This window comes from Oncorhynchus keta, chromosome 30 (assembly GCF_023373465.1).
Source record: "Oncorhynchus keta strain PuntledgeMale-10-30-2019 chromosome 30, Oket_V2, whole genome shotgun sequence".
Lineage (NCBI taxonomy): Eukaryota > Metazoa > Chordata > Actinopteri > Salmoniformes > Salmonidae > Oncorhynchus > Oncorhynchus keta.
Window position 1 is genome coordinate 26,199,778 of NC_068450.1, and position 288,358 is coordinate 26,488,135.

The 288,358-nt window shown below is 42.7% G+C and overlaps 9 protein-coding genes, 2 long non-coding RNA genes and 1 pseudogene across 35 annotated transcripts in view; 7 read left to right on the forward strand and 5 right to left on the reverse strand.

Annotated features, from left to right (window-relative positions):
• The first annotated feature begins 11,459 nt into the window (after positions 1-11,459).
• Positions 11,460-19,511, forward strand: LOC118363343 (serine protease inhibitor Kazal-type 1-like). The gene is made up of 4 exons (XM_035744086.2): positions 11,460-11,608; positions 12,422-12,462; positions 12,578-12,687; positions 19,348-19,511. Exons 1-4 carry the CDS (start codon positions 11,500-11,502, stop codon positions 19,397-19,399), a joined length of 312 nt encoding a protein of 103 aa, XP_035599979.1. The 5' UTR covers positions 11,460-11,499; the 3' UTR covers positions 19,400-19,511.
• LOC118363337 (nucleotide exchange factor SIL1-like) lies at positions 17,555-25,971 on the reverse strand. Its single transcript, XM_035744076.2, has 9 exons — positions 25,674-25,971; positions 25,406-25,544; positions 24,711-24,819; positions 24,453-24,570; positions 24,112-24,294; positions 22,018-22,139; positions 21,806-21,902; positions 21,431-21,595; positions 17,555-21,340 (listed from the first exon to the last, which is right to left on the reverse strand). Exons 1-9 carry the CDS (start codon positions 25,776-25,778, stop codon positions 20,978-20,980), a joined length of 1,401 nt encoding a protein of 466 aa, XP_035599969.1. The 5' UTR covers positions 25,779-25,971; the 3' UTR covers positions 17,555-20,977.
• Positions 25,972-26,733: 762 nt separating this feature from the next.
• LOC118363944 (protein Spindly-like) lies at positions 26,734-33,437 on the reverse strand (annotated as a pseudogene).
• A 2,832-nt stretch (positions 33,438-36,269) lies between these two features.
• LOC118363340 (heterogeneous nuclear ribonucleoprotein A0-like) lies at positions 36,270-39,386 on the forward strand. 2 transcript variants are annotated; one of them, XM_052488076.1, is made up of 2 exons: positions 36,270-38,698; positions 39,024-39,386. In XM_052488076.1, the coding sequence occupies exon 1, from the start codon at positions 36,348-36,350 to the stop codon at positions 37,278-37,280; it is 933 nt and encodes a 310-aa protein (XP_052344036.1). In that variant the 5' UTR covers positions 36,270-36,347; the 3' UTR covers positions 37,281-38,698; positions 39,024-39,386. The 2 variants fall into 2 exon arrangements, with proteins under 2 accessions (XP_052344036.1, XP_035599976.1); XM_035744083.2 differs by having other exon boundaries at positions 36,270-37,456.
• A 1,353-nt stretch (positions 39,387-40,739) lies between these two features.
• Positions 40,740-42,538, forward strand: LOC118363341 (heterogeneous nuclear ribonucleoprotein A0-like). Its single transcript, XM_035744084.1, has one exon. The coding sequence runs from the start codon at positions 40,807-40,809 to the stop codon at positions 41,707-41,709; it is 903 nt and encodes a 300-aa protein (XP_035599977.1). The 5' UTR covers positions 40,740-40,806; the 3' UTR covers positions 41,710-42,538.
• Positions 42,539-42,711: 173 nt separating this feature from the next.
• On the forward strand, positions 42,712-50,579 carry LOC118363342 (heterogeneous nuclear ribonucleoprotein A0-like). The gene is made up of 3 exons (XM_035744085.1): positions 42,712-44,120; positions 49,921-50,059; positions 50,330-50,579. Exons 1-2 carry the CDS (start codon positions 43,376-43,378, stop codon positions 49,971-49,973), a joined length of 798 nt encoding a protein of 265 aa, XP_035599978.1. The 5' UTR covers positions 42,712-43,375; the 3' UTR covers positions 49,974-50,059; positions 50,330-50,579.
• Positions 50,580-52,474: 1,895 nt separating this feature from the next.
• On the forward strand, positions 52,475-83,966 carry LOC118363945 (kelch-like protein 3). 12 transcript variants are annotated; one of them, XM_052488080.1, is made up of 15 exons: positions 52,475-53,039; positions 53,656-53,796; positions 54,604-54,710; positions 54,877-54,998; positions 56,192-56,354; positions 56,776-56,885; positions 60,617-60,733; positions 63,370-63,519; positions 63,855-63,972; positions 64,110-64,307; positions 68,559-68,660; positions 69,645-69,773; positions 71,687-71,827; positions 71,956-72,099; positions 72,286-77,245. In XM_052488080.1, exons 1-15 carry the CDS (start codon positions 53,020-53,022, stop codon positions 72,312-72,314), a joined length of 1,791 nt encoding a protein of 596 aa, XP_052344040.1. In that variant the 5' UTR covers positions 52,475-53,019; the 3' UTR covers positions 72,315-77,245. The 12 variants fall into 12 exon arrangements, 7 of the variants coding, with proteins under 7 accessions (XP_052344040.1, XP_052344041.1, XP_052344037.1 ...); XM_052488081.1 differs by having other exon boundaries at positions 53,674-53,796; XM_052488077.1 differs by having other exon boundaries at positions 52,475-52,757.
• On the forward strand, positions 69,780-71,678 carry LOC127913959 (uncharacterized). 10 transcript variants are annotated; one of them, XR_008087420.1, is made up of 3 exons: positions 69,780-70,662; positions 70,773-70,992; positions 71,048-71,678. It is a non-coding gene; the product is annotated as an uncharacterized LOC127913959 (long non-coding RNA). The 10 variants fall into 10 exon arrangements; XR_008087419.1 differs by having other exon boundaries at positions 69,780-70,607; positions 70,663-70,992; XR_008087417.1 differs by having other exon boundaries at positions 69,780-70,607; positions 70,718-70,992.
• A 304-nt stretch (positions 83,967-84,270) lies between the features above and the next one.
• On the forward strand, positions 84,271-87,856 carry LOC127913960 (uncharacterized). The gene is made up of 2 exons (XR_008087426.1): positions 84,271-84,519; positions 84,652-87,856. It is a non-coding gene; the product is annotated as an uncharacterized LOC127913960 (long non-coding RNA).
• A 736-nt stretch (positions 87,857-88,592) lies between these two features.
• On the reverse strand, positions 88,593-153,047 carry LOC118363331 (protein FAM13B-like). 3 transcript variants are annotated; one of them, XM_035744066.2, is made up of 20 exons: positions 152,530-153,043; positions 136,465-136,626; positions 135,453-135,633; positions 131,464-131,676; positions 131,080-131,257; positions 128,423-128,567; positions 116,297-116,424; positions 107,297-107,420; positions 106,247-106,347; positions 105,573-105,624; positions 105,402-105,498; positions 104,896-104,961; positions 101,805-102,015; positions 101,482-101,623; positions 97,996-98,077; positions 97,437-97,589; positions 96,558-96,769; positions 95,920-96,416; positions 93,109-93,210; positions 88,593-91,569 (listed from the first exon to the last, which is right to left on the reverse strand). In XM_035744066.2, the coding sequence occupies exons 3-20, from the start codon at positions 135,601-135,603 to the stop codon at positions 91,446-91,448; spliced, it is 2,778 nt and encodes a 925-aa protein (XP_035599959.1). In that variant the 5' UTR covers positions 135,604-135,633; positions 136,465-136,626; positions 152,530-153,043; the 3' UTR covers positions 88,593-91,445. The 3 variants fall into 3 exon arrangements, with proteins under 3 accessions (XP_035599959.1, XP_035599960.1, XP_035599961.1); XM_035744067.2 differs by lacking the exon at positions 104,896-104,961 and having other exon boundaries at positions 152,530-153,047; XM_035744068.2 differs by lacking the exon at positions 97,437-97,589 and having other exon boundaries at positions 152,530-153,036.
• Positions 153,048-154,639: 1,592 nt separating this feature from the next.
• On the reverse strand, positions 154,640-158,985 carry LOC118363344 (C-X-C motif chemokine 14-like). The gene is made up of 4 exons (XM_035744087.2): positions 158,668-158,985; positions 157,543-157,648; positions 155,926-156,039; positions 154,640-155,456 (listed from the first exon to the last, which is right to left on the reverse strand). Exons 1-4 carry the CDS (start codon positions 158,732-158,734, stop codon positions 155,441-155,443), a joined length of 303 nt encoding a protein of 100 aa, XP_035599980.1. The 5' UTR covers positions 158,735-158,985; the 3' UTR covers positions 154,640-155,440.
• An 87,588-nt stretch (positions 158,986-246,573) lies between these two features.
• The window catches only part of LOC118375671 (slit homolog 3 protein-like), a 501,749-nt gene continuing 459,964 nt past the window's right edge, over positions 246,574-288,358 (reverse strand). For both annotated transcript variants that reach the window (XM_052488085.1, XM_052488084.1), the window contains 8 exons: positions 285,197-285,290; positions 283,819-283,956; positions 282,703-282,943; positions 270,333-270,463; positions 250,550-250,704; positions 250,061-250,349; positions 248,592-248,797; positions 246,574-248,399 (listed from right to left, as the gene is read on the reverse strand). In XM_052488085.1, coding sequence (XP_052344045.1) covers positions 248,158-248,399; positions 248,592-248,797; positions 250,061-250,349; positions 250,550-250,704; positions 270,333-270,463; positions 282,703-282,943; positions 283,819-283,956; positions 285,197-285,290 — 1,496 coding nt within the window. In that variant the 3' untranslated portion in view covers positions 246,574-248,157. The remainder of the gene's footprint in view (positions 248,400-248,591; positions 248,798-250,060; positions 250,350-250,549; positions 250,705-270,332; positions 270,464-282,702; positions 282,944-283,818; positions 283,957-285,196; positions 285,291-288,358) is intronic.

Here is a 288,358-nt window from a genome sequence, read left to right on the forward strand (position 1 = left end):
GTTTCTTCACAGTCCTTGTTGTTCCATAAGGTGTTTTTTTTTATCTGTTTTTGAAATCTGGAGGCGTGGAGGCGCTGGAGGGACTCCCTGTCTCTCCCAGCGGTCCATAGTCTGGACGACTCGGTTCATCACAGCGCCGAGATGGTGAAGCATCGCCGCGTGCTCCCGGACGTCCTCCTCTACCCCCACGACGGGGGCACCCGCTCCTGTTGACTCCATTGATGGGTGTGGAATTCTGTAACGGGGTGAGTGACTGGTTTCCGGGAAGTCAGGCGCAGGAGAGCAGAGATGGGTGATAACCGGAGAACTTTAATTTACACCCTGGCCCAAAGGCACAGGCGAGGCAGCACAAAGCACAACCACGGTAACATGAATCGGATTAATCAAGACAAACAAACCTAGGTTTGAAACAAACCTAGCGCAAGCCAGCCTGTAGCGTAACACCCTACACAAAAAAACAATTCCACACACAGACATGGGGGAAACAGAGGGTAATATACATTTAGTCTGATGAGGGAATGTGAACCAGGTGTGCGAGAAAACAATACAAAACAAATGGAAAATGAAAGGTGGAGCGGCGATGGATAGAAGACCGGTGACGTTGACCGCCGAACGCCGTCCGAACAAGGAGAGGGACCGACTTCGGTGGAAGTCGGGACATTAGCCCAAAATATTTCTAAAACTTAAAGAATTGTATTTGTAAGAAAACACTCACTAAACCCTAAACCTCAACTAAATATTGTAATAAATAATGTGGAAATTGAGCAAGTTGAGATGACTAAACTGCTTGGAGTAACACTAGATTGTATACTGTCATGGTTAAAACATATTGATGCAATAGTAGCTAAGATGGGGAGAAGTCTGTCTATAATAAAGCGATGCTCTGCCTTCTTAACAACACTATCAACAAGGCAGGTCCTACAGGCCCTAGTTTTGTCATACCTTGACTACTGTTCAGTTGTGTGCTCAGGTGCTACAGAAAATAACTTAGGAAAATTGCAATTGGCTCAGAACAGGGCAGCACGGCTGGCCCTTGGATGTACACAGAGAGCTAATATTAATAATATGCATGTCAGTCTCTCCTGGGTGAAAGTGGAGGAGAGATTGACTTCATCATTACTATTATTTATGAGAGATATTGACATGTTGAATACACCGGCCTGTCTGTCTAAACTACTTGCACACAGCTCGGACACCCATGCGTACCCCACAAGACATCCCACAAGAGGTCTCTTCACAGTCCCCAAGTCCAGAACAGACTATGGGAGGCACAAAGTACTGCATAGAGCAATGACTACACGGGACTATTCCACATCAAGTTACTGACACAAGCAGGTAAATTAGATTTCAAAAACAGATTTTTAAAAAACCTCATGGAACAGCAGGGATTGTGAAGCAACACAAACATTGGCACAGACACATGCATAAACACAGACAAACACACACACACACACACACACACACACACACACACACACACACACACACACACACACACACACACACACACACACACACACACACACACACGATAACAGACGCACTATACATACACATGGCTTTAGTACTGTACTGTAGATACAGTATGTTGTAGTGGTGGACTAGGGGCCTGAGGGAACATAGTGTGTTGTGAAATCTGTGAATGTATTGTAATGTTTTTAAAATGGTATAAACTGCCTTAATTTTGCTGGACCACAGGAAGAGTAGCTGCTAATGGTAATCCATAATAAATACAAATACACACGCACCCTCCCTTGAGCTTTACCAACTCTGCCGTTCTGTGCTGCCGATGTAAAGAAAAACCAGCTAGATTTATATTTACCATTTTCTTGTTCAGCCACAACTCAGAGAAACATAGGATATTATAGTTCTTCAGATCACGTTGATAGGATAGTCTTGAATGGAGCTCATACAGATATGTAAGTCATAATAATGAGATAGTAAGACACTATTATGAGATACAGTATATAAGTCATGATTATGAGAGTAGTAATGACTGCTCTTCCCCTCCCTAAAATGGGCTCAGTGTGAGGTGTATGAAGGTGGCATGTGCTCCAGAGAGAAAAAGTAATTATAAAACCTTTGGGTTATTTACCTTGTGTAAATAGGGTTTCTGAGAGAGTATTATTCCTTTTATACCTATCCTACTATGTGCTGTAATGTAAGTATGAAGCACAAGGGTGAGGTTATTTACCTGCAGCAAATAAAGCTTCGGAGAGAATTATTCCCTATATAATATAGATGATTGATGCTGTCTTTTAGGCTATTTCAATCACTAGGAAACACTGGCAAAGTGATGCCAGACCACACAGAAAGGTGAGGCAATATGTCAATAAGAAAAAATTCCCCAGAAGTCTGAGAAAATAAAATGATGAAGCAGGTGCTAGATGCACCTAGAAACCTAGAATCAATGATACTGACCTTCAAACCTTACCCCAGTTTCGGTGAGGTAACTTTACGTGACCATGTTCTAGAAACATTTTCCCTATCACCAAAGGGACCACTGATGCACAATTGTGCCACTGACGCACATATCTATTTTATGTATTGACTGTGGCTAGAAATTCGGTAGGGTGATTAAAAAAATGAAAACATATTTTGGGATAGAGACTCATCATGAGCGGTCCTTTAAACGACACATTTTATTCTGATCAACCATGCTTAAATAAACAGTAAACAAATAACTTATAGACATCATAATTCGTTAAAAAACATTATATCATTAGATAAATCTTGTAATTTAAGAGAAAGAGTGTAGACTCAGTATTATGCTCAGTAATCCTTGAGGTTTCTGTTAAGCATTGTACATTCAATCATGCTCTTTTGAATTGAAGGTACCACATTCCATTTATTTTTCACAGGCTCAACTGTAAGCATGTCCTGGTCAAGCATGGAGGAGTATTTGAGGCATAACAAGAAGACACAGTCGATAACGTGGCACACAACCATTGGTTAATGCATGCAATGTCTGAGCAGGGAAATGAGACAGGGCCTGCAGTCCAAACATGTTATTTTTGACCCCTCAGCCGGATGCAGTTTGACTGCCATCTGAAGTGGAGGTCCATTTCACTAACGTTACCCCCTCAGCTCTCGATTCAGCTTGAGGTAGCGAGTGAAGAACCATGATCACTTGTGGGGTTGATATGACCCACAATTCAATGCAAACTGTACTCATACTTCGGTGGTTAAAGCATATGACGACTGCATTTTCGGCATGTCAGACAAAATTATGAAGCTAGCTTAACCCTTGTGCTGTCTTAAGGGTAAAAAATATGACCCACCACTATGTTTAACAGGAAAGAAACCCCCCTAAATTATATTTTTTCAACTTGAAATGTATGACTTTTCCTTGTGACTCGAAAAAGTTAAACATCTCCTTTGTTCATATTTCCATGAAAGCTGTACATCACCAGGGTACAAAGACTGTCTTAGGGTCATTTTTGACCAGGCAGTTATAAAACGATTTACACACCGCTAAAACCACACACACACACACACTTTATTTTTGTATTTAATTTTTTTTATTTCACCTTTATTTAACCAGGTAGGCTAGTTGAGAACAAGTTCTCATTTGCAACTGCGACCTGGCCAAGATAAAGCATAGCAGTGTGAACAGACAACACAGAGTTACACATGGAGTAAACAATTAACACACAATTAATCTTCTCCTTTCCCCCTTCTGATGACCAGGTGGCGAATCGCATCTCTGCATGTCTGGCAGACATATCAGTGTGGATGACGGATCACCACCTCAAGCTGAACCTCGGCAAGACGGAGCTGCTCTTCCTCCCGGGGAAGGACTGCCCGTTCCATGATCTCGCCATCACGGTTGACAACTCCATTGTGTCCTCCTCCCAGAGCGCTAAGAACCTTGGCGTGATCCTGGACAACACCCTGTCGTTCTCAACTAACATCAAGGCGGTGGCCCGTTCCTGTAGGTTCATGCTCTACAACATCCGCAGAGTACGACCCTGCCTCACACAGGAAGCGGCGCAGGTCCTAATCCAGGCACTTGTCATCTCCCGTCTGGATTACTGCAACTCGCTGTTGGCTGGGCTCCCTGCCTGTGCCATTAAACCCCTACAACTCTTCCAGAACGCCGCAGCCCGTCTGGTGTTCAACCTTCCCAAGTTCTCTCACGTGACCCCGCTCCTCCGCTCTCTCCACTGGCTTCCAGTTGAAGCTCGCATCCGCTACAAGACCATGGTGCTTGCCTACGGAGCTGTGAGGGGAACGGCACCTCAGTACCTCCAGGCTCTGATCAGGCCCTACACCCAAACAAGGGCACTGCGTTCATCCACCTCTGGCCTGCTCACCCCCTACCACTGAGGGAGTACAGTTCCCGCTCAGCCCAGTCGAAACTGTTCGCTGCTCTGGCCCCCCAATGGTGGAACAAACTCCCTCACGACGCCAGGACAGCGGAGTCAATCACCACCTTCCGGAGACACCTGAAACCCCACCTCTTTAAGGAATACCTAGGATAGGATAAAGTAATCCTTCTCACCCCCCTTAAAAGATTTAGATGCACTATTGTAAAGTGGCTGTTCCACTGGATGTCATAAGGTGAATGCACCAATTTGTAAGTCGCTCTGGATAAGAGCGTCTGCTAAATGACTTAAATGTAAATGTAACAAGTCAATAACACAGTAGAAAAAAAGGGGAGTCTATATACAATGTGTGCAAAAGGCATGAGGAGGTAGGCAAATAATTACAATATTGCAGATTAACACTGGAGTGATAAATGATCAGATGATCATGTACAGGTAGAGATATTGGTGTGCAAAAGAGCAGAAAAGTAAATAAATAAAAACTGTGGGGATGAGGTAGGTGAAAATGGGTGGGCTATTTACCAATAGATTATGTACAGCTGCAGCGATCGGTTAGCTGGTCAGATAGCTGATGTTTGAAGTTGGTGAGGGAGATAAAAGTCTCCAACTTCAGCGATTTTTGCAATTCGTTCCAGTCACAGGCAGCAGAGTACTGGAACGAAAGGCGGCCGAATGAGGTGTTGGCTTTAGGGATGATCAGTGAGATACACCTGCTGGAGCGCGTGCTACGGATGGGTGTTGCCATCGTGACCAGTGAACTGAGATAAGGCGGAGCTTTACCTAGCATGACACCCACACAAACAATGAGGCATTTAGATTATGTGTGCTACTGATTGAACTCAGTCAGCAGCTCCTGAAGAGGAAGATCACCATGGTCTGCAAAGTTAGAAAGAACAAGCCTGAGCTCACCCCTGTACTCCTCGCAACAAGTGGGAGAGAGGCCTTCTCATCAAAGTTTGCCTTCACCCACACCACCACTCTACTTTCTTACCTTCCATTGAGGAACAAGAATGTGGTCCTCCTGAGCACACTGCACAAAACGGCTGAGATTAGTGATCGTGAGGACAGGAAGCCAGTCATCATCCTGGACTACAACCACAACAAAGGAGGCATAGACAACCTGGACAAGGTGATTGGAACGTGCAGCTGCAGGAGGATGATGCCCGCTGGCCCCTGGTCATCTTCCATAACATCATTGATGTGTCCTCATATAATGCCTTAGTGATATGGAACAAGATCAACCCTACCTGGATTCCTGATAAGTGGAACAAGACGAGGGTGGAGCAGCTGGGAAAGGCACTTGTAACCCCACACATTCAAAGAAGGGAGCCCCTCGCCTGCACAGCAGCCTCTGCAGAGCTTGTGAAAGCTGTTCAGGGGGCTGAATCTTGTCCTGATCCACCTGAGGCTGCAGCTGGGGCAGGCAAGAGGAGGAGATGCCAATTTTGCCCCCCAAAGAAGGACTGTAAAACAAATACTGTGTGCTGCACATGTGAGAAATACATCTGCAAAGTCCATGCACACACACTTGCATACTGTCCTACATGTGCTAATTAGAGTTGATTGATTTATGTTCTTCACGTTATAGTTTTGTAACTATTATCTTATTTTATTCTTATTTATTGTTGTTGTTTATACACCTTGTGGGTAGGGGCAATGATTCAAAAACGAGTATTTTGTAGTTGAATTCCTCATTGTACAGTATATAAGAATATATCATGATGTTGCCAAAAAAGTTCAAGACTGTTATTGTTATTGCACATTTCTGCTACTTTCTTAGGCTATACAAGTGCTATTGCTTGCAGTATCTTTATCAATAATAATAATAATAATAAACAATTATTACAATAACTATAACAGGTGTGTTGTAATAAAAATGAGTGGTGTCCACTGATTAAATGCAGTCTTTCTGCATTGTGAAGAGGGAAAACCCAGATATTCACAACGTTTGTGATGAATGACAGATTGTTTCTTCATGCAAAATAGATTTGGGGTTTAAAATTCAATTAAACTGCTTTATTTTAGAGGTTTAGTGAAGCCAGGTCATATTTGACCGTTAGGACAAGGGGCCTATACAGAATGAAAAACTACACAAGGGTTAATACAAAATATATATAGATGTCATTGATTTTAGCATTGGCAAATTGTCTTAGTCTGGTAGTGAGGAACCTATAAAACCTAGCTAGCTTCAAATTTATTGGAATAAATGACCAAACTATAAAACTAGCTAGCCAGCTATGGGTAAATGTAGCATGCTAGCTACCTGACAGGAGTGCTAGCTAGCTATGTTACCTTACTAGGTACATTCATAGCTTTAGGTTGGTTGTTTTTAAGCTCAATTTCAAGATTTCCACCAAGGCCTTTGTTTCTCAATCAAACTGTCCACTTAGGAAGCAACACTGATTGACAATACATGTCACATGCTGTTGTCCAAATGGAATAGACAACAGTTGGAAATTATAGGCAATTAGCAAGACACCCCGAATAAAGTAGTGGTTCTGCAGGTGGTGACCATAGACCACTTCTCACTTCCTATGCTTCCTGGCTGACTGAGCTAAACGACTACCGCCCCGTAGCACTCACTTCCGTCATCATGAAGTGCTTTGAGAGACTAGTCAAGGACCATATCACCTCCACCCTACCTGACACCCTAGACCCACTCCAATTTGCTTACCGCCCAAATAGGTCCACAGACGATGCAATCTCAACCACACTGCACACTGCCCTAACCCATCTGGACAAGAGGAATACCTATGTGAGAATGCTGTTCATCGACTACAGCTCGGCATTCAACACCATAGTACCCTCCAAGCTCGTCATCAAGCTCGAGACCCTGGGTCTCGACCCCGCCCTGTGCAACTGGGTACTGGACTTCCTGACGGGCCGCCCCCAGGTGGTGAGGGTAGGCAACAACATCTCCTCCCCGCTGATCCTCAACACTGGGGCCCCACAAGGGTGCGTTCTGAGCCCTCTCCTGTACTCCCTGTTCACCCACGACTGCGTGGCCACGCACGCCTCCAACTCAATAATCAAGTTTGCGGACGACACAACAGTGGTAGGCTTGATTACCAACAACGACGAGACGGCCTACAGGGAGGAGTTGAGGGCCCTCGGAGTGTGGTGTCAGGAAAATAACCTCACACTCAACGTCAACAAAACTAAGGAGATGATTGTGGACTTCAGGAAACAGCAGAGGGAACACCTCCCTATCCACATCGATGGAACAGTAGTGGAGAGGGTAGCAAGTTTTAAGTTCCTCGGCATACACATCACAGACAAACTGAATTGGTCCACTCACACAGACAGCATCGTGAAGAAGGCGCAGCAGCGCCTCTTCAACCTCAGGAGGCTGAAGAAATTCGGCTTGTCACCAAAAGCACTCACAAACTTCTACAGATGCACAATCGAGAGCATCCTGGCGGGCTGTATCACCGCCTGGTACGGCAACTGCTCCGCCCTCAACCGTAAGGCTCTCCAGAGGGTAGTGAGGTCTGCACAACGCATCACCGGGGGAAAACTACCTGCCCTCCAGGACACCTACACCACCCGATGTTACAGGAAGGCCATAAAGATCATCAAGGACAACAACCACCCGAGCCACTGCCTGTTCACCCCGCTATCATCCAGAAGGCGAGGTCAGTACAGGTGCATCAAAGCTGGGACCGAGAGACTGAAAAACAGCTTCTATCTCAAGGCCATCAGACTGTTAAACAGCCACCACTAACATTGAGTGGCTGCTGCCAACACACTGACACTGACCCAACTCCAGCCACTTTAATAATGGGAATTGATGGGAAATGATGTAAATATATCACTAGCCACTTTAAACACTGCTACCTTACATAATGTTACTTACCCTACATTATTCATCTCATATGCATACGTATATACTGTACTCTATATCATCGACTGCATCCTTATGTAATACATGTATCACTAGCCACTTTAACTATGCCACTTTGTTTACATACCCATCTCATATGTATATACTGTACTCGACACCATCTACTGTATCTTGCCTATGCTGCTCTGTACCATCACTCATTCATATATCCTTATGTACATATTCTTTATCCCCTTACACTGTGTATAAGACAGTAGTTTTGGAATTGTTAGTTAGATTACTTGTTGGTTATTACTGCATTGTTGGAACTAGAAGCACAAGCATTTCGCTACACTCGCATTAACATTTGCTAACCATGTGTATGTGACAAATAAAATTTGATTTGATTTGATTTTATGTTTTGGTCACTTTTGAATGCTGGTGGTGCTTTCACTCTAGTGGTAGCATGAGACGGAATCTACAACTCACACAAGTGGCTCAGGTAGTGCAGCTCATCCAGGATGGAACATCAATGCGAGCTGTGGCAAGAAGGTTTGCTGTGTCTGTCAGCGTAGTGTCCAGAGCATGGAGGCGCTACCAAGAGACAGGCCAGTACATCAGGAGACGTGGAGGAGGCCGTAGGAGGGCAACAACCCAGCAGCAGGACCGCTACCTCCGCATTTGTGCAAGGAGGAGCAGGAGGAGCACTGCCAGAGCCCTTCAAAATGACCTCCAGCAGGCCACAAATGTGCATGTGTCTGCTCAAACGGTCAGAAACAGACTCCATGAGGGTGGTATGAGGGCCCGACGTCCACAGGTGGGGGTTGTGCTTACACCGTGCAGGACGTTTGGTATTTACCAGAAAACACAAAGATTGGCAAATTCGCCACTGGCGCCCTGTGCTCTTCAAAGATGAAAGCAGGTTCACACTGAGCACGTGACAGAGTCTGTGAAAATTGCCGTTCTGTGAAAATGTAATTTAATCAAAAGCCACTGCCAGATTTCTGGATTGGGCTGCGCTCAGAGTATCCCGCTTTGGGCAAATTGCGCTGTTAAGACACTGATGCCCTTTGCAACCACGTACCTATGTGAGAGTGGATTCTCAGCCCTCACTAGCATGAAAACTAAACACAGGCACAGACTGTGTGTGGAAAATGATTTAACACTGAGACTCTCCAATAGAACCCAACACTGCAGAGTTATGTTCATCCTTTCAAGCACACCCTTCTCATTAACCTATGGTGAGTTATTCACCATTTTTGATGAACAAATAAGGTTTTATATGTAAGATGGTTAAATAAAGAGCAGAATTATTGATTATATCATTATTATTTGTGCCTTAGTCCTATAAGAACACTTTGTCACTTCCAACAAGCCGGGTTGTAACAATAACTCATACTCATTCTTATGTTCAATAAATGTATCATATATTGTGTATGTGGAAGGCTTACATTGATGGCAAAAAACAACATTTGAGAGTACTCTGACCCTATGTAACGCTTGTCATCTGGAGAAAGAGAGGAGGACCAAGGTGCAGCGTGGTAAGTGTTCATTGTTTTAATAAAACAACTGAACAACAAAAACATGAACAGTCCTGTAAGGTGATGAAAAAAACACTAAACAGAAAATAATCACCCACAACCAAAATGGGGAAAACAGGCTACCTAAGTATGATTCTCAATCAGAGACAACGATCGACAGCTGCCTCTGATTGAGAATCATACCAGGCCAAACACAGAAATACAACAAAGAAAAAAGAACATGGACTACCCACCCCAACTCACACAAAGACATAATAAAGGAACTAAGGTCAGAACGTGACACCCTAGTGCTAGATGGGGTACGCAGCTGGAGGTTGAATGTTTGAAAGGGTACGGGACTATAAATGTTTGGGAACCACTGCTGTAGATGATCTATTGCTGCATGCTCACTGTGTTGAGCATAAAGGACCAGTGGTTATTCTTGGAATAAAGTGAGATTTTCAATTTTGAGAGTTATTCGGCAAAGGTAAATGTGTTGGAAACCTCAGAATCTGCTCTTTCTGATACTATATAGAAATCAGAACATCTTACCTGTATCTGTAGGATTTGAAAAAGTAACTTTTTGGTGGTTCTGAAAGTAATTATATGTCCTTCTAAAAATGCTTATAACACTAATGCTGTGATCTCTAAATTCTAACATAGGTGTGTCAAAAATACGTATTTAATTCAAGCCTAGGACAGAGGGTTGCATGACTTTAAAAATTGCACAGATACATGTATTGCAAACAAAATGGAAGAAGTTGAGCCTCACGCTTCAACGCTCTTAGTTGATGCGTAAACTGATCCACTATGCTGTTTACTTTCTGCGTCTACCTCATATCGCTGAGTCTACCTTTAATTGAAACAATAACAAAGTGGTCACCTGCATCTGTTTAAGTAAAAAGCAGACGGATGGGCCTAGAGAATGGTACCAATGTCAAATTCATAGACGAGGCTATGGATGCAAGGACTGACCGTCCATGAAATCAAAAATGGTAGTTTTATCCATGTTTAACGCCTCCCCTCAAAGTGATCTGAAAATGGAGGGAAAAAGATTAAACTCAGACAGAGCTTGCCGCATATGACCTGCTGTAAAGAGGCCTTAGAAATTAGTAGCCTAACTACATACTACTCTGATATTTCCATTCATTCTAAAATATACGGGATTATCTTCTTGAGCAATGATTCAATTGAGAATGCCCAAGGTGTACTGTGTGACTTGGTTATCTTTCTGAGTCATTTGTAGATGCACGTTTTCATTAAGAGACTACAAATTACATTGACAAAGCCAAAGGATGACTGATATATTGCATTGTTAAAGTCTCAAAGCACAATTGACCTCTTTAGAAATCAAGTTCAACTTCTTCCAGTCATTCCACTCAGAGCTGTGTAGTGAAACTGGGGTTTGCCTGAAAAATAATGATTTGTCTCTTTTTATTCCTATACAGACACAATAGGAAAATACTTATTTAGAAATAAGTACATCTTATTCTGACAATCTGAATTGAAAAAGGGAAGATATGTACTGTGTTTGTTTTGTTGCAGAGATGTAATAAATAAGTATTGAGCAAATGAAAGCAGAACATGTACACAAGAACATAGAACTGCAGTACTTATTGTTAGTTTTATTCTGTGGGCCCAAAATCCAGATCCGTGTTAGTTATGATGACCATGCTGAATGGCCCCTGCTGGCCAACACACTGCTATGTGACAAAAACTCAGTGGCAATAACAAACAAACCAGCTGGGAGGAGAGATGGAGAGGTGGGAGGAGTGATATTTAACTGACAGGTCAAGTCCCAAAAGCACCATATAAAAAGGCAGGCTAGATGGCAAGGGAAACACAAACCTACAGACTCACAACTCCAAGCCATACCTTCACAGAGACTATGAAGCTGACAATACTGCTCTGTGCTATCGTGCTCCTCTCGCTCTCTGGTGAGTACTATTGCCATAACCAAAAGCACTTACGAGCTGTTTTGACGTACATGTAAAAATATTGCCTGATATTTTAACATTGAACATTTCACCTTATTCTGTACTTAGATCAATGAGGTTTTGGGAATAATCAGACAACTCTTCACTGTGAGCGATGCTAGTTGGATCCTTTACACGCTTTCAGCTGAATTTAAGAATGAAGAGTAGCCTATAAGGAAGTGGTGATAGCTTAGGTTATCTACGTTTAGGATAGAATACCCAGTTGTAAGAGCCCACACAAATGGAAAGTCAGAGTTGCACCAAGAAAAGAATGTCAGGTGATATCATTTTTTCTACCAAGGCACTTCTATGAAGCTGACTGTGGGAGAGCTCATCATGTGGGGAGCCATGATCCTATTAAATTCCTATGAATAATTATTGTAATTCCTAATTATATGCATGTGTCACAGGACACTGGTGATAGAATATGGACAACAGTCTCAGACCCCATGCCATTAATACCAAGATAAAAGTTATTTCCAAGATAGGTACCTTGACATTAGGGTTACTGGTATGTATCTCACTGGCTGTGTCATCATAGAGCTAAAGATAACACATTGAGTTAATTCAACAAGGGACAGTAATTTAATCTGGAAAACAATAAGGTATTTAAAGAAGTGTAACGTGATCTTGTTTCAAAGACCAATAATAAAAGCAGGCATACTTTACAGATAGTTGCTGAGCAACATTCCACCAACCTTTTCCCCCACACTAAATATTGTGAATCACATGAAGGAAAAAGTGAATACCCCTTTCTTCTCATGTTTTGTACAGTTTTTGCCATGGATGAAGAAAGACGCCCACAGCCCAGAGAGGTGAGATATATTAGGAAATAGTTACTCTATGGGAACAAGGCCATTACAATACTTTTTATGAGGATGTGTATGTCAAAATAACTATAATAGACTGCTCTTCCCCTGCCTAAAACAGCCTCAGTGTGAGGTGTATGAAGGTGGCATGTGCTCCAGAGAGTTTGATCCTGTGTGTGGGAGCGATGGAAACACGTACACCACCGAGTGTGTGCTGTGTCGTGAGAACAAGTAAGTATAAAACACATGGGTTATTTACCTTGTGTAAATAGGGTTTTTGAGAGAGTATTATTCCTATTATACCTATCCTACTATGTGCTGAAATGTAAGTATGAAGCACAAGGGTGAGGTTATTTACCTGCAGTAGATAAAGCTTTGGAGAGAATTGTCTTTTAGGCTATTTCAATCACTAGGAAACACTGGCAAAGTGATGCCAGACCACACAGAAAGGATAGGCAGTATGTCAATAAGAAAATAATTCCCCAGAAGTCTGAGAAATCAATGATACGGACCTCCAAACCTTACCCCAGTTCCGGTGAGGTAACTTTACGTGACCTTGTTCTAGGAACAGTTGCATCATCAGGAAAGGGACGTGCCACTGACTCACAAATCTTACCTATTGACTGTGGCTAGAAATTTAGCAGGGTTTGTTAAAGATTCAAACATTTTTCAGTTAAAGGAAGATCATGCTTTATACCCGATACATTTATTCATATCAACCACGCTTAAATAAACAGTAAACAAATAACTTAGACATTATTAGTTAAGACATTTCAAATAGAAAAAAATAGATGGAAGTGGTTGAGGGTAGAGGAAGGATAGGAGTAATAACAAACGACAGATAACTATTGTGAAATAGATTGTGTCTGTAAAATGTATATAGTATGTTTAAGCTGGAAGTAGAAGCCGAAGTGTTGTTCATAAATTTACTCCAATTAGGGGAGGGGTGGTGGAAAATAATAATATACAGTTGAAGTCGGAAGTTTACATACACTTAGGTTGGAGTCATTAAAACTTGTTTTTCAACTACGACACAAATTTCTTGTTACCAAACTATAGTTAGGACATCTACTTTGTGCATGACACAAGTCATTTTTCCAACAATTGTTTACAGACAGATTATTTCACTTATAATTCACTGTATCACAATTCCAGTGGGTCAGAAGTTTACATACACTAAGTTGACTGTGCCTTTAAACAGCTTGGAAAATTTCCGAAAATTATGTCATGGCTTTAGAAGCTTCTGATAGGCTAATTGACATTATTTGAGTCAATTGGAGGTGTACCTGTGGATGTATTTCAAGGCCTACCTTCAAACTCAGTGCCTCTTTGCTTGACATCATGAAAATCAAAAGAAATCAGCCAAGACCTCAGAAAAAAATTGTAGACCTCCACAGGTCTGGTTCATTCTTGGGAGCAATTTCCAAACGCCTGAAAGAACCACATTCATCTGTACAAACAATAGTACACAAGTATAAACACCATAGGACGACGCAGCCATCATACCGCTCAGGAAGGGGGGGACATGTTTCGTATTGCGTCAGATGGGAATATTGACGAATACGCTGATTCGGTGTGCGAGTTCATTAGAACGTGCGTCGAAGATGTCGTTCCCATAGCAACGATAAAAACATTCCCTAACCAGAAACCGTGGATTGATGGCAGCATTCGCGTGAAACTGAAAGCGCGAACCACTGCTTTTAATCAGGGCAAGGTGTCTGGCAACATGACTGAATACAAACAGTGCAGCTATTCCCTCCGCAAGGCTATTAAACAAGCTAAGCGTCAGTACAGAGACAAAGTGGAATCTCAATTCAATGGCTCAGACACAAGAGGCATGTGGCAGGGTCTACAGTCAATCACGGACTACAAGATGAAATCCAGCCCAGTCACGGACCAGGATGTCTTGCTCCCAGGCAGACTAAATAACTTTTTGCCCGCTTTGAGGACAATACAGTGCCACTGACACGGCCTGCAACGGAAACATGCGGTCTCTCCTTCACTGCAGCCGAGGTGAGTAAGACATTTAAACGTGTTAACCCTCGCAAGGCTGCAGGCCCAGACGGCATCCCCAGCCGCGCCCTCAGAGCATGCGCAGACCAGCTGGCCGGTGTGTTTACGGACATATTCAATCAATCCCTATACCAGTCTGCTGTTCCCACATGCTTCAAGAGGGCCACCATTGTTCCTGTTCCCAAGAAAGCTAAGGTAACTGAGCTAAACGACTACCGCCCCGTAGCACTCACTTCCGTCATCATGAAGTGCTTTGAGAGACTAGTCAAGGACCATATCACCTCCACCCTACCTGACACCCTAGACCCACTCCAATTTGCTTACCGCCCAAATAGGTCCACAGACGATGCAATCTCAACCACACTGCACACTGCCCTAACCCACCTGGACAAGAGGAATACCTATGTGAGAATGCTGTTCATCGACTACAGCTCGGCATTCAACACCATAGTACCCTCCAAGCTCGTCATCAAGCTCGAGACCCTGGGTCTCGACCCCGCCCTGTGCAACTGGGTACTGGACTTCCTGACGGGCCGCCCCCAGGTGGTGAGGGTAGGCAACAACATCTCCTCCCCGCTGATCCTCAACACGGGGGCCCCACAAGGGTGCGTTCTGAGCCCTCTCCTGTACTCCCTGTTCACCCACGACTGCGTGGCCACGCACGCCTCCAACTCAATCATCAAGTTTGCGGACGACACAACAGTGGTAGGCTTGATTACCAACAACGACGAGACGGCCTACAGGGAGGAGGTGAGGGCCCTCGGAGTGTGGTGTCAGGAAAATAACCTCACACTCAACGTCAACAAAACTAAGGAGATGATTGTGGACTTCAGGAAACAGCAGAGGGAACACCCCTATCCACATCGATGGAACAGTAGTGGAGAGGGTAGCCAGTTTTAAGTTCCTCGGCATACACATCACAGACAAACTGAATTGGTCCACTCACACTGACAGCATCGTGAAGAAGGCGCAGCAGCGCCTATTCAACCTCAGGAGGCTGAAGAAATTCGGCTTGTCACCAAAAGCACTCACAAACTTCTACAGATGCACAATCGAGAGCATCCTGGCGGGCTGTATCACCGCCTGGTACGGCAACTGCTCCGCCCTCAACCGTAAGGCTCTCCAGAGGGTAGTGAGGACTGCACAACGCATCACCGGGGGCAAACTACCTGCCCTCCAGGACACCTACACCACCCGTTGTTACAGGAAGGCCATAAAGATCATCAAGGACATCAACCACCCGAACCACTGCCTGTTCACCCCGCTATCATCCAGAAGGCGAGGTCAGTACAGGTGCATCAAAGCTGGGACCGAGAGACTGAAAAACAGCTTCTATCTCAAGGCCATCAGACTGTTAAACAGCCACCACTAACATTGAGTGGCTGCTGCCAACACACTGTCATTGACACTGACCCAACTCCAGCCATTTTAATAATGGGAATTGATGGGAAATTATGTAAATATATCACTAGCCACTTTAAACAATGCTACCTTATATAATGTTACTTACCCTACATTATTCATCTCATATGCATATGTATATACTGTACTCTACATCATCGACTGCATCCTTATGTAACACATGTATCACTAGCCACTTTAACTATGCCACTTTGTTTACTTTGTCTACACACTCATCTCATATGTATATACTGTACTCGATACCATCTACTGTATGCTGCTCTGTACCATCACTCATTCATATATCCTTATGTACATGTTCCTTATCCCCTTACACTGTGTATAAGACAGTAGTTTTGGAATTGTTAGTTAGATTACTTGTTGGTTATCACTGCATTGTCGGAACTAGAAGCACAAGCATTTCGCTACACTCGCATTTAACATCTGCTAACCATGTGTATGTGACAAATAAAATTTGATTTGATTTGAAGGACACGTTCTGTCTCCTAGAGATGAACGTACTTTGGTGCGAATAGTGCAAATCAATCCCAGAACAACAGCAAAGGACCTTGTGAAGATGCTGGAGGAAACGGGTACAAAAGTATCGTTATCAACAGTAAAACGAGTCCTATATCGACATAATCTGAAAGGCCGCTCAGCAAGGAAGAAGCCACTGCTCCAAAACCGCCATAAAAAAGCCAGACTATGGTTTGCAACTGCACATGGGGACAAAGATCATACTTTTTGGAGAAATATCCTCTGGTTTGATGAAACAAAAATAGAACTGTTTGGCCATAATGACCATTGTTATGTTTGGAGGAAAAAGGGGGAGGCTTGCAAGCCGAAGAACACCATCCCCACCGTGAAGAACGGGGGTGGCAGCATCATGTTGTGGGGGTGCTTTGCTGCAGGAGGGACTGGTGCACTTCACAAAATAGATGGCATCATGAGGAACAAAAATTATGTGGATATATTGAAGCAACATCAGTCAGGAAGTTAAAGCTTGATCGAAAATGGGTCTTCCAAATGGACAATGACCCCAAGCATACTTCCAAAGTTGTGGCAAAATGGCTTAAGGACAACAAAGTCACAGTATTGGAGTGGCTATTACAAAGCCCTGACCTCAATCCTATAGAAAATGTGAGGGCAGAACTGAAAAAGCATGTGTGAGCAAGGAGGCTTATAAACCTGATTCAGTTACACCAGCTCTGTCCGGGGGAATGGGCCAGAATTCACCTAACTTATTGTGAAAACTTGTGGAAGGCTACCCGAAGCGTTTGACCCAAGTTAAACATTTTAAAGGCAATTCTACCAAATACTAATTGAGTGTATGTAAACTTCTGACCCACTGGGAATGTGATGAAAGAAATGAAAGCTGAAGTAAATCATTCTCTCGACTATTATTCTGACCTTTCACATTCTTAAAATAAAGTAGTGATACTAACTGACCTAAGACAGGGAATTTTTACTTGGATTAAATGTTGGGAATTGTGAAAAATTTAGTTTTAATGTATTTGGCTAAGGTGTTTGTCAACTTCTGACTTCAACTATATATATACAGTGCCTTGCGAAAGTATTCGGCCCCCTTGAACTTTGCGACCTTTTGCCACATTTCAGGCTTCAAACATAAAGATATAAAACTGTATTTTTTTGTGAAGAATCAACAACAAGTGGGACACAATCATGAAGTGGAACGACATTTATTGGATATTTCAAACTTTTTTAACAAATCAAAAACTGAAAAATTGGGCGTGCAAAATTATTCAGCCCCTTTACTTTCAGTGCAGCAAACTCTCTCCAGAAGTTCAGTGAGGATCTCTGAATGATCCAATGTTGACCTAAATGACTAATTATGATAAATACAATCCACCTGTGTGTAATCAAGTCTCCGTATAAATGCACCTGCACTGTGATAGTCTCAGAGGTCCGTTAAAAGCATAATGAAGAACAAGGAACACACCAGGCAGGTCCGAGATACTGTTGTGAAGAAGTTTAAAGCCGGATTTGGATACAAAAAGAGTTCCCAAGCTTTAAACATCCCAAGGAGCACTGTGCAAGCGATAATATTGAAATGGAAGGAGTATCAGACCACTGCAAATCTACCAAGACCTGGCCGTCCCTCTAAACTTTCAGCTCATACAAGGAGAAGACTGATCAGAGATGCAGCCAAGAGGCCCATGATCACTCTGGATGAACTGCAGAGATCTACAGCTGAGGTGGGAGACTCTGTCCATAGGACAACAATCAGTCGTATATTGCACAAATCTGGCCTTTATGGAAGAGTGGCAAGAAGAAAGCCATTTCTTAAAGATATCCATAACAAGTGTCGTTTAAAGTTTGCCACAAGCCACCTGGGAGACACACCAAACATGTGGAAGAAGGTGCTCTGGTCAGATGAAACCAAAATTGAACTTTTTGGCAACAATGCAAAACGTTATGTTTGGCGTAAAAGCAACACAGCTCATCACCCTGAACACACCATTCCCACTGTCAAACATGGTGGTGGCAGCATCATGGTTTGGGCCTGCTTTTCTTCAGCAGGGACAGGGAAGATGGTTAAAATTGATGGGAAGATTCCAAATACAGGACCATTCTGGAAGAAAACCTGATGGAGTCTGCAAAAGACCTGAGACTGGGACGGAGATTTGTCTTCCAACAAGACAATGATCCAAAACATAAAGCAAAATCTACAATGGAATGGTTCAAAAATAAACATATCCAGGTGTTAGAATGGCCAAGTCAAAGTCCAGACCTGAATCCAATTGAGAATCTGTGGAAAGAACTGAAAACTGCTGTTCACAAATGCTCTCCATCCAACCTCACTGAGCTCAAGCTGTTTTGCAAGGAGGAATGGGAAAAAAATTCAGTCTCTCGATGTGCAAAACTGATAGAGACATACCCCAAGCGACTTACAGCTGTAATCGCAGCAAAAGGTGGCGCTACAAAGTATTAACTTAAGGGGGCTGAATAATTTTGCACGCCCAATCTTTCAGTTTTTCATTTGTTAAAAAAGTTTGAAATATCCAATAAATGTCATTCCACTTCATGATTGTGTCCCACTTGTTGATTCTTCACAAAAAAAATACAGTTTTATATCTTTATGTTTGAAGCCTGAAATGTGGCAAAAGGTCGCAAAGTTTAAGGGGGCCGAATACTTTCGCAAGGCACTGTATATATCTATCTATATATATATATATGTATATGTATGGGAGATTGGAAATGATACAGACAATTACATTGATGGAAGCTACAATCTGCAATGTAAAGCTGATCTGTACCCCCAAAAAGTTTCAAATAAAAGACATCTCAAATTATTAGAATAAAGTGTGTATTTGGGAGATGTAAACTCAATATTATACTGAACAATCCTTGAGGTTTCTGTTCTGCATTTTACATTCAATCATGCACCTTTGAATTGAAGGTGCCATATTTGAACCTTCCATTTTAAATTGTTAACAGAACACCTATTTTTCACAGGCTTAAACACAAGCAAGTCCTGGTCAAGCATGGAGGAGTGTGTGAGGCATAACAAGAAGTCTCTCTGGACACCTGTCCTGCTGGAATGATCCAGAGGAAGGAGGAGTATCACTGGACACCAGCTTTCGAAATCTGTAGACTAATAAAATTATGAAGCATGAAAATGTAGTCTCTTCTCTTATGAAAACTAATAGAATATTATGGAAGTATATTGAACAAAAATATGGGACCACCACTTTACATGTTGCATTTATGTTTCATGAGCTGAAATAAAAGATCCCAGAAATGTTCCATACACACACAAAGCGTATTTCTCTCTAATTTTGCGCACACATTTGTTTCTATCCCTGTTAGTGAGCATTTCTCCTTTGTCAAAATAATCCATCCACTTTACAGGTGAGGCATGTCAAGAAGCTGATTAAACAGCATGATTATTACACAGGTGCACCTTGAGCTAGGGACAATAAAAGGGGCACTCTAAATCTGCAGTTGTCACACAACACAATGCCACAGATGTCAGGTTAAGGGAGCGTGCAGTTGGCATGCTGACTGCAGGAATGTCCACCAGAGTTGTTGCCAGAGAGTTTAATGTTAATTTCTCTACAATAAGCCATTTCCAACTTAATTTTAGAGAATTTGGCAGAATATCCAACCAGCCACACAACCGCAGACCATGTGTAACCAGGACCTCCACATCCTTCTTCTTCACCTGCGGGATCGTATGATCCCAGCGACTCGGACAGCCGATGAAACAGACAAAGTATTTCTGTCTGTAATAAATCCCTTTTGTGTTGAAAAACTAATTATGTTTGGCTGGGCCTGGCTCCCCAGTGTGTTAGCCTGGCTCCCAAATGGGTGGGCCTATGCCCTGTCAAGGCTGCGCCCCTACCCAGTCATGTGAAATCCATATCAGGGCCTAATTAATTTATTTAAATTGACTGGTTTCCTTTTATGAATTAATTGTTAAGTTTATATTTTTGTTCAATAGTTCTGATTTCATTACTGTTAGCAGCAGGATAAATAGTGGGTGCTTATAATTGTCACACATGTACAAGTACATAACTTGTAAAAGTATGTGGTGTGAAATGGAAATGTTTTTGTTGCATATCCCACTTCCCCCCGAGACACCTGCAGAGAGGGGTCACGACCTGGGATCAGCCAACCCTGTACAAATTAGGGTTAAGTGCCTTGCTCAAGGGCAGATCGACAACTTTCACAATTAGTCGGCTCGGGGAGTCGAACTAGCAACATTTCGGTTACTAACCCAATGCTCTACCCGCCACCCACAGGCGCACCAGTCTCACATTAGAGGGCAATCCAACAAGAAGATCGATAGAGCACACTGTGAATAAGAAACATGTCATAAGGGAAAATGAAATTTAGCCCAGCTAAATGTATTCCTCAGGGAGGACTGGAGAGCCTTATTGAGACAAGGCAAAGCATGAGGCATCACAGATGCAGAAAAAAAAGCTGTAAGGAAGGCTAAGCCCTCTGAGGCAGCAACTGAAAAAGGCAACCTTCTGATTTGCAGATGTGTGATCATATTTCACAGTATCTAAATAAAAATGTTACATTACAGAGCTGCAGACTTTATTGTCCTTTGATGGGGTTTCTCCACCCAGCCCTATGCTCACTTCAGTTTCAGCAGCACTGTCTCCAACAGAGCCAGGATCTCCCCAAAGTACCCATCCTCGTCTCCGAGGACCTGCTCTGAGAGCACCAGTTCCTGGTACTGCTCCTGTAGGGTGTGGAGGGAGGAAGACAGGGTGTAGTCCTGCCGATACTGAGTCTGGCAGTGAGGCATCATGGCCAGGATAGTTCTCAGGGCCTTCTCCTTCCAGTCGTGCTCTGGGGAGGCCAACAGTTCAGGCACCAGGCTGCACCAGCCCTGCTCTGCCAACAGTGGCATGAGGGAGACCTGTGCATACTGCCGCAACCGCTCGTTGTGAGAAGCATCCGGAATGGGGTCAAGTCCAGTCTGAGAAATCAGCTCCTAGAATAGAGAATGTGCCATTCACATCATTTGATTTCACATGACTAGCCTTGCATTTATAGGAAAGGTTTTCATAAGAGCACCACTCACCTTCTCATTGATCATGTCATAGAGTATGGTTACAATCCTCACACGGAGGGCCCCACCTTCGGAAGCTCGGAAAAGATCCCCCAACACCTGCAGCCCACCCAGCCTCAGGAAGTGGCTTTGGGCAAAGGGGAAGTGACGTAGCAAAGAGGCCACAGCAAACAACGCCTGTATAGAGACAAACATTAGCATCAGTGATGTGCCAGGAAGAGAATAATGCAAAATAGTGTGCTAATTGTAAAACGTCACTGTAGACAGATGTGAGGAAACCTTACAATTTTAAAATGGAAAGAGAGTCTCCAACTGGATAATTAGCAGTGCTACATTTACAATCAGAGTCCTAACGAATGGATTTGATTATGTGGGAACAGGACTTGCCTTCTTTTTAACAGACATGGGTCGTGGTGTGGCGAGTAACATTAACAGCTTCTGCAGAGTACCACTCTCAACCGCCTCCACCTGCACCACCGGGTTACTAGGAAGAATAATCAATGATAATGTTACTGACGCACACACAAATACAAACATGCTGTCTTTTGGATGGTATTTACAATTAGACTGTTGGTATGGGTTAATAGAGACTGCTATACCTTGACAGAGCTGACCCCAAGACAAAAGCAGCACTCTCCTGAAGGCGATAGTCTGTGCTGTTCAAAGCATCAACCACAAGCTTCAATCCTCCCCTAGATGCCAAGTTCTGGGCATTGTCCACCTGACAACACAGATAACAAGGAAATTAATTATAATGTTGCTTCTACAATCAAATAAAAAATAAAATCAGTGTTGCATCTTTTATTGTCTCAACAATTTATACTCCCAAACCATTAGTATATTCAGACCCCTTCCCTTTTCCCACTTTGTTACATTATAGCCTTACTCCAAAAATGAATTTAATTACTTGTTTTCCCTCAATCTACACACAACACTCCATAATGACAATGTGAAAACAGGTTAAGACATTTTCAAAAATAAAACAGAAATACCTTATTGACATAAGTATTCAGACCCATTGCTATGAGAGTTAAAATTGGGCTCCGGTGCATCCTGTTTCCATTGATCATCCTTGAGATGTATCTACAACTTGATTGGAGTCCACTTGTGGTAAATTCAATTGATTGGACATGATTTGGAAAGGCACACACCTGTCTATATAAAAGTCCCACAGTTGACAGTGCATGTCAGAACAAAAACCAAGCCATGAGGTCAAAGGAATTGTCCGTAGAGCTCCGAGACAGGATTGTGTTGAAGCACATTTCTGCAGCATTGAAGGTCCCCAAGAACACAGTGGCCTCCGTCATTCTTAAATGTAAACAGTTTTGAACCACCAAGACGCTTTCTAGAGCTGGCCGCCCGGCCAAACGTAGCAATCGGGAGAGAAGGGCCTTGGTCAGGGAGGTGACCAAGAACCCAATTATCACACTGGCAGAGCTCCTCTGTGGAGATTGGAGAACCTTCCAGAAGGACAACCATCTTCGCAGCACTCCGCCAATCAGGCCTTTATGGTAGAGTGGCCAGACAGAAGCCACTCCTCAGTGACAGCCCGCTTGGAGTTTACCAAAAGGCATCTAAAGGACTCTGTTCAAGAGAAAGAAGATTCTCTGGTCTGATGAAATCAAGATGTAACTCTTTGGCCTGAATGCCAAGCATCACATCTGGAAGAAACCTGGCACCATCTCTACAGTGAAGCATGGTGGTGGCAGCTTCATGCTTTAGGGATGTTTTCAGTGGCAGGGACTGGGAGATTAGTCAGGATCGAGGGAAAGATGAACAGAGAAGGATACATAGAGATCCTTGATGAAAACCTGCTCCAGAGCGCTCAGGACCTCAGACTAGGGTGAAGGTTCACCAAACAATAGGACAATGACCCTAAACACACAGCCAAGACGATGCAGGAGTGGCTTCGGTACAAGTTTCTGAATGTTCTTGAGTGGCCCAGCCAGAGCCCGGACTTGAACTGGAGCAAACACCTCTGGAGACCTGAAAATAGCTGTGCAGCGACACTTCCCATCCAACCGGACAGAGCTTGAGAGGCTCTGCAGAGAGGAATGGGAGACACTCCCCAAATACAGGTGTGCCAAGCTAGTAGCTTCATACCCAGGTAGACTCGAGGCTGTAATTGCTGCCAAAAGTGCTTCAACGAAGTACAGAGTAAAGGGTCTGAATAATTATGTAAATGTTATAGTTCAGTTTTTTAAAAATAAATTTGCTAAAATTTCAAAACCTTTAACCTTTGTCATTATGGGGTATTGTGTATATATTGAGGGGGGGGGGGACACATTCAATCCATTTTAGAATAAGGTGGTAATGTAACAAATGTGGAAAAAGTAAAGCGGTCTGAAAACTTTCCAAAGCCACTGTATCTCGTTGCCGCCCACCTCATTAGTATCTCGTTGCCGCCCACCTCATTAGTATCTCGTTGCCGCCCACCTCATTAGTATCTCGTTGCCGCCCACCTCATTAGTATCTCGTTGCCGCCCACCTCATTAGTATCTCGTTGCCGCCCACCTCATTAGTATCTCGTTGCCGCCCACCTCATTAGTATCTCGTTGCCGCCCACCTCATTAGTATCTCGTTGCCGCCCACCTCATTAGTATCTCGTTGCCGCCCACCTCATTAGTATCTCGTTGCCGCCCACCTCATTAGTATCTCGTTGCCGCCCACCTCATTAGTATCTCGTTGCTCACCTGATGAACAAGGTACTCTAGGTCATGTAAAGCTTTTATCTTCTCCTCCACAGTGGTGTTTGAGCTGTTGAATTGGGACATCAGTCTGCTAATAACCTGGAAGTCTGACTCCATCAGCATGTCCAGTTTGGCCATGTCTCTTTTCAGCTCCTCCATGGGACGAAACTGGGCTCTGAGAGCCTCCTAAAACACACAGGGAAACACACTAGAACCATAAGTAATAGTTTGCCAACCGAGAAGGAAATCAAAAATAGACAAATGCCTTTATGATCACATTTCTTTTCACAGCCGCGTGTCTTCGCCATGAAAAGAGACTACAGACACATCAAATCAGGCCATACCTTCTCTTCTTTTTCTTTGTCACTAGTTTCAGGATCCACTCCTTCTTTTATATTTTTCAGAGCCTTCTTCAGCTCCTCAGCATTGAAGGATGGGCCCGGTGTGTTCTCCTTCCCCTGTCTGACTCAGAGAAAACACCTGTGGGTAGTCTGTTGTAACCTCAAGCAAAGATAGTATGGCCCTCTACTGTACAATAGCTACATGGCAGAAATGTTATACAGTGTTTCAAACTGACAGAAACACTTCAACAGGATCCTTACCTTTGTCCATCGATCTGGTATTTGAGAATCTGATGTTCCCCAAGTTTGACCTCCCTCTGGCTTGTCTGGAGGTTGAGCCTTACGTGAGAGCCCCTTGGGACTGCCTGGCCTGAGTGATAACAATATTGTACAGTGAATACTTTTGATTCTGCCATACACATTAATACTCCATGCCGTTTCTTGTTTCTGTGTTTTGCACTTGCATTCAGCGGCATCTATGAATCACATGATTATTAATATTATTATTGACAAATGGAAGAACCAAGGACATGGATGGTTCATGAGGTTGTGAGATTCTCTCTGGTGTTTACAGAACAACTAGTGCTGTGAGATTATGATATCAGGACCTGCTTAGACAAAGCAATTGTAACAGTAGAGTAAAGGATTGCAATATATGGGAAAATAAATGGCTGCAGTATTTCTGCTATACTGAGTACATGGTGCATGGAATGCTAAGGCACAAATATATGAATGTGTGCATTCTTATTTTAAATGCATGTAGTTCTGTCCTTGTGCTGTACTTGTCTATTAAATGTTCTGTATTATGTCATGTTTTATATTGTCTGGACCCCAGGAAGAGTAGCTGCTGCTTTAACAGTCGCTAAGGGGGATCCTAATAAAATACATGTATTACTACTGTGTGTACTTCATGAGGGACCTGTGCATTAATATTTTTTATAAAAATTTTAAAAAACCTGGTTTGAGAGACTGCCACTGGTCCGTGGGACGGAACACATCCAAATCCTCAGGATCGGGCTCTTCCTCCATGTGGTGCGCATCCTCATCATCCAGGCTGGTCTCAGTGCTCTCCACAACAGTCAACGCAGAGGAAGACTACAGGGCCAGGGGATTGTATCAGACTCATGTAGGCTACAGACTCTCATCAAACTCTGGTAGGCTACACAAAAACTGTTTAACAATATATTTATACAGTAGTATATCATTAACTAATTAATTACTCACTTTTTCGCTGAGAACATGGACGAATTGACAACTCAGTACTAAGAGCATGAGTGCCATCATCAGCCTGGTAGATTTACTTCCTTTTCTCAGGCATCCGGTCAACATACTGGCTGTTGTATAGCTAACACAACGAATATATTGATGGTGAAAATATCGATATCATAACACTATAGATTAACAAATACAATTCAGATGAACTACGACGCATTGCACTATTTATTTACCCGACCGCACCATTTCAGATTTAAGCATGGACGTGTAACGTTGATACTTGTCAGAAATTAGACCACTCCTACCGTCCTTGTCATCACGACCGGGAGCCAATCGTATTTTAAAGAGTGTCACTCGTTTTCAAATCTATGCGATCGGATTGGCTAATGGAGATCCCTGTATGCTCTTTGTGACGCAATTACATGACATTTCATCAGTCTTTTTAGAAGTTTTATTTAATTTTATTACATGAACTGACAACTGTACATATAGCCCATGTGTCAAAACAGTTACGGTACTGTGAACATGTATATGAATCTTACAACATATGAAAAAGTAACTATATTGTTTTCTTCTCAGAAGACAGAGATAAGCAGGAGAAGAGACTAATACTCTTGCGTGTGTCGGTTATAGCGGGTTAACCCTGATCTATACTGGAGGTCCAGGACTTGCTTGGTTACACGTGGTCTGCGGTTGTGAAGCAGGTGGACATACTGACGAATTCTCTAAAACGATGTTGGAGGCGACTTATGGTAAAGAAATTAACATTCAATTCTCTGGCAACAGCTCTGGTGGGTATTCCTGGAGTCAGCATGCCAATTGTACACTCCCTCAAAACTTGAGACATCTGTGGCATTGTGTTGTGTGACAAAACTTGATTTTAGAGTAGCCTTTTATTGTCCCTAGCACAAGGTGCACCTGTGTAATGATCGTGCTTTTTAATCAGTTTCTTGACATGCCTCACCTGTAAAGTGGATGGATTATTTTGGCAAAGGAGAAATGCTCACTAACAGTGATGTAAACAAATTTGTGCACAACATTTGAGAGAAATAAGCTTTTTGTGCGCATGGAACATTACTGGGATCTTTTATTTTAACACATGAAACATCGTACCACCACTTTACATGATGCGTTTAGATTTTTGTGCAATATAATTTAATCCTGGCTTAATATATGATGACTATACAACTAAAAAAACGTTCTCAATGCGTCTCCTTGTTGTGTGTGACATTGTGTTAGTTATCATCTAAGTACTAAGTGATGATAGAGCACTTCCCAAAACTGCCCATAGACTAATTTAACAATAAATGTAAAAAAAAATGCTAATTGACTGTGCTTCGATATCAGATAGGGGTTAAAAAGCATCTCACCAAATATTTCATTTGAACACTTAAATGAGATTAAATCAGACTCAATCAGACTCAAATCCATCTTTTCTGGTAATTGTATTAATATATTTACAAACTGTTAAAATATACACTGAGTGTACAAAACATTAGGAACACCTGCTCTTTCCATGACAGACTGACCAGGTGAAAGCTATGATCCCTTATTGATGTCACTTGTTAAATCAGTGCAAAACAGTGAATACTCTTTCCTGTGACAGCCCTCCCAAAAGGCAGGGGAAGGGTAGGCAGTGGTGGACGAGTGGTGAGAGCCCGAACAAAACCCAGGAAGAACACCAAGAAACCAAAGTTGAACAGCGGAGGACAGACAGGGGTCTGCAGCAGCACCATGGGACACTGACATGGGGGGGGTTGGGGATAGTGGTTGGGGGCTCCTCACAGATGCAGACACACTTGCTGTCTCCAGGCAAGGCAGGGTTAGGTTTGGGGCTGTTGGGGGGGGCGGTGGGCCTCTGCTTCCATTTCCTCTTTCATGTGCTTGGGGAGCTCCATCTCCAGGACCATGGGCTCCTCTTTCTTCACCTCTGGGAGGTCACTAGGCATGTCTATAAGGAGTTTCTTGCACTTGCGCTTCTGAATAAGATATTTATTCCCTACTAAAAACACAACATCATTGAATTAATACCTCTTACCTATTGTCTAAATGTTTGAAATATGTAAGTAATCACTGCACCTGTGTTCAAGTGAATGTCACAATATAAGCAAATTTACCATTGGGCTCATATTTCCACCTAAACTATTCCACTTTGACTTGCAGCTTGATGTTGTCACTCTGGCTCTGTTTGAGGGCCCTCACTACACTGAATAGCTTTCTCTCCAGCTCCAGTGCTCTTTGACTCTCAGAGAGTGACTTAATACTTTGCACGAACAACTCATTCCCCAGTCGCTCTGCATCCTTCCTACACACACAAACATCACAACAATGACATCTCCAATTTGTATACTGAACCTTAAATGCAGACCGTTTATGGGTTAAACTGAAGGCCTTCATCCACTCAGCATGTAAATACTAACTCTACACTAAAACCAGAGATCTCACACAGAGTTCAAAAGTTGGATTTTCAGGTCAGTGTAGTAAGTCCCGTCCCCACTGTCCATTTCCACTGGGGCTGAAGAACCAACAACTGACATAAATACACAATCACTTCATACTGTGAATCTGTTGTCCTATCACATGTTGTAGTGTTATGGATTTTTATCAAAGTCACCACAAACAAGAGGATATCACCTCTACTTTCTCTGGGTGACGTAGTTTGATCTTGAGAGCTTGTATCTCACTGTTCTTCTCTGAGAGCATGGACTGAAGGCGCTCCAAGTGAGCAGGGCCTGCCCTGGAGCCTTGCAGCTGCATCATTGTGGCTATCTGAACCCGGAGGGAAAAAACAAGAGGAAAAAGCAGATCAATCCCAAATGCACCTCTGGTTCAGTCTCACATTGTCACTAGGAGTGATTGACTGGAAACATAAGGGAAAGTGTTTTGTATTGTACCTTTATGATGAAGATGTTGTTCTGAGATCACATGCTGCTTCTGAAGGAGCCGATACTTTCTTACTGATCAACTGTCTCTTAATCGCTGCTCGCTTGTCCTCAAGCTAAAGAGAAATGTTGCACCTACCTCTCCAAATAAAGAATTTCCCTTGCTGTTTGGATCTTGTGCCTGTTGCAACACCTGATCCAGTTGAATCTGGAGATCTCGTTGGCCTCCAGGGCTTTCTAAAGCAGGCAAATAGGAACAATAGTGTCATTAGCATGAATGAATCTAGTGTAACGCATGCATAATATATATACATTTACATTTAAGTCATTTAGCAGACGCTCTTATCCAGAGCGACTTACAAATTGGTGCATTCACCTTATGACATCCAGTGGAACAGCCACTTTACAATAGTGCATCTAAATCTTTTAAGGGGGGGGGGGGTGAGAAGGATTACTTTATCCTATCCTAGGTATTCCTTAAAGAGGTGGGGTTTCAGGTGTCTCCGGAAGGTGGTGATTGACTCCGCTGTCCTGGCGTCGTGAGGGAGTGTGTTCCACCATTGGGGAGCCAGAGCAGCGAACAGTTTTGACTGGGCTGAGCGGGAACTGTACTTCCTCAGTGGTAGGGAGGCGAGCAGGCCAGAGGTGGATGAACGCAGTGCCCTTGTTTGGGTGTAGGGCCTGATCAGAGCCTGGAGGTACTGAGGTGCCGTTCCCCTCACAGCTCCGTAGGCAAGCACCATGGTCTTGTAGCGGATGCGAGCTTCAACTGGAAGCCAGTGGAGAGAGCGGAGGAGCGGGGTGACGTGAGAGAACTTGGGAAGGTTGAACACCAGACGGGCTGCGGCGTTCTGGATGAGTTGTAGGGGTTTAATGGCACAGACAGGGAGCCCAGCCAACAGCGAGTTGCAGTAATCCAGACGGGAGATGACAAGTGCCTGGATTAGGACCTGCGCCGCTTCCTGTGTGAGGCAGGGTCGTACTCTGCGGATGTTGTAGAGCATGAACCTACAGGAACGGGCCACCGCCTTGATGTTAGTTGAATATATATATATATTTTTTTTTTCACCTTTATTTAACCAAGTAAGCTAGTTGAGAACAAGTTCTCATTTACAACTGCAACCTGGCCAAGATAAAGCAAAACAGTGCGACAGAAACAACAACAGAGTTACACATGGAATAAACAAGCGCACAGTCAATAACTAAATAGAAAAAAAAGAAAGCCTATATACAGTGTGTACAAATAGCATGAGGTGGTAAGGCAATAAATAGGCCATAGTAGCAAAGTATTTACAATTTAGCAGATTAACACTGGAGTGATAGATGAGCAGATGATGATGATCAGATGATGGTGTGTAAGTAGTGATACTGGTGTGCAAAAGAGCAGCAAAGTAAATCAAAACAATATGGGGATGAGGTAGGTAGGTGGGCTATTTACAGATGGACTATGTACAGCTGCAGCGATCGGTTAGCTGCTCAGATAGCTGATGTTTAAAGTTAGTGAGGGAAATGTAAGTCTCCAGCTTCAGCGATTTTTGCAATTAGTTCCTGTCACTGGCAGCAGAGAACGGGAAGCAAAGGCGGCCAAAGGAGGTGTTGGCTTTGGGGATGACCAGTGAGATATACCTGCTGGAGCGTGTGCTACGGGTGGGTGTTGTTATCGTGACCAGTGAGCTGAGATAAGGCGGAGCTTTACCTAGCATAGACTTATATATGACCTGGAGCTAGTGGGTATGGCGACGAATATGTAGCGAGGGCTAGCCGACTAGAGCATACAGGCCGCAGTGGTGGGTGGTATAAGGCGCTTTGGTAACAAAACGAATGGCACTGTGATAGACTACATCCAATTTGCTGAGTAGAGTATTGGAAGCTATTTTGTAGATGACATCGCCGAAGTCGAGGATCGGTAGGATAGTCAGTTTTACTAGGGTAAGTTTGGCGGCTTTGTTGCGAAATAGAAAGCCGATTCTAGATTTGATTTTGGATTGGATATGTTTGATATGAGTCTGGAAGGAGAGTTTACAGTCTAGCCAGACACCTAGGTATTTGTAGTTGTCCACGTATTCTAGGTCAGAACCGTCCAGAGTAGTGATGCTAGTCGGGCGGCCGGGTATGGGCCTGTCTGCGAAGTAGTTGGTGAACCAGGCGAGGCAGTCATTTGAGAAACCAAGGCTATTGAGTCTGCCAATAAGAATACGGTGATTGACAGAGTCGAAAGCCTTGGCCAGGTCGATGAAGACGGCTGCACAATACTGTCTTTTATCGATGGCGGTTATGATATCGTTTAGTACCTTGAGCCTTATCCTAAACTGCTAAAAGATTATTATTTTACTCCAAGGCTTTAAAGCAGGAGACAGCTTCTCTCTCATGCTCTTCTTTCTCAGTGATTCGCTCCAGTTAACATTGAAGGTTTGTGTTGGTCAGCTCCAGATGCTGGTCTTTGTACTGGGCCTCTTGAAGTGCCTGCTCCAAGGTGGCCTGAGTGGACAAAAGGAAAATGGCTACCTATACTGTACCACACGTAATCATTGTTTACCAAGATTTTAATCAGCTATGGATGAACAAATTATTTTTCTGTTTATCCTGAGTCTTTATGGGTCTTTACAGATTGTAATATTAAATGTTTTGTTCATCTCAGCATCCTCCAGCTCCATCCTCTCCTCCTGCAACTCCATCAACTCTAAGGACATGGTTTCATGAGTCCGCTCTGTGACCAAACGCAGGTCCTCCATCTTGTTCCTCCGGGTCTCTGTCTGGAGCTCCAGTTTATGCTTCAGCTGCTTCTCAATGAGCTGCGCCTCATCCAATTCAGCTTTCATTTTCTCCACCTACGGCCAAACACACTATGTATTGTCAGAGAAAACAAATTGACTCAAAAACAACTTGTGATGTCCTTAGCAGAGATGATTTCAGTGTGCAGAATTCCACAACAATTAACTTTGCATTCATTCTTCCTCGTCTAGATTCAGCATATCCCCCAAATACTGCAAATGGTGTACAGAGATGTACAGGTAACCCAAACCACATCACTGGCAGCCCAACCTTGAGCTTGCACTCATTGAGCTCCATAGCATGGTTCCTCTCCAGCATGGATTCCTGTTTCTCCCACTGCAGCCTCCGCTGGCTGTTGACCAAGTCGTAGTCGGAGCGCAGGCTGTCCAGCGGCTTTTCATCCCTCTCCTGCAGAGAGTATTTCTCTTCCTTCAGGGCCTGAGAACCGACACACAAGAGACTATAGTCATACCTCTAACATCAACCCACTCTGTGTTCTCATCTTAACCCTGTTTAACATTCTTGTAATATCAGTAGTAACAAGATTCCTGTCATGCAATATCAGGGTGATTACACCATTCATATTAGTAGTTTTTATGTAAAGCAGTTGTCTTATTTTGTAATGAGTTATACTGCTTCTGTCATAGCCTATTCATCAACTGTCAAGACAGCTGCCTTTAATGATGTCAGTAATTGCCTTGTGTGAATGATCACCTCCACATTGTTGGTAATCTCTATCCTCTGTTCATCCAACTTGTTCTGCAGATCCAGCTGCCCGTCCAGCAGCTGAAGGCCATATTAGGCTGCTTTCTGCAGCGCACATTCTTCTTCTTTCAACTTGTGTTGTAGTCGCTGGATCAAAATCATCTCCTGAAGTAGACATCGTTCACAATTGAAGAGAAGCAAAAAGAGAGAAACTTAACAGGAACACTTATTAAGGAAGGTGTGGGACACCCATGAAGTCCAGCAATGGCTCATATGGTCTTAGGTGGGATAGTTGGTCAATTATGTAACGCATGTGGGCTATTCTGTGATTACAATATCTGATTTAACTGAACAGAACAAACAAGGATGCCAAATAGATATTCGTCTAATGGTGAACGAAAGACAAACCTGGAGCTAAACCGTGTTGAGAGAACAATAGATAAAGGTTGTAGCTAGCAGTAACTGCTCTATAACTTGGACTCAGTAACTGGGTCCTTTTCAGTAGGCACGAAACTGGATAAAACGATTGTATACATATGCTTTCTAGTGAACAATGCAACATACAACTGATACACATATTTGATCTAATGTTGTTGTTTTGTTTATCTGACAAGCTAAGCTTCATAGCTAGCTAGTAACACGATATCAAGCTTTTTTCCCCTCCTGATATTCAAGTTCACTAGCTCCGTTAGCTCAACGTCTAATCTCGTCCACCAGCCGGCTGTCTCTCTAGCAATCGAGCCTGGGGACACGGTTAGCTAGCTAGCTTGCAAAGTTGCAAGCTAACTGTTGATTGCACAAAGACAGTTATCCTCCGAAAAGTTGTAAGTGATCATATTTGAAGAGGATAACTGTCAAACTGTTTAGCTTGCAGCCTAGCTTGTTAGCATACCTTTCCACATGCGGTCAAAAAGGGCACCGAGACACCACACCTCAAATATTATTAGGTTTTCCACCATTTACGAAACACGATATGAATTCTGATCCAGCTCCAGCCACAAGCCAAATATCGCGACAGATAATCATACGTCTGTTGCTCTGCCTTTTTACAAGGATCAATACTTTATGTCTTAAGTCAATAATGCACAACGTGTGTTTGAAAATGTTATGAACATATAATACAGTCCACCATGTTTATTGCTATGATTATATTATCCAATAATCTGATGTTATTCTCTCAATTGTGTCAATGTGTCATTTTCTTGGCTTTTAAAAAAGCATGTTTTACTTAATATGAACACGATTACAATACTTACATTGTCTTTCTAACATATTGTATTTTATTCTAGGCATTTGGATAAAGTCATTGAGCCAAACAGACATGGTAAACAATGTAGGCTATGCCTATTGATTTGGTGCTCGAGGTGGTTTGAGCACCAGCAGACACGTTCACATGCATCTCTGGGTGTGACATAACCTTTGAAACATGTCCAGGGATACATCCCCTGTTGTGGTGGAAATTCAACGGAATATGCAGTCTTTCACCTCATACTGAAACCATGTCCAATCTTCCAAACTATTTGCAATCCACTAAAGCTCAGACTATAGTGACTACAGGACCAAACACTAAAACACTAAAATTAAATCAAAGTAGCACACAAACCTCATATAAGAACAAAACCTATGTTAACCCTGTGCCACTTTGTCAACTGGTTTTAGCTACATGTAATTACTCCAAAATAATTGAATAATCTCATCATGAAGGCTTACTATTATACTTATTTAGTAGGTTTAGCAGATCGGATATACTTTTATCTAATTTGTACTGCCTCTTATTGTTGCAGAGTTGCCAAATGTGTTCCACTAGAGGGAAGTATTACTATTCTTTGATATTCTGCTTGATTTTTATATTCTAACCATAAGCTGAAAGAAATAGTTATTTCTTACCATCTAGCCTGGATCTAACTCATGTAGTCTTAAAATAATTGTTTGACAAGGAAATATTGCTGTAAAAGCTGAATATCGGCAGGTAGCCTAGTGGTTAGAGCATTGGGCCAATAACCGAAAAGTTGCTGGATTGAATCCCTGAGCTGACAAGGTAAAAATATGTCATCCTACTCCTGAACAGTGTAGTTAACCCACTGTTCCCCGGTAGGCCGTCAATGTAAATAAGAATTTGTTCTTAACTGTTAAATAATTTAAATAAAGTTTCAATTAAAAAAAATATATATATATACATATATATATCAATATTTAACACCACATAGTTCCAGATTGTGCACTGTGTATAATATATAGAGCACTGAACAGTATCTAACCCATCAGCTCATAAAACAGGAATATTCAGAGAGACAGAGTACTTAAATCAACCCGAGGAAGATGATGCACATGATGAAGGCTGCTCATCAGTGAAAAGAATTGTTTGAACACTGGTGGTACCAAAAGCCTCGATTTAGCATCTCCAGAGAATAGGGGCCTCCCAATTCAAACACAAATGAGTAGCAGCATACCATGCCATTGTCTGAGGAGCTGACCACAGACGCTACCTCTGTTGTTGTGCAAATACATCCAATCAGTCTAACCATTTACACCAGGAACAGCATCATTTCAATTTTAGATTATGTAAAGGTTATATGCTATTAAATTATGACTTTTGTTTTATGCACTAGCTCCATAGTGCACCTTGAAAATAAATAGTTTGTTGCCTTTTACTATTTTTCTTCATTTTTCCCAAATGCAGTTTAGATTATATCAAAGTTAAAGGCTAATGTTTTTCACTAACTTCATAGGAAAACTATTAAGCTTAAATGTATAACATAGCCCACCTATAATTTAGCCCAAACAACTACCTCTTTCCCTACTGTATTTAATTAATTTATTTATTTTGCTCCTTTGCACCCCATTATTTGTATTTCTACTTTGCACATTCTTCCATTGCAAATCTACCATTCCAGTGTTTTACTTGCTATATTGTATTTACTTTGCCACCATGGCCTTTTTTTGCCTTTTACCTCCCTTATCTCACCTCATTTGCTCACATCGTATATAGACTTGTTTATACTGTATTATTGACTGTATGTTTGTTTTACTCCATGTTTAACTCTGTGTCGTTGTATGTGTCGAACTGCTTTGCTTTATCTTGACCAGGTCACAATTGTAAATGACAGCTTGTTCTCAACTTGCCTACCTGGTTAAATAAAGGTGAAAAAAAAAGTCTGTTATTGTTTTTTCTCTCTCAAATGTTAATGCTTCAGACATCAAGGCACTCTAAACAGTCTTTAACCATACAATAGCTGGTTGGAAGCTGGCTTGGGGTATCATTTTACACTGCAATTTAAATAAGCAATTTGAAGGGATACAAAGAAAACAAAAGTAATTTTTATTTGTCACATGGGCCGAATTCAACAGGTGTAGACATTACCATGAAATGCTAATTTAACCAACAATGCAGTTCAAGAAATAGAGTTAAGAAATTTTTTACTAAATAACCTAAAGTAAAAGATAAAACACGAATAATACCGGTGCGGGGGTACAGGTTAGTCAGGTAATTTGTACATGTAGGTAGGGTTATACAAGGAGGGGAATTTGCTTAAAGTATGTGAATAGGTGGTCGAAATTCACTGCTTTGTGTGATGTATTGTTGTCTCGATCTTCTTGACCTTTGTGCTGTTGACTGTGCCCAATAATGTTTGTACCATGCTGTGTTGCTACCATGTTGTTGTTGTTCTGTTGCGTTGCTACCATGCTGTGTTGTCATGTGTTGCTGCCTTGTTATGTTGTTGTCTTAGGTCTCTCTTTATGTTGTGTTGTATCTCTTGTTGTGATGTGTGTTTTGTCCTATATTAATATTGTATTTATTTATTTTAATCCCAGGCCCCTGTCCCGCAGGAGGCCTTTTGCTGTCATTGTAAATAAGAATTTGTTCTTAACTGACTTGCCTAGTTAAATAAAGGTTAAATCAAATGTAAAAAACAAAGTCAAGTTCTACAGATTTAAATAAGATACTAATTATACAATTAAAATAAACTATTTCCAAAATTACTTTCCAACCCTCAAAAGAACAAAAGATTATCAGTTTATTCACAACAATCAACGGGTGACTAGGGGCTGCGTAAATTCCCTAATCCACCCTGTATATGAATGACATTGAAAGGAGTACTTCGGAAGTTGTGGTGATCGACAGATCCGATCATCTGCGCAGCGTTTTGCTTCAACCTTACCCTCCTGAACAACTCCAATGTCAGGGGCGTAACGGTGATGTTGCTGTAGTCTGACGTCACTATAACTTTGTTATAAATACGGCCTGGACGCCATTTCCCTACCTCCAAGCTTTGCTGATACAGGTTTTCTGTCGAGCTAGCTACGCAGTATTTTCTGTCAAGAAATGGACGCCGCAAATCAACTTTGCAAACTTTTTGTCGGTGGATTGAACGTAGATACCGACGATGACGGGCTCCGCAAGCATTTTGAGCAGTATGGTCAACTGACCGACTGCGTTGTGGTTGTGAATAAGCAGCTACAGAGGTCCCGCTGTTTCGGCTTTGTTACCTACTCGAGCGGGGAGGAGGCCGATGCAGCAATGGCGGCTAGGCCACATGTCGTTGATGGCACCAACGTGGAGTTGAAAAGAGCGGTCGCTCGTGAAGATGCTGGTAAACCCGAGGCACTCGCCAAGGTCAAGAAAATATTCATCGGTGGACTGAAAGACGACATCGAAGATGAACATCTGAATGATTATTTTTCCCAGTTTGGCGAGATCGAGAAGGCCGAAGTAATCGCGGAGAAGGAAACCGGAAAGAAAAGGGGTTTCGGCTTTGTTCACTTCACAGATAACGACTCGGCCGACAAGGCAGTGGTTGTGAAGTTCCACACCATCAATGGGCACAAGGTGGAAGTGAAGAAAGCCCTCACCAAGCAGGAGATGCAAGCTGGTGGTGGCGGCAGGGGTGGAAGAGGGGGGAGAGGCATGAGAGGAGGACAAAATGGCTTCGGTGGCGGCAGAGGTGGTTACGACAGCTACGGGGGCGGTTTCGGTGGGGGCTACGGAGGCAATAGCGGCGGTTATGGCGGCGGCTACGGAAGTGGAGGCTATGGCGGTGGTTATGGAGGCGCAAGTTACGGAGGTGGCTACGGCGACCAGATGGGAGGTTATGGTGGCGGCAATGGCTACAGTGACTTTGGCAGTGGGTACAGCCAGCAGTCCTCCGGGTATGGGCCCATGAAAGGCGGCAGCAACTATGCCGGTAGGAGCCCCGCTCCATACGCCCCCAGAGGCGGTGCGGGTGGCTACAACAGAGGGGCTTATGGCGGCTACTAAACCCGTGGCTACGACAGACTATTTGCAAAGAAATGTCTTTTACACCCTCAACCGTCGGATCGGACGACCTCAAACCGAACTAAAAAAAATTCAGTCATCGGGCATCTGCCATAAAGTACTGGCAAAATGCCGACACTGTGAAACCTAATCATTAAGAAGACCTCAAAACCAAACAGGTAGGAAGATGACTTCCGACCCAGAACCTGATTAGCACGACCAGCTGTTGCTGTAAGAAAAGTTCGATTGCAAAACCCATTTATCATTTGTTCCAAGTTGAGGGCGTGTAGCTGTCGTTAGTTGGCTTGCTTTTTTTTTTTTTTTTTTTTTTTGCGTACATTCGTTTTTGAGTTTAGTCAAGGATTGTTTTGTTTGATACTATATTTTCTCTTATCTACATTTTAAGCAATTAGTTCCGAATTTCCCTGGGATCTAATCTTTTTTTCAATGTTTGGGGAATGGGACGCATGTGCTATGGAGTTGTATTTATTAGCTATGACTCTGATGTAAATTTGTATTCTATCCACTACTAGCCTATAGGTTTTAGGTGACGCTTAGGTGGTGGGGCGGATCCAGTTTAAACGTTTCATTCTTGACAATGTTTTGTAAATCAACGAAGTACGTCACAGTAATTTCCCAACACACATACATAGCGTCCGCTATCAGCTTAATGTTCCTTTCATTTACTTCAGCAATATCTCATGTATATTGTATAATCTGTCTGAAGATCAAACTACAATTGTTAAGCATTGGTATGCATATGTATGTTCATTTTAAATAAAAAGTTAAACAAACTTAGTTATTTTACTCATTTTACCAGGATGTCTTAAATGGATAGTTCGTGTTTTTGACAGCTTGTACTACTTCCCCAAAGTCATCAAGGTATACCATTTGTAATCATCAACGTCCAGTATGAAGGCAGTTGGTACTTTCGAGCGCCAATACTTCCTTCAAGCTGCACGCAGGTGCATATAAATGGTATCTACAAGTTCGTATCACTGGAGAAGTAGTGGGCCTCGTAAAAATCCCGAACTATCCCTCTAAGTCTACTTCTGATTGGTTATATTATGTGACTTATTTTATATATATTTAATATTAGCTTCATGGCGTTTCTTCCATTGCTCTTCCCAGCTAGGGGGGTGAAGAATGGATTGCGGTTAAGTTTGCCCATGACCAATGCATGGAGGCTTTGTTGGTTGGCAATAACATATATTGTTCCATAAAGTTAACTGGCTTTTAACTTGTGGACCTGAGGGCTCTCATATTTATCTTTGATTCCTACATTTAGGTGTTCATACTGTTATCCAAGTACGTCAACATAGCAGTAGCAGTTTGACTTTATACAGGGACCCTGTTCTATACCTGGGGTCGATTGTCATAGGACTCTGAAATATCTCTTTAGGATCACATCAGCAAACTAGGTATGTAAATCAAACTGTCTTCACTATGTGTTGGTCAAGTATTAAAGATATGGATTTGAAATGGTACTCAACTGTACTGATTAGGATTAATTTATTGATAGTTTTTTGCATTTATCAGTAGTTGGTCTTTGGCCTTATGCATCTTTTAAGAGGGGATTTTACTGCACTTACTTGGTCCTAAATCTAAAATAATGGTCTGAGGAGACTAAGTGCACTTCCTACATTAATGCAAATATATGGAATGGCACATGGTGTTACCTCCTGACTTGGCTTGATGTATTTATCTGCACTGTCTCATTCTTTACCCTTTTCCTCTCTCCTCCAGGTAGCCATGGTGACCTGACTGCCAGGACACCAATCTGGCAAAGCCTTGGTTTCCTTCAGGACTGGGGGATTACAGTTAAGGCTGTCCCACTTCCATGGGTGATTTGGAACCCCTGGACATTCTGCCTAATGTGTGCATTAAAATCTTTATTGTATTTACCAGGTTTCAATAATTGCCAGTGGGTTTATTCTAGTCAATCTAGGAGTGTAACGTGATTGACTACTTATTCTGTTCTTACCCATTGTAGGAAAGTGGGTCATACATGTTAGATCATTGCAAACTATGGAAAAATGGACACCAATGGTGGCTTTGTGCTATGCTTTTAATTTGCTGCATTTTAAATAAAACTATTTTTTTTAAAGATTTACATTGTTTTATTGGGACATGTGCAATGGGTTTGAAGGGCAATCGTATTGTATGGTAGGTTTTCCAATGTTCAAGTTACATTTACTGAACTTTGGACATGCAGCCCAATTCTATTACTCCACTAATTTGCTATTTTGAGCAGTCATTAGATCTTAGTTAAGTGCCAGGTACAGTGAATCTCAACCTCTGAGCTCCAAAGATGCAGTTCAACATTAATGCTCTGAATTGGGCTGCCTGTCTCATGCAGTTTGATGCGCATTTACTTGTACTGTAACTGTTAATTCAAATTAAATTTAGGCAGATGTTTTCAGATCTCAAAAGCCACTTAATACTGAAATGGGCCTATATTGCGTGGCATCTGTAGTGTTATATACCTCAATCCTAAATGAATAGGAAAGATAGACACTAGTATTTTCTTAGCAAAATAAATTATATATGCAAATTCAACAGCATTGTGGCATGCTGAGCACTGCTAGGATTATCGGCATGTAATGTATTCACATCTTCACACTCACACTCACTAATCCCATGTGGCTCAGTTGGTAGAGCATGGTGCTTCCAACAGCCAGGGTTTTTGGTTCAATTCCTACAGTGGACCAGTATGAAAAATATATACTCTTTTGAAGGTAAGATATTTTTGTCCTCGAATGTTAATGTACAAAACATTACCGCTCTCAGTTTTTTTACCTTTATTTAACCAGGCAAGAACAACATTTTATTTTCAATGACTGCTAAGGAACAGTGGGTTAACTGCCTGTTCAGGAGAAGGAAGACAGATTAGTACCTTGTCAGGTCGGGGGTTTGAACTTGCAACCTTCCGGTTCCTAGTCCAACTCTCTAACCACTAGGCTACCCTGTCTCTATTCTTACTGTAAGACCCCCTGGATAAGAGTGTCTGCTGAATGAATGTATGTATTCAAGTTGCCTATTTTTTTTACACTTGAATATTCAATGCCAGTCTTTTAATTGTTAGGGGGAACAAAGGAGTATCGGATGTAGTTCAGAATGAAAGGTCGTCCACAAATGAGGAGCATCAACCAAAAGTATTTGGCATCAATACTGCTTTGAATGCGCACAGCAGTGTCATGTGCTAGAACAGAACTGACATGAATGTCAGGCCAGAGACCAGAGTACTGATGTGAATAAAGACCTGGATTAGTGAAAGCTAAGTAGATAATGGATATTCAGATCATTGCATATGAAGAGATTGTATGAAACGAGAAGGAAGAATTTACAAATGATGAGAACAGCAATTTGAATAAAATTAGGTGGGATTTGAAGGGAACGACCAATCAGAACTGTTGACGTATTTCCAAACCTACGCCAGACGTCATTGCGTCGCCTGTAGCTTCTTTAAAAGCGATGCGATTTTGTCAGGTTACATTTTATTTGCTGTAAAACAACTCTGCTAGTAATCATGACGAACCAACTCTGCAAACTATTTGTCGGTGGCTTGAACGTCGAGACTACAGACGATGGCCTTCGTCAACATTTCGAGCAGTACGGCCAGTTAACCGACTGCGTGGTGGTCCAGAACCAGCAGCTACAAAGGTCCCGCTGTTTCGGCTTTGTAACCTACTCAAGTGCGGAGGAGGCCGACGCAGCCATGGCCGCCAGGCCACATGTCGTCGATGGTACCAACGTGGAGTTAAAAAGGGCCGTTGCACGGGAAGATGCTGGTAGGCCAGAGGCACTCGCCAAAGTAAAGAAAATATTCATTGGTGGGCTGAAAGACGACATTGAAGACGAACATCTGAATGATTATTTCTCTCAATTCGGCGCAATTGAGAAGGCCGAAGTCATCAGCGACAAAGAGACTTTCAAAAAAAGGGGATTCGGCTTTGTCTACTTCGAAGATAATGACTCTGCCGACAAAGCTGTAGTGCTGAAGTTCCACACCATCAATGGACACAAAGTGGAGGTGAAGAAGGCCCTCACCAAACAAGAGATGCAGTCAGCCGGTGGTCGTGGTGGCCGTGGTGGGAGAGGAATGAGGGGGTCTCAAAATGGCTACGACGGCGGAAGAGGTGGCGGCTACGGCAGCTACGGTGGTGGCTATGGAGGAAACGATGGCGGCTACGGTGGAGGATACGGCAACGGAGGTGGTTACGGTAACCAAGGGGGATACGGAGGAGGTTATGGCGATCAAATGGGGGGCAGTTATGGTGGGAACGGTTACAATGACTTTGGCGGAGATTATGGTCAGCAGTCTTCCGGTTATGGTGCAATGAAGGGGGGTAGCTATTCAGGCAGGAGCGCTGCACCGTACTCCCGTGGAGGTGCCGGTGGCTATGGCAGGGGTGGATATGGTGGTTATTAGATGCCGTTGACCTCTCAACCCCAATTTGAAATGTTCATAATTTCTGATTCAATGAACTGAATTTACACACGGGCCAGAGTGCCCTATTTCTTTGTTGCTCCAATTTAAAAGGACTCGTGCCCCTCACCCACCCTGATTTAACCCCTATCCTACTCCATCTGGACTACACCATTGTCCCTAGGCGGCGTTACTAAAGACATTATGGACTTTGTTACCAGTTCAACTTTGACTTGTCGATGTAGTTTCGTGGTTCTTTAAACATTTTTTTTTTATTATTAAATTGTAGTTAACGTCCCTGCTTCAAGACTTTCCTATGATACTGTATGTCAGGGGTGTCAAACTCGTTCCATGGCGGGTCTAGTGTTTCCAGACTTTTCCCCCCCTTTTTCAATTACGCCCTAGGCTTCAGTGTGGGGAGTTCCTTACTAATTATTGACCTTAATTCATCAAGTACAAGGGAGGAGCTAAGACACTCGGCCTTCTGTGGAAAGAGTTTGACACCTGTGCTCTGTCCTTAGTACCAGCAAGGTTAATAACAAGTCAAATTGCTTTGCAACATGAAACTCAGGGGTATTAATGGAGTTTAAAGCAATCTTCATGAATGCTTGAGTGGTTTAAGATCATAAAATTGTCAGTGTTTTGAGGAATTGAAAGAACTATGGTTATTGTTTTTAATGGTTACCTCCTAAATGCTTTTCTCCGTCCAATATGTGCTGTTCAATACCTTGTAAATCAATGCAGTTGTGGAATGTTACTAAAATCCTGAATTAGTTGACTCTTGAGTCTCACTCCTTTGCCTGTAATAAAGTTTTTAATGTTGTCAATTTAACCATATGGCATTTTGTTTCAAAAGGATTATTCAGGATCGGTTATATCATGAAGTGGTTGCGCACCCTACAGAATGAAACACCCTCACTGGTTACTTTCCTGTTCAGGAATAGACTAATCTGGCACGTGTGAAACTGGCCTACATTCACACATAACAAAAATACAATTGTTTCAGACCTTCCAGAATTTCCTGTTACGCTGTCTACAACCAGTCCTCCTTGAGGGAGGAGTGACAAACCTGATTGGAGGCAAGACCATTACACTACCAAAGGCTGTCTTTTCTAATGTTAGGTCTATCCTAATCAATGTGGGATTTTTGGTTGTCTCACATCTAATTTGATTGGAGGATTGTTATTTTTCTCCAGTACATTAGCTATACTATAAGGCATGAAGGGGTCTGGTATATGGCCAATAAACCATGCCTGAGGGCTGTATCCAGGTACTCTGTGTTGTCTGGTTATACCATGGCTCTCAGCCAGTCAGGGCTTGACCCACCCAGTTTATAAAGCCTATCAACACCTTTTTGTTTTACTACATACCTTGCCAAATGTAAACTAGTCCATACCATTGTATTCTAGTTTGTCCTGTCCAAATTTTATTTCAATGTGCCCGATCATTAGGTCCTTATGATTATGGAAAGCTGCAAAATGGTTAACGTTTTGCTAGAATGTAGTTCTATTGGAGGTAATCAATTTATAATAGCTCGCCCCTAGGAGGCTCGTAGACGTGTAAGCATTACGTCGACGCCAACCATTTGTCTACATCCGCCATTTTAGACACCAAAAGAAGCACTGTCAAAAGTCTGCGTTGACAACCATATAAATTGCATCAAAGCGAGATGGAAAATCAACTCTGCAAGCTCTTTATTGGTGGACTAAATGTTCACACCACTGACGGTGGTCTTCGTAAACACTTTGAACAGTATGGCAAGCTGACCGACTGCGTAGTTGTTCAGAACCAGCAACTGCAGCGGTCTCGCTGTTTTGGTTATGTAACCTATGCTACTGCTGATGAGGCAGACGCTGCAATGTCCGCCCGGCCTCATGCCCTGGACGGCAACAATGTTGAACTAAAAAGAGCAGTGGCACGTGAAGATGCGGGAAAACCTGAGGCTTTGGCTAAGGTTAAGAAAATATTTATCGGGGGTCTGAAAGAAGACATAGAGGATGGACATCTGAACGAGTATTTCTCTCAGTTCGGTACTATCGAGAAGGCCGAGGTTATTAGCGATAATCAAACTGGTAAGAAGAGGGGGTTTGGTTTTGTTTATTTCGAAGATTATGATTCTGCCGACAAAGCGGTGGTACTGAAGTTCCACCATATAAATGGCCATAAAGTAGAGGTGAAAAAAGCCCTCACCAAGCAAGAAATGCAGGCTGCTGGCACCCGTGGCGGGAGGGGAGGAAGGTTTCAAAATGGATACGGTGGTGGCTATGGAGGAGGTTATGGAGGCAGTGACGGTGGATACGGCGTGGGGTACAGTGGAGGCTATGGTGACCAAATGGGTGGCTACGGTGGGAACGGCTACAGTGATTTTGGAGGTGGCTATAGCGACCAGTCATCTAATTATGGCCCCATGAAAGGTAATTACTCGGGCAGAAGCAGCGCACCTTACACCCGAGGTGGTGGTGGTTACGGCAGGGGGGGGTACGATGGCGCTTACTAGAGCCCCAGCAAATCTTACTCAAAGCAGCCTCGCTCCCTTAGCAAAAATGATTACACCCTCATAACATAGTTCCCACCAAGCGTTCTATAATAGTACGAGAGTGACTGAACTCAGCCCGAGTGGTTCAGACAGGAAAGTTACTACAGTATTCTCAATTCAAGGCTGACCCAAATAGGCAACTGCGTTAGGGCCATCTAGCAACTAACTACAGATTATTTTGGGGGCAGATGTCTCCACCTTCATAGCAACTGCAGATGTCTCCACCTTCATAGCAACAACATTTCTCTAGGAGACAGCTGTCTTCAACTCCATAGCAACTACAGATCTCTCTCTAGAAGGCAGATGTCTTCACCCCATAGCAACTACTGAGCTCTAGAAGGCAGATGTCATCACTCCAAAGTTCTCAAATAACTTAGCTCTAAATGGCCATTGTCCATCCACCACAAGTAATAGGACTACTCCTTTGGATTATTTAATTTTGAGCAGTGGACCACTGTTTATATTTTGCCAAGATGCTGTAAAAATTAAGTTAATACGTCTCTGCTTGTTATCGTAGATCTGTTATATTTACTTTAATGTGTTGTAACTAAATTACATTTTGTTTTAAAATATTTGTATTTAAGTTTGAGTGTTATTAATTTGGGACCCCTTGTTTGATTTAGCCATGTAGTCAATTGCAGTGAACTTGATGACGTCCTTTTCTGCATCTAAGTAGTTTAAAGGTAACTTAAGTTATTTTGCCCATACATTTCTTACTTGCCCCTGCACTATACCAAAGTATATGACATATCTGCCCAATACCATTTGGTTTTAAAGGGGAATCTCCACACAGTATTTATTTTGGACTATAAGGACTAGGTCACACTTTTTAAGTATTCAAGGTTCACTGCTGTTACTGAAATATAGGCTATTTGTTGTAGTGTTTGATTTGTGATTCCCATTTAGTTTGATTATTAAATAATTGTAACATTACTATGATCATTATGTTATAGTTGTTAACCATTACATATTCTCACTTCTCAACTACTTCAAATTCTGTAAACAGATGTTACCTAAAGCTTTCCAGTTTTTCTATTTTACTGTAGAACCTTAAATATTTCAGTAACAAGGATATATCTTTATGCTTCTGTCTTGTGTATTTTTGGTGAACAGAGTTAAACTGATTGTTTTTCAGTAAACTGTGTGTAATATATCCATCTAATAAACCCTTCTATATAGAAATGAATTAGACCTTAAGTACTTTTAATTAAATCAGGTAAAAGTTAGGGTATGAAACCACAGTAAGTAACCTGCTGTGGTACAGAAAACGTTATCAGGGTTTGTTCTTTAAGCACCTTAAAATTAATTCCTACATTTTGATGAATGTATTCTTCATACTAATTGGATTTGCTAGCCACTCATGTTTGATATTCAAGTAGCTCTTAGGTCCCCAAAAATATATTAAATCAATCAGATCTGGTAGAGTAATGAATAGACTATATATCTGTCTTTGAACATATATGTATTACATCCAGAAGGTCTTTATTCCTCCATGAAATTAATGCTAGAGCTCTGTTCCAAAGCTCTACGGGCCTGATTCCGATTTAGGAAATGACGCCTTTCTTACACACAACTTTCCTACGCACTTCTCAGTAGCTGATATTCAGACTTACCTTATGAAGGTGTGCATCAGGCTTTGCAGGTGTGGTTCCTAATACATTTAATTCAAGCACATTATAATAGGGAGAATAGTGTACAATAGTAGGTTATACCCTTATCGATTGCCTGCACTAACCATTGAACTGTTATACAGCCAAGTGTTCCGCCATTTGTTGGGTTGAAACAGTTATGGCTTGCTCTGCTCCATAATGATTTAATTAGCCTACATGCTATATATACAGTTGAAGTTGGAAGTTTACATACACCGTAGCCAAATACGTTTAAACTCAGTTTTTCACAATTCCGGACATTTAATCCTAGTAAAAATAAATCCCTGTCTTAGGTCAGTTAGGATCACCACTTTATTTTAAGAATGTGAAATCTCAGAATAATAGTAGAATGATTTATTTCAGCTTTTATTTCTTTCATCACATTCCCAGTGGGTCAGACGTTTACATACACTCAATTAGTACTTGGTAGCATTGCCTTTAAATTGTTTAATGTTTTGGGTAGCCTTCCACAAGCTTCCCACAATAAGTTGGGTGAATTTTGGCCCATTTCCCCTGACAGAGCTGGTGTAACTGAGTCAGGTTTGTAGGCCTCCTTGCTCGCATACTCTTTTTCAGTTCTGCCCACACATTTTCTATAGGATTGATGTCAGGGCATTTGATGGCCACTCCAATACCTTGACTTTGTTGTCCTTAAGCCATTTTCCCACAACTTTGGAAGTATGCTTGGGTTCATTGTATAATTTGGAAAACCCATTTGTGACCAAGCTTTAACTTCCTGACTGATCTCATGAGATGTTTCTTCAATATATCCACATCATTTTTGTTCCTCATGAAGCCATCTATTTTATGAAGTGCACCAGTCCCTCCTGCAGCAATGCACCCCCACAACATGATGCTGCCACCAATGTGCTACACGGTTGGGATGGGGTTCTTCGGCTTGAAAGCCTCCCCCTTTTTCCTCCAAGCATAACAATGGTCATTATGGCTAAACAGTTCTATTTTTGTTTCATCAGACCAGAGGATATTTCTCCAAAAAGTATGATCTTTGTCCCCATGTGCAGTTGTAAACCGTAGTCTGGCTTTATTATGGCGGTTTCGGAGCAGTGGCTTTTTCCTTGCTGAGCGGCCTTTTAGGTTATGTCAATATAGGACTCGTTTTACTGTGGATATAGATACTTTTGTACTTGTTTCCTCCAGCATCTTCACAAGGTCCTTTGCAGTTGTTCTGGGATTGATTTGGACTTTTCACACTAAAGTACTTTCATCTCTAGGAGACAGAACGAGTCTCCTTCCTGAGCGGTATGACGGCTGCGTGGTTCCATGGTGTTTATACTTGCGTACTATTGTTTGTACAGATGAACGTGGTACCTTCAGGCTTATGGAAATTGCTCCCATGGATGAACCAGTCTTGTGGAGGTCTACAATTTTCTTTTCTGAGGCCTTGACTGATTTCTTTTGACTTTCCCATGATGTCAAGCAAAGAGGCACTGAGTATGAAGGTAGGCCTTGAAATACATCCACAGGTACACTTCCAATTGACTCAAATGATGTCAATTAGCCTATCAGAAGCTTCTAAAGCCATGACATTTTCTGGAATTTTCCAAGCTGTTTAAAGGCACAGTCAACGTAGTGTATGTAAACATCTGACCCACTGGAATTTTGATACAGTGAGTTAAAAGTGAAATAATCTGTCTAAACAATTGTTGGAAAAATGACTTGTGTCATGCACAAAGTAGATGTCCTAACTGACTTGCCAATACTATAGTTTGTTAACAAGAAATTTGTGTCGTGTATGAAAAACAAGTTTTAATGATTTGAACCAAAGTGTAGGTTGACTTCTGACTTCAACTGTATGTATACACACAAAAGTATGCGGACAGCCCTTCAAATTAGTGGATTCGGCTATTTCAACCACACCGTTGCTGGCAGGTGTATTACATCGAGCACACAGCCATGCTATCTCCATAGACAAATATTGGCAATAGAATGGCCTTACTGAAGAGATCAGTGACTTTCAAAGTGGTCAGTTTGTCAAATTTCTGCCCTGCTGGAGCTGCCCCGGTCATCTGTAAGTGCTGTTATTGTGAAGTGGAAACGTCTAGTAGCAACAACGGCTCAGCCACGAAGTGGTAGGCCACACAAGCTCACAGAATAGGACCACTGAGTGCTGAAGCGTGTCACGCATAAAAGTCTTCTGTTGCAAAACTCACTACCGAGTTCCAAACTGCTTCTGGAAGAAACTTCAGCACAATAACTGTTAGTTGGGAGCTTCATGGAATGGGTTTCCATGGACGAGCAGCTGCACACAAGCCTAAGATCACCATGCACAATGTCAATCGTCGGCTGGAGTTGTGTAAAGCTCGCCACCATTGGACTCTGGAGCAGTGGAAACGTGTTCTCTGGAGTGATGAATCACGCTTCACCATCTGGCAGTCCGACGGACGCATCTGGGTTTGGCGAATTCCAGGAGAACGTTACCTGCCCGAATGCATAGTGCCAACTGTAAAGTTTGGTGGATGAGGAATAATGGTCTGGGTCTGTTTTTCATGGTTTGAACTAGGCCCCTTAGTTCCATTGAAGGGAAATCTTAACGCTAAAGCATATAATGACATTCTCGTCGATTCTGTGCTTCCAGCTTTGGGACAACAGTTTGGGGAATACCCTTTTCTGTTTCAGCATGAGAATGCCACCGTGCACAAAGCGAGGTCCATACAGAAATGGTTTGTTAAGATCGGTGTGGAAGAACTTGACTGGCTTGCACAGAACCCTGACCTCAACCTCATCGAACACCTTTGGGATGAATTGGAATGCTGACTGCGAGTCAGTCCTAATTGTCCGACCTCACTAATGCTCTTGTGGCTGAATGGAAGCAAGTCTCCGCAGCAATGTTCCAACATCAAGTGGAGAACCTTTTTAGAAGAGTGGAGGCTGTTATACCAGCAAAGGGGGGACCAACTCCATATTTATGCCCATGATTTTAGAATGAGATGTTCAATGAGCAGGTGTCCACATGCTTTTGGTCATGTAGTGTGTATAATCAACTGTTACTAATGATCCTCAGCAACAACCACATGGTCATGACGGCGTTTACAGAGGAAGCAAATTAAGGTAAACGAAACAATGTCATTAAATGGAATGATAATGTAGGTTAAACCAACTGAAGGGAACTATCAGTAAATTGGCAGTTGAATATGTGTTATTCGGCCTACTGACGATCGATACTAGTAGTGGCTAACATTTAACATGATAGAAGTAGGAAACTGAGAAAGATTGGGTAGCCTATGTTTAAGACATTTAAGTGGCCATCCCTACAAGTCAAAATGCCGTACAATTTAAATTCTGCATAATGGCACAGCATTTTATAAACTTTACAGTAGGAAAGTTGATATGCTTCAGTTTTCTGCCATATATGACTTTACATTTGTCTCCAGCGACTATAAGGTCAAATATATCTAAACCGAGTGTCATTTATATTTACAATTCTCTTATCCAAACGGATTACTCATTTACCTAGCTCTTAAGTTGTAAATTACAGTCAATGTTATTTCTAATAAAAATTTAAGTGGATGCTTTTACGAATTGAAACCTGTAGGTTTGCTAGCCCTTATTCATGGTTTCCTCACGCGTAAAAGTGGTGGAATTAAGTTAAGGTCAGAATACAGTGTATCTGTTGACACACCTCCGCCACACCTTCATTTATTCAATCTCCACCCAAAACAAATAGTAGGTGAATAGAATACTATTCTCATGCTTATATTCAAGTTCAGAATACGCATAGAGAGAGGTGCATAGAAAGGGAATTATGTTCCATTTACACGCGCTTAACTTGGGTTGGAATCGGGCCCTTGGTGAACAAATAGGCTGGATACTTTAGCTGTGTCTTCTATGTCATTGGGAATCTCCAGGGTATTCCGAGCTCTAGAATTCCAGCTGAAAGTCCATAGGATATCAGGTTTGTTACAATACATGCATCATTGAAATAGTCCTGGGCCTATTCCACTTCACTGGGAAACATATTTTTTATCTGTCTGGATGACAATTTAAAAAATGTTCTCTTACTTTCCACAGAGTTGTCGAAATTGATAGATTATGACACATTCTTCCTATGTCCTGCTGGTTAATGGATCGCCAGGGATTGATTGGACCAAGATGAGGACAAGTTCCTATGAGGAGGAAAACTCTTGTCTATGGCATCGGGACAACTAAGGTGAGTTTACTAATTCTCATATGACAGATGCATTTTGTTTACATGCACATACTTTGATATGGCCTACACATTTTCATTGATTCACAGTGCTTAATTTAAGTCAAAGGAACGTCCTTATGTTTTTTGTCTTTAGCCAATGGAGGGCAGCATTTCTTTGCTCATAAAGGGTTAATTACTATTTTGGTTAAAGTGCCAATGGATAGCTAACTGGGTACTACATGGGTTTTATAATTGTTTTAATGGTTATCAAATTCCAATGTATTTTGACAGGTGTGACCCAAGACTGTGCTGATCCAGCTCTTGTGGTCCTGTCATCACAGGATGAAAAAAAATGTCTGTGAAAGATGCAGGTTTTTTGAAGGACCTAATATCCATCTGTTGGGAAAGTTGAAACTTTCACTGAATCATTCAGATGTGTATCCTTGTTTTGTATTCCAGTATGTGGAATCAATTGCACTGCTTGTACTGTACTCTAATGGTTATTAGTCAATTCAATAAATATAGATATTTTTAAAACTTATACATTGATAATTCTTCTAAAATGTCAAGTGGTGCTTATGACTGTGTATTAAGCTCCTTTTTTTAAAATGTCATTTTAGATGCATGCTGTTTTATCTTGTAAGCCACCTTGAACCATGTCTTGTAAACAAAGTGAAACACATGATCACATTTCAAGTTTGCTGACCCTCAGGCCAGCCAATAGCTTCTACGCTATTTTGCTAGCTAAAGCGTTGAGTGAGATAGTTAGGCTATTCACAATAGTTCACTCAAATAAAGTCATGTTGTTTAGCTTATACAAGTATTCAGATCCCTTGACTTTTTCCCACATTTTGTTACGTTACAGCCTTATTCTAAAATGGATGAAATAAATCCACATCAATCTACACACAATACCCAAAAATGACAAAGCGAGAACAGGTTTTGAGACATTTTTGCAAATGTATAAAAAACTAAAAATAAATATCTTATTTACATTAGTATTCAGATCCTTTGCTATGAGACTCAAAATTGAGTTCAAGTACATCCTGTTTCCATTGGTCATCATTGAGATATTTCTAGAACTTGGGGGTCCACCTGTGGTAAATTATATTAATTGGACATGATTTGGAAAGGCACACACCTGTCTATATAATGTCTTACAGTCAGAGCAAAAACCAAGCCATTGAGGTATAATTAATTGTCCGTAGAGCTCCTAGACAGTATTGTGCCAAGGCACAGATCTTTATTTATTTTATTTTACTAGGCAAGTCAGTTAAGAACAAATTCTTATTTTCAATGACGGCCTAGTGGGTTAACTGCCTGTTCAAGGGCAGAACGACAGATTTTGTACCTTGTCAGCTCGGGGGTTTGAACTTGCAACCTTCCGGTTACTAGACCAACGCTCTAACCACTAGGCTACCCTGCCCTCTGGGGAAAGGTACCAAAAAAAGTCATGATTCTTAATGGAAGAAGTTTGGAATCACAAAGACTCTTCCTAGAGCTGGCCGCCCGGCCAAGCTGAGCAGTCGGGGGAGAAGGGCCTTGGTCAGGGAGGTGACCAAGAACCCGATGGTCACTCTGACAGAGCTCCAGAGTTCCTCTGTGGTGATGGGAGAACCTTCCATAAGGACAACCATTTCTGCAGCACTCCACCAATCTGGCCTTCATGGTAGAGTGGCCAGATGGAAACCACTCCTCACTAAAAAGCACACAACAGCCCACTTGGAGTTTGCCAAAAGGCACCTAAAGGACTCTCAGACCATGAGAAAGAAGATTCTCTGGTCTGATGAAACCAAGATTGAACTCTTTGGCCTGAATGCCAAGCGTTACTTCTGGAGGAAACCTGGCAGCATCATGCTGTGGGCATGGACTGGGAGACTAGTCAGGATCGAGGGAAAGATGAACAAAGCAAAGTACAGAGAGATCCTTGATGAAAACCTGCTCCAGAGTGCTTAGGACCTCAGACTGGGGCGAAGGTTAATCTTCCAAAAGGACAATGACCCTAAGCACACAGCCAAGACAATGCAGGAGTGGCTTCGGGACAAGTCTCTGAATGTCCTTGAGTGGCCCAGCCAGAGCCCGGACTTGAACCCGATCGAACATCTCTGGAGAGACCTGAAAATAGCGGTGCAGCGACACACCCCATCCAACCTGCCAGAGCTTGAGAAGAATTGGAGAAACTCCCCAAATACAGGTGTGCCAAGCTTGTAGCTTCACACATAAGAAGACTTGAGGCTGTCATCTCTGCCAAAGGTTCTTCAACAGAGTACTGAATAAGGGGTCTGAATTCTTAGGTAAATGTGATATTTCCGTTTTTTATTTTTAATAAATGTGCAAACATTTCTAAAAACCTGTTTTTGCTTTGTCATTATGGGGTATTGTGTGTAGATTGATGAGGGGAAAAAACATTTGATCCATTTTAGAATAAGGCTGTAGGTAACAAAATGTGGAAAAAGTCAAGGGGTCTGAATACTTTCAGAATGCACTGTATGTATATCAATATTCCAAAGTTGATATGATGAATATTGATACTATTAGCTATAAAGTTATCTCATGAATGGCTACTTTGTAACCGACTGTCCCAACGACTTCTCTTGGGTGGATTCTTCTCCTCGCCCGACACTCCGTAACCTAGCACCGCGGGAGCAAGTGGAACCAAGATGTTCCTCCGTGGAACAACGCTTTGCCGATTGAAATGGGGCCGCATGAAGCAGGAATGGTGACTGGGGAAAACATTCTCTACCCTTCCTTAATCAGTTCTCAGAAAATACATGTAATAGTTTAAGGTAAAAAGGAAAGAAGCAGTAACCATGGGAAGATGCTTGCTTATTATTAGCTAGGTTTATTTGTCAGCTAATGAATGAGTCAATATTCGATTTAAAGCAATTTCATGCTAGTGTTGCGTTGGACTTAGTTTGGACGAGACATTTTGTGCATGTGCCCGTTGCCAGCCCCTGTACTTATTTAGCACATCTGATATCATGGATTGTATAACCTTGGGGTAAGTGGACATAATAGTCGGGATGAAAGTGTACGCTTCCGATGAATTCAGTACAGCTGTTGTCGGATTACTTGCTACATGATTTGGAGAGATTTGGCATATTCCATGATAGCTGGATGACTTGCTAGTTTAGCTAACTAACGTTACTGTACTGCACTGCCTCGTTGGTTTGTCAATGTAGTTCTAGTATTAGCAATCTAAGCGAACAGCGTGAGTAAAAGGTAGCCCAAGACAACTGTATGTTACCTACCTTACTTTGTTAGTACGTTCGTCAATAAGAGTGGCACATTCTTATTGTAACGTGGTTCTAGTAACCAAGTAACGTTACTAGCTAGCGAAAGAGCTGCCAAATTACTAGCTACGAACATCAGCTGCTAAACTACTGTGTTAGCCAGTTAGCAACTGTAGCTAGCTACTGTTGAAGCAGACATTACAATACTTTATTGTAATTTAAAATGCGTATTCAGTTATTTTGAGTAACACGAACTTATCTCTAGCATTGTCTTTGGAATGACAGTGGGGTTTTGTTAATACCAGCCCCAAGTCAAAGGGCTGGGGTTATTATGAATGAGGTTAATGATCTTGAGTTATCTTGGGTGGGCCTATTAATGTCCAGTTTATTGGCCTTGACCAGTCGAGAATCTAATGACCAGCAGCCGACCTGTGACCCCGAGGAAGATGCCATGGATGTGGGGATGCACACCTTCAACCACACCCATATGAGAAAGGCATTTCAGCTGATGAATGACATGAGGAGGTAGGTTGGTTTCACCCCTGCCAAGTATCCCCTTTTTTCATCACTGAAAATAAGCCATGTGGTGGCCTTTGTAAGATGTTGATATAACCCAGTGTCATGAGACACAGTAATAGCCTTCACATTATACATAATGGCTTCTCCTTGGCACCGAATAGTCTACTTTGCAATGAATGACCTAATACTACAGTAACCTCGGCACACAGCTGGAGCACTTATTTCCAGTTGACAGTTATTTATAAATCTTCAGTATGATGTTGACAGTTATTTATAAATCCTCAGTATGATGTTGACAGTTATTTATAAATCCTCAGCATGATGTTGACAGTTATTTATAAATCCTCAGTATGATGTTGACAGTTATTTAGAAATCATCAGTATGATGTTGATAGTTATTTATAAATCCTCAGTATGATGTTGACAGTTATTTATAAATCCTCAGTATGATGTTGACAGTTATTTAGAAATCCTCAGTATGATATTGACAGTTATTTAGAAATCCTCAGTATGATGTTGACAGTTATTTAGAAATCCTCAGTATGATGTTGACAGTTATTTAGAAATCCTCAGTATGATGTTGACAGTTATTTAGAAATCCTCAGTATGATGTTGACAGTTATTTAGAAATCCTCAGTATGATGTTGACAGTTATTTAGAAATCATCAGTATGATGTTGACAGTTATTTAGAAATCATCAGTATGATGTTGACAGTTATTTAGAAATCATCAGTATGATGTTGACAGTTATTTAGAAATCGCTCAGTATGGTGATTTGGGAAAACACTGTTCAACCATCTTTTGTGTTTACAGTAAGAATATGCTGTGCGACGTTCTGTTGGTGGCAGGAAATGTAGAGGTGACCGCTCACAAGTTGGTGCTAGCCTCCTGCAGCCCCTACTTCTGTGCCATGTTCACAGGTATTTGTGTATATAGGCTACATTTGTAATCATTGTGAAAGCCGTGGGTCAAGTGAAAGATGTTGTGAATGTGAAGCCCACTTTATTGTGACAGTGAGATGATTTTTTTCCCTCATGTCACATAAAACCTTCTCAAGTGGGTTCTCTCACTGTGTGTGGTGGACAGGGGACATGAGTGAGAGCAAAGCCCAGCAGGTGGAGATCAGGGATGTGGATGGCCAAACACTAAAAAAACTGGTGGACTATATCTATACAGCTATGATTGAAGTAACGGAGGACAATGTTCAGGTGAGCTACAACGTCCCTATCTGTGTCCTCCGACATGTCTAAGTGCTTACAGCAGTGGAGTCAATGGATTATTTCATGTTGCTTTGGCATTCCTTCATTGGTCTCTTCAGAATTATACTTTTTATGTGGCATAAAGTTGTCTCTCCCTACCAGCCCTTTCCCTTTCTCCAGCATTACCAGTCTGCTCCTTCCTTCCTTCCTTGCTGTTGAGGCCAAGATTTCTGCAGGCAGGGCTTTTCCTCTTATTATTAGCTCAGGAAATGTGCATGGAGGGAGAGGAAATGCTCTCAATGTTTGCAACATGCCTGCTTTTTGTGCGTGTGTGTGTTTGTTTTAGAATGGCATCCAAGCCTTGTCATTAGATTGGCTCATTTTTCATTGTATGTGTGTGTGGTGCTACGGTATTTTCCATTTTAGCTCTCAGAATGTGTGGGCCACAACTGCTGAAAACACCCACTATAATAGTTAGCCTGCAGCTCCCTGTTCAGATCTAAGGGCAACAGGCAAAAATGAAATCACAGGCGTAAATTAAAGGAGAGCCTGGCTGAGTGACCTAGTTTCTGTGGGGATGTGGACAAATGGGGAGAGCTGGGCTGCCTGTTAAAGCACACAATATTACTGAAGGACTGGCAGGCTGGAGGCTAATAAACCAGAGAAGCCAAATGTCTCCTTTAGAATTGACCACTGTGTACCACCGGTACACATCATTCTAGTTGTCCGGCTATAGTCTGAGAGCCAGGGCTGCAGAGTTCTCCTGTTATCCCTGCTGTCTCTGTTTTGGGTTTTTCACAGCTTAAGCTCTTATCCTAGTAAACATGTGGCTGTTTCTGACTCATTGTCCATTCTGAGTGGCACTGACATTATGTATCATGGCCCTCTAGATGTAGTTGGGGCTCCGTTTGGGTTACCCTTAATTTTGATATTAACCCGACTCTGGAATTTAAATAAGTTTGCCTCCCATAGATTCCTCAAACCATTGAATAGTATTCAAATCCTCTGAATTCTAATTGAAAACAGGGAGATTTGTTTGGTGTTAGAAATGAATGACAAGGAGAGCGTTTTCCTGCTGTGTATTCTATTAATTGACCAAATGATATTGTCTTGTATTGGGCCCGCCTTCTCTCTCTGATGGCTGAACTGAGAGTATCCAGTCTCTTGCTGCGTGTTCTGATCCCTGTGTTGTGTCTCTGTAGGTGCTCCTGCCTGCAGCCAGCCTTCTGCAGCTGATGGACGTGAGGCAGGTGTGCTGTGAGTTCCTGCAGAGCCAGCTGCACCCCACCAACTGTCTGGGCATTCGAGCCTTCGCCGACCTCCACACCTGCACACAGCTCCTCAACCAGTCCCATGCCTACTCTGGTTAGTGGAGCCCCACCTCACTTTTACGTTTCATCAGGCAGAGAGTGTAAGCTTAGCGGAGGGGATGGAGAAACTGCCCTCTGTCTTGGTCAGTCAGTATGAACAGATTGCCGTTAAAAAGCATACAGTGGGTATTTATGACAGACTACTTTGAGCTTCAAGTGAAGGGAGTTCTTGACTCAGACTGCTTTTAGAATATGTGACCCACCCTGGCTCTGTTTTGCATGGACCTCGTTCTGCTCAAACCTTGTAACCCCTCTAAATGTCAACAGAATATCAAATTTGACCTTACGTTGTAGAGATGTGGTAAACTGCTGGGGCTTGCTGGCCGTATGCTGATAACCTTTGTCATTGCTCAGGGGTGTAACAGACCGTGAACAGTCTAGTTGTCTGTCTAACTGTGTGCTTGTTTGTTTAACAGAGCAGCATTTTTCCGAGGTGATGCTGGGAGAGGAGTTCATGGGCCTGTCTCTGCAGCATGTGTGCGGTCTCATATCCAGCGACAAACTCACCGTGTCCACAGAGGAGAAGGTAGGCCAGCCACCAGAACATCCCAAACCAACCCCTTCTTTTCTGTTCAGGGACAATGCAGGCTCATATCCCATTCTAACCTGTGAAGTGAGGATTGTGGCAACTCCTTCTTCTCTTTGCTATCAATGAGCTCAGTACAGCTCAGCTCTCAATCTCTCTCCTCCTGGTCTTCCTCAGACAACACTTATCATAACAACAGGCTTCCCATCACTCACCATGACAATAGACTTCCCATCTCTCACCATGACAATAGACTTCCCATCTCTCACCATGACAATAGACTTCCCATCTCTCACCATGACAATAGACTTCCCATCTCTCACCATGACAATAGACTTCCCATCTCTCACCATGACAATAGACTTCCCATCTCTCACCATGACAATAGACTTCCCATCTCTCACCATGACAATAGACTTCCCATCTCTCACCATGACAATAGACTTCCCATCTCTCACCATGACAATAGACTTCCCATCTCTCACCATGACAATAGACTTCCCATCTCTCACCATGACAATAGACTTCCCATCTCTCACCATGACAATAGACTTCCCATCTCTCACCATGACAATAGACTTCCCATCTCTCACCATGACAATAGACTTCCCATCTCTCACCATGACAATAGACTTCCCATCTCTCACCATGACAATAGACTTCCCATCTCTCACCATGACAATAGACTTCCCATCTCTCACCATGACAATAGACTTCCCATCTCTCACCATGACAATAGACTTCCCATCTCTCACCATGACAATAGACTTCCCATCTCTCACCATGACAATAGACTTCCCATCTCTCACCATGACAATAGACTTCCCATCTCTCACCATGACAATAGACTTCCCATCTCTCACCATGACAATAGACTTCCCATCTCTCACCATGACAATAGACTTCCCATCTCTCACCATGACAATAGACTCCTCCCCATCTCTCACCATGACAATAGACTCCTCCCCATCTCTCACCATGACAATAGACTCCTCCCCATCTCTCACCATGACAATAGACTCCCCATCTCTCACCATGACAATAGACTCCCCATCTCTCACCATGACAATAGACTCCCCATCTCTCACCATGACAATAGACTCCCCATCTCTCACCATGACAATAGACTCCCCATCTCTCACCATGACAATAGACTCCCCATCTCTCACCATGTCAATAGACTCCCCATCAATCACCATAACAACAGATCCGACTCTCGATCGCTCCCTGTGACGGCAGAGTCCCCGTCCTGCTGTAATAGAGGACAGCCCTGTCACAAACAGCCTGGTCCCAGTCCCAGAGTGACTTACCAAGAGGGAGAGAGAGCTGTACCTGAGCTGTTACTGCTGCTACTGCTGTTGCTACTACTGATACTCTTGCTGCTACTCCGACTGCTGCTACTGATGCTGTTGCTACTCCTACTGCTGTTACTACTCCTGTTGCTGCTACTGCTTTTACTACTGCTTTTACTACTGCTGGCACTACTGCTACTCTTGCTGTTGCTATTGCTGTGGCTACTCCTACTGTTGCTGCTGCTGTTGCTACTACTACTGCTGGCGCTACTGCTGTTACTATTGATGGCACTACTGCTGTTACTATTGATGGCACTACTGCTGTTACTATTGATGGCACTACTGCTGTTACTATTGATGGCACTACTGCTGTTACTACTGCTGGCACTACTGCTGGCACTACTGCTGGCACTACTGCTGGCACTACTGCTGTTACTACTGCTGGCACTACTGCTGGCACTACTGCTGGCACTACTGCTGGCACTACTGCTGGCACTACTGCTGGCACTACTGCTGGCACTACTGCTGTTACTACTGCTGGCACTACTGATGGCACTACTGATGGCACTACTGCTGTTACTACTGCTGGCACTACTGATGGCACTACTGCTGTTACTACTGCTGGCACTACTGATGGCACTACTGCTGGCACTACTGATGGCACTACTGATGGCACTACTGCTGGCACTACTGCTGGCACTACTGCTGGCACTACTGCTGGCACTACTGCTGTTACTACATTTACATTTACATTACATTTAAGTCATTTAGCAGACGCTCTTATCCAGAGCGACTTACAAATTGGTGCATTCACCTTATGACATCCAGTGGAACAGCCACTTTACAATAGTGCATCTAAATCTTTTAAGGGGGGGGGGGGTGAGAAGGATTACTTTATCCTATCCTAGGTATTCCTTAAAGAGGTGGGGTTTCAGGTGTCTCCGGAAGGTGGTGATTGACTCCGCTGTCCTGGCGTCGTGAGGGAGTGTGTTCCACCATTGGGGAGCCAGAGCAGCGAACAGTTTTGACTGGGCTGAGCGGGAACTGTACTTCCTCAGTGGTAGGGAGGCGAGCAGGCCAGAGGTGGATGAACGCAGTGCCCTTGTTTGGGTGTAGGGCCTGATCAGAGCCGGGAGGTACTGAGGTGCCGTTCCCCTCACAGCTCCGTAGGCAAGCACCATGGTCTTGTAGCGGATGCGAGCTTCAACTGGAAGCCAGTGGAGAGAGCGGAGGAGCGGGGTGACGTGAGAGAACTTGGGAAGGTTGAACACCAGACGAGCTGCGGCGTTCTGGATGAGTTGTAGGGGTTTAATGGCACAGGCAGGGAGCCCAGCCAACAGCGAGTTGCAGTAATCCAGACGGGAGATGACAAGTGCCTGGATTAGGACCTGCGCCGCTTCCTGTGTGAGGCAGGGTCGTACTCTGCGGATGTTGTAGAGCATGAACCTACAGGAACGGTTAGACAGCAAATGTTCATTTTGTCCCATAAAGATTATTTTTATAGCCGGAACACCTCCGTTTGTACTTCACGTTTGGTTGAGAAATCCACCGGAAACTGCGGTCACGACAACGGCGAAAAATATTCAAAATTAGATCTATAATATCGACAGAAACATGGCAAACGTTTTTTTATAATCAATCCTCAAGGTGTTTTTCAAATATCTATTTGATAATATATCAACCGGGACAGGTGTTACTACTGCTGGTACTACTGCGGTTACTACTGCGGTTACTACTGCTGACACTACTGCTGGCACTACTGCTGGCACTACTGCTGTTACTACTGCTGTTACTACTGCTGGCACTACTGCTGGCACTACTGCTGGCACTACTGCTGGCACTACTGCTGTTACTACTGCTGGCACTACTGCTGGCACTACTGCTGGCACTACTGCGGTTACTACTGCGGTTACTACTGCTGGCACTACTGCTGGCACTACTGCTGGCACTACTGCTGGCACTACTGCTGTTACTACTGCTGTTACTACTGCTGGCACTACTGCTGGCACTACTGCTGGCACTACTGCTGGTACTACTGCTGGCACTACTGCTGGCACTACTGCTGGTACTACTGCTGGTACTACTGCTGGTACTACTGCTGCGGACCCACCACTCCAGGCCTCAGGCTCCACTTGCTAATGTGCTTACAAAGCAAAGTAGCCTCCTCCTCTTCAACCGATGTACACAGCAACATGACACCAGCCCTGTCTCTATCTGGCCCCCGTCTCCTATCTATCCATTCACAGCTCTGATCCTCTATCTTCAGGGATTAGAGCAGGAGAGTGGAGGAGCAGGTTGGATGAGAAATAGCGAGGGATGGTAGATGGCTGTCTCAGTCTGTGTTCAGATAAAGGAGGGGAGTCAGCACAAGTTAGATCCAGTTCCTGTTCCCCTCTTGGTAAATGTAATTAACCCTTTGTGTTCTCTCTCTCTCCTCAGGTATTTGAGGCCATTGTTGCATGGATAAAGCACGACAAGGAGGCTCGTCTGGAGTACATGCCAAAGCTGATGGAGCACGTTCGTCTGCCACTACTGTCCAGAGATTACCTAGTACAGGTGGGTCCTACTGTCCAGAGATGACCTAGTACAGGTGGGTCCTACTGTCCAGAGATTACTTAGTACAGCTGGGTCCTACTGTCTAGAGATGACATAGTACAGGTGGATACTACTGTCTAGAGATGACCTAGTACAGGTGGATACTACTGTCTAGAGATGACCTAGTACAAGTGGGTACTACTGTCTAGAGATGACATAGTACAGGTGGGTACTACTGTCTAGAGATGACATAGTACAGGTGGGTACTACTGTCTAGAGATGACATAGTACAGCTGGGTCCTACTGTCTAGAGATGACCTAGTACAGGTGGGTCCTACTGTCTAGAGATGACATAGTACAGCTGGGTACTACTGTCTAGAGATGACCTAGTACAGGTGGGTACTACTGTCTAGAGATGACCTAGTACAGGTGGGTCCTACTGTCTAGAGATGACATAGTACAGCTGGGTCCTACTGTCTAGAGATGACATAGTACAGCTGGGTCCTACTGTCTAGAGATGACATAGTACAGCTGGGTACTACTGTCTAGAGATGACATAGTACAGGTGGGTACTACTGTCTAGAGATGACATAGTACAGGTGGGTCCTACTGTCCAGAGATGACCTAGTACAGCTGGGTCCTACTGTCTAGAGATGACATAGTACAGGTGGGTACTACGGTCCAGAGATGACCTAGTACAGGTGGGTCCTACTGTCCAGAGATGACCTAGTACAGCTGGGTCCTACTGTCCTGAGATGACCTAGTACAGCTGGGTCCTACTGTCCAGAGATGACCTAGTACAGCTGGGTCCTACTGTCCTGAGATGACATAGTACAGCTGGGTACTACGGTCCAGAGATGACCTAGTACAGGTGGGTACTACTGTCTAGAGATGACAGTACAGCTGGGTCCTACTGTCTAGAGATGACAGTACAGCTGGGACCTACTGTCTAGAGATGACATAGTACAGGTGGGTACTACGGTCCAGAGATGACCTAGTACAGGTGGGTCCTACTGTCCAGAGATTACCTGGTACAGCTGGGTCCTACTGTCTAGAGATGACATAGTACAGGTGGGTACTACGGTCCAGAGATGACCTAGTACAGCTGGGTCCTACTGTCTAGAGATGACATAGTACAGCTGGGTCCTACTGTCTAGAGATGACATAGTACAGCTGGGTACTACAGTTCAGAGATGACATAGTACAGGTGGGTACTACAGTTCAGAGATGAACTAGTACAGGTGGGTACTACAGTTCAGAGATGAACTAGTACAGGTGGGTACTACAGTTCAGAGATGAACTAGTACAGGTGGGTACTACTGTCTAGAGATGAACTAGTACAGCTGGGTACTACTGTCTAGAGATGACATAGTACAGCTGGGTACTACTGTCTAGAGATGACATAGTACAGGTGGGACCTACTGTCTAGAGATGACATAGTACAGGTGGGTACTACGGTCCAGAGATGACCTAGTACAGGTGGGTCCTACTGTCCAGAGATGACCTAGTACAGGTGGGTCCTACTGTCTAGAGATGACGTAGTACAGGTGGGTACTACGGTCCAGAGATGACCTAGTACAGGTGGGTCCTACTGTCTAGAGATGACATAGTACAGGTGGGTACTACGGTCCAGAGATGACCTAGTACAGGTGGGTACTACGGTCCAGAGATGACCTAGTACAGGTGGGTACTACGGTCCAGAGATGACCTAGTACAGGTGGGTACTACTGTCTAGAGATGACATAGTACAGCTGGGTCCTACTGTCTAGAGATGACCTAGTACAGCTGGGTCCTACTGTCTAGAGATGACCTAGTACAGGTGGGTCCTACTGTCTAGAGATGACATAGTACATGTGGGTACTACGGTCCAGAGATGACCTAGTACAGGTGGGTCCTACTGTCTAGAGATGACATAGTACAGGTGGGTACTACGGTCCAGAGATGACCTAGTACAGGTGGGTACTACGGTCCAGAGATGACCTAGTACAGGTGGGTACTACGGTCCAGAGATGACCTAGTACAGGTGGGTACTACTGTCTAGAGATGACATAGTACAGCTGGGTCCTACTGTCTAGAGATGACCTAGTACAGCTGGGTCCTACTGTCTAGAGATGACATAGTACAGGTGGGTACTACGGTCCAGAGATGACCTAGTACAGGTGGGTCACTCAGCACCACCATTCACCTTGTTGTCAGATAGCATGAATAATTAATCAAGCATCCACATGCTCCATTATACAAATCAAACTGTGATATTTGAAAAGATGGTGTACTTGACAGATGGTGTACTTGACAGATGGTGTACTTGACAGATGGTGTACTTGACAGATGGTGTACTTGACAGATGGTGAACTTGACAGATGGTGAACTTGACAGATGGTGAACTTGACAGATGGTGAACTTGACAGATGGTGTACTTGACAGATGGTGTACTTGACAGATGGTGTACTTGACAGATGGTGTACTTGACAGATGGTGTACTTGACAGATGGTGAACTTGACAGATGGTGTACTTGACAGATGGTGTACTTGACAGATGGTGAACTTGACAGATGGTGTACTTGACAGATGGTGAACTTGACAGATGGTGAACTTGACAGATGGTGAACTTGTTCCATGTGTCTGTATTGCTCACTGTGCTGTGTCCTGTGGAGCAGATAGTGGAGAAGGAGGCCTTGATCAAGAACAACAACTCCTGTAAGGACTTCCTGATCGAGGCCATGAAGTACCACCTCCTACCCGCTGACCAGCGCCACCTCATCAAGACCGACCGGACACGCCCACGCACGCCTATCAGCATGCCCAAGGTCAGACAACACCTGCATCACACATGGACACACACACACATTTGTTTTACTATCCTTGTGGGGACCAAAACATTTATTCCAATAAAACCTTTAAAATAAAATCTTATTTTCCTTAACATAACCTTAACCCCTAACTCTAAACCTAACCCCTAAGCCTAAATTAACCTTTTTTACTTTACTTGTGGGGAACTGGGAAATATCCCCACGAGTGAGAATGTTTCGTTTTACTATCCCTGTGGGGATTTCTGGTACCCTCAAGGGGAGCAATACAAGCTCACACACACAGTTATTCATACCCACTGACTGAACCAACTGGAGCCCTATTGTTGTGTTAGGTGATGATAGTGGTGGGTGGGCAGGCTCCTAAGGCCATCCGTAGTGTGGAGTGCTATGACTTCCAGGAGGACCGCTGGCACCAGGTGGCTGACCTGCCGTCCAGACGCTGTCGAGCAGGTAAACACACCTCCCTCTGGCCGCTGCTACCTCTGAAATCACACACTCCTCTCTGACTTGTCTGTTCTACTGGGCAAACCTAAAAGCTTTTAATATCTCTCTCTCTCCTCTCTCTCTCCTCTCGCTCTCTCTCTCAGGTGTGGTGTTCATGGCAGGGAGGGTGTACGCTGTGGGAGGCTTCAACGGCTCGTTGCGGGTCAGGACGGTGGACATGTACGACGGGATGAGAGACCAGTGGACCACAGTTCCCAGCATGCAAGAGCGGCGCAGCACTCTGGGGGCAGCCGTGCTGGGGGACCTGCTCTACGCTGTGGGGGGCTTCGACGGGAGCACAGGTACACAGTCCTACACCGCTCTTCTCCCCTTGCATCACCACTGCCCAAGACCAGTGTGTAGTCTAAGAAAGTGTGTTGTCTAAGTGTCCCAGCAGTCCTTTGAGAGGCAGTGGAGCGTGTTGCAGTGTGACTGAATGGAGCAGGGAACAGTAGTACCCCCAGGATGAATGTCTAGATTGTGTGGTTGGGCACAGTGGTGATGTCACCCTGACTCTATGTGATGAGAGAGAATTAAAGTTACTGATACAGTGGAGAGGAAAGAGGACAGGGGAGAGGAGAGAGCATTAGTGTTACTGATACAGTGGAGAGGAAAGAGGACATGGGAGAGGAGAGAGCATTAGTGTTACTGATACAGTGGAGAGGAAAGAGGACATGGGAGAGGAGAGAGCATTAGTGTTACTGATACAGTGGAGAGGAAAGAGGACAGGGGAGAGGAGAGAGCATTAGTGTTACTGATACAGTGGAGAGGAAAGAGGACAGGGGAGAGGACAGGGGAGAGGAGAGAGAATTAGTGATACTGATACAGTGGAGAGGAAAGAGGACAGGGGAGAGGAGAGAGCATTAGTGTTACTGATACAGTGGAGAGGAAAGAGGACAGGGGAGAGGAGAGATAATTCGTGTTACGGATACAGTGGAGAGGAAAGAGGACAGGGGAGAGGAGAGAGGACAGGGGAGAGGAGAGAGCATTAGTGTTACTGATACAGTGGAGAGGAAAGAGGACAGGGGAGAGGAAAGAGGACAGGGGAGAGGAGAGAGGACAGGGGAGAGGAGAGAGCATTAGTGTTACTGATACAGTGGAGAGGAAAGAGGACAGGGGAGAGGAGAGAGGACAGGGGAGAGGAAAGAGGACAGGGGAGAGGAAAGAGGACAGGGGAGAGGAGAGAGGACAGGGGAGAGGACAGGGGAGAGGAAAGAGGACAGGGGAGAGGAAAGAGGGGAGAGGAAAGAGGACAGGGGAGAGGAAAGAGGACAGGGGAGAGGAAAGAGGACAGGGGAGAGGAAAGAGGACAGGGGAGAGGAAAGAGGACAGGGGAGAGGAAAGAGGACAGGGGAGAGGAGAGAGGACAGGGGAGAGGACAGGGGAGAGGAAAGAGGACAGGGGAGAGGAAAGAGGGGAGAGGAAAGAGGACAGGGGAGAGGAAAGAGGACAGGGGAGAGGAAAGAGGACAGGGGAGAGGAAAGAGGACAGGGGAGAGGAAAGAGGACAGGGGAGAGGAAAGAGGACAGGGGAGAGGAAAGAGGACAGGGGAGAGGAAAGAGGACGGGAGAGGAAAGAGGACAGGGGAGAGGAGAGAGGACAGGGAAGAGGAGAGAGGACAGGGAAGAGGAGAGAGGACAGGGAAGAGGACAGGGGAGAGGAGAGAGGACAGGGAAGAGGAGAGAGGACAGGGAAGAGGACAGGGGAGAGGAGAGAGGACAGGGGAGAGGAGAGGAGAGAGGACAGGGGAGAGGAGAGAGGACAGGGGAGAGAGAATTAGTGTTACTGATACAGGAGAGAGGAAAGAGGACAGGGGATAGGAAAGAGGACAGGGGAGAGGAGAGAGCATTAGTGTTACTGAAACAGTGGAGAGGAAAGAGGACAGGGGAGAGGAGAGAGAATTAGTGTTACTGATACAGTGGAGAGGAAAGAGGACAGGGGAGAGGAAAGAGGACAGGGAAGAGGACAGGGGAGAGGAGAGAGAATTAGTGTTACTGATACAGGGGAGAGGAAAGAGAACAGGGGAGAGGAGAGAGAATTAGTGTTACTGCTACAGTGGAGAGGAAAGAGGACATGGGAGAGGAGAGAGAATTAGTGTTACTTCTACAGGGGAGAGGAAAGAGGACAGGGGAGAGGAAAGAGGACAGGGGACAGGAAAGAGGACAGGGGAGAGGAGAGAGAATTAGTGTTACTGATACAGGGGAGAGGAAAGAGAACAGGGGAGAGGAGAGAGAATTAGTGTTACTGATACAGTGGAGAGGAAAGAGGACATGGGAGAGGAGAGAGAATTAGTGTTACTTCTACAGGGGAGAGGAAAGAGGACAGGGGAGAGGAAAGAGGACAGGGGAGAGGAAAGAGGACAGGGGAGAGGAAAGATGACAGGGGACAGGAAAGAGGACAGGGGACAGGAAAGAGGACAGGGGAGAGGAAAGAGGACAGGGGAGAGGAGAGAGACTTAGTGTTACTGATACAGGGGAGAGGAAAGAGGACAGGGGAGAGGAGAGAGACTTAGTGTTACTGATACAGGGGAGAGGAAAGGGGACAGGGGAGAGGAGAGAGCATTAGTGTTACTGATACAGGGGAGAGGAAAGAGGAGAGGAAAGAGGACAGGGGAGAGGAGAGAGGATAAGGGAGAGGAAAGAGGACAGGGGAGAGGAGAGAGACTTAGTGTTACTGATACAGTGGAGAGGAAAGAGGACAGGGGAGAGGAAAGAGGACAGGGGAGAGGAGAGAGAATTAGTGTTACTGATACAGGAGAGAGGAAAGAGGACAGGGGAGAGGAAAGAGGAGAGGAAAGAGGACAGGGGAGAGGAGAGAGAATTAGTGTTACTGATACAGGGGAGAGGAAAGAGGACAGGGGAGAGGAAAGAGGACAGGGGAGAGGAGAGAGAATTAGTGTTACTGATACAGTGGAGAGGACAGGGGAGAGGAGAGAGCATTAGTGTTACTGATACAGTGAAGAGGACAGGGGAGAGGAGAGAGCATTAGTGTTACTGATACAGTGGAGAGGAAAGAGGACAGGGGAGAGGAAAGAGGACAGGGGAGAGGAGAGAGCATTAGTGTTACTGATACAGTGAAGAGGACAGGGGAGAGGAAAGAGGACAGGGGAGAGGAGAGAGCATTAGTGTTACTGATACAGTGGAGAGGAAAGAGGACAGGGGAGAGGAAAGAGGACAGAGGAGAGAGCATTAGTGTTACTGATACAGGGGAGAGGAAAGAGGACAGGGGAGAGGAAAGAGGACAGGGGAGAGGAGAGAGGACAGGGGAGAGGAGAGAGCATTAGTGTTACTGATACAGGGGAGAGGAAAGAGGACAGGGGAGAGGAAAGAGGACAGGGGAGAGGAGAGAGGACAGGGGAGAGGAGAGAGCATTAGTGTTACTGATACAGTGGAGAGGAAAGAGGACAGGGGAGAGGAAAGAGGACAGGGGAGAGGAGAGAGCATTAGTGTTACTGATACAGTGGAGAGGAAAGAGGACAGGGGAGAGGACAGGGGAGAGGAGAGAGCATTAGTGTTACTGATACAGTGGAGAGGAAAGAGGACAGGGGAGAGGAAAGAGGACAGTGGAGAGGAGAGAGGAGAGGAGAGAGGACAGGGGAGAGGAGAGAGGACAGGGGAGAGGAGAGAGGACAGGGGAGAGGAAAGAGGACAGGGGAGAGGAAAGAGGACAGGGGAGAGGAAAGAGGACAGGGGAGAGGAAAGAGGACAGGAGAGGAGAGAGCATTAGTGTTACTGATACAGGGGAGAGGAAAGAGGACAGGGGAGAGGAGAGAGGACAGGGGAGAGGAGAGAGCATTAGTGTTACTGATACAGGGGAGAGGAAAGAGGACAGGGGAGAGGAAAGAGGACAGGGGAGAGGAGAGAGGACAGGGGAGAGGAGAGAGGACAGGGGAGAGGAGAGAGGACAGGGGAGAGGAGAGAGGACAGGGGAGAGGAGAGAGGACAGGGGAGAGGAGAGAGGACAGGGGAGAGGAGAGAGGACAGGGGAGAGGAGAGAGGACGGGAGAGGAAAGAGGACAGGAGAGGAGAGAGGACAGGGGAGAGGAAAGAGGACAGGGAAGAGGAGAGAGGACAGGGAAGAGGACAGGGGAGAGGAAAGAGGACAGGGGAGAGGAGAGAGGACAGGGGAGAGGAGAGAGGAGAGGAGAGAGGACAGGGGAGAGGAGAGAGGACAGGGGAGAGGACAGGGGAGAGGACAGGGGAGAGGACAGGGGAGAGGACAGGGGAGAGGACAGGGGAGAGGACAGGGGAGAGGAGAGGGGAGAGGAGAGAGGACAGGGGAGAGGAGAGAGGACAGGGGAGAGGGGAGAGGAGAGAGGAGAGGAGAGAGGAGAGGGAGAGAGGGGAGGGGAGAGGGGAGGGGAGAGGAGAGAGGACAGGGGAGAGGAGAGAGGACAGGGGAGAGGAGAGAGGACAGGAGAGAGGACAGGGGAGAGGAGAGAGCATTAGTGTTGGCCAAGTGTTGTGCCCTGCTTTCAGAAGGTAATTTAGAGCTGCTTTTTAAACTATTTCTTCTCACCCTTTTCCCTCCTTCCTTTTCTCCCTCCGTCTCAGGCCTGTCGTCAGTGGAGACCTACAGCTATAAGACCAATGAGTGGATGTTTGTTGCTCCCATGAACACGAGACGCAGTAGTGTCGGAGTGGGAGTGGTGGACGGTAAGAGAAGAATCGTGTCAACAGTGCTTTTTATGAGCTTCTCCTCAGTGTCTATATAGAGCTTCTCCTCAGTGTCTATATAGAGCTTCTCCTCAGTGTCTATATAGAGCTTCTCCTCAGTGTCTATATAGAGCTTCTCCTCAGTGTCTATATAGAGCTTCTCCTCAGTGTCTATATAGAGGAGTGGTCCTTCTGTAGCTCAGTCGGTAGAGCATGGCGCTTGTAACGCCAGGGTAGTGGGTTCGATCCCCGGGACCACCCATACGTAGAATGTATGCACACATGACTGTAAGTCGCTTTGGATAAAAGCGTCTGCTAAATGGCATATATTATTATTTATATTATTCTCCTCAGTGTCTATATAGAGCTTCTCCTCAGAGTATACCAAACATTAGGAACACCTTAATAGTGAGTTGCACCACCACACCCCCTCCTCAGAACAGCCTCAATTCACTGGGACATGGTATCGAAGGTGTTCCACAGAGATACTTGCCCATGTTGACTACAATGTTTCCCACATTTGTCAAGTTGTCTGGATGGACTATTTTTGATACACATGGGAAACTGTCGAGTGCGAAAAACTCAGCAGCGTTGTAGTTCTGGACACAAACTTGTGCGCTTGGTACCTTCTGACATACCCCGTTCAAAGGCACTTACATTCTTGGTCTTGTCCATTCACCCTCTGCATAGCACATATACACAATGCATGTCTCAATTGTCTCAAAGCTTATTTAACCTTCATTTACACTGATTGAAGTGGATTTAACAAGTGACATCAATAAGGGATCATAGCTTTTACCTGGATTCACCTGGTCAGGCTATGTCATGGAAAGAGCAGGTGTTCCTAATGGTTTGTCCACTTAGTGTCTATAGTGTTTCTGTGCCTGTGTATTTGTCAGTTTCCTGTCTGCGGTTGTACTTTGAGCATCTCTTTGTATGTGTTCGTCGTTGTATTCCTCAGTGGGTGTGTATTGTGTTGTACAGGGAAGCTGTATGCGGTGGGCGGCTACGACGGGGCGTCACGCCAGTGTCTCAGCACGGTGGAGGAGTACAACCCAGTCAGTAACCAGTGGGGCTACATGGCTGACATGAGCACCAGACGCAGTGGAGCAGGTGCAGACAGTCCTCACCATCAACAACCCTCTCCTTATCACAGACTAGCTATCCTACGTGTGTAGAAGCAGGCAATGCTACCTCTGTGCCGCACAGACACACTGCACTCACACTGTCAGTGTCCACAGAGACATGGGAGTGCTGTGACTTTAAGTCCAGGGAATGTGTAATGGAGCTGTGCAGTATGATATGTGGTATAGGACTATATATAGAGTTGTAATGGGCTCGACTAACCTCACACAGTCACTCTTACTCTCTACAGAGATCCTTGGAAATAGGCGAGGTGTCGCAACACCCAAGGTCTTGTACATAAACATGTTCTATTGGGATGGTTTCTCTCTTTCCCAAAGGGTTCTGTTGTGTATTTTCCCTCCTGTTCTGTTAGCTTGGTTTTGTGAGAGTGTCTCTGTCTCCGTGAAGGTTGTTGTTCTGAATGTGATCTGGTGGAGGTCCATTGGCCTCTCTGTGTGTGAGCCTCCTGGTTCTGAATGTGATCTGGTGGAGGTCCATTGGCCTCTCTGTGTGTGAGCCTCCTGGCTCTGAATGTGATCTGGTGGAGGTCCATTGGCCTCTCTGTGTGTGAGCCTCCTGGCTCTGAATGTGATCTGGTGGAGGTCCATTGGCCTCTCTGTGTGTGAGCCTCCTGGTTCTGAATGTGATCTGGTGGAGGTCCATTGGCCTCTCTGTGTGTGAGCCTCCTGGCTCTGAATGTGATCTGGTGGAGGTCCATTGGCCTCTCTGTGTGTGAGCCTCCTGGTTCTGAATGTGATCTGGTGGAGGTCCATTGGCCTCTCTGTGTGTGAGCCTCCTGGCTCTGAATGTGATCTGGTGGAGGTCCATTGGCCTCTCTGTGTGTGAGCCTCCTGGTTCTGAATGTGATCTGGTGGAGGTCCATTGGCCTCTCTGTGTGTGAGCCTCCTGGTTCTGAATGTGATCTGGTGGAGGTCCATTGGCCTCTCTGTGTGTGAGCCTCCTGGCTCTGAATGTGATCTGGTGGAGGTCCATTGGCCTCTCTGTGTGTGAGCCTCCTGGCTCTGAATGTGATCTGGTGGAGGTCCATTGGCCTCTCTGTGTGTGAGCCTCCTGGCTCTGAATGTGATCTGGTGGAGGTCCATTGGCCTCTCTGTGTGTGAGCCTCCTGGCTCTGAATGTGATCTGGTGGAGGTCCATTGGCCTCTCTGTGTGTGAGCCTCCTGGCTCTGAATGTGATCTGGTGGAGGTCCATTGGCCTCTCTGTGTGTGAGCCTCCTGGTTCTGAATGTGATCTGGTGGAGGTCCATTGGCCTCTCTGTGTGTGAGCCTCCTGGCTCTGAATGTGATCTGGTGGAGGTCCATTGGCCTCTCTGTGTGTGAGCCTCCTGGCTCTGAATGTGATCTGGTGGAGGTCCATTGGCCTCTCTGTGTGTGAGCCTCCTGGCTCTGAATGTGATCTGGTGGAGGTCCATTGGCCTCTCTGTGTGTGAGCCTCCTGGCTCTGAATGTGTGTGAGTGTCCTGTGCTCATTGTGCAGTCTGCTCAGCTGGCCAGAGGAAGTAGCACCAACACAATGCAGCCCGTTGATTCCTATGGACACTGCCTGGGTTCATCCAGGACTCTACTGCTAACTAACTTACTGGCCCATTAGCTAGGAAGGAACAGCACAACCATATCAGTGAAAATGAGACAATACAGGATGTGGTTTTAATGCACTGCAAGCAATATTTTCTTTGCGTAGGCATACACCAATCTAAACCCAATGAGCACTGAATAATTGCCGTAGAGGTAGATGGCCCACTTAACAAGAGAATTACTGGGAGTGATCGCTCCTCCTTGTGGGTAGTTAATGGACTGCAGTTATTGCTAGGAAACATCTGTAGCTTGTGCAAGTATATGTGTTTGTGGGAATAGATATAACCAGATGTGTGTGTGTGCAGGTGTTGGGGTGCTAAGTGGGCAGCTGTATGCAGCAGGGGGTCATGATGGGCCCCTGGTGAGGAAGAGTGTGGAGGTATACGACCCACCTAGTAACACCTGGAGACAGGTGTGTGATATGAACATGTGTCGGAGGAACGCTGGTGAGTAGTCTGATGCAACACACACACTCCCCTATGCCCAAATGTTCTGCATATCATTGTCTCTAGAGTGTGTGTGTGTGTGTGTGTGTGTGTGTGACTCACTAACCTCATCCCCTGTGTTCATGCAGGTGTGTGTGCTATAAACGGACTGCTGTATGTGATTGGAGGAGACGACGGCTCTTGTAACCTCTCCTCAGTGGAGTATTACAACCCTGCCACAGACAAGTGGAGCCTCATACCCACCAACATGAGAAACGGCCGAAGCTATGCAGGTAACCTTTCACCTTTTACCTTTCATACCACCTTTCAAATGCTTGTCTCTGCATCCAAACTCAGAACCTTCTCCTTTGAAGAATTAAGACATGTTGGTCGTGAGATGGTTTGGTGTTGAATGTGTTATGCTGCATTTAGTGTGTTATTAATCGTTGTCCTGATATACCCTGCTATATCCACTCAAGGTGTATCCGTTATAGACAAGCCTTTATGACTATCAGGCCCCGACGGCAGCAGGACCCCACAGCCACAGGTAGCAATCAAAGGGAGCCACACAGACGTCTGATTTCACAGTCAACTCCATGGAGCAACACTAGCCTGACGGGTGGCTCAGGAGGGAGGGAGACCCCAGCCCGGACAGTGCTCTGCGGAGCTGCAGTCTCAGCCCTGTAACTGCATTCCTTCCAGGCAGAGTGGACTTGAGAGAGACATTGGTTTCCATGGTCAAAATGACCCCAAGACTCAACAAATCTGCCTGGATCAGAGTGTCTTAAAACTGGAGGGGGCCTGTTTTCCTTCAGCCTCACAGGGGGCCATTTAGCTACATTAGTATTAGGAGGGCCTCACTCCCCTCGGACTCCTTACAACTGATCAGAGGGGGAAATAAACTGGCCTTGTTTTAAGGGATGGACTAAATGAGCTTGGACCAAGAAGAAGGTTGTTGATTGGCCTGGGAAACTAGACTGCAGTCAGTCTGCGGTGTGGGACTGTGTCTGTGCAGACACACATTGTGCTAACACAGGCCTCTCAAACCAACAATGAGCTCTGGAAGTGTTGTAGTACTTGAGTCTGACTCAAGTCCCAATTTTTTTTGTTTGTTGTATTTGCACTTGGACTGGATAGGCTACTATAATAAGGAGAATATTAGCAGCACTGGGTGCACAGAGCATCTTGGGTTCTGTTCTCTAGCAATGGGAAGGACGTGCCACACACAGCCTACATCAGCTGGTGAGCTGGGGGGGAGCAAGACCGGAAGGCAGGCGCCGCCTCCAATCATTGGCCGCTACACATCGCGCAAGAAACTTTCTTGTTTCCCCATAACCATTAGTCACCAGCTTACAATTTGCTTTGCCTGGTTAAGAAACACAAACTGGTTTTTGAAATGTAAAACAGTACTAGTGTTGAGTTTAATAGTAAACAACATTGTAGCTATTTGTTTCTCTCTCTACCCTGAGGATAGAGAAGTAAGTTGTCTTTGAATTTGTCGTCTCGCTCTAGCCGCCCACTTTCCCCCCTGCATCCCATTGCCAGGGGTGTATTCATTACGGAAACCACTTACAGTTTAAGAACCAGGGGTGTATTCATTACGGAAACCACTTACAGTTTAAGAACCAGGGGTGTATTCATTACGGAAACCACTTACAGTTTAAGAACCAGGGGTGTATTCGTTACGGAAACTGTTAACTGTTTATGAACCAGGGGTGTATTCGTTACGGAAACCACTTACAGTTTAAGAACCAGGGGTGTATTCATTACGGAAACCACTTACAGTTTAAGAACCAGGGGTGTATTCGTTACGGAAACCACTTACAGTTTAAGAACCAGGGGTGTATTCGTTACGGAAACCACTTACAGTTTATGAACCAGGGGTGTATTCGTTACGGAAACCACTTACAGTTTATGAACCAGGGGTGTATTCGTTACGGAAACCACTTACAGTTTAAGAACCAAACGGAGAAAAGGAAACTGGGAGGGAAGTACCTGAATTTGTCCAATAGAAACTCTTGTTTGCGGTTTCCGTTTGGAGTAAATGATTTGGAAAGGTTTGCAACAGAATCGGTTTAATGGTTATACCCCTGGTTCTGACAAGTCTCCCTTTAGTTTTCATTCTGCAATAAAAAACCTAATCAAATATCAGTGGGCAGTAGCTGAGAGCCTGACTTAATTTATGTAGTAAATAAGTAGTGAAACACAGGTATAGAGTAGAACTTGTGAGGTAGTGATGATTATTAAGTGAGGTTTATTTTCTTCATGAGGGAGTGGTGATAATCAGCCATTTGGTGGCAACTAGAAACAATGGCTTAATAAGACCTATTATAAATTGATGGACTCGGGACTCGAACTTGAACTTGACTCAGACTTCAGCCATAGGGACTCGTGACTTGACTCGGACTCGAGCACAGGGGACTTGGGACTTGACTCGGACTCGAGCACAGGGGTCTTGGGACGTGACTCGGACTCGAGCACAGGGGACTTGGGACTTGACTCGGACTCGAGCACAGGGGTCTTGGGACTTGACTCGGACTCGAGCACAGGGGTCTTGGGACTTGACTCGGACTCGAGCACAGGGGACTTGGGACTTGACTCGGACTCGAGCACAGGGGACTTGGGACTCGAGCACAGGGGACTTGGGACTTGACTCGGACTCGAGCACAGGGGACTTGGGACTCGAGCACAGGGGACTTGGGACTCGAGCACAGGGGACTTGGGACTCGAGCACAGGGGACTTGGGACTCGAGCACAGGGGACTTGGGACTCGAGCACAGGGGACTTGGGACTCGAGGTTTAGTGACTCGACCACTGACGTAGAAATGCCCTGATGATCAGGTCAGTCTCTGTTCTCGATTGGAGACCTATGGACTGCAGGACTGCGGCACTATGGTCACTACCAAGGTGAAACCAACAGGCTTTCACTGTCTGCAGCCTGATTGGGCGCTCCCTTTTTAATATCACCTGTGATACTGGTCTGAAGGACTCAGCAGGCAGACTGGAGGACCAACCTGGACCAGCATTTACCAGGAGCCACATGCTTCAAATACAATTTCCAATTTTAAATCGATATTGTATTTTTTCGCATATTTGAATTGGCTGCAATGGGGCACCATGTTAATGTAGTGTTTTAAATGCACTGTAAAGACAACTGCAAAGTGATACCCAAGATCCACTCAGTCTTAACTTGGCGCGCTCTATGTGCCATACTGTTTTCATAATGTGTCTGGGGGTTTGTTCACAAACCTTGTCTCGCTCTGAAGGAGAAGTGCCAAATTGATGCAAAAACAACGTTAGACAATGAACACCGTGTGTAAGAATGAATGCATTATCACCTTTTTGTTTTGTATTAAGCTAATTTACTGTAACATGAGCAAAATACTCCTGTACAACTTCTGGATCAGGGCCAATAATTCTGGTTAACATTATTTCAAGCTCAGAACATCTTTTACCAGGGTTGGGTTAAATTCCATTTCAATTAAATGTTCTCTTTTTGAATAATAATGAATCTCTTGACTTGAAGTGGAGTTGACCCCGACTGTCTTTTTCTACGCCTAGCCTAAACTGTCGTTTTTTTCACTGAGATTCTGGTATTTTAAATTATTCTATATACTGCACAATCTGTAGGTTTACTATGGTTAGCCACCCCAGAGCAATGTTGAAATATGCAGGACATAGGCAACTTGTATAATGTTAAGTATATTAAATATTTTAGCAAGGTCAATGAAATATTTTCTAAGGTTTATTGTGGATATTAAATGATAGTACCACCTTTAGAATTATTTTGAGCATCAGTCCTCTGTTCAGGGAGTGGTTCCATTTGGGTACATGGTTACGGTGGTTCCATTTGGGTACATGGTTACGGTGGTTGCATTTGGGTACATGGTTACGGTGGTTCCATTACTGTACATGGTTACGATGGTTCCATGAGGATACATGGTTGTGGTGGTTCTATTTGAAAACATGGTTATGGTGGTTCTATTTGGAAACGTGGTTATGGTGGTTCTATTTGGAAACGTGCTTATGGTGGTTCTATTTGGAAACGTGCTTATGGTGGTTCTATTTGGAAACGTGCTTATGGTGGTTCTATTTGGAAACGTGCTTATGGTGGTTCTATTTGGAAACGTGCTTATGGTGGTTCTATTTGGAAACGTGCTTATGGTGGTTCTATTTGGAAACGTGCTTATGGTGGTTCTATTTGGAAACGTGCTTATGGTGGTTCTATTTGGAAACGTGCTTATGGTGGTTCTATTTGGAAACGTGCTTATGGTGGTTCTATTTGGAAACGTGCTTATGGTGGTTCTATTTGGAAACGTGCTTATGGTGGTTCTATTTGGAAACGTGCTTATGGTGGTTCTATTTGGAAACGTGGTTATGGTGGTTCTATTTGGAAACGTGCTTATGGTGGTTCTATTTGGAAACGTGCTTATGGTGGTTCTATTTGGAAACGTGCTTATGGTGGTTCTATTTGGAAACGTGGTTATGGTGGTTCTATTTGGAAACGTGGTTATGATGGTTCTATTTGGAAACGTGGTTATGGGGGTTCTATTTGGAAACATGGTTATGGTGGTTCCATTTTTTCATTTGAATTTCTAGAACATCTGACTCTCTTCATAGAACCAAGGTCCCTTCCAAATCACCATGAGCAGTTTTACTTTACACTTTCAATGCTACTGAAACAAACCTGGCTTTTTATTAACTTGGACTATGCAGCTGACTGTGAGCCACCATTGTAAGATGTGGATTGGTAGGAGGTGTGTGTGTGTGTGTGTGTGTGTGTGTGTGTGTGTGTGTGTGTGTGTGTGTGTGTGTGTGTGTGTGTGTGTGTGTGTGTGTGTGTGTGAGATTCAGACTGGGAGTGTATGAGGATGACATCTGTAGTTGTCAGTAACTTTATTAGTGAATGCTATCAGCTCAGCAGCCATGTTTGTGGCCTTGTACATTACATTTCAAGCCACTTGTCATACTGAATGCAGGGCTACTTTCTGTATTGGTGGGAATAGTAATACACTATATATTATTACTAGCTATCTACAGCATGTCACTGACAATCCTAGACTGAGCAGGGTCACGGGGGGAAGATCTCAATTGCATACTCCGTGTCCTCTCTCCTTGTCTCCTTCTCAAAACCCATTGGATGAGAAAGCCATAGGACCCTCCCCTCTGACCTTCTCATCCAATGGGATTTGAGGAGAGAGGACGCAAGGAGTATGCAATTGAGATCTTCCCAGGGTCCCTCTGGAGAGGTGTGGTCAGAGGTCAGAGCTGGACCACTCAGGGACCTGCACTGAGCCTGCATAACAACACCAGCCTGGGTTTACAGACCATGGGTGTCCAAAACCCTGTATGGCCTTACTGCGTCCATTCCACCCAACCTGTCCTCATATATCTTCAGCTGCTCGGTTTATGACCAATAAAAATGGCCTTGCATTTTAAGTGGGGGAAGTGTGGCCTTGAATCATTGTCTAACAGTGCGGAACATTAACACGATACTGTATGGGATCTTAGGATTCAGTAGGGACTGTGTATGGTGTTAATCTTTATATACAATACCAGTCAAAAGTTTGGACACACCTATTCATTCAAGGGTTTTTCTTTATTTTTACTATTTTTATCTACATTGTAGAATAATAGTGAAGACATCAAACTATGAAATAACACATGGAATCATGTTGTAGTCAAAGTGTTAAACAAATCCAAATATATATTTTTATTTGAGAGCTTTCAAAATTGCTACCCTTTGCCTTGATGACAACTTTGCACACTCTTGGCATTCTCTCAACCGGATTCATGAGGCAGTCACCTAGAATGGATTTCAATTAACAGGTGTGCCTTGTTAAAAGTTAATTTGTGGAATTTCTTTCCTTCTTAATGCGTTTGAGCCAATCAGTGACAAGGTAGGGGTGGTATACAGAAGATAGCCCTATTTGGTAAAAGACCAAGTCCATATTATCGCAAGAACAGTTCAAATAAGCAGAGAGAAACGACAGCCCATCATTACTTTAAGACATGAAGGTCAGTCAATCTGGAAATGTCAAGAACTTTGAAAGATACTTCAAGTGCTATGATGAAGCTGATTCTCATGAGGACCGCCACAGGAAAGGAAGTAAAATAAAATTGTATTTGTCTCATGCGCCGAATACAACAGGTAGTGAAATGCTTACTTACAAGCCCTTAACCAACAATGCAGTTTTAAGAAAATAAATAAATATATAAAAGTAACAAATAATTAAAGACCAGCAGTAAAATAAGAACAGCGAGGCTCTATACAGATGGTACCGGTACGGAGTCAATGTGTGGGGGCACAGATTAGTCGAGGTAATATGAACATGTAGGTCGAGTTATTAAAGTGCCTATGCATAGATAAAAGAGAGTAGCAGCAGCGTTACCTCTCCTGCAGAGGTTAAGTTCATTACCAGCCTCAGAAATTGCAGCCCAAATAAAAGCTTCACAGAGTTCAAGTAACAGACACATGTCACCATCTGCTGTTCTGAGGAGACTGTGTGAATCAGGGCTTCATGGTTGAAATGCTGCAAAGAAACCACTACTAAAGGACACCAATAAGAAGAGACTTGCTTGGACCAAGAAACATGACCAATGAACATTAGACCAGTGTAAATTCTGGTTCCAACCACCTTGTCTTTGTGAGACGCAGAGTAGGTGAACTGATGATCTCTGCATATGTGGTTCCCGCCGTAAAGCATGGAGGAGGAGGTGTGATGGTGTGGGTGTGGTTTGCTGGTGACATTGAGTTATTTAGAATTCAAGGCACACTTAACCAGCATGGCTACCACAGCATTCTGCAGTGATACACCATCCCATCTGGTTTGGGCTTAGTGAGACTATCATTTGTTTTTGTCAACAGGACAATGACTCAACCCACCTCCAGGCTGTGTAAGGGATATTTGACCAAGAATTAGAGTGATGGAGTGCTGCATCAGATGACTTGGTATCCACAATCACCCAACCTCAACCCAGTTGAGATGGTTTGGGATGAGTTGGACCGCAGAGTGAAGGGAAAGCAGGGAACTCTTTCAAGAATGTTGGAAAAGCATTCCTCATGAAGCTGGTTGAGAGAATGCCCAGACTGTACAAAGCTGTCATCAAGGCAAAGTGTGGCTACTTTGAAGAATCTAAAATAGATTTGAATTTTTTTTTTTTTTGGGGGGGGTTTACTACAGGATTCCATATGTGTCATTTCATAGTTTGGATGTCTTCACTATTATTCTACAATGTAGAAGATAGTAAAAATAAAGAAAAACCCTGGAATGAATAGGTGTGTCCAAACTTTTGACTGGTATTGTGTAACTGAATAAATACAGTTGAAGTCGGAAGTTTACATACACTTAGGTTGGAGTCATTAAAACTCATTTTTCAACCACTCCACAAATTTCTTAAACTATAGTTTTGGCAAGTCAGTTAGGACATCTACTTTGTGCATGACAAATTATTTTTCCAACAATTGATTACAGACAGATTATTTCACTTATAATTCACTGTATCACAATTCCAGTGGGTCAGAAGTTTACATACACTAAGTTGACTGTGCCTTTAAACAGCTTGGAGAATTCCAGAAAAGATTGTCATGGCTTTAGAAGCTTCATAATGGCTAATTGACATAATTTGAGTCAATTGGAGGTGTACCTGTGGATGCATTTCAAGGCCTACCTTCAAACTCAGTGCCTCTTTGCTTGACATCATGGGAAAATCAAAATAAATCAGCCAAGACCTCAGAAAAAAAATTGTAGACCTCCACAATTCTGTGTCATCCTTGGGAGCAATTTCCATAAGCCTGAAGGTACCACGTTCATCTGTACAAACAATAGTACACAAGTATAAACAACATGGGACCATGCAGCCGTCATACCGCTCAGGAAGGAGACGTGTTCTGGCTCCTAGAGATGAATGTACTTTGGCGTGAAAAGCGCAAATCAATCCCAGAACAACAGCAAAGGACCTTGTGAAGATGCTGGAGGAAACGGGACCAAGGTATCTATATCCACAGTAAAACGAGTCCTTTATCGACATAACCTGAAAGGCCGCTCAGCAAGGAAGAAGCCACAGCTCCAAATCCGCCATAAAAAGTACTTTTTGGAGAAATGCCCTCTGGTCTGATGAAACAAAAATAGAACTGTTTGGCCATAATGACCATCGTTATGTTTGGAGGAAAAAGGGGGAGGCTTGCAAGCCGAAGAATACCATTCCAACCGTGAAGCACGTGGGTGGCAGCATCATGTTGTGGGGGTGTTTTGCTGCAGGAGGGACTGGTGCACTTCACAAAATAGATGGCATCATGAAGGAGGAAAATTATGTGGATATATTGAAACAACATCTCAAGATATCAGTCAGGAAGTTAAAGCTTGGTCGCAAATGGGTCTTCCAAATGGACAATGACCCCAAGCATAGTTCCAAAGTTTTGACAAAATGGCTTAAGGACAACAGAGTCAAGGTATTGGAGTGGCCATCACAAAGCCCTGACCTCAATCCTATAGAAAATCTGTGAGCAGAACTGAAAAAGTGTGTGCGAGCATGGAGACCCACATACCTGACTCAGTTACACCAGCTCTGTCAGGAGGAATGGGCCAAAATTCACCCAACTTATTGTTGGAAGCTTGTGGAAGGTTACCTGAAACGTTTGACCCAAGTTCAACAATTTAAAGGCAATGCTACCAAATACTATTTGAGTGTAGTGTATGTAAACTTCTGACCCACTGGGAATGTAATGGAAGAAAGAAAATCATGCTCTCGACTATTATTTTGACATTTCACATTCTTAAAATAAAGAGGTGATCCTAACTGACCTAAAACAGGGAAATCTTACTCGGATTAGATTTGTGAATTGTGAAAACTGAGTTTAAATGTATTTGGCTCAGGTGTATGTAAACTTCCGACTTCAATTGTATATGGATTTTTTTTAATTTTTAATATAGATGTGGGGTCTGTCTTTTTGTGAAATATTCTATAATTTGACAATGATATATTACCATGATAATAGTGTAGCACATTAGCAAGATGCAGTATCAAAGCTGGGATTCAATCCCATCGCCGATTTAGACAACATATAACTGTTAACTGTGAATGTTGTCTCTGCAAACATTGCCTGCAGAAACATTGCCTTTAAAAATTGCATTGCGTGGCCTAAGGTTGTGTGTTCCAGTCCCGCAGGGATCCTATGTACACTGAACAAAAATATAAACGCAACATCTAAAGTGTTGGTCCCATGTTTCATGAGATGAAATAAAAAATCCCAGAAATGATCCATATGAACAAAAAGCTAATTTCTCATTTTGTTTACATCCCTGTTAGTTGGCATTCCTCATTTGCCAAGATTATCCATCCACTAAAGGCCACTTTAAAATGTGCAGTTTTGTCACACAACACAAGGCCACAGATGTCTTAAGTTTTGAGGGAACATGCAATTGGCATGCTGACTGCAGGAATGTCCACCAGAGCTGTTGCCAGAGAATTTGTGTGCTGAGGAGTACTTCTGTCTTTAATAAAGCCCTTTTGTGGGGAAAACTCATTCTGATTAGCTGGGCCCGACTGCCAGGTGGGTGGGCCTATTCCCTCCCAAGCCCACCTAAGGCTGCACCCCTGCCCAGTCATGTGAAATCCATAGATCAGGGCATAATGAATGTATTTCAATTGACTGATTTCCATTTATAAACTGTAAGTAAAATCTTTGAAATGGTTGAATGTTGCGTTTATATTTTTGTTCAGTGTAGTTACTAAAATACTTTGGATAAAGGTGTCTGCTAAGTGGTAATGAGTAATTCAGAAGCTAGAAATGAAGATGTGTTGGTCAAACTGTATTTGGAGAGCCTTATTTGGTCTATAGATACTCAATCATTAAACTATCAACCGCAACTGTTGATATGAAACAGTTTACTAGTGTAAGGGTTGAACCGGGTTGTGGACATGATGGTAGGTTAAGGATGAGCTGGGATGTGGACATGATGCTAGGTTAAGGGTTGAACCGGGTTGTGGACATGATGGTAGGTTAAGGATGAGCTGGGATGTGGACATGATGCTAGGTTAAGGGTTGAACCGGGTTGTGAACATGTGAACATGATGGTAGGTTGATGGGATGAGCTGGGATGTGGACATGATGCTAGGTTAAGGGGGTTGATGGTAGGTTAAGGATGAGCTGGGATGTGGACATGATGCTAGGTTAAGGGTTGAACCAGGGTGTGGACATGATGCTTGGTTAAGGGTTGAACCGGGGTGTGGACATGATGCTAGGTTAAGGGTTGAACCGGGGTGTGGACATGATGCTAGGTTAAGGGTTGAGCTGGGATGTGGACATGATGCTAGGTTAAGGGTTGAACCGGGGTGTGGACATGATGCTTGGTTAAGGGTTGAACCGGGGTGTGGACATGATGCTAGGTTAAGGGTTGAACCGGGGTGTGGACATGATGCTAGGTTAAGGGTTGAACCGGGATGTGGACATGATGGTAGGTTAAGGATGAGCTGGGATGTGGACATGATGCTATGTTAAGGTTTGAACCGGGGTGTGGACATGATGCTAGGTTAAGGGTTGAACTGGGGTGTGGACATGATGCTAGGTTAAGGGTTGAACCGGGGTGTGGACATGATGCTAGGTTAAGGGTTGAACCGGGGTGTGGACATGATGCTAGGTTAAGGGTTGAACCGGGGTGTGGACATGATGCTAGGTTAAGGGTTGAACCGGGGTGTGGACATGATGCTAGGTTAAGGGTTGAACCGGGGTGTGGACATGATGCTAGGTTAAGGGTTGAACCGGGGTGTGGACATGATGCTAGGTTAAGGGTTGAACCAGGGTGTGGACATGATGCTTGGTTAAGGGTTGAACCGGGTTGTGGACATGATGGTAGGTTAAGGATGAGCTGGGATGTGGACATGATGCTAGGTTAAGGGTTGAACCGGGTTGTGGACATGATGGTAGGTTAAGGATGAGCTGGGATGTGGACATGATGCTAGGTTAAGGGTTGAACCGGGTTGTGGACATGATGGTAGGTTAAGGATGAGCTGGGATGTGGACATGATGCTAGGTTAAGGGTTGAACCGGGTTGTGGACATGATGGTAGGTTAAGGATGAGCTGGGATGTGGACATGATGCTAGGTTAAGGGTTGAACCGGGGTGTGGACATGATGCTAGGTTAAGGGTTGAACCAGGGTGTGGACATGATGCTTGGTTAAGGGTTGAACCGGGGTGTGGACATGATGCTAGGTTAAGGGTTGAACCGGGATGTGGACATGATGGTAGGTTAAGGATGAGCTGGGATGTGGACATGATGCTATGTTAAGGGTTGAACATGATGCGGTTGAACCGGGGGGTGTGGACATGATGCTAGGTTAAGGGTTGAACATGATGCTAGGTTAAGGGTTGGTGTGGACATGATGCTAGGTTAAGGGTTGAACCGGGTGTGGACATGATGCTAGGTTGAAGGGTTGAACATGATGCTAGGTTAAGGGTGTGGACATGATGCTAGGTTAAGGGTTGAACCGGGGTGTGGACATGATGCTAGGTTAAGGGTTGAACCGGGGTGTGGACATGATGCTAGGTTAAGGGTTGAACCGGGGTGTGAACATGATGGTAGGTTAAGGATTGGCTGGGGTGTGGACATGATGCTAGGTTAAGGGTTGAACCGGGGTGTGGACATGATGCTAGGTTAAGGGTTGAACCAGGGTGTGGACATGATGCTTGGTTAAGGGTTGAACCGGGGTGTGGACATGATGCTAGGTTAAGGGTTGAACCGGGGTGTGGACATGATGCTAGGGTTAAGGGTTGATGCAGGATGATGTGGACATGATGCTAGGTTAAGGGTTGAACCGGGGTGTGGACATGATGCTTGGTTAAGGGTTGAACCGGGGTGTGGACATGATGCTAGGTTATGAGCTGGGTTGGACATGATGCTAGGTTAAGGGTTGAACGGGGTGTGGACATGATGCTAGGTTAAGGGTTGAACCGGGGTGTGGACATGATGCTAGGTTAAGGGTTGAACCGGGTGTGGACATGATGCTAGGTTATGAGCTGGGTTGATGATGCTAGGTTAAGGGTTGAACCGGGTGTGGACATGATGCTAGGTTAAGGGTTGAACCGGGATGTGGACATGATGGTAGGTTAAGGATGAGCTGGGATGTGGACATGATGCTATGTTAAGGGTTGAACCTAGGTTAAGGGGGTGTGGACATGATGCTAGGTTAAGGGTTGAACCCCGGGGTGTGGACATGATGCTAGGTTAAGGGTTGAACCGGGGGGATGCTAGGTGTTGACATGATGATAAGGGCTGAACCGGGTTGGACATGATGGAGGTTAAGGGTTGAAGCTGGGATGTGGACATGATGCTAGGTTAAGGGTTGAAAGGGTTGGTGTGGACATGATGCTAGGTTAAGGGTTGAACCGGGGTGTGGACATGATGGTTAGGGTTGAACTGGGATGTGGACATGAGCTGGTTAATGTGGACATGAAGCATAGGGTAAGGGTTAAGGTTAGGGTTGAGCTGGGATGTGGACATGAAGCTAGGGTAAGGGTTAAGGTTAGGGTTGAGCTGGGATGTGGACATGAAGCTAGGGTAAGGGTTAAGGTTAGGGTTGAGCTGGGATGTGGACATGAAGCTAGGGTAAGGGTTAAGGTTAGGGTTGAGCTGGGATGTGGACATGAAGCTAGGGTAAGGGTTAAGGTTAGGGTTGAGCTGGGATGTGGACATGAAGCTAGGGTAAGGGTTAAGGTTAGGGTTGAGCTGGGATGTGGACATGATGCTAGGTTAAGGGTTGAACCTGGATGTGGACATGAAGCTAGGGTAAGGGTTAAGGTTAGAGTTGAGCTGGGATGTGGACATGAAGCTAGGGTAAGGGTTAAGGTTAGGGTTGAGCTGGGATGTGGACATGAAGCTAGGGTAAGGGTTAAGGTTAGGGTTAGTGCTAGGATTCGGTTTCAGAGGGTTTCTGTTTGTGCTGGTATCAAACCCTGGGTTGCACAGGCCTATTCCAACTTCCTGCTCTGCATTTTGCAAATTCGTCAGGAGAGGGTGGGAAAACATGGGGCGTTTGTTTGCCTGAAGGGTCAATGGAGGCCGAGAGCTCAGAGCGGTCACCTGCGATGGTTCAATGAGAGAAATACAACAACGAGAGGAAGAAAAGGCATTAGGTTAGGGATAGGGTTGAGGTTAGGATTGAGGTTCTGCAAGGGTTAGGGTTATGGTGTTGTTCTGGTAGGGTTAGGACTAGTATATGGTGACAAACTCCCATTTGTCCCCACATACTCTGTCTTCTATGAAGTTTAACTCTGTAGTAAAAGGGTCATTTCTAGAAGACAAAGGATGATGAGGTTCTCCAACAATTCAGAGTAATATATATATCAGCATATTGTCAAAACAAAACTGAAAGATATGCAGGTACAACCACACTAAGCACACATTTAGATCTCATATAGTACGACAGTTAAGAATAGCAGGGTTAGAATCTAATCAAGGGGGGACGTTAACACAGAGACAGACTAAGGAGCGTTTTTGAATGAAAAAAAAAAACAGAGTACTATTGATCCCACAGGTCTGAATAACAAGTATTAGTGAAAGGCATGACCACATAGGATCCTTTTTCTCCATCTATTGGACAGTTTTGAGAAGACAGGTGGACTGGTTATTTTTTTCTGAAGATGATTAAAAAATATTTTTTATTTAACCTTACTTTGAAGGGCTCATTGAGTTTTGAAATCTCTTTTTCAAGAGCGTCCTGGCCAAGATAGGCAGCACCAAGTCATTACACAATTACAGACAGACAACATGAAAAACTACAAGTAATCTAGTAAAAACCATTGAATTCACAAGAGTATAACAACATCATAAAACAGCAAATTAAAAACAGTGACAGGTCAGGGAATCAGCCTCAAAGTCCTTCATCAGTGATTTAAAAACACCAATCGAAACAGGTTCTTCCAATTTAAAAGTATTTTGTAAGGTGTTCCAAGCCGATGGCGCAGAGTACATAAAAACCATTTTACCAAATTCAGTTGGGACATTTGGAACAGTTAGCAGGATAAAGTCCAGTGAACGAAGAGAGTACCCACCACATTTCTGAACAATAAAAATGCCCAAATAAAATGGTAGTAAACCAAAAATGGCTTTGTAAATAAAAGTATACCAGTGACTGAGCCTATAGGTGACTAGAGAAGGCCAGCCAACCCTGGTATACAAAGTGCATTGGTGCGTAAGTGTTTTGCAGTTTAAAATAAATCTCAATGCTCCATGGTAAAGAGTGTCAATTGATCTCAAACACTGAGCGGAAGCATTCATATATAAAATATCCCCATAGTCTAGTAAAGGCATAAATGTAGCTGATTACTAGCCTCCTTCTGGCTTCAAAAGAAATACAGGCCTTATTCCTAAAATAAAATCGAAACTTCAGCTTCAATTTTTTTGTACATTGTTGAGTATGCAATTTAAAAGAGTGGCTGTCATCAATTAAAATTCCAAGATATTTATAAGAGGTTACAGTCTCAATCTCATTGCCCCTGACTGGTAGTAATAGGTGAAAGGTTGAAAAGGTTCATTAGATAGAGGTTTTACTAGACCAGGTCTTGGCTCTACCCTTAACCTTCCTCTTTGAATGTTTTCACACTTCTTATACAAAAACTTTTAGAAAGATGGATCCCTAGGAGCAATAGAATTAGAGAGCACGTGCCTGTGCTTTGCTTGTCTTCTTTAAGGTCAATTTCCCCCTAGTTTTACCACAACCCTAACCCTAGTCCTAACCCACCATAACCGCAACCCTAACCCTGGTCCTAATCTTTTCATAACCTCAACCCTATCCTAACTGCAACCCTAACCCTTAGAATGGCTTCATGTCCACACCCAGCTCAACCCTGACCATAGCCATAATCTTAACCCAAACAAATTGTTGCACTCTGTAGTTTGAGAATCTATTGGCCGTCTAGGGCGACTCTCCAAATAAAGTGTGACTTCAGTTTTACCCAAGTGTTATTGTTGGTTGTGAACACTAGAGGGCAGCAGTAACGCATAAAAAAGACAACCTGGCCATGCTCTTTCCCCTGGTCGTGTGTGATTGGCAATGACATTTGAAAATGTTTGTCTCTGGGATACATTGATCATTCACTACATTTGGTTAAAGATTCATTTGATAAAGCCTACAGATGGGCAGCTGATCAACATGTGATATGGTAAGTCAGGGGCCCAGGGAGATGGATTTATGTGTATCTCTAGCCCTGTTTACACCTCCCTGGTGCTAAAATGGATCCTTTATCATGATCGTCTACATTCTGATTGTGCCCACATTTCAAGAAATGTGTTTACGTATGGTATTAAAACGTTTTTGTTTTCCATCCACTGTGTCTGCATGGTGACCAGATATCCTGGTCCGTTCCTTTATGCAAATTATTTCACAGCTATTCTTTCAAAATAATATTGATTTATTGTAAGAAATGTATTGATGTAATCGGTCAATGGTGCCATCTGTCAATGATTTTAGGTGGATAATGATGATTTAAATGGTTTCTCTGTCCAAATCTGTCTACACTTGTAAGATATCCAGAGGTGGTCAGTAAGATCTAATCACAATGTGTCTTTTGATTTTCTACACCTACCTGAAAATGTGGGCAAGATCTGGACAAAGGACACATGTTAAAAGCAGGTATAAATGGGGCTTCTGGTGTAATATATTACAGATTAAGCTGGTTCCAACAGTGGCCTTGCGTGCTGACCTCCATTCCCTGCAGACTCAGGAGTTTTTCCTCTCATTTGGCCGGGTCATGGTCACCTTCTCCTCACAGACATCTCTGACCTCCATTCCCTGCAGACTCAGGAGTTTTTCCTCTCATTTGGCCGGGTCATGGTCACCCTCTCCTCACAGACATCTCTGACCTCCATTCCCTGCAGACTCAGGAGTTTTTCCTCTCATTTGGCCGGGTCATGGTCACCTTCTCCTCACAGACATCTCTGACCTCCATAAAAACACATTTCAGCTCTTAATGGACTGTAAACCACCTAGTTGTTGCATGGATATGGGGCTTTATACGTTGCAGTACATTTTTCAATAAAGCTAATGCATTTATATCTGGTTAATGTAACCTTTCCCCTCAGGTTGAACCCAAGATGACAACTTCAGCAAAAAGGCACGGAAATTATCATTATTTTTGTATGCATTTTAATGTACGTCATTTCTGATTTTACTTCATAATTTGTAAATGAAGGAAAACAAGTATTCAAACATACATACTGAACAAAAATAAACAAAGATTTCACTCTGTTACACTCCATATAATCAGTCAATTGAAATAAATAATCTAATCTATGGATTTCACATGGGTGGGCCTATGCCCAACAATGACTACACCCCTGTCCAGTCATGTGAAATCCATATTGTTTTCTACTGAGGAGCCAGGCCCAGCCAATCAGAATGAGTTTTTCACCACAGACAGAAATACTCTGTCCGGTCTCAGATGATCCCGCAGGTGAAGAAGCCATATATGGAGGTCCTGTGCTGGTGTGGTTACGTGGTCTGCGGTTGTGAGGCCTGTTGGACATACTGCCAAATTCTCTAAAACCACTGCAAGAAAGTCCACCAGAGCTGTTGTCAGATAATTTAATGTTCATTTCTCTACCATAAGCCATGTATGCTCCCTCAATTTGAGACATCTGTGGCATTGTGTTGTGTGACATTTTATTGTCCCCAGTACAAGATGCAGCTGTGTAATGATCATGCTGTTCAATCATCTTCTTGATATGCCACACCTGTCAGGTGGATGGATTATCTTGGCAAAAGGAACAAATGTACAACATGAGAGAAGTAAGCTTTTTGTTCATATGGAACATTTCAGGGATCTTTAATTTCAGCTCTTGAAACCAACACTTTACATGTTGCGTTTACATTTTTTGTTCAGTATAGATGTAAAACACAGGTCCACAGATAGAAGCTCTGGGAGCCGGTTGCTGATTGGGTGGTCAGTTGATGCAACCTGGGTCAGAAAAACAAACATGCGTGGGATGGCATGGGACTATGAACAGGCTCTGCAGGCACAATGCAAAAATCATCTAGTAAAAAAGCCCTTGAGAAATGGACATGGAAATAAATCGATCGACCAATTTCACTCGTTTCCTTTTTAAATAATATAAATCGGAATGTTCGGTCCAAATGTGCCTCCATATTGATAATCTTGTTACATTTGGTTTAAGCAGTGCCCCAAATAACATTATGCTGACAACAAAATATAAAAATGCTGGTTTAGCAGAAAGAAAACTGAGTCGCAGTGGAAATCTCACGGCAGTTATAGTCAAGTGACAGTTTTATGGGTTGGTCTGCAAGGTAGAAAACAGTTAGTTCCATGGATAGATTAAACATTAATCAGCCGTATACTCAGAAAATGCACATACAGGGTTAAGGCCCCACATTCCATTGATACAGGCCTCAACGCTAATTTATTGCTCGATCTTCATGGCACAGAAATAGAAACAATACAAATGTTTGCCATGCAAGCCAACTACAGTCTAGCTTATACAAAACACGGAAGATTCCTATCCAATAGAGATTCTACACTGTATAGAAGTATTAGTGAAAGGTTACAAAAAACATTATACTAAATAATGGTCATAAAAATAAAATAAAAACTCATGTTTGAACATCACAGAAAATAAACGGGTCAAAATAATACAAATCTGATGTTCATCCTTCCATATAAATTGTGCTTCTAAAACAAAGGAACAAATCTATAAACAAAACAAGGGCTGCATTCTCAGAATGCTGTGCAAATAACATCTAGAACCTCTCCACACTGTTCACCCGTACATACAGTATACCAAACCCTGCCAACGCAAAACAAAGGTGACAGGACTGTGAGAGACGAAGGCCAAACTCCTGGTTCAGCGCAAACGTCCTTCAGGCAAGACTAGATTCCATCATTCTGGGTGTGTTGGTCTGACATTATTCTACCTGCTGAAACAGATGCAGATCTTTAAAGTCAGTGCCACTGGGGATGTCTTCTCATTCCAAACCCTTCCTGGACAACTAGCATACAGCGGTAATTCCCCACCCTGCCCTAAGGAGTGCGTAGGCATCTAGTCTACAACAGATCTTAAATGGTTTATGTATTTTATCACCAGGACTAGAATTAGTCATTTGAACAGACAAAGTTCCTGCTTGGTCTTGTCAAGTCCAGATAGCTTCTGAAGGATAGTGATGTGAGGCTGCCTCGGGGCTGACTGCTAGTTTAGCTAGGGGTCAAAAGGTTGGGGTCGATAATATCTATGGAGTGGCAGGCAGGAGGCATGACGCCAAAAGACCAGACACACCCCAGTGTCATTCTCAACATGCATCACTTTGACTCTGTTGTAGTTGCATGTGACCTTTTGAACGAAGCCCTTAGGAACTTTGGGATAAATAGGGACAGGGTCAAATTGTTGATGACAGGGGTCGAGGTGCTATTGGTTCTGCTTGGCCGTGGTAAAGCCTTCTCAGAGCTCTGTGGTCAGACAACTCCCCAGGACTTGACAATGACCTGGCTCTACATTGCCTGGCTAAAAACTCTGGCTCACTATGGGACATATCCCATACACTTCACCAACCAGTGTCATCCCGCCGTAACACTGCCATATGCTGTATTTAGCATAATACTAATGCAGTTGGAACAGCTTTAGATCAGAGACAACTCAATAAGACACCACAAAGATCCACTCTGCAATTGAAAGCATATAAGTAAAAGAAATTGGGACATATTTATATGCTAAAGTCAAGCAGTCCAGCCATATTGCCAAAATGGAGACGGTTAAGGTAACAATGCTTAGTGATGAACCTAACTGGCTGTCCTGCCCACCTGGTGTCAAACACCTTTCAGTGATGACTGGATATTAAAACAGAAAGGATTAGCATAACTAGTCCCAACTGATAAAACTCGCTCAGTTTCCATAGTGGCAATTGTGTAATAATAGAACATTTGGAATAGCATAAGACACTTAAAACTAAGTTTGTTTTCAAACTTGAGAGAATCTCTTCATTAAAGAAAAATGACATACTGTAACATACAAACATGTGTAAATATTTATGTACAAGAAAACATACATTAATTACTTTTTCCAAAAAGATCTCACTCAAGACGACACAAAAAACATCCTAGTGTTGAATGATGACAGTGGAGTTGGTTAACTGAATCAATATCGGAAATAGAATGAGCAGTGTCCTTGCTCTGGGGGAGGGAGAGTTAATTTTGTGGCCAGGCGACTACAACACACTACACGCTCCTGTTAAATAGGATTTCTCAGTATGAGAAACTAACATACATGAAGTTAATGATTTTTTTTTTGTTTAAACAAACACTAAACTCTAAAGAGGAAGAGGGAATTCCTCTGAATGAAACATGTAGAAATAAATCAAAAGGGTGTGTCGAGTCTTGACTGGTGGGATGAAGAGGTCTCTTCATCAGAGTCCTTAGAAAGGAGCCTACACTGAACATTAGCTGGGGATGGCAGAATCTGATGGGTGGTTTTGGGGAGACAGTAGTGAGATACGGTGGATGCTGTGCAGTCTCTCGGGTGCAGGTAGGATGATGGTTGATAATGGAGGGGTGACATATGTCAGTCCGTGGTGAGATGGGGGACCTTCAGTCAGGTGGATGGAGGGAAGCAGGGTGGCCTCCCTCCGTCTTCTCGCTCTAGATAGACTTCGAGGAATCCTGCTTGCTGATGAGCACCTCCAGCAGGCGCAGTTTGGCTTTGATCCGTTTATACTCTTTGTACTCGTCCATCATGGGTAGCCTGTCCTCCTTCTGGACGTTCCTGTCGAGGGAAAGGGAGAAGGCCTTAGACACCAGTTTGATACGTGCCGGTTGTCTAATGCGTCGGAAGGCTGAACAATCATAAACAAAGAAACTGTTGAAGTAAATAAGACAGGAGCACTGTCTGAGACAACTCAACTAGTCATCCCAAGCGCTTCATCTGTCACGGTGGGGGGTTGACGCAGGTACTAAAGCTTCAGCATCCCTGTAGAGGGCATTCGTAAAGTATTCAGACCCCTTTACTATTTCCACACTACAGCCTTATTCTAAAATAGTTTCAATTATTTTCCCTCATCAATTTACACACAATACCCCATAATGACAAAGCAAACAGGTTTTTAGAAATGTTTGCAAATGTAAAAAAAAAACGACTGAAATATCACATTTACATAAGTATTCAGACCCTTTACTCAGTACTCTGTTGAAGCACCTTTGGCAGAGATTACAGCCTCAGGTCTTCTTAGGTGTGAAGCTACAAGCTTGGCACACCTGTGTTTGGCGAGTTTGTCCCATTCTTCGCTGCACAGCTATTTTCAGGTCTCTCCAGAGATGTTCGATCCGGTTCAAGTCCGGCCTCTGGCTGGGCCACTCAAGGACATTCAGAGACTTGTCCCAAATCCACTCCTGTGTTGTCTTGGCTGTGTGCTTTGGGTCGTTGTCCTGTTGGAATGTGAACCTTCGGCCCCAGTATGAGGTCCTAAGCGCTCGGGAGCAGGTTTTCATCAAGGATCTCTCTGTACTTTGCTCTGTTCATCTTTCCCTCGATCCTGAGTAGTCTCCCAGTCTCTACAGCTGAAAAATATCCCCACAGCATGAAGCTGCCACCACCATGCTTCACTGTAGGAATGGTGCCAGGATTCCTCCAGACGTGACACTTGGCATTCAGGCCAAAGAGCTGATCTTGGTTTTATCACAGTTTGGTCAGAGTCCTTTAGGTGCCATTTGGAAAACTGGAGCTCTGTCAGAGTGACCATCGAGTTATTGGTCACCTCCCTGACCATCGAGTTCATGGTCACCTCCCTGATCAAAGCCCTTCTTCCCTGATTGCTCAGTTATGCCGGGCGGCCAGCTCTAGGAAGAGTCTTGGTGGTTCAAAACTTCTTCCATTTAAGAATGATGGAGACCACTGTGTTCTTGGGGACCTTCAATGCTGCAGACATTTTTTGTGCTCCTCAATCCTGTCTAGGAGCTCTACAATTCCTTCAACCTCATGGCTTGGTTTTTGCTCTGACATGCACGATCAACTGTGGGACCTTATATTATATAAATTATATTAATATAATTTACCAAAATTTCAAGTCTCATAGAAAAGGATCTGAATACTTATGTAAATAAGGTAATTCTGTTTTAATGTTTAATACATTTGCAAACATTTATAAAAACCTGTTTTCGCCTTGTCATTATGGGGTAACGTGTGTAGATTGATGAGGGACAAAAACATTTTAAAATGGATAAAAGTAAGGCTAATAAAATGTGGAAAATGTCAAGGGGTCTAAATAATTTCCGAATGCACTGTATGTAGGTGTGTGTGTGTACCGACCTGCCGTTCTGCTGGTAGAACTCATCCTCAAACTGGCGGATGGTGTTCCTTAGCTTCTTCTTTTCAGCCCGGGCCTTCCACAGCTGCTCCAGGAGCTCAGGCCTGTACAGGAGGGGTCATCATGACAATCTCAACCAGGGGATTCATCACAGAATGAAATGCAGAACACAGAACACAGTGTGGGTTTTTATTTTTATTTTTTACATTGTAGAATAATAATGAAGACATACAAACTATGAAATAACACACATGGAATCATGTAGTAACCAAAAAAAAAAGAAAAAGAAAGTGTTAAACAAATCAATTTTGAGATTATTCAAAGTAGCAAGCCACCCTTTTCCTTGATGACAGCTTTGCACACTCTTGGCATTCTCTCAACCAGCTTCATGAGGTAGTCACCTGGAATGCATTTCACTTAACAGGTGTGCCTTGTTAAAAGTTAATCAGTTGTGTTGTGACATGGTAGGGGTGGTATACAGAAGATGGCCCTATTTGGTAAAAGACCAGCTCAAATAAACAAACAGAAACGAAAGTCCATCATTACGTTAAGACATGAAGGTGAGTCAATCCGGAAAATGTCAAGAAATTTAAAAGTTTCTTCAAGTGCAGTCGCAAAAACCATCAAGCGCTATTATGAAACTGGCTCTCATGAGGACCGCCACAGGAAAGGAAGACCCAGAGTTACCTCTGCTGCAGAGGATAAATTCATTAGCGTTAACTGCACCTCAGGTTTCAGCCCAAATAAATGCTAACTACTACAGAACACCAATAATAAGAAGAGACTTGTTTGGGCCAAGAAACATGAGCAAAGGACATTAGACCGGTGGAAATTTTGGTTCCAACCGCCGTGTCTTTATGAGACGCAGAGTAGATGAACGGATGATCTCTGCATGTGTGGTCCCACCATGAAGCATGGAGGAGGTGGTGTGATGGTGCTTTGCTGGGGACATTGATTTATTTAAAACTCAAGGCACACTTAACCAGCATGGCTACCACAGCATTCTGCAGTGAAACACCATCCCATCTGTTTTGCGCTAGCGCTTAGTGGTACTATCATTTGTTTTTCAACAGGACAATGACCCAAAACACACCCCCACGCTGTGTAAGGGCTATTTGACCAAGGAGAGTGATGAGTGCTACATCAGATGACCTGGTGTCCACAATCCACAGACCTCAACCCAGTTGCGATGGTTTGGGATGAGTTGGACAGTAGAGTGAAGGAAAAGCAGGGAACTCGTTCAAGACTGTTGGAAAAGCATTCCTCATGAAGCTGGTTGAGAGAATGCCAAAAGTGTGCAAAGCTGTCAAGGCAAGGCTACTTTGAAAAATACATTTTAAAATGTTTTAGATTTAACACTATTTTGGTTACTACATGATTCTATGTGTCATTTCATAGTTTTGATGTAATGTAGAAAATAGTAAAAATAAAGAAAAACCCTTGAATGAGTAGGTGTGTCCAAACTTTTGACTGGTACTGTATAGATATCTATCTATATGTAGTCGACCGATTAATCGGCAGGGCCTATTTCAAGTTTTCATAATCGGTAATCTGCATTTTTGGACACTGATTATGGACGACTATATTGCACTCCACGAGGAAACTGCATGGCAGGCTGACCACCTGTTACGCGAGTGCAGCAAGGAGCAAAGGTAAGTTGCTAGTTAGCATTAAACTTTTTAGCATTAAACTTATTTTATCAAAAACAATCAAATCTTAACATAATCACACATGGTCGATGATATTACTAGTTTATCTAGCTTGTCCTGCGTTGCATATAATCAATGCAGTGCCTGTTAATTTATCATCAAATCGCAGCCTACTTCGCCAAATGGGTGATGATTTAACAAGCGCATTCGCAAAGAAAGCACTGTTGTTGCACCAAAGTGCACCTAACCATAAACATCAATGCCTTAAAATCAATACACAAGTATATTTGTTAAAAATCTGCATATTTTGTCAATATTTCCTGCTAACATGAATTTCTTTTAACTAGGGAAATTGTGTCACTTCTCTTGCGTTCAGTGCAAGCAGAGTCAGGGTATATGCAGCAGTTTGGGCAGCCTGGCTTGTTGCGAACTGTGTGAAGACCATTTCTTCCTAACAAAGATCATAATTAATTTGCCAGAATTTTACATAATTATGAAATAACATTGAAGGTTGTGCAATGTAACAGCAATATTTAGACTTATGGATGCCACCCGTTAGATGAAATCCGGAAAAGTTCAGTATTTCACTGAATGAATAAACGTTTTGTTTTAGAAATGATAGTTCCCAGATTTGACCATATTAATGACCCACGGCTCATATTTCTGTGTTTATTCTATTATAATTAAGTCTGTTTGATATTTGACAGAGCAGACTAAATTGATTCTATTTATGTATGAGTTAACTGCCTTGTTCAGGGGCAGAACGAATGATTTTTACCTTGTCAGCTCGGGGATTCGATCCAGCAACCTTTCGCTTACTGGCCCATCCTAACCACTAGGCTACCCTGCCGCCCGGGCTATGTGCTCCCTCACGCCCCTAGCTAGATTTACTGCCTTATCCAGTTTACACTCCTCAGACCAGCTCCTCTAATAGCCATCAACCCTGTTCCAGGTGCTTTAAATACACGTCATATGACAGCCAGAGCTAGAGCCCATTTAACCTCCACGGCCGACATTTTCGGAATTGGAGTAAACTACATGGCATTACACTGGTGACTGTGCCAGATTATTGAGGAATGAGGAGGCTGTTGTGAATGGAGTGTAGTGGCATGCAGATGTGATGTGTGTGTGTGTGTGTGTGCGCGTGTAGGTGCGTATGCTCACATTGACGAGGCGTTGGCGCTGGACAGGCGCAGGTCCAGGGCCAGTTTCCCGGAGGTTTCCTCCATCTTGGGCATGAGCAGGCTGTCTCTGTGTCTCTGGGAGCTGGTCTGGGGCTGGAACACTGGGTCTAGAACCATGATCACCTCTGACCCCAAGCTCTGGAGCTCCACACTGCTCTCTTCCTCCTCCTTGGATGTGGCCTCCTCTTCCTCCACTTCACCCTCCTCCTCCTCCTTGATCTCGTCACAGAAGTGGGCAGTCTCTCCCTCGATGATGGGCTGCAGGGTGTGGTTGCGTCGCTTGCTGGAGGGGGAAGCGATGATGGGGGTGATGCTGGCGCGGGTGAGCATCTGCTTGACCAGACGGTAGCGGTCGTACAGCGGTTTGACCACCAGCCTCTCCTCTCTGGTCACAGGTCGACCATGGAGTCCCTCATAGTGCAGGAGGTTCTTCTGTAGGACCGTCTTCTCACACGACAGCTGCTCCTTGGTCATTTTCTACAGGGAAAGAACCATTTTTTACATTCATTCCATAAATTGTCCGCTATGGCTTTACCTCTATCACAGGGACCATTATGTTTTAGGACAGAACTCTGTTCACTATCAGGTTGTAGATAGTGTATTTTTCCCCCGTCTCACCTTGGTGTCCTCTGGCCAGCCGTCATCCTCTCTCTTGCCTTTGACGCGGCTCTGGATGAGGTTCAGGGTCTCCTCTCTGGTGGGTTGGTGGCCCTTGGCCTCTCCACCAACATCGTGGCCTGCCTGGTCCAGGGTGGAACCAAAGCTCTTGGGCAAGGTGTTGCTGCGTGGCCGCGTCTGAGGGGTCAGCTCAGCCTCCTTGTGTTTGGCATCTGAGTGGGAGAGAGAGGTAAAGAGAAGAAACGTGAGGGTGACTGAGGAACAGAGGGGTTAATTAACATTAGTAACAGTGGACATACAGGAGCTTGATGGGCTGTTATTGCAGCTACCATGAGTCCTCCTGTCTGTCAACCAGATACAGAGAAAGGGGATAGCCCTGACAATCAACCATATGTCCACAGACACAAACACACCAGACTAGCCACTGCTAAAGGTCTAAAGCCACAGGAGCATACGGATGAATGAGCAGCAAATCAAATAAACCAGTCAGTCTGCACTAAATTAATTTTACAATGTTCCAAAAGGCATGTTCTCAAGGACCATATCCATTCAAAATAATATGGAATCCAGCTTCCACACTCTGGCTAGAGACTCCCACCCTGTTCGCCACAGGATTTACACCCAATTACTCCACTACATGACATACTGCCAAACCCCAGACTGGGGGATGTGCTTCTGTGTTACCAGTGGATTTTGTCACTTGTTGATTTCACTTGCGTTGCAATTTAAACATATGTTTCCCATGCCAATAAAGCCCTTTGAATTTAATTGAGAGGGAGAGCAAGCGAGAGAGAGAGAGCCATGAGAAGAGAGAAAGAACAGAGAGTCTACCTTCAGTTGGAAGTATTGGTTTCTACTTACTGCTGTTAATGTACTTACATAGGTAGGGTGTCTGTTTAGAGGCAGTGAGGGGACGTGCAAGTGTAAAATGGGGTGTGTTCGGGGCGGAGGTGGAGGAGGTTTGGTGGCGTCTGTATGACTGAAGCACCGCCTGGTGCCTCAGGGACCCTTTGAGAAAGAGATGCTGTCTTCCTGCAGTTGGGGGACGTCCGGTTTTAGAATTTTAAAGAAGAGAGAGACACTTATTCGGCTTTGCATCTCCCGATTGGGGGTGTTCAAATGGAATTGATATAGATGGATGAGGGGGGACTTTCACAATGGACCAACACAGCGAGGGAAGGCCATTATGTTAGAGCCACAGTTGGTGTGTACTGTAATACCCATGCATTGATGAGACTGACCCAGCTCCGCCACCACTGGACTGGGCAGTCAGGCAGGCGGTTCAGGGCAGGACCAGGTTGCCCAGGGGAGGAACAGGATGGCACAAAAGTTTACCCGCCAAGCTGAGTCCAACCCAACCAACCCCACACCCCTGCCATGGAACCAAGCACCCTCCCACTCCCCCCAACACAACCATGCAGACAGAGACTGCTCTTACCTTTTAACTGTTTGCGGATTTTGGTGAGGTCGGTCATCCACTTGAGGACCTTTGGGTTAGCTGCACTATCACCATGGGACGGCTGAGGGGAGAACAGTGAATACTGATGAATGGCATCCTGCCAGCTGATTGCATACTGTGCATTTATTCGAAGCATGAACTTGTTCCTCATATTGCAAAACACACACACACACACACTTGTATTTCCACTGTTCCTCATATCACAGTATCTACAGTGCATTTGGAAAGAAATCAGCCCAGTTGACTTTTTCCACATTTTGTTACGTTAGCCTTTTTCTAAAATGGATAAAATTGTTTCCCCTCAATCTACACCCCATAATGACAAAGTGAAAACAGGTTTTCATAATTTGTTGCACATATATAAAACATTTAGAACAAACACTTTATTTACATCCAGTACCTGTCAAAAATGTGGACACACCTACTCATTCAAGGGTTTCTTTATTTTTACTATTTTCTACATGAACACTATGAAATAACACATGGAATCATGTAGTAACCAAAAAAGTGATTATTCAAAGTAGCCAGCCACCCTTTGCCTTGATGACAGATTTGCACATTCTTGGCATTCTCTCAAACAGCTTTACCTGGAATGCTATTTCAACAGCCTTGATGGAGTTCCCAGATATGCTGAGCAATAGGCTGCTTTTCATTCACTCTGCGGTTCAACGCATCCCAAACCATCTCAAATTGGGTTGAGGTCAGGTCATTGTGTAGGCCAGGTCATCTAATGCAGCACGCCATCACTCTCCTTGTTGGTCAAATAGCCCTTACACAGCCTGGAGGTGTGTTGGCAAACCAGATGGGATATCGCTGCAGAATGCTGTGGTAGCCACGCTGGCTAAGAGTGCCTTGAATTCTAAATAAACCAGCAAAGCACCCCCACACCACCTCCATGCTTCACAGTGGGAACACCACATGCGTAGATCATCCGTTCACCTACTCTGCGTCTCAAAAAAAACATTGCGGTTGGAACCAAAAATCCCCCGGTCTAATGTCCATTGCTCGTGTTTCTTGGCAACAGCAAGGTATCCTTCAGTAGTAGACCGTGGAAATCTGTGTAGGCCTTCATTGTAAATAAGAATTTGTTCTTAACTGACTTACCAAGTTAAATAAATATGTTAAATAAAAAGTAGTGGTTTCTTTTCAGCAATTTGACCATGAAGGCCTGACCATTTGACCTCTGAACAGTTCATGTTGAGATGTGTCTGTTGCTTGAACTCTGAAGCATTTATTTGGGCTGCAATTTCTGAGGCTGCTAACTAATGAACTTATCCTCTGCAGCAGAGGTAACTCTGGGCCATCTCAACTGGGTTGAGGCCGGTGGATTGTGGACGCCAGGTCATCTGATGTAGCACTCCACCACTCTCCTTCTTGGTCAAATAGCCCTTACACAGCCTGTAGGTGTGTTGGGTCATTGTCCTGTTGGAAAAACAAATGACAGTACCACTAAGAACAAACCAGATGGGATGGTGTATCGCTGCAGAGTGCTGTGGTAGCCATGCTGGTTAAGTGTGCCTTGAATTCAAAATAAATCAGTGTCCCCAGCAAAGCACCATCACACCACTTCCTCCATGCTTCATGGTGGGATCACACATGCAGAGATCATCCGTTCATTTACTCTGTGTCTCAAAGACACGGCAGTTGGAACCAAAATTTCCACCGGTCTAATGTCTATAGCTCGTGTTTCTTGGCCCAAACAAGTCTCTTCTTCTTATTGGTGTTCTGTAGTAGTTAGCATTTATTTGGGATGCAATCTGAGGTGCAGTTAACACTAATGAATTTATCTTCTGCAGCAGAGGTAACTCCGGTCTTCATGAGAGACAGTTTCATCATAGCGCTTGATGGTTTTTGCAACTGCACTTGAAGAAACTTTAAAAGTTCTTGAAATTTTCCGGATTGACTGACCATGTCTTAAAGTAATGATGGACTGTCATTTCTCTTTGTTTATTTGAGCTGCTCTTTTACCAAATAGGGCCATCTTCTGTATACCACCCCTACCATGTCACAACACAACTGATTGGCTCAAACACATTAAGGAAAGAAATTCCACAAATGAACTTTTAACAAGGCACACCTGTTAATTGAAATGCATTCCAAGTGACTAACTTATGAAGCTGGTTGAAAGAATGCCAAGAGCGTGAAAAGTTGTCAAGGGAAATGGTGGCTACTTTAAGGAATCAAATATAGAAAATATTTGGATTTGTTTAACACTTTTTTGGTTACTACATGATTCCAGAGGTGTTATTTCATAGTTTTGATGTCTTCACTATTATTCTGTGGAAAAGACACACCTGTCTATTTAAGGTCCCACAGTTGACAATGCATGTCATAGCAAAAACCAAGCCATGAGGTCGAAAGGAACTGTCCATAGAGCTCCGAAACAGGATTGTGTCAAGACTCAGATCTGCGGAAGGGTACCAAAACATTTCTGCAGCATTGAAGGTCCCCAAGAACACAGTTGCCTCTATTATTCTTAAATTGAAGCAGTTTGGATCCACCAAGACTCTTCCTAGAGCCGGCCGCCCGGCCAAACTGAGCAATTGGGGAGAAGGGCCTTGGTCAGGGTGGTGACCAAGAACCTGATGGTCACTCTGAAAGAGCACCAGAGTTCATCTGTGGAGTGGAAGAACCTTCCAGAAGGACAACCATCTTTGCATCACTCCACCAAGCAGGCCTTTATGGTAGAGTGGCCAGATGGAAAAGGCACATGACAGCCTGCTTGGAGTTTGCAAAAAGGCACTTAAACCTGGCACCCTCTTTACGGTAAAGCATGGTTTTGGCAGCGTCATGCTGTGGGGATGCTTTTCAGCAGCAGGTACTGGGCGACAAGTCAGGATTGAGGGAAAGATGAACAGAGCAAAGTACAGAAAGATTATTGATGAAAACCTGCTTCAGTGCGCTCAGGACCTCAGGCTGGGGTGAAGGTTCACCTTCCACAAGGACAATTACTGTAAGCACACAGCCAAGACAATGCAGGAGTGGCTTCGTGACAAGTCTATGCATGTCCTTGAGTGGCTCAGCCAGAGTCCGGACTTGAATCCAATCGAACATCTCTGGAGAGACCTGAAAATAGCTGTGCAGTGTGACACTCCCCATCCAACCTGACAGAGCTTGAGATGATTTGCAGAAGAGAATGGGAGAAATTCCCCAAATTATGGTGTGCCAAGCTTGTAGCGTCATACCCAAGAAGACTTGAGGCTGTAATCGCTGCTAAAGGTGCTTCAACAAAGTACTGAGTAAGGGGTCTGAATACTTACGTAACTGTGATATTTATGTTTTTTTATTTTTAATACATTTGCAAAAATTTCTAAAAACATGTTTTTTCTTTGTCATTATGGAGTATTGTGTGTAAATTGACGAGGGATAAAAACAATTTAATCAATTTTATAATAAGGCTGTAACGTAACAAAATGTGGAAAAAGTCAAGGGGTCTGAATACTTTCCGAATGCACTGTGTCTAACCTTGTAGTTCCTCTCTTTCTCAAACTGTTCCTCAAATTGTTTGATCTTCTTCTTGAGGTTCTGAAGCTTTTTGGTGAGCTGGTGGGGGACCGAGTCGTTCCTCACAGCACTCTCTTTGGAAGTGAAGGAGGCACGGTGAGGCCTAGATGAGACAAGTGAGTGAGAGTGTGAGAGGAGGTGACCATGCACCTGAGGCCTCAATGCAAAATCCTGGCTTGCAAACACGCTTTATAAGATCGAATAACTAAACAGGAAAACATCAAAGTCGCCCATCATGTCTATAGAAATAACCATTGCTGATGAGTGAGCCAGTGTGTTCTCACCTCCCCAGGGCCTGGTGGGCTTTAGTGGGCGAGGTTGCGTCGGGGTGCTGCAGGAAGCGTTGGCTGTGGCCAAAGTCCAGGAAGCGACGGGCCATGAGGGGATGGGAGTCCTCCTCGTGGGGCAGGGGCACCATGCGCCCGGCCAGGGGAGACAGCTGGGCCTCACCAGAGTCACTCTCATCCTGCCATGACTTGAAGGCTGGCACGGGGTCTGGGTGGGACAAAAAGAAACGCACAGATGAGTCTCAGTGTGTAACAAGGGTCATCTCTACAGCACTGCAGTTCAAGGACCTACTGAGACAGGACACCAACACATTGGTGTCCTAGTCTCCTCCTGTAAAGTGAACTAAAATCAATCACTGCCATTTTTTGTTGAGTGCTCAAACTCCTTTCTGCCTCTAATAAGTCCTTTGTCTTTTAGCACCCCTCCTTTCCTTTGGTTGCTGAAGGGCTAAGAGTCACCTGAACTATTGACAAAGTATATTTTGGAGCCTATTCCTCTCTGGTGGAGCTGTGGCACTAAAGACATGTGTAGTTGTCTAGGATGTGTGGGCATGTCTGTGCCGAAGCGTGCAGATGAATAGAGTGACAGTCAACGAGAATCATCATGGGCTGCAGAGCAACTCTGCTGTCCTCAGAACTGGATCATTATAAATGATTAGCCGAGGCTACTATGTGTTGAATCTAGGTTGCACAACGCTAGAATAATATGAAAATAGGCCTAGGCCAACTACACTAGACATGGTTCTTTCCTCAGCTTTCTTTAGACCTCTCATTAGATTTTTCCATCTTGGTATTGTTTGCTCAATTTCACACTTTGTGGCCTGAAATAAATACTGTACAAAAATATCAACGTGCAATCAATCATGCAACAATTTCTAAGCTTTTACTGAGTTACAATTCATAAGGAAATCAGTCAACTGAAATAAATAAATTAGGCCCTAATCAATGGATTTCACATGAGAATACAGATATGATATCTGTTGGTCACAGATACCTTAAAAAAAGGAAGGGGCGTGGATCAGAAAACCAGTCAGTATCTGGTGTGACCACCATTTGCCTCATGCAGCGCGACACATCTCCTTCGCATAAAATTGATCAGGCTGTTGATTGTAGCCTGTGAAATGTTGTCCCACTTCTCTTCGATGGCTATGCGAAGTTGCTGGATCTTGGCAGGAACTGGAACAAGCTGTTGTACACAGCGATCCGGAGCATCCCAAACTTGCTCAATGGGTGACATGTCTGGTGAGTATGTAGGCCATGGAAAACTGGGAAATGTTCAGCTTCCAGGAATTGTGTACAGATCCTTGCGATATGGGGCTGTGCATTATCATGCTAAAACATAAGGTGATGGCAGCGAATGAAATGCACGACAATGGGCCTCAGGTTCACGTGATGGTATCTTTGTGCATTCAAGTTGCCATTTATAAAATGCAATTGTGTCCATTGTCCGTAGCTTATGCCTGCCCATATCATAACCCTACCGCCACCATGTGGCACTCTGTTCACAACAGCAAACCGCTCGCCCACACAACACCATACACGTGGTCTGCAGTTGTGAGGCTGGTTGGACGTCCTGACAATTTCTTGAAAACAAGGTTGGATGCACTTTAAGGTAGAGAAATTAAAATTCCATTCTCTGTAAACAGCTCTGGTGGACATTCCTGCAATCAACATGCCAATCACACGCTCCCTCAAATTGTAACATCTGTGGCATTGTGTTGTGTGACAAAACTGCATATTTTTTGAGTGGCCTTTTATGGTTCCCAGCACAAAGTGCACCTGTGTAACAATCATGCTGTGGCCTCCATTCTTAAATGGAAGAAGCTTGGAATCACCAAGACTCTTCCTAGAGCTGGCCGCCTGGCCAAACTGAGCAATCGGGGGAGGGAGGTGACCAAGAACGCGACAGAGCTCCAGAGTTCCTCTGTGGAGATGGGAGAACCTTCCAGAAGGACAACCAACTCTGCAGCACTCCACCAAATCAGCCACTCCTGATGGAAGCCACTCCTGATGGAAGCCACTCCTGATGGAAGCCACTCCTGATGGAAGCCACTCCTGATGGAAGCCACTCCTGATGGAAGCCACTCCTCAGTAAAAGGCACATGACAGCCCGCTTTGAGTTTGCCAAAAGGCACCTAAAGGACTCTGACCATGAAAAACAAGATTCTCGGGTCTGATGAAACCAAGATTGAACTCTTTGGCCTAAATGCAAAGTGTCACATCTGGAGGAAACCTGGCACCATCCCTATGGTGAAGCATGGTGGTGGCAGCATCATGCTGTGGGGATGCTTTTCAGAGGCAGAGACTGGGAGACTAGTGCAGAGAGAGATCCTTGATGAAGACATGCTCCCGAGCGCTCAGGACCTCAGACTGTGGCGAAGGTTCACCTTCCAACAGGACAACAACCCTAAGCACACAGCCAAGATAACGCAGGAGTGGCTTTGGGACAAGTCTATGTATGTCCTTGAGTGGCCTAGCCAGAGCCCGGACTTGAACCCGTTCGAACATCTCTGGAGACCTGAAAAAAGCTGTGCAGCAACGCTCCTCATCCAACCTGATCAAGCTTGAGAGGATCTGCAGAGAAGAATGGGAGAAACTCCCCAAATACAGGTGTGCCAAGCTTGTAGCTTCATACCCAAGAAGATTCGAGGCTGTAATCACTGCCAAAGGTGCGTCAACAAAGTACTGAGTGAAGGGTCTGAATACTTGGGGTATTTCAGTTTTTAGCAACAAAAAAACTACCTGTTTTTGCTGTGTCATTATGGGGTATTGTGTGTAGATGAAGGTAAAAAAAACTATAATACATTTTAGAGCCGTAACAAAATGTGGAAAAAGTAAAGGGGTCTGCCGTTGACTCTTCTCTATGACTCTTAGATACTGAGGAGTAACCATTAGGAGAGGTGAGAATGAACTTGCCGAGTGAGCCCTAAGCTGGTCACCCAGAAGAGACAAGAGAGAGCAAGAGAGGTGAAGGACAAAAAACTCTGGATTAGGCTCACTGACAGGGACCCATTCCAACAAGGTCTGGATTAGTAAAGAGAAGGATGATGAGGGAGGAAGTATGGATGGATGGAGAGTTCCTACTTACCATGACCTCTCCCCTGCAGGTGCATACATGTGAAGTCTATGAGGGGGAGATGGTTTGGGGATGGTGCTAAGGGAGGAGGGAGAGAGAGATGGCAGAGAACACCGCGTGAGCTGACGTTTCAGGCAACCAGCTTGAGCAAGCATTCTAAGGTGCTTTCATACCTAGCTAGCACAATACATAATCACTTGCATCCATGTTTACTTGGATATGCATTTTGGGTGGTCTCCACTGACTTTTTATTTTTCATTTTTATTTAACTAGGCAAGTCAGTTATTCTTATTTTCAATGATGGCCTAGGAACAGTGGGTTAACTGCCTTGTTCAGGGGCAGAACGACAGATTTTTACCATGTCAGCTCGGGGATTCGATCTAGCAACCTTCCGGTTACTGGCCGAATGCTCTAACCACTGGGCTACCTGCCTCCCCCACTTCACTCCATCACTATCCTAACTGTCCCTTAGGGAACATTGTGTATTAAACACACAACAACCATGGTGAGAAAGTTACCTTCCCACTGGCTGTGGGGGAAGATGCGGTGGAGGTGGTGGGAGCTGGGGCAGTTGGCGTCTGTGTTGGCATTCTGGTCACACTCACACACAGAGACCTGGATGGAGAGACAGGGTTAAACAGTGTACAGTAGACCCTAGTCGTGAAGAAGGCATTGACATAAACACTTACACAGGCGATGAGATCAGCGTGGTCCATCTTCTCACAGGCTTGGTTTTCTTGCCTACAACAAGAGAGAGACACATGAATAATGGTCCATTTGAACTACAGAAAGGCACGTATGATGGTTGACCTCATTGGTGATGCAAATGTTTTAATTTGTTACTGTGGCCATTTTTGCCATTGACTATTGAACTCAATGCCTTATGCACAATGTATTAGAGTGACAATAACCGAGGACTACCGTCATGGACAGGCGTGTGTGTCTGTATGCTTGCTTTATGTTGAGTGGAGGTAGGATCACGCTGTATCCAACTGCTTAGAATAGACATAGTGACGAGTCAAGTGTCCTCCACTCCGCAGCACAAGACAGACAACATGACAGTCTCATGTCTCGGTCTATTTACAGTAGAACGTCTCCCTCCAGTCTATTTACAGCGGATGGCTCACATCACATCAGTCTTTTCAAAACCATCTTAGGGCTGTTTGTGTTCTACATAATAACTAAACAAAACACTCATACAAATCCCCAAAATCCAGATTAGCATACAATTTGTTTGATTGAATGCCAGCCATCAGCCTTCTCTGGGAAGGCAGGAAGTAAAGTAGACAGCAAAGCCTTAGTGTTTTAAGCCGTTGAGGTAATTGTGGATTTTAGCAATACAATTAAATGCTTCAAAGCCAACCTGGCCGTGTTGATATTGTTCTCTGTGTCTACGAGAGCCTCTGCGTGGTCCAGGTTCAATACAGAACTCTCCTCCAGGGCACCGTTATGGGAGTCACAATCCTGGGAGAAAACAAAAACAATGTCTCGAGAAATAGACTTCATTACACACACACACACACACACACACACACACACACACACACACACACGCTCTCTGTCAAACAGAGGCACCATTAACAGCAAACTGTGAGGTTATATTGATGAGATGCTATAGCTTGAATTCCTGGAATGTGGCCTCCTTTCCTTTCTATTAAGTGGGTGAAGATGGCCCTGTATGTATACATGTATAGAGAGGGGAGGAGTGTGTGGTCTGAACAGGTGTTGTGGTTATTCTTTGGGGGGGGGGGGCAGGCAGACTATTTAAAGAGGGTGACCCAATTCATGGAGAGAGTCCCACCTCTGGGCTGAGGGGCTGTGGAGCCCAGCCAGCTGCCATCTCTGTGGTGGTGGAGGAGAGAGGGAGAAGTTGGGTAGACATCAGCATAAACGAGCTGCCATTTTATCTAGGCCTCTATCCAAGGACAGTAGCCAGGAGAGCTAAAATGGTGCCCAGGAACACTGATGGACCAATGACTGCCATTTCAGAAGACGACAAGTCATCTACAAAGATGTCTTCAGATGTCTCCCCCCAAATCCAGGACATCATCTTATGTTATACAGGTGAAATCTGATTCTGTGTAGGATATCTAAAGTGCATCGAATTGGCAGTTATATAGTGTGTGTGATGGTGATTGTCAGGCAGGACTGGCTGTGCTTGGCAAGAACAGAACAGTATATGTATCTGACAAACCTCATCTCCCAGCACCCCAGTCCTCCCAGGAGAATTACATATTTGTTATGGGCTACACAAAAGGCCATGCTGATAGCAACAAGCATCAACCTTGTAATGAATTGATAGCGACAGGGCTCAGTATGGTAAACATTCAATATTCTGCTGACAGCCAGAGCATGTGGAGTTGTTTGTCTGCGGTGTGTGTGTTTGAGTGACTGACTCCACAGTATGACTAACCTGTTGGGCCTCAGGGCTGCACTCTGTCTCTGGGGCTGACAGGGGACTGCTTGTGGGGCCCTCCTCACTCTCACACAGGCCCTCTTCACCATGGCCCTCGCATGGCCTCTCACTGGGGCCCGCCCTGTGGGAACCAAAGTCATTAGCCATAATAAGCCCCATGGAGCAACAATCAGCATTGCTGGCTGTCAGCTGTGGTAACACAACCTTTCTGGAGGTGCCTACCACCCAGTTCTGTCCAGAATGTACAGTATGGGTGAACAGGGTGACAGAGGAATGCATGTTAGAGTGAATGGCCTAAGTGTGCATGCTTTGATGCATGTCATTCTGTACGTGTCAAAATAGTTGCATCATGTATGTTGACATTTTATTTATTTAACTAGGCAAGTCAGTTAAGAACAAATTCTTATTTACAATAACTGCCTACCCTGGCCAAACCCGGATGAGCCAATTGTGCGCCGCCCCTATGGGACTCCTAATCATGGCCGGATGTGATACAGCCTGGATTCGTACCAGGGACTTTTGTGACGTCTCATGCACTGAGATGCAGTGCCTTAAACCGCTGACCCACTCGGGAGCCCAATGTGCATTTGTATGTGTGTGAAGTGCAATATATTGTGAGTAAGTGTAAGTGTGTGTGTGTTCACTGCTCACACTTGGCTCTCATAGATCTCATTGTCGATAGAGCTCTTGAGGTAAAAGAAGTGCTGTCCCACTGCAGCATGGATGGTCCTCTTTATAATGCTGCAGAAACAACACAAGCCCAAAGTATTCACTTCTGTTGCCACAGTACTAACCCTCTGAATCCATCTAATTAGGAGCATGAGAAGCTGAGTTGAACCCTCCACGACCCATTTCCGGATCTCTGGCAGGTATAATAAAGTTAACCAGGGACAAGTCCTGTGATATATAATACAGCACTACATGAACTAAGTACCAAACTCCCTGCTCATTAAGCTGTACTGAACTCTGCTGTATTCCTGGCTTCAGAAGTGTGCATAGATGGATAAAGGGTTAGCTTTAGCATAGCCATCTACGAAGGGGCCAGTGGTTGGTCAAACCCAAGCAACCCCTGGCAAGAACCCAATCCAAGACTGCATAGAGTCCTGGTCACCATTTTGTGGTAGAGTTAAGCCCAATAGATAAGTATAGACATCATTGGCTGTGCCCAGCTCTGCAACAAACCCTTACCTGTTTTCAGAGAGGACATTTTGTTTACGTACAGTGCACTTGGAAAGTATTCAAACCCTTTTGTTACCTTACAGCCTAATTCAAAAATATATTATAGTTTTCCCCCCTCAATCTACACACAATACCCCATAATGACAAAGAAAAAAGCAGTTCTTTAGAAATGTTTGCAAAAGTTAAAGACAACCCATTAACCCATTAAAAAAGACAACCCATTAAATAAGACATAACCCATTTACAGAGTACATTTACAGAGTACATTTACAGAGTACAGAGTACTCGGTTGAAGCCCCTTTGGCAGTGATTACAGTCTTGAGTCTTCTTGGGTGTGAAGCTACAAGCTTGGCACACCTGTATTTGGGGGCGTTTCTCCCATTCTTCTCTACAGATCCTCTCAAGCCCTGTCAGGTTGGATGGGGAGCGTTGCTGCACGGCTATTTTCAGGTCTCTTCAGAGATGTTCGATCACGTTCAAGTCCGGGCTCTGGCTGGGCCACCTGCGTGTGCATGGTGTGAGTGCAGCTGTGCGTGACGTGAGTGTGCGTGTGGGTGTGAGTGACGTGAGTGTAGGTGTGCATGACGTGAGTGTGTGTGTGTAGCTGTGCGTTTAGCTGTGCGAGACGTGGGTGAGGTGAGTGTGCGTGACGCGAGTGTGGGTGTGCGTGATGTGGGTGCGTGACTTGAGTGTAGGTGTGGGTATGCGTGACGCGATTGGGCGTGTGGGTGTGGGTATGCGTGACGCGAATGTGCGTGACACGAGTGTGTAGTTGTGAGCGTGTGAGTAGTTGTGCGTGCCGTGATTGTGCGTGTGAGTGTGCGTGTGACGTGATTGTGCGTGTGGGTGTGCGTGACGTGGGTGTGCGTGTGACGTGGGTGTGCGTGTGGGTGTGCGTGTGGGTGTGCGTGACGTGATTGTGCGTGTGGGTGTGCGTGTGGGTGTGCGTGTGGGTGTGCGTGTGGGTGTGCGTGACGTGGGTGTGCGTGACGTGGGTGTGCGTGACGTGGGTGTGCGTGACGTGGGTGAGCGTGACGTGGGTGAGCGTGAGGTGGGTGAGCGTGAGGTGGGTGAGCGTGTGAGTGTTCATGTGCGTGACGTGGGTGTGCGTGTGGGTGTGGGTGTGCGTGTGGGTGTGCGTGTGGGTGTGGGTGACGTGATTGTGCGTGACGTGGGTGTGCGTGACGTGGGTGTGCGTGACGTGGGTGTGCGTGACGTGGGTGAGCGTGACGTGGGTGAGCGTGACGTGGGTGAGCGTGACGTGGGTGAGCGTAACGTGGGTGAGCGTAACGTGGGTGAGCGTGACGTGGGTGAGCGTGACGTGGGTGAGCGTGACGTGGGTGAGCGTGACGTGGGTGAGCGTGACGTGGGTGAGCGTGACGTGGGTGAGCGTGACGTGGGTGAGCGTGACGTGGGTGAGCGTGACGTGGGTGAGCGTGACGTGGGTGAGCGTGACGTGGGTGAGCGTGACGTGGGTGAGCGTGACGTGGGTGAGCGTGTGAGTGTTCATGTGCTCCAGTGGAAACTGCAGTGAAGTAACCCACAGGTTACGGATTTATTTCACCTGGGTCCAACTCCACTGAGGGAGGGAAGTACATCCAGAGGACCAGGTATCAAGGCAGTTATCACACCTCTGTGGAGCGCTGCATGAGAGCGCTGCATGAGAGCGATGCATGAGAGCGATGCATGTCCTTTCCTTATGTCATTCATTTCACTCTCAATCGCCACTCCCAGAAGCACCAAGGATGGGCAGAGGGCAGGAAGGACGTGCGGACAGGACGTGCGGGCGGGTGGTCAGAGGCCTTTTTACTGTACATAGCAACCCCTTCCTGATGCCACACAAATACGGGGTCCATTCCAATGATGTGGGTAAATGTCAAACAGTACACCGCCTGCCTCTCTGCTCATCAGGCAGTGTTGGGGCAGCTGACAGGAAGAAGGGGCTGGGTTGATTCAGCAGTATGTGCCCTCCGGCTCATAAACAAAGTGTTGCATGCCAGGAATATGTGCTTGCATAACATCCGCCACTGTTAGCGCCAGTGTCGGGTTGAGCCGGAGTTTCCCTTTTGGGGGGGCAACGAAAGGGGCACCCCAGGGGAAAAGACTAAAGTTTGATATTGACAGGGTGGGTCACCTCCTCAAGCATGCCATGCAGAAAAACGGGCACAAAGGTTAACAGTAGAATGGTGTTACTATCCTAGCCTGACCTATCCTAGCCTGACCTATCCTAGCCTGACCTATCCTTAGGCTAGATCTGTGAAACCACTGACAGTGGAGACTCTGACCCACCACAGAATATTAAAGGGGTTCACCATCTCCATTATCACTTTTCACAGCCAACAGGACCTCCATATGTCAATAGGATTCAGTGCTCTTTCTCTAGTGTTGAAAATATAACCCCTTGGCTCTCACTTCAGTCTCTGCCCAGCTGCTCAAATATATTCAATAACACCTTAATTATTAACACAAGAGTCACCTGTCACACCCCCCTTTTGTTTACTGAGAAAAAAGCCGCACTCTGATTCCACACTGACTGTGCAGTAAGAGAGGCATAAACACTGAAGCCACAAGCTGTCAGAGACAGACACTCAGTCGCCCACCACTGCACCTCCCCTTCTGACACGTTACGTACAAATTTCAGCACACCTAGACAATGATGCCTTCAGTTGGACTTTGGCCAGCGAAGCAGCCAGTATGGCTCAAGAGAGAAAATAGTTGAGTATTGGTCTACTGAGTTCAGATGACATAACCAGCACCATTCCATCTCTCTGAATCCCAAGGTAGACCTTATTTTGCAGTCCGCAATGAGAGCGCTGTTGGACAGGGCCAGACACAGGCCAGAGCGCACAGCACTGAGAGATCTGTTAGTGCATCTCCCACTCTGAATCAGATGAGACTGCCTCTCATCAGTCCTGTTTCCCAGACTGTGGAGAAATCAGCATGTGTGACTAGATGGAACACAGGCCAAGGTTTTTGGAGTCAAAGACACAAAGCTTTACTAGCTTTAGAAAGGCCTGGAGCGCCTCATGCATTTGGCTAACGTAATGAGGTGAAATAAGCTCGCCAGCTTTGTCAAAGTGATTTGGGTAAGGAGGACGACTGCCATATCGTCGGCCACATAGCTCTTTGACAAAGTAGATTGCTGACCTCCTGATCACAGGGAAAAGGGCTCCAAATGGTAGGTCAGAACAATCTTCTTCCAAAATACAGGTAGCCTAGGCTTTGACTCTTAAACTCTTCCAGGAGCCAAATGCTAAAACAGTGATGTATGGCAGCAGGTACTTCAAGAAAAGCACCCCCCCACACACACACACACTCTCCCAGACTTGACCCTTCAGCTCGTAAACACCTCTTTTCCTTATGAAAACTAAACACGTCTGTCAATCAGACCTGCAACCTTGCTGTGGGGGTAGTAGTGGAGGTGTAGAATTAGTCCTCTGATTAACAAGTTCATCATTAACTACCGGTGCAAGACCTTTGACATCATGGGGCTGTATTAATCTATCATACACTACAAATCTCAAAACTGTATGTGACAATACACACACGCTGTCACAATCCTCCCTCTCATCCTTCCCACCGGGACTTTACCTGTGCAGCAGAATTTCACACGCCATTTTCACTGGTTCTTGGTTCGGCTTGGTTAGTCGAGTAGTTTTTTGTGGGTTATCTGGACTGAGCCTTTATTGGTGATAAATTCTGTATGAGCAACTCAAAGAGCAAACCCTGACTACCTGGATACATATTGTGGAGCTTGTCCTTGACTGGCTGCGTAGTGTTGGGCTCAGCTGCAGTAAACAATCCAAAACCCTGCTCAAATACAGGGCTGCCTGACACAACCAGGGAACCTGACCCGCTGGCCAATTACCTGGCCTGAGGGGGGCGGGGTTCCCCAACCGACACCCAGTAAACACAATACAACACAGCAGCCCCCCAATCACTAAACACACACAAGGACACCCATCACCCTGGCTTTTATATAACGTGCACATCACCCATGTCCGCTTGGCACCCATATCCTACTTAATCATATCCCACTGGCAGGGCTGGCCCACTTATAGCTTCTGACTGGAGCTCAGCTAGGGGGACAGGATGGCCACACCCAGGCTCTCTTTAGCAATTACCTCATCTGTTTGTCTCGGGAGTGATAAGGAACAAACACACAGAGATACACTCTCCATACATCCTGAGCCAGGTCACCGGCCCGCCTGAACTAACCATGATGGAATCAGTTCAGAGAGTTCAATGTGTTCTGACAATGCTTCATCATTTTCCACTTGCAGCAAAAGGGTCAGGTTTGTTGTTGTTAACATATGTTATATTTGTTATGTAGGTCGTGTGGATACTATATTCCAAGCCAGGTAGTGCATATCAGAGCCATATATTCTAAACATACGGCTCTGATGCCTATAGCCTGGACATAATCAGGTAGTGAGACAAGGTAAGCTGGGAAACGACGGTAGTAGGAAGTAACTAAGAGGTGAAGGGGGTGGGATGTACCTGGACATGACGCCCGCAGAGGAACAGTAGTGGACATAAATGATCAGCTACTTAAAAAAACCCAGGAGCAGACCAACACCAGGAGTGGGTATATGGAATACATTCAGTAGGAGGAACTTGTTTTGATGGGCCCAGGCCACGAGTGGAGCAGGAGCCACCTTTGGGGTGCTGCTAACCATGTAAACACCTCTCAATGAGTCTACGATGAGTTACTCATCCGTCCTCATGAAAGAGATAGCAAGTGCTCTGTTGACACAAATAAGAGCGGCAGGTTTCTGTGGCATGCAGTGACCTCGGAGGCCTCATAAATAATGTCCACAGGGTCCTCAGGACAGGTCTGGCTGGAGAAAGTAGACCATGAGGAGGAGTTTGGCCCAGGGGCTGTTGATCCTCTGGCTTGGTCACTGTCCAAGTCTCAAATGACACTATTATGGGCCCTGGTCAAAAGTGGTGGACAATGTAGGTAATAGGGTGCCATTTCAGATGCAACCACTGGCTTTACAAGCGAGTGGTGTTGGTGTCGTGAAGGAAGGTACACAGGCAGGCACTGAGTTGGAGAGGTGGACAGGGTGAGGGAAGAGGGAGTTCTGTGACCCTACCACCTCACGCAGACAGTCACTATGGTGCAAACAGCTGTTCCCACATTCCCCTGTCTCGCACCTCAGCCAACAGCATGTCTCAAGAACGCTGTTCCTCATCAGAGTTTATTTCTGTGCCCCATAAAAAAAATGGAACGGGGAACGGATAGTGGACGGTCCAATGGGCTTATATTTAGATTTGATGGGAGCTGTCGCTGAGATGTCAGGGCACAATGGGGACAAGCTTAATGTCTGTCAGGGCTCGGCACAAACAAGTCAGCAAAGCCTGCAGTTTTTCCCTCCATGACTGAACGACATCGGACATGATCGGTCAAGTTTTACTGTTGATCCATGACCACCATCATAAGCAAAACTTGCCTATCAAGACATTTCAGACAACATTCTTCTTGTTGAGGATGGTGGTCAATTGTCTTGAATAAAAATATGAAAAATTTGGTTACGACTATGTAATTGGACATTAATTTAAAAAAAAGACATGACCACTTAATACCGCACAGACATTCCTTCAAAAGCAGAACTGTGACTGCAGAACAACCCCAGGCTTCACGACGATAGTTGAGGGATACTGTGAGCCACTAGTTCTGTTGGTTGCCTTTTCATCTCTATTAAAGCCTCCCGAGTGGCACAGTGGTCTAAGGCACTGCATTGCAGTGTTAGAGGCGTCACTTCAGACCCGGGTTTGATCCTGTATCACAACCGGCCGTAATCGGGAGTTTCATAGGGTGGCGCACAATTGGCCCAGCGTCGTGCGGGTTGCAGGAGGGTTTGGCCGGGGGGACTTTACAAGTAGCCCGTCACTGTAAATAAGAATTTGTTCTTAACGGACTTGCCTAGTTAAATAATGAGGTAAAAAAATTGCAATGCTTGCCCCAACTCCACCATTCCATCTAGCGTCTTCAGAAGGTATTCACACCATGACTTTTCCTGCATTTTGTTGTGTTACAGTCTGAACTTCAAATTGATTACACTAGACACTGGGAGATTAATTCATCTTTCAGCAGCACAATTACCTAAAACACAAGGCCAAATATACACTGGAGTTGCTTACCAAGAAGACAGTGAAAGTTCCTGACTGCATTTATTGTAGCTGGGGATTTTAACAAAGCAAATTTGAGAACAAGGCTACCAAAATTCTATCAGCTTATTGATTGCACGACAAGTAGGATTAATACTCTCGACCACTGCTACTCTAACTTCCGCGATGCATACAAAGCCCTCCCCCCCTTCGGAAAAGCCAACCAAGATGCCATCTTGCTCATTCTGTCTTAAAAAGGCAGAAACTCAAAATGGATGTACCAGTGACGAGAACCATTCAACGCTGATCTGACCAATCGGAAGCCACGCCATTTGGAGATGTTGTACCCACTGTGACTATTAAAACCTACCCTAACCAGAAACCGGATGGATGGCAGAATTCGAGCAAAACTGAAAGCGCGATCCACCGCATTTAACCATGGAAAGAGGTCTGGAAATATGGCTAAATATAAACAGTGTAGTTATTCCCTCGACAAGGCAATCAAACAAGCCAAATGCCAGTCCAGGGACAAGGTGGAGTAGCAATTCAACGGCCCAGACACGAGACGTATGTGGCAGGGTCTACAGGAAATCACGGACTCTGTCGTCACTTTAATAACTACCTACATGTACATACTACCTCAAATAACCGGTGCCCCTGCACATTGACTATCGGTGCCCCCCTATATATAGTCTTGCTATTGTCATTTCACTGCTGCTCTTCAATTACTTGTTGCTTTTATCTCGTTTTTGTTTTAACTGCATTGTTGGTTAGGGGCTCGTAAGTAAGCATTTCACAGTAGGGTCTAAACCTGTTGTATTTCGGCCCATGTGACTAATACAATTTGATTTGATTAATATAAATTAACTGGCCTGTCATTCCAGACCAGCCTGACATTTAGCTGCTGTATGGTGGCCCTGTGGTGGAGCTCTCAACAGCCCTGTTGGCGCTTCGCTCAGATCAAAGTCGGTGCAGGTGCACTGGAACTAAACAGAGAGAGGAGATCAGCACAAATACTTCCAGGGAAGAGGAATTTCTCTCAGAACTAGACGTCAGGACTTTTGAAAGGAGACACACTCATCCATTTAGCACTGTGGAAACTTGAGATCACAGCAGCTTTGACCTGGCAGAGACGCTGCTACCCCGGTTCTGGGAAAAGTCTGTTGTTTGGACTAGCACTATAATGCTCCATGCATTGAATGAGAAAAACGTGATAATGATCTAAGTCACTACTTTTCTCAGTGTATTGAAGCTTGGGGTCAGGAGCCCATGTGGGGTCACATGATTGAAAAATGGGATCACGATTCCAATTATGTAAGACTGCATCATGTGGGAGCTGAGCTGACCCTATAACATTATGCTTTAAGAGCTCTTTATGGCTTCCCCCACCAGATTCAAGAACATAGCTGTGGTGAAGCAGGCAGCTGGACTGGAATGTGACACCACGCTCATATACAGCCTGAACATGTCCACACACACACACACTGAAACATGAGGTGGGTGCATGTATACCAGGGAGGCTACAAGAGTACACGGAGGGGTCTATGTGTTTATACAGTGTAGATGTGTACAGATGAATCATAAGAGTTAGAGACACTTTTCTATTCTCAGTGTATTTATGGTCTAATTGTCCATGTCCTTTGTCTACGCTTGATATGTTTGTAATATATACACAAAGCCAAGTCATTATTTATCTGATCTTACCTTGAAGGGGGGGTGACCTGGGTGTTACTGTGTTGGGGGGATTCAGAGGCGGAAGGGGGGCCATCCTCGCTATCTTGGGGCAGCTCCTCAAACGCCTCTAATTTGTCATCGTCCAGAAGTTCTGTGATCTGCAGGAGAGAGAAGGGTAGGAGGACATTTTAGACAGAGGCACTCCAACAGATGGCATCTTATTGAAGTAGGTGAGAAGGTTTAAGTATCATCATACATAACACCTCTGACGGAGCTGTACCACAACAAACTTTCAGCCAGACATTATGCAACATTATGTAGGTTACAGGGGGCTGGGAAATATGGCCAAAATATAATTTCACAATATTTTTCTCATTTCTGATGGCAGTGTTTTCCACTAGTGCTGGCTGTTGGCTATACAGCTGACTACAGCATAATGTTCAGCCAAGTACTTCCCCACTTAAATTAACTAAAGTCAGCCGAACCCTCTCCAGGTAGAATGAATGATATGTATGTTCTAGTGATCTATTGATAGGACAAAGTGAGCAGTGACAGGGAAACCCTGCTGGTTTGACAGTCTGCTGTCGGTGCCGACTCTCGGTACCTCGGGTGTGTGCGCTGTGGTTGCAGTCTAATTTCTACACGGCGGGAGAGAGCATGAATTTGCTTCCACCATTCAGAATGTTTTATACTCAACCAAAATAAGACTAATCTACTTTTATTTAGCGGTATCAGAAAATTGTTAGACGGTATTGTAAAAATCCATACTGGTACCTGCCCCATTATTGACCTTCTAATGAATCAATAAGCAATTTGCACCACTATCAACAAATAACATACATATAGACAAGCTGTAAACAAAGCATTTCCCATACAGGACCGGTCATGTGGGCTCCAATGTTTTCTGTGTACAGTTCACAACATAGAACGACTAGAAACACAAAGCGAACATCTGTTACCAATTAGTGATTGCTGCTGTACATTTTCAGCCAGGCTTGGCTGTTCCTTAAATAGGTCCTAACTGACTCGGTGAGGTTGACATCCCTTGAAATGTACCTAGATAATGACACTGCAGTCGGTGCAGTGAGTGTAGAGCCTACTGCTAATATGGGCAGTACATTATATAGTATCTTTATGGAACATATTGTACAATAGATCATACCACTCACCACCTTAGGGCATGGAACAATTTACAGCTATATTTAATCTCATTGCAAGGAGAGAGACTTGAATAGGAATTACTAATAGATATTCTGTCTTTGCATCTATGTCTGTGTTTACACAGACAGTAAAATTCAGATATTTTGCCAATAATTGGTATTTTGACCAATCAAATTAAAGGGCAAGGCCTGGCCAGACTGATCCGTGGAGAATTGATACATTCTGGTCCGTGGTCTGTGTGGCGTTTTAAATGCTTGAATGTGTGGGTAAATTGGCTAAACAAATTGTTACATATCCATCAGCCCATCAAAAGTTCAACTCATCAGAACTTTTGGTGCCTTCAAGACAACTGGTAACTCGGAGGGGAAAAAAACCAGTGATCTTCAGGTCAGAAAGTCTGAGGTCTAGAAAGATGTCTGCGTTTCTGACATGGAAAGCTGGATGACTGTTCAAAAATAATTGACCCTGTCGGAGTTAGTCCCCCCCCCCCACCGAGTTGCCAGTTGTTTTGAACGCAGTATTTTTGTCTGTGAAAGTGGATGAACATTTTATGGATATGGTCACGTCATCCCTGATGACCGTCAACATTCCACTCCCATTGACAAACTATTGGAAATTAAAATATTGATAAAAATCAATGGTCCTCGCCCTTAAATCAGCTGATACTGTTACATAATATGAACGCATTACTTCCTCCTTACTCATTTAGCAGATAGATGACGCCACTGACTTCCCCATCACTTAATATTTTGGATGAAAAATTACATGTCCATATTTTGAGAAAACAATCAACAGAAATTTAGCAAAATTAAGAATTTATACATTTGATTTTGACGGGAAATTGTTTTAGGTCATTCTCAATGTATAATTCTCAGTGTCCACACCGGGCAGTTTATGAACTGCATTCCCCCAATGACAGGGAATGTTGAATGGTCTCTCTGTAGTGGGCATTTCCAGCTGTCAGTGCCATCAGGACCTGGTGTTGTAAAATGTGAAGGTTACTTTGACTCCCCATCCATCCACTAGAGACCTTTTTAGGTGTTTGAGCTCTTTCTCTATTAAGATCTCTTTTGTTGTCTCCCCCGTCAGCATATTTAAATGCGCAATGTTCTGGTCTTTGTTGAGGTGGATAAACGGGTTTAATCAGGTGGAACAGTGAGAATTCTCGCCCCTCTGGGCCCGGTTTGTTTTTCTGCTGCTTCACTACAGCCAGCGGCTAGACACCGCTGCCATGAAAACACAAGCATGAGTCATAACCATCTGCATACACGATGAGGGAGAAGGAACCTGAAATCCAATCAGAGGTGTCAGATAGCTGTTACCTTGGCAATGCAGCTGTGACACGGCAGCAGATCACAGTTGGCACGGAGGTAGGGAGGGGGAGAGATGTCGAGACACAGAGTATGGTTTCTGAGATATCTCAGAATAGTAGGGGAATGCTCTGTCTTTTAGACTGCAGTCAACCAATTATTGGCAAAATATCAGAATTGTACCGCCTTTGTAAACACAGCCACAGATGCAAACTGAATATCTATTAGTCACTCCCAATCTCAGTTAGACAGACTCAGTGGGGTAACCTCTCTCCTTGCAATGAGATTAAACATGGTGCGTGGAACAATTTGTAGCTAAGGTGGTAAATGGTGTGATCTATAGTATCTTTAGATCTTTATGGAACATCTTGTACAATGTAATGTACCTCGTTACAAACTTCACCCTCTTGCCCATTTCAGCAAACCGGCAGTACCTGCTCTATATAAGCAAGGTAAAGCTGAAGTTGCCAACGAATTGGCCAATGCACCCTGTGTTGCGCTTATTACCAATGGATGGACCTCCAGGGCTACAGAGAGCTACTTTACAGTGACAGTCATATCACATTACCCCGGACTGGGAAATGACACACCCCTTTACAGTGCCTTCAGAAAGTACTCACACCCCTCGACTTTTTCCACATTTAATTATGTTACAAAGTGGGATTCAATTAATTTTTATTGTCAACAATCTACACATCTATACTCATGCAAGAAACAAAAAGGTATCTGTACCAAATATTAAGTTCGGCTTTTCTGATGAATCAAATACTTATATCATGCAATAAAATGCAAATGAATTACTTAAAAATCATACGTGATTTTCTGGATTTTTGTTTTAGATTCTGTCTCTCACAGTTGAAGTGTACCTATGATAAAAATTACAGACCTCTACATGCTTTGTAAGTAGGAAAACCTGCAACATCGGCAGTGTATCAAATACTTGTTCTCCCCACTGTATATGGAATTAGGAATACCAACACCTTGGATTTTCATAAACAAAAAAGTAACTGTTGGCATTTCATTTTCATGCTGTACCGAAATATCACCCAAAACCACAATACATACCGAACAGTGGGTTTGGTGAACCATTACACCCCTAGTTTCTGACTAGTGAACGTGATAGCCAATATCCCAGACTGTCACCACGAGTCCAAGTCAAACACAGTGAACCAGCCACAAGCTGACTCTGTATCCCACACCATCAGAGAAACAGAATAGGCCCTCAGAGTCAGTGGAAAGTTCCAGACCCAACATGCTAGCTAATGGATGACGTTTCAGATAGAGGGCTCAGTGTGGGTCAGTGGTCAGAGACAAGAATGTGAGGAACTAAAGAGGGCATAACCTTGATTTCTCTGTGTGTGTGAGTATGTGTGTCAGGGTTTCCATTAACCGGCAATTGACGGATTTTGCCCCCCTAAAAATTATGAAAAGCAAATAAATCAAAAACTGTTGGCGGCCAAAATTACCGGGAAAAAAAAAATCCCATTGATAAATAATACTTTTTATTCATTGATGGAATGGTTCATTTGACAATTTAGTGGAATTAAATTGGCCTGTGTGTATTTTCATTGGTCATCATGCATCTTTTTTTTCACAACACAACTATCATGCGCACACAGCATATAGAGCCTATTTTGAGCTGGACTTCTCCTGCAGCTCCTCAGCTGTTGCTGCTGGAGTAAAACATGCTTTTATACATGCATTTCCATTTACTTCCCTATTGGACCCAGCACTATGCCATTTCTCTCCTGTTCTATTAGTTTTCAAATATACGTTTTTTTCCATTTGTCCAGAAGCCAAAGGCCATGTAATATTAGCAACCCATCCTAGTTGTTGCATCTTTAAATTCCCTCTAAGTTTCTAACATTCTCATCTCTGTCGCATATGGAACCTCTATCAGGTGCGATGTTTTGAATGGTGTTCTCTCACTAATTGCATTTTGGCAAATGTTTGAAAATGTGGTTTTACTGGCTGCTTCATCACGAGTTACACGTTCTTTTAAGATGTATTACCGTAACCTAAATGTGGTTTCGGTCATTCTGAGCACCGTGGGTAGATGCCCTAATGGGTTATGCACCCAATGCATATGGGTCCGTAAAATGTATCAAATTGCCAGTAAAGTAAAAATCTTCCCGGTCACGTTGTCTGGCACCACATTTTTCTAACGGAAACCCTGGTGTATGTGGCCTGCTTCAGGACATCACAGCTCTGACCACTGAAAGCTCAGCCTGATAAATAGAACATTCATGAGTGAGGCCATAAGGGCGTGTTGAGGAGGAGGAGTGCAGTCAGAGAGAGAGAGCTCATAAGAGAGTTGAGGAGGAGGAGTGCAGTCAGAGAGAGAGAGCTCATAAGGGAGTTGAGGAGGAGGAGTGCAGTCAGAGAGAGAGAGCTCATAAGGGAGTTGAGGAGGAGGAGTGCAGTCAGAGATCAGGAGCCAGGGCCTAAAATTAAAATGCCAGCCAGAGACATTTTACCAGCCACGTTGGCAGGTGGTCAGGGCTCCACAGTGCGAGCTTTTCATAATAATAATAATAATAATAATAATAATAATGAAGCATGACGACATTTATAGTAAAATAAATTCTGCAGTAGATGTTTTCAAAGTATTTATGCCGTTTTGTTTCATAGCAGGTAAATTAAAATCGCACAAAGAACTATGAATCCTATATAGCCTATTCCACCTTGCGCTGCAAGACTGCCTAGCTGGTGACAGACATAAAAGTTGGTCTAATTTACTTGAAACAAAAAAAGTCTACTGAAGTGAGATTTTGTCCTTATGTTTCTTGGCTATTTACATTGTTTTGTTCACAAGCTAGGTTTTCCTATGAGTTTCAACTGCTAGGGAAGTGAAGACAACGCCTCTACTTGTCAGACTCAATCTGAGGCACAAACATGACGAGTCGTGTTTATGTGGTAACCTCCCATCCTTAAAGGGGCAGGTGAACATGTTTGGCTCATCTGTGATTAAAAGACTCAGGTCATAAAATATACCACAATGTTTAAGAAACATTACAAAGCATGCTCATCGTTTTGTGGAGCTGGTAGATTATTAAATCCACTTGCCAGTGGCTGAAGGACCAAAAAGTGCATTTTATGCCCCCCAGAGAGCCCATATGGGAGTGTTGAGGAGGAGGGCCCTATCAAATCAAAGTTGATTTGTCATGTGCGGCAAATACAACAGGTGTAGTAGACCTTACAGTGAAATGTTTACTTACAGGCTTTAACCAATAGTGGAGGAAAAAAAGTGTGTGTGTGTGTGTGAGAAGAAATAAAACAGTAAAAAGACATTTGAAAATAAGAGTAGCAAGGCTATATACAGACACCGGTTAGTCAGGCTTATTGATGTGGGTATGGTTAAAGTGACTATACATATAAGATAAACAGAGGGTAGCAGCAGCGTAAGAGGGGTTGGGGGGGGCACACAATGCAAATAGTCCGGGTAACCATTTGGTTACCTGTTCAGGAGTCTTATGGCTTGGGGGTAAAAACTGTTGAGAAGCCTTTTTGTCCTAGACTTGGCACTCCGGTACCGCTTGCCATGCGGTAGTAGAGACAAGTTTATGACTGGGCTGGCTGGCTGGGGTCTGACAATTTTCAGGGCCTTCCTCTGACACCGCCTGGTGTAGAGGTCCTGGATGGTAGGCAGCTTTGCCCCAGTGATGTACTGGGCCGTAAGCACTACCCTATGAAGTGCCTTGCAGTCGGAGGCCGAGCAATTGCCGTACCAGGCAGTGATGCTCTCGATGTTTCAGCTGTAGAACCTTTTGAGGATCTCAGGACCCATGCCAAATCTTTTTATAGTTAGTTTCCTGAGGGGGAATCAACTGTCTTGGTGTGTTTGGACCATTCTAGTTTGTTGTTGTGGACTCAAAGGAACTTGAAGCTCTCAACCTGCTCCACTACAGCCCCGTCGATGAGAATGGGGATGTGCTCGGTACTCCTTTTCCTGTAGCACCACAAAGCATTTCAGAGTAGAAGTGCTAATCTAGGATCTGTACCTAATCTTATTCATTATAATCTAAAAGACAAAACTGATCCTAGATCAAATCAAACTCTGTCACATGCTCCAAATACAACAAGTGTAGACCGTGAAAATGCTACACTTGCCCCAACAGTGCAGTTTATGAAGATTTAAGAAAATATTGACCAAATAAACTAAAGTAAAAAATAAAAAGTAACAATCAAATAACAATATTGAGGCTATATACAGGGGGTAATTTGTACATGTAGGTAGGGCTGAAGGGACTATGCATAGATAAACAGCGAGTAGCAGCAGTGTACAAAACAAATGGAGGGGGGGGGGGTTTCAATGTAAATAGTTCAGCAGTCATTTGATTAATTGTTCAGCATTCTTATGGCTTGGGGGTAGAAGCTGTTAAAGGAGCCTTTTGGTCCTAGACTTGGCACTCCGGTATCACTTACCGTGTGGTAGCAGAGAAAACAGTCTATGACTTGGGTGACTGGAGTCTCTGAATTTTATGGGTTTTCCACTGACATTGCCAATTATATAGGTCCTGGATGACAGGAAGCTTGGCCCCAGTGATGTACTGGGCTGTACACACTACCCTCTGTAGTGCCTTACGGTCAGATGCCGAGCAGTTGCCATACCAGGCGGTGATGCAACCGGTCAGGATGCTCCAATGGTGCAGCTGTAGAACTTTGAGGATCTAGGGACAATTGCCAAATCTTTTCAGTCTCCCGAGGGGGAAAATGTTTTGTCGTGCCCTCTTCACGACTGTCTTGGTGTGTTTGGACCATGATAGTTTGTTGGTGATGTGGACACCAAGGAACTTGAAAAGCTCGACCCACTCCACTACAGCCCTGTTGATGTTAATGGGGGCATGTTTGGCCCACCTTTTCCTGTAGTCCACGACCAGCTCCTTTGTCTTGCTCACATTGAGGGAGAGGTTGCTGTCCTGGCACCACACTGCCAGTTCTCTGACCTCCTTCATATAGGCTGTCTCATTGTTGTCGGCCATGACTAGCCCAGGCAGGACTAGCCCAGGCAGGACTAGCTCAGTCCAGCCCCAAGGCTGAAATGCAGTGAAACTAAAGGCAGCACCTCCCACTCCAACCCATGGTCTCTGGCCAGACAGGATGGAATAAGCACTACTGTCTGCCTGTGCTGTGTGAGTTAGCCTGGCCTGGATAGACGGTCTTAATACTCCTTAAGGTCCATTAGGAAACTGATATGTCCCCGGAGACGGCCGCAGGTGTCAGTTCCACCGTTACATCACCATGGTTTTGTAAGCACAGCAGTTAAACATTTTCCTTCAGAGAACAGAGGGCCATTTCTGAACAGCCTAATCCTGGCTACTCAGTCACAATACAGGGGGGAGAAAGGAGAGTCACATGGAAGGACTTTGTTGCTTATCATTGTCAGCTTCCTGTGTAAGAGAGCGTCTGCCTCAAATGCAAATATGTTGCTGTTGCCGAGGATTAGATCAAGATTTAGCGGCACATATACAGTACCAGTCAAAAGCATTTTTTTGTTATTGTTTTCATGCCATTTTCTACATTGTAGAATAATAGCAAAGACATAAAAAAGAAACACATGGAATCATGTAGTAACCAAAAAAAAGAGTTGTTAAAGAAATATATTTTATATTCTTCAAAGTAGCCACCCTTTGCCTGGCGTTCTCTCAACCAGCTTCACCTGGAATGCTTTTTCAGTGTTGGGAGTTCCCACATATGCTGAGCACTTGTTGGCTGCTTTTCCTTCACTCTGTGGTCCAACTCATCCAAAACCATCTCAATTGGATTGAGGTCAGGTGATTGTGGAGGCCAGGTCATCTGATGCAACACTCCATCACTCTCCTCCTCAGTCAAATTGCCCTTACACAACCTGGAGTTATTGAAAAACAAAATGATAGGACCACTAAGCCCAAACCAGATGGGTTGGCATATCGCTGCAGAATGCTGTGGTAGCCATGCTGGTTAAGTGTGCCTTGAATTCAATTTTAAATTATTATTTTTTTAAATAAAAATCAATCACTGACAGTGTCACCAGCAAAGCACCCCGACACCATCACACCTTCATGCTTCACGGTGGGAACCGCACATGCAGAGATGATCCGTTCACCTACTCCACGTCTCAAAGACACGGCGGTTGAAACCAAAATAATCAAATTTGGACTCAGACTATCGTCCAGATTTCCATCGGTATAATGTCCACTGCTCGTGTTTCTTGGTCCAAGCAAGTCTCTTCTTCTTATTGGTGTCCTTTAGTAGTGGTTTCTTTGCAGCAATTCAACCACGAAGGCCTGACTTATGCAGTCTCCTCTGAATAGTTGATGTTGAGATGTGTCTTGTTACTCTGTGAAGCATTTATTTGGGCTGCAATTTCTGAGGCTGGTAACTCCAATGAACTTATCCCCTGCAGCAGAGGTAACTCTGGGTCTTCCTTTCCTGTGGCGGTCCTCATGAGAGCCAGTTTCACCACAGCACTTGATGGTTTTTGCGGCTGCACTTGAAGAAACTTTCAAAGTTCTTGACATTTTCAGAACTGACTGACCTTCATGTCTTAAAGACATGATGGACTGTCATTTCTATTTGCTCATTTGAGCTGTTCTTGCCATAATATGGACTTGGTCTTTTACCAAATAGGGCCGTCTCCTGTATACCACACCTACCTTGTCACAACACAACTGACTGGCTCAAACACATTAAGGAAAGAAATTCCACAAATGAACTTAAGACACACCTATTAATTGAAATGCATTCCAGGTGACTACCTCATGAAGCTGATTAAGAGTGTGCAAAGCTGTCAACAAAGCAAAAAGGAGGCTATTTTGAAGAACCTCAAATATAAGATATATTTTTTGATTTGTTTAACACTTTTTTTTGGTTACTACAGTCGTGGCCAAAAGTTTAGAGAATGACACAATATACATTTTCACAAAGTCTGCTGCCTCAGTTTGTATGATGGCAATTTGAATATACTCCAGAATGTTATGAAGAATGATCAGATCAACTGCAATTAATTGCAAAGTTCCTCTTTGCCATGCAAATGAACTGAATCCCCAAAAAACATTTCTACTGCATTTCAGCCCTGCCACAAAAAGACCAGCTGACATGTCAATGATTCTCTCGTTAATACAGGTGTGAATGTTGACGAGGACAAGGCTGGAGATCCCTCTGTCATGCTGATTGAGTTCAAATAACAGACTGGAAGCTTCAAAAGGAGGGTGGTGCTTGGAATCATTGTTCTTCCTCTGTCAACCATGGTTACCTGCAAGAAAACACGTGCCGTCATCATTGCTTTGCACAAAAAGTGCTTCACAGACAAGGATATTGCTGCCAGTAAGATTGCACCTAAATCAACCATTTATCGGATCATCAAGAACTTCAAGGACAGTGGTTAAATTGTGAAGAAGGCTTCAGGGCGTCCAAGAAAGTCCAGCAAGTGCCAGGACCGTCTCCCAAAGTTGATTCAGCTGTGGGATCGGGGCACCACCAGTACAGAGCTTGCTCAGGAATGGCAGCAGGCAGGTGCGAGTGCGTCGGCATGCACAGTGAGGCAAAGACTTTTGGAGGATGGCCTGGTGTCAAGAAGGGCAGCAAAGAAGCCACTTCTCTCCAGGAAAAACATCAGGGACAGACTGATATTCTGCAAAAAGGTACAGGGATTGGACTGTTGAGGACTGGGGTAAAGTCATTTTCTCTGATGAATCCCCTTTCCGATTGTTTGGGGCATCCGGAAAAAAGCTTGTCCGGAGAAGACAAGGTGAGCGCTACCATCAGTCCTGTGTCATGCCAACAGTAAAGCATCCTGAGACCATTCATGTGTGGGGTTGCTTCTCAGCCAAGGACTGGGCTCACTCACAATTTTTCCTAAGAACACAGCCATGAATAAAGAATGGTACCAACACATCCTCCGAATGCAACTTCTCCCAACCATCCAGGATCAGTTTGGTGACAATGCCTTTTCCAGCACAATGGAGCACTTTGCCATAAGGAAAAAAGTGATAACTAAGTGGCTCAGGGAACAAAACATCAATATTTTGGGTCCATGGTCAGGAAACTCCCCAGACCTTAATCCTATTGAGAACTCGTGGTCAATCCTCAAGAGGCAAGTGGACAAACAAAAACCCACAAATTCTGACAAGCTCCAAGCATTGATTATGCAAGAATGGGCTGCCATTAGTCAGGATGTGGCCCAGAAGTTAATTGACAGCATGGCAGGGCGGATTGCAGAGGTCTTGAAAAAGGGTCAAAACTGCAAATATTGACTCTTGCATCAACTTCATTTAATTGTCAATAAAAGCCTTGTAATTATACTTCAGTATTCCATAGTAACACCTGACAAAAATATCTAAGATCTAAGCAGCAAACTTCGTGAAAATTAATGTGTCATTCTCAATTTTTGGCCACGACTGTACATGATTCCATGTGTTATTTCATAGTTTTGATGTTTTCACTATTATTCTACAATGTAGAAAATAGTAAAAAGAAAATGAAAAACTCGAATGAGTAGGTGTCCAAACTTTTGACTGGTACTGTCCTCAACGCTGATCTGAAGACTGAGGTGTGTGTGTTCTGTGGATGCTAGGGAGACATGGCCGAGAGGAACTCCTGAACACCCATTTTACCACTAAATGCTGGCTACTTCGAGCAACCATCCCTATTATACAAAGACAGACAGACAGACAGAGAGGCATGCAGACAGAGAGGCATGCAGACAGAGAGGCATGCAGACAGAGAGGCATGCAGACAGAGAGGCATGCAGACAGAGAGGCATGCAGACAGAGAGGCATGCAGACAGAGAGGCATGCAGACAGAGAGGCATGCAGACAGACAGACAGGCATGCAGACAGAGAGGCATGCAGACAGAGAGGCATGCAGACAGAGAGGCATGCAGACAGACAGACAGAGAGGCATGCAGACAGAGAGGCATGCAGACAGAGAGGCATGCAGACAGAGAGGCATGCAGACAGAGGCATGCAGACAGGCATGCAGACAGAGACAGAGAGGCATGCAGACAGAGACAGAGAGGCATGCAGACAGAGACAGAGAGGCATGCAGACAAGAGACAGAGAGGCATGCAGACAAGAGACAGAGAGGCATGCAGACAGAGACAGAGAGGCATGCAGACAGAGACAGAGAGGCATGCAGACAGGCATGCAGACAGAGACAGAGAGGCATGCAGAGAGGCATGCAGACAGGCATGCAGACAGAGACAGAGGCATGCAGACAGGCATGCAGACAGGCATGCAGACAGGCATGCAGACAGGCATGCAGACAGGCATGCAGACAGGCATGCAGAACTCCTCAACACCTCTTTACTTTCTCTATTCTCTCAAGTTGTCTTTGGCTTGGGGCCAAGAAAAAATATTTAACATTTAGACTGCCTTCAAAAGCAACACTGCAGTAATCCCAGAATCTGTTTCATAATCTCTCCTTTTCCATGGTAGTGCCAGACTCAAGAGTGGCTGGAATAACGTTAAACCCTTCTACTTCCTCATTACTGAAATACAACAGAACATATTTTCAGCTCAACACATGCAGGGCAGAAGGGAGTTACCCAATTAGGTAATAACAACCAAAGACCATTATGCCTTGACATACAGGCTCCCTACCTCCAAGCTTTTAGCCGTTAACCCATGCAATAGGGTGAGTGAGGTTGAATATTAGTCTCAGAATAGAAGACATTTAGAGCGGAAAACGGAAAGAAGGGCCTTACCTGTTCGTTGATGGAACTGTAGTCGTTGGTGGTAGAAACATCATCGTCCTCTGAGTCAAAGAACTCCTCCTGATTCTCCAGCAGCTCCGCCAGGATGCGGCTCACCGACTCCTGCTCCTTCAGGTCCTCCACATCTGTGTCTAAACTAGAGTTACAGAAAATATGACCTCAGATCAGCCGTTATCATAAACACAGTGTCTAAACTACAGTACAGGCAAGAAATGACCTCAGATCAGCTGTGATCAACCTTCATAACTGAAAGGACTTCTACGTCCATGTGTAAACTACAGTACAAAAACAGAGGGGAAATGACCTCAGATCAGCTGTTATCCCAACCATCACACCGTACAAAAATACAGTAGCTTATTGCATCATTATGTTTGACTTCAGATAGTCATCTGATGTGAAGTCGGATGACTAAGAAATACATGTTAGTAAGTACACAATGACAAAGCTTCGTTATTGTTACTTTTATTTTTTACATTAGTTTATTTAGTAAATATTTTCTTAACTCCATTTCTTGAACTGCATTGCTGGTTGAGGGCTTGTAAGTTAAGCATTTCATGGTAATGCCTACACCTGCTGTATTCGGCGCATGTGACAAATAACATTTGATTTTGAAATATGCATTTCAAACACATATACGACAAGTGGTATTATAATTAGATTCTGGCATTGACAGAACAGCTGTTATCTCCCTGAAGTCAAATCAAATTGTATTTGTCACATACACATGGTTAGCAGATGTTAATGCGAGTGTAGCGAAATGCTTGTGCTTCTAGTTCCAACAATGCAGTAATAACCAACGAGTAATCTAACTAACAATTCCAAAACTACTGTCTTATACACACAAGTGTAGGGGGATAAAGAATATGTACATAAAGATATATGAATGAGTGATGGTACAGAGCGGCATAGGCAAGATACAGTAGATGGTATCGAGTACAGTATATACATATGAGATGAGTATGTAAACAAAGTGGCATAGTTTAAAGTGGCTAGTGATACATGTATTACATAAAGATGCAGTAGATGATATAGAGTACAGTATATACGTATACATATGAGATGAATAATGTAGGGTATGTAAACATTATATTAGGTAGCATTGTTTAAAGTGGCTAGTGATATATTTTACATCATTTCCCATCAATTTCCATTATTAAAGTGGCTGGAGTTGAGTCAGTGTGTTGGCAGCAGCCACTCAATGTTAGTGGTGGCTGTTTAACAGTCTGATGGCATTGAGATAGAAGCTGTTTTTCAGTCTCTTGGTCCCAGCTTTGATGCACCTGTACTGACCTCGCCTTCTGGATGATAGCGGGGTGAACAGGCAGTGGCTCGGGTGGTTGTTGTCCTTGATGATCTTTATGGCCCTCCTGTAACATTGGGTGGTGTAGGTGTCCTGGAGGGCAGGTAGTTTGCCCCCAGTGATGCGTTGTGCAGATCTTACTACCCTCTGGAGAGCCTTACGGTTGTGGGCGGAGCAGTTGCCGTACCAGGCGGTGATACAGCCCGCCAGGATGCTCTCGATCGTGCATCTGTAGAAGTTTGTGAGTGCTTTTGGTGACAAGCCAAATTTCTTCAGCCTCCTGAGGTTGAAGAGGCGCTGCTGTGCCTTCTTCACGATGCTGTCTGTGTGGGTGGACCAATTCAGTTTGTCCGTGATGTGTACGCCGAGGAACTTAAAAACTTACTACCCTCTCCACTACTGTTCCATCGATGTGGATAGGGGGGTGTTCCCTCCCTCTGTTTCCTGAAGTCCAATCATCTCCTTAGTTTTGAGTGTGAGGTTATTTTCCTGACAGCACACTCCGAGGGCCCTCACCTCCTCCCTGTAGGCAGTGTTGGTAATGTTGGTAATCAAGCCTACCACTGTTGTGTCGTCCGCAAACTTGATTGAGTTGGAGGCGTGCGTGGCCACGCAGTCGTGGGTGAACAGAACACGGCCGTTTTCAGAACATTGGCTACAGATGATCTCGAGTCTAGAAGATTATTTTATTATTTTGCAGAGCAACTCCTCACATGTCATCTGGGTTTGGTTATTAATTTCAGAATGTAAATGAACGTTATTGTCAATATACCACGGCTAAGGGCTGTTCTTTTGCTCAATGCCACGCACAGTGCCTGGATACAGACCTTAGCCGTGGTATATTGGCCATACTGTATACCACAAACCCCAGAGGTGCCTTATTGTCATTATTTTTTATTTGACCTTTATTTAACTAGGCAAGTCAGTTAAGAACAAATTCTTAATTTCAATGACGGCCTAGGAACAGTGAACTGCCTGTTCAGGGGAAGAACGACAGATTTGTACCTTGTCAGCTCGGGGATTTGAACTTGCAACCTTTTGGTTACTAGTCCAACGCTCTAACCACTAGGCTACCCTGCCGCCCCCCATTATAAACTGGTTACAAACATAATTAGAGCAGTAAAAATATACTTGCGTCATACGGTCTCATACCACGGCATTCAGCATTCAGGGCTCGAACCACCCAGTTTATAATTAAATATAATTTGTGCTCTATAACCACTTCTGAGCAAAAGTGGCAGCAAAGTGAAAGAGCCATGGATATGCCGGTATGAACAAGTACTACAGGCCTTAGGTATGAGGTATTTAGGATGGCTAGTTGATGTGCTGTCACTATTGTTGGTCGTACTGGAAGACGTCGGGTCCGAAGACGGCGGCGAGGGCTCCAACGCTCCAGCTCTCCTCCTGGAGCGAGGCCACGCTGGACAGGAAGCGGCACAGGAAGCGCAGCAGGCTGTAGTTGACCTGAGGCAGCTGCTGGAGGAAGTACTTCATGTTGCGGGCAAGCTCCTCCTCACTGCTGTAGTCTGGACAACACACAACAACAAGGGTTTATAGATGATGCTGCCAAAGGAAGAAAGTAAGGTGAGAGGGCAGGTGGAAAACTAGAGAAGGAATAATGTGCATCACCTTTATCGGGAGTACAGGTCAGATCCACAGAACATCAACAGGAGGATGAAGAGGTAGGGGACAGTAGAGAGGTGAATGATGAAGAGGACTAAGATTAACATACCTTGGTAGAGCTGCAGGATGTGGGCCTGCATGCCTGCAGGGATGATGGGTTCTGGGAGCTCCTGCAGGAAGAGACGGAGCAGGCTGACGGCCGAGGCCAGGTCAGCCTCTTTCTCCAGGTCCACCTCCTCCCCAGAGTCATAGCGCTGCCGTAGCCACTCCACCCGCTCCGCATTACCGTTGACCAGGAACAGCCCCTCCAGATCCAGACGCCCTGAGAGCAACACAGAGGCACAGAGGATAGTAGTCAATCACTGGCTCACTCCGCTTAACAGTTCTTGATGAATGAATCCTCTATGGACCATTTCAATGAGGACTGTGAATACAGCATTAATTTGCTTTTTACTTTTTCAAACAGATCCCACAGTGATTTAATTACACAAATAAACTTCTCAACTTGTCATTTCTCCAATGTGTGAAATTGCACCATTTCCTAGATTTGTAGTGGTACTACAATTTGTGCAGATGTACTACCAGCTCAATCACAGAGCGTATTAATGTTGGGGAGGAAGGACTTTTATTTTAACCAACAATCCCTTTCAGTGAGTGTTGGTGGTTGTGTTAGTGGCTTCCTCTGTTTCCAGATGCAGCAGCCAGATGACATCATGGTCTGTCCGTTGAATCAATTACCACTATTGAAGCAGGGGGTGTGTACTGTACACAAGGAAGTCCACAACCAGGAAACAAAGAACGCAATCATTACACTGTCATGTCATTCCACAACTCTGGGTTGTTCCACCACAGTGAATGAGGAGATCTGCCACAAGGCTTTGTTCATAGTGAGCTGCCTGGTTAAAGAAAACAGTGGGTGGTAACTGTAAGGGATAGCGCTCTGGTAGGTGACCTGGCCCAGACCAGGCCCCCTGCCCACCTCCCCTCCATACCCAGCCTAACTAACCCCACTGGGACTCCAGCAGCAGGCCCCTTGCTCACCTCCCCTCCCTGCCCAGCCTATAAAACCCCACTGGGACTCCAGCAGCAGACCCCTTGCTCACCTCCCCGCCCAGCCCAGCCTATAAAACCCCACTGGGACTCCAGCAGCAGACCCCTTGCTCACCTCCCCTCCATACCCAGCCTATAAAACCCCACTGGGACTCCAGCAGCAGGCTCCTTGCTCACCTTACCTCCCAGCCTATAAAACCCCACTGGGACTCCAGCAGCAGGCCCCCTGCTCACCTTACCTCCCAGCCTATAAAACCCCACTGGGACTCCAGCAGCAGGCTCCTTGCTCACCTTACCTCCCAGCCTATAAAACCCCACTGGGACTCCAGCAGCAGGCTCCTTGCTCACCTTACCTCCCAGCCTATAAAACCCCACTGGGACTTCAGCAGCAGGCTCCTTGCTCACCTCCCTGCCCAGCCTATAAAACCCCACTGGGACTCAAGCAGCAGACCCCTTGCTCACCTCCCCTCCATACCCAGCCTATAAAACCCCACTGGGACTCTAGCAGCAGGCCCCCTGCTCACCTCTCTGCCCAGCCTATAAAACCCCACTGGGACTCCAGTAGCAGACCCCCTGCTCACCTCCCATTCCAGCCTATAAAACCCCACTGGGACTCCAGCAGCAGACCCCTTGCTCACCTCCCCTTCCAGCCTATAAAACCACACTGGGACTCCAGCAGCAGACCCCTTGCTCACCTCCCCTTCCAGCCTATAAAACCACACTGGGACTCCAGCAGCAGTCTCCTTGCTCACCTCCCTGCCCAGCCTATAAAACCCCACTGGGACTCCAGCAGCAGGCTCCTTGCTCACCTTACCCCCCAGCCTATAAAACCCCACTGGGACTCCAGCAGCAGGCTCCTTGCTCACCTCCCTGCCCAGCCTATAAAACCCCACTGGGACTCCAGCAGCAGACCCCTTGCTCACCTCCCCTCCATACCCAGCCTATAAAACCCCACTAGGGCTCCAGCAGCATTTCACTGGCCTGGTCTCCTGATGCTCACAGAGGTCTTACGTTACAGTGATGGCATCCCGTTGTGAGTGCAAACAGACATTCATTTCTGGACTGCACAATTATCATTAATATGGCGACTGGCAGGTGAATGAAAGGTGTGTGTGATGTATTACACCTGATGTCAAATGGAATTTAGTTGACTGATAAGCTACCTGGAGATAAAACAAGTTGAAATGCATAGGAGGAAGTGAGAATCCCAGTCATGGTAATAGGAACTGAATGGATGTTTATGCCTGTAGAGTTGCAGCATTATGCCTGCATTGGCTTGACTAGCTCATTTTTTCCCCTACGCCCATCTTTCATAGTTTAAAAGGAGTCGAGGTTGGTAAAATAAAAGCTATGCAACGGAAGAAGCATGTGAGAAGAGAAGCTCTCTCAACTACATGTTTGGTTTATCGTGTTGCAAGGAGGACAGTCATGACTGTAAATGTTTATTTTTCAGCCAGTAGTTCGGCTAGGCTATATGGAACATGAGCAGATTCTTCCTATATAATAAATACACAGATGATAGGGTGCAGGTTATGTCAATCAAGTAGAAGTGTCGCCAGTGGGGATTGATTACAGCGGTTTAAATAACAACAGGTCGAAGTGTCGCCGGTGGGGATTGATTACAGAAGCTGAAATAACGACAGGTCGAAGTGTCACCGGTGGGGATTGATTACAGAAGCTGAAATAACGACAGGTCGAAGTGTCGCCGGTGGGGATTGATTACAGAAGCTGAAATAACGACAGGTCGAAGTGTCGCCGGTGGGGATTGATTACAGGTCGGCACGGTGGGGGTTTAAATAACGACAGGTCGAAGTGTCGCCGGTGGGGATTGATTACAGAAGCTGAAATAACGACAGGTCGAAGTGTCGCCGGTGGGGATTGATTACAGAAGCTGAAATAACGACAGGTCGAAGTGTCGCCGGTGGGGATTGATTACAGCGGTTTAAATAACGACAGGTCGAAGTGTCGCCGGTGGGGATTGATTACAGCGGTTTAAATAACGACAGGTCGAAGTGTCGCCGGTGGGGATTGATTACAGCGGTTTAAATAACGACAGGTCGAAGTGTCGCCGGTGGGGATTGATTACAGAAGCTGAAATAACGACAGGTCCAAGTGTCGCCGGTGGGGATTGATTACAGCGGTTTAAATAACGACAGGTCGAAGTGTCGCCGGTGGGGATTGATTACAGAAGCTGAAATAACGACAGGTAGTGTCGCCGGTGGGGATTGATTACCAAGTGTCGCCGGTGGGGATTGATTACAGAAGCTGAAATAACGAGGTCAGAAGTGTCGCCGGTGGGGATTGATTACAGCGGTTTGAAATAACGACAGGTCGAAGTGTCGCCGGTGGGGAGTGTCGCCGGTGGGGATTGATTACAGCGGTTTAAATAACGACAGGTCGTAGTGTCGCCGGTGGGGATTGATTACAGCGGTTTAAATAACGACAGGTCGAAGTGTCGCCGGTGGGGATTGATTACAGAAGCTGAAATAACGACAGGTCGAAGTGTCGCCGGTGGGGATTGATTACAGAAGCTGAAATAACGACAGGTCGAAGTGTCGCCGGTGGGGATTGATTACAGAAGCTGAAATAACGACAGGTCGAAGTGTCGCCGGTGGGGATTGATTACAGAAGCTGAAATAACGACAGGTCGAAGTGTCGCCGGTGGGGATTGATTACAGAAGCTGAAATAACGACAGGTCGAAGTGTCGCCAGTGGGGATTGATAGAGGCTGAAATGACAACAGGTACATGTTCATCTAAAGTACCGGAGAGAATTGTCAAAACAATCCCCGACGATATAAAACAAGACAGTGGCAGAATTTACAGTGCACATAGAAATATACATTAAGGTAAATGTGATGCTCAATGAGGTGATTCATTTGCCAGAGAGAGAGCATGTATTTTGGAGGTCCAATCTGTGCAGCTCTCTTGTGTTGCTCTCGGTCAATAGACAACCAGGAAATAAACTACTGGACAAAGTACTGGCTCCCGTTGATGCCTGAGGAATGAGTCTCTAGTTAGAAATACAGCTTGTGAATGTTCCACTCACCATGCTCTTCGACATACTCTACGATGTGCCTGACCAGTAGGGGGACCTCCTGGCCTGGCTGGCCGCTCTGCTGCACCTCATCTAGGGGAACCCCAAAAACCCTGGCTGGTGTCAGGGAGTTGCTGGGGGAAGGAGAGAGGCTCTTCCTCATCGCTTCCACAGCCGAGCTGCTTCCGAAGGTCTGGATGTCCGCCACCGCCAAACACACCGGAGAGAGAGACAGAGGGAGAGACACTGTCACGGGCTGTGTTCTCCATCCAACATACATATCTAAACACACAGGGCAGCCAGTGTGGTTATCAGACCCAGCTAGCACTGAGCCAGTGTAGTCGTTATCAGGTTCCAGCTAGCTCGGAGTGAGTGGGTTATTAATTAGTGTCATGTGCATGTGTCTGACAGCCATCAGAACAAGCATAGATAGTTACAATGTTAATGGGAGCAGGTGCTTGGGCTTGGAGCACTAGCTAGGCCACATTTCAGTGATGGGTTTCAGTGTTCTGTGCCCTATTAAACAAACACACAGTACCCAGGCCAGCGACCTCCCTAAAGAATGGCTCTACTTAAGCAATAAGGCTCGGGGGGGTGCGGTATACAGCCAAAATACCACGACTAAGGGCTGTTCTTACGCACAGTGCCTGGATACAGAACTTAGCCGTGGTATATTACCAATATACCATAAACGCCAGAGGTGCATATTTGCTATTATAAACTGATTACCAACATAATTACAGCTGTAAAAATAAGTGTTGTCATACCTGTGGAATACGGTCCAATATACCATGGCTGTCAGCCAATCAGCATTCAGGGATCGAACCACCCAGTTTATAATACAGGTCAGCCTAGGGCATATTAGTCTGAAAACATATCCAGATCTGACCCATTCACACATCAATAACTGACTACAGCCTCTATTCAACCACATCAGTGTGTTGTGGCTCTCCATTTGTTCTAAACATGTGGACAAAAATGTTAGCTCAATGCTCACACAAACCTATAATGTTGTTGTACTCACCGTTCAGCACTTAAAACACCCAGTAGTTCACCTTATCTTCAGCACCACTCACTAGCAGTGAATCGAATGGTCATCTATGGCTGCTTCAGGTTATGGCAAAAGATGAGCCTGTAGTTCCTCATTGACAGACCGCGAATCCTGATCAGGACTTCAGTAGCTAAGCTGCAGGAGAAAATGGAGATTAAGAAAATAAAGTGTTTGAAAGAAGCTGCTTCGTTAGCTCCAAGACGTTCTATTATATTGAGAAGATAGTCGAATGGTCGCTCGAAAAATGAATATACATGTCCTCAAAAGATGGAAGGCAGGTAGGAGGCAAGATCATGTGGGACCATTATAGGGTTGTCTAGATGGGATACAATTTATGTTAAAATTTAAATTTCCTATCAGGTTAGGAGAATTTACGCAGCAGGTTAGGAGCTTTCATACCCATCAAGCCCACTTTCATATTTGGATTAAAAAAAAAAAAAGTACGGACATTTTCTGCTGTTTGTTTCAACTAATTAATCTAGTCGTTATATCCATAAGCTTTTTTTAAGACAATCAGATGATGTTTTATTATGTTGTTGACAATTGTGTAAGTTCCACATTTCAAAGGCTACCCTCAGATAAACACATTTCATTTTTTTACCTAAGATAAGTGATAATCTTTTATCTAAAATTAAGAGATGTGCTGATATATGCACAGCATATTTTATGAACATTCATGACTATTTCTTGCCAACTTAAAACATGGGTTTTTCATGCCATCAGTCATGCCTGTATGTCACAGTCTCACAGTAGCAACATCATTTGGTTAACAACAACAAGATAATTGATTTCAGGCATTCACAGATTACATGTTTAAACACATTGTCTTATTTTTTTTACCCCTTTCTCTCCCCAATTTCGTAGTCTCCAATTAGTAGTAGTTACAGTCTTGTCTCATCGCTGCAACTTAATTTTAAAAATGTATTTCACCTTTATTTAATCAGGTAGGCTAGTTGAGAACAAGTTCTCATTTGCAACTGCGACCTGGCCAAGATAAAGCATAGCAGTTCGACACATACAACACAGAGTTACACATGGAAAGAACAAAACATAGTCAATAATACAGTAGAAAAGAAAAAGAAAAAGTCTATATACAGTGAGTGCAAATAAGGTCAAATAAGGGAGTTAAGGCAATAAATAGGCCATGGTGGTGAAGTAAATACAATATGGCAATTAAACACTGGAATGGTAGATGTGCAAAAGATGGATGTGCAAGTAGAGATACTGTGGTGCAAAAGGAGCAAAATAAATAAATACAGTATGGGGATGAGGTAGATAGATGGGCTGTTTACAGATGGGCTATGAACAGGTGCAGTGATCTGTGAGCTGCTCTGACAGCTGGTTCTTAAAGCTAGTGAGGGAGATGGGAATCTCCAGCTTCAGAGATTTTGATGTATACAGAAAAGAGAATCGGCCGAATCGGCCCGAGAATTGAACCTTGTGGCACACCCATAGAGACTGTCAGAGGTCCAGACAACAGGCCCCCCGATTTGATACACTGAACTCTATCAGAGACATGGTTGGTAAACCAGGCGAGGCAATCATTTGAGAAACCAAGGCTGTTGAGTCTGCCAATAAGAATGTTGTGATTGACAGAGTCGAAAGCCTTGGCCAGGTCGTTGAATATGGCTGCACAGTCATATCTCTTATCGATGGCGGTTATAATGTCGTTTAGAACCTTGAGCGTGGCTGTGGTGCACCCATGACCAGCTCTGAAACCAGATTGCATAGCGGAGAAGGTATGGTGGGATTCGAAATGGTCAGTAATCTGATTGTTATCTTGGCTTTCGAAGACAGGGTAGGATAGATATAGGTCTGTAGCAGGTCTAGAGTGTCACCCCCTTTGAAGAGGGGGATGACCGCGGCAGCTTTCCAATCTTTGGGAATCTCAGAGGATACGAAAGAGAGGTTGAACAGGCTAGTAATAGGAGTTACAACAATTTCAAATCAAATTTTATTTGTCACATACACATGGTTAGCAGATGTTAATGCGAGTGTAGCGAAATGCGGCAGATAATTTAAGCAAGAGAGGGTCCAGATTGTCTAGCCCGGCTGATTTGTAGGGGTCCAGATTTTGCAGCTCTTTCAGAACATCAGCTATCTGGATTTGGGTCAAGGAGAAATGGTGGGGGCTTTGGAGAGTTGCTGTTGTTGGAGGGTGCTGGGCAGTTGACCGGGGTAGGGGTAGCCATGTGGAAAGCATGGCCAGCCGTAGAGAAACGCTTATTGAAATTCTCAATTACAGTGGATTTATCGGTGGTGACAGTGTTTCCTAGCCTCAGAGAAGTGGGCAGCTGGGAGGAGGTGCTCTTATTCTCCATGGACTTTAGTGTCCCAGAACTTTTTTGAGTTAGTACTACAGGATGCAAATTTATGTTTGAAAAAACTTGCCTTAGCTTTTCTAACTGCCTGTGTATATTTGTTCCTAACTTCCCTGAAAAGTTGCATATCACGGGGGCATATCACGGGGGCTATTCGATGCTACTTAATTTGAACTTAATCTGCTGAAATCCTGGGAGTTTGACAGGTTATGGTCATTTGAGAAGCTCACGACTCCATTGAGACTAGAGTTCCAATCCATTACTCTATCAATACCTTATTCAAACACCAACATGTGATTTTCTCTTATCTGATCTCCAGAAGTGATGAAGGGGTTGTGTTGGTGGCAGTGTTGAAAGCAAGTAGAGAGCACAACGGAGACGAGGTATGATGACTAAAACACACCCAAGTCATTGACTTCCACCTCGCCAGATTACTATTGTAGGGCTGAGGTGACCACAAAGTACTGCCTCACCTAACCTCTCAGTGGTACTGGCATTGAAAGAGAACAGGAGACATTGACAGAGGTTTCACAACAGGGCAGTGTGGTATTGACTGGAGGGAAGATGGGAGAAGGATATAGGTTAGGAGGACTTTGACAGAGAGACCCTGTCTGCAATGTCAACACTACAGTTAACCCGAATGCTCTTCCTGAGGTTGAACTCTTATTGCCAATGGACTACTACTTTCTAATTGAGTGTCAATAATATAGGTAGAGAGAGAGATACAACAGGGGGTAGTAGGGATGGGCCAGGGAGGCTATGCTACTGTTGCCTGATCCTCCCATGGCGTTAATAACTAGATACTTTAACCTGTTGAGTGTAGGGGGCAGTATTTTGATGTTTGGATGAAAAACGTACCCAAATGAAACTGCCTATTTCTCAGGCCCAGAATATGCATATAATTGTCAGATTAGGATAGAAAACACAAAAGTTTCCAAAACTGTCAAAATATTGTCTGAGTATACCAGAAATTATCTAAGCAAAAATCTAAGCAGGAAGTTCTGTTTTCCTGAATCCTCTGTTCCATTGCATGCCTTCCCTCCATTTAAAGTTATATCAACCAGATTCCTTTCTCTATGGCTTCCACATGGTGTTAACAGTTTCAGGCTTTTATTCTGAAAAATTAGCGAGAACGATCTCTTCGCGTCAGTGGATGCCGGCAGAGTTTTGCATGCGCAACAGCTTGGAGCAGACATTTTCTCTCGCTCTCTCTCCTATTGAAAAAGCTACGGTCCGGTTTAAATATTCCCGATTATTTATTGTAAAAACAACCTGAGGATTGATTATAAAAAACGTTTGACATGCTTCTACGAACTTTACGGATACTATTTGGAATTTTCGTTTGCCCATTATGACCTGCGCGATCCTGTGGATTTCTGGACAAAATACGCCAACCAAATGGAGGTTTTTGGATATTAAAATAATCTTTATCGAACAAAAGGAACATTTATTGTGTAACAGAGTCTCGTGAGTGCAAACATCCGAAGATCAGCAAAGGTAAGCGATTAATTTTATTGCTTTTCTGACCTTCGTGACCAATCTACTTGGCTGCTAGCTGTTTAATATTTAGTGTGCTGAGAGAGATGTCATAACATAAACGCTTGGATAGCTTTTGCTGTAAAGCTTTTTTTTTAAATCTGACATGCCAGGTGGATTAACAACAAGCTAACCTGTGTTTTGCTATATTGTACTTGTGATTTCATGAAAATGTAATATTTTTTGTAATTTCATTTGAATTTGGAGCTCTGCAATTCAGCGGATGTTGACGAAAATGATCCCGCTAACGGGATGGGTGCGCCAAGAAGTTAAGGGATAGGAATGAGAAGGGCTTGTTATTTAAACCAGAGGCCAGGGTGGCAGAGGCTGCATTTACACAGGCAGCCCAATTCTGATCTTTTTTCCACAAATTGCTCTTTTGACCATTCACATAGTTTCATAGAAGAGCTGATCTGAATGGTCAAAGTACCAATTAGTGAAAAAAAAAAAGATCAGAATTGGTCTGCCTGTACATAAAAGTTTCAGGTTACAGTGCTTATATACATGTATACAGGTTGGCAATAGATTGTTCTGTAGATCTTACTGAGTAAGCATATGGAAACAGACAACTGGTTAGGACTAGAGGTCGACCGATTATGATTTTTCAACGCCGAACACCAAAAAAACACAATACCGATTAAAATCGGCCGATTTTTAAAAATGTATTTGTAATAATGACAATTACAACAATACTGAATGAACACTTATTTTAACTTAATATAATACATCAATAAAATCAATTTAGCCTAAATAATGAACCATATTCAATCTGTCGTTCTGCCCCTGAACGAGGCAGTTAACCCACCGTTCCTAGGCCATCATTGAAAACAAGAATGTGTTCTTAACTGACTTACCTAGTTAAATAAAGAGATAAATAAAGAGATATATATATATATATATATATATATCTCTCTTTATTTAACTAGGTAAGTCAGTTAAGAACACATTCTTGTTTTCAATGATTTTTTAAAAGAATAATTAATAAATAAAATATTGGCAAATCGGCACACAAAAATACAGATTTCTTATTGTTATGAAAACTTGAAATCGGCCCTAATTAAATCGGCCATTCCGATTAACCGGTCGACCTCTAGTTGGGACCTAGTGTGCCTTCCGGCTACTGCAGTGTCTCACAGTCACAATGCCATCTTACTGTCTGAGCATGGGCAGAGCGAATCATATTGTTGAATTTGCATACAAATTCCATCTTTGTCAGCCATCTGTGAAGGCTTGAGGTGTGGGTGTAGACATGAAATGCCTGCTCCTTAGCCGTGTTGGTCTGCTTGCCTTAAAACAATGACATTCTGACTATTGATTAAGCATCGACTTTATCACCTCTTGCTCAAATAAAATAAAATCAGCATTAAAAAAAACACCATTGTCAAATCAATGATATGGAAAAAGCTTCTGGTATGCTTGTCTGGGACTACAATAAAACGTACTGTTGGGGGTACAAGAGGACTGGAGTTGGAAACCACTGCCTTAAAACATAGGCAAAGCTTTTTCAAAACAACAGCTGGATATTTGTGGGTGTGAATTTAATACCTAACACGAAATGACCCTAACCTCACCCGAACCTACTAAAATCAAGATAATGACAAAACTACACAGAATGACGTTGCAGACAGAAGCTCCCTTTGCCATCTTGCCGAGAGGGCTCAAAGGAAGTAACAACTGAATTGTAATAATGGTAAGTGCCTCACCAAGGCATGAGTCATTGTGACAAGAGGCAGTTAACACTAGGCAGATCAAAGTCTGGAATGTTACAACAGAATCCATCTCCATGAGCAGTAGTGGGATCATTCCATTTTAAATACACCAACTCAAGATAGAACAGGATAATCATTTGAAACAAACTGTAAATACATACAGAATTTTCCAGATGGAACATTTTTAAAGTAATTTCCTGAATTGACAAAATATTTCAATTGAAGTCGCCCTCTAAGAGCATCAAAGAAGCATCCAAAGCTTTGGATCCTACTTGTACAGAAGGCTTGGAAGTCTGCTGTGCTTCATACATAGTGGGATCAAATACAACAGACTTACATAAGTGAAATGCTTAAATACAAGCCCTTAAACAACAATGCTTTAAGAAGTTAAGAAAAATCCTGTGCCTTCAACTCCACTGCTCTCTCCACTCAATCAACAGGAAAACAAAATGGCCTCAATGTAGCAGTTGTCAGATGGTGCTTCATCCCAACATGTTAATCTTCTGCTGTCAAACACTTCCCTGCCTACAGACAGACTACATCAGGTTCTAACATTTCACATATAAAGCTAAACAATCAAAATAACTTATTTCATGAGTCTAGTTATCACGACAAGATATAAGCCTAAAGACATAGGAACACTTTCACTCAATACAAAGTGATAGACAGTCACAACAGCTACAGTATGTGGAGGGGATAATTCATACCGGTGACACCACCTGGTTCACGACTGTCCATCTACGCTGCCAGGGACAGTGATGGTAAGGAGTGGCAAACCAAGACCAGGAGGTGAGCTCAAACGAAGCAGAGAAATCCCCTGGCCTGATAGACAGCTGATTTAGGCTGTGGTCAAAGCAAGGGCTGATTTCAAGGTTTTTCAGGGCTTTCTCCTATAGAGCTCCATTTTTATGGAACGGTCTGCCTACCCATGTGAATCTAAGAGTGTCTCTCTCTCTCTCTCTTCTACACCTGCATTGCTTGCTGTTTGGAGTTTTAGGCTGGGTTTCTGTACAGCACTTTGAGATATCAGCTGATGTACGAAGGGCTATATATGAAAAAAAAATGTAATCTGAACAGAGACATTCAGCAGGTTTAAAGTACAGGACACCTCAACGCATCTTCTACAAGCATCTGATCACAAGATAGGCCTGTACCCCTTTGGATATAGGCCTACCCAGGCAAGGGTAGTTATTCTAAGGCTCACCTTTTTCTGTTGAGAGAACCTCTTGGGTTAGCAGGTTAGTTCACACTCATTGGTTTCAGGCTTTTTGGATGTCCTGTCCTAGGCTCGACAGGGAATCTGACCAGATTTGGTTATGCTTGGCCCGTTTCCATTACAAAACAATCCTCTAGCAACAACAATCTCTTATGGCAGGAGGCTGTGCACTTAGTGACTTGATGTTCCTGTCCTGCCATTCTAAAATGTATGGGCGGCAGGTGGTTAGAGTGTTGGACTAGTAACCGAAAGATTGCAAGATCGAATCCCCGAGCTGACATGATAAAAAAATCTGTTGTTCTGCCCCTCAAGGCAGTTAACCCACTGTTCCTAGGCCGTCATTGAAAATAAGAATTTGTTCTGAACCGACTTGCCTAGTTAAATAAAGGTGAATCCAGGTGAAAGATATGATCCCTTATTTATGTAATTTGTTAAAACCTCTTAAGGATACACCCCAAAAAAAAAAAAAAAAAAAATGGCCTAAAATGACATACCCAAATCTAACTGCCTGTAGCCCATGACCTGAAGCAAGGATATAAGGATATTCTTCATACCATTTGAAAGGAAACACTGAAGTTTGTGGAAATGGGAAATTAATGTTGGGGAATATAACACATCGGATCCGGTAAAACATAATACAAAGAAGAAAAAAAAAAAAAAGATTTTTTTTTTTTTTGGTACCATCATCTTTGAAATGCAAGAGAAAAGCCACAATGTATTATTCCAGCCCAGGGGGGGATTTCGATTTTGGCCACAAGATGGCAGCAGTGTATGGGCATAATTTTAGACTGATCAAATGAACCATTGTATTTCGGATAAAAAAATTGTAAAGACGACTGCCCAAATGTTCCAAATTGGTTTATTAACAACTGGAAGTTCATAACTTTGTGCACACTCCCTAAATCCACTTCCATCAGTGTAGATAAAGGGGAGAAGACCGGTTAAATTAGGATTTTTAATCATTGAGACAAATTGTGTATGTGTGCCCTTCAGAGGGTGAATGGGCAAGACAAAAGAACAGAGGACATGAAAACTATGCATTTGAAGCAAGAAATTGTTGGATGGGGAGATTACTCTAAAGAAAATGTAATTGCAGAGCAGAGGACATGACAACAAAGCTTTTTAAGCTAAATATTATTGTTGATGTGCAGACTATTCTGAGTGACCATTCCATCATATTTCAGGCATCAACCGTACAATAAAAAATATAAAAAAGTATTTCTGAGGAAACTAAAATGCACGTTGGGGTCATGTCATAGCTATGTCTAATATTAACATTAATACTAAACCAAAATTAAAACGTAGCTAGCGATCTCTTGGAGGGCTGATGGTAGCTTGCTGGTTAGTATATTTGTGACTTAGGTTGTTAAAGGGTAATGGAAACACTTCAGGAAGTAGATCTAAGCAAAGAAATGTTTTCAATCCACTAATACTAAACATGTGCTTGTAACAGAAAGATCTCTATATTTTGTATTTTGATCTTGAACAAAGTTTATTAGAATTCTGGGTAGCGCCATCTTGAATTTCCATACTAACAACTGACGCCAATGCCTCGCTGGTAGGAGTGAGCAAAATGTGAGTTTTAGCGTGGATACTGAAAGTGAATGCTGCCACTGGCAGGCACCTTTCCTCTACTGGACCTGAAATTTCTCACAACTGACAGCTCAGTTACTGAGATCAGGTAATCAATAAAGGTGAGAAACAATTTGTTTTTACTTTATTTTTTCATATTGATTAGTCTGTGAAATGAAATTGATAACAAGGCGAGTAGACAAGCTATAGTAATTATCTAGCTAGCTAACTACATAAAAACAACATAATATATCAAGTTCTGTGATAGGAATCCTAGCTAACAATAGTAAGCCTGCTGGATGTTCATTGCAAGAATGTATGTAGCCTAAGCCTGAAGCAAAACCCTTATGACTGGGGTCCACAATTACACTTCGCCATGGGACAATTTGTCCTTGAGCGGCTGAATCCCTAACAGATATAGAAATAGACAAGAACAGAATCATTTCAAACCTAGTTTACAATGGGATATGATCACAAATGTGCCTCTATTTATGCATGGGAAAACTTGGGAACAGATTTTCCAACAACAACAAAGCTGATTTCTTGGTGATTTTAGTGTTATGTCCAACAACAAAAAGCATATATATCCATCTATAGCGACTTCTGAAATCTAATGCTGGTAGTCAGCTTTGTAACTAAACTATCCTGGTGTATCTGGTTCATGACAGCTACTTACATGCGTACATCACATTATTTCAGTTATGGACTATCAGATTACATTGTTATGTTCTCAAATGAAAACCTTTGGATAATAAAATTTAACTTTTCCGCCTTGCAAGCCGATTGATAACTTGTACAATTCCCTTCCATTTGATGATTCCCTTTATGTGCTACTTGGGGAAGACGAAGACAAAGAGGATGAGATTGAAATGGAGGAGCTGGAGGAAGTTAGAGCCACCACGTGGTCCCTCTCAGCTCAGCTTTTTGACTGGAAAGTAACTGAATGTACTATTAGGCAGATATATATATATATATATATATATATATATATATATATATACAATTTGTTTTATTTTTATTTTATTTTAAATACTCTGTCTGTAGGACCCTGTGATGGATGTCAGCTCTCAGACCTTTGTGAGGAGGACGACACTATAGACATGTCTCCTGTGAGCCAGGCAGTCAATAGCTGCCCCCACGGTGACAAGGATAGGCAGGGGCTGGAGAGACTGGACAACATGCTGCTGTGGCTGCAAACAGGGCTGAGGGACAATCACACCCTCACATGACACAGACATACATACCATACATAGCTACGAGCAAAGATAAATCCTAGTCTTCACGCAGTAGCTCAGGTTTTCACTGGTCTTTCCCCTTTTCTTGCAAGCTTTTAATTTGTTCCCATTCGGACTGTTCCTATATTCAAATCAGTTTATTGGTCCATTCACAGTTGAGCAGATTTTATAGCGGGCACAGCCAAATGCTTATTAGGCTATAGACTTAGTGGAATGTATGCAAGAAGAATTGAAGTTGTAAAAGCCAATTGTCTTATTTAAAAAAAATGTTTTGTAATTACAGTTGAATTTTGATGACATACCTTAATGAACATTGTATGTACAGTTGAAGTCGGAAGTTTACATACACTTAGGTTGGGGTTATTAAAACTTATTTTTCAACCACTCCACAATTTTTTTGTTAACAAACTATAGTTTTGGCAAGTCGGTTAGGACATCTACTTTGTGCATGACAAGTCATTTTTCCAACAATTGTTTACAGACACATTATTTCACTGTATGACAATTCCAGTGGATCAGAAGATGACATATACTAAGTTGACTGTTCCTTTAAACAGCTTGGAAAATTCCAGAAAATGTCATGGCATTAGAAGCTTCTGATTGACTAAAATGATGTCAATTAGCCTATTGGAGGTGTACCTGTAGATGTATTTCAAGGCCTACCTTCAAACTCTTTGCTTGACATCATAGGAAAATCAAAAGAAATCAGCCAAGACTTCAGATTTTTTCTGGTTCATCCTTGGGAGTAATTTGCAAACGTCTGGAGGTACCACGTTCATCTGTACAAACAATAGTAAGCAAGTATAAACACCATGGGACCACGCAGCAGTCATACTGCTCAGGAAGGAGACGTGTTCTGTCTCCTAGAGATGAACGTACTTTAGTGCGAAAAGTGCAAATCAATCCCAGAACAACAGCAAAGGACCTTGTGAAGATGCTGGAGGAAACAGGTACAAAATTATCTATATCCACAGTAAAACAAGTCCTATATCGACATAACCTGAAAGGCCGCTCAGCAAGGAAGAAGCCACTGCTCCAAATCCGCCATAAAAAATCCAGACTACGGTTTGCAACTGCACATGGGGACGAAGATCGTACTTTTTGGAGAAATGTCCTCTGGTCTGATGAAACAAAAATACAACTGTTTGGCCATAATGACCATCGTCCAATTTGTAAGTCGCTCTGGATAAGAGCGTCTGCTAAATGACTTAAATGTAAATGTTATGTTTGGAGGAAAAAGGATGCTTGCAAGCAGAAGAACACCATCCCAACCGTGAAGTGCGAGGGTGGCAGAATCATGTTGTAGGGGTGCTTTGCAATTCACAAAATATATGGCATCATGAGGAATTATGTGGATATGTTAAAGCAACATATCAAGATATCAGTCAGGAAGTTGGAGCTTGGTCACAAATGGGTCTTCCAAATGGACAATGACCCCAAGCATACTTCCAAAGAAGTTAAAAAATGGCTTTAAGGACAAAAGTCAAGGTATTGGAGTGGCCCATCAAAGCCCTGACCTCAATCCTATAGAAAATCTGTGGCAGAACTGAAAAGGCGTGTGTGAGCAAGGAGGCCTACAAACCTAACTCAGTTACACCAGCTCTGTCAGGGGAAATGGGCCAAAATTCACCCAACTTATTGTGGGAAGCTTGTGGAAGGCTACCCAAAACATTAAACAATTTAAAGGCAATGCTACCAAGTACTAATTGAGTGTATGTAAACGTCTGACCCACTGGGAATGTGACGAAAGAAATAAAAGCTGAAATAAATCATTCTACTATTACTCTGACATTTCACATTCTTAAAATAAAGTGGTGATCCTAACTGACCTAAGACAGGGAATTGTTACTAGGATTACATGTCAGGAAATGTTAAAAACTGAGTTTAAATGTATTTGGCTAAGGTGTATGTAAACTACAGACTTCAACTGTAGTTTGTTATGGTTATGATAGCATGATGTAACTTTGTTTTCAGGTGTGAATGAATTCCCCTAACCTTATTCATTCAATAAAGTTATTTTATTCTAGTTATATTACTTGTGTATGTCTTTCCTTATCAATGTAAGACTACATTTGTAATATGTTTTGGTGCATATGTGTTTAATATGCTAGCCAGATAACAGCGTGTCAGATCACAGAACATAGCATAGTAGTACATTCCACCAGTCACTAAAACATCTGTACCTCATTCACAGTAAAAGCTAATACCATTCTGATTTCAGATGATCAATCTTTACAAAATAAGGATGACTCAATATGCTCTAAGAGTTGATATATCTTCATTAGGCATTTCTCCTTTGCCAAGATAATCCATTCACCTGACAGGTGTGGCGTATCAAGAAGCTTATTAAACAGCATGATCATTACAAAATAAAAAGGCCACTAAAATGTGCAGATTTGTCACACAACACAATGTCACAGATGTCTCAAGTTGAGGGAGCATGCAATTGGTATGCTGACTGCAGGAATGTTCACCAGAGCTGTTGCCAGAAACGTGTTAATTTCTCTACCATAAGCAGACACCAAAGTTGTTTGAGAATTTGACAGTACGTCCAACCAGCCTCACAACCGCAGACAATGTGTATGGTGTGTGTGCGAGCGGTTTGCTGATGTCAACGTTGTGAACAGAGTGCCCCATGGTGGCGGTGGGGCTACGGTATGGGCAAGCATACAGCACATTCAGAAAGAATTCAGACCCCTTGATGTTTTCCACATTGTTACGTTACTGCCTTATTCTAAAATTGATTTAATCCCTCTACACACAATACCACATAATGACAAAGCAAAAACAGGTTTAGATATATATATATATATATATTATAAATACACACACAAGTATTCAGACCCTTAACTCAGTACTTTGTTGAAGCACTTTTGGCAGCAATTAGTCTCGAGTCTTCTTGGGTATGACGCTACAAGCTTGGCAGACCTGTATTTGGGGAGTTTCTCCCATTATTCTCTGCAGATCCTCTCAAGCTCTGTCAGGTCGGATGGGGAGCATCGCTGCATAGCTATTTTCAGGTCTCTCCAGATGTAGGATCAGGTTCAAGTCCGGGCTCTGGCTGGGCACTCAAGGACATTCAAAGACTCAAGTCCCAAAGCCACTTCTTTGTTGTCTTGGCTGTGTGCTTAGGGTCATTGTCCTGTTGGAAGATGAACCTTTGCCAGAGTCTGAGTTCCTGAGCACTCTGGAGCAGGTTTTCATCAAGGATCTCTGCGTACTTTGCGCCGTTCATCTTTCCCTCGATCCTGACAAGTCTCCCAGTCCCTGCCGCTGAGAAACATCCACACAGCATGATACAGCCATCACCACGCTTCACCGTAGGGAAGGTTTTCTCCAGGTGTGACGCTTGGCATTCAGGCCAAAGAGTTCCATCTTGGTTTCATCAGACCAAAGAATATCGTTTCTCATGGTCTGAGAGTCTTTTAGGTACCGTTTGGCTAACTCCAAGTGGGCTATCCCTAGATCTGTGCCTCGACACAATCCTTTCTCTGAGCTCTAAGGACAGTTCCTTTGACCTCAAGGCTTGGTTTTTGCTCTGACATGCAGTCAACTTTGGGATCTTATATAGACAGGTGTGCTCCTTTCTATATCCCATCCAATCAAGTGAAATTACCACAGGTGGACTCCCAATCAAGATATAGAAACATCTCAAGGATGATCAACGAAAACAGGATGCACCTGAGCTCAATTTTGAGTCTCATAGCAAATGGTCTGAATACTTATGTAGAGACGGTATCTATTTTTAATTTTTAATACATTTGCAAAAATGTATTAAAAAACTCATTTTAGTTGTCATTATGGGATATTGTGTGTAGATTGAAAAGCATTTTTTATTCATTTAATCAATTTTAGAATAAGGCTGTAACATAAAATGTTGAAAAAGTCAACGGGTCCAAATACTTCCCGAATGCACTGTAAGTTCCAGACAATGAACGCAATTGCATTTTATCGATGGCAATTTCAATGCACAGTGATACCATGACAAGATCCTGAGGCCCATTGTTGTGCCATTCATCCACCGCCATCACCTTATGTTGCATGATAATACACGGCCCCATGTCACAAGGATCTGTACACAATTTCTGGAAGCTGAAAATGTCCCAGTTCTTCCACGGCCTGTATGCTCAGACATGTCACCCGTTGAGCATGTTTGGGATCCTCTGGATTGAAGTGTATGACAGCGTCTTCCAGTTCACACCAATATCCAGCAACTTTGCACAGCCATTGAAGAGGAATGGGACAACATTCCACAATCAACAGCCTGATTATGCAAAGGAGATGTGTCACACCAGATATTGACTGGTTTCCTGATATTTTTATTTAAGGTATCTGTGACCAACAGATGCATGTGTATTCCCAGTCATGTCAAATCCATAAATTAGGGCCTAATGAATTTAAAATTGACTGATTTCCTAATATGATCTGTAACTCAGTAAAATATTTTTAATTGTTGCATTTAGATTTTTGTTCAGTATACTGCACATGTTAAACTTCCACTGATAGCTTGGCCAAAAGTTGTTTAATCTCTTAGTAATATTCATTTTTAAAAAAGGTTATAGATTTTTAAAATCTGGCTGCGGACCCCGTGCACTACCTCAGATCCCACTTTGACAACCCCTGCATTAGAAAGTTGTGTATTTAGGAGTTGTTTGGCGTATAAGACATTTTCACAGGTGTTTTTTCTTGACTGATTACCATTTGATTGATGTGGTGCTATTATCAGTGCGTGACTTGGGCCAGAGTGTTGTACGGGCCCTTCTAATTTTGGGGGAATTGTGTACCGGTTCATCTTTAAAACAAACAAACAATAGCCTATCGCCGGCTACAGATGCAAAAAAGGTTGATCAAAACAGAATTACGGCAGGATCTACATTAAATAGCAATGGAGAGTGGGAATGAATTTTCAGATTCTGCTTTGTTCAAGTTTATTTGCCACTAGTCTGTGAATCTGTGCGTGACAGTGGGCTGTTTGAGATTGCGCAGATTGAAAATGTGGCAGTATGTATGTGCATGATGCGCTGTTACAAACCTCATTTGACAACTTGGAAGGTCATGAAAAGTCATGGAAATTAGTTTCATAATTTCTGTTAATGTCATTCATGAAGGAACACTTAAATATTATCAATCACTTAAAAATCTACAGTATCAGCTATTTTCAGAAACACCCTTCAGTGTCTGTGTGCTGCTTGTGTGCCAGTGCCCGATGATATTTCAGCAGCAGGCATAAAATAATGACAGGCTAACTATATAGCCAATTAAAAATATAACTTAGAGCAGTTCTTGCTAGTTAACCATAGTTAAGCATTAATGGAGCCTTTCTACAAGCACTGAAACTTTGGAAAGATTGGATTTCCCTATTAAATGTCGCAATTACATTGCTGCTAACGTAAAAAATATTATAATAGTCTAATTGACAAATAACTACTCAAACTGTGCATAGACCTCCACCGAAACATGAATATTTGAGCCATAAGGTATCTAATATATATATATATATGTCTAGTTAGATACCTTGCTCTGAAGTAGCCTACCTAATTCATTTGATCCCTGATTTATTAATCTAATAAAAGACAAAAGTATTTGGTTGTAAAGTTGCCTGCACAACCAGGAGCTCCCCAGATGGAGGGTTGACCACATGTTGACAACCTGTAATTAACGGTACAGTTCTACTTTGTGGGGGGTTAAGTGCCTTGATTTAGGGCACAACGGCAGGTCTACATGGGATCAGACACAGCAGCCTTCCAGTGTCAATAATCTTAACTTTTTCTATGGAGGCTATAATAAGTCATGAAAATGTGGTCAAAATTCATAGAGAAGTCATGGAAAATGTGTATAAACCCTTAACAGTGAATAATCAGAAGTCTCTATAGCATACTGTAATTTGTGAATTTCGGTGAACATAGTCTAATGGACGGACTTGTAAAGATGAACGCTCCTGCACTGTCATCATTTGAAAGGGCCGTTTCTCATCTTTCAAAACATGTATCATGTTTTCATTTATGGTTTGACACCAGCAAAGTATGTTCATTAATGTACGCAGAGGTCATGGGCTCAGTAAATTCAGGAATTCCAAAACTCTCGTAGCGATGATGCAACAATGCCAATATGGCGATTTACAGTTAGCTGGTGTTCTAAAGCCAAACGTTAGTGTTTCAATTCACCTTTAAGTTAGCAAGCTAACTAGCAAAAGCTGCTTTTCCAAGCTTGCCAACGTTTGCTAGCTAGCATGCAATCATTGGCAATGGTTTAAATGAAAACAATGAACATCTTTAGCAAGACGTTTTGCCAAATTCATAACCAACACACAGCCTGTGAATGTGTCTACAGAACAATGCAATTATTTAGTCAAACAAACAGCAAAAAAATACATGTACAAATAATTAGGAAATGTAAGCTAGCATGCTAACGATGTTAGCTAAACTGGCTTGCAAATGTTGTGCACCTACCAGGTCAAATCCAGCAGGAACGGAGAGCAAAAACCATCAATTCTCGTTTTGAGTCTTTAATTAACGTCTTAACGGACGACAAATTTGATCAAAATGAAACAGATATTAGCAAACAATCAATGTCGAAAACACAGCTAGCTATTTGAAAACAATTCGGTTCCTGTTTGTTAAAATTCAGATGCCGTTCGCAGCTCACACCCACAAGAAATGAAGCTGCCAAATGTTATCCCCGCCTCTCCCATCGAACAGGTTTGTATTCATAAGGCACCAAACGATTTTGTTTTACTGAAACAGGAAGGGACTACATGAACATGTCCAATAATAACAGCTTGTTTTCCTTTTATAGTGCACATTGTATTTAACGTTTTTCTACGTTGTGCTCTAATGAATATTACCCAGACGCACCACCAGACAACCAAATTGAAAACTTCCTCATTCATCCACATCGTAACTCACATCAGTAGCAGCAGCATGCAAACACCACCATCTGAATGTCAGATACACTAACAGCATTGCAGCCGATTCAAATGCAGAATATATAATATCTAGCTATATTTTGTAATTACACATTTTGAAGAGACAGTCACAGTTTAGACAATCTGAATGTTTACCAGGTGTTTTTCAGGTAAATGTACATACCGTAATGCTGCCTACAAAAATAATTGACCATATGAATAAATATGCAAGTGTCAAATTGTCTATACATACAATTGCACTCGTTCACATATCATTTTTAACAAATTAAATTATATGGCCTGAAAATAATAATTACAACATATAACTAGCTACTACTTGAAAATGCACTGGTCACGGCGGGCGAAAAGGTTTTACTTTTCAGACTGTCCCAACCTATATTCGATCAATAGATTCGGCATGATTACAAACCAAAGATTACTTTATTTGATACAGACTGTGTATCTTGGATTTGAAATGTAATAATTTGGGACTGTCCACAATGATCAGATAGAAAGAGTTATTGCGCCATCTACTGGGGAAAATACTAGATCGTTTTTGCTGTTGTTGCCCTGCTCAATAAAACAACAACCATAATCTCAATGCGTTCTTCATCAGTGTCCCTACATGATTTAAATCGCAAACTTGTTCCATTGTTTGTTTATTATTTGAAACAATTCAATTTTCGAAAACAGTGTTTGTGATGCAGACATCTCTGCATTTCTAGAAAGGCAAATGCAAAATTGCAGTGTGATATAATCGCGTGTGCTGTCTGTGTGTTGGGTCCTGTCTGAGATACACTGAAAATAAGGAAAGACTATTTGTTTCTAATCTGTGTAGTGTTTTTGTTGCTCTGCCAGAGGGTTGGCTCAGTGACCAGTTCATTAAGTACCACAGCACCATTTAGCGATAACAAATGGACTGATGTTTTGATATTTAGGCTGTTTGAAAGCTCATAGATGTGTGGAGTGAAAATACAACGTTGATTTAGCAACTAACATACAATATCAAGGAAACAATAAAAGGGATGTTTTAGACAGTGCTATTGAAATGTTTTATATAGCTGTGCTTGTTGACATACACCCCGTAGAATGTTTTTAATGTGTGCTTGGTGGGTCAGTCCAAACATATACTCCAAAATGATCTTACCGAATGAACATTTAAATAGCAAAACAACAAAAACTCAATAATACAATACATTATACTAGAAAGTCTGAGATGAATTCATTCTCACTAACATAGGCTATTGGTCTATTTACAAAATGTTTATTGATATATTATTATTATATATGTATATATAAAATGAGGATGCACCTTCTTTGAAGAAAATGTATATTGAGCATTCTGTTTGGTGAAATAAAAATGTAACCGTCATTGTAACGATGTATATCAATGGATTACAAAATAACCACACCTTCCTGAAGGTTATCATTCAGAAAGGTATTGGATAATATCACGAAAATGCTTTATAATCAACCACGTGTTAAGTAACAATTTCATGATTCAATGTCTTGATTCTTATGATGTACAATTAGATATATCTTGATAAGATTACTTTTCCATAAGAGTTTCTTCTACAATGGAACATATTGATGAACTCCAGTCTTTGTAAAATACAGCAGAAGAACACTGAAGACATCAGGAAAATGATACAAAATACGACAAAATGGACAATTTATTATACAATAGCTGTTTACAATAGTTCCTACCAGGTACAGAAAATATATTTCTTACAAGATCTAAATGAACAGGCTGACTTTACATACCCCTCATAATAACCTACAACTGATTTATTGCATAATGGAAAGGGAATGACACCAAGGACATCTAAAATGACATTGACCTAGTCATCTGAATGTGTTTCTTTCTCTTCTACACTATTCTCTTTGAATGGACTCAAATGTACAAAATGAATGATATACATAGAGTTGTTTTTAAATAATTATCTTCATCACATTCGCTAGACACGTATACAGTGTGCTATGTTTGACACTTCTGGAGTGCACAGCAAGATACAAGCAGGATTACTCCCAGTTGGTACAATAACAAGAACCCTATGCTCCTTTCATCTTACAAGTCATCCACATACTGTAGTCACCAGAATAAACAAATGGTTCAAGGGCGTACAAAACATGTCCTATTCGAAAGAAAAACACATTGGGCCAGATTATTAATGAAGGACCTCTTCCATAGCATTTCCTCCTGTATCATCTTTCACAGCCTTGAACGTTGGCATTGGAGAAATATGACCATTATTACAGTTGAAATGACTTAAGTGAGTAACAATAATTAGCCTGATGGCCAACTTAAACGGCACCAGCAAACTAGACATCACTGCTTGATAAATCTCACTCCAAGACCAAGTACTGATTGCTGGGAGATAATGTCTTGTTCTTCACAAAAACAGTCTTAATGTTTTTTTCCCCCACTTGTTCCCTTTGTATACATCATCTATATGTTAAGCTTCATACACCCTACAAAGGAGACAAGAAAAAAAGTGTTAAATACAGCCAAATATCATAAAAAATTACATAGCTATATAGATTCCTATAACCACACTTTCAATAGCACTATAATACACTATAGTTCGTATTATGAACAATAGGTGCCAGTTCTGTTCCTATAAAGCAGTGTGTAACATAACTGTCTGCAAAATGCTAAATGTGTTTCAACTGCAGTACAGATGTAGGATCTTAATTTGAGCCAGTTTGCTACAGCAGGAAAATGATCCTGCAGCAACAGGAAATGTGAATTATTATGTAGATTATAATTAATGATGAAAACTTCAGAAGCCTTATTAAATCTCAAATACACGACAAGTTTTACATTTCCTGCCTTGCAGTAAAGTTCTCCTGCAACAGGGTGATTAAAATAAGATCATATATCTGTATGCAACAGCAGTACTCTTACAACTTTAGTTCATGGAGTGGGATGACCTCTCACCTATGCTTATCCTTCCAGATCCGGAACCACTTGACCAGGTTTTTGGTGCTTTGCAGTTTGGGGTGCAGACAGTACTCCTGCCCCTTGAAGCGTGACACATTCTCCATGGTGACACTGACAAACAAAGAAGTGAGGAAAAGTGTAAGAGAAAATAGCTAATCCACCTTACTGCTTTAGAATCATAAGCGATGTTAGTTAATGTTAGCTGCAAAGTAATTATAACAACCCAAGCAATGTGGTAAGAATACTGCAATAACTTTAATACATTCTATCTCTGACATGTTAATTTAAACACTCATGGAGGGGTTCTATGAACAGGTTTTAGAAACAGCACTGGGTGGGTAGGCCTATACATGATCTCTGAGCATGGCCAGATGAACCCATTGACATTCAGAGCAGCAGTTAGAGATACTAGTCTGTCTTTATGGCATATTTCGGCCGGTCATGTTGTGCCCAGAGCTATGCAGGGGCTTCTCAAATCAATCTCGTATTAGTGTGTCTGCTTCTTAGTGAAGGATTAACCTGCCCAGCCAAAAGAGGTCTTGGTTAATTTGGTTAACTCCTAAATTGGAGTTGGAATCGCTGCTGTGACAGTTTGGGTGCCCCACCCCCCCAGAATGTTAAATTCTGAGATGTGACCCAATGCCAGCCAACAAAGGAGAGAAGACACACTCTTTCTGGAGCCTGCTGAGTCTCAATTTACACTGAGGTCAGTGGCCCCACCATCTTATGCAAGCAGGCCTGCTTTAACTGGTTGGCATTAATCTGCCTGAATATGAAGTTTATCACATTGACCCCAGGACAGCAGTAAATAAAGCAGTAAATAGCAGTTTAATAGTCCAAGGGCCAACACAACTCTTTGTTGGACGGACTCTAAAGTCTTAAGATCATATTGAGAGCAATGTACTGTACTCCATAACAGCAGGATAAAACAACATTTGTTTTCAAGGTATTTCTATGCTGTTGATGGGAACACATTTCTGTGTGATACCTCAAGTGAACAGCAGATGGCGAAAGAGTACGTGACCTTTTACAAAAGTACGGTCAGCTTCCACCGAAAATGACTCAAATGTAAGATCAGTGTCTATTTGACAATGGGGTCTGATGCATGCAGTAGTATAGGGCAATACAATTCCCTTTGGAACCCTCAAAAAGAGGTAAACAGTCACTCTTATCTGGAGAGGGAAAGTCCCTATTGGATGCCAAGGCCACTCACACCGACAACAGTAGCTGTCTGTGCTGTGGTCCAGTTGAGCAAGCAATGCTTTAAAAGTAATAGATCAAATGATAGGGAATAATAGGCGACTGGATGGTGCATGTGGACAAAGACCATCATTTACTGTCTAATTTAAGCTAATAGGTTTTTTCAAGAATGTCTAGATTGAGGAGTTATCAGATTCCATTCCAGAGCAATATATTTATAGGTCAATCAGCTACTTTGATACAGTAGGAGATTAGAACATCAGAGTGACTATTTAGACAAGACACTGCATTTGGCAAACAAACAGAATAGCACACAATGACATCTCTGAAACAAACAGAACATCGGATCGACAATGGCAATGCAGAAAGAGAGAGAGAGCAAGAGAGAGATAAATGATTCAAAGAAAGACTCACAATATCATCTTCTCTTGGCAGAAAGGATGTTTGGGTTTAATCTCCAGCTTTTGCACATCCTTGTAGCGAATCTTTGGCCCTTTTCTTGTGCACCTGCACTTGTAGGCTGTGAAGAAAACAGATGTATTTTATAAAAGCTTTCAAATAAACACTTTGGTCTGAACGTTTTGAACCATCTGTAGACTAGCTCTCTGGTATGATTTCCTGACTTCACACAGATTGCCAGGTGCAGCATAGGCCTAGTACTCACTAAACATGTAATGGAATAAAACAAAGAGAACGATTTAAGAGGGCTCAGTAACGGCAGTGTAAAACAGAAAAACGTCATTATTATCTCCACTGTAAATCAAGGCGCGCTGTTTCCCGCGCATGCATGTGGCCAGGCTCGTGCTCACTATGGAACTTGTGACCCACATCTTCAAGGCGACCTCATCAACCATCTCCAATTCCTCAATGCATTACAATTCTCATCATCAACCACGATGACTGACCAAGACTAATCAGAAAAAACGATTGCAGTCAGAGTGCAGTATGACTGCAGTACACTGTAGTATAACTTCAGTATGCTACAAATACTTGTCCAAAATATAAGGTAATTTTGCAGTGTAACTACAGTTACAGTGCAGTATAACTGCAGTTCAACTGCGTACACTGCAGTTATTCTTCAATTACTGCATCCAAAATACAACAGTTGAGTGCAGTTACTGCACTTTTACTGCAGTTTCAAAACTGTAATATGTTTTGTTAGGTGAAGACCAGCACCGGCTAACCACCATTAATTGGATAAATGTAAAACTATGAAGAATAAAATTGATACAAAGTAACCTGGCTACAGACTGTGGGTGAGTGGTTAACACAACAAACGAACAAAGCCAACATTTTACAAAACAACCCAAGAAGTACAACACAGTAATAACTCAATGGTTATAAACAACAATAGCCTACTGTTGCCAAAAGTGAGCAAGCAGATTTGGAGATGGTAAATTAATGACAATGGTCAAACATTACAGGTGCAATTTGGCTGCCAAACCAACCAATTGTTTTTTTAAAACTCATTACCATCAGTTTAACATGTAAAATGCTTAAAACACGTTTTTCATTACTCAAATAGTAATAGATAATTACCTTCTGCTTGAAGGGAATATAAAGCAATAATTAACAAAAGCAACGCTGCTGTTGTACAACGATGCATCTTGTCTGCTGATGATGAACCTCAGATTCGGACCTCCCGACTGGTTTCGCTTAGTAAAAATCACTCAAACAACACTTGTATTCGCTCCTTAACTTTAGAGATGACAGGAGGAACAGTATTTGATCTCTATTCTTCCGAATACTCTCGAGTTTTGACGAACTCCTTAGGTCCCGAGCGCTCAGATCAGATGAAATGTAATCCGCATTTGACGGCACTCGCGTTTCTTGCCTTTTATCCCTACATGTTGTTGAGCAGCAGCTTTTAAAAACCAGCTCTGTCCCATCTCATTAATATGCACAGCAAGCCAACGAATCAAACACTTGAAAAAGAGAAGTGGAATACATAAAAGAGAGTGGAATAGTTATGAAAAAACACTAAAGAAGGAGCGGAAAATGGAACGTTTAGAATTAGATTAGCCTACTAATTATATATTTGATTGAAGTTATTATGCTGATTTTCAAAGTTGCCTGGGACAGCTAGAGCAAATTTCCACAAACTATTCTAACAGTGTAGGATCATTTGTGCATGGCCCACACTGCCTCTCCATTCCAAATATTTATTTTCATGCTGATTGAATCTACTGACACATGTTTCTAAGGCAAACATGTCTTATAATCACAGTAGTGTTGAAATAGTACTTTGGTGCCGTCTCAAGACTTTTCCAGCAATTTAGAGACGTCAAAGACGTTCCAAAGGGATTATTATCCTGTTTAAATTCCCGAGAAAGATTGAAACACTGACACATCTGGAAGTAATTAGATGATCATTGATAGAGGGACATACAGTATAATTGCAATTGATGAGAAAACATTTGTACTCAATTAATTGTCCCCATTCCTTGATCATATACCATAGAACAACAGAGTGCTATTTTATTTGAAAAGGTATCAAACCAAATAAAAGTTCAAAATAGCAATTTATAGTCAGCCAACTGAAGTCATGCTTCTTATAACATCCTATTGAAAAGTGATTGACTGTAGACGTGTTGGCATATTGTGTCTTGGTCATAATGAAACAGTTATTTGGAACATTTGTGGATCAACAATGTTAATAGGGGTACATGGGAATACATGTACCCATTGTTTCTAAGCAGATTACCATGCAGAGTTGTTCCTTGTAAAAGATAGCCCTGAGAAAAACCTTTTGACCCTCCCATTTGCGCTACAATAATTTGGTGAACAGAAAGCCTTCACCAGAATATACCCTTCTTTTCCTGGCTTGGATTTTCAGCCAATCCTCTTATCCCATCTGTCATCACTCACTCATACCAGCCTCCATGAAATGTCTCTTTCTGCAGCCTCTCAGAAGCTGTGTGGAAAATGAAAAGTGAGCTAATTAAATTTGAAGCTAAGCATAAGTCATTCTTTGCCATCCAACTGTAACATTTGCCCTGTTTGACTTGAAGCTATTCACAACGAGAAGAGATTTATGAAGCTGGATTCCAGTCAATTGGATCAGTGCAAATCAATGATAGTTTATGTTTGTTGACCTGGTTTATACATACCCACAGAAGGCAGTGATACCTTCTTCATCCATTCAGGATTTTGAGAGAAAATTAGGACCTAGTTTGGTTGGTTGGTTGTTATCCAGTTCAAGCATTGGAAACTTTTAATGCTATCCAAAAAGTGTACAATTGTATAACAAAGTTTAACATTCAGCAGATCATCAGTTGAGCACTTTAGTTCATTTAACCTGAAGTATTTATATTTAAAAAAAATAGCTGTGCTTACGTTTATGGGTTAGACAACGTGCACAACTGTTTATGAAATGATAAACTCCTCATCTCTTAGGAGCACACCTGTATTGTGTCTGTGTGCTTTTAGTTCCCTTGACAATGGTCTATCACAGAACTACTTCACAGCCCAAAGTAAACTTCATCCCTAAGTCAAACATTGTATTCTATTCTTTGTCTTCCACTGGATGCGATAATGTCACTGATGGAGGGGCCCTGCCAGAGTTGGTGGAAATGCAGCCTTTCTTCTGCCAAAAGATGGTCTTGCTATGAAACCCAAACAGATCAGCTGAGCTACGTTTCAACTCTCTGGGTTCTCAGTAGCAAATGGCACCATATTCCCTACATATTCCCTACCATTTTCCCTACAGAGCCCTATGGGCCCTGGTCAAAATAGGGCTTTGGGAAAAGTAGTGCACTATATACGGAATAGGATACCATTTGGGACGCATACAGAGTGGGATGGGGAGATGGGTCTCTCCAAACATTCGTTTTTCCAGTGAAGGCGATGATTAATCAAGTCCACACAGTCCATCTCCGCCAAAGACGCCTGTTTGCTGACCATAAAAACGACATTGATTCACATTCACCTTTCAGGATGCTGCTGGGACACCACCAAGGCCTACATGTGTGCATTCATATGTGCCTGTGACCTTCTGAGTCATTTTGAGGAAACCCAACCAACTTCTGAAGAGGAGCGCTGCTTTCTGATCCTCATCATGTCTGATGCTGGTGATGGACCTTCACTTATATATAGTGTCTGAATCCTGCCGGTCCAATCAAAGGTGGCAACATGGGTTGAGCTGTCTTTAACAACATTGAGTTGATATATGTATGTGACATATGCTGGCTCACTCCCAGGGACGACTTCAAATCAAATCACATTTTATTAAGTCACATGCACCGAATACAGCAGGTGTAGACCTTACAGTGAAATGCTTACTTACAAGCCCCTAACCAACAATGCAGTACAAATAAGAATAAGACATAAAAGTAACAAGTAATTCAAGAGCTGCAGTAAAATAACAATAGCGAGACTATATACAGGGGGGTACAGGTACAGAGTCAATGTGCGGGGGCACCAGTTAGTCAAGGTAATTTAGGTAATATGTACACGTAGGTAGTTATTAAAGTGACTATGCATAGATGATAACAACAGAGAGTAGCAGCAGTGTAAGGGGGTGCAAATAGTCTATGTAGGCATTTGATTAGATGTCCGTGATGGCTGTTAGCTTACATAGGAATTTATAAGGTCCAGTAGGTGTGCAGTATGACTGGAGATATGAGTGAAATCAACAGCAGGGTTGTGCCACTGTTGACGTTGTCAGGCGAATAAAGACCTTGGCATCCTAATTGGCCTGAGCCTGGGGGGGCCATAGATCATCATGTCTACCTCCCAAATGGCACCCTAATCCATTCATAGTGCACTACTTTTTGACCAGGGCCCACAGGGCTAAAGAGGGGATGATTGTCTGTTTAAATATAACACAACCCGGTATTATATTCTACATGACATTATATTAGGACAGGATACAATTCCCATTTTTTTATTTTTATGGTCCACAAATAGTTTTAATCCCATTTTGATTATATATAGGGATGTTTTATTTATTGAGTTACATGAATAATTCACATCAAACTCAATCAAGCCATTACAAGTTCTAGTGGATGCTTGAGTGAATCACTGTCAGTCTGAGAAACTGAACTGAAGGTTGGAACTGCCATATTTGAAATGACAGGCAGCTGTTGAAAGTGAATTGAAAGTTAACTGTTGGTGTCAGATTCTCTCCACGTTTCACCACGTGAGTCGAGTCATCCTACTACCAGAGAAAATAAATTATTTCAGAAACGCGTGGAAGAACTCTCAACATTGAGCAGACCATTGTTTTATCGACGATAGAAAAAGCATTCTTTGTATTCAAGTGTCTATCAACTGTCCAACAAGAGTGTGCGCAACAATCTCAAAGATACAGTTTCTTAATATTAAAATCCCGGAAATAACCTTTATTAACCTGAAACAGTTTGAGCAGTAAATAGATTTCTCGTGAGCATATAGAGTGACTGGCTATCGGAACCAGGTCAGGGAACAGTGGAAAGAACTAAACCAGACCACAATGTCCTTTGTATATGATGTGTACCGCCACAGAAATAGTTATCTAATAAACTCTCTCAACTCTCTAACAAAACTGTTTATCTAAGACAGGACCATTTAAAATAATTTGAACCAAATGCTCCCACATGTCATTCAACACATAAACAGAAGGAGGCATTAGCACATGCCAGGAACCCGCAGCAGTGTTGATCTGTTCCATGCTTCAGTACATGTTGTGCCTTATGCCTCAGCAGATTTACATACATAATTCTCATCTGATTTTTGGTGAGTCATGTGAAGGACACTCACAGACAAGGTTATGTAAGTTATAGCTTTAGCCGCTCCTGGTGGAAGCAGCGCATTTTAGCCAAGGATTTGTACTATTTTGAGGTATTTCACAGAGAGGGCAGGTTTGTTGTTGATGTTATATAAGTTACCTTGATTATATAAAAGGCACTTCTAAAAACTAACAGTGCAGTCCACATTTATCAGCTGACATTTGACATTTGAAATGCATCAAATGTATACTTCCTGGATCTCTGTGGTCACTGTTTACTTGAATTACATAAACTTTAAATAAAGTCCACGAAGCAATTGATGTCCAGAACCATAGTCAGAGTCAGTCAGAGTGGCTTGGGGTGAAAAGACAAGTTTTCATCAGGCTCCAGATTTGCTCATATAAGTAAAGGAATCCAAGGCTTTACCAGGCTGGATAGTGATAACAGTTTCAGACAGCAGGAAGAACATTCTGTACTATGTGCATACTGCATAGGGGAACATACAGTATGGAACATCTCTCTGGTATTTTCATAGGGATTTGGCCTTATCTCTTAGGATACTTAGGATCTCTATACCTTCTAATGGTGTTTGGGGATTTCATTCTGTGATGCATTCCAGAATCATGTCGATGAGAGCACTCCCTTTGGTCCTCTACTATATAAGAAACACCAGTAAGCCAGTAAGTTGTTTGTGCTAGGAAAGAAGACATCTTTGTCCACTGATCCTCCAAAACACATTCAGCTGATTAATGGTGAACCTTTTCTCACAGGATCCATATTTCCTTGTTTTTTCTGAACATGATTAATCTGTAAGTGTCTGTGTCGGTCGGTCGAGAGAGAGATGGTTTATTTGAATGATGTAGTGTGGGATTGATATAATCTAGTGGTGCGATAAACCCATCTGCATGGAAAACCTGATGTCCAAACAGAGAGCTCTGGGCTCGTCAAAAAAGATGAAGGGAACAGAGTAATTGTAGGAGCGGAGAACACAGACGAACACTCCTGGCCAATGGGATAGAAGGACTGGGGGAATAGAGGCAGGGTGTCTGATTCTCTGTGGGAGAATGCTAAACTGGAGTGCAGCCCAACAATAATCCACATTGCATGAGATTAGTGGGGGTGGATTGTGGGAAAATAAAGCCCTGCAGGTTTTAGCTGTCACTGAGGTTGCTAGGCAAGAACCAGCACATTATCCCACCACAATGTAAATAAACAGCAGTAAAATAAGCTGATTAGCCCCACAAGGTCCAATGCCTCCCACCATTATCTCCACACCACTGATGCTTTCAGGCTGTCTCAAATGACACCCCATAGAGCTCTGGTCAAAGGTAGAGCACCAAATAAGGAATAGGGTTTCATTTGGGACGCAACCTCAGTCGGCAATAGGATTTCTGCACCCCTGTCCAAACAACATCTAGCTATCACTCCCCTCACTCAATAAGCCCCATGTGTAGTCAATCTGTCTGTATCTTCTCTGGCACAGAGTATGCTTTTTAACAATTTAGAACAGAGTAATTTTGGAGCTATTATTTCATTGGGTGAATCACTTATACTGGGTGTTCATCAAATAATAAACAATTCAAAGAGCAGCTGTGTCAATGTGTCTGAGGGATGATTCATTGTCAGAATACGAAAATGGATGAATAATACTCAGAAACGATTTGCTTTGACATGATGAGGCTTCATAGAGAAATAGGGAAGAGTATTTGTGAAGAGATATCAACTGATTGATATTGGAACTGGAACTGGTATGTTTACAGCATCATGTGATGTGATTAAGATTGAGTGTTTCACATAATTCACCAAATTCAACCTATTAGCATTTAGGCAGTCCCATGTCTGACAACACAAGTGTAGTATAATTAGAGGACATTTTTCTAAAAACAGCTTACAGTGCCATCACATCTCTTATTGGTTTAACCTAACACAATAGTTTCAGCTGGTCTGCGTAGTGTGTCCTCTGTGACATTGACAGAGAAATTGGAGCGCTTTAATCCAGCCAATCTGAAGTATTTGTAAGAACAGCAGGCCTGGGGGTAGTAAGTGCTACCTTCAAGTTGATAAAAGGCCCCACCTGAGACATAATATGTACATCCACACAAATCCCTGTTATAACAACTGTCTGAAAAGTGTTTGCACAGATACGTCTCTCCGCACAGAGCGCTGAGTCATAATCAGGATTTATGTGTTATTGGCGGGTAGTGGCAGGTTGTGCACTCTTGCATACTGTTTACTGTGAATACGACATGGCTCATTGAGCTAAAGCCGGGCTCAAGACAGCTATCCCCAAAGTGTTTAATTGTTACAGTGACACGTAAAGGGATATCCCAGAGATGTCTCACTACTTACATCCGTCAGGATATACATCTTAAAGAAGTTCAGGCCATTCTAAGGAGATCCTCAAGCCATTCTAAAGAGATGCTCAGGGCATTCTAAAGAGGTCTTCAGGCCATTCTAAGGAGATCCTCAGGCCATTCTTAGGAGATGCTCAGGGCATTCTAATGAGATGCTCAGGGCATTCTAAGGAGAAACTCAGGCCTTTGCATTCAGTTTATTGTCATTGGATATTCATGAACCTTTTGCATTTTTAATGTCTGTCACTTATCTCCATCTACTTTAATCTTAAACTATATGTGGCAGGCATCAGAGACACTATCACCTGGATATTTGGTCACCGGATTCTCCCTGCAAGGTTTAGATTTCTTTGACTTTACTAATAGCTTAGGCCATCTGTCCAGTCACTATATACGTTCACTGTAAGGCCTGCAATCACAAACAGTCAACAGTCTCAACATACCTTCTTTTTCATGTGGACCTTCCTATCTTTGGCCAACAACAAAACAGAATACTATTAGTCGGTATAATTTTGGTTCTTGAGTTTCCTGCTGTTGCATTGCTAAATTAATAAAGCTGTGTTGTTTATCACAAACACCAATGTAATCAGCCCAAATCCCTACAAAAGGTTGTAGAGAAGTCATTCCTAACCTGCAGTTGTTCTGATCCTTTATCAATAGAATTATATATAATGTCAGCTTACACCTTCCGAATTCTAGAACGTTCAGCAGACCAAGAGCAAGGACCTGAATTGAAATGCCTGCAATAATATTGTCTTAAAACAAACAAATACTGCTCGGATTGCAGATTTTGTCTCAGGCATAAAAAGCAGGCACCTTCCTCATTGATTTAAGCTCAACCTTGGCAAGATCTCGGTGACCAACCCAGCATCCAAGCAACTGCTATTGACCTGCTTCTGCGGAAACTATTTGTGAATGAGACACAAGGTCTGAGACAAGCCGGCACTCAGTGGGTAGGGTATTTTTTCATTGGTCATAATGGCTTCTTTGTGCACACATTATCTGCTGGCTTGGGGAACCCTACTTGGAATGGCAGGCACGGTGGAAAGCAGATGCCTGTTGGAGTAACTGCACCAACATCAGCATGCTGCAGTCTCAGACTGGACAGCGTCACTACTGTTGCACAGGAGAAACAGGCTATTTTACTTTTCAGAGCGGGCGACTGATTCTCTGTCTTTACATGAACATTTTAGTCATTTAGCAGACACTCTTATCCAGAGCGACTTACAGTCAGACTCCATCTCCATCCTGCCATTAAACAGACACAGATAGCAGAGATGTCATCAGATGAGTCAACTGAGTAGAATCTCTTTCTGTGAGATAAAGGAGAAAATGATGGTAACCCTATTTTTTGGAGTACATTGTTGCACTCAATTCTTAGTTTGTGACTCTCACTGTTCATGCCCTTCATGTACAGGAATCACCAGTTTGTTTGAGTTTGGATATGAAACAAAGCTAAATCAAACAGAGTCCTTTTGTCCCCCATTTCAGAGAAAAATACTATGACGTACTTTATATGCGACTGTCCCACTCAATATGCATATTTCTTTATGACACACTTGTGGAGCACGTCTGATCTGATGAGGGACATTGAGATACCTTCGTCATTAAACTTCTCCACATGAATATTTGGAAGCAGACAATGAGGGGCTTCTAGAAAAGATCACAGGATGTCATCCCACAAGCACTTCAGGAAATTTGCTCTCTGAGAAATTATGGAATGATGGAGGGATTCTCGTGGGTAGATAGTCTTGTATTCCCAGAGGCTAAGCCAATAATTACCTTTACTATAATGTAATCCTCTTACTAACGGAACTGGGATTTATTTCCCTGAGATGACCAGAAATGAGGTTTTATTATGTCTGTCTTCCCTAGAATCAGAGAAAACACAAGACTACTGACACATGGATCTGAAATGTCAGCCTGCAATGAATTTTTATTGTCATCTCCTGAAAAGATGACAATAATTAGTATGTTTATGCATCATTTTTCTATTGACTGGAAATCACTGGCTTGAAACACTTTTTGAGTCACTTTGGTGAGAGTTGTCCCGAAGGAAAGGTTCAGTTTGAACAGAAGCCTGAAGCACATACAGTACCTTCAGATTAAAACATGATGTTTAGTATAAAGTTTAAGTGGTTTTGAATAAAGTTTTGTCTGTAGAATCACAAAGACTGCTGGTTGTACAGCAGGAGTTCATAACTCCAAATTGACCAAATGTTTTAACTCTGTGAAAAGGATAAATAATACTATTGACAGATCCCACTAGGTACAGACGTCAGTTCAACAGACAGATTGCACTGAGCATAGACATTAGTTGTTGTGCTGCTACCATGTTGTGCTGCTACTATGTTATGCTTCTGCCATGTTGTGCCATGTTGTTTTGCTACCATGTTGTTGTCATGTTGTGTTGCTACCATGCTGTGTTTTCATGTGGTGCTGCTATGCTATGTTGTTGTCTTAGGTGTTGTGGTGTCTCTCTTGTCGTGATGTGTGTTTTGTCCTATATTGTTATTTAATACAATTTTTTGAATCCCAGCCCCCGTCCCCGCAGGAGGCCTTTTGCCTTCTGGTAGGCCGTCATTGTAAATAAGAATTTGTTCTTCACTGACTTGCCTAGTTAAATAAAGATTAAATAAATAAAATAAAAGACAGGTCCCACTGGGCACAGACGTCAGTTCAACAGACAGATCCCACTAGGCACAGACGTCAGTTCAACAGACAGATCCCACTAGGCACTGATATCAGTTCAACAGACAGATCCCACTAGGCACAGACGTCAGTTCAACAGACAGATCCCACTGGGCACAGACTTCAGTTAAACAGACAGATCCCACTGGGCACAGACGTCAATTCAACAGACAGATCCCACTAGGCACAGACATCAGTTCAACAGACAGATCCCACTAGGCACTGATATCAGTTCAACAGACAGATCCCACTAGGCACAGACGTCAGTTCAACAGACAGATCCCACTCGGCACTGATATCAGTTCAACAGACAGATCCCACTAGGCACTGATATCAGTTCAACAGACAGATCCCACTAGGCACAGACGTCAATTCAACAGACAGATCCCACTAGGCACAGACATCAGTTCAACAGACAGATCCCACTGGGCACTGATATCAGTTCAACAGACAGATCCCACTAGGCACAGACGTCAGTTCAACAGACAGATCCCACTCGGCACTGATATCAGTTCAGCAGACAGATCCCACTCGGCACTGATATCAGTTCAACAGACAGATCCCACTAGGCACAGACGTCAGTTCAACAGACAGATCCCACTGGGCACAGACGTCAGTTTAACAGACAGATCCCACTAGGCACAGACGTCAGTTTAACAGACAGATCCCACTAGGCACTGATATCAGTTCAACGTCTAGTTTTGATGTACATTTGGTTGAGTTGCCAACTAACGTTTATCCAACGAAATTAACCAAAGCTCACAAAAGACTGTGAATATTGGGAATATGTGTTTGTCTATAGCTATAACTCTGAATACATAATGTGACATGCAAAGCCACCAGAAGCACCAGTTTGATCTTTATTGTTGTCTGCCTGTGTTAAGCAGCATTTGACAGAGCAGGTCAACGAGGCCCTTCACCAGAAGCATTGAGTCCAGCACAGCTATCATCACAAGACAGACAGGGGGGATGCCACTGCTCCACTTCATAAATATCTTATCACAGCTCTGGATAGGGCTATTGTTCCAAGGAGCCCAGCCATAGAGGAAAACAGTTTATACTGTACAAAGATACAGGTTGTGGGGCAAGCCAGAGAGGTTGGGATGGAACCAAAAAGTCCCTTCTCTTTGTCTGGGATAGTGTCCCTGTTGTCTTATTATAAATCATGTACTCTGTCTGAACTCCAATTCCTACATGAGAACATGTACAATTAGTGGACTCAGTGTTTGTGCTTATTGTTGTGCAACATAATTGTTTCCACCTCTCTTGGATTGAAGAATCCCAACATTGTAAACCAGGGGCTACAGACGAGACCACGAGCCATGACTTTAGTTCGTTTGCCTTTCATCTTCAAAAATGGCTGTACTTAGCCAAAGTGAACTCAGCGTGGGATGTTGTTTTGCTACTGAGTTAGTCAGGCAATGCATTTTCCAAATTGAAAACACATTTGAAAACTGTATTGCACAAGCTTCACAGCTGTATCAGCTGACACGACCTTTATGTTACGTAAAAAGACACTTCCACATTTATTTTTCCCATAGTAACACTGTTTACCATAAACATGCTTAAATATGCCTCTGAATACATTGCAACACAGTAATGTAGGACAAACACTGACAACACAATAACAGTGAGTGGGACCGGGCCATTCCATTAATGTAGAGAGGGGTGATGATGGTGGTGGAGTTGAGTTGAAGGAGGGTGGTGGTGGTGATGGTGTGTGAATCCACCCCCTCCTCAGCCTGGTCTCAGAGGCATACGGAATATACTTTACATATTTGTGAGCACATCCAAGACAAAAAATAGCTAAAAGGGTTCCAAAAGGGTTCTTTGGCTGTCCCTACAGGATAACCATTTTTGGTGGAAAGGGTTCTACATGGAACTCAAAAGAGTTCAACCCAGAATAAAAAAGGGTTCTTAAAAGGGTTCTCCTATGGGGAAACCCAGAGAACCCTTTAAGGTTGAAGATAGAACCTTTTCTACGAGTGTACTAATGGTGTAGTTACTTGAGAAAGAAACTAAAGTACCGAGGATGATTAGGGAGGATGGTTAGGGAGGATGATTAGGGAGGATGGTTAGGGAGGATGATTAGGGAGGAGGGTTAAGGAGGATGGTTAGGGAGGATGGTTAGGGGGGACGATTAAGGAGTATGATTAGGGAGGATGGTTAGGGAGGATGGTTAGGGAGGATGATTAGTGAGGATGGTTAGGGAGGATGGTTAGGGAGGATGGTTAGGGAGGATGGTTAGGGAGGATGATTAGGGAGGATGATTAGGGAGTATGATTAGGGAGGATAATTAGGGAGTATGGTTAGGGGGATGGTTAGGGAGGATGATTAGGGAGGATGGTTAGGGAGGATGATTAGGGAGGATGATTAGGGAGGATGGTTAGGGAGGATGGTTAGGGAGGATGGTTAGGGAGTATAATTAGGGAGTATAATTAGGGAGTATGATTAGGGGGTATGATTAGGGAGGATGCTTAGGGAAGATGTTTAGGGAGGATGGTTAGGGAGGATGGTTAGGGAGGATGATTAGGGAGGATGGTAAGGAGGATGATTAGGAGGATGGTTAGGAGGATGATTAGGAGGAGGGTTAAGGAGGATGGTTAGGGAGGATGGTTAGGGAGGATGGTTAGGGGGATGATTAAGGAGTATGATTAGGAGGATGGTTAGGGAGGATGGTTAGGGAGGATGATTAGCGAGGATGGTAAGGAGGATGGTTAGGGAGGATGGTTAGGAGGATAGGAGGATGGTTAGGGAGGATGATTAGGAGGATGATTAGGGGGATATGATTAGGAGGATAATTAGGGAGTATGGTTAGGGGGGATGGTTAGGGAGGATGATTAGGGAGGATGGTTAGGGAGGATGATTAGGGAGGATGGTTAGGGAGGATGGTTAGGGAGTATAATTAGGGAGGATAATTAGGGAGTATAATTAGGGATTATAATTAGGGAGTATGATTAGGGGGTATGATTAGGGAGGATGCTTAGGGAAGATGGTTAGGGAGGATGATTAGGGAGGATGGTTAGGGAGGATGGTTAGGGAGGACGGTTAGGGAGGACGGTTAGGGAGGATGATTAGGGAGTTTGATTAGGGAGGATGGTTAGGGAGGATGGTTAGGGAGGAAGATTAGGGAGGATGATTATGGAGGATGGTTATAGGGAGGATGGTTAGAGAGGATGGTTAGGGAGGATGATTAGGGAGGATGGTTAGGGAGGATGCTTAGAGAGGATGGTTAGGGAGGATGTTCAGGGAGGATGTTTATGGAGTTTGATTAGGGAGGATGGTTAGGGAGGATGGTTAGAGAGGATGGTTAGGGAGGATGATTAGGGAGGATGGTTAGGGAGGATGGTTAGAGAGGATGGTTAGGGAGGATGTTCAGGGAGGATGTTTAGGGAGTTTGATTAGGGAGGATGGTTAGGGAGGATGGTTAGGGAGGATGATTAGGGAGGATGATTAGGGAGTATGATTAAGGAGGAGGGTTAGGGAGTATGATTAGGGAGAATGGTTAGGGAGGAAGATTAGGGAGAATGATTAGGGAGGATGGTTAGGGAGAATGGTTCGGGAGGATGATTAGGGAGGATGGTTAGTGAAGATGATTAGGGAGGATGATTAGGGAGGATGGTTAGGGAGAATGATTAGGAAGGATGGTTAGGGAGCATAATTAGGGAGGATGGTTAGGGAGGATGATTAGGGAGGATGGTTAGGGAGGATGGTTAGGGAGGATGATTAGGGAGGATGATTAGGGAGTATGATTAGGGAGAATGGTTAGGGAGGAAGATTAGGGAGGATGGATAGGGAGGATGATTAGGGAGAATGATTAGGGAGGATGGTTAGGGAGGATGGTTCGGGAGGATGATTAGGGAGGATGGTTAGTGAAGATGATTAGGGAGGATGATTAGGGAGGATGATTAGGGAGGATGATTAGGAAGGATGGTTAGGGAGCATAATTAGGGAGGATGGTTAGGGAGGATGATTAGGGAGGATGGTTAGGGAGGATGATTTAGGAGGATGGTTAGGGAGGATGATTAGGGAGGAGGGTTAAGGAGGATGGTTAGGGAGGATGGTTAGGGAGGATGGTTAGGGGGGACGATTAAGGAGTATGATTAGGGAGGATGGTTAGGGAGGATGGTTAGGGAGGATGATTAGCGAGGATGGTAAGGAGGATGGTTAGGGAGGATGGTTAGGGAGGATGGTTAGGGAGGATGGTTAGGGAGGATGATTAGGGAGGATGATTAGGGAGTATGATTAGGGAGGATAATTAGGGAGTATGGTTAGGGGGGATGGTTAGGGAGGATGATTAGGGAGGATGGTTAGGGAGGATGATTAGGGAGGATGGTTAGGGAGGATGGTTAGGGAGTATAATTAGGGAGGATAATTAGGGAGTATAATTAGGGATTATAATTAGGGAGTATGATTAGGGGGTATGATTAGGGAGGATGCTTAGGGAAGATGGTTAGGGAGGATGATTAGGGAGGATGGTTAGGGAGGATGGTTAGGGAGGACGGTTAGGGAGGACGGTTAGGGAGGATGATTAGGGAGTTTGATTAGGGAGGATGGTTAGGGAGGATGGTTAGAGAGGATGGTTAGGGAGGATGATTAGGAAGGATGGTTAGGGAGCATAATTAGGGAGGATGGTTAGGAGGATGATTAGGGAGGATGGTTAGGGAGGATGGTTAGGGAGGATGATTAGGGTGTATGATTAGGGAGGATGGTTAGGGAGGATGATTTAGGAGGATGGTTAGGGAGGATGATTCGGGAGGATGTTAGGGAGGATGGGTAGGGAGGATGATTAGGGAGGATGGTTACCCAATTAAAACTGACTATCGATCCTCGACTTCGGCGATGTCATCTACAAAATGGCTTCCAACACTCTACTCAGCAAACTGGATGCAGTCTATCACAGTGCCATCCGTTTTGTCACTAAAGCACCTTATACCACCCACCACTGCGACTTGTATGCTCTAGTCGGCTGGCCCTCACTACATATTCGTCGCCAGACCCACTGGCTCCAGGTCATCTACAAGTCCATGCTAGGTAAAGCTCCGCCTTATCTCAGTTCACTGGTCACGATGGCAACACCCATCCGTAGCACGCGCTCCAGCAGGTGTATCTCACTGATCATCCCTAAAGCCAACACCTCATTTGGCCGCCTTTCGTTCCAGTACTCTGCTGCCTGTGACTGGAACGAATTGCAAAAATCGCTGAAGTTGGAGACTTTTATCTCCCTCACCAACTTCAAACATCAGCTATCCGAGCAGCTAACCGATCGCTGCAGCTGTACATAGTCTATAGGTAAATAGCTCACCCTTTTTCACCTACCTCATTCCCATACTGTTTTTATACTGTTTTTATTTATTTACTTTTCTGCTCTTTTGCACACCAATATCAATATCTCTACCTGTACATGCCCATCTGATCATTTATCACTCCAGTGTTAATCTGCAAAATTGTATTATTCGCCTACCTCCTCATGCCTTTTGCACACATTGTATATAGACTGCCCATTTTTTTCTACTGTGTTATTGACTTGCTAATTGTTTACTCCATGTTTAACTCTGTGTTGTCTGTTCACACTGCTATGCTTTATCTTGGCCAGGTCGCAGTTGCAAATGAGAACTTGTTCTCAACTAGCCTACCTGGTTAAATAAAGGTGAAATAAAACAAATAAATAAAAAAATAGGGAGTTTATAATTAGGGAGTATGGTTAGGGGGGATGGTTAGTGAGGACGGTTAGGGAGGATGATTAGGGAGGATGATTAGGGAGGATGGTTAGGGAGTATGATTAGGGAGGAAGATTAGGAGGATGGATAGGGAGTATGGTGAGAGAGGATGTTTAGGGAGGATGATTAGGGAGTATGATTAGGGAGAATGGTTAGGGAGGAAGATTAGGGAGGATGGATAGGGAGGATGATTAGGGAGTATGATTAGGGAGGATGGTTAGGGAGTATGGTTAGGGAGGATGTTTAGAGCGGATGATTAGGGTGTTTGATTAGGGAGGATGGTTAGGGAGGATGGTTAGGGAGGATGATTAGGGAGGATGATTAGGGAGGATGGTTAGGGAGTATGATTAGGGAGAATGGTTAGGGAGGAAGATTAGGGAGGATGGATAGGGAGTATGGTTAGAGAGGATGTTTAGGGAGGATGATTAGGGAGTTTGATTGGGTAGGATGGTTAGGGAGGATGGTTAGGGAGGATGATTAGGGAGGATGAGCAGGGAGGACGATTAGTGAGGATGGTTTGGGAGGATGATTAGTGAGTATGATTAAGGAGGAGGGTTAGGGAGTATGATTAGGGAGAATGGTTAGGGAGGAAGATTAGGGAGGATGGATAGGGAGGATGATTAGGGAGTATGATTACGGAGGATGGTTAGGGAGTATGGTTAGGGAGGATGTTTAGGGAGGATGATTAGGGAGTTTGATTGGGTAGGATGGTTAGGGAGGATGATTCGGGAGGATGATTAGGGAGGATGGTTAGGGAGGATGATTAGGGAGGATGGTTAGGGAGGATAATTAGGGAGGATGTTTAGGGAGAATGTTTAGGGAGTATAATTAGGGAGGATGGTTAGGGAGTATAATTAGGGAGTATGATTAGGGAGAATGGTTAGGGAGGATGGTTAGCAATGATGATTAGAGAGTATGATTAAGGAGGATGGTTAGGGAGGATGGTTAGGGAGAATGATTAGGGGGGACGTTAGGGAGGATTGTTTGGGAGGATAGTTAGGGAGGATGTTAGGGAGGATGTTTAGGGAGTATGATTAGGGAGGATGATTAGGGATGATGGTTAGGGAGGATTGTTAGGGAGGATGATTAGGTAGTATGATTATGGAGGATGGTTAGGGATGATGATTAGGGAGGAGGGTTAGGGAGGATGATTAGGGAGGATGGTTAGAGAGGATGATTGCGGATGATGGTTAGGTGAGGATGGTTAGGGAGGATGGTTAGGGAGATTTATTAGGGAGGATGGTTAGAGAGGATGATTAGGGAGGAAGATTAGGGAGGATGGTTAGGGAGGATGGTTACGGAGGATGATTAGGGAGGATGGTTAAGGAGGATGGTTCGGGAGGAAGATTAGGGAGGATGGATAGGGAGGATGGTTAAGGAGGATGTTTAGGGAGTATGATTAGGGAGGATGGTTAGGGAGGATGATTAGGGAGGATGGTTAAGGAGGATGGTTAGGGAGGATAATTAGGGAGGATGGTTAGGGAGGATGATTAGGGAGGATGGTTAAGGAGGATGATTAGGGAGGATGATTAGGGAGGATGGTTATGGAGAATCGTTAGGGAGGATGGTTAGGGAGGATGATTAGGAAGTATGGTTCGGGAGGATGATTTGGGAGGATGTTAAGAGGATGGTTAGGGAGGATGGTTAAGGGAGGGTGGTTAAGGGAGGGTGGTTAGGGGGTATAATTAGGGGGTATAATTAGGGGGTATAATTAGGGAGTATAATTAGGGAGGATGGTTAGGGATTATAATTAGGGAGTATGATTAGGGAGAATGGTTAGGGAGGATGGTTAGCAATGATGATTAGAGAGTATGATTAAGGAGGATGGTTAGGGAGGATGGTTAGGGAGAATGATTAGGGGGGACGTTAGGGAGGATTGTTTGGGAGGATAGTTAGGGAGGATGTTAGGGAGGATGTTTAGGGAGTATAATTAGGGAGTATAATTAGGGAGTATGATTCGGGAGTATGATTAGAGAGAATGGTTAGGGAGGGTGGTTCGGGGGTATAATTAGGTAGTATGATTAGGGAGTATGATTAGGATGATTTGATTTGATTTATGATTATGGAGGCTGGTTTTTGAGGATGGTTAGGGAGGATGATTAGGGAGGATGGTTAGGGAGGATGGTTCGGGATGATGATTAGGGAGTATGATTAAGGAGGATGGTTAGGGAGAATGATTAGGGAGGACGTTAGGGAGGATGGTTAGGGAGGATAGTTAGGGAGGATGTTTAGGGAGAATGTTTTGGGAGTATAATAAGGGAGGATGGTTAGGGAGTATAATTAGGGAGTATGATTAGGGAGAATGGTTTGGGAGGATGGTTAGCAATGATGATTAGAGAGTATGATTAAGGAGGATGGTTAGGGAGGATGGTTAGGGAGAATGATTAGGGGGGACGTTAGGGAGGATTGTTTGGGAGGATAGTTAGGGAGGATGTTAGGGAGGATGTTTAGGGAGTATGATTAGGGAGGATGATTAGGGAGGATGATTAGGGAGGATGGTTAGGGAGAATGATTTGGGAGAATGATTAGGGAGGACGTTAGGGAGGATGGTTAGGGAGGATAGTTAGGGAGGATGTTTAGGGAGAATGTTTAGGGAGTATAATTAGGGAGGATGGTTAGGGAGTATAATTAGGGAGTATGATTAGGGAGAATGGTTAGGGAGGATGGTTAGCAATGATGATTAGAGAGTATGATTAAGGAGGATGGTTAGGGAGGATGGTTAGGGAGAATGATTAGGGGGGACGTTAGGGAGGATTGTTTGGGAGGATAGTTAGGGAGTATGATTAGGGAGGATGATTAGGGATGATGGTTAGGGAGGATTGTTAGGGAGGATGATTAGGTAGTATGATTAGGGAGGATGGTTAGGGATGATGATTAGGGAGGAGGGTTAGGGAGGATGATTAGGGAGGATGGTTAGAGAGGATGATTACGGAGGATGGTTAGGTGAGGATGGTTAGGGAGGATGGTTAGGGAGATTTATTAGGGAGGATGGTTAGAGAGGATGATTAGGGAGGATGATTAGGGAGGATGTTTAGGGAGGATGGTTAGGGAGGATGGTTAAGGAGGATGATTAGGGAGGATGGTTAAGGAGGATGGTTCGGGAGGATGATTAGGGAGGATGGATAGGGAGGATGGTTAAGGAGGATGTTTAGAGAGTATGATTAGGGAGGATGGTTAGGAGGATGATTAGGGAGGATGGTTAGGGAGGATGATTAGGGAGGATGGTTAAGGAGGATGATTAGGGAGGATGATTAGGGAGGATGGTTAGGGAGAATGGTTAGGGAGGATGGTTAGGGAGGATGATTAGGGAGGATGATTAGGGAGGATGGTTAGGGAGAATGGTTAGGGAGGATGGTTAGGGAGGATGATTAGGGAGTATGGTTCGGGAGGATGATTTGGGAGGATGTTAAGAGGATGGTTAGGGAGGATGGTTAAGGGAGGATGGTTAAGGGAGGGTGGTTAGGGGGTATAATTAGGGAGTATAATTAGGGAGTATAATTAGGGAGTATGATTAGGGAGTATGATTAGGATGATTTGATTTGATTTGATTTATGATTAGGGAGGCTGGTTTTGGAGGATGGTTAGGGAGGATGATTAGGGAGGATGGTTAGGGAGGATGGTTAGGGAGAATGATTCGGGAGGACATTAGGGAGGATAGTTAGGGAGGATGTTTAGGGAGTATGATTAAGGTAGGATGGTTACGCAGGATGATTAGGGAGGATGATTGGGGAGTATAATTAGGGAGGATGGTTAGGGAGGATGATAAGGGTGTATGATTAGGGAGGATGGTTAGGGAGGATGGTTACGGAAGGTGGTTAGGGAGGATGGTAAGGGAGGATGGTTAGGGAGGATGGTTAAGGGAGGATGGTTAGGGAGGATGATTAGTGAGGATGGTTAGAGAGGATGATTAGGGAGGATGATTAGGGAGGATGGTTAGGGAGGATGGTTAGGGAGTACGATTAGGGAGGATGGTTAGGGAGTATAATTCGGGAGTATGGTTAGGGAGGATGGTTATAGTGGATGGTTAGGGAGGATGATTTGGGAGGATGTTAGGGAGGATGGTTAGGGAGGATGATTAGGGAGTATGATTAGGGAGGATGATTAGGGAGTCTGATTAGGTTGGATGGTTAGGGAATATATTTAGGGAGGATGGTTATGGAGGATGATTAGGGAGGATGATTAGGGAGTATAATTAGGGAGGATGGTTAGGGAGGATGGTTAGGGAGTATGATTAGGGAGTATAATTAGGGAGGATGGTTATGGAGGATGATTAGGGAGGAGTTTTCCCGTCTCCACAGAGGAACACCCTGTAGCTCTGTCAGAGTGACCATCGGGTTCTTGGCCACCTCCCTGACCAAGGCCCTTCTCCCCCGATTGTTCAGTTTGGCCTGGTGGACAAATTTGCAAAAATGTCTAAAAACCTATTTTCGCTTGGTCTTTTTGGGGTATTCTGCGTAGGTTGATGAGGAAAATTATTTATTTAATCAATTTTAGAATAAGGCTGAAACGTAAGAAAATCTGGAAAAAATCAAGGGGTCTGAATACTTTTCAAATGCACTGTATGTTTACATTACCAAAGCAAGTGAAATGTTTCTCTCTGGTGTCTCTCTGGTCTCTCCTCTCTCTGGCCTCTCTCTCTGGTCTCTCTCTCTCTCTCTCTCTCTCTCTCTCTCTCTCTCTCTCTCTCTCTCTCTCTCTCTCTCTCTCTCTCTCTCAGGACTCATGAGCCCAGCTCATCAGCCCTACTCATCCACATTTACCCAACACATCCACATCCACTGCCATCTCTTTCCCCTCTCCTTCTCCCCAATGGCCCCACCTCCGCTCCCCTTTCATCTGAAGCTGCAGCAGTGGGTCCCACAGGACACAGTCACAACTCACATGATGTTGATAGAATCTATGTAGAATTCTGTAAGCCCCGTGAAGATTGATAGCAATAGCATTCATTCGCAGGGAATTGGGTGTTTGTTTTGAGATTCCTGGCGTTCCTACAGTATTATTGTCTAATTGCAAGGCCCCATGGGTGGGTGGAGGATTATTGTTTGTTAATAGCTGGAGCTACAGTTGGTCCTGTGTTTCTGAAGCTGTGCTAGACATGAACTGCTATTAGTTTGTGAACCATGGATCTAGATACTAGCCACTGACGAAGGGTTGTAGTGGCTCTGTCAAGAACACAGTAGTGTCCTTGCTGAAGTGTTGACAATAAAGTGTTTGATGCCCCCTTTCAACTGCCAAATCAGTTGGCTTGGAAAAGGAAATATTGAAACAATGGCACTTTACGTTGTCAAAGGTAATAACATTTACATTTGATTCATTTAGCAGAGTAATTAGGGTTAAGTGCCTTTCTCAAGGATACATCAACAGATTTTCAAGTCCGGGCTCTGGCTGAGCTGCTCAAGGACATTCAGAGACTTGTCCCGAAGCCACTCCAGCATTGTCTTGGCTGTGTGCTTCGGGTCGTTGTCCTGTTGGAAGGTGAACCGTCGCCCCAGTCTGAGGTCGTGAGCACTCTGGAGCAGGGTTTCATCAATGATCTCTCTGTACTCTCTGTACTTTTCATCAAGGATCTCTCTGTACTTTTCCTTGATCCTGACTACTCCCAGTCCCTACTCCCAGTCCCACCACCACACTTCACCGTAGCGATGGTGCCAGGCCAAAGAGTTCAATCTTGGTTTCATCAGACCAGAGAATCTTGTTTCTCATGGTCTGAGAGTCTTTAGGTGCCTCTTGGCAAACTTGAAGTTGGCTGTCATGTGCCTTTTACTGAGGAGTGGCTTCCGTCTGGCCACTCCACCAAAAAGCCTTATTGGTGGAGTGTTGCAGAGATGGTTGTCCTTCTGGAAAGTTCTCCCATCTCCACAGAGAAACTCTAGAGCTCTGTCAGAGTGACTCCCTGACCAATGACCTTCTCCCCCGATTGCTCAGTTAAAACCTGTTTTCACTTTCTCATTATAGGGTATTGTGTGTAGTTTTCTGAGGATTTTATGTATTTAATACATTTTAGAATAAGGCTGAAACGTAACAAAAATTTGGAAAAAGTCAAGGGGTCTGAATACATTCCGAAGGCACTGTATTAATTGAAATGCCCCTTAATATAGACCACATGGAGAATTAAATAAATCTTGTGACTTCTAGGAAGTTTTTAACCCACTTAATCCCAAACTTTCTCCAAGTTTTCACCATCATTGCAAGCCATAGTAATTGTATTGCTTTGACAAAGTCATTTTTGAACATTATTATTTATTTCATGTGTTTAGTAATTGATTTACGTCAGTCCTTCATTTTAAAGTCAACCCTGTCACTTAAACTGAACTAAAGTCTAATAATCAAACCATAGAATAAAAGCAGGTGAGCTGGTTCTACTCTTTTTCAACATGTTCTGGTGTTTTGTGATGTAAAAGTCAGTGGGTTGAACATAACATGTAAACACTATTACCCATAGATAGACAGGCTCAAATTATTTTTACAATACATTGTTTGGGGTGAAGCTTACTTTTAATTTCCCCTCCCTGTTGCGCACAACAAATGTCCATTCCCCCTGTCACAAGTGGATTTATGGCTGTTTTAAAATTAAATCCTCAACCCTGTTACAGTCAACTCTGTTACTTTATTTGGCACTTAAAGGCCCAGTGCAGTACTAAACGTGATTTTCCAGTGTTTTATATATCTCCACAATAATACTGTGAAATTGTGAAAATTATGATAATTCCCTTAGGGTAAGAGCTGTATGAAAAGACCACCTGAAATTTCAACCTGTTTTGGTGGGATGGAGTTTTGGCCTGCTTTGTGACATCACCAGGCGAAACATTAGGTGGTGGTAAATCACCAGGTGGAAAATCTCTGCCAATAACAGCTAGCTTTCAGTTTTCCACTCAGCCCACTCTCAGACAGTCCTAGCTAAAATCTTGTGTGAAAAATTGCTCTTTTCTAAGAAGCAACCTTTGTGACTTTTTGGCAATTTTAATTGAAAACAATCACAGTTAGGTGTGAAATCAAAGTTCCCCCCTCCCACTAAGTTACACAACTCAAAAGGCACCCAATTGATGGAACGACTCAAAGATAACATGGTAGAGTTACCTCGGTTGTACAGTACATTGGACATTAGACTGATTGCTGTCTGTGCTGCAGTCATTCTTCAGAACATGAAATGGGACATTTCAGCATGTTTGGAGGAAAAGGAATGTTGTTTATTGGACTAAGAGGTAGTTGTGCAACATGTCATGCCAGTAAACCAGGCTAACCAGAGGTTTTTTGACGTAGGCAGGAGATATGAGTGGAGGTTGAGTCTGTGAACAGGAAACTTAGGGGAGTTACATACTGTACTCAGCAGTAGGGTGGGGCTACAGACCCTGGGTCTAAGCTTTCCTCTCAACCCTCCAATCTAGTTAAAACACACTTTAATTGCTGGCAGCACGCTATGAGGATAAATAGAATATGGAAGACAATTTATTATCCGTTTCTTGCCTACTGGCACACAAGCCAAGAGACAAGACCACTCCAACAGTCCAAATGTTTTGCAGCTTACCTTCAATTTACCTTCAACCTAGTTCCAATTCTACTGTTCTTCTCCAAGTTGTTTTGGGGTGTCCATGTTTACACCTTCCTTCTATAGTCCACCTAAGCACTGTTGTGAAAAACACACTGAATTACATTTGGCTAAAAGCTCTGTGTTTGCCTTGTCATTTAGTATATAATCTGGGAGCAGCAAGAGCAGGAGTACTTTTATACCAGACAGTACAGTAGCTCTGATGCTAATCATGATCATATGTGTGTGGCAAGGAGCATGTGATGCAAAACACATCAGACAATAAAGTCAAATCTAATTGAATCTCATCCCATCATTTGGCGGCAGGGTAGCCTAGTGGTTAGAGCGTTGGACTAGTAACCGGAAGGTTGCAAGTTCAAACCCCCGAGCTGACAAGGTACAAATCTGTCCTTCTGCCCCTGAACAGGCAGTTAACCCACTGTTCCTAGGCCGTCATTGAAAATAAGAATTTGTTCTTAACTGACTTGCATGGTTAAATAAAGGTAAAATAAATAAAAAATCAAATTTATGGGTGGTGATTATGGTTATAAAACCCTCACTGTAGAATAGTGCATAGAGCATGAGAAGGTCACAACACCTACCCCCTCCCTCTGGTCTGAGTTCTGTTTGACCTCATTAGTCCACCAAGCAGGCCTCCCTCAGGTAGGAGTGACATTTACCAAAGAGCACAGAGCACTCCTGTCATAACCCCCCTACACTTATGGGAACAGTGCCTCCAAGGAGCCAGGGCATGAGGGAGTCTTTAGGGCACTGATGTACGTAAAAACGAATGCATTCCAGTTTCGCATGAGAAAGTGGGCCCATCTCAACACTCTGCGGCTGTGATTAAGCTGTGGGGTTTCAGAAACATGATACACATGCCTGTGTGATTAAAGACCGACCGTGTGGGAAGAAAAACATGTACCACCCAAGGTATCTGATATCACTGAGCACAGAGAAAATAAATCATGTTTTTAGGAACAATATCCCAATGATGTATTATTAGATATCAAAGTACATGAGTCAGAAAAATACCAGACTTATAGATAGGTCACGTTGTTACAATGTTGGTTATTTATTAAGCTGGCTTCCTTTTTCTAGAACCATGCTGTGTATCAGATGACCAAGACCCTATTCTCTCACATTAAAGAGGGTTGTGAACACCTGGCTGTCATTTGGGCTGGTCAAAAACTTGTGACCAATGTATGAACGTACTCTTTTTTTCTCGTGGTACTAACTTTTGCCGTTTGTTTTATGACAAAGAACAAGGCCTTGTTGTAAATGAGCCTATAGACTTACTAGAGGACACTGGCACCAGGACAGGCCAGGTGTGCAGGAACCAGACACCTGTGTAATACTCTAATCAGGTTAACAGCAGCTCTTCACACCCGCTGGATGCCCTCATCAATATGGAACAACCAACCAGGGGACAATTGATGGGGGTGCTCTGGGGTGCTGGCCAGCTGCCTGCGCACTCCCTCCAACAACACACCAGGGCACCCCCTGTCAGTGTTGGAATACTAATGTAACTGAGGACACCCCCGGAATTGTTGAAGAGTTAAAAGTTGGTTCTGTCCACTGCTTTGCCCACTTCCCCAAGAATCCTAACGTAAGTGGTGTGTTCAGTCTAGAATATTGCAGGGCTGTTGACCAATGACAGTTGAAAAGCGACTGTGTATAATCACAACTTAATGTGGTCAGTTATAACTGGAGCAGGCCCAACTGTTGATACAATATTGCATATTATATTGTTGCCAATACAACAGATGTGCCATTATTTCCACAGCCCTTCACTGTCCCTACTGATATACTGAGCATGATTGTTACAATTTGCACAGTAAATTATGTGGAAAATGACAAGGTAGCAAGAAATGGCACTACTCAGACATTGCTACGGGATCCTCATTAGTGAACCCTACTTGACCTTAGCATGTTAACCTCCTTACACAGTAAAAAGCTATTTTACCAAAGCTATGAACAAGACATGTTTTAATGAGCATCATCAAATGAGAAGTCATGTTTTCTTCGCAGAGGTTGTAAAGTAAACAGCCTCTTATTGGAGAGGTTTATGTGGGTTGGTTATGTCAGGGCGAGGTTCTTCACCCCCTAATGTGAGTCCTATGCCAGACTCCCAAGGAAAAAGACGTGGAGAACTCATTAATACATTTACACCCTGAGACATGCATCTGAGATACAGACCATCTGGTGTGAGATTGAAAGGAGAGAGAATGAGAGCGAAGGAAAAGGGAGGGAGAGAGGGAGGGAGAGAAGGTTAAAGAAGGAGGAATGAGTAAATCTGTGCTAACATGGGAGTTTTTCCTTGTAAGAAGCTGAGACCACAAGTATGATTCTGCTGCTTGGTGAAAATCTTCCTTCCTCCTCCGCTCCAGAGAGCGACAGGTTTACAACATGACAGGACAGATGGCAAACTCTGCAAATACCACCAGGGAAGACAGCCAAAGACAAAACCAACCAGCCAGACACAAAATCCAACACTTTTACCATACACACAAGAATACTATTTCGCCTCTTTAAACCCCCACAGAAGGACGTCTGAAACCAAATGTACTTTTGTATAGGATAAAAAAACACAAGACTCATGTAACTGATATAACCGTCCACCCACCTCTGGCCCCTTAAAGGGCAAGTGCATAACCATCCACCCACCCACCTCTGGCCCCTTAAAGGGCAAGTGCACTCTATACTTCCCAACCCCCTTTTCATCCTTTTTGTTAACATTCTCATCTCGGCTTTTGGCAAAAGCCTGACTACCAGGCAGTTGCTGTTGTGTAAGTAGAACTAATGGCACTCCTTTGACATTAATCTGGTCTTGTTTAATGTTCTTGCCTGGTTAATTATCCCCTGGTATGGAGTTTATTGGGTGATTTGTTCTCTGTGTGTTTCCCTGATAAATGCACTGGAGGGGCTTTCAGTGGGCTGCAGCCAGATGGCTCTGCCTGGGGGCACATAGAGACCTCTGAGAGAGCTCTGTGTCTCTGTGTCTCTGTCTCTCTGTCTCTCTGTGTCTCTGTGTCTCTGTCTCTCTGTGTCTCTGTGTCTCTGTGTCTCTGTGTCTCTGTCTCTCTGTGTCTCTGTCTCTCTGTGTCTCTGTGTCTCTGTGTCTCTGTGTCTCTGTCTCTCTGTGTCTCTGTCTCTCTGTGTCTCTGTGTCTCTGTCTCTCTGTGTCTCTGTGTCTCTGTGTCTCTGTCTCTCTGTGTCTCTGTGTCTCTGTCTTTCTGTGTCTCTGTGTCTCTGTGTCTCTGTGTCTCTGTGTATCTGTCTCTCTGTGTCTGTCTGTCTGTCTGTCTGTCTGTCTGTCTGTCTGTCTGTCTGTCTGTCTGTCTGTCTGTCTGTCTGTCTTTCTTTCTCTCTCAATTGAATTTCAATTCAATTACAATTTCAATTTAAGTGACTTTATTGGCATGGGAAACTCATGTTAACATTGCCAAAGAAAGTGAAATAGATCATAAACAAAAGTGAAATAAACAGTAAATAATTAACAGTAAACATTACACTCGCAGAAGTTCCAAAAGAATAACGACATTTCAAATGTCATATTGTGTCTGTATACAGTTTTGTAATGATGTGCAAATAGTTAAAGTACAAAAGGGAAAAGAAATAAACATACAGTGGGGAGAACAAGTATTTGATACACTGCTGCCTGTGAGAGCATGAATTCTTACTGGTTGGTAGGTGATCAAATACTTATATCATGCAATAAAATGCAAATTAATTACTTAAAAATCATACAATGTGATTTTCTGGATTTTTGTTTTAGATTCTGTTTCTCACAATTGAAGTGTACCTATGATAAAAAGTACAGACCTCTACATGCTTTGTAAGTAGGAAAACCTGCAAAATCAGCAGTGTATCAAATACTTGTTCTCCCCACTGTAAATATAGGTTGTATTGACAATGGTGTTTGTTCTTCACTGGTTGCCCTTTTCTTGTGGCGACAGGTCACAAATCTTGCTGCTGTGATGGCACACTGTGGTATTTCACCCAATAGATACGGGAGTTTATCAAACTTGGATTTGTTTTTGAATTCTTTGTGGATCTGTGTAATCTGAGGGACATATGTGTCTCTAATATGGTCATACATTTGGCAGGAGGTTAGGAAGTGCAGCTCAGTTTCCATCTCATTTTGTGGGCAGTATGCACACAGCCTGTCTTCTCTTGATAGCCAGGTCTGCCTTCAGCGGCCTTTCTCGGTAGCAAGGCTATGCTCACTGAGTCTGTACATAGTCAAAGATTTCCTTAATTTTGGGTCAGTCACAGTGGTCAGGTATTCTGCAATTGTGTACTCTCTGTTTAGGGCCAAATGCATTCTCGTTTGTTCAGATTTTTTGTAAATTCTTTCCAATGTGTCAAGTAATTATCTTTTTGTTTTCTCATGATTTGGTTGGATCTAATTGTGTTGCTGTCCAGCTTGCTTGAGGGCTCTTTTCCATGTTAATTTCTCTGTAGGTCATGGCTTTTTTATGGAAGGTTTGGGAATCGCTTCCTTTTAGGTGGTTGTAGAATTGAACTAACAGCTGTTTTCTGGATTTGGATAATTAGTGAGTATCAGCCTAATTCTGCTCTGCATGCATTATTCTGTGTTTTACGTTGTACAGGAAGGACAGTTTTGCAGAATTCTGCGTGCCTAGTCTCAATTTGGTCTTTGTCCCGTTTTGTGAATTCTTGGTTGGTGAGCGGACCCCAGACTTCACAACCTTGAAGGGCAATGGGTTCTATAACTGATTCAAGTATTTTTAGCCAGATCCTAATTGGTATGTCAAATTTGATGTTCCTTTTGATGGCATAGAAGGCCCTTCTTGCCTTGTCTCTCAGATAATTCCCAGCTTTGTGAACCTGTGGCACGGATGTTTAGTGTGCTCTAGGGCAACACTTTTTGTGTGCTCTAGGGCAAGGGTGTCTAGATGGAATTTGTATTTGTGGTCGTGGCAACTGGACGTTATTTGTAACACCATTATTTTTGTCTTACTGAGATCTACTGTCAGGGCCCAGGTCTGACAGAATCTGTGCAGAAGATCTAGGTTGGGTGGGGACAGAAGCACCAGATCATCAGCAAATAGTAGACATTTGACTTCAGATTCTAGTAGGGTGAGGCCGGGTGCTGCAGACTGTTCTAGTGCCCTCGCCAATTCGTATGTTGAAGAGGGTGGGGCATAAGCTGCATCCCTGTCTCACTCCCTGGCACCGTGGAAAGAAATGTTTTTTGTCAAGTTTTAACACACAGTTGTTGTTTGTGTACATGGATTTTATAATGTCGTATTTCCCCCAACACCACTTTCCATTAATTTGTAGAGCAGACCCTCATGCCAAATTGAGTCGAAAGCTTTAGAAGACGTTGCCTTTGTTTTGGTTTGTTTGCTTGTCAATTAGGGTGTGCAGGGTGAATACGTGGTCTGTTGTACGGTCATTTGGTAAGAAGCAATTTTTGACATTTGCTCACTACATTGTTTTCGGATTATGAAATGTACGAGTCTGCTGTTAATGATAATGCAGAGTAATTTCCCAAGGTTGCTTTTGATGCATATCCCCTGGCAGTTATTGGGGTCAAATTTGTCTCCACTTTTGTGGATTGGGGTGATCAGTCCTTGGTTCCAAATATTGGGGAATATGCAAGAGCTGAGGAGGATGTTAAAGAGTTTAGTATAGCCAATTGGAATTTGTGATCAGTATATTTTATCATTTAATTTAGGATACAATCAACACCACAGGCCTTTTTGGGTTGGAGGTTTTGTATTTTGTCCTGTAGTTCATTCATTGTAATTGGAGAATTCAGTGGGTTCTTAAACAGTTGATTCTAATATTTGTATTTGAACATGAATATGTTTTTGCTGTTTGTTCTTTTTGTTATAGGGCCAAAAAGAATGGAGAAGTGGTTTGTCCATTTTGGATATACTGTATAACTCTTCGTGTTGTTGATCATTTCGAGTTTTACAATTTTCCCAGAAGTGGTTGGATTCTTCAATTACACTGAGCTGATATCTGACGTCCTGTTCCTTCTTTTTCCGTAGTGTATTTCTGTAATGTTTTAGTGATTTATCATAGTGAAGGCAAAGGCTCAGCTTTTCTGGGTATCTATGTTTTTGGTTGGATCGGCTTCTCAATTTCTTTCTTAGGTTTGTGCAATCTCTCTCTCTCTTCTCTCTTTCTCTCTCTCTCTCTCTCTCTCTCTCTCTCTCTCTCTCTCTCTCTCTCCTACTTTCTCTCTCTCTCTCTCTCTCTCTCTCTCTCTCTCTCTCTCTCTCTCACTCTCTCTCTTGCTCCATCTCCTCCTCTTCCACACTGTTCTCTCTTTTCATCTCCTCCTCTTCCACACCACTCTCTCTTTTGATCTCTTCCTCTTCCACACAGCTCTCTCTTTTGATCTCTTCCTCTTCCATCACCTCTTTCTCTTTTTTCTTCTCCTCCTCTTCCACACTGCTCTCTCTTTTCATCTCCTCCTCTTCCACACAGCTCTCTCTTTTGATCTCCTCCTCTTCCATCACATCTTTCTCTTTTTTCATCTCCTCCTCTTCCACACTGCTCTTGCCTTCACTTCCTCTCCTCACTTATGTCTCTAACCCAGCTCCACACTCCTCTCTCTTAAAGGTCTTATCTCCTTCACCTCCTCTCCTCACTTATGTCTCTAACCCAGCTCCACACTCCTCTCTCTTAAAGTTCTTATCTCCTTATCTCACTCTCTAACCCAGCTCCACACTCTCTCCTTAAAGGTCATCTCCTTTATGTCTCTAACCCAGCTCCACACTCCTCTCTCTTAAAGTTCTTATCTCCTTCACCTCCTCTCCTCACTTATGTCTCTAACCCAGCTCCACACTCCTCTCTCTTAAAGGTCTTATCTCCTTCACCTCCTCTCCTCACTTATGTCTCTAACCCAGCTCCACACTCCTCTCTCTTAAAGTTCTTATCTCCTTCACCTCCTCTCCTCACTTATGTCTCTAACCCAGCTCCACACTCCTCTCTCTTAAAGGTCTTATCTCCTTCACCTCCTCTCCTCACTTATGTCTCTAACCCAGCTCCACACTCCTCTCTCTTAAAGGTCTTATCTCCTCCAGCTCCTCTCTTGTCACAGCACCAATCTCCTCTAACCTCTAACCTCTCTCCCCTCTATCTCCTGTCTCCTCCACCCTGTCTCCTTTCCTCTGTCTCCTCTCTCCTCTCTATCTCCTGTCTCCTCCACCCTGTCTCCTTTCACCTGTCTCCTCTCTCCTCTCTATCTCCTGTCTCCTCTCTATCTCCTGTCTCCTCCCTCCTCTATATCTCCTCCCTCCTCTCTATCTCCTGTCTCCTCTCTATCTCCTGTCTCCTCTCTATCTCCTGTCTCATCTCTATCTCCTGTCTCCTCTCTATCTCCTCCCTCCTCTATATCTCCTCCCTCCTCTCTATCTCATGTCTCCTCTCTATCTCCTGTCTCCTCTCTATCTCCTTTCTCCTCCCTCCTCTATATCTCCTCTCTCCTCTCTATCTCCAGTCTCCTCTCTATCTCCTGTCTCCTCCCTCCTCTATATCTCCTGTCTCCTCTCTATCTCCTGTCTCCTCCCTCCTCTATATCTTCTCTCTCCTCTCCATCTCCTGTCTCCTCTCTATCTCCTGTCTCCTCTCTATCTCCTGTCTCCTCTCTATCTCCTGTCTCCTCCCTCCTCTATATCTCCTCCCTCCTCTCTATCTCCTGTCTCCTCCCTCCTCTATATCTCCTCCCTCCTCTCTATCTCCTGTCTCCTCTCTCCTGTCTCCTCTCTATGTCTTGTCTCCTCTCTATCTCCTGTCTCCTCCCTCCTCTATATCTCCTGTCTCCTCTCTATCTCCTGTCTCCTCTCTATGTCCTGTCTCATCTCTATTTCATGTCTCGTCTATATCTCCTGTCTCCTCTCTATTTCATGTCTCCTCTCTCCTGTCTCCTCTCTATCTCCTGTCTCCTCCCTCCTCTCTATATCCTGTCTCCTCCCTCCTCTATATCTCCTCCCTCCTCTCTATCTCCTGTCTCCTCTCTCCTGTCTCCTCTCTATGACTTGTCTGCTCTCTATCTCCTGTCTCCTCCCTCCTCTATATCTCCTCCCTCCTCTCTATCTCCTGTCTCCTCTCTATCTCCAGTCTCATCTCTATTTCATGTCTCCTCTCTATCTCCTGTCTCCTCTCTATTTCATGCCTCCTCTCTCCTGTCTCCTCTCTATGTCTTGTCTCCTATCTCCTCTCTCCTATCTCCTCTCTCATGACTCCTCTTTCCTGTCTCCTATCTCCTGTCTCTTATATCCTGCCTCCTCTCTATGTCCTGTCTGCTATCTCCTCTCTCCTGTCTCCTCACTCCTGTCTCCTCTTTATATCCTGTCTCTTCTTTCCTCCTACTCTTGACTGCTTTCCTCTTCACTTTTGATCTATTTTAATCAAAGCTCCTTTCTCCTTCAAGTTCTCTCTCCTCCATCTCCACAGCTCCTCTCTCTTTCAGGTTCTCACTCCTCTCACTCCTGAATGAGAACTGTCAGGGAACATATTGCGTAACCAAATTAATCACGAGGACCTTTGACACACATTTGGCAATTTCTGCAACCCATCGATTCAAAGCAAGCACTGCTCTTTAAATTACTTGTGTTACGTCATAGACTGTCATGGTATTATTCCATTGGTGTATCCTTGAGTATCCAACTACCACACCTTCCTTTAATTCTCCCTTGACAACAAACAATAGCACCCTTTTTTTTATTATTGTAAACAAACCACAGGACTTGAAAAGTATACTCTTCATACTCTCACACAAACCCATTCTCCTTTTAGTGTTGGTGTCTTTTGTTTGTTTTTACAATATTGGGGTTGTTTTTATCGTAAACCATGCCAAAGTTAAAATGCACAACACTTTAAGGTCTGCAAACACTCTCAATAGCTGTTATTTGCATAGGCTAACAATTCAGGGAACTTGAAAGATACAGGTAACAGGCCGTGACACATTGGGCGTTGGTTAAATGAAAGGGTGGCGGTGGCTCCTACATGAGTAGAGGGAAGGTAGGAAAGAGGGAAGGAGAGGGAAGAGGGAGAGAAGGAGTGAAGGAGGGAAGCCCACCTGTTCTCAGTGAGGCAGGACCATGGCCAGGAGGACACAGCAGATGAAGGGGTGCTGAGTCACAGACAGATGACGAGGGATAATTGGTGGTCTAATGAGGGCCAAACTCAGCCTGCTGGACCACAGAGGGATATAGGGAAGGTCATATGACAATACATAACCTATGAGCAGAATAAAATATATATTTTTTGTTGAAAGACGTTGAAAAGACGTGTTTTTAACGTATTGTGCTCATTGGGACGAAAAACAATAGATGTAGGGACATTTTAGAGTACCTGAGGATTAGACAGAAACATATTTTGACTTGTTTTTAACAAAGTTTAGTGGTAGCTTTTTGGATTCCTTTCTCTGTATGTTGAACGAGTGGATTACACAAATCGATGGCGTCAACTAAACTGACTTTCTGGGATATAAAGAAGGATTTTATATACGTTGTCGACAGGTGTCCCGCTAGCGGGACGCCTATCCCCAAGATTAAGCTAGCAGGGTTTCTTGAGGGCTTGAATGCAGGCCGGTACCGTGGATTTGGGTTTGTGGCTGTCTAGATCCCTGCTGTTTGTTGTGTTCAATCTTCCCTGTGACCTACCCTGACTGGAACTGCGAGGGGTAACAGTGCAACCTACGTTGCTAGCTACCATGACAAAGACCAAAGCTGGCGGGAGAACCGTTGAGGACAGTGGTGTCTCTCTGGTGTCTCTCTATCACAGGTGAAGGATCTTTTAAACAAACAAAAATAGTTCCACAAGCAGTTGTTACAACAACAAGAACATAGCTTCAAATGGATAAATTAAGGGACTATCAAGGTGGAACAACATGGTTGTGGACGGAATTGCAGAATCACCACATGAGACCTGGACAGAGTCTGAGGACAACATGAGGGAAATTATCTCTGAGAAATTGAAGATGGACCACCAGAAGATTGAGGTGGAGTGCGCCCACAGGACTGGAAAACCCAACACCTTCCCAGGTGGTAGGCCCAGGCCGATAGTGGTCAAGTTCCTGAGCTTCAAGGACAAGGTAGCTGTTCTGGAAAGAGCCAAGAACTTGAGAGGAAAGTATATCTTTCTCAACGAGGACTACCCTGAAGCTGTGCGCCAGAAGAGGAAATAATTTATCCCAGCCATGAAAGCTGCCAGAATGCGTGAGGACATTACTTACATATGACAGGCTCAATGTCCACCCTCCCTTCAAGAAGCTTGGGCGGGATGAGAGAGCCAAGCCTATGGGTTTGTAGCTTCAACCCCGCAGCACACCACACACATACACCAATTGATTAATGGACTGCTGAATGTATATATTTTTTCTCTTGCTTTGTTTGCTCTTTTCTATATTATGTCTATCTCTGATAAGCTACCCAGGAAAGGGATGACATCAGATAACATTCATATATTAGATTTTTCTAAAACTCACTTAGATAATTCATTTGATGATACAACAGTAGCAATACAAGGATATAACATCTATAGAAGAGACGGAAATGCTTATGGGTGAGGTGTTGCTGTATATATTCAGAGTCATATCCCTGTAATGCTTAGAGCATAACTTATGTCAATTGAAGTGTTATGTCAATTTATGTTGTTGAAGTGTTGTGGTTGCAGGTTAACTTGGCACATCTAAAGCCTTTTATTGTGTAGTGTTGCTATAGGCCACCAAATGCTAACAGTCAGTATGTAAATAATATGTGTGAAATGCTTGCTCGCGTATGTGATGTAAACAGAGAGGTCTACTTTGTTGGGGACCTGAATATTGACTGGTTTTCATCAAGCTGTCCGCTCAAGAGGAAGCTTCTCACTGTAACCAGTGCCTGTAATCTGGCTATTAGCTTATTAATCAATAATTAATAACCTAATAGCCAGATTACCCTGGTAGAGTTTATCAATCACAATTTTACTAATACTGTAGGACATTGTTTTAAAGCTGTACCCATTGGATGCAGTGATCACAATATTGTGGCTATATCCAGGAAGGCCAATGTTCCAAAAGCTGGGCCTAAAATAGTGTGTAAGAGATCATACAAAAGATTTAGCTGTGTCTCTTATGTTGATGATGTAAAACATATAAAACAATAGACTTTCAGCATGCTTATAGAGAAGGGCACTCAACATGTACTGCACTGAAACAAATTACTGATGACTGGTTGAAATAAATTGATAATAAGAAGATTGTAGGAGCTGTACTGTTAGATTTCAGTGCAGCCTTTGATATTATTGACCATAACATGTTGTTGAAAAAATGTATGTGTTATGGCTTTTCAACCTCTGCCATATCATGAATTCAGAGCTATCTATTAATAGAACTCAAACGGTTTTCTTTAACGGAAGCTTCTCTAATGTCAAACATGTAAAGTGTGGTGTACCGCAGGGCAGCTCTCTAGGCCCTCTACTCTTTTCTATTTTATTTTTACCAATGACCTGCCACTGGTATTAAACAAAGCATGTGTGTCCATGTATGCTGATGATTCAACCACCTGAACATCTCTAAAACTAAGAGCATTGTATTTGGTACAAATCATTTCTTAAATTCTAGACCTCAGCTGAATCTGGTAATGAATGGTGAGGATGTTGAACGAGTTGAGGAGACTAAATTACTTGGCGTTACCTTAGATTGTAAACTGTCATAGTCAAAACATATAGATTCAACGGTTGTAAAGATGGGGAGAGGTCTGTCCGTAAGAAAGAGATTCTCAGATTTTTTGACACCACATCCCAAAAAGCAAGTCCTGCAGGCTCTAGTTTTGTCTTATCTTGATTATTGTCCAGTCGTGTGGTTGAGTGCTGCAAGGAAAGACCTAGTTAAGCTGCAGCTGGCCCAGAACAGAGTGGCACGTCTTGCTCTTCATTGTAATCAGAGGGCTGATATAAATACTCTGCATGTAAGTCTCTCTTGGCTAAGAGTTGAGAAGAGACTGTGTTGAAAATCCCAAATTATATGTATAGTCAACTTACACACAGCTCTGACACACATACCTACCCCACCGACATGTCACCAGGGGTCATTTTACAGTCCCCAAATCCAGAACAAATTCAAGAATGTTTACAGTATTATAAAGAGCCATTATTGCACGGAACTACGTCCCATCTAATATTGCTCAAATGAACAGCAAACCTGGTTTAAAAAACAGACAAAGCAGCATCTAACGGCACAACGCCTCTTCCCTTTAACCTATATAGTTTGTGTGCATGTATTGATATTGATATGTAGGCTACGTGTGCCATTATTTTTTATTTAAAACAATTATTAATTGATGTAGTTCTGTCCCTGAGCTGTTCTTGTCTATTAATGTTCTGTATTATGTCATGTTTCATGTTTTGTGTAGACCCCAGGAAGAGTAGCTGTTGCTTAAGCAACAGTTAATGGGGATCCTAATAAAATACCCCAAAAATACCAACATCAATAAATGCATACATATAATTGTTAAATGTGAAAAATGTTGTTATTAGTGAGCTTAATGTGGTTTTGTTTTGATTAGCTAATGTTAGGTAGCTGGCTAGCCAGCAGCTGTAACATTAGCTAACTAGCTAATTAACCTTATACCACAGATACAATAAGTTACCAGTCAGATGAGAGCAAACATTAGCTGGCTAGCTATCTAACAAGTGAGGACAGCTAGCTGCCAATATTTTGCCAAGGAAGGTTTTTTATATAAGGCTGAAGTGATCTGTGTAAAAAAACAAAGAGCTTCTGGAACATGTGAACTTTCACAACGAACTTGTATGCCATCTGTAAATACAAATAAAATTGTTAAGTTACGAGCCTAGTTGGTTTAGCCACGGAAAAAGTTAGGAACCTTCCCGCTAGCCATGATTGGCTGAGATATGGATGTGCTGGACATGCCGAGAGAACAGTTTGAATGGTCTGCTATTTAGCAAGCTTCTGTCTATAACATGACCTGGTCAGTATGTGTAGGTAATTGTTTCTAACACAGCTTTTTTGAAAGATGAAAGGTTGAACTGCAAAAGTGTTGCTTTTCACTTTCTGGAGGACTGAGTTTTGAAATCAGTGGAATGCCCAGTGGAATCAGAGTATGAAAGCTAAGGAAATTCTGATGTTTGATTGCAAAAAATGCAGATTGAGTCGAAAAAAGCAATACACTGTTGTATATAACACCTGTCTCCGGATTACATCATCAAACTAAGGGCAACCATGGCACCCGTGACAGAGAGGGAGAAGCGTCCATCCATGTATATATATAACCGCCCCCTTGGCCTCTTATGAGCGGCGACCCTCGCCGCCGACCTCGGACTGGGGACCCTCGCCACGGGTCCCGAATGCACGAGAGGTTCCGGCAGCACCGGACAGGCGGGAGACTCCGGCAGCTTTGGAGTGAAGGACGATTCTGGCATCGCCTGGCTGGCTGGCGGCTCTGGCGACTCCTGGCTGACTGGACGCTCTGGCGGCTCCTGGCTGACTGGCGGCTCTGGCGGCTCCTGGCTGACTGGCGGCTCTGGCGGCTCAGGACAGACTGGCGACTCTGGCGGCTCAGGACAGACGGGAGACTATGGCGGCTCAGGACAGATGGGAGACTCTGGCAGTTCAGGACAGACGGGAGACTCTGGCAGCGCCGGACAGGAGGAAGGCTCTGGCAGCGCTGAGCAGGAGGAAGGCTCTGGCAGCGCTGGACAGGCGGGAGCACCTGTAGGGAGAAGACAGAGAGACAGCCTGGTGCGGGGGGCTGCCACCGGAGGGCTGGTGCATGGAGGTTGCAGCGGATAGCCCGGACTGTGCAGGTCCACTGGAGCTCTTGAGCACCGAGCCTGCCCAACCTTACCTGGTTGAATGCTCCCCGTAGCCAGGCCAGTGCGGCGGGGTGGAATAGCCCGCACTGGGCTGTGCTGGTGAACCGGGGACACCATGCGTAAGGCTGGTGCCATGTACACCGGCCCGAGGAGACGCACTGGAGACCAGATGCGCTGAGCCGGCTTCATGGCACCTGGCTCGATGCCCACTCTAGCCCGGCCGATACGAGGAGCTGGAATGTACCGCACCGGGCTATGTACACACACTGGAGACACCGTGCGCTCCACCGCATAACATGGTGCCTGCCCGGTCCCTCTCTCTCTCTGGTAAGCACGGGAAGTTGGCGCAGGTCTCCTACCTGACTTCGCCACACTCCCCGTGTGCCCTCCCCAATACATTTTTGGGGCTGCCTATCGGGCTTCCTTCCACGCCGCCGTGCTGACTCCATTTGGCGGTATCCCTCCTCACACTGCTCCAGAGAATCCCAGGCGGGCTCCAGCACTCTCCCTGGGTCGACCGACCACCTGTCTATCTCCTCCCCATTAGTGCCACAGTCCAGATCTCGTTCCCATGTCCAGGAGTCCTGTGATCGCTGCTGCTGACCGTTACCACGCTGCTTGGTCTATTTGTGGCGGGTGTTTCTGTAACGGCATTCTTCATACCTCTTCTGAGGAGGAGTAGCGAGAAGGATCGGAGGACCAATGCGTGGTAAGTGCCCATAACGTTTATTTTAAGACATAAACTGAACACTATGAAATACAAAACAATAAATGTGAACATGAACAAAAACCGAAACAGTACCGTGTGGCAACAAACACTCACATGGAAAAAACACCCACAAACCAAAAGTGAAACCCAGGCTACCTAAGTATGATTCTCAAACATAGACTGCCCACCCCAACTCACGCCCTGACCATACTAAAACAAAGAATAAAATAACAGAACTATGGTCAGAACGTGACACACAGCAATTGATAAAACAGGACCATGTTTAAAACACAAGCGGTTCTAAGCTTAATTCAATATTACACAGGTAAGCTTACCGTTACAGAAATCAGGAATGCGGTCTTGCTTTATTTATCTGAGCTACTGTTTCCAACACACCACCACCTGTTGTTATGCTGGGCACATAATGACAAAAAAAGGAGGTTATTATGAGGAAATGTTGTTTTGCCAAAATAAAGGTTTAAGGAAATACAGGCAGGCACCACATTACCACAAGACAAAACAGCTGACTAAATCAAGCCTGATGGTCTTGTAAGTATAAAAGCAAAGCCTGCTTTCTTTTAATAAAAATAGCTTGTAAAGGTAGCGTAATGGGATAATGTCTTAACTCTTCTTCAGGATTGGTGGGTCACCTGCGCGACAGTTGAGTTAACCTAGGTTGTAAGTAACAAGAACGTTTCCCAGGAAATAGACATATCTGATATTGACAGAAAGCTTAAATTCTACACTGTCCAATTTACATTAGCTACTACAGTGAATGAATACCATGCTATTGTTTGAGGAGAGTGCACAGTTTTGAACATGAATCATTATTAATAAACAAACTAGGCACATTTGGGCAGTCTTGACACAAAACTTTGAACAGAAATGCAATGGTTCATTGGATCACACTAAAACTTTGCACATACACTGCTGCCATCTTGTGGTCAATATCTAAATTTCACCTTGGCTGGAATAATATATTATGACCATTCTCTTGCATTTCAATGATGATGGTACAAAAAAATACAAAAAACTGTTGGTTTTGTCTTTGTATTATCTTTTACCAGATCTATTGTGCTATATTCTCCAACATTCCTTTCACATTTCCACAAACTTCAAAGTGTTTCCTTTCAAATGGTACCAAGAAAATGCACATCCTTGCTTCAGGGCCTGAGCTACAGGCAGTTAGATTTGGGTATGTAATTTTAGGTGAATATTTAAAAAAAGAGGCTGATCCTTAAGATGTAGTGTGTGAAGAATCCAATACTTTACCTTGTATGCGGTACAAATCACATTTTTGTGGATGCTCATTCTCTAATATTATGAATCAGTCTGCTTGAGAAGGTTTGAATCCCATGCAACCTGCCTACGCATAGTTTAAAGTACACTACCAACATAGCTACTGTTGCGCTCATGTGAATGTCCTTTCTTTTCGGCTTCTTACCAATGCCTATTCGCATTTAAAACATTGTGTTTTATTTTTTATTGTCATCTGCCACAGCAACAATTAGCTGGAGTGATGCCTACATAACAGAGTTTTGCTGCTTCTTCAAGTTAAATACGGTCTTCTCTAGAAACAATGAGAATGTACTCTCCTGAGGCTTCACCTCACCTGCACATGACCTGCTCTCAAATTTCTCATCAATTATTTGTCAACTGCTTACGTGGAGAGTTAATTAAAAAAAATAGAGGATCAACTGGGGAATGTGTTGATAATTGGGACTATTTTTCTCTCTCTCAATGACAGGTTTAGTCCTCTACTTGTAAAAAATAGATGCCTTGGCACTGTGGTTGTCCTCATTTCCCCACAACAGCCTGGGTTGTTCCAGTGCCCAGGTTTCCAATGTGCTGCTGGCCACACAGCCATCCGTATAATGACTATGACTCTGAACTATGCTCCAAATGCCCATCAGATGACTCCCTGAGACACCCATGAAACACTGAAGGAAACATACAACATGTTTGACATTGAAAATCTGACAAAAAGGGGGAAAAGAGCAGAAGAAAGGTTGGAGTGTCAGCTTTAATAGTTTTCTTCCTCATCTCTGTGAGCAGCTGGACGGAAGGCGGGTGGAACTCCTTGGGATTAGGCGATAAATCACAAAGTATGATGTGGGAACCAATGACCTGCTAGGAGACGTGTGCTGTGGCAGTGGAGTCGCACACACAGAGAGGTCAGCCTGTCCTTGAGTTGGGGTGGTTTGGGCTGTGGGTAGGTTCAGGGGGGCTCTTCCTGTCTTCCCCCACTAATATTCATACAGACAACCAGGACGTTTGACCCTCTCTGTTCCCCACTCTTAGCCTGTTAGGGGAATATACATGTTACTGGATCATGTAACAAAAGGAAAACTGAACAGTGCTTTATCGGTTGTGACAATAGATGATAAAAAGAAATTGGCATTTTTACAGTATAGCTAGATTTAAATGAAACTTTGTTGTAGGTCAGGGGATATAGTTTGTTTGCCTTGACACTGGAATTATTTCAACCAATGCTGGTTAGTTTGACTCCTCTCAGTCCACTCCTGACAAAGGTCAAATGAAGAGTCTTTATCCCCCTCCTCTTCCCCAAAGTCACGACCCCTGTCCTGTCCTGCCCCTGCCCTGTCCCTTCCTGTTCTGGCCCTGTCCCTGTCTTGTCCTTGTCTTGTCCCCATCCTGTCCCTGTCCTGTCCCTGTCCTGTTCTGTCCCTGTCCCTGTCCCTGTCCCTGTCCCTGTCCCTGTCCCTGTCCCTTCCTGTCCTGGTCCTGTCCTGACCCTGTCCCTATCCTGTCCCTGTCCTGTCCCTGTCCCTGTCCTGGCCCTGTCCTGTCCCTGTCCTGGCCCTGTCCTGTCCTTGTCCTGCCCCTGTCCTTTCCCTGTGCGTCTTCAAGGAGCTGCGTAAAACACTCTGTAGAGTAATCTGACAAGACAACGATCAGAGGGACGGAGAAGAAGCCTCTTGGCAGCTCAGATTATACAAAACAGTGAGGGATTAGAAGACCCATAAAAAACTATTTTACCCAGGCTGCTTTAGATGACTGATATAGACAGGGATTGCAGCCATCCCAGGAAAATACACTTACTCACATGTCGTTGGGAATTAAGATGAAGAAAGAGAATGAAAGGAGGAGGAGGAAGAGGTGGAGGAGGGAATAACACTTTTGGCCGGGGTTAGCAGCTGTAAGGGGCGTGGTGGAGGAATGTGATCAGTGCTATGTAATCAGACCCACTAATTACTGTACATGTCATAAAGCGCTTGCTTCAGGCTAGCTAGGGACCAGCTGAGACCCAGGTGCTATCTACTGCACGGTTAGAACCTTCCCCTTTAATGTTATTGTCCATAATCACCTTTTACCAGGGACCCAATTAATAATGTGGACTCAATCTAAAACAGTACCATTTTTTCCTGAGAACATAAGACACAGTTGAGGCATAAGCCCATATGCCTATCTATGTATATCCATCCATTTATTGCTGTTGGTTATCAGAGGCAGAATTACAATGTGCAGCAGATACTGTATAAGGACTCGTTGACTACATCAATCTCACCCCAAGGTCATGATTGATAGTGTATTTTTATATAGTACACCTAACCTAATGCCAGTCTCTCATTGCCTCTCAGGGCTCAAACCAAGAACTGGACAATGCATCTACTAGAATAACTGACAACATGACCGGTGTGTCAATCATCTTTCTCTGTCTATGTCTCTCTCTCTCTCTCTCTCTCTCTATCTCTCTCTCTCTCTCTCTCTCTCCTCTCTCTCTCTCTCTCTCTCTCTCTCTCTCTCTCTCTCTCTCTCTCTCTCTCTCTCTCTCTCTCTCTCTCTCTCTCTCTCTCTCTCTCTCTCTCTCTCTCTCTCTCTCTCTCCACACCAAATGGGTTATCTGGCATAGTTGTCAGAACCATCCAGCCATGTAACATAAACAAGCAGGCTCTTTAGCAGATTTTTGTTGATGATGGGAACCCAGCAGATGCAGCATCTACTCTGGCCACCTGGTGACCTTTATTCTACTCAGAAGACTGATGGTCTCATCCTGGTGCTGCATAGGAAGCAGATGTACACATCCTGGAAAGGATGTTCTTTCAAATTCTTCCTGAAATGTAAGCCTTGGATGTACAACAATAGTGGATATTTTAACAAATGTAGAGAATATACTGTATAAACAGTGGCCTCTGAAATTATTGGCAACCTTAAAAAGTGAGAAAAAATTATCAAAATGATTGACATCCCTGTTTCCAACCATTTTCAATACCTCACTTTACGAGGATAACGGCACTGAGACTTTTTCTAAAATGCTTTATGAGAATGGAGAAGTCATTGATGATGGAATTTTATTTTATTTGTATTTTTTATTTCACCATTATTTACCTAGGGAACTCAGTTAAGAACACATTTTTATTTACAAAGACGGCCTACCCTGGCCAAACCCTAACCCGGGGGATGCTGGAAAATTTTGCGTCGCCCTATGGCACTCCCAATCACGGCCGGTTGTGATACAGCCTGGAATCGAACCAGAGTCTGTAGTGACGCCTCTAGCACTGCGGATATATGATATTAGTGTTGATATGCTATGTATACTGTGGATACATTTCAGAAGTCAGCATTAGGCTTATGTTGCTGTCTTTTTAACTGTGTGAAAAATGAGCCCTATATCCATCAGATTTGTAAGGATTTTTCTGTTGTGTTTGCTCTTTGTTAACATGATAAGCCTGTACAAACAGTATTGAAACCGATTGGCTGCTACAGAACAAATATTTGACTAGAGAGCTGCACATGTACCCAGAGTTCATGTTTGGTCTCTGAGTGTGGTGGATGACAATAACATCAAAAACACTGCCTCAGCCTTCATGTTCATATTCTCTATTGTGAGACTGTGCCCTCTCCACTGGGATCAAAGCATTACTATTTTAATTCCGCCTTTGAACACCAACACACCATTTTGATATTTGACGGATGAATGACAACCTGTTTTCCAGAATAATGAATGATAAATGACGACAACCCGTTTACCAGAATAATGAATGATAAATGACAACAACCTGTTTACCAGAATAATGAATGATAAATGACGACAACCCGTTTACCAGAATAATGAATGATAAATGACGACAACCCGTTTACCAGAATAATGAATGATAAATGACAACAACCTGTTTACCAGAATAATGAATGATAAATGACGACAACCCGTTTACCAGAATAATGAATGATAAATGACAACAACCTGTTTACCAGAATAATGAATGATAAATTACAACAACCTGTTTACCAGAATGATAAATGACGACAACCCGTTTACCAGAATAATGAATGAAAAATGACAACAACCTGTTTACCAGAATAATGAATGATAAATTACAACAACCTGTTTACCAGAATAATGAATGATAAATGACGACAACCCGTTTACCAGAATAATGAATGATAAATGACAACAACCTGTTTACCAGAATAATGAATGATAAATGACGACAACCCGTTTACCAGAATAATGAATGATAAATGACGACAACCCGTTTACCAGAATAATGAATGAAAAATGACAACAACCTGTTTACCAGAATAATGAATGATAAATGACAACAACCTGTTTACCAGAATAATGAATGATAAATGACGACAACCCGTTTACCAGAATAATGAATGATAAATGACAACAACCTGTTTACCAGAATAATGAATAATAAATGACAACAACACGTTTCCCAGAATAATGAATGATAAATGACAACAACCTGTTTACCAGAATAATGAATAATAAATGACAACAACCTGTTTACCAGAATAATGAATGATAAATGACAACAACCCGTTTACCAGAATGATAAAATGACAACAATCCCAGAATGATAAATGACAACAACCTGTTTACCAGAATAATGAATGATAAATGACAACAACCCGTTTACCAGAATGATGAATGATAAATGACAACAACCTGTTTACCAGAATAATGAATGATAAATGACAACAACCTGTTTACCAGAATAATGAATGATAAATGACAACAACCTGTTTACCAGAATAATGAATGATAAATGACAACAACCTGTTTACCAGAATAATGAATGATAAATGACAACAACCTGTTTACCAGAATAATGAATGATAAATGACAACAACCTGTTTACCAGAATAATGAATGATAAATGACAACAACCTGTTTACCAGAATAATGAATGATAAATGACAACAACCTGTTTACCAGAATAATGAATGATAAATGACAACAACCAGTTTACCAGAATAATGAATGATAAATGACAACAACCTGTTTACCAGAATAATGAATGATAAATGACAACAACCTGTTTACCAGAATAATGAATGATAAATGACAACAACCTGTTTACCAGAATGATAAATGACAACAACCTGTTTACCAGAATGATAAATGACAACAACCTGTTTACCAGAATGATAAATGACAACAACCTGTTTACCAGAATGATAAATGACAACAACCTGTTTACCAGAATGATAAATGACAACAACCTGTTTACCAGAATGATAAATGACAAAAACCCGTTTCCCAGAATAATGAATGATAAATGACGACAACCTGTTTTCCAGAATGATAAATGACAACAACCCGTTTCCCAGAATAATGAATGATAAATGACGACAACCTGTTTACCAGAATAATGAATAATAAATGACAACAACCTGTTTACCAGAATAATGAATGATAAATGACAACAACCTGTTTACCAGAATAATGAATGATAAATGACGACAACCCGTTTACCAGAATAATGAATGATAAATGACAACAACCTGTTTCCCAGAATAATGAATGATAAATGACAACAACCCGTTTCCCAGAATAATGAATGATAAATGACAACAACCTGTTTACCAGAATAATGAATGATAAATGACAACAACCTGTTTACCAGAATAATGAATGATAAATGACGACAACCTGTTTACCAGAATAATGAATGATAAATGACAACAACCTGTTTACCAGAATGATAAATGACAACAACCTGTTAACCAGAATGATGAATGACAACAACCTGTTTACCAGAATAATGAATGATAAATGACGACAACCCGTTTACCAGAATAATGAATGATAAATGACAACAACCTGTTTACCAGAATAATGAATGATAAATGACAACAACCCGTTTACCAGAATAATGAATGATAAATGACAACAACCTGTTTACCAGAATAATGAATAATAAATGACAACAACCTGTTTACCAGAATAATGAATGATAAATGACAACAACCCGTTTCCCAGAATGATAAATGACAACAACCCGTTTCCCAGAATGATAAATGACAACAACCTGTTTACCAGAATAATGAATGATAAATGACAACAACCCGTTTCCCAGAATGATAAATGATAAATGACAACAACCTGTTTACCAGAATAATGAATGATAAATGACGGCAACCTGTTTACCAGAATAATGAATGATAAATGACGACAACCTGTTTACCAGAATAATGAATGATAAATGACGACAACCAGTTTACCAGAATAATGAATGATAAATGACGACAACCCGTTTACCAGAATAATGAATGATGAATGACGACAACCCGTTTACCAGAATAATGAATGATAAATGACGACAACCAGTTTACCAGAATAATGAATGATAAATGACAACAACCTGTTTACCAGAATAATGAATGATAAATGACGACAACCTGTTTACCAGAATAATGAATGGATAATGACAACAACCTTTTTACCAGAATGATAAATGACAACAACCTGTTTACCAGAATGATAAATGACAACAACCTGTTTACCAGAATGATAAATGACAACAACCTGTTTACCAGAATGATAAATGACAACAACCTGTTTACCAGAATGATAAATGACAACAACCTGTTTACCAGAATGATAAATGACAAAAACCCGTTTCCCAGAATAATGAATGATAAATGACGACAACCTGTTTTCCAGAATGATAAATGACAACAACCCGTTTCCCAGAATAATGAATGATAAATGACGACAACCTGTTTACCAGAATAATGAATAATAAATGACAACAACCTGTTTACCAGAATAATGAATGATAAATGACAACAACCTGTTTACCAGAATAATGAATGATAAATGACAACAACCTGTTTACCAGAATAATGAATGATAAATGACAACAACCTGTTTACCAGAATAATGAATGATAAATGACAACAACCTGTTTACCAGAATAATGAATGATAAATGACAACAACCTGTTTACCAGAATAATGAATGATAAATGACAACAACCTGTTTACCAGAATAATGAATGATAAATGACAACAACCTGTTTACCAGAATAACCTGCTTTGAATGATAAATGACAACAACCTGTTTACCAGAATGATAAATGACAACAACCTGTTTACCAGAATAATGAATGATAAATGACAACAACCTGTTTACCAGAATAATGAATGATAAATGACGACAACCCGTTTACCAGAATAATGAATGATAAATGACAACAACCTGTTTACCAGAATAATGAATGATAAATGACAACAACCTGTTTACCAGAATAATGAATGATAAATGACGACAACCTGTTTACCAGAATAATGAATGATAAATGACGACAACCTGTTTACCAGAATAATGAATGATAAATGACGACAACCTGTTTACCAGAATAATGAATGATAAATGACAACAACCTGTTTACCAGAATAATGAATGATAAATGACAACAACCTGTTTACCAGAATAATGAATGATAAATGACGACAACCCGTTTACCAGAATAATGAATGATAAATGACGACAACCCGTTTACCAGAATAATGAATGATAAATGACAACAACCCGTTTACCAGAATAATGAATGATAAATGACAACAACCTGTTTACCAGAATAATGAATGATAAATGACAACAACCCGTTTACCAGAATAATGAATAATAAATGACAACAACCTGTTTTCCAGAATAATGAATGACAAATGACGACAACCCGTTTACCAGAATGATAAATGACAATAACCTGTTTTCCAGAATGATAAATGACAACAACCTGTTTACCAGAATAATGAATGATAAATGACAACAACCTGTTTACCAGAATAATGAATGATAAATGACAACAACCCGTTTACCAGAATAATGAATGATAAATGACAACAACCTGTTTACCAGAATGATAAATAATGAATGATAAATGACAACAACCTGTTTACCAGAATAATGAATGATAAATGACAACAACCTGTTTACCAGAATAATGAATGATAAATGACAACAACCTGTTTACCAGAATAATGAATGATAAATGACAACAACCTGTTTACCAGAATGATAAATGACAACAACCTGTTTACCAGAATGATAAATGACAACAACCTGTTTACCAGAATAATGAATGATAAATGACAACAACCTGTTTACCAGAATAATGAATGATAAATGACAACAACCTGTTTACCAGAATAATGAATGATAAATGACAACAACCTGTTTACCAGAATGATAAATGACAACAACCTGTTTTACCAGGATGATAAATGACAACAACCTGTTTACCAGAATAAATGACAACAATGTTTACCAGAATAATGAAAAATAAATGACAACAACCTGTTTACCAGAATAATGAATGATAAATGACAGACAACCCGTTTACCAGAATGATAAATGACAACAATGAATGATAAATGACAACAACCTGTTTACCAGAATAATGAATGATAAATGACAACAACCTGTTTACCAGAATAATGAATGATAAATGACGACAACCCGTTTACCAGAATAATGAATGATAAATGACAACAACCCGTTTACCAGAATAATGAATGATAAATGACGACAACCCGTTTACCAGAATAATGAATGATAAATGACGACAACCCGTTTACCAGAATAATGAATGATAAATGACGACAACCCGTTTACCAGAATAATGAATGATAAATGACGACAACCCGTTTACCAGAATAATGAATGATAAATGACAACAACCTGTTTACCAGAATGATAAATGACAACAACCTGTTGACCAGAATGATAAATGACAACAACCTGTTTACCAGAATAATGAATGATAAATGACGACAACCCGTTTACCAGAATAATGAATGATAAATGACAACAACCTGTTTACCAGAATGATAAATGACAACAACCTGTTTACCAGAATAATGAATGATAAATGACAACAACCTGTTTACCAGAATAATGAATGATAAATGACGACAACCTGTTTACCAGAATAATGAATGATAAATGACGACAACCTGTTTACCAGAATAATGAATGATAAATGACAACAACCTGTTTACCAGAATAATGAATGATAAATGACAACAACCTGTTTACCAGAATAATGAATGATAAATGACAACAACCTGTTTACCAGAATAATGAATGATAAATGACAACAACCTGTTTACCAGAATAATGAATGATAAATGACGACAACCCGTTTACCAGAATAATGAATGATAAATGACGACAACCTGTTTACCAGAATAATGAGTAATAAATGACAACAACCTGTTTACCAGAATAATGAATGATAAATGACGACAACCCGTTTACCAGAATAATGAATGATAAATGACAACAACCTGTTTCCCAGAATAATGAATGATAAATGACGACAACCTGTTTACCAGAATAATGAATGATAAATGACGACAACCCGTTTACCAGAATAATGAATGATAAATGACAACAACCTGTTTACCAGAATGATAAATGACAACAACCTGTTGACCAGAATGATAAATGACAACAACCTGTTTACCAGAATAATGAATGATAAATGACGACAACCCGTTTACCAGAATAATGAATGATAAATGACAACAACCTGTTTACCAGAATGATAAATGACAACAACCTGTTGACCAGAATGATAAATGACAACAACCTGTTTACCAGAATAATGAATGATAAATGACAACAACCTGTTTACCAGAATAATGAATGATAAATGACGACAACCCGTTTACCAGAATAATGAATGATAAATGACGACAACCCGTTTACCAGAATAATGAATGATAAATGACAACAACCTGTTTACCAGAATAATGAATGATAAATGACAACAACCTGTTTACCAGAAATGATAAATGACAACAACCTGTTTACCAGAATAATGAATGATAAATGACAACAACCTGTTTACCAGAATAATGAATGATAAATGACAACAACCTGTTTACCAGAATAATGAATGATAAATGACAACAACCTGTTTACCAGAATAATGAATGATAAATGACAACAACCTGTTTACCAGAATGATAAATGAACCTGTTGAATGATAAATGACAACAACCTGTTTACCAGAATAATGAATGATAAATGACAACAACAACCAGAATAATGAATGATAAATGACAACAACCTGTTTACCAGAATAATGAATGATAAATGACGACAACCCGTTTACCAGAATGATAAATGACAACAATGTTTACCAGAATGATAAATGACAACAACCTGTTGACCAGAATGATAAATGACAACAACCTGTTTACCAGAATAATGAATGATAAATGACAACAACCTGTTTACCAGAATGATAAATGACAACAACCTGTTTACCAGAATAATGAATGATAAATGACAACAACCTGTTTACCAGAATAATGAATGATAAATGACAACAACCTGTTTACCAGAATAATGAATGATAAATGACAACAACCCGTTTACCAGAATAATGAATGATAAATGACAACAACCTGTTTACCAGAATAATGAATGATAAATGACGACAACCTGTTTACCAGAATAATGAATGATAAATGACAACAACCTGTTTACCAGAATAATGAATGATAAATGACAACAACCTGTTTACCAGAATGATAAATGACAACAACCTGTTTACCAGAATAATGAATGATAAATGACAACAACCTGTTTACCAGAATAATGAATGATAAATGACGACAACCCGTTTACCAGAATAATGAATGATAAATGACAACAACCTGTTTACCAGAAATAAATGACAACAACCTGTTGACCAGAATAAGAATGATAAATGACAACAACCTGTTTACCAGAATAATGAATGATAAATGACAACAACCTGTTTACCAGAATGATAAATGACAACAACCGTTTACCAGAATAATGAATGATAAATGACGACAACCTGTTTACCAGAATAATGAATAATAAATGACAACAACCTGTTTACCAGAATAATGAATGATAAATGACAACAACCTGTTTACCAGAATAATGAATGATAAATGACGACAACCCGTTTACCAGAATAATGAATGATAAATGACAACAACCTGTTTCCCAGAATAATGAATGATAAATGACAACAACCCGTTTCCCAGAATAATGAATGATAAATGACAACAACCTGTTTACCAGAATAATGAATGATAAATGACAACAACCTGTTTACCAGAATAATGAATGATAAATGACGACAACCTGTTTACCAGAATAATGAATGATAAATGACAACAACCTGTTTACCAGAATGATAAATGACAACAACCTGTTAACCAGAATGATGAATGACAACAACCTGTTTACCAGAATAATGAATGATAAATGACGACAACCCGTTTACCAGAATAATGAATGATAAATGACAACAACCTGTTTACCAGAATAATGAATAATAAATGACAACAACACGTTTCCCAGAATAATGAATGATAAATGACAACAACCTGTTTACCAGAATAATGAATAATAAATGACAACAACCTGTTTACCAGAATGATAAATGACAACAACCTGTTTACCAGAATAATGAATGATAAATGACAACAACCTGTTTACCAGAATAATGAATGATAAATGACAACAACCTGTTTACCATGAATGATAAATGACAACAACCTGTTTACCAGAATAATGAATGATAAATGACGACAACCCGTTTACCAGAATAATGAATGATAAATGACAACAACCTGTTTACCAGAATGATAAATGACAACAACCTGTTGACCAGAATGATAAATGACAACAACCTGTTTACCAGAATAATGAATGACAATTGACAACAACCTGTTTTCCAGAATGATAAATGACAACAACCTGTTTACCAGAATAATGAATGATAAATGACGACAACCTGTTTACCAGAATAATGAGTAATAAATGACAACAACCTGTTTACCAGAATAATGAATGATAAATGACGACAACCCGTTTACCAGAATAATGAATGATAAATGACAACAACCTGTTTACCAGAATGATAAATGACAACAACCTGTTGACCAGAATGATAAATGACAACAACCTGTTTACCAGAATAATGAATGATAAATGACAACAACCTGTTTACCAGAATAATGAATGATAAATGACAACAACCTGTTTACCAGAATAATGAATGATAAATGACGACAACCCGTTTACCAGAATAATGAATGATAAATGACAACAACCTGTTTACCAGAATGATAAATGACAACAACCTGTTGACCAGAATGATAAATGACAACAACCTGTTTACCAGAATAATGAATGACAATTGACAACAACCTGTTTACCAGAATGATAAATGGCAACAACCCGTTTACCAGAATAATGAATGATAAATGACGACAACCTGTTTACCAGAATAATGAGTAATAAATGACAACAACCTGTTTACCAGAATAATGAATGATAAATGACGACAACCCGTTTACCAGAATAATGAATGATAAATGACAACAACCTGTTTCCCAGAATAATGAATGATAAATGACGACAACCTGTTTACCAGAATAATGAATGATAAATGACGACAACCCGTTTACCAGAATAATGAATGATAAATGACAACAACCTGTTTACCAGAATGATAAATGACAACAACCTGTTTGAATAATGAATGATAAATGACAACAACCTGTTTACCAGAATAATGAATGATAAATGACAACAACCCGTTTACCAGAATAATGAATGATAAATGACAACAACCTGTTTACCAGAATGATAAATGACAACAACCTGTTGACCAGAATGATAAATGACAACAACCTGTTTACCAGAATGATAAATGGCAACAACCTGTTTACCAGAATAATGAATGATAAATGAGGACAACCCGTTTACCAGAATAATGAATGATAAATGACGACAACCCGTTTACCAGAATAATGAATGATAAATGACAACAACCTGTTTACCAGAATAATGAATAATAAATGACAACAACCTGTTTACCAGAATAATGAATGATAAATGACAACAACCTGTTTACCAGAATAATGAATGATAAATGACAACAACCCGTTTACCAGAATAATGAATGATAAATGACAACAACCTGTTTACCAGAATAATGAATGATAAATGACAACAACCCGTTTACCAGAATAATGAATGATAAATGACAACAACCTGTTTACCAGAATAATGAATAATAAATGACGACAACCCGTTTACCAGAATAATGAATGATAAATGACAACAACCTGTTTACCAGAATAATGAATGATAAATGACAACAACCTGTTTACCAGAATGATAAATGACAACAACCTGTTTACCAGAATGATAAATGACAACAACCTGTTTTCCAGAATGATAAATGACAACAACCTGTTTACCAGAATAATGAATGATAAATGACGACAACCTGTTTACCAGAATAATGAGTAATAAATGACAACAACCTGTTTACCAGAATAATGAATGATAAATGACGACAACCCGTTTACCAGAATAATGAATGATAAATGACAACAACCTGTTTACCAGAATGATAAATGACAACAACCTGTTGACCAGAATGATAAATGACAACAACCTGTTTACCAGAATAATGAATGATAAATGACAACAACCTGTTTACCAGAATAATGAATGATAAATGACAACAACCTGTTTACCAGAATAATGAATGATAAATGACGACAACCCGTTTACCAGAATAATGAATGATAAATGACAACAACCTGTTTACCAGAATGATAAATGACAACAACCTGTTTACCAGAATGATAAATGACAACAACCTGTTTACCAGAATAATGAATGACAATTGACAACAACCTGTTTACCAGAATGATAAATGGCAACAACCTGTTTACCAGAATAATGAATGATAAATGACGACAACCCGTTTACCAGAATAATGAATGATAAATGACAACAACCTGTTTACCAGAATGATAAATGACAACAACCTGTTTTCCAGAATGATAAATGACAACAACCTGTTTACCAGAATAATGAATGATAAATGACGACAACCCGTTTACCAGAATAATGAATGATAAATGACAACAACCTGTTTACCAGAATGATAAATGACAACAACCTGTTTACCAGAATGATAAATGACAACAACCTGTTTACCAGAATAATGAATAATAAATGACAACAACCTGTTTACCAGAATAATGAATGATAAATGACGACAACCCGTTTACCAGAATAATGAATGATAAATGACGACAACCCGTTTACCAGAATAATGAATGATAAATGACGACAACCCGTTTACCAGAATAATGAATGATAAATGACAACAACCTGTTTACCAGAATGATAAATGACAACAACCTGTTTTCCAGAATAATGAATGATAAATGACGACAACCCGTTTACCAGAATGATAAATGACAACAATGTTTTCCAGAATGATAAATGACAACAACCTGTTTACCAGAATGATAAATGACAACAACCTGTTTACCAGAATAATGAAATGACAACAACCTGTTTACCAGAATGATAAATGACAACAACCTGTTTACCAGAATAATGAATGATAAATGACAACAACCTGTTTACCAGAATAATGAATGATAAATGACAACAACCTGTTTACCAGAATAATGATAAATGACAACAACCTGTTTACCAGAATGAATGATAAATGACAACAACCTGTTTACCAGAATAATGAATGATAAATGACAACAACCTGTTTACCAGAATAATGAATGATAAATGACAACAACCTGTTTACCAGAATAATGAATGATAAATGACAACAACCCGTTTACCAGAATAATGAATGATAAATGACAACAACCTGTTTACCAGAATGATAAATGACAACAACCTGTTTACCAGAATAATGAATGATAAACAACAACCTGTTTACCAGAATAATGAATGATAAATGACAACAACCTGTTTACCAGAATGATAAATGACAACAACCTGTTTACCAGAATGATAAATGACAACAACCTGTTTACCAGAATGATAAATGACAACAACCTGTTTACCAGAATAATGAATGATAAATGACAACAACCTGTTTACCAGAATAATGAATGATAAATGACAACAACCTGTTTACCAGAATAATGAATGATAAATGACGACAACCCGTTTACCAGAATAATGAATGATAAATGACAACAACCCGTTTACCAGAATAAGAATGATAAATGACAACAAACAGAATGATAAATGACAACAACCTGTTTTCCAGAATAATGAATGATAAATGACAACAACCTGTTTACCAGAATGATAAATGACAACAACCTGTTTTCCAGAATGATAAATGACAACAACCTGTTTACCAGAATGATAAATGACAAAACCTGTTTTCCAGGAATGATAAATGACGACAACCAGTTTACCAGAATAATGAATGATAAATGACAACAACCGTTTACCAGAATAATGAATGATAAATGACAACAACCGTTTACCAGAATAATGAATGATAAATGACGACAACCTGTTTACCAGAATAATGAATGATAAATGACGACAACCCGTTTACCAGAATAATGAATGATAAATGACAACAACCTGTTTACCAGAATAATGATAAATGACAACAACCTGTTTACCAGAATAATGAATTATAAATGACGACAACCCGTTTACCAGAATAATGAATGATAAATGACAACAACCTGTTTACCAGAATGATAAATGACAACAACCTGTTTACCAGAATGATAAATGACAACAACCCGTTTCCCAGAATAATGAATGATAAATGACAACAACCTGTTTACCAGAATAATGAATGATAAATGACGACAACCCGTTTACCAGAATAATGAATGATAAATGACAACAACCTGTTTACCAGAATGATAAATGACAACAACCTGTTGACCAGAATGATAAATGACAACAACCTGTTTACCAGAATAATGAATGACAATTGACAACAACCTGTTTACCAGAATGATAAATGGCAACAACCTGTTTACCAGAATAATGAATGATAAATGACGACAACCCGTTTACCAGAATAATGAATGATAAATGACAACAACCTGTTTACCAGAATGATAAATGACAACAACCTGTTTTCCAGAATGATAAATGACAACAACCTGTTTACCAGAATAATGAATGATAAATGACGACAACCCGTTTACCAGAATAATGAATGATAAATGACAACAACCTGTTTACCAGAATGATAAATGACAACAACCTGTTTTCCAGAATGATAAATGACGACAACCCGTTTACCAGAATAATGAATGATAAATGACAACAACCTGTTTACCAGAATGATAAATGACAACAACCTGTTGACCAGAATGATAAATGACAACAACCTGTTTACCAGAATAATGAATGACAATTGACAACAACCTGTTTACCAGAATGATAAATGGCAACAACCTGTTTACCAGAATAATGAATGATAAATGACGACAACCCGTTTACCAGAATATTGAATGATAAATGACAACAACCTGTTTACCAGAATGATAAATGACAACAACCTGTTTTCCAGAATGATAAATGACAACAACCTGTTTACCAGAATAATGAATGATGAATGACGACAACCCGTTTACCAGAATAATGAATGATAAATGACAACAACCTGTTTACCAGAATGATAGATGACAACAACCTGTTTTCCAGAATGATAAATGACAACAACCTGTTTACCAGAATAATGAATGATGAATGACGACAACCCGTTTACCAGAATAATGAATGATAAATGACAACAACCTGTTTACCAGAATGATAAATGACAACACCCTGTTTACCAGAATGATAAATGACAACAACCTGTTTACCAGAATGATAAATGACAACAACCTGTTTACCAGAATAATGAATAATAAATGACAACAACCTGTTTACCAGAATAATGAATGATAAATGACGACAACCCGTTTACCAGAATAATGAATGATAAATGACAACAACCCGTTTACCAGAATGATAAATGACAACAACCTGTTTACCAGAATAATGAATGATAAATGATAAATGAATGATAAAACCTGTTTTCCAGAATGATAAATGACAACAACCTGTTTACCAGAATGATAAATGACAACAACCTGTTTTCCAGGATGATAAATGACGACAACCAGTTTACCAGAATATTGCATTATAAATGACGACAACCCGTTTACCAGAATAATGAATGATAAATGACGACAACACGTTTACCAGAATAATGAATGATAAATGACGACAACCTGTTTACCAGAATAATGAATGATAAATGACGACAACACGTTTACCAGAATAATGAATGATAAATGACGACAACCCGTTTCCCAGAATAATGAATGATAAATGACAACAACCTGTTTACCAGAATAATGAATAATAAATGACAACAACCTGTTTACCAGAATAATGAATGATAAATGACGACAACCCGTTTACCAGAATAATGAATGATAAATGACAACAACCTGTTTACCAGAATGATAAATGACAACAACCTGTTTACCAGAATGATAAATGACAACAACCCGTTTACCAGAATAATGAATGATAAATGACGACAACCCGTTTACCAGAATAATGAATGATAAATGACAACAACCTGTTTACCAGAATGATAAATGACAACAACCTGTTGACCAGAATGATAAATGACAACAACCTGTTTACCAGAATAATGAATGATAAATGACAACAACCCGTTTACCAGAATAATGAATGATAAATGACAACAACCTGTTTACCAGAATGATAAATGACAACAACCTGTTTACCAGAATGATAAATGACAACAACCTGTTTACCAGAATAATGAATGATAAATGACGACAACCCGTTTACCAGAATAATGAATGATAAATGACAACAACCTGTTTACCAGAATGATAAATGACAACAACCTGTTTTCCAGAATGATAAATGACAACAACCTGTTTACCAGAATAATGAATGATAAATGACGACAACCCGTTTACCAGAATAATGAATGATAAATGACAACAACCTGTTTACCAGAATGATAAATGACAACAACCTGTTTACCAGAATGATAAATGACAACAACCCGTTTCCCAGAATAATGAATGATAAATGACAACAACCTGTTTACCAGAATAATGAATAATAAATGACAACAACCTGTTTACCAGAATAATGAATGATAAATGACGACAACCCGTTTACCAGAATAATGAATGATAAATGACAACAACCCGTTTACCAGAATGATAAATGACAACAACCTGTTTTCCAGAATAATGAATGATAAATGACGACAACCCGTTTACCAGAATGATAAATGACAACAACCTGTTTTCCAGAATGATAAATGACAACAACCTGTTTACCAGAATGATAAATGACAACAATGTTTTCCAATGATAAATGACAACAACCAGTTTACCAGAATAATGAATGATAAATGACGACAACCCGTTTACCAGAATAATGAATGATAAATGACGACAACACGTTTACCAGAATAATGAATGATAAATGACGACAACCTGTTTACCAGAATAATGAATGATAAATGACGACAACCCGTTTACCAGAATAATGAATGATAAATGACAACAACCTGTTTACCAGAATGATAAATGACAACACCCTGTTTACCAGAATGATAAATGACAACAACCTGTTTACCAGAATGATAAATGACAACAACCTGTTTACCAGAATAATGAATAATAAATGACAACAACCTGTTTACCAGAATAATGAATGATAAATGACGACAACCCGTTTACCAGAATAATGAATGATAAATGACAACAACCCGTTTACCAGAATGATAAATGACAACAACCTGTTTTCCAGAATAATGAATGATAAATGACGACAACCCGTTTACCAGAATGATAAATGACAACAACCTGTTTTCCAGAATGATAAATGACAACAACCTGTTTACCAGAATGATAAATGACAACAACCTGTTTTCCAGGATGATAAATGACGACAACCAGTTTACCAGAATAATGCATTATAAATGACGACAACCCGTTTACCAGAATAATGAATGATAAATGACGACAACACGTTTACCAGAATAATGAATGATAAATGATGACAACCTGTTTACCAGAATAATGAATGATAAATGACGACAACACGTTTACCAGAATAATGAATGATAAATGACGACAACCCGTTTCCCAGAATAATGAATGATAAATGACAACAACCTGTTTACCAGAATAATGAATAATAAATGACAACAACCTGTTTACCAGAATAATGAATGATAAATGACGACAACCCGTTTACCAGAATAATGAATGATAAATGACAACAACCTGTTTACCAGAATGATAAATGACAACAACCTGTTTACCAGAATGATAAATGACAACAACCCGTTTTCCAGAATAATGAATGATAAATGACGACAACCCGTTTACCAGAATAATGAATGATAAATGACAACAACCTGTTTACCAGAATGATAAATGACAACAACCTGTTTTCCAGAATGATAAATGACAACAACTTGTTTACCAGAATAATGAATGATAAATGACGACAACCCGTTTACCAGAATAATGAATGATAAATGACAACAACCTGTTTACCAGAATGATAAATGACAACAACCTGTTTACCAGAATGATAAATGACAACAACCTGTTTACCAGAATAATGAATGATAAATGACGACAACCCGTTTACCAGAATAATGAATGATAAATGACAACAACCTGTTTACCAGAATGATAAATGACAACAACCTGTTTACCAGAATGATAAATGACAACAACCCGTTTCCCAGAATAATGAATGATAAATGACAACAACCTGTTTACCAGAATAATGAATAAATGACAACAACCTGTTTACCAGAATAAAAATGATAAACAACCTGTTTACCAGAATAATGAATGATAAATGACGACAACCCGTTTACCAGAATAATGAATGATAAATGACAACAACCTGTTTACCAGAATGATAAATGACAACAACCTGTTTACCAGAATAATGAATGATAAATGACGACAACCCGTTTACCAGAATGATAAATGACAACAACCTGTTTTCCAGAATGATAAATGACAACAACCTGTTTACCAGAATGATAAATGACAACAACCTGTTTTCCAGGATGATAAATGACGACAACCAGTTTACCAGAATAATGCATTATAAATGACGACAACCCGTTTACCAGAATAATGAATGATAAATGACGACAACACGTTTACCAGAATAATGAATGATAAATGACGACAACCTGTTTACCAGAATAATGAATGATAAATGACGACAACCCGTTTCCCAGAATAATGAATGATAAATGACAACAACCTGTTTACCAGAATAATGAATAATAAATGACAACAACCTGTTTACCAGAATAATGAATGATAAATGACAACAACCTGTTTACCAGAATAATGAATGATAAATGACAACAACCTGTTTACCAGAATAATGAATGATAAATGACAACAACCTGTTTACCAGAATAATGAATAATAAATGACAACAACCTGTTTACCAGAATAATGAATGATAAATGGCAACAACCTGTTTACCAGAATAATGAATGATACATGACAACAACCCGTTTCCCAGAATAATGAATGATAAATGACAACAACCTGTTTACCAGAATAATGAATGACAACAACCTGTTTACCAGAATAATGAATGATAAATGACGACAACCCGTTTACCAGAATAATGAATGATAAATGACAACAACCTGTTTACCAGAATAATGAATGATAAATGGCGACAACCTGTTTACCAGAATGATAAATGACAACAACCTGTTTTCCAGAATAATGAATAATAAATGACGACAACCCGTTTACCAGAATAATGAATGATAAATGACGACAACCCGTTTACCAGAATAATGAATGATAAATGACAACAACCTGTTTACCAGAATGATAAATGACAACAACCTGTTTTCCAGAATGATAAATGACAACAACCTGTTTACCAGAATGATAAATGACAACAACCTGTTTTCCAGGATGATAAATGACAACAACCTGTTTACCAGAATGATAAATGACAACAACCTGTTTACCAGAATGATAAATGACAACAACCTGTTTTCCAAAATGATAAATGACAACAACCTGTTTACCAGAATAATGAACGATAAATGAAGACAACCCGTTTACCAGAATGATAAATGACAACAACCTGTTTTCCAAAATGATAAATGACAACAACCTGTTTACCAGAATAATGAATGATAAATGACGACAACCTGTTTACCAGAATAATGAATGATAAATGACGACAACCCGTTTACCAGAATAATGAATGATAAATGACGACAACCCGTTTACCAGAATAACGAATGATAAATGACGACAACCCGTTTACCAGAATAATGCATGATAAATGACGACAACCCGTTTACCAGAATAATGAATGATAAATGACGACAACCCGTTTCCCAGAATAATGAATGATAAATGACGACAACCCGTTTACCAGAATAATGAATGATGAATGACGACAACCTGTTTACCAGAATAATGAATAATAAATGACAACAACCTGTTTACCAGAATAATGAATGATAAATGACGACAACCCGTTTACCAGAATAATGAATGATAAATGACAACAACCTGTTTACCAGAATGATAAATGACAACAACCTGTTTACCAGAATGATAAATGGCAACAACCTGTTTACCAGAATAATGAATGATAAATGACGACAACCCGTTTACCAGAATAATGAATGATAAATGACAACAACCTGTTTACCAGAATGATAAATGACAACAACCTGTTTTCCAGAATGATAAATGACAACAACCTGTTTACCAGAATAATGAATGATAAATGACGACAACCCGTTTACCAGAATAATGAATGATAAATGACAACAACCTGTTTACCAGAATGATAAATGACAACAACCCGTTTCCCAGAATAATGAATGATAAATGACAACAACCTGTTTACCAGAATTATGAATGATAAATGACAACAACCTGTTTACCAGAATAATGAATAATAAATGACAACAACCTGTTTACCAGAATAATGAATGATAAATGACAACAACCTGTTTACCAGAATAATGAATAATAAATGACAACAACCTGTTTACCAGAATTATGAATGATAAATGACAACAACCTGTTTTCCAGAATGATAAATGACAATAACCTGTTTACCAGAATGATAAATGACAACAACCTGTTTACCAGAATGATAAATGACAACAACCTGTTTACCAGAATGATAAATGACAACAACCCGTTTCCCAGAATAATGAATGATAAATGACAACAACCTGTTTACCAGAATTATGAATGATAAATGACAACAACCTGTTTACCAGAATAATGAATAATAAATGACAACAACCTGTTTACCAGAATAATGAATGATAAATGACAACAACCTGTTTACCAGAATTATGAATGATAAATGACAACAACCTGTTTACCAGAATAATGAATGATAAATGACAACAACCTGTTTACCAGAATAATGAATGATAAATGACAACAACCTGTTTTCCTAGAATAATTAATGATAAATGACAACAACCTGTTTACCAGAATGATAAATGACAACAACCTGTTTACCAGAATGATAAATGACAACAACCCGTTTCCCAGAATAATGAATGATAAATGACAACAACCTGTTTACCAGAATTATGAATGATAAATGACAACAACCTGTTTACCAGAATAATGAATAATAAATGACAACAACCTGTTTACCAGAATAATGAATGATAAATGACAACAACCTGTTTACCAGAATTATGAATGATAAATGACAACAACCTGTTTACCAGAATAATGAATGATAAATGACAACAACCTGTTTACCAGAATAATGAATGATAAATGACAACAACCTGTTTTCCTAGAATAATTAATGATAAATGACAACAACCTGTTTACCAGAATGATAAATGACAACAACCTGTTTACCAGAATAATGAATAATAAATGACGACAACCCGTTTACCAGAATAATGAATAATAAATGACAACAACCTGTTTACCAGAATTATGAATGATAAATGACAACAACCTGTTTACCAGAATAATGAATGATAAATGACAACAACCTGTTTTCCTAGAATAATTAATGATAAATGACAACAACCTGTTTACCAGAATAATGAATGATGAATGACAACAACCTGTTTACCAGAATGATAAATGACAACAACCTGTTTACCAGAATAATGAATAATAAATGACAACAACCTGTTTACCAGAATAATGAATGATAAATGACGACAACCTGTTTACCAGAATGATGAATGATAAATCACAACAACCTGTTTACCAGAATGATACATGACAACAACCTGTTTTCCTAGAATAATGAATGATGAATGACAACAACCTGTTTACCAGAATAATGAATGATGAATGACAACAACCTGTTTACCAGAATGATGAATGATAAATCACAACAACCTGTTTACCAGAATGATAAATGACAACAACCTGTTTACCAGAATAATGAATAATAAATGACAACAACCTGTTTACCAGAATAATGAATGATAAATGACAACAACCTGTTTACCAGAATAATGAATAATAAATGACAACAACCTGTTTACCAGAATAATGAATGATAAATGACAACAACCTGTTTTCCTAGAATAATTAATGATAAATGACAACAACCTGTTTACCAGAATGATAAATGACAACAACCTGTTTACCAGAATAATGAATAATAAATGACGACAACCCGTTTACCAGAATAATGAATAATAAATGACAACAACCTGTTTACCAGAATTATGAATGATAAATGACAACAACCTGTTTACCAGAATAATGAATGATAAATGACAACAACCTGTTTACCAGAATAATGAATGATAAATGACAACAACCTGTTTTCCTAGAATAATTAATGATAAATGACAACAACCTGTTTACCAGAATAATGAATGATGAATGACAACAACCTGTTTACCAGAATGATAAATGACAACAACCTGTTTACCAGAATAATGAATAATAAATGACAACAACCTGTTTACCAGAATAATGAATGATAAATGACGACAACCTGTTTACCAGAATGATGAATGATAAATCACAACAACCTGTTTACCAGAATGATACATGACAACAACCTGTTTTCCTAGAATAATGAATGATGAATGACAACAACCTGTTTACCAGAATAATGAATGATGAATGACAACAACCTGTTTACCAGAATGATGAATGATAAATCACAACAACCTGTTTACCAGAATGATAAATGACAACAACCTGTTTACCAGAATAATGAATAATAAATGACAACAACCTGTTTACCAGAATAATGAATGATAAATGACAACAACCTGTTTACCAGAATAATGAATAATAAATGACAACAACCTGTTTACCAGAATAATGAATGATAAATGACAACAACCTGTTTTCCTAGAATAATTAATGATACATGACAACAACCTGTTTACCAGAATAATGAATAATAAATGACAACAACCTGTTTACCAGAATAATGAATGATAAATGACAACAACCTGTTCACCAAAATAATTAATGATAAATGACAACAACCTGTTTACCAGAATTATGTTACGAGAAACAAAACAGTCTATTTCACCCTATGAGTTAATTTCCTATTCACATCAATCAAGGGCATTTCTCAGTCTCCCTCTCTCTGAAAATCAAATAAAATCAAATGCTATTGCTCACATTGCGGGTGTAGCAAAATGCTTGGGTTCCTAGCAACAGTGCAGTAGTATCTAACAATTCACAACAACACACAAATCTCAACGTAAAATAATGGAATTTAAAAATATATTCATATTAGGACGAGCAATGTCGGAGTGGCATTGACTAAAACACAGTAGACTAGAACACAGAATTGACATTCTTGAGATGAGTAAAGCAGTATCCAAACATTATTAAAGTGATAAATGCTCCATGGCATTTCTCACTCTCTCAAGAAAAAGAGAGCTGAAGAATTGCAGTGCCATATAGATGAACTCCCTTTGTTAGCTGGTCTGTGTGATACTGTCATTGCATGGGACTGTGACTCTGTCATCTCCAGGGCTCGTGTGGTGGCCATCTTGACTGGGTGGAACAGATGTCAGGCGGCCGGTGGAGGTGAAGGGACGATGAGAGGCGATTAGAGCCTTTCAGATGAACAGCGGGCCTCCTGCTGGGGTTAGCTTGACACTCATCAAAGCCTGAAATGACTTCCACACCACTCCATGACGTCTTGTCCTCCATGCTCCAACACATCCAACAGGCAGGAGCCACAGGCAAACAGAGGCTTTACTCTCAGAGATTTCTAACAAACAACAGGTCCTCATTATTCTCTTGAGAGTTAAAGTAGAGCTCTAATGAATTTCAGGTTGAGGCAAAGTCAATGGATGTCTAAACATGATTCTCTACTGCATTTGGGTCCGATCTGTCTGAATGGCTCTTCTCAGGAGGGCAACAGGACGACAGTGGACTCACAATAGATGGCACTATGTTGAGGAGAAGAAGAGTGTGGGCATAGATGTAGATGTGGGGGTGTGGATGTAGATGTGGGGGTGTGGAGATGGGGGTGTTGACGTGGGGGTGTAGATTTGGGGGTGTGGGTGTAGATGTAGATGTGTGTGTGTGGATATGTGGGTGTGGGTGTTGATGTGGGGGGTTTTGGTGTTGATGTGGGGTGCATTGGGGGTTGATCTGGGGGTGTAGATGTGTGGGTTAAGATGTGGACGTGTGGGTTTAGATGTGGGGGGTGTGGATGTGGATGTGAGGGTGTAGATGTGGGGGTGTGGGTTAAGATGTGGGGTGTGTGGATGTGGGGGTGTGTGGATGTGAATGTTGGGGTGTGTGGATGTAGACGTGAGGGTGTAGTCCTTATAGTGCCAGAAACTCAAAAGTAGTGCACTATATAGGGAATAGGGTGCTATTTGGAAGAGAGGCTCTCAAGCCAGTGGGAGAGTCTGCTTCCTGTCCCACACAGGAAGGGCTAATCGAACTGGAAAGTCCACAGCTGTCTGCTCTTTGACAGGGCCACAGCAGAAGATGTTGGCTTGTGTGGACAGAAGGATTTTCTAGCTATGCCTCATTTCCCACAGTCCAGCTTCATAACGACCATACTCTGGCCCAAAACAATTGCCACACTAATGCCAGGACTATGGACCAAAACACAACTAATGTATTGTTTTGGATGTTTTTGAGACAAATCAAACAAGAAACAACCCCCAAAATGTGCAGTGGTACTACAATAGTGGTTTATTGCTTCCCTAAATTACTGTAATAGAATTGTTTTCATATTCTTTAATTGAAGAGTATTTGATTGGAATGACAAGAATAAGACTGTATGGTACAGTTTTCTGTATGGTACAGAAAATTGACTATTTAACTCAAATACATTAGTATGATCTGATTGGGCACATTTAGTAGTTATTCACACACTGTATTTGTTTTTACTGTGGGAAATGTCCCATGTTATGGCTTTAAAGGGGATTTTCAACCTGAGGGAATCTGGGCTTGTTTTCATTATGTTTGAGGACAGTGAGATGTGTTTCACACATAATTGCCCTGGAGGAAGGCAGGTCAGGGCTTCGCGCACTGAATGATACACCACACCCTATGACGGCTTCTGGTGTATTGGAAGGGGGTGGGGTTAGCTAACTTACTCAAAATAGAAGAGGTTTCTGAGGTTACAATCTGAGAGCTTTGGTGTCTCGATTGTAAAACCTCTTCTATTTTTAATCATAGATATGGCTACTGGTAGTTCTTTACCTACCTAAAATTACTTGATTCCCCCCAGTGTAACACAGCCATATCTATGACTAAAAATAGAAGTTGTTTTACAATCTGAGAGCTTTGGTATCTCGATTGTAAAACCTCTTCTATTTTTAATCATAGATATGGCTACTGGTAGTTCTTTACCTACCTAAAATTACTTGATTCCCCCCAGTGTAACACAGCCATATCTATGACTAAAAATAGAAGTTGTTTTACAATCTGAGAGCTTTGGTATCTCGATTGTAAAACCTCTTCTATTTTTAGTCATAGATATGGCTAACTACTAAGCAGCAAGCTACAACGTTACAACCAGCCACCTAAAGCTAGGTTTACCAACCAACGTTAGCACATGACTTGAGTTGGCTAGCTAGTTAGCCTGGCACCTGCTAACTTGTAATGCATCACATCTCGCATTTGTAACTTTTTAGCAAACGTGTGACATCAGCAACTGTAAATAATTTTACTAGCGAGATATGTAACATAATTGACAAGGGTTGACATTGGTTATGATTATGACTGTGGATGAATTTCAGTCTCACAAAATTATAGGCATGACCCTAGATAGAATTCCAAACAGATGTAAATAACAAGTATTGCATTTTCAGCAAGCTAGCTACATTTACTAGCAAACAGTGAGGATTAAAAAAAGAATACAACAATATACTGTTGTTAATCTCTGAAACCGAAGCTGGTTTTACAACAATTTGTTTTGCCTAAGCATAACTGATAGACATGGCTGTAGATAGATATTGTTTACCTACCTACCTAGGCTCATTTGTACGGTCTGATCACTGTGCAAAGGTTATGCCATATTTCTTTCTATTAGGCTAGATATAGTTGTAAATGTAATCTCCTTGCCTGTGCATATGTACTGTATGGATATTTAACCTCTAGCGACGTGCAATCCCGTATCCCGGGAGCGTAATCATAGCCTCAAGTGCATTACCATAACGCAACGTTTCCTATTCATGAAAATCGCAAATGAAATTAAATAAATATATTGAAACACAAGCTTAGCCTTTTGTTAACAACACTGTCATCTCAGATTTTCAAAATATGCGTTACAGCCAACGCTAGACAAGCATTTGTGTAAGTTTAGCATGGCATAAATAAGAAAAGCAACCAAATTAAATAATTTACCATTGAAGAACTTCAGATGCGTTCACTCAGGAGACTCCCAGTTAGATAGCTCAGAAATCGACCGAAATTATTTCAACTATAACGCCAAACTTTTTTCCATAATATCGACAGAAACACGGCAAACGTTGTTTAGGATCCATCATCAAAGTGTTTTTAACATATGTATTCAATAATATATCCGTGGAGGCGGTTGGTTTCTCATAAGAAACTATTGGAAAAATGGCTACCTCAGTATTTTAACGCAACGTTTTCTCCGGGAGACACCATGCGTCCACTCGCCCTATATGGTCTCTTACAGCCATTCTCCAATGGAAATGCCTAAAAAGACGTCACAATGCTGCAGACACCTTGGGGAAAACGTGAAAAACGTAAGCTGACTCCTAGCTCCTTCACAGCCATATAAGGAGTCATTGGCATGAGTCTGTTTTAAAAAATGCAGCACTTCCTGATTGGATTTTTATCTGGGTTTCGCCTGTAACATCAGTTCTGTGGCACTCACAGACAATATCTTTGCAGTTTTGGAAACGTCAGAGTGTTTTCTTTCCAAAGCTGTCAATTATATGCATAGTCTAGCATCTTTTCGTGACAAAATATCTTGTTTTTCATCCAAAAATTAAAATAGCGCCCCCTATATCCAATAAGTTAACTGGTCTACCCTAATGTGGATGTTATGCTGACACGGTTGAACTGTTGTTCAAGCTGTACAATAGAGTATATATTTTTCTGTATTTTGTCTTACAGACAATATTGTTTGGTGCCTGGGCTTCTTCCTGTAGTGGATTCTAGATACAGAAACATAATTCCTTTGCCTGCGTGTGTTATTGTTACAGAACTGTATCCCACTTGAGGGATTAGACATTATGATGGATTTCAAGCAGATGACTCATGAGGAGCTGAATGGCAGTTTGATCATGACAACACTCCTCCCACAGCTTTAGAAGTTTTCCCTGAACTTCTGTATGTTTCCTTGGAATGACAATTTCTTCTTGACCACCTCTCCCATCATCTGTTGATCACCAGTTCTCTTAGTTACAGATTGTTACACCAGATAATATGATTTAACCAAAGATTTTTGGAATCCATTACTGGGAGTTATATGATAGGTACTGTTTGGTGTAGCACAAAGAATTTTCAACCAACCTTAACGATGCCGTCTTCATCCTCGATTCGGGGAAACAGTAGTCTCATAAAATGTCTGTGTCCAGATGCAGGGGTCAGTTAGAATTTACAAAATGCTCTGTTGTTATTTTATTTTTTGCTCCATAAAGTAATCCAACAATATATTACTTACTCATTGACTGAGACAGGTCTATGTCATCATGACATGCAGCACTTTGGGGTGGCCACCCACCTGTCTCAATCAATGAGAGAAGACTTGAAATAGACAAGATGTCTGCAAAAATCTTTGGGTAAATCACATTATCTGGTGTAACAATCTTTAGCTACAGTTCTCTGCACTTGTGTGTCTCTAAACCTGAGACACACTGAATTGTACGACACTGTTCATACTATTATTTTTGTATGTTCATTTTTCATTTTTTATTTTTTTCTCCCCAATTACAATCTTGTCTCACCGCTGCATCCTCCGAAACATGCTTAACCTAGCCACGCCAATGTGTCAGAGGAAACACTGTTCAGCTGATGACTGAAATCAGCCTGCCGGCGCCCAGCCAACCACAAGAGAGCGATAACCCAAGTAAAGCACCCCTGGCCAAACCCTCCCCTAACCCAGACGAAGCTGGGCCAATTGTGCACCGCCCTATGGGACTCCCGGTCACAGCCGTTTGTGACACAGACGGGGATTGAAACCATATACTGTAACATTCTGTAACATTGAATAACCAGCTCGCTTGAGTTAGCATTAAATAGTGTACACTCACTTGCACTTTGGAATTTGACCAATAAACATTCTTTGGATATCTGAATGTATAGCATCTGTTTGATGCTACAGAGCCCTGTACAGCTTATATAAATATATTCTGGGAATCTATAAGGGCAGACAAATGTCAAAGATTGATAGAAAATATCCATATTTATTTTATGGTGGTTCTACATCAGGGCTCTCCAACCCTGTTCCTGGAGCACTAGCATCCTGCAGGTTTTCACTCCAACCCCAATCTAGCACATCTGATTCTAATAATTAGCTGGTTGATAAACTGAACCAGATTAGTTACACCTGGGGTTGGAGCAAAAACCTACAGGAGGATAGCTCTCCAGGAACATGGTTGGAGACCCCTGTTCTACATGGTCTTATGCTGAGCCACTCTGGCTGCGTTTACACAGACATCCCAATTCTGATATTTTATCCCACTAATTGGTCTTAATCACATCAGATCTGTTTCAGAACTGATTTGATTGGCCAAAAGATCAATTAGTGAGTAAGAAAATCTTAATTGGGCTGCCTGTGTAAATGGCCTGTGTAAACGCAGCCATAGTCTTTTATCCGGCTTCGGTACACTGGTAATGGTGTTCAGCATGGTGGGCTTTGGAAAATGAGACTCTTTGTGCTTTTGGCGATGGGCTTGTCCTGTCTGTGGTGAACGACCAGCTGCATAAGACTCTGCCGAAAGTGGTCTAGAGATTCTTAACCACTAACTGTTTGGGCCTCTTGCAGAAGATTTTCTGGTGCTGCACGTCTCCTGGAAAGACATGGTTGTGGTGTTACCACTTTTTGTGGAAGGGACTTAGGGCAACATGCCTTTGTCAAAGTGAATGGGCTGGGGGGGGGGGGCTAATGAAGGTGTGAAAGTCTTAGGAAGGCATCTGAAAGTGCTATCGGTATACCTCCCCTTACATTGACTTTGAAAAGGGAAATGGAAAGGGGGATACCTAGTCAGTTGTCAACTGAATGCATTCAACTGAAATTGTCTTCCGCATTTAACCCAATCCTCTGAATCAGAGAGGTGCGTGGGGCTGCCTTAATCAAAATCCACGTCATTGGCGCCTGGGGAACAGTAACAGATCATTGTCAATAGTAGCCCTTTGCAGGGGAATTTTGTAGGTATGTTTTTGTATTGTGTTTTGAGAATTGGCAGAGAGAAGAATGAGGTGGTTGTGTCTTTACTGTTGTAATCTTGATTTTATACCTTTCAGTGTCTTGCTGGTTTCTGTTCCACAGTGTTGTTGTGCTCCAGAACCGCAAGGTGTGTCCACTCCCTCACAGTAGTGGAAAGAGTAACCAATTGTCATACTCAAAGGTAAAGATACCTTAATAGAAAATGACTCAAGTAAAAGTCAAAGTCAAACAGTAAAATACTACTTGAGTAAAAGTCTAAGTCTAGTTTTTGTTTTTAAATATTCTTAAGTATCAAAAGTAAATGCAATTGGTAAAATATACTTCAGTATCAACTGCAGAAGTAAAAGTATAAATCATTTCAAATTCCTTATATTAAGTAAACCAGACAGCACTATTTTCGTGTTTTATTAATTTACAGATAGCCAGGGGCACACTCCAATACTCCGACATAATTTACAAACAAATAATTTGTGTTTAGTGAGTCTGTCAGATCAGAGGCAGTAAAGATGATCAGGAGTGTTTTCTTGGTAAGTGTGTGAATTGGACCATTTTCCTGTCCTGCTAAGCATTCAAAATGTAACGAGTGCTTTTGGGTGTCAGGGAAAACGAATGGAGTAAAAAGTACATTATTTTCTTTAGGAATGTGGTGAGGTAAAAGTAAAAGTTGTACAAAATATAAATATTAAAGTAAAGTACAGATACCCCAAAAACGACTTAAGTAGAACCTTAATTGTTAGGGCAGTGGTCCCGTGGTGGGAACATATATCAGCGGAAATTTCAAGTGCGCATTAAAATGCACATACAATATACTGAATTAAAGCTACACTCGTTGTGAATCTATCCACCAAGTCAGATTTGTAAAATGCTTTTCGGCGAAAGCATGAGAAGCTATTATCTGATACCATGCACCCTCAAAATACTGCAACGTCACCTAACACGACAGATTTTGCGTTACCTGGCGCAAACCAAAACGCAGATTTAAAATATAAAACATTCATTACCTTTGACGAGCTTCTTTTTTGGCACTCCTAGATGTCTCATAAACATCATTTAGGGTATTTTTTTGATTAAATCGGTCCATATATAGCCTAGATATCGATCTAAGAATACTGTGTGAACAACGGAAAAAATAGCTTTTTCTTACGTAACGTCATTTTTTAAAATTAAAAAAGTCGATGATAAACTTTCACAAAACACTTCGAAATACTTTTGTAATGCAACTTTAGGTATTAGTACACGTTAATAAGCGATAAAATTCATCAGGATGCAATGTAAATTCTATAGATGTCGTCTCGAAAAAATGTCTTGGAGAGAGCTCGACCAAAACATCCGGTCGGAGACCGGAGGGAATCGGCTCCCTTGATTCGGTTAGACCAAGAATCAAATGCGAATCAAATGACAAGACTCTAGACAACGTGTGGAAGCTGTAGGCACTGCAACCTCAGCCTAATTTAATTCGGTTCACTTTGAACAATTCCTTGAAGTCGCGGATGGATATTTATTTCCATTTTCAGTGATCAGATTTTCATGCACTTTTCGATGAAACGCACGTTCTGTTATAGTCACAGCCGTGATTTAACCAGTTTTAGAAACGTCTGAGTGTTTTCTATCCACACATACTAATCATATGCATATACTATATTCCTGGCATGAATAGCAGGGCGCTGAAATGTTGCGCGATTTTTAACAAAAAGCTGCGAAAAGCTGCTTAAATTCTCGACTTCCTTAACAGGTTTTAAAGTATTTTTATTAAGGACTTTACACTACTGCTACCTCATGTTTGCATAAACCAAACACTTTGGGGTATTTTTCAGCAGGCTTCTGTGGAATGACTCCAGATAACCTGAGTTTTACAAAAAGAAAAGGTAAAAAGAGAGGGGTAGACTAAACTGATTGCATGTAGCTAGCTGCATGTAGCTAGCTGCAGTGAACAGTGCCAGTCGCCATAACTGTGGGGGCAGAGCTTGTTTTTGTTTTGAATCTGTTAACACTGTATATCGGCTAGACATCTAACCACAACCACAACCCAACCACAACCACAATCCAACCACAACCCAACTACAACCAAACCACAACACAACCACAACCCTACCACAATCCAATCACAACCCAACCCAAACACAACCCAGTCACAACCGATCCAAAACCCAACCCAACCATAACCCAACCGCAACTACAACCCAACAACATCTCAACCACAACTAGATTAGCTTCAGTGGATCATCCAGCTACTTGTAAAATAAATATCACGATGTAAAGAGAAACTTTGAAAAGATCTGTTAAACAAAACACTGTCCAGAGAACATGCTAACCGAGTCAGCATGTGTAGCTAAACATCAATGAGTGTGTTTTACAGTATGTGCTCCCTACAATGAGTGGACAAAACATGAATAACACCTGCTCTTTCCATGATATAGACTGACCAGGTGAATCCAGGTGAAAGCTATGATCCCGTATTGATGTCATTTGTTAAATCCACTTCAATCAGAGTAGATGAAGGGGAGGGGACAATTTAAAGATGGATTTTTTAAGCCTTGAGACAATTGAGACATGTACTGTGTAGGTGTGCCATTCAGAGGTTGAATGAGCAAGACAAACACATTTAAGTGCCTTTGAATGGGTATGATAGTAAGTGCCAGGCGCACTGGTTTGTGTCAAGAACTGCAACACTGCTGGGTTTTCACTCTCAACAATTTCCTGTGTGTATTAAGAATGGTCCACCACCCAAAGGACATCCAGCCAACCGTACACAACTGGGAACATTGGAGACAAATTGGGCCAGCAACCCTGTGGAACGCTTTCCACACCTTGAATTGAGACTATCCTGAGGGGGGTTGCACTCAATATTAGGAAGGTGTTCTTAATGTTTGGTATACTCAGTGTATATGTGTCACGAGAATGTTCAATCCCAATGATAATAACTAACAATCAATAGCTCTGACCAATCCCCGAGGTTTGTAAGACCATGGGTATAATAATAATTAGTCAAAGACTTATGCTTATACAAAAGGTTAGTACAGTTTATTCAGAGAAAGTTCTAAAGTCAAGAACACAAAGACATCCATTTTATAGCTGCGCACATACTTCCACACAAACAGTAGATATCCTATTATGCACAGTGGTTAGAGCGTTAGACTAGTAACCGGAAGGTTGCAAATTCAAATCCCCGAGCTGACAAGGTACAAATCTGTCGTTCTGCCCCTGAACAGGCAGTTAACCCACTGTTCCTAGGCCATCATTGAAAATAAGGATTTGTTCTTAACTGACTTGCCTGGTTAAATAAAGGTTTAAAAAAATAATAATACATACACACACAACAGTAGGTATCCTATGCACATACTGTCCCACTACCCAGTTGACGAAGATTAGGGAGACCTTGGGACCTTGAGACGTACTCCCTGTCCTTTCCCAAATCTCTAGTCAGGTCGGCACCAAATTTTGCTCAGACAGTCTGTGTTTAAGATACTATTATAGACCTATGGTACAGATATATTGTCATACCCTACTTCTGACTAAAAACTACACTCACGGATATATAATTCTACTGGCTAAAACCACACACATCATTAGAATAATCTCATGATTCTAATCAATTTCATACGATTACATGGCTTCAGTGTGGAATATTCTAGTCATTCATTTAAACCTATAAATTCCATCAACAATATGTTACATGAAAACATTGTAGAATAATGTGCCAGTCTCCAGTGTGATCAATCCGTCTGGTTGATAGCCATAGAGACAGTTGGGCACCATCTGCCCTGACTCCCTCCTTCTCATATCCATGGGAGGGGAGCAAGCTGTGGGGTGGGAACTCTCGCTCTCTCTCTCTCTCGCTCTCTCTCTCTTTCTCTCTCTCTTTCTCTCTCTCGCTCTCTCTTGCTCTCTCTCTCTTTCTCTCTCTCTTTCTCTCTCTTTCTCTCTCTCTCTCTTTCTCCCTCGCTCTCTCTCTTTCTCGCTCTCTCTCGCTCTCTCTCCCTCATTCAAACTGACGGCCATTGGTCATGCCTCAAACCCCAGCCATTTTCTCTGTGCGAGCCATGGCCCTATACTAAAACGTTGTTAATTTTGGTCATTTAGTAGATGCTCTTATCCAGAGCGACTTACAGGAGCAATTTGGGTTAAGTGCAGTGCTCACGGGCGCTCTTAACTGCTAGGCTACCTGCCGCCCTACAATGATGCATGGAGAGATTTCTAGGTGAGTGTATAGGGATGAGTGTATAGCGTCTATTGAGGAGGGATGAGTGTATAGCGTCTATTGAGGAGGGATGAGTGTATATGGGCTATTGAGGAGATTTGAGTTTATAGGGGCTATTGAGGATGAGTGTAGGCATCTAATCAAATCAAATTGTATTTGTCACATGCACCGAATACAACAGGTAGAGCTTACTGTAAAATGTTTACTTAAGAGCCTTTAACCAACAATGCAGAGTTTATAAAATGTATTTAGAAAAAGTTGCTAAATAAATGAAAGGAAAAATAGTAACACAATATAATAACAATAACGAGGCAGGGGTACTGGGGTACGGGTTAGTGCAGGGGTAGGGGTTAGTCAGGGTAATTGAGGTAATATGTACATGTAGGTAGGGGTAGTGACTATGCATAGTTAGGGGTAGTGTATGCATAGATAGAAACAGAGAGTAGCAGCAGCGTATGTAAAGAGTGGGCAGAAATGTGAATGTACAGTGAATTCGGAAATTATTCAGACCCCTTGACTTTTTCCACATTTTGTTACTTTACAGGCTTATTCTAAAGTTGATGAAATAGTTTTCCTTCCTCATCAACCTACACACAAGACCCCATAACAACAAAGCAAACATTTTATTTTATTTTTATTTTTTACATTTGTGCAAGTTCATAAAAAATTGAAAACTGAAATATCACATTTACATAAGACTTGGCGCTCCGGTACCGCTTGCCGTGCGGAAGCAGAAAGAACAGTCTATGACTTTAGGGCCTTCCTCCTACACCGCCTGATATAGAGGTCCTGGATGGCAGGAAGCTCGGCACCAGTGATGCACTGGGCCGTATGAACCAGGAAGAGTAGCTGCTGCTTTCCCAACAGCTAATGGGTATCCTAATAAAATACCAAATACCCTCTGTAGTGCCTTGCGGTCGGATGCCCAGCCATTGGCATACCAAGTGATGGTGCAACCAGTCAGGTTGTTCTTGATGGTGCAGCTGCATAACTTTTTGATGATCTGAGGTCCCATGTCAAATCTTTTCTGTCTCCTGAGATGGAATAGGCGTTTTCGTGCCCTCGTCACTACTGTCTGTGTTTGGACTATGATAGATCCTTAGTCACGTGGACACCAACAAACGTATATCTTTATTACAGGGGTGTTGTTGCCTACCTTCAGGAAGTCCAGGATCCAGTTGCAGAGGGAGGTGTTCAGTCCCAGGGTCCTTAGCTTAGTGATGAGCATGGCAGGCACTATAGTGTTGAACACTGAGCTGTAGTAAATGAACAGCATTCTCACGTAGGTGTTCTTTTTGTCCAGGTGGGAAAGGGCAGTGTGGAGTGCAATAGTGATTGCGTCATGTGTAGATCTGTTGGTTCAGGGTGTCTGGGTTGATGATGTTGATGTGAACAATGATCAGCCTTTCAAAGCACTTAATGGCTACAGATGTAAGTGCTACTTGGCGGTAGTCATTTAGGCAGGTTATATTGGTGTTCTTGGGCACAGGGACTATGGTGGTCTGCTTGAAACGTGTAGGCAGACTGGGACAGGGAGAGGTTGAAAATGACAATGAAGACACTTGCCAGTTGGTCAGTGCATACTAGGAGTACGTGTTCTAGTAGTCCGTCTGGCCCTGCGGCCTTGTGAATGTTAACCTGTTTGAAGGTCTTACTCACATCGGCTACGGAGAGCGTGATCACATAGTCATCCCGAACAGTTCGTGCTCTCATGCATGGTTCAGTGTTGCTTGCGTAGAAGCGAGCAGTGCGGATGTTGCCTGTAATCCATAGCTTCTGGTTGGGATATGTACGTACGGTCACTGTGGGGATGACGTCGTGGATTCACTTATTAATGAAGCCGGTGACTGATGTGGTATACACCTCAACTCCATCGGATGATTCCCGGAACATATTCCAGTCTGTGCTAGCGAAACAGTCCTGTAGTTCATCATTGGCTTCATTGGACTACTTCCGTATTGAGCGCGTCACTGGTACTTCCTGTTTTAACTTTTGCTTGTAAGCAGGATTCAAGAGGATCGTTTTATGGTCAAATTTGCCAAATGTAGGGAGAGGGAGAGTTTTGTACTCGTTTCTGTGCGGATGAAATGTGATGTAGAGGTTTTTTTCCCCTAGTTGCACGTGACATGCTGGTAGAAATGTCAGTTTTCCTGCATTAAAGTCCCTGGACACTAGGACTGCTGACTCATTTTCTTGTTTGTTTACAGCCTTATACAGCTCGTTGAGTGCGGTCTTAATGCCAGCATCAGTTTCTGGTGGTAAATAGACAGTTACAAAGAATATAGATGAAAACTCTTTTGGTAAATAGTGTTGTTTATTACGGCTTAACATGAGGTACTGTAAGTCAGGCGGGCAAAACCTAGAGACCTTAATTTTAGATATTGCGCACCAACTATTGTTGACAAAGAGACACACACCACCCCATCTGATCTTACCGGACACTGCTATTCTGTCTTGCCGTTGCACAGAAAACCAAGCTAACTGTATATTATCCATGTTCTTGTTCAGCCACGACTCGGTGAAACATAGAATATTACATATTTTAATGTCCTGTTGATAGGATAGCCTCGAACGGAGCTCATCCAGTTTATTCTTCAGTGTTTGCACATTTGGCAGTAGAATGGAGGGTAAAGGCAGATTATCCACTCGCCAATGCAGTCTCGCTTGGCAACCGGCTCTTCGAACTCTGTAAAAAGGACTCCTCTTCATACGAATGACAGGGATTTGGGCCTGGTCCTCGAGGATCAAATCAAACCAAATCAAATGTATTTATATAGCCCTTCTTACATCAGCTGATATCTCAAAGTGCTGTACAGAAACCCAGCCTAAAACCCCAAACAGTAAGCAATGCAGGTGTAGAAGCACTGTGGCTAGGAAAAACTCCCTAGAACGGCCAAAACCTAGATAGAAACCAGGTTATGAGGGTTGGCCAGTCCTCTCCTGGCTGTGCCGAGTGGAGATTATAACAGAACATGGCCAAGATGTTCATAAATAATAATAATCACAGTAGTTGTCGAGGGTGCAACAGGTCAGCACTTCAGGAGTAAATGTCAGTTGGCTTTTCATTGCCGATCATTGAGAGTATTTCTGCCGCTCCTGCTGTCTCTAGAGAGTTGAAAACAGCAGGTCTGGGACAGGTAGCACGTCCGGTGAACAGGTCAGGGTTCCATAGCCGCAGGCAGAACAGTTGAAACTGGAGCAGCATGGACAGGGGGACTGGGGACAGCAAGGAGTCATCACGCCAGGTAGTCCTGAGGCATGGTCCTAGTGCTCAGGTCCTCCGAGAGAGAGAAAGAGAGAAAGAGAGAATTAGAGAGAGCATACTTAAATTCACACAGGACACCGGACAAGACAGGATAAGTACTCCAGATATAACAAACTGACCCTAGCCCCCCGACACATAAACTACTGCAGCATAAATACTGGAGGCTGAGACAGGAGGGGTCAGGAGACACTGTGGCCCCATCCGATGATACCCCCTGACAGGGCCAAACAGGAAGGATATAACCCCACCCACTTTGCCAAAGCACAGCCCCCACACCACTAGGGGGATATCTTCAACCACCAATTTACCATCCTGAGACAAGGCCGAGTATAGCCCACAAAGATCTCCGCCACAGCACAACCCAAGGGGTGCGCCAACCCAGACAGGCAGATCACATCACTCAAGTGATGTACCCCTCCTAGGGACGGCATGAAAGAGCACCAGTAAGCCAGTGTCTCAGCCCCTGTAATAGTGTTAGAGGCAGAGAATCCCAGTGGAGAGAGGGGAACCGGCCAGGCAGAGACAGCGAGGGCGGTTCGTTGCTCCAGAGCCTTTCCGTTCACCTTCACACTTCTGGGCCAGACTATGACCCACTGAAGAGATGAGTCTTCAGTAAAGACTTAAAGGTTGAGACCGAGTCTGCGTCTCTCACATGGGTAGGCAGGCCATTCCATAAAAATTGAGCTCTATAGGAGAAAGCCCTGCCACCAGCTGTTTGCTTAGAAATTCTATGGACAATTAGGAGGCCTGCGTCTTGTGACCGTAGCGTACATGTAGGTATGTACGGCAGGACCAAATCAGAGAGATAGGTAGGAGCAAGCCCATGTAATGCTTTTTAGGTTAGCAGTAAAACCTTGAAATCAGCCCTTGCTTTAACATGAAGCCAGTGATCAAATTTTTCGGTTCTAGTCAGGATTCTAGCAGCCGTATTTAGCATTAACTGAAGTGTATTTAGTGCTTTATACGGGTAGCTGGAAAGTATAGCATTGCAGTAGTCTAACCTAGAAGTAACAAAAGCATGGATTAATTTTTCTGCATCATTTTTTTGGACAGAAAGTTGCAGATTTTTGCAATGTTACGTAGGTGGAAAAAAAGCTGTCCTTGAAACAGTCTTGATATGTTCGTCAAAAAAGAGATTAGGGTCCAGAGTAACGCCGAGGCCCTTCACAGTTTGATTTGAGACAACTGTACAACCATCAAGATTAATTGTCAGATTCAACAGAAGATCTCTTTGTTTCTTGGGACCTAAAACAAGCATCTCTGTTTTGTCCGAGTTTAAAAGTAGAAAGTTTGCAGCCATCCACTTCCTTATGTCTTGACTGTCCTGATCAGGTCAGGTTACAGGAGACCACAACCCTACACATTATCTCTCAACCCCAACAGAGGATGAGAGATCTAGGGGTCTGAAGATGTGGGGGTTTTATGACCCCTCACGCCCCTGGTAAATCTTAGGCCAAAGAACATTCCTGTGTCCCCTGGAGAACCACCCTACGAACATTAAACATGCAATACAGGGACTTTGGAACAATGGTTTCCGTCAGCCACAATGGTGGTCATGACAATAGATGGAATATGAAAATGTATGTAATTTTTGTTTTGTTAAAGGTTAATAGATGACGTTATTACGTTATTACGAAAACATTGTAACGTCAATAGTTTACCTAGTATATGTTTGATGTTTATACATTGTACGTTGTATCGAAAATGTCCAAATCAAAGAGAATGTTTTGGTAAAGATGAAATGTGAAGTTAGTTGTCTAAAATTGGATTTGAGTCTAATCTAAACCTTGCCTCTTAACTTGGTACACCCAGAGAATTGCCCTAAAGGCGGTAACGCCCACTTCTGACCCGAGGGTATAAAACCGGTGAGTGAAGAATTTACAAATAAGACTAAGTGACCCAAGCTGCAGCCGAGGTCTAAAAAGTAAACGAACCCAAAACACAACACAAGTTTGAAGACAAAGAAATATTTTTCTACCCAAGCTATGAATGAGTAGCTGTGTCTAAGCGGATGAATTCACCCGAACCCCCGAGCCTCCACTCCCCATCGAATCGTGGTATCTACACTGTTTCATTCCTACGCTGTGAGCTCTGAGCTTCAGAGCTGTCTGTCCTCAGAAGAGCCCTTCCAGAGCAAGGGCGAGGGAACAGACTCCTAAGCCAAAAGGACACTGACATCGTGAGGACAACCAGAGAGTTGCGCCGAAGAAGTGCGTCATTGAGCAGCCTGAACGGTCCACGCGGAGAATCCCCGGAGACCTTCCCCACATAATTCCATCATTATATTCTGACCCATAAGAGCGGCAGTATGGGGCAAGGCTAGGGTTAGAATAAGCATAGCTGACAAATTCACCCAAATGTATATTTCTCTCATGTACTTTCTCTTTTTCTTTCTCTTTTAAATCCCCACTTTGGGTAACACGCGCCATAGTGTGTTGGTTCTAATCAATAGGCTATAATGTGTTTTTGTGTATGTGTATTTTTTATCATCATTTTAGCTTTCTAGTAAATAAATACTCAACTAAGATTGGTGTGGTACAAACTCATTGGTGGGACCCGGGTCCGTGCAGATTCCCGGATTATGCGACATTCAGAACGAGACTGTAGAGGTTGATTGATTAGCGACTGTTGTAAAATCGATATTCTGATATTCTTTGAGTTAATTTGTGAAATAGAAACTCAATAAAACTAATTTTCCCATGGTGCCCCAGGTTAATGAGTTAATAATTGCTTGATTCAGTTAATCACGCAATTAGAAACCTTTTAAAGTCCATCGTCTGACCATCGCTTAATGAGAGGTCTGGTTAGCAGATATCGCTGAATTTGTTCAGGAAATGTGTCATTCTAATACAACGTCACGACACATGTCTGAAACATAGGCTTCTCGCGAGGGCAATTTTGGGGCTTCACCATGTTTCATTGGAATGTACAGCTGGTGTGTCATCCGCATAGCAGTGAAAGTTGACATTAGGTTTTCGAATGACATCCCCAAGAGGTAAAATATACAGTGAAAACAAAAGTGGTCCTAAAATGGAACCTTGAGGAACACCGAAATTTACAGTTGATTTGTCAGAGGACAAACCATTCACAGAGACAAACTGATATCTTTCCGACAGATAAGATCTAAACCAGGCCAGAACCTGTCTGTGTAGACCAATTTGGGTTTCCAATCTCCAAAAGAATGTGGTGATAGATGGTATCAAAAGCAGAACTAAGGTCTAGGGGCACGAGGACAGATGCAGAGCCTCGATCTGACGCCATTAAAAGGTAATTTACCACCTTCACAAGTGCAGTCTCAGTGCTATGATGGCTTCTAAAACCAGAATAAAGCATTTCGTATACATTGTTTTGTCTTCAGGAAGGCAGTGAGTTGTTGCGAATGCGAATGGAAGATTCGATATAGGCCGATAGTTTTTTATATTTTCTGGGTCAAGGTTTGGCTTTTTCAAGAGATGCTTTATTATTGCCACTTTTAGTGAGTTTGGTACACATCCGGTGGATCAAGAGCCGTTTATTATGTTTAACATAGGAGGGCCAAGCACAGGAAGCAGCTCTTTCAGTAGTTTAGTTGGAATAGGGTCCAGTATGCAGCTTTGGAGGAATATGCAGATTTAAAGAGGAGTCCGTAATTTGCTTTCTAATGATCATGATCATTTCCTCAAAGAGGTTCATGAATTTATTACTGCTGAAGTGAAAGCCATCCTCACTTGGGGAATGCTGCTTTTTAGTTAGCTTTGTGGCAGTATCAAAAATACATTTTGGATTGTTCTTATTTTCCTCAATTAAGTTTGAAAAATAGGATGATTGAGCAAGCTAGTCGGAAGACTTCCAGTTTGGTGTGGTGCCATTTCCGTTCCAAATTTCTGGAAGCTTGCTTCAGAGCTCGGGTATTTTCTTTTCTTCAAAAATGAGAATATTATCTGCTATGACTACAAGGTCCGACAGGAATTCAGGGAACTCAGTGAGGAACGCTGTATATGGCCCAGGAGGCCTGTGAACAGTAGCTATAAAAAGTGTTTGAGTAGGCTGCATAGATTTCATGACTAGAAGCTCAGACAAAAATGTTTTGTAAATTGAAATTTGCTATCGTAAATGTTAGCAACAGCTCCGCCTTTGCGGGATGCATGGGGGATATGGTCACTAGTGTAACCAGGATGTGAGGCCTCATTTAACACAGTAAATTCATCAGGTTTAAGCCATGTTTCAGTCAGGCCAATCACATCAAGATTATGATCAGTGATTAGATCATTGACTATAACTGCCTTTGAAGTGAGGGATCTAACATTAAGTAGCCCTATTTTGAGATGTGAGGTATCACGATCTCTTTCAATAATGGCAGGAATGGAGGAGGTCTTTATTCTAGTGAGATTGCTAAGGCGAACACCGCCATGTTTAGTTTTGCCCAACCTAGGTTGAGGCACAGACACGGTCTCAATGGGGATAGCTGAGCTGACTACACTGTCTGTGCTAGTGGCAGACTCCACTAAGATGGCAGGCTGGCTAACAGATGAGAGCACCCCTCCAGCTAGGATGGAGTCCGTCACTCCTCAGCAGGCCAGGCTTGGTCTTGTTTGTAGGTGAGTCCCAGAAAGAGGGCCAATTATCTACAAATTCTGTCTTTTGGGAGGGGCAGAAAACAGTTTTCAACCAGCGATTGAGTTGTGAGACTCTGCTGTAGAGCTCATCACACCCCCTAATTGGGAGGGGGCCAGAGACAATTACTCGATGCCGACACAGGAAGGGTATATCCTTCGCGTCCGACTCATTAAAGAAAATATCCTCTTCCAGTTTGAGGTGAGTAATCGTTGTTCGTTGTTCTGATGCCCAGAAGCTACTTTTTGTCATAAAAAACGATGATGGAAACATTATATGTACAAAAAAACCACACAATAGCACAATTGGTAAGGAGCCCGTAAAACAGCGGCCACCCCCTCTCCGGTGCCATTCTATCATCCATTATTTCCATGGCTGAATTCTCACATCACACATGGGTTGGATGACAAACAGATTAAAGCCAGCTCATCCCTCTCTTTATTGCCATGGGAGACCTGACTCCCTGAATAATGCTGAGGAATTCTAAGTAGTATTTCCTCCATTGAGCCAACAGGTCCAGGCACAGTGCTGCTACAGTGCAGCCACCTTTCTCCCCCAGGGAGAGGGAGGGCTGCAGAGGGAATGCCACCCCTGTTCGTTCCACTGTTCCACCCTTCTACTCTTCCTCCTTTCTTTATGAGGCATGTCACGGAGCATAATGAGGCAGAACGATTTCAAAGGATCTGAAAAAATAGCAGAAAGGACAAACAAAATCCCTCTTCAGAGTGGAGGAGCCGACAGTGAAATGCCTAACTTGCAAGCCCTACCCAACATTGCAGTATTCAATATAAAAAAGTACAACTAATAAAATAATAAAGTAGGTGTCAGTACCAAATGTATTGAGGTTAGATATGTACATGAAGGCATGGATCAGGAGAAAGTGACTGGTAATAGGATAAATATTTATAACAGTGGTAAACATTATGGCAGCAGCATAAGTAGTGGGTGTGTGCTTGTGTGTGTGTGGTGGTGAGTGGGCATGTGAGTGTGTGCATTCCTGTCAGTATAGGCGTGATAGGTGGATGTACATGTAAACAGGGCAGGAAAATGACTGGTAACAGGAATATATAAATAATATGGTAATATACTAAAGGTAATACAGTGCCTTCGGAAAGTATTCAGACCCCTTGACTTTTTCCACATTTTGTTACGCTATTCTGAAATTGATTAAATATGTTTTTTTCCACATCAATCTACACTTAATTCCCCATAATGACAAAGTGAAAACAGGTTTTTAGAAATGTTTGCAAATGTTTTAAATATAAAAAACAGAAACATCTTATTTAAATAAGTATTCAGACCCTTTACTAGGAGACTCAAAATTGAGCAAAGGTGCATCCTTTTTCCATTGATCATCCTTGAGATGTTTCAACAACTTGTTTAGAGTCCATCTGTGGTAAATTCAATTTATTTTACATGATTTGGAAAGGCACACACCTGTCTATATAAGGTCCCACAGGTGACATTACATGTTAGAGAAAAAAACAAACCATGAGGTCGAAGGAATTGTCCGTAGATCTCCGAGACAGGATTGTGTCGAGGCACAGATCTGGGGAAGTGTACCAAAAAATGTCTGGAGCATTGAAGGTCCCCAAGAACACAGTGACCTCCGTCATTCTGAAATGGAAGTAGTTTGGAACCACCAAGACTCTTCCTAGAGCTGGCTACCCGGCCAAACTGAGCAATCGGGGGAGAAGGGCCTTGGTTAGGAAGGTGACCAAGAACCCGATGATCACTCTGACAGAGCTCTATAGTTCCTCTATGGAGATGGGAGAACCTTCCAGAAGGACAACCATCTCTGCAGCACTCCATCAATCAGGCCTTCATGGTAGAGTGGCCAGACGGAAGCCACTCCTGAGCAAAAGGAACCTAAAGGACTCAAGACAATGAGAGACAAGATCATCTGGTCTGATGAAACCAAGATTTAACTCTTTGGCCTGAATGCCAAGCGTCATGTCTACAGGAAACTTGGCACCATCCCTACTGTGAAGTATGGTGGTGGCAGCATCATGCTTTGGGGATGTTTTCCAGCAGCAGGGACTGGGAAACTAGTCAGGATCAAGGGAAAGATGAACGGAACATAGTACAGAGAGATCCTTGATGGAAACCTGCTCCAGAGCACTCAGGACCTCAGACTGGGGTGAAGGTTCACATTCCAACATGACAACAACCCTGAACACACCAAGACAATGCAGGAGTGGCATTGCGGACAAGTCTCTGAATGTCCTTGAGTGGCCCAGCCAGAGCACGGACTTGAACCCGATCTAACATCTCTGGAGAGACCGGAAAATAGCTGTGCAGCGACACTCCCCATCCAACCTGACAGAGCTTGAGAGGATATGCAGAGAAGAAAGGGAGAATCTCCCCCAAATTAAGGTGTGCCAAGCTTGTAGTGTCATACCTGAGAAGACTCGAGGCTGTAATCGGTGCCAAAGGTGCTTCAACAGAGTACTGAGGAAAGGGTCTGAATATGTATGCAAATTTGATATTTCCAAAAAACAGTTTTTGCTTTCTCATTATGCAGTATTGTGTGTAGATTGATGAAGAAAAAAAACTATTTAATCAATTTTAGAATAAGGCTATGACGCAACAAAATTTGGAAATGGTCAAGGGGTCTGAATACTTTCCAAATGCACTGTATGTACATGTAAACAGGAGTAATAGTGACCAGTAACAGGATAAATATATATTAATGGTAATATATACATGTAAACAGGAGTAATAGTGACCAGTTGCAGGATAAATAGATACTAATGGTAATATATACATGTAAACAGGAGTAATAGTGACCAGTAACAGGATAAATAGATACTAATGGTAATATATACATGTAAACAGGAGTAATAGTGACCAGTAACAGGATAAATATATATTAATGGTAATATATACATGTAAACAGGAGTAATAGTGACCAGTAATAGGATAAATATATACTAATGGTAATATATACATGTAAACAGGAGTAATAGTGACCAGTAACAGGATAAATAGATACTAATGGTAATATATACATGTAAACAGGAGTAATAGTGACCAGTAACAGGATAAATATATATTAATGGTAATATATACATGTAAACAGGAGTAATAGTGACCAGTAATAGGATAAATATATACTAATGGTAATATATACATGTAAACAGGAGTAATAGTGACCAGTAATAGGATAAATATATACTAATGGTAATATATACATGTAAACAGGAGGAATAGTGACCAGTAACAGGATAAATAGATATTAATGGTAATATATACATGTAAACAGGAGTAATAGTGACCAGTTGCAGGATAAATAGATATTAATGGTAATATATACATGTAAACAGGAGTAATAGTGACCAGTAATAGGATAAATATATACTAATGGTAATATATACATGTAAACAGGAGGAATAGTGACCAGTAACAGGATAAATAGATACTAATGGTAATATATACATGTAAACAGGAGTAATAGTGACCAGTAACAGGATAAATAGATTTTAATGGTAATATATACATGTAAACAGGAGTAATAGTGACCAGTAATAGGATAAATATATACTAATGGTAATATATACATGTAAACAGGAGGAATAGTGACCAGTAACAGGATAAATAGATACTAATGGTAATATATACATGTAAACAGGAGGAATAGTGACCAGTAACAGGATAAATAGATACTAATGGTAATATATACATGTAAACAGGAGTAATAGTGACCAGTAACAGGATAAATAGATTTTAATGGTAATATATACATGTAAACAGGAGTAATAGTGACCAGTTGCAGGATAAATAGATATTAATGGTAATATATACATGTAAACAGGAGTAATAGTGACCAGTAACAAGATAAATAGATATTAATGGTAATATATACATGTAAACAGGAGTAATAGTGACCAGTAACAGGATAAATAGATACTAATGGTAATATATACATGTAAACAGGAGTAATAGTGACCAGTTGCAGGATAAATAGATACTAATGGTAATATATACATGTAAACAGCAGTAATAAGCTCATAGCATACTAATGACCACCCATACGTAGAATGTATGCACACATGACTGTAAGTCGCTTTGGATAAAAGCGTCTGCTAAATGGCATATATTATTTATTATTATTATTATATTATATTAATAGTAACCAGTAACAGGATAAATAGATAGATACTAATGGTAATATATACATGTAAACAGCAGTAATAGTGACCAGTAGCAGGATAAATAGACACTAATGGTAATATATACATGTAAACAGGAGTAATAGTGACCAGTAAAAGGTTAAATAGCTCGATACTAATGGTAATATATACATGTAAACAGGAGTAATAGTGACCAGTAATAGGATAAATAGATAGATATTAATGGTAATATATACATGTAAACAGGAGTAATAGTGACCAGTAACAGGAAAAATAGATACTAATGGTACTATATACATGTAAACAGGAGTAATAGTGACCAGTAACAGGTTAAATATATACTAATGGTAATATATACATGTAAACAGGAGTAATAGTGACCAGTAACAGGAAAAATAGATACTAATGGTAATATATACATGTAAACAGGAGTAAAGTGACAGCAGGATAAAAAGATACTAATGGTAATATACCAGTAAACAGGTAATAGTGACCAGTAGCAGGATAAATAGATACTAATGGTAATATATACATGTAAACAGGAGTAATAGTGACCAGTAACAGGATAAATAGATACTAATGGTAATATATACATGTAAACAGGAGTAATAGTGACCAGTTGCAGGATAAATAGATACTAATGGTAATATATACATGTAAACAGCAGTAATAGTAACCAGTAACAGGATAAATAGATAGATACTAATGGTAATATATACATGTAAACAGCAGTAATAGTGACCAGTAATAGGATAAATAGATACTAATGGTACTATATACATGTAAACAGCAGTAATAGTGACCAGTAGGAGGATAAATAGATACTAATGGTAATATATACATGTAAACAGCAGTAATAGTAACCAGTAACAGGATAAATAGATAGATATTAATGGTAATATATACATGTAAACAGGAGTAATTGTGACCCGTAGCAGGATAAATAGATACTAATGGTAATATATACATGTAAACAGCAGTAATAGTAACCAGTAACAGGATAAATAGATAGATATTAATGGTAATATATACATGTAAACAGGAGTAATAGTAACCAGTAACAGGATAAATAGATACTAATGGTAATATATACATGTTAACAGGAGTAATAGCAACCAGTAGCAGGATAAATAGATACTAATGGTAATATATACATGTAAACAGGAGTAATAGTAACCAGTAGCAGGATAAATAGATACTAATGGTAATAAATACATGTAAACAGGAGTAATGGTGACCAGTAACAGGATAGATAGATAATAATAGTAATGGAATTCAATAATCAATGAGCAGCACCATAGCGGTGGTTATAAATCTAATCGATACTAATTTTCGCAGCAGCGTAGGTGTGAGGGGGAGCAGTAGTTGTTATCCATTTAACAGTCTTATGGCCGGTGGATAGAAGCTGTTTCGGAGTCTGCTGATCTGAGCCTATGTATTTTCATCCACTTTCCATGCCTTGGCTTTTAGATTTGATCTTCTTACTAGGTTTTCTCTTTCATCACGGTAACTGACCACTATCTAACTGTTTACAGTATCAAAGCCAACATGCTAGAAGTTTCGAGATAAAGCTGGCTAGAATAAACAGTGTAACGAACACAAGCATATTTGATTATCTCTGACGTTGATCACACAGAGTTTATTTATAATTATTCCACTCCCATCACAGATTTACTGATGACGTAACACAATAAGAAGTATCTAATTGCTCTTCCTGTGATTCAGAAATAGAAAGCAGCCTGGCAACCAAAACTCAATGTTTATTCCAACACAAATTATAATCTGTGGTTTGCGTCAGTGTGCTTTTTGGTAGAATAACAGCTGTGGTGGATGGCACCATCTATTGGTCAATAATGATACCACATCACACTGTAAAAATAGTCACTTTGTTATTTACCTAGGCAAGTCAGTTTAGAACAAATTATTATTTACAATGACTGCCCACCACGGCTAAACCAGGACAACACTGGGCCAATCTTGTGCCACCCTATGGTGACTACCAATCACAGCCGGATGTGATGCAGCCTGGATTCAAACCAGGGACTGTAGTGACGCCTCTCGCACTGAAATGCAGTGCCTTAGACTGCTGCGCAACTCGGGAGCCCTTCAGCACAAGCAGCAACTACACTTGTGTTCCCCAAACCTCTCCTCAAGTAGGCTACCCCCAAGCCAGTTATTTGATGTATTCCAGAAGTAGCACTGCTGATTGAACTAATGAAGGGCCCGATGATTAGGTGGCCCTTAGAATCAGCAGTGCTACTTCTGGGATACATCAAAGACATGGACTGGCTGGTGTCCAGGGGATGTTTGGAAGACTAAACACAAACAGATTGAAATGGTGGGAAATAAACAGAAGACAACATATGCCCTTCCTGTGATTTCATGATCTATTAGGTACTAGAGTTCAAACTGTGTGAATAGCCAAAGCTCCCAAATAAGTCATTAAAGGACTCACGAGAGGATTATTGTAGTTGTCACTGTTGCATGGGAAAGCTTTCCACCCCGAGGCCCACCATTGATTTCAAATACAGATCATTTCCTCTTGAAGTGGATTCTTTTTGTAAATATTTGCAGTTTGATTAAAGACACAGGGAAGTTGAAGCCTTTTCTAAAAAAGGAAATCTTTCCAAGGGACTTGCACAATATTGTACAAACATTAGTCTACTTCGAGCATTTCTACAATGTCCACAGCATGCAGTGTAACCAGTCAGTCCTACAGTACATTAACTCAGACACAGAGACTCGTTTCACGGTAGATTTAATTTCAACATTGAACATAATTATTCATCATTCACAAGTTCATGTTTTACCAGAAATAAATTCTATATCTGGAGAATGCAACTTATATTATGGCCAACATAATACTCGTTATTATTATAAAATACAAGGCATCTCACGACAGATCATTTACATTGTAGAGCCTACACGTTCCATACATACGGAAGCATTCAATGTCATGTATTTGAGGCATGGTGGTATTGGAGTTGTTAGGGTGAGGGACTGGGGGTAATGGGAGTACTGAACTTGATCACTGACAAACTCTCAATTGAGGTATATTTGGTAACACTTTATTTGAAATGTACGGTACATTAAAGCAGTGTCCTGATGTTGTACTATAATCAAATCAAAATGAACAAAGTGTTACTGGATATATTCTGACTGACAGGGGGACGACTGTGATGAGACCTCACGTCCTGTGATGACTTCAATCCGGTACTAATGGGCTTAATTAATAATGTTATTAGTAACAGACGGTTATGATTCAAGTCCAACAAAGATTTCCCAGGCCAGGTGTTATAAAGTCCTTTTCCAACGGAGCAGTGACCACATAGACACATCAGCAACACCTTACCTTGCTGATGATACCTGGACACCAGGACAAACATCATGAGTTTGTCATAAAAATAGAATACCTTCTATTATTAAAATATACAGGATTCTAGGATCCTATTTCTATGGTGGAACCATCGTATATTGGCAGGGTCTTCCGTCGCCGTATCATAAACAAAGTTCACATTCTGCCTCAGACTCTTTGTGTCTGTCATGCAACCATGTAAGAAACACAGAGAAACACACAGTACAGAATTTCAGGAGAACTTCACTGGCTGACAGGAAACTGTAGAAGCCATCTTGGCCTGTTGGTACTCTAGAATCTCTGATGTGGCACACCAAACAAATACAAATCAGTAACAATGTAAAAGGTTTTCCTATGGCACAAAGTATAAATCACTGTTTGTAAGCTCTGTGGATAAGAGTTCATGTCCTTTAGCGTGAGCTCAGCTAGCTTGGTGGTGGGGAAGGTCCGTTATAAAGCTGGGAAGCAAAGTGGGACAGTTCCTTGTTTGCCTCCTCCAGAGCTGAAGGTCAGGAAAAAGACTGCCTTCCTCTTTTTTATGTCTGGGGAGATGCAGCACCATCTTCTCCTTCTCTTCGCAGCCTTTTTGTATTGCTTCCTCAGCTTCTCGCTCCACATTTAAAGTGTCCAAAGACTCCCCTATCCTATCAACACGTACAATCACATGCAATAATACACTGGGCAAATAAAAACCATGGGCTCGGGTTATACATTTATATAGATTTATACATATAAATTCATATACTTTCAGGAATGTTAATCTGTTTTTGTTTTTTTTAAGGTACAAAATAACTTCATATGACACAATAATATAAAACATTATATTTTAAATGATCAAGTCTCTTCTTTAAAAAAAAATCCATTAATAAAAATAAGTTCTATGTTTTATTTTACAATATATTTTATTTTTGGTCTCTGGCAGCAGGTCCTTTATTTAGTTTGTGGCTATTTCCATGGTGATAGCTGGATATTACAATGGGCACTTGGCACAGCCACACTCCAGGGTGATTTCAATCTCCTCGGAGAACGAGCTCCCGTCGGTGCACTTGAAGAACACTTTCCGCCTCCGGCTCTTAGATGGGGCGCAGCAGAGGCCCCCGTCACAGGCACGGGGACACTCCACCCGGGGGATCTTACTGGTGGAGGTGCACGTGTTCATGGGCTGCTGGCGCTTCAGCAGCTCATGCACCGCCTCTCCCTGGCACGTCACATCTAAAAGAGGTCAATGGGAGAGCTTCACAGTAACTTATTTTACTCTGACATGGACGATTTCAGATTGTATAGCCTATTATTCTTATTATGGACCTCTGATAGTCAAGTTTCTGTACGCAGTAGAATGTCCTTACAGAAACAGTTTCTCAATGTTGGAAACCGCCTAGGTGTGTGTGTGTCTAATCCTCTCACCGGTGGCACAGGCAGGGCCAGTGTAGCCTGGCTGGCAGTGGCAGGAGGGCTCCCCACTCCCTGTGACCCTACACTCTCCGTGTCTACACTGGTGTCTCCTACAGGCTTGGGGCTCCTCTCTCCTGTCACAGTACTGCCCTGTGTAGCCCTCAGCACACTGACAACTGTAAGATGATGCCTTAGGCACACACAGCCCATGGATACACCTGAAACAAAGAGGTTTACACTTCATGTGAGGAATGGTAATTGATGTGTGTTTAATAATTCATTTACATTACATTTACATTTAAGTCATTTAGCAGATGCTCTTATCCAGAGCGACTTACAAATTGGTGCATTCACCTTATGACATCCAGTAGAATAGTCACTTTACAATAGTAAATTCATAATTCATACACATTGAGTACATATTATTAATATTTTATAACATTATTAAACATGAGCAAGTGTAAAAGCATGAGTCCATTTGTATGCTTGTGAATGTACTAATGTGTTGAGGATGAGGTTCATTATGGATTTTTAGTTATGATTAAAGGCATATATTGAGGTGTCTTGGATATGTAGCTGTTAGACAGGCCATACCTGCTGCTCTGACAGGGGCAGTCTGATATGTAGCTGTTAGACAGGCCATACCTGCTGCTCTGACAGGGGCAGTCTGATATGTAGCTGTTAGACAGGCCATACCTGCTGCTCTGACTGGGGCAATCTGATATGTAGCTGTTAGACAGGCCATGACAGGGGCAGTCCTAGACAGGCTGCTGCTCTGACTGGGGCAATCTGATATGTAGCTGTTAGACAGGCCATACCTGCTGCTCTGACAGGGGCAGTCTGATATGTAGCTGTTAGACAGGCCATACCTGCTGCTCTGACTGGGGCAATCTGATATGTAGCTGTTAGACAGGCCATACCTGCTGCTCTGACAGGGGCAGTCTGATATGTAGCTGTTAGACAGGCCATGCCTGCTGCTCTGACAGGGGCAATCTGATATGTAGCTGTTAGACAGGCCATGCCTGCTGCTCTGACTGGGGCAATCTGATATGTAGCTGTTAGACAGGCCATACCTGCTGCTCTGACAGGGGCAGTCTGATATGTAGCTGTTAGACAGGCCATGCCTGCTGCTCTGACTGGGGCAATCTGATATGTAGCTGTTAGACAGGCCATACCTGCTGCTCTGACAGGGGCAGTCTGATATGTAGCTGTTAGACAGGCCATGCCTGCTGCTCTGACTGGGGCAATCTGATATGTAGCTGTTAGACAGGCCATACCTGCTGCTCTGACAGGGGCAGTCTGATATGTAGCTGTTAGACAGGCCATGCCTGCTGCTCTGACTGGGGCAATCTGATATGTAGCTGTTAGACAGGCCATACCTGCTGCTCTGACAGGGGCAGCCTGATATGTAGCTGTTAGACAGGCCATGCCTGCTGCTCTGACTGGGGCAATCTGATATGTAGCTGTTAGACAGGCCATACCTGCTGCTCTGACAGGGGCTGGGGGCAGTCTTCTGATCACAGAGGGATCCGCTGCGGCTGGGTGGGCACTCGCAGGACACACCCGTCTCCCCCCTCTGTCTGCAGGCGCCTTGGGCACACACACTGCAGGAGTGGCAGCCTGGCAGGATGCCTTCCCCCCTGCGTGGCGCTGCCCCCAGATCCTGGAGCTCTCCGTTGATCCTGACATTGTGGATGCAGCCATTGAAGGCCTGGGGGCTGCGGTCGGGACCTGAACGCAGGCCTGATGCCACCACCGCTAAGGGTATACCTGGAGGGGAGGAGGGGAGGGATGGAAGAAAGAGGGGGTATTATTCATTATTCTGGTTTGTTGACCTGCCATTTCATCGGTACATCAGTTTCAATGTGTAAAGAAAACATCTGTAGGTATGCACAGTGCAAATTGTTCTGTGTGTTTCTAAGGAGTAATGGGTCCTTTCAGGTATGTGTGCTATATGTGTCTCTGTTTACCTCCTATGTAGAGCTGTGTAATGTGGTCCAAAGAGGGCTGGCGGGGCAGCTTGCCCAGACTCTTGGGGGATCCCTTGTCCACCACCAGGCTCAGAGAGTGGTTCTGAATCAGGAGCTCCACCGTGTGAAATAGACCATCATTCACAGACTCAACACTGTTGAGAAAGAGAGACACAGAGAGAGAGAGAGAGAGACAGAGAGAGACACACAGAGAGAGACAGAGATAGATAGACAGACAGAGACAGACAGAGAAAGAGAGATAGATAGAGACAGAGACAGACAGAGACAGAGAGAGAGAGACAGAGCCAGAGAGACACACAGATAGAGACAGACAGAGAGAAAGAGAGAGACAGACAGAGAAAAAGAGATAGATAGAGACAGAGACAGACAGAGACAGACAGAGACAGAAAGAGAGAGACACAGAGAGATACACACAGACAGACAGACAGACAAACAGAGACAGACAGACACAGCCAGACAGACAGACAGACAGACAGACAGACAGACAGACAGACAGACAGACAGACAGACAGACAGACAGACAGACAGACAGACAGACAGACAGACAGACAGACAGACAGACAGGCAGGCAGACAGACAGACAGAGAGAGACAGACAGATAGACAGAGAAAGAGAGATAGATAGAGACAGAGACAGGCAGAGACAGACAGAGACAGAAAGAGAGAGACAGAGACACAGAGAGAGAGAGAGAGAGAGAGAGAGAGAGAGAGAGAGAGAGAGAGAGAGAGAGAGAGAGAACCTTAAATGATAAAAAATGCAGACCACAAATTCCAATTGGCTATGCACACCCTAATTGAGAAACAAGCAACCCATAACAAATGCAAAGTCTTAGATACATTGAAGTAATATAGGAGTTCTTATAAACTCAGCAAAAAAAGAAACGTCCCTTTTTCAGGACCCTGTTCAAAGATTATTCATAGAAGTCCAAATAACTTCACAAATCTTCATTGTAAAGGGTTTAAACACGGTTTCCCATGAACCATAAACAACTAATGAACATGCACCTGTGGAATGGTCGTTAAGACACTAACAGCTTACAGACGGTAGGCAATTAAGGTCACAGTGATGAAAACTTAGGACACTAAAGAGGCCTTTCTACCGACTCTAAAAAACACCAAAATAAAGATGCCCAGGGTCGCTGCTCATCTGCGTGAACGTGCCATAGGCCTGCTGCAAGGAGGCATGAGAACAGCAGATGTGGCCAGGTCAATAAATTGCAATGTCTGTACTGTGAGATGCCTAAGTCAGCGCTACAGGGAGACAGGACAGACAGCTGATTGTCCTCGCAGTGGCAGACCACATGTAACAACACCTGTACATCCGAACATCACACCTGCGGGACACATACAGGATGGCAACAACAACTGCCCGAGTTATACCAGGAACACACAATCCCTCCATCAGAGCTCAGACTGTCCGCAATAGGCTGAGAGAGGCTTGACTGAGGGCTTGTAGGCCTGTTGTAAGGCAGGTCCTCACCAGACATCACCGGCAACAACGTTGCCTATGGGCACAAACCCACCTTCGCTGGACCAGACAGGACTGGAAAAAAGTGCTCTTCACTGACGAGTCGCGGTTTTGTCTCACCGGGGATGATGGTAGAATTCGCGTTTATCTTCAAAGGAATGAGCGTTACACCGAGGCCTGTACTCTGGAGCGGGTTCGATTTGGAGGTGGAGGGTCAGTCATTGGACACTGTGCTATCCAACCTCCAATCGAGCTTCAATGCCATACAACACTCCTTCCGTGGCCTCCAACTGCTCTTAAACGCTAGTAAAACCAAATGCATGCTTTTCAACCGATCGCTGCCTGCACCCGCATGCCCGACTAGCATCACCACACTGGATGGTTCCGACTTTGAATATGTGGACACCTATAAGTACCTAGGTGTCTGGCTAGACTGCAAACTCTCCTTCCAGACCCATATCAAACATCTCCAATCGAAAATCAAATCAAGAATCGGCTTTCTATTCCGCAACAAAGCCTCCTTCACTCATGCTGCCAAGCTTACCCTAGTAAAACTGACTATCCTACCGATCCTCGACTTCGGCGATGTCATCTACAAAATTGCTTCCAACACTCTTCTCAGCAAACTGGATGCAGTTTATCACAGTGCCATCCGTTTTGTCACTAAAGCACCTTATACTACCCACCACTGCGACTTGTATGCTCTAGTCGGCTGGCCCTCGCTACATATTCGTCGCCAGACCCACTGGCTCCAGGTCATCTACAAGGCCATGCTAGGCAAAGCTCAGCCTTATCTCAGCTCACTGGTCACGATGGCAACACCCATCCGTAGCACGCGCTCCAGCAGGTGTATCTCATTGATCATCCCTAAAGCCAACACCTCATTCGGCCGCCTTTCGTTCCAGTACTCTGCTGCCTGTGACTGGAACGAATTGCAAAAATCGCTGAAGTTAGAGACTTTTATCTCCCTCACCAACTTCAAACATCAGCTAGCTGAGCAGCTAGCCGATCACTGCAGCTGTACATAATCTATTGGTAAATAGCACACCCATTTTCACCTACCTCATCCCCACAGTTTTTATTTATTTACTTTTCTGCTCTTTTGCACACCAATATCTCTACCTGTACATGATCATCTGATCATTTATCACTCCAGTGTTAATCTGCAATATTGTAATTATTCGCCTACCTCCTCATGCCTTTTGCACACATTGTATATAGACTCCCCTTTTTTCTCTGTGTTATTGACTTGTTAATTGTTTACTCCATGTGTAACTCTGTGTTGTCTGTTCACACTGCTATGCTTTATCTTGGCCAGGTCGCAGTTGCAAATGAGAACCTGTTCTCAACTAGCCTACCTGGTTAAATAAAGGTGAAATAAAAAATAAATAAAAATAAATGGTCTGGGGCGGTGTGTCACAGTATCATCGGACTGAGCTTGTTGTCATTGCAGGCAATCTCAACACTGTGCGTTACAGGGAAGACATTCTCCTCCCTCATGTGGTACCCTTCCTGCAGGCTCATCCTGACATGACTCTCCAGCATGACAATGCCACCAGTCATACTGCTCGTTCTGTGCGTGATTTCCTGCAAGACAGGAATGTCAGTGTTCTGCCGTTGCCAGCGAAGAGCCCGGATCTCAATCCCATTGAGCATGTATGGGACCTGTAGGATCGGAGGGTGAGGGCTAGGGCCATTCCCCCCAGAAATGTCCGGGAACTTGCAGGTGCCTTGGTGGAAGAGTGGGGTAACATCTCACAGCAAGAACTGGCAAATCTGAGTCCATGAGGACAGTACTATTTAAATGTTTTAAATGTTATTGTTCCCCAATAGCTGTCCCTCAACCATTCGCGACACCAGCTGCAGTAGTTAATGCAGCTGGTGGCCACACCAGATACAGATTGTTACTTTTGATTTTGACCCCCCCTTTGTTCAGGGACACATTATTCAATTTATGTTCATCACATGTCTGTGGAACTTGTTCAGTTTATGTCTCAGTTGTTGAATCTTGTTATGTTCAAATATTTACACATAAGTTTGCTGAAAACGAATGCAGTTGACAGTGAGAGGACGTTTCTTTTTCTGCATGTGATGACTCCACTCGGGCCCTGTGAACAATAGCAGCACTCTAGAATTAGCCTCGCTGCGAACCAGACTTCCTTAATACAGGAAGGCGTGACAACAACATGATTTTGGAGGCATGGTAACGCGAGGCCAGTGTGTGTCCTCTGGAGAAAGATTGCCTTCCACACTACTCATGTTTGAACCATTTCAGGGCACTCTGTCTCATCACACTGAGCACCCAAAACCCTCTCCAAACCAGAAAACATCTACTGGAATAGCAAGCAATGATGCTGTTGTCTTCTGGCTGAGTCAGTATATTTTGTCCTGGGGGCACATGAGTCCTTTTCACAATGATAATTGCTCCAGCTTCCATACTGACTCACTAGTTTACTGGCTGACTGCTGGGTACAGAACAGGCTGTACTGCCTCTGGGCCTGCCTAGTTACTGAGAGAGAGAGAGAGAGAGAGAGAGAGAGAGAGAGAGAGAGAGAGAGAGAGAGAGAGAGAGAGAGAGAGAGAGAGAGAGAGAGAGAGAGAGAAAGAGAGAGAGAGAGAGAGAGAAAGAGAGAGAGAGAGAAATAGAGAAAGAGAGAGAGAGAGAAAAGAGAGAGAGAAAAGAGAGAGAGAGAAAGAGAGAGAGAGAGAAGAGAGAGAGAGAGAGAGAGAGAGAGAGAGAGAGAGAGAGAGAAAGAGAGAAAGAGAGAAAGAGAGAAAGAGAGAAGAGAGAAAGAGAGAAAGAGAGAGAGAGAGAAAGAGAGAGAGAGAGAGAGAGAGAGAGAGAGAGAGAGAGAGAAAGAGAGAGAGAGAGAGAGAAAGAGAGAAAGAGAGAAAGAGAGAAAGAGAGAGAGAGAGAGAGAGAGAGAGAGAGAGAGAGAGAGAGAAAGAGAGAGAGAAAGAGAGAAAGAGAGAGAGAGAGAAAAAGAGAGAGAGAGAGAGAGAGAGAGAGAGAAAGAGAGAGAGAGAGAGAGAGAGAGAGAGAGAGAGAGAGAGAGAGAGAGAGAGAGAGAGAGAGAGAGAACCTTAAATGATAAAATATACAGACCACAAATTCCAATTGGCTATGCACACCCTAATTGACAAACAAGCAAACCATAACAAATGCAAAGTCTTCTCATGCTTTGTTGACTTCAAAAAAGCATTTTACTCAATTTGGCATGAGGGTCTGCTAAACAAATTGATGGAAAGTGGTCTTGGGGTAAAAACATACAACATTATACAAACCATGTACACAATCATGCACACAAAGTGTGCAGTACAAATGGGCAAAAAAACAAACGTAACAAATTGGCAAAAAACACACATTTCACATGGGGTGAGATAGGGATGCAGCTTAAGCCCCAACGAATTGGGGAGGACACTGGAACAGTCCTGGTCTCAGCCTACTAGAATCTAAAGTCAAATGTCTACTGTTTGCTGATGATCTGGTGCTTCTGTCCCCAACCAAGGAGGGCTTACAGCAGAACCTAGATCTTCTGCAAAGATTCTGTCAGACCTGGGCCCTGACAGTAAATCTCAGTAAGACCAAAATAATGGTGTTCCAAAAAAGGTCCAGTCGCCAGAACCACAAATACAAATTCCATCTAGACACCGTTGCCTTAGAGCACCCAAAAAACTATACATACCTTGGCCTAAACATCAGCGCCACAGGTAACTTCCACAAAGCTGTGAACGAGCTGAGAGACAAGGCAAGGGCCTTCTATGCCATCAAAAGGAACATAAAACTTGACATACCAATGAGGATCTGGCTAAAAATAATTGAATCAGTTACAGAACCCATTGCCCTTCATGATTGTGAGGTCTGGGGTCAGCTCACCAACCAAAAATTCACAAAATGGGGCAAATACCAAATTGAGACTCCGCATGCAGAATTCTGCCAAAATATCCTCAGTGTACAACGTAAAACAGCAAATAATGCATGCAGAGCAGAATTAGGCCGATACCCGCTAATGATCAATATCCAGAAAACAGCTGTTAAAATCTACAACCACATAAAAATAAGTGATTCCTAAACCTTCCATAACAAAGACATCACCTACAGAGAGATGAACCCGGAGAAGAGCCCCCTAAGCAAGCTGGTTCTGGGGCTCTGTTCACAAACACAAACAGACCCCACAGACTCAGTGAGCATAGCCTTGCTATTGAGAAAGGCCGCTGAAGGCAGACCTGGCTCTCAAGAGAAGACAGGCTATGTGCATACTGCCCACAAAATGAGGTGGAGACTGAGCTGCATTTCCTAACCCCCTGCCAAATGTATGCCCATACTAGAGACACATATTTCCCTCAGTTTACACAGGCCCACAAAGAATGAGAAAAAAAAATCTAATTTTGATAAACTCGCATATCTATTGGGTGAAATACCACAGTGTGCCATCACAGCAATACAATTTGTGACCGGCTGCCACAACAAAAGTGCCACCAGTGAAGAACAAACACCATTGTAAATACAGTGCCTTGCGAAAGTATTCGGCCCCCTTGAACTTTGCGACCTTTTGCCACATTTCAGGCTTCAAACATAAAGATATAAAACTGTATTTATTTGTGAAGAATCAACAACAAGTGGGACACAATCATGAAGTGGAACGACATTTATTGGATATTTCAAACATTTTTAACAAATCAAAAACGGAAAAATTGGGCGTGCAAAATTATTCAGCCAATTACTTTCAGTGCAGCAAACTCTCTCCAGAAGTTCAGTGAGGATCTCTGAATGATCCAATGTTGACCTAAATGACTAATTGTCATTAATTGTCACTAATTGTTGGAAAAATGACTTGTGTCATGCACAAAGTAGATGTCCTAACCGACGTGCCAAAACTATAGTTTGTTAACAAGACATTTATGGAGTGGTTGAAAAACAAGTTTTAATGACTCCAACTTAAGTGTATGTAAACTTGATCTATTTCACTTGCTTTGGCAATGTAAACATGAGAGAGAGAGAATAAAGAAATACATAATATATTGGGTCTGGGTGGTGAAATTAAGTGCAGCTCAAAACTAGCTGTTTCTATCCTTACCGCTATTGGGTTGTGGTCTTATCCAAAAACAGCATGCCAATCAGGCAAGTTTAGCAAGGCTCTCCCCAACTGCAGCTCTCCTATTGGCTGATTGTTAAAAACTTTTGATTGACAGTTCCTACAGTGGTTCAATGACTGTATTATTACATTAATAGCCAGTAAAAAATACATCTTAAAATCATATTAATTAAAACATTTTACAAAAAATGATATATTTTTTCTTCTCAAAAGTTGTGCACTTATTAGCCTTTACTCATCCTGTATTAGAGCGGTCCGACACAGCTGAACCACACCCCCCGTCCCGTCACATCTGCGAAGTAATCACTGCATCATGTGTGGTTTGCATTATGGGCGTGTAATTACATTCCAATCTGAAAACAGGCCTTTTGCAGCCAACCAGTTTTTTTTACCTTGGCAAGTCAGTTAAGAACAAATTCTTATTTACAATGACGGCCTCCTCCGGCCAAACCATAACCCGGACTACGCTGGGCCAATTGTGCGCTCCCCTATGGGACTCCCCAATCACGACCGGTTGTGATACAGCCTGGATTCAAACCAGGGTCTGTAGTTACACCTCTTGCTGCGCCACTTGGGAGCCCGCTTCTGCTTCTATTTAATACATAAATACCACCATGGAAGTCTGGCTTTATTACACTTCAATGCCATTGTCACCCATTGTCTCTTTGTAAGTCGCTCTGGATAAGAGCGTCTGCTAAATGACTTAAACGTAAAATGTCTCTGATTTTGACAGCCGTCATTCATTACTGGCAATCTGAAAGCCCACATGCACATCCTGGCAAAGGGGGAGTAGCAGGGAAAAGGATTTGGGGAAGAAAATTGAGAGTTCCCATCTTGCTATGATACCATATGACCACAGAGGGGCAGCAGAGGTCCAGTCTAAAAAGGTGAACCGTGTTGCTCAGCCCTCCAACCTTTGCCAATTTTGGGCTTTGTCTGTGTTTTGACAATCTGAAGTTTTCCAGAGGAAATATTTTTCGATGGGGATGTGGTGTCTTTGATGTGTGCCCAGCCTGCGTATTGGCTTATACCAGCCCATTATGGAATTCAATAAAAGCGAACAGAAAGAATTTGCAGATTTCAGCAGCACCCTCCCTGTAAGTCGACTGAGGGAAGTACATAAAATACTCCATCTTCCTCTCTTTATCAAACCACATTTTAAATAACACAAACTTACTGGTTGCCTTAATCAGAGAACGATATATTGAACCAGCTACCCTGTAGACCCTATTTACATTTCAAAATGTAACTACCCAGCGCTGTCAATTGCTTTAAATGTACGTTTTGCAGATAACGAACAAAGTTCCAGATTGCAGCTGTAAGGGAACCTAGGTTTCCTTAGAAGCACATGGGCGAACTACAAGCTTGTTTAGTGTATGGGGTCTAAGGAACGGGGGGAGGGAGGAGGAGGGGGGGTTGTTGCCTGATAGCTCCTCTTAGGGCGAGCTAGGTCTAACAGTACTACCTAAACCATCTTAATGGCTGGGGCTAGCTAGGTCTAACAGTACTACCTAAACCATCATAATGGCTGGGGCTAACTAGGTCTAACAGTACTACCTAAACCATCATAATGGCTGGGGCTAGCTAGGTCTAACAGTACTATCTAAACCATCATAATGGCTGGGGCTAGCTAGGTCTAACAGTACTATCTAAACCATCATAATGGCTGGGGCGAGCTAGGTCTAACAGTACTATCTAAACCATCATAATGGCTGGGGCTAGCTAGGTCTAACAGTACTATCTAAACCATCATAATGGCTGGGGCTAGCTAGCTAAACATGGTCGAGGCACGCTGGTCTCATGGTCTCCTTTAGGGTTCCTGTTGGTGGTGTATCCACCAGCCAGACGTCACACTCAATTCTCCTGACCTCTGTAGAACACTTGCTGCCAATTGGCACTTGATCCACTATATTGGTAATAGGGTTCTATTTGGGACTCAGACTCTGTCTACAGGAGCCGGGGCCACAAGCTCACTACACAGCCGAGTTATGGTCCCGTCCAGTGACTCCACTGTCTGGGTATGTCGGCATCTGTTCTGTCTGGATATGTTTTGTCTGGGTCTATCTAGATCTGTTCTGTCTGGGTCTGTTCTGTCTGGGTCTGTCTAGATATGTTCTGTCTAGATCTGTTCTGTCTGGATCTGTTCTGTCTAGATCTGTTCTGTCTGGATATGTTCTGTCTGGGTCTGTTCTGTCTGGGTCTGTCTAGATGTGTTCTGTCTGGGTCTGTCTAGATCTGTTCTGTCTGGATATGTTTTGTCTGTGTCTGTTCTGTCTGTGTCTGTCTAGATCTGTTCTGTCTGGATATGTTTTGTCTGTGTCTGTTCTGTCTGGATCTGTTCTGTATAGATATGTTCTGTCTGGATATGTTCTGTCTGGGTCTGTCTAGATCTGTTCTGTCTGGGTCTGTCTAGATATGTTCTGTCTGGATCTGTTCTGTCTGAGTCTGTCTAGATCAGTCCTGTCTGGATCTGTTCTGTCTGGATCTGTTCTGTTTTGTCTGGGTCTGTTCTGTCTGGGTCTGTCAAGATCGGTTCTGTATGGATCTGTTCTGTCTTTGTCTGTTCTGTCTAGATCTGTTCTGTCTGGATCTGTTCTGTCTGGGTCTGTTCTGTCTGGGTCTGTCTAGATCTGTTCTGTCTGGATCTGTTCTGTCTGGGTCTATCTAGATCTGTTCTGTCTGTGTCTGTCTAGATCTGTTTTGTCTGGATATGTTTTGTCTGGGTCTGTTCTGTCTGGGTCTGTCTAGATCTGTTTTGTCTGGATCTGTTCTGTCTGGGTCTATCTATATCTATTCTGTCTGTGTCTGTCTAGATCTGTTCTTTCTGGATCTGTTTTGTCTGGGTCTGTTCTGTCTGGATATGTTTTGTCTGGGTCGGTTCTGTCTGGGTCTGTCTAGATCTGTTCTGTCTAGATCCGTTCTGTCTGTATCTGTTCTGTCTGGGTCTATCTGTATCTGTTCTGTCTGGATCTGTCTCGATCTGTTCTGTCTGGATCTGTTCTGTCTGGGTCTGTCTAGATCTGTTTTGTCTGGATCTGTTCTGTCTGGATCTGTTCTTTCTGGGTCTATCTGGATCTGTTCTGTCTGGGTCTGTTCTGTCTGGGCCCATCTGGATCTGTTCTGTCTGGATCTGTTCTGTCTGGGTCTATCAAGATCTGTTCTGTCTGGATCTGTTCTGTCTGGGTCTATCTGGATCTGTTCTGTCTGGGTCTATCTGTATCTGTTCCGTCTGGATCTGTTCTGTCTGGGTCTATCGAGATCTGTTCTGTCTGGGTCTGTTCTGTCTGGGCCCATCTGGATCTGTTCTGTCTGGATCTGTTCTGTCTGGGTCTATTAAGATCTGTTCTGTCTGGATCTGTTCTGTCTGGGTCTATCTAGATCTGTTCTGTCTGGGTCTGTTCTGTCTGGGCCCATCTGGATCTGTTCTGTCTGGATCTGTTCTGTCTGGGTCTATCAAGATCTGTTCTGTCTGGATCTGTTCTGTCTGGGTCTATCTGGATCTGTTCTGTCTGGGTCTATCTGTATCTGTTCCGTCTGGATCTGTTCTGTCTGGGTCTATCTAGATCTGTCCAGATCTGTTTCGTATGGATCTGTTCTGTCTGGGTCTGTTCAGTCTGCATCTGTCTAGATCGATTTTGTCTGGATCTGTTCTGTCTGGGTCTATCTAGACCTGTTCTGTCTGGGTCTGTCTAGATCTGTTCTGTCTGGATATGATCTGTCTGGGTCTGTTCTGTCTAGATCTGTTCTGTCTGGGTATGTCTGCATCTGTTCTGTCTGGATATGTTATGTCTGGGTCTGTTCTGTTCTGTCTGTGTCAATCTGTGTCTGTTCTGCCTGTGTCTATCTGGATCTGTTCTGTCTGGGTCTATCTGGATCTGTTCTGTCTGGGTCTATCTGTGTCTGTTCTGTCTGGGTCTATCTGGATCTGTTCTGTCTGGGTCTATCTGTGTCTGTTCTGTCTGTGTCTATCTGTGTCTGTTCTGTCTGTGTCTATCTGTGTCTGTTCTGTCTGGGTCTATCTGGATCTGTTCTGTCTGGGTCTATCTGTGTCTGTTCTGTCTGTGTCTATCTGGATCTGTTCTGTCTGGGTCTATCTGGATCTGTTCTGTCTGTGTCTATCTGTGTCTGTTCTGTCTGTGTCTATCTGTGTCTGTTCTGCCTGTGTCTATCTGTGTCTGTTCTGTCTGTGTCTATCTGTGTCTGTTCTGTCTGGGTCTATCTGTGTCTGTTCTGCCTGTGTCTATCTGGATCTGTTCTGTCTGGGTCTATCTGTGTCTGTTCTGTCTGTGTCTATCTGTGTCTGTTCTGTCTGGGTCTATCTGGATCTGTTCTGTCTGGATCTGTTCTGTCTGTGTCTATCTGCGTCTGTTCTGTCTGGGTCTATCTGGATCTGTTCTGTCTGGATCTGTTCTGTCTGGGTCTGTTCTGTCTGGGTCTGTTCTGTCTGGGTCTGTTCTGTCTGGGCCCATCTGGATCTTACATTGCCAAAGCAAGTGAAATAGATAATAAACAATAGTGAAATAAACAATAACAAATGAACAGTTAACATTACACTCACATGTCATATTATGTCTGTATACAGCATTGTAATGATGTGCAAATAGTTAAAGTATAAAAGGGAAAATAAATAAACATAAATATAGGTTATATTTACAATGGTGTTTGTTCTTTTGCCCTTTTGTTGTCGCAACAGGTCACAAATATTGCTGCTGTGATGGCACACTGTGGTATTTCATCCAGTTCATATGGGAGTTTATCAAAATTAGATTTATTTTCATATTCTTTGTGGGTCTGTGTAATCTGATGGAAATATGTATCTCTAATATTGTCATACATTGGGCAGGAGGTTAGGAAGTGCAGCTCAGTTTCCACCTCATTTTGTGGGCAGTGAGCACATAGTCTGTCTTTTCTTGAGAGCCAGGTCTGCCTTCAGCGGCCTTTCTCAATAGCAGGGCTATGCTCACTGAGTTTGTGCAAAGTCAAAGATGTCCTTAATTTTAGGTCAATCACAGTGGTCAGGTATTCTGCCACTGTGGTCAGGTATTCTGCCACTGTGGTCAGGTATTCTGCCACTGTGGTCAGGTATTCTGCCACTGTGTACTCTCTGTGTAGGTCCAAATAGCATTCCAGTTTGCTCTGTTGTTTTGTAATTTCTTTCCATTGTGTCAAGTAATTATCTTTTAATTTTCTCATAATTTGGTTAGGGGACTCTTCTTCAGGTTCATCTCTCTGTAGGTGATGGCTTTGTTATGGAAGGTTTGGGAATTGCTTCATTTTAGGTGGTTGTAGAATTTAACGTCTCTTTACTGGATTTTGAGAATTAGTGGGGATCGGCCTAATTCTGCTCTGCATGCATTATTTGGTGTTTTACCTTGTACACTGAGGATATTTTGGCAGAATTCTGCCTGCAGAGTCTCAATTTGTTGTTTGTCCCATTTTGTGAATTCTTGGTTGGTGAGCGGACCTCAGACCTCACAACCATGAAGGGCAATGGTGTCACGCCTTGGTCATTGTATTTTGTGTTTTCTTTATTATTTGGTCTGGCCAGGGTGTGACATGGGTTTATGTTATTGTATTTTCGTATTGGGGTTTGTAGTATTTGGGATCGCGGCTGATTAGGGGTGTTGTATAGGCTTGGCTGCCTGAGGCGGTTCTCAATCAGAGTCAGGTGATTCTCGTTGTCTCTGATTGGGAACCGTATTTAGGTAGCCTGGTTTCGCTTTGTATTTTGTGGGTGATTGTTCCTGTCTCTGTGTAGTTTCACCAGATAGGCTGTAATTAGATTTCACGTTCCGTTTGTTGTTTTGTATTTTGTAATAGTTATTTCATGTATCGTTCCGTTTTCCTTCATTAAAGATCATGAGTAACAACCACGCTGCATTTCGGTCCGACTCTCTTTTGAAAAACGAAGAACGCCGTTACAAATGGGTTCTATAACTGATTCAATTATTTTTAGCCAGATCCTCATTGGTATGTCAAATGTTATGTTCCTTTTGTGGCATAGAAGGCCCTTCTTGCCTTGTCTCTCAGATTGTTCACAGCTTTGTGGAAGTTACCTGTGGTGCTGATGTTAAAATGCAGAGATTTGTATAGGTGTTTGTGTGCTCTTGGGCAACGGTGTCACGATGGAATTTATATTTGTGGTCCTGGCAACTGGACCTTTTTTGTAACACCATTATTTTAGTCTTACTGAGATGTACTGTCAGGGCCCAGGTCTGACAGAATCTGTGCAGAAGATCTAGGTGCTGCTGTAGGCCCTCCTTGGTTGGGGACAGAGGCACCAGATCATCACCAAACACTAGATTGACATCAGATTCTAGTAGGGTTAGGCCGGGAGCTGCAGCCCACAGCCTGTGGAAATAAATGTGTGTTTTTTGCCAACTTTAACTGCACACTTGTTGTTTGTGTACATGGATTTTATAATGTTGTATGTTTTAAATTTAGCCAATTGGAAATTGTGGTCTGTATATTTGATCATTTCATTGAGGATTGTATTTTGTCCTGTAGTTCATTCAATGTAATTGGAGAATCCAGTGGGTTCTGGTAGTCTTTAATAGTTGATTCTAAGATTTGTATTTGATCATGTATATGTTTTTGCTGTTTGTTCTTTGTTATAGAGCCAAAAATATTGGAGAAGTGGTTTATCCAATACATCTCTGTTTTGGATAGATAACTCTTCGTGTTGTTGTTTGTTTAGAGTTTTTCAAATTTCTATGGATTCTTCAATTACAGTGAGCTAATTTCTGACACGCTGTTCTGTCTTTCTGTAGTGTATTTCTACCAGTCTCTCTCTCTCTACCAGTCTCTCTCTCTCTCTCTCTCTCTCTCTCTCTCTCTCTCTCTCTCTCTCTCTCTCTCTCTCTCTCTCTCTCTCCCAGTCTCTCTCTCTCTACCAGTAGCCCACTTTGTTCACAAGCTGCCTGTCCTCTTCTCTCTCCACCTTTCCTCTGTGACTCAGCTCCACTCAGCTCTAACATGGCATTCGGCTCACAAAGAGACATCTTGTGCAGACGCTGAGTGGAGCAGAGAAGACAAAGAGAAGAGAGAGAGACACTTTGACCCCCTCTATAGGCTCTTCTCCATTGCTCTAAATCACAGTGACATGGCAGGCAATGACAGGTTTCTGAAGGGTACCTACCAATACAAATAGTGTAGGCGTGGCAATGGATGGCTGAACCTAGAAAGAGTGGGAGGGAATTGGGTAAAGATTGAAACGCTCTCGGTCAATCTTCTGTGATGTTTCTATGCTCCCATCAAACCCTCTTTAACCTTCTCTCCTCCTGTAACACTCTCGGTCAATCTTCTGTGATGTTTCTATGCTCCCATCAAACCCTCTCTAACCTTCTCTCCTCCTGTAACACTCTCTGTCAATCTTCTGTGATGTTTCTATGCTCCCATCAAACCCTCTCTAACCTTCTCTCCTCCTGTAACACCCTCGGTCAATCTTCTGTGATGTTTCTATGCTCCCCATCAAACCCTCTTTAACCTTCTCTCCTCCTGTAATACTCTCGGTCAATCTTCTGTGATGTTTCTATGCTCCCCATCAAACCCTCTTTAACCTTCTCTCCTCCTGTAACACTCTCGGTCAATCTTCTGTGATGTTTCTATGCTCCCCATCAAACCCTCTTTAACCTTCTCTCCTCCTGTAACACCCTCGGTCAATCTTCTGTGATGTTTCTATGCTCCCATCAAACCCTCTATAACCTTCTCTCCTCCTGTAACACTCTCGGTCAATCTTCTGTGATGTTTCTATGCTCCCATCAAACCCTCTCTAACCTTCTCTCCTCCTGTAACACTCTCGGTCAATCTTCTGTGATGTTTCTATGCTCCCATCAAACCCTCTCTAACCTTCTCTCCTCCTGTAACACTCTCGGTCAATCTTCTGTGATGTTTCTATGCTCCCCATCAAACCCTCTTTAACCTTCTCTCCTCCTGTAACACTCTCGGTCAATCTTCTGTGATGTTTCTATGCTCCCCATCAAACCCTCTTTAACCTTCTCTCCTCCTGTAACACTCTCGGTCAATCTTCTGTGATGTTTCTATGCTCCCATCAAACCCTCTCTAACCTTCTCTCCTCCTGTAACACTCTCGGTCAATCTTCTGTGATGTTTCTATGCTCCCCATCAAACCCTCTTTAACCTTCTCTCCTCCTGTAACACTCTCGGTCAATCTTCTGTGATGTTTCTATGCTCCCCATCAAACCCTCTTTAACCTTCTCTCCTCCTGTAACACTCTCAGTCAATCTTCTGTGATGTTTCTATGCCCCTTCCCCTTTTCCTCTCCCTCCATCTCTTGAATAATGTCAGACGAGTTCCCTTAAACTAATAGAGGGATTACTGTGGCATTTGGTAAAGGGCAGGACATGAACACAGTGAGGACCCAGGCATTCATCTGATAGTAATGAGGCCTCTACCCTGCTACCTCCTCCTCTCCCTCCCTATTCTCTCCAGATTAGGTCTGGACAGATGGGTGGTTCACCCCCCACCTTTCCATCACTTGACCAGCACACCCTCATCCACTCTCATTTCTCCTTCCTGTTTTTCTCACCGCTCTCTCCTCTCCCCTCTCACCAGCAGCCCTTCATTCCCACGTGAACTCCTCTCCTCCATGTATTCTCATCTTCTCCTAGCTGTGCTCTCTCCTGTCTCTCCTCTCCTGTCTACCTTCTCCAGTCTCCTCCCTCCTCCCATCTTCTGTCTACATTTTCCTGTCTCCTCTCTATCTCCTGTATCTTGTCTACATTCTCCTGTCTATCTCCTGTCTCCTCTCTATCTCATGTCTCCTCTATATCTCCTGTCTCCTCTCTACATTTTCCTGTCTCCTGTCTATCTCCTGTCTCTTGTCTATCTCTTGTCTATCTCCTGTCTCCTGTCTATCTCCTGTCTCTTGTCTATCTCTTGTCTATCTCCTGTCTCCTGTCTATCTCCTGTCTCTTGTCTATCTCTTGTCTATCTCCTGTCTCCTGTCTATCTCCTGTCTCTTGTCTATCTCTTGTCTATCTCCTGTCTCCTGTCTATCTCCTGTCTCTTGTCTATCTCCTGCCTCCTGTCTATCTCCTGTCTCTTGTCTATCTCTTGTCTATCTCCTGTCTCCTGTCTATCTCATGTCTCCTCTCTACATTTTCCTGTCTCTTGTCTATCTCCTGTCTCCTGTCTATCTCCTGTCTCTTGTCTATCTCCTGTCTATCTTCTGTCTATCTCATGTCTCCTCTATATCTCCTGTCTCCTCTCTACATTTTCCTGTCTCCTGTCTATCTCCTGTCTCTTGTCTATCTCTTGTCTATCTCCTGTCTCCTGTCTATCTCCTGTCTCCTCTCTACATTTTCCTGTCTCTTGTCTATCTCCTGTCTCCTGTCTATCTCCTGTCTCCTCTCTACATTTTCCTGTATCTTGTCTATCTCCTTTCTCCTGTCTATCTCCTGTCTCTCTCCTGTCGCTTGTCTATCTCCTGTCTCCTGTCTATCTCCTGTCTCCTCTCTACATTTTCCTGTCTCTTGTCTATCTCCTGTCTCCTGTCTATCTCCTGTCTCCTCTCTACATTTTCCTGTCTCTTGTCTATCTCCTGTCTCCTGTCTATCTCCTGTCTCCTCTCTATTTCCTGTCTCCTCTCTATCTCATGTCTCCTCTATATCTCCTGTCTCCTCTCTACATTTTCCTGTCTCCTGTCTAACTCCTGTCTCTTGTCTGTCTCCTGTCTCCTGTCTATCTCCTGTCTATCCCCTGTCTCCTGTCTATCTCCTGTCTCTTGTCTATCTCCTATCTCCTTTCTATCTCCTGTCTCTTGTCTATCTCCTATCTCCTTTCTATCTCTATCTCCTGCCTCCTGTCTATCTCCTGCCTTCGGTTTACATTCTCCTCTCTATCTCATGCCTCCTGTCTCCTCTCTACATTCTCCTGTCTCCTCTCTATCTCCTGCATCCTGTCTACATTCTCCTGTCTCCTCTCTATCTCATGCCTCCTGTCTCCTCTCTACATTCTCCTGTCTCCTCTCTCCTGTCTCCTCACTATCTCCTGCCTCCTCTCTATCTCATGCCTCCTGTCTCCTGTCTCCTCACTATCTCCTGCCTCCTCTCTATCTCATGCCTCCTTTCTCCTGTCTCCTCTCTATCTCATGCCTCCTGTCTCCTGTCGACATTGTCCCGTCTCCTCTCTATCTCCTGCCTTCTGTCTACATTCTCCTGTCTCCTCTCTATCTCCTCTCTCCAGCTCCAGATGTTAAAGGTTAATTCCGCCACTTTTCAACCTCCTATTCATTATCTCCAGCACCATACCAGTGTCTAAATATACTGAGATACCAAAATATTAAGGACACCTTCCTAATATTGAATTGCACCCTCCACTTTTGCTCTCAGCCTCGATTCATGGGGGCATGGACTCTAAAGTGTCGAAAGCAGAGAGAGAAAGCGAGAGAGAGAGAGAGGGACAGAGAGAGAGCGAGTGGGGGAGGGACAGAGAGAGACAGACACAGAGAGAGAGGGAGAGACACAGAGAGAGGGAGAGACATAGAGAGATAATGCATGCAGAGCAGAATTAGGCCGATACCCACTTATTATCAAAATCCAGAAAAGAGCTGTTAAATTCTACAACCACCTAAAAGGAAGTGATTCCCAAACCTTCCATAACAAAGCCATCACCTACAGAGAGATGAACCTGGAAAAGAGTCCCCTAAGCAAGCTGGTCCTGGGGCTTTGTTCACAAACACAAACACACCCTACAGAGCCCCAGGACAGCAGCACAATTAGACCCAACCAAATCATGAGAAAACAAAAAGATAATTACTTGACACATTGGAAAGAATTAACAAAAAAACAGTGCAAACTAGAATGCTATTTGGCCCTAAACAGAGAGTACACAGTGGCTGAATACCTGTCCACTGTGACTGACCTAAACTTAAGGAAAGCTTTGACTATGTACAGACTTAGTGAGCATAGCCTTGCTATTGAGAAAGGCCGCCGTAGGCAGACATGGCTCTCAAGAAAAGACAGGCTAAGTGCTCACTGCCCACAAAATGAGGTGGAAACTGAGCTGCATGTCCTAACCTCCTGTCCAACGTATGACCATATTAGAGACACATATTTCCTTCAGATTACATAGTGTGCCATCACAGCAGCAAGATTTGTGACCTCAGTTGGTAGAGCATGGTGCTTGCAACGCCAGGGTTGTGGGTTCGATTCCCACGGGGGACCAGTACAAAAAAGGTATGAAAATGTATGCACTCACTACTGTAAGTCGCTCTGGATAAGAGCGTCTGCCAAATGGCTACAAAAAAAAAAAAAAAAAAAAAAAAAAACCTGTTGTCACAAGAAAAGGGCAACCAGTGAAGAACAAACACCATTGTAAATACAACCCATATTTATGCTTATTTATTTTCCCTTGTGTTCCTTAACCATTTGTACATTGTTACAACACTGTATATATGTGTTCATGTCCTGCCCTTTACCAAATGCCACAGTATGTATAATATGACATTTGTAATGTCTTTATTGTTTTGAAATGTCTGTGTAATGTTTACTGTTAATTTTTATTGTTTATTTCACTTTTGTATATTATCTACCTCACTTGCTTTGGCAATGTTAACACATGTTTCCCATGCCAATAAAGCCCCTTGAATTGAATTGAATTGAGAGAGACACACAGACACAGACAGAGAGAGAGAGAGAGAGAGAGTCACACACAGACACAGAGGGAGAGAGAGGGAGAGACAGAGAGAGAGACACAGACACACACAGAGAGAGAGAGAGTCACACACAGACACAGAGGGAGAGAGAGGGAGAGACAGAGAGAGAGACACAGACACACACAGAGAGAGAGAGAGAGAGAGAGTCACACACAGACACAGAGGGAGAGGGAGACAGAAAGTCAGAGTTCCCACCACACAGCTGGCTCCCCTCCCATGGATATGAGAAGGAGGGAGTCAGGGCAGATGGTGCCCAACTGTCTCTACGGCTATCAACCAGACTACGGCTTTGCTTCATGTCACACAGACGGATTGATCACACTGGAGACTGGCGCATTATTCTACAACATATACACGGAGTATACCAAACATTAAGAACACCTTCCTAATATTGAGTGCCCCCCCCCCTTCTGCCATCAGAACAGCCTCAATTCATCAGGACATGGACTCTACAAGGTGTAAAAAGCATTCCACAGGAATTCTGGCCCATGTTGACTACAATGCTTCCCACAATGCTTCCTTTGGCTGGTGGACCATTCTTGATACACACGGGAAAGTGTTGAGCAGTAAAAACCCAGCAGCATTGCAGTTCTTGACACAATCCGGTGCACCTGGCACCTACTACCATAACCCATTGAAAGGCACTTAAATCTTTTGTCTTGCTCATTCACCCTCTGAGTGGCATACATAAAATCCATCTCTCAATTGTCTCAAGGTTTAAAAATCCTTCTTTAACCTGTCTCCTCCGCTTCATCTACACTGATTGAAGTGGATTTAACAAGTGACATCAATAAGGGTTCCTATATTTCACCTATGTCATGGAAAGTGCACGTGTCCATAAGATTTTGTACACTGTGGTTAAAAAGATAAAAAAACATTAGGACCGTTCTTATCTGTGAGAGTAGGATTAAAGGTAAGAAAAACAGTCATTTAAAAACATCTGCATTGAGGTTCTAGCCAGAGGGAGGGGATTTTCTCCTAACCACGAATCTCATAGGGTTTGAAAATTGTGTGTGTGCATGTGTAACGTGATAGCGGTATGAACTTCCACAGTTCAGGCTGTGGTGCTGCAGGGCAGGGGGACCTGCCGGCAGTCATAAGGAACTGCAGGAGTGGAAACATTCCCCTGCTCCCGGCCCCTCCTGCCCCACTCCCAGCCTGCTCCCACCCCGCTCCCGGCCCCTCCAGCACTACTCCCGACCCCTCCAGCCCTACTCCCGGCCCCTCTGGCACCACTCCTGCCCTGACGCATCAGACAGAATTGGGCTGGGGTTGGAGCTGAGGGAGGATCAGGTGAATATGATTTCAAATCACCCACTCTCCCCTGCTCTGTTATGGCTGACTGGTTCAAATTACAGCCACTCTCCTTCCCCTTCCTCACAAGTCCCAAGGAGTGCTATGGCTGATATAACCCCTAGTGCAACACTAACTCGATTCCCAGAGTTCCCCTGATGACCCCTCCACTGTTTTCTCACCTCCATTACCCCATTATAATGTTGTTTAATCTGTGTGTGTGTGCTGACCTGTAGACAGTGGTCAGCGGGTAGTTAGCGATGTCGTAGATGATGCGTATGTGTCCCTGGTACAGCTCCAGGGCTAGAGGATCATGGTCCTCCTTGTAGAGCAGGATACCATTGTCCTTATCTGTAGCCACCTAGAGAGAGAGAGAGGGAGAGAGAGAGAGAGAGAGAGAGAGAGAGAGAGAGAGAGAGAGAGAGAGAGAGAGAGAGAGAGAGAAATGTTGACAAACAGCTCCATACTTTTTATAACTTTCTGGTTGTTAAGAGTGAGATTACAATATTAAATTAGCAACAAATATATAGGTAATCAAATTGTACAGTTGAAGATCAACACTGGAGGAAAAGATTGACAGTGTGAGTTAAAAGACCATCTTAATTGTGCTAGCTAAATTCTAATTTGTTAGCTAGCTTACTTGCTAGCTCCAACTGTTTACTTGTGTTAACCTTAGCAACATGGCCACTGAGGCAGTGCTAGCAGCAGAGACTAAGAGACTTTCCCCCCCTTTTTTAAATTTCCAGCAGAAATCAAATCTGAGAAGGGAGAATCAATTTTGAACACAGAATTCAGAGGGAGAACCTGGAAACTTTGTTTGCCGACTGCTCACACAACAGGACTGTTACAAACCTGTTATTTTACAATGTTATTATCTGTGAAATAAAAAACGGGGACAATTCCGGCTTCATGTATTTAGTCTAACAGGCACACTGTGATACAGAGAAAACAACTATATTACAGAAACACTACAGACAAGACAGAAATGTCCGATCTGAACAGCCATTCAGGGGTCCTGCTAGAATAAGAGCAGAAGAGAACATGAACAAAATGTAAAAAACAGACAATAGTATGTGTGAAATACTTAACAACATAATACAGAAATAAGACGCTGATGAGATTGGTAACTACATAATATACTTATACCAACCTAATCTGTATATTTCTCAGAAGAATGTATTTTCATCAGGATTGCTCTGTCTTTGGCCAGCTTCTCCATGAACTCCTGGCAGGGGTTTATCTTCACAATAAGCATGGCCTTGATGGTAGGAACAGTGAACCAATTTCTTGCTGCTGTCCATAGTAGATCATTCATTTGGGAGAACACTCTCTCGACTGGTGCATGATTTCCAGGTAAGCACATGACAACAGACGCTAATCTAGCCAGGTTAGTGTGTGGGATGTCATTCTCTTTGAAGTGGGTAACCACCGTGCTCCATCTCTGACTAAGCGGTGTCTCAGATGTTTTCCATTCTTCAAGCGATCCTTCTTTAGGAACTCTTGCAGGCCAGTAACCTCGTCACACAATGCATCCTCATTGATGGTCACATTGGGGCATTTTGTCCTGCAGTGTGACTGCTGCCTTCTGGATCTCTTCTCTCAGAGGTTGCCTTTTTAAAAGGAGACCATGTACATCTTTTAGATGATCTGGGTGCTTTCCCCATGCTTGCAAGTAGTTCACAGCCGTAGTGAAGAATGATTGTGATGTTTTGAGAAAGCTCTCTTTAGACATGGCTCCATTGTCCTCTAGCTCTCTCAGAAGTCCTCTGACCAAAACTGGAATGAAGTTGTCATCACGTCTTACAGTGAATTTTGCCTCAATATTTCTCAGAATTGCAGCTGACTCCACATATATTTTCAGCACTCTTTCTAGAACGGGGAGCTTGGATATCCAGCGAACATGGCTGTGTCCTAAAATGTTAAGGTACTCCTGGCCAACAAACTCACAAAAGCTCTTCAGTCATTCTACTCTGACGGTGAAAATATGAAAATATCCAAATATCTTTGTGAGCAGGTACTCAACATTAAGGGGAATCATATCCAAAGCTGTTCTGGCCGTGTTATGAATGATGTGGGCAGGACAACCTAAGCCAATCACCTCCCGCTGCAGAGCATTTTTAACGTTGGTATGGACATTGACCCTCCCCAGCCTATTCAGTCCTACAAAGTTGGTATTTGTGTTGTCGGCAGAGAATGCCACAACTTTGTTTTCCAGGTAAAATTTTGTGATGACCACCATGGCCCCAGCTGCAATTTCCTCTGCTGTTTCTCCTTTCAATTCAACAAAATCAAGCAGTTTTGTTTCCACAGATGTGCTGCCATCATATCTGACTACTATTGGCAGCAGCTTTACATGTCCATGATTGGACGCATCAATTTACAGGGACACAAATTCAACCTGGTCTAGGTCCTGTGTTGCCACAGTAGTTGCCCATGGTGCTAACACGTTACTCACTGTGGCGTCACATTTTGTCCTAGCACATGTAAACTTTGGCTCATAAAGCTTCCGTGTCAGTTATGCTGTGCAGTCCATAGATCTGTAACTATGATTGTGTCGCTTAGTGTGGTGTTGTCACGACGTGGCCCTCTTTGGGTATAGTGTGCCTTCCCCCTCTCTCTCTCGCCTACACCCAGGCTGCTGTTATCTCAGGTCGTAAATTCCTGGAGGAGACTCTCTTCCTCATGGCCAGACAGTATAGAGAGAGAAAAGGTTTCACAGGAGAACAAAGGAACCTCCTCTCCAGCATAGAACTTGAGGACTAAACAATGAAACATGTTTTGGAGAAGGTGTACACGGTCAGGGAAGAATCCAGCTATGACCGGTCCATTTTGTTTAATGTTTGTGAAACTCATGAGAGACAATACAGCCACATTACCATAACCCTGTTTATACAAGAGTCTCAGTTAGGAGGCTTGCATCTGATTGTTGTATAAAATGAATGAGTAAAGATTCAACTATTTGTGAACTTGTGTTTAACGAAAAGGAACCCAATTCCCTTTCAAGTTAACTAAGTCATTGGCCCACCCCATGAGCCCAGACATTGATCTGACATCATGGGACAGCCCCTTTCTGCTCTTCCGAATATAACTCCCACCATGGAAATGTATTTTCAGACCAAGCTTACCTCAATTACGAGAGTGCTAAGGTTTGAGTAGATTGCTGAATTCTTAACCATACCACGTGGTTAAACTCTGAGACTGTTGATTCCGACAGAATAAGAACAAATCTTTGATACTAATTACTAGTCTGCAGCTAAGAACGGCAGAGGTAGAACATCAACAGACGAAAAGGCATAAACTCTCTCTGATTGGCCATGTTGGTTTGACCTCTGTCACCACATTCTTCAAGAAGGTAGAGCCTTCCCAAGACGAATATGATTTAGCTGTGCAGGAGGGTGTCTTTGCATACTGTCAAATCTTTGGCATCATTAAACTGAAGACGGTTTAGTTTATCAAATCAATTCTCTGTAATTATTATTATGTTATCAACTAATCAGGTAGATGTAATTAACTAGAAAGTCGGGGAACCAAGGAAAATATTAAGATTACAAAGTTAGAATTGTCCGAATATAACTTTCAGATATTTTAATATCTGATCAATTAGTCTTCTAATTATTGAATTATTCTTTACCTCGAGTTAGTCTCATTCCAAACGTTGTAAATTGTTGGTTATCTGCATGAACCCAGTCTTCGCTATGAATCATCCATACATCAATTGTCTCAATAATTTATTTATTAACTAACTAAATCATCACAGAAATGCACAAACAAACAAGTAGATATGGTTACAAGGAAATGAAATTCATAAAAAATCCTACAATGTGATTTTGTTCCAGCCTGACTTTGGCACATCAGGCCACATTATTATTCACTATAGCACCAACAACCTGCGAGAGGAGCAGGAGAGAGTAGGCAGCCTGGCCAACAGAGTAGAAAAAAGGGCCTCTGAGCGGCTCCCCAACTCCCACATCACCATCTCCACTCTGTTGCCCTGCAAAGTCTTTCATCCCGTACCATTCAGAAAGTCAATATTTTATTTTACTTATTTTATTGAACCTTTATTTAACTAGGAAAGTCAGTTAAGCACAAATTCTTATTTACAATGATGGCCTACCCCGGCCAAACCCAGACGACGCTGGGCCAATTGTGCGCCGCCCTATGGGTCTCGCAGTCACGTCCGGATGTGATACAGCCTGGATATGAACCAGGTACTGTAGTGAAGCCTTGCACTGAGATGCAGTGCCTTAAACCGCTGCGCCTCTCAGGAGCCCTCAATGCTGACATCACCAGAGGGTGTGGCCTATTCAGGAACGTGCATGTTGCTCACCAACCAACACTCACCCCAGAGCATCTGTACGACCACTCCCACCTGAGGAAGCAGACAGTAGGGATGTTTGTCAAGTCTCTAAAGGACGTGACACTTGGTAGATATACACCCCATGCCGCACTGGACTGAGGACCACCCAGAGACCCCGACCAGACCACTGCACCACCAAGGAGCCCCAGGCCCCTTCAATACCCGACCAGACCAGCACACCCCACTGGCCCCACCCACAACCAGAGCATCACCCCCTCCATCGGCTCAGCCGGACTGGACCGGGCCCAGCCTACTACCCCACACCAGACCACCACCTCCACCAGACCAGAGAGGCAGTCCCCCAGACCTGGCCCCCCTCCATCTACAGGGCCCAACAGCAGGTCCAGCGCAGCTACGCGGACACCCTCAGACAACAGGAAAACTCACAGACTGTGTGAAATGAAACAGCTCCTCCAATACATCTGCACTAAACTGTACTAAATGCGCACACACACACAAAGGCTATTGTACTAAAAGTTTACTTGTTCAATGTTTAGGAGGAAAGGAGGAAAACAGAAAAAGAGAACTCATGTTTGCTGTTATGCTGTTCATCTCACTCCGAACAATTTAGTAGTTAGTTGTTACTGTATTTCTGAATGCTGTTCATCTCACTCTTAACAATTTAGTAGTTAGTAATTAGTTTTCATCAACCTTTGGACGGAAGAGTTTAGCACTTAAAGATATTGACATCATCATTCTGCAGGAGACATGGTGTAACACGGAACCCAAACCGGCTGTGCGCGTGCGCCATCGTGCGCTTTCGTGCATAAATGTAATTTGTCCCCCCAATGTAATTTGTCCCCCCAATTTGGGGACAGGTCGAAAAGCATTAAACATGTATGGCAATTTAGCTAGTTAGCTTGCACTTGCTAGCTAATTTGTCCTATTTAGCTAGCTTGCTGTTGCTAGCTAATTTGTCCTGGGATGTAAACATTGAGTTGTTATTTTACCTGAAATGCACAAGGTCCTCTACTCCGACTAATCCACACATAAAACGGCCAACCAAATAGTTTCTAATCATGTCTCCTCCTTCCAGGCCTTTTCATCGTTGAACTTATATGGTGATTGGCATCTAAACTTTCATAGTACTACCGGCAAAACAGTTCATCTTTCAATCACCCACATGGGTATAACCAATGATGAGATGGGAAGTGGGTACCTGCTTCTATAAACCAATGAGGAGATGGGAGAGGCAGGACTTTCAGCACGATCTGCGTCAGAAATAGAAATAATTTCTATTTTAGCCCTTGGCAACGCAGACGCTCGTTGGCGCAATAATTGAATAACATGGATTTCTACATTTATTTTGTGACACTCGCGCACGCGACTTGTCCGGTCTGGTCAGCATAATATATAATATATGCCATTTAGCAGACGCTTTTATCCAAAGCGACTTACAGTCATGTGTGCATACATTCTACGTATGGGTGGTCCCGGGAATCGAACCCACTACCCATGGCGTTACAAGCGCCATGCTCTACCAACTGTGCTACAGAAGGACGAGCATGTAAGGCAGACATTGTCAATCACTGTCCCACAGGCTACAGAGAGGTAGTTGTGCCATCACAGAAACATAGCCCTGTCAATAGAGGCAGAGACTCTGGAGGATTGATAATTTGGTACAAATCCGAACTACAAAATTAAATTGATCTCATAAAAATGGGGAAATATTACATTTGGTTAAAACTGACAGAAAAATATGTGTTCCTTTGCTTAATATATATCCCCTCCCAGAATCCCCATATTACTCAGAGGAGATCTTCCCCACCCTTGAGGAAGAAACATGCCATTTCTAGGCCCAGGGAAATGTGCTCATCTGTGGGGACACAAATGCGCGCACAGGAACACTACCTGATCTAACGACCACACGAGGGGACAGCTTTATTACAGCCCATACTGTTTCTAACTGTCTTCATCTCCCGCATAGAAACAACAGCACCATCACAACAGCACCATCAACAAAAACGAAAGGGATCTGTTGTAGCGCTGTCGAAGCCTAAGTTTCTAATGGTAGGGTTACAGGGGGACTCTTTGGGGAGAATCACCTATTTCTCGCCTCTTGACCACAGCACAGTAGGCTATTTGATTACAGACATTGACCCCTTTCTCTCTCAGCTCATTCACCGTCAAGCCACCAACACCTCTGTCTGACCATAGCCACATGACTTTGTTCCTCAAAAGAACAGACATGGAAATAACCAGACATGCACAGCCCAGTAAGCTGTACAACATCAGAAATTCATACAGATGGGCCCAAAAGAGCACAGAAGAATACCAGAAAGCAACCTGTAATCCAAAAATCCAAAAGCTCTTAGATAACTTTCTGCATACCACATCCACTTACAGTAAAGAAAGCATCAATTTAGCAGTAGAAAACATCAACAATATATTCAGGCAAACGTCAAAAGAAGCACAACTGAAATTAATTTAAAAAACAAATTGAAAAAGACCACAGATGACAACTGGTTTGATGCAGATTGTAAAATGTATAAGGAAAAAAAACATGACACTATCAAACCAAAAGAACAAAGACCCAAACAATGGTGAATTATGCCTTCATTAGTGTGAAACTTTAAAACTCTATAAACTTACACTCAGAACCAAAAATGTCTAGTACAACAGCAAGCAGCTGACACTAATTGAGGAGTCCATAAACAAAAACTTCTGGCAAAATTGGAGAAAAAAATGAATAATCGAAACTAGAGGAATTTGCAATACAAAATGGTGATATATGGACAACCCATATTAAAACACTCCACAACTGTAACGGCGTTCTTCGTTTGTCGAAAGAGAGTCGGACCGAAATGCAGCGTGGTTGTTACTCATGATCTTTAATGAAGGATCGCGATACATGAACATAACTTATACAAATACAAAAACAACAAAACGGAACGTGAAACCTAATTACAGCCTATCTGGTGAAACTACACAGAGACAGGAACAATCACCCACAAAATACAAAGCGAAACCCAGGCTACCTAAATACGGTTCCCAATCAGAGACAACGAGAATCACCTGACTCTGATTGAGAACCGCCTCAGGCAGCCAAGCCCATACAACACCCCTACTCAGCCGCAATCCCAATAACCACAAAACCCCAATACGAAATACAACAAAACAAAACCATGTCACACCCTGGCCTGACCAAACAATCAACGAAAACACAAAACACTAAGAGTAAGGCGTGACAACAAAACCATTCAAATTGATACAAATACAGAATAATGCCAAATTCACAAGACGTTGAAGGGATTAGAAAAATCTATAAAGGACATTCAAAATCCATTGGAAACGTCAAGCCCTCAAATTGAAAAAAGCATGTGGACCTGATGGCATCCTAATTGAGATACTCAAATTCACTAGTGCACAATTTGGCTATATTAAAAATGTTTAACTTGATCCTGAGTGTATATTATTTCCCTGACATCTGGAATCAAGGACTCATAACCCCAAGCTTTAAGAACGGAGACAAATTTGACCCCAACAATCCCAGAGGCATTTGTGTGAACAATAACCTGGGGAAGGTTTTCTGTAGTATTATAAATGTAAGAGTTCTAAACTTCCTTAATAAGCACAATATCTTGAGTAAAAGCCAAATTGGATTTATACCAAAACATCACACGACCGATCATATTTACATCTTACACACCCTGATAGATAAACATGTCTACCAAAATAATACCAAAATACACGCTTCCTTTATCGACTTCCAAAAAGCATTTGATTCTATTTGTCATACTGTTCTACAACGTTATTGAAAGTGGTGTAGGGAGTAAAACATATTTCAAATCATTACCAAGCCCTGCAATGCCAAGAGCTGAGCAAAGAATCCCCTCATCCAGCTGGTCCTGGGGCTGAATTCACAAACCTGTTCTACTAACACACTGAAGCCTCAAGACCAGAACATCCAATCAATCAGAATAAACCAAATTACAACACAGTCAAAACAAAGCGACATTGCTTATTGGGAAACACAAGCATAAGCACAAAGCAAAATGCAGTGCTATCTGGCCCTAAATCGACAGGACAGTCGTGGCCAAAAGTTTTGAGAATGACACAAATATTCATTTCCACAAAGTTTTGTCAGATGTTACTATAGAATACTGAATTATAATTACAAGCATTTCATACATGTCAAAGGCTTTTATTGACCATTACATGACGTTGATGCAAAGAGTCAATATTTGCAGTGTTGACCCTTCTTTTTCAAGACCTCTGCAATCCGCACTGGCATGCTATCAATTAACTTCTGGGCCACATCCTGACTGATGGCAGCCCATTCTTGCATAATCAATGCTTGAAGTTTGTGATCCATCATGCTGGAAAAGACATTGTTTGTTACCAAACTGTTCCTGGATGGTTGGGAGAAGTTGCTCTTGGAGGATGTGTTGGTACCATTCTTTATTCATGGCTATGTTCTTAGGCAAAATTGTGAGTGAGCCCACTCCTTTGGCTGAGAAGCAACCCCACACATGAATGGTCTCAGGATGCTTTACTTTTGGCATGACACAGGACTGATGGTAGCGCTCACCTTGTCTCTGGATGACCCAAACAATCGGAAAGGGGATTCATCAGAGAAAATGACTTTACCCCAGTCCTCAGCAGTCCAATCCCTGTACCTTTTGCAGAATATCAGTCTGTCCCTGATGTTTTTCCTGGGGAGAAGTGGCTTCTTTGCTGCCCTTCTTGACACCAGACCTTCCTCCAAAATCTTGCCTCACTGTGCGTGCAGATGCACTCACACCTGCCTGCTGCTAATCCTGAGAAAGCTCTGTACTGGTGGTGCCCCGATCCCGCAGCTGAATCAACATTAGGAGACGGTCCTAGCGCTTGCTGGACTTTCTTGGGTGCCCTGAAGCCTTTTTCACAACAATTAAACCGCACTCCTTGATGTTCTTGATGATCCGATAAATGGTTGATTTAGGTGCAATCTTACTGGCAGCAATATCCTTGCTTGTGAAGCCCTTTTTGTGCAAAGCAATGATGACGGCACATGTTTCCTTGCAGGTAACCATGCTTGACAGAGGAAGAACAATGATTCCAAGCACCACCTTTCTTTTGAAGCTTCCAGTCTGTTATTCAAACTCAATCAGCATGACAGAGTGATCTCCAGCCTTGTCCTCGTCAACACTCACAGCTGTGTTAACGACAGAATCACTGACATGTTAGCTGGTCCTTTTGCGGCAGGGCTGAAATGCAGTGGAAATGTTTTTTTGGGATTCAGTTCATTTGCATGGCAAAGAGGGACTTTGCAATTAATTGCGATTCATCTGAACACTCTTTATAACATTCTGGAGTATATGCAAATTGCCATCTGTCACGCCCTGACCTTTGTGATCCTGTTTATGTCTCTATTTTGGTTTGGTCAGGGTGTGAGTTGGGGTGGGTATTCTATTCTCTATTATTTGCATTTCTATGTTTTGGCCGGGTAGGGTTCTCAATCAGGGACAGCTGTCTATCAATGTCTATGATTGAGAACCATACTTAGGTAGCCTTTATTTCCACCTGTCTTTGTGGGAAGTTGACTTTGTTTAGGGCACATAGCCTTTAGCTTCACGGTTTGTTTTTGTAGTGTTTATTGTTTTTTTCGGTGTGTTTTTTCCAAATAAAAAGAGAAATGTACGCTCACCACGCTGTACCTTGGTCCTCTTCCTTTAACGGCCGTGACAGAACTTCCCACCACAAACGGACCAAGCAGCGTGGTAAGGAGGAATGGACATGGTAATACATTTTGAATGGCAAGGGATCCTGGACGTGGGAGGAGATCCTGGCCGGGAAGGATCGCCTGCCCTGGGAGCAGGTAGAAGCAGAGAGGAAGGCGAAGGCAGCAGCTAAAGCAGAGCGGCAGCGTTATGAGGGAACACGGCTAGCAAGGAATCCCGAGAGGCAGCCCCCAATTTCTTTGGGGGGGAGGGGCACACGGGGAGTGTGGCAGAGTCAGGATTCAGACCTGAGCCAACTCCCCGTGCTTACCATGGCGAGCATGTGACTGGTCAGGCACCGTGCGATGGGGTGATGAGCACAGTGTCTCAGTTGCGCATTCACAGGCCGGTGTGCTCTGTGCCAGCGTCCCGCATTCGGGCATCCAGCCAGAACGGGTTGTGCCAGCTCTGCGCTCGAGACCGCCAGTGCACCTCCACGACCCAGTGGATCCAGTGCCTCTGCCAAGAACCAAGCCTCTTGTGTTTATTTATTGTTTTGTTTGGTGTCTTTTTTCCAAATAAAAAGAGAAATGTATGCTCACCACGCTGCATCTTGGTCCTCTTCCTTTAACGGCCGTGACACCATCATACAAACTGAGACTTTGTGAAAATTAATATTTGTGTCATTCTCAAAACTTTTGGCCACGACTGTACACTCCGGCTAACTATTTGACCATGGTTTCTGATCAAAACCTTTAAAAACCGTTGAGATCTGTGGGTTGGCAGTGCACTACATTGCTGCCTGCCATAAGATGAGTGATAGTGTCCTCTATGCTTGCTGTTATTGTCATTGTTCAACGTATGGTTATTTTGACCCTTGATAATTGTTGTTACTTTTGTCCCATTGACAATATAGATGTTGTATTATTTTAATTATGTTAGTATTGTAAATCTCCAAAGTAAGATTTGGCAATATGTACATTGTTAGGTCATGCCAATAAAGCAAATTGGAGAAAGAGTGTTGAAAGTGTACTGTGATCTGGATTCTCCTTTCCAATAAATATTGAGGCTCTTATTCTGGCGACATGACGATCGATGCTTGTTATATATATTATCGCTCTTATCCATAGTAATGTCATCATGTAGACTATACCCGCACACTGTATCTGTGAGCTGTTGGATGGAGCCCACATGACAAAACTATTGGTTGAGTTGAGCACTACATCTTCATGCATTGATTTTTATCCGCAAAAAGTCAATTTGGTGGAAACACTACTGGTGGCAAAATGCTCATATCTTCTTCACGCAGATTCTAAAGTATTCACATGAAAATCTGTCACCAATTGGATGGAAACCTGAAGGATACCATTCTGTAGTTACTGTATTTGAAATGGAAACATATGGCATGGGGAGATGGTTACTTTGCATAGTATGCAACAGAGTGGCTTACAAAAATACAAAGTGTATTTTATTTGAAAACTGTACTTTTCTATTTTAACTTGAAACTATGTTTTCCATGTTGTTTCATGTATCGTGTCTAAAACTGTGGCAGAATGTACTAACTGAACACTGCTTTAGGAATGGGCCAGCTCCATTTCCTTTTGGCCATGTATCTACCTTCACCTAGCTACGTACAATACTCAAAGTCATGCTGTCACCTTTAGCACAGAGATTAAGACCAAGTGTTTTATTTTTACCTCAGTATTTTTAATTAACATTAGCGTGCCCCCTCGCCAACAAGCACATCAGCTCATTTGGAGGTAAGATGCGATCCGCCAGCCGTGACTCACTGCCAGTGATTGGGCTGATAATGGTCGCCATGCCGACACTCTATTACCATAATACATATCCCCTCAAGCCACATTATTCATGCTAAGTGAACAAAAGGTGACATTATAATAATGTCACCGTCCCACCGTCCCTGTGGTGTCTGGTGGTAGCTCAGAGCCAGACGGCTCCAATAATAGAATGTGCGTTCCAAATGGCACCCTAGTCCCTATGTAGTGCAGTACAGACTATGGGCTTTGGTCAAAAGTAGTGCACATAAGGAATAGGGTGCCATATGGGATGCAGGTCGAGAGAGAGAGTTTTTTTTATGCTAGCCTCTTAAGAAAAATATCCCTCTAATATCTTTCCCAAGGGTGCTACATTCTATACTTTAAGTGCTGCGTTGATGGGGGCTAGTGTGTACAACTCACTACTTAATCCCCAAGACAAGGTGTTGAGGAGAGACTGTTCTTTCTCTCTCTTATTAACCTTAAGTGCTATCATCCATTTCTGATAATGGTGCATGAGGTAGAGTATGACGTTATGGGACGTATGATCAGTTATAGGGAGACAGCTTGACTACTCAGACTCATAGAAGGTGACTGTTGAAACAAGACAATTCCAGCCCTAACTAGATAGATGTCAATGTCATTGTGTCTGTGTGAATGAGGGCTGGGTCTGGGCCCTGGTCAAATGTAGTGAACTACATAGGGAATAGGGTGTCATTACATACAAACCCACAGTGATGTGAGGGGTGAAAGGTTATACAGTACCTGTAGGGAGATGTGGGCAGTGTTACGGGTTAGAAGTCAGGGGTTAGAGATGGTACAGTACCTGTAGGGAGATGTGGGCAGAGTTGTGTATCTTGGCGCTGGACAGCGCCAGGTAGGCATCTTTGCCCAGCAGGTGGACGGTAACGATCTTGTGGCACTTGTTTCCGGCGAAGCCAGGCAGACAGCGGCACACAGGCTCCCCAGCCATCACTAGACACTGGGCTCCGTTCTGACACTCTGACTGGTCACATGGGCTGGTCTGCAGCAGGATCATAGGGGGAGGGTTCTCGCAGAACAGACCACTACAGGATGACAGAGACAGATGTGTGGGTTAATATCACACTCAATTAAGCTGCCACACACACACTCCACCATGGTCCCTCCCATCATGATTATACACACCCTGCACCACCCCACACTACCCTGCACCACCACATACCACCTTGCACCACCCTTCACCACCCCACACCTCTCTGCACCACCAAATACCACCGAGCACACTGCACCACTCTGCACCACCCTGCACCACTGCACACCACCCTGCACCACCAAACAGCAACCAGCACCACGGTACACCACCCTGCGCCACCATACACCATCTAGCACCACTCTGCACCACCGCACAACACTCTGCACATCCAAGCAACACCCCACACTGCCCCACATAACCCTTACCACCCAGCACCACTCCACACCACCCCGCACTACCCTGTACCACCCCACACTGCAATGCAACACCCTGCACCACTCCACATCACCTTGCACCACCCTGCACCACCCCACAACACCCCGCACCGCATATCCAAGCAACACCCCACACTGCTCCACACCGCCCCACATCACCCTTACCACCCTGCACCATCCTGCACTGCACGCCTCAGACTAGACAGCCAAGTGGAGGATAATAAAGCACCATCTGTAGCTCCTCACAGTCTGGTGTGTGTGTGTGTGTGTGTGTGTGTGTGTGTGTGTGTGTGTGTGTGTGTGTGTGTGTGTGTGTGTGTGTGTGTGTGTGTGTGTGTGTGTGTGTGTGTGTGTGTGTGTGTGTGTGTGTGATCTGAGTGTGTGTGTGTGTGTGCTCTGCAGCTGGCCTGATGCTGTTGCGGCACTGAGCCTACGTCAGCCTTTGCAGTAAGATCAGCCTGTGCGTGTGTGTCTGTGCTGTGTGTGGACTCACCTGAAGCCCTCTTTACACACACATGTGTATCCATTGACAGCGTCCACACACTCGGCCCCATGCTGACACTTGTTCTCCAGACAGTCGTTGTAGTCCTGCTCACAGTGCTCGCCTACATAGCCTGGTAGGCACTCACACCTGACACAGGAAATAATGAGGTACAATGTTACAAAGGAAACAGTCTCTTTCTCTCTCCCCCCTCCCCCTCTCTCTAAATCTCACTCCCTCTCTCACTCCCTCTCTCTCTCCCACTCCCTCTCTCTCTCCCTCTCTCAATCCCTCTCTCTCCCCAACTCTCTCTTTCTCTCCCCCCTTCTCTCTATCTCTCGCTACTCTTTTCTCTCTCTCTCTCTCTCTCTCTCTCTCTCTCTCTCTCTCTCTCTCTCTCTCTCCCCCTCTCGTGCTCTCTCTCGCTCTCTTTCTCTCCCCCCTTCTCTCTATCTCTCGCTACTCTTTCTTTCTCTCTCTCTCTCTCTCTCTCTCTCTCTCTCTCTCTCTCTCTCTCTCTCTCTCTCTCTCCCCCTCTCATGCTCTCTTTCGCTCGCTCCCTCTCTCTCTCCCACTCCCTCTCTCTCTCCCTCTCTCAATCCCTCTCTCTCCCCAACTCTCTCTTTCTCTCCCCCTTCTCTCTATCTCTCGCTACTCTTTCTCTCTCTCTCTCTCTCTCTCTCTCTCTCTCTCTCTCTCTCTCTCTCTCTCTCTCTCTCTCTCTCTCTCTCTCTCTCTCTCTCTCTCTCCCCCTCTCGTGCTCTCTCTCGCTCTCTTTCTCTCCCTCCAACCTTCTCTCTCTTTCTCTCTCTCTCTCTCTACTCTCTCTTTCTCAATTCAATTCAATTTCAATTCTCTCTGAGCATGTTATTGAAATCCAATCACTTTTATTTCCTGAGAGGGAACTTCATGTATTGAACTCACTATATAAATGTACTCTTAACAACTGGCGCTGAACAGTTCCTCTTTCTGTGACTGAACTCTCTTTACTACCTTAAACCCACTCCCTTGCTCTTTCTAACAGTAGTGTGCTTTTAAACAGCACAGTCACGTACACTAGAGTTTGTTTTCCTCATAAAATAACAGGATATTAACATGTTGGAGGAACAGAACAGGACATAAACATGTTGGAGGAACAGAACAGGACATAAACATGTTGGAGGAACAGAACAGGACATAAACATGTTGGAGGAACAGAACAGGACATAAACATGTTGGAGGAACAGAACAGGACATAAACATGTTGGAGGAACAGAACAGGACATAAACATGTTGGAGGAACAGAACAGAACAGGTTGTCCTGATGACAGGTCACTTCCTGTGGGCTGCCTCTGGTGACTTCTGACCTTTTGTAGTCTCGCCCCCCATCTGAGAGCTGCATGTCACTCACCTGTAGCCTTTGGTGAGGGGGAGGCACTTGGAGTCATGCTGGCAGGGGTCAAAGCCTAGCATACAGGGGTCCACTCCCTCCTCACATAGATCCCCTGGGAAGACACACAGACGACACACACACACACACACACACACACACACACACACACACACACACACACACACACACACACACACACACACACACACACACACACACACACACACACACACACACACACACACACACACACACACACACACACACACACAAGATAATAGAGAACAGAGAGATGGTGAGTTCATGGCCTGAAACGTCATTTTCCGACATACATAATACTAGCTAACGTCTGTCATGATTTGACTTAGTGCCTTATTGTGCGATTATTCTAGTGCATTGTATATATATGAGCCTGGGATTGTGTGTAATGTTGAGTGTTTTGTGATTTGTCCCATTGTATTATGATGGCTCCCTAAAGCACCATCATGACTTTCTCAGCATTCAACAGTTGGGTCATGTTTATACTGCCGGCCTGCTCCACTCTCCCATAGAGTGGGGGTTGGGGGTTGAAACACATGTATTATATTGTGCTGTAATCTGCACGGAATACAGGGCTTTACCTGCCCAGGCAAGGCCCCATTGGAACCCACTAAATCACTGCCCGGCCAGTTCAATAAACCCTCTGTCTCTGTCCACCTGCTTGGCTAGATCTGCTCCTCTAACAGTGGGGTGGCTGGGGCTCATCCAGGATTTTACAGCACAGGCCTCTCCTCCACTGCTTTACCCTCCCTCCCTCCCTCCCTCCCTCTACTGCCAGGTCTGTTTCCTCTGCCTCTCCCTCATCCTGCAGCCTCGTGGTGGAGCCTTGGAGAAGCCTGCCCATATCCCAGCATCCCCAACAGCCCGCTGCGTTACAGAGGAAATCCACTCCAATTGGGATTCTATGGTGCATGTTTGAGTCTGCCTGTTCTCACTGCTCAAGCCTGGTTCTGGTTTCGATTGGTGCGAAGACCTGAAAGTCATTGGCTAAATGAGAATCAATATGTATCATATTCGATATGAAAAATAAATAATTTCCCATCTAGTTAGCAGTAGTTCTGTTTTACAGGGGGAAAATAACACAAGGAGAAATACAGAGAAGGTGGGTAGAGAGAAAGAGACTGACCTTTTCCCATGTCAGATCGGTCAGCTTGTAAAGGAAGAAAGAGACTGACCTTTTCCCATGTCAGATCTGTCAGCTTGTAAAGGAAGAAAGAGACTGATGTCAGATCTGTCAGCTCGTAAAGGAAGAAAGAGACTGACCTTTTCCCATGTCAGATCGGTCAGCTTGTAAAGGAAGAAAGAGACTGATGTCAGATCGGTCAGCTTGTAAAGGAAGAAAGAGACTGATGTCAGATCTGTCAGCTTGTAAAGGAAGAAAGAGACTGATGTCAGATCTGTCAGCTTGTAAAGGAAGAAAGAGACTGACCTTTTCCCATGTCAGATCTGTCAGCTTGTAAAGGAAGAAAGAGACTGATGTCAGATCTGTCAGCTCGTAAAGGAAGAAAGAGACTGACCTTTTCCCATGTCAGATCTGTCAGCTTGTAAAGGAAGAAAGAGACTGATGTCAGATCTGTCAGCTTGTAAAGGAAGAAAGAGACTGACCTTTTCCCATGTCAGATCGGTCAGCTTGTAAAGGAAGAAAGAGACTGATGTCAGATCGGTCAGCTTGTAAAGGAAGAAAGAGACTGATGTCAGATCGGTCAGCTTGTAAAGGAAGAAAGAGACTGATGTCAGATCTGTAAGCTTGTAAAGGAAGAAAGAGACTGATGTCAGATCGGTCAGCTTGTAAAGGAAGAAAGAGACTGATGTCAGATCTGTAAGCTTGTAAAGGAAGAAAGAGACTGACCTTTTCCCATGTCAGATCGGTCAGCTTGTAAAGGAAGAAAGAGACTGATGTCAGATCTGTCAGCTCGTAAAGGAAGAAAGAGACTGACCTTTTCCCATGTCAGATCGGTCAGCTTGTAAAGGAAGAAAGAGACTGATGTCAGATCGGTCAGCTTGTAAAGGAAGAAAGAGACTGATGTCAGATCTGTCAGCTTGTAAAGGAAGAAAGAGACTGATGTCAGATCTGTCAGCTTGTAAAGGAAGAAAGAGACTGATCTCAGATCGGTCAGCTTGTAAAGGAAGAAAGAGACTGATCTTTTCCTATGTCAGATCTGTCAGCTTGTAAAGGAAGAAAGAGACTGATGTCAGACCTGTCAGCTTGTATAGGAAGAAAGAGAATGACCTTTTCCCATGTCAGATCTGTCAGCTTGTAAAGGAAGAAAGAGAATGACCTTTTCCCATGTCAGATCTGTCAGCTTGTAAAGGAAGAAAGAGAATTACCTTTTCCTATGTCAGATCGGTCAGCTTGAAAAGGAAGAAAGAGACTGACCTTTTCCCATGTCAGATCTGTCAGCTTGTAAAGGAAGAAAGAGACTGATATCAGATCTGTCAGCTTGTAAAGGAAGTAAGAGACTGACCTTTTCCCATGTCAGATCTGTCAGCTTGTAAAGGAAGAAAGAGACTGATGTCAGACCTGTCAGCTTGTATAGGAAGAAAGAGACTGACCTTTTCCCATGTCAGATCTGTCAGCTAGTAAAGGAAGAAAGAGACTGACCTTTTCCCATGTCAGATCGGTCAGCTTGTAAAGGAAGAAAGAGACTGATGTCAGATCGGTCAGCTTGTAAAGGAAGAAAGAGACTGATATCAGATCTGTCAGCTTGTAAAGGAAGTAAGAGACTGACCTTTTCCCATGTCAGATCTGTCAGCTTGTAAAGGAAGAAAGAGACTGATGTCAGACCTGTCAGCTTGTATAGGAAGAAAGAGACTGACCTTTTCCCATGTCAGATCTGTCAGCTTGTAAAGGAAGAAAGAGACTGACCTTTTCCCATGTCAGATCTGTCAGCTTGTAAAGGAAGAAAGAGAATGACCTTTTCCTATGTCAGATCGGTCAGCTTGTAAAGGAAGAAAGAGACTGACCTTTTCCCATGTCAGATCTGTCAGCTTGTAAAGGAAGAAAGAGACTGATCTGTTCCCATGTCAGATCTGTCAGCTTGTAAAGGAAGAAAGAGACTGATCTTTTTCCATGTCAGATCTGTCAGCTTGTAAAGGAAGAAAGAGACTGATGTCCGATCTGTCAGCTTGTAAAGGAAGAAA

Bases quoted from the DNA above. Each gene is read 5' to 3' on its own strand.
- LOC118363343 (XM_035744086.2), top strand. From the start codon at position 11,500: ATGGCAAGGGAAACACAAACCTACAGACTCACAACTCCAAGCCATACC. The intron at 11,609-12,421 runs GTGAGTACTATT...TGTTTTGTACAG, and splicing joins CGTGCTCCTCTCGCTCTCTG to TTTTTGCCATGGATGAAGAA. The intron at 12,688-19,347 runs GTAAGTATAAAA...TATTTTTCACAG, and splicing joins GTGCTGTGTCGTGAGAACAA to GCTTAAACACAAGCAAGTCC.
- LOC118363337 (XM_035744076.2), bottom strand. From the start codon at position 25,778: ATGTTGACCGGATGCCTGAGAAAAGGAAGTAAATCTACCAGGCTGATG. The intron at 24,295-24,452 runs GTATGGCCTGAT...TGTGTGTTTTAG, and splicing joins ACAAAGAAAAAGAAGAGAAG to GAGGCTCTCAGAGCCCAGTT. The intron at 21,596-21,805 runs GCAAGTCCTGTT...GTCTCTATACAG, and splicing joins CCATGTCTGTTAAAAAGAAG to GCGTTGTTTGCTGTGGCCTC.
- LOC118363340 (XM_052488076.1), top strand. From the start codon at position 36,348: ATGGACGCCGCAAATCAACTTTGCAAACTTTTTGTCGGTGGATTGAAC.
- LOC118363341 (XM_035744084.1), top strand. From the start codon at position 40,807: ATGACGAACCAACTCTGCAAACTATTTGTCGGTGGCTTGAACGTCGAG.
- LOC118363342 (XM_035744085.1), top strand. From the start codon at position 43,376: ATGGAAAATCAACTCTGCAAGCTCTTTATTGGTGGACTAAATGTTCAC. The intron at 44,121-49,920 runs GTAATTACTCGG...TACTTTCCACAG, and splicing joins TAATTATGGCCCCATGAAAG to AGTTGTCGAAATTGATAGAT.
- LOC118363945 (XM_052488077.1), top strand. From the start codon at position 52,699: ATGTTCCTCCGTGGAACAACGCTTTGCCGATTGAAATGGGGCCGCATG. The intron at 56,355-56,775 runs GTTAGTGGAGCC...TTTGTTTAACAG, and splicing joins CCAGTCCCATGCCTACTCTG to AGCAGCATTTTTCCGAGGTG. The intron at 72,100-72,285 runs GTAACCTTTCAC...TATCCACTCAAG, and splicing joins AAACGGCCGAAGCTATGCAG to GTGTATCCGTTATAGACAAG.
- LOC118363331 (XM_035744066.2), bottom strand. From the start codon at position 135,603: ATGAGGAAGAGCCTCTCTCCTTCCCCCAGCAACTCCCTGACACCAGCC. The intron at 107,421-116,296 runs GTAAGATCAGAT...TGGTTCCCACAG, and splicing joins CAGGTCACCCCCCCTTCAAG to GGCGGGCCCCAGTGAGAGGC. The intron at 91,570-93,108 runs GTCGGTACACAC...TTCCCTCGACAG, and splicing joins TTCTACCAGCAGAACGGCAG to GAACGTCCAGAAGGAGGACA.
- LOC118363344 (XM_035744087.2), bottom strand. From the start codon at position 158,734: ATGCATCGTTGTACAACAGCAGCGTTGCTTTTGTTAATTATTGCTTTA. The intron at 157,649-158,667 runs GTAATTATCTAT...TTTTCTTCACAG, and splicing joins ATATTCCCTTCAAGCAGAAG to CCTACAAGTGCAGGTGCACA. The intron at 156,040-157,542 runs GTGAGTCTTTCT...TTTGTTTGTCAG, and splicing joins TGCCAAGAGAAGATGATATT to TGTCACCATGGAGAATGTGT.